The 286679-nt window shown below is 45.8% G+C and overlaps 4 protein-coding genes, 1 non-coding gene and 1 pseudogene across 17 annotated transcripts; 3 read left to right on the forward strand and 3 right to left on the reverse strand.

Annotated features, from left to right (window-relative positions):
* Nucleotides 1-16575: 16575 nt before the first annotated feature.
* LOC119627763 (small nucleolar RNA SNORA70) lies at nucleotides 16576-16665 on the reverse strand (annotated as a pseudogene).
* Nucleotides 16666-17797: 1132 nt separating this feature from the next.
* Nucleotides 17798-100552, forward strand: TENT4B (terminal nucleotidyltransferase 4B). Of its 5 annotated transcripts, none has more exons than XM_073015358.1 (13): nucleotides 17798-17918; nucleotides 18625-19146; nucleotides 78445-78568; nucleotides 81300-81346; nucleotides 83503-83623; nucleotides 85602-85709; nucleotides 90429-90557; nucleotides 91297-91510; nucleotides 92785-92911; nucleotides 93019-93122; nucleotides 93226-93413; nucleotides 96540-96704; nucleotides 97845-100552. In XM_073015358.1, the coding sequence occupies exons 1-13, from the start codon at nucleotides 17839-17841 to the stop codon at nucleotides 98019-98021; spliced, it is 2106 nt and encodes a 701-aa protein (XP_072871459.1). In that variant the 5' UTR covers nucleotides 17798-17838; the 3' UTR covers nucleotides 98022-100552. The 5 variants fall into 5 exon arrangements, with proteins under 5 accessions (XP_072871459.1, XP_072871460.1, XP_072871461.1 ...); XM_073015359.1 differs by having other exon boundaries at nucleotides 93367-93413; XM_073015360.1 differs by lacking the exon at nucleotides 18625-19146 and having other exon boundaries at nucleotides 17822-17918.
* A 14672-nt stretch (nucleotides 100553-115224) lies between these two features.
* On the forward strand, nucleotides 115225-190548 carry ADCY7 (adenylate cyclase 7). Of its 8 annotated transcripts, XM_073015361.1 has the most exons (28): nucleotides 115225-115615; nucleotides 125303-125424; nucleotides 157739-158158; nucleotides 160287-160490; nucleotides 161569-161730; nucleotides 162506-162655; nucleotides 163161-163309; nucleotides 164443-164554; nucleotides 168645-168772; nucleotides 170482-170640; nucleotides 170851-170983; nucleotides 174393-174584; nucleotides 174958-174992; nucleotides 175533-175616; nucleotides 175807-175879; nucleotides 177197-177294; nucleotides 178481-178565; nucleotides 178820-178945; nucleotides 179707-179805; nucleotides 180842-181035; nucleotides 181896-181989; nucleotides 182229-182384; nucleotides 183082-183228; nucleotides 184140-184244; nucleotides 184479-184593; nucleotides 185187-185311; nucleotides 185540-185621; nucleotides 186731-190548. In XM_073015361.1, exons 3-28 carry the CDS (start codon nucleotides 157943-157945, stop codon nucleotides 186850-186852), a joined length of 3345 nt encoding a protein of 1114 aa, XP_072871462.1. In that variant the 5' UTR covers nucleotides 115225-115615; nucleotides 125303-125424; nucleotides 157739-157942; the 3' UTR covers nucleotides 186853-190548. The 8 variants fall into 8 exon arrangements, with proteins under 8 accessions (XP_072871462.1, XP_007991041.1, XP_037864432.1 ...); XM_007992850.3 differs by lacking the exon at nucleotides 125303-125424; XM_038008504.2 differs by lacking the exon at nucleotides 125303-125424 and having other exon boundaries at nucleotides 115225-115544.
* On the reverse strand, nucleotides 184776-240086 carry BRD7 (bromodomain containing 7). Of its 2 annotated transcripts, XM_007992833.3 has the most exons (18): nucleotides 239834-240086; nucleotides 239207-239415; nucleotides 225673-225802; nucleotides 225296-225353; nucleotides 220886-221030; nucleotides 210395-210505; nucleotides 204854-205038; nucleotides 203709-203832; nucleotides 198813-198888; nucleotides 196432-196539; nucleotides 195893-196028; nucleotides 193742-193853; nucleotides 192144-192200; nucleotides 190838-190952; nucleotides 190405-190548; nucleotides 190025-190168; nucleotides 189348-189412; nucleotides 184776-186661 (listed from the first exon to the last, which is right to left on the reverse strand). In XM_007992833.3, the coding sequence occupies exons 1-17, from the start codon at nucleotides 239880-239882 to the stop codon at nucleotides 189357-189359; spliced, it is 1959 nt and encodes a 652-aa protein (XP_007991024.1). In that variant the 5' UTR covers nucleotides 239883-240086; the 3' UTR covers nucleotides 184776-186661; nucleotides 189348-189356. The 2 variants fall into 2 exon arrangements, with proteins under 2 accessions (XP_007991024.1, XP_007991028.1); XM_007992837.3 differs by lacking the exon at nucleotides 184776-186661 and having other exon boundaries at nucleotides 189236-189412; nucleotides 190838-190949; nucleotides 239834-240085.
* LOC119627701 (small ribosomal subunit protein eS27-like) lies at nucleotides 215238-216942 on the forward strand. Its single transcript, XM_073015364.1, has one exon. The coding sequence runs from the start codon at nucleotides 216610-216612 to the stop codon at nucleotides 216859-216861; it is 252 nt and encodes an 83-aa protein (XP_072871465.1). The 5' UTR covers nucleotides 215238-216609; the 3' UTR covers nucleotides 216862-216942.
* LOC119627778 (small nucleolar RNA U13) lies at nucleotides 223054-223157 on the reverse strand. Its single transcript, XR_005244010.1, has one exon. It is a non-coding gene; the product is annotated as a small nucleolar RNA U13 (small nucleolar RNA).
* Nucleotides 240087-286679: the final 46593 nt, after the last annotated feature.

A 286679-nucleotide genomic window follows, 5' to 3' on the forward strand; every position in this document is an offset into this window, starting at 1 on the left:
TGATTCGCCCACCTCAGCCCCCCAAAGTGCTGAGATTACGGGCGTGAGCCACCGTGTCCCGCCAAGCATTCAGGCTTTACCAAGGCTCAGTAGCAGGCCAAGAGCTGTCTCAAAAGGAAAGTAAGCTGAAGGATGGCAGGGCTCTGCTGCAAAATTCTAAGGATCTGTGCTGTAATTCACTTACAGGAACCTGCTAAAGACTCCAAACAGCACCCCTGTCTGCCACTGACCTTTCAAGCACCATTGGCTCTACTGGATCATGTGGCCCAAGGGGCGGAGCAGCTTGCGCAGCAGCCTGGACCCATTGCAGAGCCTTGTCCGGTTCTGAGTCCCACTCAACACTTTGGCAGCTTTTTGGGTCACCCAGTAAGTAGATTCGAATATTACACCTAAATGAAGAATATGTTGCCTCCAAAATCCAAAGACACCCACTGGGCATTGTGCCTGTATTCTGCCTGTAAGAGGGGGCAGAGGTGACAACTTCTCCCTCACCTGAGAAGGGATATCTCAACATGCCCCACACCACTGGATCTCTAGAAGTTTCACTGAGGTAGAAGGCCCTTGAATTTTTGTTGGATTTATTTTTCACCCTCTGACATGCAAGCGTCTTACCATGTCAGTAAGTGTAGAGTAGTTGATACTCCTTGCTTCGTGGGTCCAATCAGCATGGTGGCTTCAATGTAATGGACCAGTGTGATGTCTTGTGGAAGGGAAAGGCAATTCCTTGGAAATTTAATTTTTATTTTTAATAATTTTTGTTGTACATAGTAGGCATATATATTTATGGGGTACATGAAATGTTTTGATACAGGCATGTAATGCATAATGATTATATGGAGAATGGGGTTCCATCCCCTTGAACATTTATCCTTTGTGTAACAAACAATCCAATTATACTTTCAGTTATTTTAAAATGTACAATTATTATTTACTATAGTTACCCTGTTGTGCTATCAAATAGCGGGTCTTATTAATTCTTTCTAACTACTGTTTTCGTACCCATTAACCATCCCTACTTCCCCCCTCCCCAGCTACCCTTTCAAGCTTCTGATGATCACCCTTCTACTCTCTATGTCCATGAGGTCAGTTGTTTGATTTTTAGATCCCACAAATGAGTGAGAAAGTGCAATGTTTGTCTTTCTGTGTAAATTTTGACATAGGGCTAGAGAGTTGACATATACTCCCCAGGTAGGACCTGAAGCTGTATTGCTGGCCCTGCCTGCTGAAAGCAAACTGTTTCTGTGGGCCTCATGGACAGGAATTCAAGGGAAAGGCCTTTGCCAGTTTAACAGCTGCAAACCAGGAACCAGGGGATGTGTTAATTTGCTTAAGCAATGAAACCACATGTGATACATCAGCTGCAATTGGAGTCACCACCTGGTTAAGCTTGTGATAATCCACCATCATTCTCCAAGATCCATCTGTCTTCTGCACAGGCCAAATGGGCAAATTGAATGGGAATGTGGTGGGAATCATCACCCCTGCATCCTTCATGTCCTTGATGGTGGCACTAATCTCTGCAATCCCTCTGGGAAGGTGTTATGTTTTTGGTTTACTATTTTCCTAGTTCAAGGCAGCTCTAGTGGCTTCCACTTGGCCTTTCCTCCCATAATAGGCCTCACTCCACAGGTCAGGGAAACAATATCGGGATTCTGCCAGCTTCTTGGTATGCCTATTTCAATCACACGTTCCGGAACTGGAGAAATAACTGCAGAACGGGTTGGTACCCACTGGGCCCACTGTGAGGCAGACTTGAGCCAAAACTCCATTAATCACCTGACCTCCATAAGCCCCTACTCCCACTGGTAGGCCACAGTGGCATTTTCGGTACCCCAGAATTGGTATCAGCTCAGAGCTGGTGTCCAGTAAACCCAAAGGTTCTGATTATTTCCTCCTTCCCAATGCACAACTACTGTGGTTACAGGTCCCTGGCTATAAGTCCCTTTCAGGAAGACTGGGAAAAAGATTAATAGCATACATTTTTATTAGCCAGGCACAGGGGTTCATGCCTGTAGTCCCAGCTAGTAGGCAGGCGAAGGCAGGAGAATTATTTGAGCCCAGGAGTTTGAGACTGCAGCGAGCCATGTAACCTCAGCAGTTTGGGAGGCCAAGGTGGGCAGATCATGAGATCAAGAGTTCGAGACCAGTTTGGCCAACATGGTGAAACCCCGTCTCTACCAAGAATACAAAAATTAGCCGGTGTGGTGGCGGGCGCCTGTAATCCCAGCTACTGTGCTCCAACCTGGGCAACAGAGTGAGACTGTGTCTCAAAAAACAAAAACAAGGCCGGGTGCGGTGGCTCAAGCCTGTAATCCCAGCACTTTGGGAGGCCGAGATGGGTGGATCACGAGGTCAGGAGATCGAGACCATCCAGGCTAACACGGTGAAACCCCGTCTCTACTAAAAAATGCAAAAAACTAGCCGGGCGAGGTGGCGGGTGCCTGTAGTCCCAGCAACTCGGGAGGCTGAGGCAGGAGAATGGCGTGAACCCGGGAGGCGGAGCTTGCAGTGAGCCGAGATGGCGCCACTGCACTCCAGCCTGGGTGACAGAGTGAGACTCTGTCTCAAAAAAAAACAAAAAAAACAAAAAAACAAACAAACAAAAAAAACAAAACAAAACACACGCACACACATACACAAAGATACATTTTTAGGAGTATTTGGGTTCTTCTTCAACAGGACCAGGTCTCCCCTTCATTCAAGTGGTCCTGGATCAGTAAAGTGGCTGATGTCCAGCAATTCACTGAGGGGCTGTGACTCGATCTTTATGATTCATGTTAAACTTTTGTTCATCTGACCTAGAAATGTTCTGCATATACAGATCAAGTAAGAAAATATTTCACTTCTAGGAACACCCTGATAAACTTGCCAATGCCAAAGGTCTTCATGAGTCAGACCATTTTGATTGCTGCCTTGATTCTGCTGTTCATCATGGCAAGCACACCCCCCTTTCCTTTGTTGGTTGAGTGCCAAAACTTGGCCCCTGCCACTCTGGGCAGGGGTGGGATCCAATGACTCCCCTTGCATTTAGGCTTCCTGATTCTGTGAGCTCAGTTTCCACTGAAAGGCCAGGCCGGCTGGGCGCAGTGGCTCCCGCCTGTAATCCCAGCACTTTAGGAGGCCGAGGCAGGCAGATCACGAGGTCAAGGAGATAGAGACCATCCTGGCTAACACGATGAAACCCCATCTCTACTAAAAAATACAAAAAATTAGCCGGGCGTGGTGACGGGCACCTGTGGCTGAGGCAGGAGAATGGCATGAACCCGGGAGGCAGAGCTTGCCGTGAGCGGAGATCACGCCACTGCCCTCCAGCCTGGGCAACAGAGCGAGACTCCATCACAACAGAGCTCTCCAAGGATGTGCTCCCCTCACGATGTTATGTTTCACTGTATTGGTGAAAGGTGTGTCTTTTGAACCTTCCCAGTGTGGCTGAATAGGCCTTAAATGACAAATTCACTCTAGCATGCCAATCTCCCTAAGCTTCTGAATTCCTTTCCCTACATTAAACCAAGGCAGGTACGGCATTTCCAATTTGCTCACCATGGGCCAGGTTTCGGTCCATGTTTTCCGTGTTTGAGCCAACCAACTAAAATGTTAGAGCCTTTTCTTTTCTTTCCTTTTTTTTTAATACCCCCGAGACAGAGTCTTGCTCTGTCACCCAGGCTGGAGTGCAGTGGCTTGATCTTGGCTGACTGCAACCTCCACCTCCCGAGTTCAAGCAGTTCTCCTTCCTCAGCCTCCCGAGTAGCTGGGATTACAGGTGCCTGCCACCACATCTGGCTAATTTTTGTATTCTTGGTAAAGACAGGGTTTCACCATGTTGGCCAGGCTGGTCTCGAACTTGACCTCATGATCTGCCCTCCTTGGCCTCCCAAACTGCTGGGATTACAGGCGTGAGCCACTGCACTCAGCCGTGGTATTTTTTTTTTTTTTTTTTTTCCAGGCAGGGTCTCACTCTGTCAGCCAAGCCAGAGTACAGCTCACTGCAGCCTCAACCTCCCAGGCTCAAATGGTCCTCCTACTTCAGCCTCCTGAGTAGCTTGGACTACAGGAACACACCATCATGCCTGGCTGTTTTTGTTGTTGTTGTTGTTGTTGTTTTGTTTTTTGAGATGGAGTCTCACTCTGTCACCCAGGCTGGCATACAATGGTGCGATCTCGGCTCACTGCAACCTCCACCTCCAGGGTTCAAGCGATTCTCCCACTTCAGTCTCCTGAGTAGCTGGGACTACAGGTGCACATCACCATGCCCAGCTAATTTTTGTATTTTTAGTACAGATGGGGTTTTACCACACTGGCCAGACTGGTCTCGAACTTGTGACCTCAAGTGATCTGCCCACCTCAGCCTCCCAAAGTGCTGGGGTTACAGGCATGAGCAACTGTGCCCAGTGTGTAATTTATAAATTATACTTTACCATAGGTATGTGTATATAGGAAAAAGCATAGTATATGTAGGGTTCGGTACTATCCACAGTTTCAGTCTTCCACTGGGGTTCTTGAAACATATTTCCTTAGGCTAAGAGGGGACTACTCTACTTGAGTTTTCTAATTTATATGGACAGAAATGGGAAAGCATGTGTGAGAATGGATACAAAGGGTATGGGATGATGGTGGAAAGAACATAAGACTGGGTCAGGCTAAATTAATTGATTTGGGCCCACTAAGCAGAGATTGTGCCTTTAATTCTTCAGTTTAGGGAGTTAGGCTCTAGGTCAGGTGTGGTGGCTCATGCCCGTAATCCCAGCACGCTGGGAGGCTGAGAAGAGAAGATCCCTTGAGCTCAGGACTTTGAGAGCAGCCTGGGCAACACAGCAAGACTTTGACTCTACTAAAAAAAAAAAAAAAAAAAAAAAAATTAGGCTGGGCATGGTGGCTTGAGCCTGTAATCCCAGCACTTTGAGAGGCCAAGGCAGGCAGATCACCTGAGGTCAGGAGTTTGAGACCAGCCTGTGCAACATGGCAAAACCCTGTCTCTACTGAAAAAAAAAGAAAAGAAAAGAAAAAAAAATTAGCCGGGTGTGGTGGTGTGCATCTGTAGTCCCAGCTACTCAGGAGACTGAGGCAGGAGAATCACCTGAACCCAGGAGGTGGAGGTTGCAGTGAGCGAGATTGTGCCACTGCACTCCAGCCCAGGTGACAGAGTGACACTCTGTCTCAAAAACAAACAAACAAACAAACAAAAAATAGTCACCGGAAGAGATTAACAATAACTAATAATAAATAGAACAATTATAACAAACATGCTGTAATGAAAGTTGTTACTCGCTGTAGTCTAACTTGCAATTTGAGGTGTGACAGCAAAACTAGCATGAATTTCATTTCTTTTTCCTTCTTCACAGTTTCACAGATAAAAGATTTGTTCTTACTATAGATCTTAGCAACCTCAACATATGAGTTTTTTTCTTTCCTTATTAAGTTGTGCACTTGCACCTCTTCACTTAGAAGAAGTACTTGACAGCTTCTCTTTGGCATATCTGAATAGCCAGCACCATTACTCTTACACTTTGGGGCTACTATTGAGTGAAATAAAAGCCACTTGCACACAAGCACTGTGATACCATGACAGTCAATCTGATAACTGAGACAGCTACTAAGTGAAAATGAGTGAATAGCATACACAGTGCAGGTTTGCTGGACAGAGGGTTGATTCACATCCTGGGTGGGATGGTGTAAAATTTTGTTTTTTTTTTTAAATGTATTGTATTATTTTATTTCTATTCTTTATTTCTTTTAAACAACCCTAAGACCATTTAGCAATGACATAAGATTTTATCACACTACTCAGAACAAGACACAATTGAAGTTATGAGTTGGTTGGGCATAGTAACTCATGCCTATAATTCCAGGGCTTTGGAAGGCCAAGGTGGGAGGCTCCATTGAGGCTAGGAGTTCAAGACCAGCATGGACAACATAGTGAGACTCCCATCTCTACAAAAACAAAACGAAACAAAAAAATTGGCCAGGTTTGGTGGTGCACACCTATCGTCCTAGCTAACTTGGGAGGCCGGGATGGGAAGATGGATTGAGCCCAGGAGTTCGGGGCGGCAGTGAGCTATGATCACACCACTGTATTCAAGCCTGAGTGGAGAGCAAGACCATATCTGTCTCAATAACAAAACAAAACAAAACACAACAAAAACAGAAAAAAAAGTGTGAGTTGCTTACTTCTGGAATTTTTCATTTAATACTTTTAAATCATGGTTGACTGTGGGTAACTGAAACTGTGGAAAGCAAAGCCATGGATTGGGAGGACTGCTGTAGTTCTTTTGGAGCATCGCATTCCTCCTCTTGGATCACACTTTGTACTTGACCTTAGGGGCCTACTGGTACTTGGGTCTAGTTACAGGTCTAGAACCAAAGGGGGATGTTGGAGTGGTCCTGTAACAGAATCACCATAGTCTTGCCTGTCAACTGCCTCAGTGGAGGCCTTTACAGTTTCCTCAGGCAATGCAGAGTTAATTCCCTGAGATGGGGGTTGGAGAGTGATGGGGAGACCCATACCACTGGGATGGGGAGGCCTCTTCCACTGGCAAGGGAGACACATCAGACTTTAGGGGCTCAATGTATCTTATCAGGGTCTTTCCACACATCCCTATTTAAATTTCCAAGATCCTGTCGTTTCTCAATCAATATGCTCACTTTAACAGTAGATGCCCTGTGATGCTAGATATAATTCAGTCAGTCACAGAATGAGGTTCTGCATTTGAATTTCAGCAGTCTCAGCTCTGTGGCTATAGGAAATAGAAGTCTTCTTCAGGCTTGCATACAAGCTCCAAAGCAATCTGCTTTACTAACGCTGTCACAGATACACCCAGAAATAATGTTTAATCTGGGCATGCTGTGTCCCAATAAAGTTGACACATAAAATTAACTATCACACACATATATACACACCAAAGACCCCAAAGTGGCTTGTAAACTGAGCAGTTTTGTTTCTAGAACAGTAGAAATAAAAGACATTTTGGCTGGGCAAGGTGGCTTATGCCTCTAATCCCAGAGCTTTGGGAGACTGGGGCAGGAGGATCGCTTGAGTCCAGGAATTCAAGACTAGCCCATGGCGAAACTCTGTCTCAAAAAAAAAAAAAAAAAAAAAAAAATTAGCTGGGTATGGTGGTGCATGCCTTTGCTACTTGGGAGGCTGAGGTGGGAGGATCATCTGAGCCCAGGAAGTTGGTGGAGGCTGCAGTGAGCCATGATTGGGCCACTGCACTCCAGCCTGGGTGACAGAGTAAGACCCTGTCTCAAAAATAAATAAATAATTAATTAAAGAAATTTGGATTATCCTGAACAGCATACAAGCTTCAACATTGCTAATTATTTTTAAGTCTCACTGGAAAATATTTCCCTACTTGGAATCCTCCTGGTATTTATAAAGGAGGAAAATAACATGAAACTATAATGTATATTTTGTGCAAAAAGGGGAAGGTTTGCAAATGGGGCCTAAGATTATTAATAACTGAAGCAAATGCTTCACAATGTAAATGATGAAGATACTAATATTAATAAGCTATTATTTATGGTTTTTACTAACTCCAGAATAAAATACATTAATCACATACTGTCTAAAATTTAGTTGTAATGACAGTTTGTTTTTTTGAGACAGGGTCTTGTTCTGTCGCCCAGGCTGGAGTGCAGTGGCAGGATTATAGCTCAACCCAGGAATAACCTTGAACTCCTGGGTTGAAGGAATCCTCCTGCCTCAGCCTCCAAAGTAGCTGAGACTACTGGTGCACAACCCACCACACCCAGCTAATTTTGTCTTATGGTTTCTCCTCCTTCCTCCTTCCTCCTTCCTCCTTCCTCCTCCTCCTCCTTCTTCTTCTTCTTCTTTCTTCTTCTTCTTCTTCTTCTTCTTCTTATTTTGAGAGGGAGTTTCCCCTTGTTGCCCAGGCTGGAGTGCAATGGCGCGATCTCCACTCACTGCAACCTCTGCCTCTCAGGTTCAAGCGATTCTCCTGCTTCAGCCTCCTAAGTAGCTGGGATTACAGGCATGCACCACCATGCTTAGCTAATTCTATATTTTTAGTAGAGACAGAGTTTCACCATGTTGGTCAGGCTGGTCTCGAGCTGCTGACCTCTGGTCATCCACCCACCTCGGCCTCCCTAAGTGCTGGGATTATAGGCGTGAGCCACCACGCCCAGCCTATTTTATTTTTTGTAGAGATGGGGAGTCTCATCATGTTGCCCAGGCTGGTCTTGAACTCCTGGCTGAAGCAATGCTATCCTCCTCAGCCTCCCAAAGTGTTGGGATTACAGGCATAAGCCACCACATCCTGCCTTAATGACAGTTACTAATAATATCAGGTAGTCGTTGTAGAATTTCCCTTCTGTTGTGTTCAAGTTAATAAATCAAGGCAGGGCATAGTGGCTCACACCTGTAATCCCCGCACTTTGGGAGGTGAAGATGGGAGGATCATTTGAGGTCAGCAGTTCAAGACCAGCCTGGGAAATCCTGCAGATTTACCAGGGAAGTGGGAGGCTGGACTAGAATAGTAATGCCAGCCCAGGTAGGAGGATCGCTTGAGGCCAGAAGTTCGAGACCAGCCTGGGCAACATAGGAAGACCCCCCCAATTTCTAAAAAAAAATGAAAAAATTAGCCCGGCATGGTGGCACATGCCTATAGTCCCAGCTACTTGGGAGGCTGAAGCAGGAGGATCACTTGAGCCCAGGAGTTCCAGGATGTAGTGGGCTAAGGTCGCACTACTGCACGCCAGCCTGTGACAAAGTGACACTTCAGTTCTAAAAATAATAAATAACTAAATGAAAACACATTTAAATTTGCATGATTCTTGGGTAGTTTTCTTTCTTCTTATTTCTCTACTAAATTTTTACTCTGTAGAACTTTGGTGTTTCAGTAAATCTTGCAAGTTAAGACCATCAATTCAACATATTTCTTGTCTAGGAAGAAAAATATTGGGAATGAATAGGATGCTAAATTACAGAGGAACATGTCTGGGGTTGTAATAGCTGTGTTTTTTGACTTATCAACTTAGATGATTTTCAAGACTCCAATAAATGTCTGTTCTTTTGTTCTAAATAGCAAAATGAAAAGGTTGAGTAAAATTGATTATTGAAATTGGTGTAGTATATTTTTTAAAATGCAGCAGTAGATTATTTGGGATAAAACATTGCAGATTTGTTGGGGAAAGGGAATACAGTTGTTCCTTGAACTGTGTGAGTTCACTTATATGTGGATATTTTCAATAAATATATGGGAAAATTTTTTGGAGACTTGGGACAATTTGAAAAAACTTGCAGAATAGCCTAGAAATGGCAAAAAAAAAATTTTTTTTAAAGTTGGCCAGGTGCAGTGGCTCATGCCCGTAATCCCAGCACTTTGGGAGGCCAAGGCGGGTGGATCGCCTGAGGTCAGGGGTTTGAGACCAGCCTGGCCAACATGGTGAAACCCCATCTCTACTAAAAATACAAAAATTAGCCAGGTGTGGCGGCACACCCCTGTAATCCCAGCTATTTGGGAGGCTGAGGCATGAGAATCACTTGAACCCAGGAGGCAGAGGCTGCAGTGAGCTGAGGTCATGCCACTGCACTCCAGCCTGGGGGACAGAGTGAGACTGTCTCAAAAAAAAAAAAAAAAAAAAATTAAGAAAAGTTAGGTATGAATGCACAAGATATATGTAGACACTAGTGTATTTTATCATTTACTACCATAAAGTGTGCACAAACTTGTTATAAAAAGTTAAAATTTTGCCAGCGCAGTGGCTCACTCCTGTAATCCCAGCACTTTGGGAGGCTGAGGCTGGTGGATCACGAGGTCAGGAGCTCGAGACCAGCCTGGCCAACATGGTGAAACCCCATTTCTACTAAATATACAAAAATTAGCCGGGTGTGGTGGCAAGCACCTGTAACCCCAGCTACTCAGGAGGCTGAGGCAGGAGAATTGCTTGAACCCAGGAGGCAGGGATTGCAGTGAGCCGAGATCGCACAACTGCACTCTAGCCTGGGCGACAAGGTGAGACTCTGTCTCAAAAAAAAACAAAAGTTAAAATTTTCCCAAACTGACGCACAAACATACTTACAGATCATACATGGCATCATTCACAGTTGCAAAAAATGTAAACAAACATAAAGATGCGGTGGTAAATCATAACTGAAAAAAATTACCTGTAGTACACAGTGCAGTACTATAATAATTTTGTGGTTACTTCTAGTTGTTATTGAGAATATCTGCTTAAAACAGCAGGTAACACTAATCAATCATCTGTGTGAGCAATTGTCTCTTTGGCAAACTGTCTATAGCAGTAAAAACTGATCTCTTTCAGTTCTCCAGTAGAAACTTTGTTTCACATATGGGACCCATTCTAGTGATGCTGGAAGTGCCTCTTTTAGAAGAAAAAGTTGAATTGCTTGCTATGTACCCCACCCAGATTGAGGTCTGCAGCTGTGGGTGCCTGCCATTTCAGACAGATGATTCACCCTGTAAACAGATGACATGAAGTTAAGGTATCAGTAAACACAGTACAGTACTCTAAATGCATTTTATCTTCCTCATAATTTATTTTGAGACAGGGTCTTGCTCTGTTGCCCAGGCTGGAGTACGGTGGCACGATCTCAACTCACTGCAACCTCTGCCTCCTGGGCTCAAGAAATCCTCCCGCCTCAGCCTCCTGAGTAGTTGGGACTACAGGCATGTGCCACCACAGCCAGCTAATTAAAAAAAATTTTTTGTACAGATGAAATTTCACTATATTACTCAGGCTGGTCTCTAATTCCTGGGCTCAAGTGATCCTCCCACCTCAGCCTCCCAAAGTGCCGAGATTACAGGCATGAATCACTGGGCCTGGCCTCTTATAATTTACTTAGTAACATTTTATTTTCTTTAGCTTACTTTATTATAAGAATACAGCATTGTCTGGGTGTGGTGGCTCATGCCTGTAATCTCAGCGTTTGGGGAGGCCGAGATGGGGGAATCACCTGAGGTTAGGAGTTTGAGACCAGCCTGACCAACATGAAGAAATCCTGTCTCTAATAGAAATACAAAAATTAGCCGAGTGTGATGGCACATGGCTATAATCCCAGCAACTCTGGAGGCTGAGGCAGGAGAATCGCTTGAACCTGGAAGGCAGAGGTTGTGGTGAGCTGAGATCACGCCACTGCACTCCAGCCTGGGCAACAAGAGCGAAACTCTATCTCAAAAAAAATAAAATAAAATAAAATAAATCAAAATATGTGTTAATTAAATATTTATGTTATCCATATGGCTTCTGGTTAGCAGTAGAGTATTAGTAGTTAGGGTTTTTGCTTTTCTTTTTTTTATTAGAGACGGAGTCTAATTATGTTGCCCAGGCTAGTCTCAAACTCCTCAGCAATCCTCCCACCTCAGCCTCCAAACTGTTGGGATTACAGGTGTGAGCCACTGTGCACAGCCTCTGTTTTTTGTTTTGTTTTTGTTTTTAGAGACAGTATCTCTCTCTGTTGCCCAGGCCGAAATGCAGAGGTGTGATCATAGCTCACTGAAGCCTTGAACTCCTGGCCTCAAGCAATCCACTGGCCTTGGCCTCCCACAGTGCTGGGATTACAGGCATGAACCACCACACTTGTCTAGTAGTTAACATTTCGAGGAATCAAAAGTTATATGCTGGCCAGGTGTGGTGGCTCACATCTGTGATCCCAACATTTTGGGAGGCCAAAGTGGGGCCTAGGCAACCTAGGCAATACAGTGAGACCCCATCTCTACAAAAAAGAGAAAAAGTTAGGCGAGCTTGATAGCACGTGTCTGTAGTCCCAGCTACTCAGTAGGCAGGGGCAGGAAGATTACTTGAGCTCGGGAGGTTGAGACAGCAGTGAGCCAAGATCATGCCACTGCATTCCAGCATGGGCAAGAGAGTGAGACTGTGCCTCAAAAAAAAAAAGGTACACGCCAATTTTCAACAGTGCTGCTGGGGTCATTACCCCAACCCTGAGTTGTTCAAGGGTCAACTGTACATTTTAGTGTATGTGAAATACCCAACTGTTTTACTTTGGGCTGCATGCTTTTTTTCTTTAAAAAATTTTTTTTCTTAAAATTGATGGGGTGCCCAGGCTGGTCTCGAACTCCTAGGCTCAAGGGATCCTCCCACCTTTGCCTCCCCTGTAGCTGAGATGATAGGTTTGTGCCACCATGTCCAGGGAGCTGATTGATTGATTTTAAGACGAGGGTCTCACTCTGTCACCCAGGTTGGAGTACAGTGTCGTGATCTCGGCTCACTGCAACCTCCGTCTCCCGTGCTCAAGTGATCCTCCCACCTCAGCCTCCCAAGTAGCTGGAACTGCAGGCACAGGCCATCATGCCTGGCTAATTTTTTGTATTTTTAGGAGAAACAACATGTTGCCAGGAAGGTTTCAAACTCCTGGGCTCAAGCAATCTGCCCATCTTGGCCTCCCAAAGTGCTGGGATTACAGGAGAGAGCCACCGCGCTCGGCCCCAGCTGAATGATTTTTAAGGTACCTTGCAGAAGACATGCTTTTTAATTCTATACCATGGCACACATCTGACACTCAATCAGTGCCTCATCTTGTTGCGCCCACAGCAGGTTCCTGACCCAGGACCTTGGTTTTTGTCGTCCCCTCTGTCTAATGGACCACTCCTTAGATGGTCACAGCCCACTCCTTCGCTTACCGCTCGGCTCAAATATCGCTTCCTCAGAGCAGCCTTCCCTGATTAGCCCATCTAAAAATAGCATACTGTCACTGTCCCTTAGCCTGCCTTCTTTTTCTTCATTGCATTTACCACTGTCTGACTTTATAGGCTTCCCTTGCTCACTGGCAAACTAGGTCCACCAGGGCAGGGACCTCATTAGAATTGTTCGTTGCTGTATCCCCAGAATCTGGCATCTAATAGTTGCTCAAGACCATATTTATTGAATTCATTGAATGAATTGCAGTTTGAGTTTAAATATTTACTTCTTTTTGCCTCCTCAACCAGACAGGAAATTCATGGAAGGCAGCCACAGGCCCTGGTTGCTTATTTATCACCTCTAAAACAATTAGCTCAATTCTGCATGGATGATAGACATGCAACCAAGATTTGCTGAAGACCTTGAAACAAGGATAAGTTACACGGTTACCAACATGCATTCTTTCCAGGTGAAAGAGCACAGTGATGCCTTGTCTTTCGGCCTACACATCACAGTCTACAAAGTTTTTTTTTTTGTTTTTTTTTTTTTTTTTTTGGTTTTTTTTTGAGACAGAGTCTCCTTCTATTGCCCAGGTTGGAGTAGAGTGGCATGAGCTCAGCTCACTACAACTTCCCCCTCCTGGGTTCAGGTGATTCTCCTGCCTCAGTCTCCCGAATAGCTGGGATTATAGACACACGCCACCACGCCTGGAGAGTTTTTTGTACTTTTTTTTTTTTTTTTTTGAGACGGAGTCTTTGCTCTGTTGCCCAGGCTGGAGTGCAGTGGCACGAACTCGGCTCACTGCAAGCTCTGCCTCCCGGGTTTACACCATTCTCCTGCCTCAGCCTCCTGAGTAGCTGGGACTACAGGCGCCCGCCACCTCGCCCGGCTAGTTTTTTGTATTTTTTAGTAGAGACGGGGTTTCACCGGGTTAACCAGGATGGTCTCGATCTCCTGACCTCGTGATCCGCCCGTCTCGGCCTCCCAAAGTGCTGGGATTACAGGCTTGAGCCACCGCGCCCGGCCAGTTTTTTGTACTTTTGGTAGAGATGGGGTTTCACCATGTTCGCCAGGCTGGTCTTGAAGTCCTGACCTCAAGTGATCTGCTCACCTCGGCCTCCTAAAGTGCTGGGATTACAGGCATGAACCACCACGCCTGGTCATACAGGTTTTTTGTTTGTTTGTTTCCAGACAGAGTTTCGCTCTTGTTGTCCAGGCTGGAGTACAATGGCACGATCTTGGCTCACTGCAACCTCCGCCTCCCAAGTTCAAGTAATTCTCCTGCCTCAGCCCCCTGAGTAGCTGGGATTACAGGCATGCGCCACCACACCAAGCTAATTTTGTATTTTTAGTAGAGACAGGGTTTCTCCATGTTGGTCAGGCTGGTCTCGAACTCTCAACCTCAGGTGATCTCAGCATCCCAAAATGTTGGGATTACAGGCGTGAGCCACTATGCCTGGCCAATAATGTTTAGTTTTTTGGGCTTTCCATTTTTCTTGTTTGATTTAAAAAGAAAAATGTTTCCCTGATCTTATGTCTTGCGATTGAATTAAAAAAATTTTTGTAGTTACTTTTTTTTTTTTTTTTTTTAACAGGCAGAGTCTTGCTATATTGCCCAGACTGGTCTCAAACTCCAAGCCTCAAGCCACCCTGGAGGCCTAAACCTCCCAACGTGCTGGGATTATAGGTGTAATCCACTATGCCTCTCCCGAATTTTTTTTTCAAGCAGAGTTTAAGAAAATATATTTAAATTTTTAACTTTTATTTCCTTTTCTTCTCTATTGAGACAAAATCTGGCTGTGTTGCCCAGGCTGGTCTTGAACTTCTGGGCTCAAGTGATCTTCCTGTCTCAGCCTCCCAAAGTACTGGGATTACAGGTATGAGTACTGGGATTACAGGTATGAGCCACTGTGCCTGGTCATTTTTATTTTTGAGACAGGATCTCACTCAGGCTGGAGTGCAGTGTCACAAACATGGCTCACGGTAGCCTCGACCTCCTGTGCTCAAGTCATACTCCCACCTCAGCCTCCCTAGTAGTTGGGACCACAGGCACTCGCCACTAAGCACAGCTTATTTATTTATTTATTTATTTATTTATTTATTTATTGAGATGGAGTCTAGCTCTGTCACCCAGGCTGGAGTGCAGTGGCATGATCTCGGCTCACTGTAACCTCTGCCTCCCAGGTTCAAGCGATTGTCCCACCTCAGCCTCCTGAATAACTGGGTTTACAGATATGGGCCACCATGCCTGGCTAATGTCTTTTTAAAGTAGAGACCGGGTTTCATCATGTTGGCCAGGCTGATCTCAAACTCCTAACCTCAAATGATCTGCCTGACTCAGCCTCCCGAATTGCTGGGATTACAGCTGAAGAAAGCCTTTTACTTAACACACTTAGGGTATTACTATGGTGTAACTGATGAATTAGCATCTGATAATAGTTTGGATATCTGTCTCCTCCAAATTTCATGATGAATATTTTTTTTCTTTTTCATTACCTTGATCCTACATTACAGGAAAAGGCCCAGCTCATTTTTAAATGTTTTGTAGAGACAGAGGTCTCACCATGTTGCCTAGGCTGTTATCAAACTCCTGGCCTCAAGTATCCTTTCACTCAGTCTTCTGAAGTGATGGGATTACAGGCATGAGTCACTGCACCCTGCTCATATATATATATATATATATATATTTTTTTTTTTTTTTTTTTTTTGAGATGGAATCTCACTGTGCCACCCAGGCTGGAGTGCAATGGCGCGATCTTGGCTCACCAAAAGCTCTGCCTCCCAGGTTCAAGCGATTCTCCTGCCTCAGTCTCCCAAGTAGCTGAGATTACAGTCATGTGCCACCAAGCCCGGCTAATTTTTTGTATTTTTAGTAGAGATGGGGTTTCACCACATTGGCCAGGCTGGTCTCGGGAACTCCTGACCTTGTGATCTGCCTGCCTCGGCCTCCCAAAATGTTGGGATTACAGGCGTGAGCCACCGCGCCCGGCCGGAGATTGAATTTTTAAAACAAGTATGAGGTCATCAAACAAAATCTATTTCTACACAATGTTTTGTTTTTGTCAGTGTGAGTAACATAAAAAATACCGCTAGTTATTTTCCTGGCTATGTAATAATTAGTATATAGCAAATTTCATTCAGGGAAAACTTTTTTTTTTTTTGTGAGACAGAGTCTTGCTCTGTCACCCAGGCTGGAGTGCAATGGCGAGATCTCGGCTCACCACAACCTCCACCTCCCGGGTTAAAGTGATTCCTTGCCTCAGCCTCCTGAGTAGCTGGGATTACAGGCATGCACTACCACACCTGGCTAATTTTGTATTTTTAGTAGAGATGGGGTTTCTCGATGTTGGTCAGGCTGGCCTCGAACTCCCGACCTTGGGTGATCTGCCCACCTTGGCTTCCCAAAACGCTGGGATTACAGGCTTCAGCAACCGCCCCCAGACAGAGAAAACTTTTATTACTGATTTCTAGTAATGTAACAGCAACAATCAAATAGAATGAACCAAAATTCCGAAGGGTTTTTGTTTGTTTGTTTTTGCTGGACAGGAAGTAGGATTTATTGGTAAGTATTAAGAGGGGGCAGCACAGTGGAAGCCCTCACGCGGGCAGGGCACGCCATTTGTCCAGAGGGCCATGATGGGGATGTACTTGACCTCACAGTCATCTGCGCTGAGCCGCTTCTCAGCCACCATGTCTTCAAATTCATCCGCATTGAACTTGGTGAAGCCCCATTTCTTTGAGATGTGGATCTTCTGGCAGCCAGGGAACTTGAACTTGGCCCTGCGCAGGGCCTCAATCACATGCTCCTTGTTCTACAGCTTGTTGCAGATGGACATGATAACTTGGCCAATGTGAATCCTGGCCACAGTGCTCTGGAGCTTTCCAAAGGCACCTCGAATGCCTGAGTAGAGCCTACACTGGCGTAGTGCAAGATCAGAGACATGAACATACATCTGAAAGGCCTGTCTCCACGGACCCTTAGAGCAACCCATACAAGAAACAGGCTGTATACACTACCAAGGAAGCTGTTGTTTGCAGCTGAAGGGTCTTTGTGTGTTTTCCGTATTTATGGTCATACTATTTATTCTCTTATCAAAAAAAAAAAATAAATAAAAAAGGTAAGGTCAGGCATGGTGGCTTTTAACCCCTTGTAATCCTAGCAGCTTTGGAGTCCGAGGTGGGAGGATCGCTTAAGTCCAGGAGTTCCAGACCAGTCTGGGCAACGCAGAGACTTCGTCTCTACGCCTTGTTGACGCGTGCCTGTAGTCTTAGCTACTCCGAGGCTGAGGCAAGAGGATCGCTTGAACCCAAGAGGCCGAGCCTGCAGTGAGCTGGGAAAAAGTCACTGAACTCCAGATGACAGAGCAAGAGTTAGTCTCCAAAGAAAGAAAAAGGTAGAGCAATACTTAGTTCTTTCATAGTTTTCCATTATTTGTCATTAAAAAAATAGAAGGCCATTATCAGCCATCAGGGACTTGTTCTGGACTTTAGATCAACCTTACCGGGCCCACATAGAAGCTGTTCATTTACTTTTTGTCTCTTGATTTAAAATACTTAACATTCCCCTTTCCTTGTCTTTTTAACCACAGAGATTTGAAAGACATGCAAATAACGACCCAGTGGACAATCTTTGCTGATGCTAAATCTTCATTTTAGCCTTAAAAGGTTGTGGGTTTTCTTAAAATTTAATGCTGAACTCAGAAGAGCTTTCTAAGGCTGTTGGTACACCTTACGGCAGGAGAGCGTCTTTGCTACGCCGCGCAGGAGTGTGTCTGCTTCTCTGTGCATCTACACGTGTTTGCGTGTCCGTGTAAAGTGGATTGAGTGTGTGGCTGTGGCTTTCAGCCCTTGGCTCACACTCTCAGTCTTAGTGGCCTCCCCCAGGGCTATGCATGGGGTGCAGGTTTCTGTGGCCTCGGGCCGGGATGAGGGGGTCCCCTACCCCGGCCAGGGCGCAGCAGGGCGGGGCGCAAGTATCTGTGTAGGGTCTCGCGCAGCCCGCCCCGGGGCACGCGCTCGGGCGGGGGGCGTGTCCACACCCCACCAGAAAGTGTTATAGGCTGTTTTTTTTTTAAAAAGAAAGTGTTTTAGAAAACAGGCAGAAGCCGAGACGTCAGGGGGAGTTGGGAGGGCCCGGGGTCCGGCGGCCACAGGGATGGGAGGAGCGAGGGGCGGGGCGGCGCCTCCCACAACGCGCTCCCTGCGGGGCGGGCGGCGACCTCCATGCGGTCTCGTCCAGTCTCAGCGCCGGTGAAGACCAGGCAGAGGAGCCGCGCGCGCGTCAGAGGCCCCCAGACGCCCAGGTGCGTGGACCCCTCCGCGGATGGCGCAGGGACGGTTGAGCCGGGCGGTTGCAGCCCCGTAGCGCCGCGGCCTCTGTGACGCACGGCGCGCCCTCCGGGGCTGCTGTGCGGTGCGGCGGGGGCGGGGCGAGCGCGGGGGGGCGGGCCGGGCCGGGGCGGGGCTGTGGGGGGGGCGGAGCGAGCGGGGCGGAGCCGGCAGAGGCCCCGCCCCGGCCCGGAGGAGCGAGGACGCTACGGAGCAGGCGCGTCTCGCCGCCGCCGCTGCCGCCGCCGCCGCTCGCCCTTCTGTAGAGCCGCCGCCGCCGCCGCCGCCATTTGCACGGGGACCCCAGTGACAGGGGCTCGGCGGAGGGGCGGAGGGAGGGGGGGAGGGCCCGCGGAGCCCCCGAGGGCGGGAGCTACGCCGCCGGCGCCGGCCCGGCTCCCTGCGCGACCGCGCCGCCCGTGGCGGGCCCCGAGCAGCAGCAGCAGCAGCAGCGGCGGCAGCAGCAGCAGCCGAGGCCGGGCGTGCGCCTGAGGCGGCGGCGGCGGCGGCCCTGCAGGCGGCCGGGAGGGGCGGGGGCAGCGGCCGCCGCCGTTTGATGGATCCGAGGATCGCCTGGTTCCAGCCAGAGCAGCTCGGACCGTCCAACAGTCTGTGGATGCAGATCTGGGAGACGACCCAGGGGCTGAGGAACCTCTACTTCAACCACCACTGTCACAGCAGCGGCGGCGCGAGCGGCGGCGGCGGCGGCGGCGGCAGCAGCAGCAGCACGGCCACCGGCGGGAGCGGCAGCAGCACCGGCAGCCCCGGCGGCGCGGCCTCGGCCCCGGCCCCGGCCCCGGCCCCGGCCGGCATGTACCGCTCCGGGGAGCGCCTGCTGGGCAGCCACGCGCTGCCCGCGGAGCAGCGGGACTTCCTGCCCCTAGAGACGACCAACAACAACAACAACCACCACCAGCCCGGGGCCTGGGCCCGCCGGGCGGGCTCCTCGGCGTCCTCATCCCCCTCGGCGTCCTCGTCCCCGCACCCTTCGGCCGCCGTCCCCGCCGCCGATCCCGCCGACTCGGCCTCAGGCAGCAGCAACAAGAGGAAGCGCGACAACAAGGCCAGCACGTATGGACTCAACTACAGCCTGCTGCAGCCCAGCGGAGGGCGGGCCGCGGGGGGCGGCCGAGCAGACGGCGGCGGGGTCGTGTACAGCGGTACCCCGTGGAAACGGAGGAACTACAACCAGGGAGTCGTGGGGTGAGTGCTGGCCCTGCGGCCCGGTGGCCTGGCCGGTGCGAAAGCGCAGCCGAGCACACGCCCACAGTGGGGGGTTGTGAGGGTCTGGGAGCGGCCACCCCCACGGCCTGCCTTTGCTTCTGGTGCACGGGGGTGCTGCTGGCCATCCCCACCCCCCTAGTCGTCCACACCTTTCCCCAGCCTCCTTAACCGTCCCCACCCTCCGCTCTCCTGTCCTCCCTTAGTCGTCCACACCTTCCTCCCCTCCCTCTTAACCGTCCACACCTTCCCCAGGTCCCCCCTTTATCCATTCACTCTCCTCCCATCCCCCTTAGTCAAACACATCTACCCCTGACCACCACCCCGCCTCCAGCCCTCCACACCTTTTTCCCCGTCATCACAACTCTAGATGAGACCGCTTAGCACGGGCATATCATTCATTCCCTGAGAACATTGGTGTGTGAGTGTTTTTTGATGGTGCAGGACCCGGAGGTGCTTTCCTTGCCAAGAATAGAAACATCCAGAATGCTCCTCCCCCTCCCCCAGTCCCAGACAGCAATCATGTCAGCCCTGTAAGGCATTGCCTGCTCTTGACCCTTTGGCCAGTCTTTTTATTTTTTAAAAATTCGCATATCACAGATGCCCTGTCTGTGGAGAAGGTGGCGTGGGATGGGTGACCGCTAAGTTTAGGCTGGCGAAGGTGGTGAGCTCTTCTGAGGCCCTGATAGAACTTTCCAGGAGTTCATGGTCCGCGGCTCCAGCTTCTCACTGTAAAGTTGTCATCCTGGCAGAGGCAGCCAATGCTTTTCATTCTAGGGGGTAGAGATTTATGCTAATGAGTGAATATTGCACCACTAGTGACTTTCTGTTTAAAGTTCAGCTGTTAGAAAATGGAATCTTACCTGACCCCTAGTGAATTATGTACATAAGCAGGGAATGTTTCCAGCTAGATCACCCTTCAGAAGAGTCCCTGTGTTGGAATAGGTTACTGAGTCTTATTTGTTTTGCAAAACAAAGCTTTTGGGTCTCTGTGTGTGTGTGTGTGTGTGTGTGTGTGTGTGTGTGTGTGTGTGTAGCTTGAGTTTGGAGAACGGGCTTTCAAATTGCTTTTCATTTTTCAGGTTCTGTTTTACATTGAGGACTTTGGCATGCAAATGAAATTACCAATTAGTAATCTCATGTGAACCTTTTCCTGGATTTATTCATTCAGATCTGTCCTGCTTTGGCTGAGAGAGAGAGTTCTGTGTACCTTTTTGAAGGTCTGGATAAAATGAGTTGGTGGGTTCCATCTGCTTCCAGTGGGCTGGTGTCTGCTCTATGCTACTATTACAACTCCCACCTTTTGTGGAAAATGCAGTCAAGCGTTTTAGGACTGGTGCTGTGGTACATGTCAAACCTGCCTTCACATTCCAGAAAGGGAACCCTTTTAGGGTTGAGTCCTCTGTTGCTAAGCTTCAAGGGCGCTCTCCATGGTCATCACGTTTTATTAAAGGCTTGTGGTTCCATCCTGTTAGCATTTCCAAGTCTAAGCGTAAACCTGTGGTTTAGTGACAAGCAAATTGATGTTGAGGGTTTCTGGTAGTTTCATTTCACAGGAGTAAGCTCCAGTTAAGTAATCACTGTCAACGAAAACCTTGAAGTTCCTTAATTGCATTTTACTGAAGCCTCCTTGCATGTGTCTAGCAAAAGATATAAGTCCAAGATGCTTATTTTTTTTTGATAAATTAGAAATTGTCCTTTCCTCTGCTTGCTATTTAATGCAGAAGATACTCTAAAAGGTTCGTATTTGTACCTAGTAGAAGCAAGATGTTCTTGTTCCTGATTCAAATATATTGCCCTCAAAGGGATTAGGAGAGGAATTTTCATTTCCCAGAGGGATTACTGTTTTAAAACTGATTGTAAACCTCTTTAAAAACTGCTTATCACTTCACCAGATTTTCCATTCTTTTGCCTCCTCCCTTAGAGGATGTCAGCAGTTAAATTTTAAAAAAAAATTGAAAGAAGAATTTCAATTCTGAGACCTCCTAGTTTCAAAAAATACGTTAAACAATTCCCAGGAGTGTTAAGAGTGTCTGGGTGCTTAGAAATTCTTGCTTTGATTCATGTATCCTGATTTCTTTTTCTTTTTTTTTTTTTTTTTTTTGAGATGAAGTTTCACTCTTGTTGCCCAGGGTGGAGTGCAGTGGCACAATCTCAGCTCACCGCAACCTCTGCCTCCCAGGTTCAAGCGATTATGCTACCTCAGCCTCCTGAGTAACTGGGATTACAGGTGCTTGCCACCATGCCTGGCTACTTTTTTATTTGTAGTAGAGACGGGGTTTCTCCATGTTGGTCAGGCTGGTCTCGAACTCCCGATCTCAGGTGATCTGCCCGCCCTGGCCTCCCAGAGTACTGGGATTACAGGCATGAGCCACCGTGCCCGGCCTCATTATCCTGATTTCTTTTTTTTTCTTTCTTTTTTTTTTTTTTTTTGAGACTGGGTCTCACTCTGCTGCCTAGGCTGGAGTGGAGTGATGTGATCATAGCTCATGGTATCCTCTAACTCTTGGGCTCAAGTGATCCTCGTGCCTCAGCTTCCTGGAGTACCTGGGACTACAGGCACATGTCACCACACCTGCCTAATTTTTTTATTTTTACTTTTTGTAGAGATGGGGCCTTCATTTGTTGCCCAGGCTGGTCTTCAACTGGCCTCAAGCACTCCTCCTGCCTTGGCCTCACAGAGTACTGGGATTATAGGCATGAGCCACCATTCTTGCCAGTATCCTTATTTCTTAACTTAAGGAAGTTTTTCTGTTTTTCATACAGGTATTTCAAAATATCTGAATTCAGAGTGCACCTCAATATTTTGCTGTTCTGAGATTAAATATACTAAAACTATTACCATTGTTGTCTGAATTCTTAAGATGTGACTGATAGTTAGCTAATAGGTTAACACGTTGTGTTGGTTCTTGGCCTCTGAACTGGTAGTCCAGATAGGGAGAGGACACCAGAAAGCATGTGAAAAATGGACTAGAACTATGGGACAGCTGTATAGTCTCTCGCAGCTGTCTTTTGTGTTCTCTGCTTCAACCAAACTGGTTGACTTATTTAGAATTCTGACCTCTTGCATTGCCTAAGTCCTTGATGTTTTTGGTTTCTTCTCTGAACTCTCAAAGGTACTCACTTCATGCTCTTGGTATAGCCCACTTATGTTTAACTTTCCTTTTATTATGTCTTCCCTCTTACACATGACATGGACATTTCTTTTAATATGTAGAGTAAGATATTGGATTTCATCTAAAGTCTTCAAAATAAAACTCTTGGGCTCACCATCTCAGACTTCTTCATGTATCTACAGACCAGGGATTTTGTCTACTCTTTAAAAAAATTTTATATTTTTTATTATTTTTAAATTTTAATTTAATTTTATGGAGACAGGGTCTCGCTCTCTTGCCCAGGCTGGAGTGCAGTGGTGTGATCTTGACTCACTGCAGCCTTTGCCTGGGCTCAACCCATCCACATGCCTTGGCCTCCCAGAGTGCTGGGATTACAGGTGTGAGCCACTGTGCCTGGCCTAAATTTATTTTTTTCATTTTTTTTGAGACAGGGTCTTGCTCTGTCACTCAGGCTGGAGTGTAGTGGCATGATCATGGGTCTCAGCAGCCTTGGCCTCCCAAGCTGAAGTGATCTTCCCACCTCAGCCTCCTGAGTAGTTGGGATTACAGGTGAGTACCACCACGCCTGGCTCATTTTGGTATTTTTTGTAAAGATGGGGTCTTGCCATGTTGCCCATGCAGGTCTCCAACTCCTGGCCCAAATGATCCTCCCACCTCACCCTCGCAAAATGTTGGGATTACAGGTGTGAGCCATTGTGCCTGGCCTTATTTATTTATTTATTTAATTATGAATGAATGAATGAGAGGGAGTCTTGCTCTCTCACCCAGGCTGGAGTGCTGTGGCACAATCTTGGCTCACTGCAACCTCTGCCTCCCAGGTTCAAGCAGTTCTCCTGCCTCAGCCTCCCGAGTAACTGGGATTATAGGCGCCTGCCACCATGCCCAGCTAATTTTTGTATTTTTAGTGGAGATGGGGTCTCACTATGTTGGCCAGACTGGTTTTGAACTTCTGACCTGCCCACCTTGGCTTCTTAAAGTGTCAGGATTACAGGCATGAGCCACCGCGCCTGGCCTGGCCTTTTATGTTTTTAGTTGCTTCCACTGATTCTCTTTCTTGGGCTTTGCTGCCCTCCAGAACTGGCTATGGTGTAGGATGCTGTCCACCTGCTGCTGCTTGTCCATGAAAACGAGCCATAAACCCTTTTATTTGGAAAGACTTAGTTGTTGATCGCTATAGAGAAACAGGGGATGGCAAGAAGTAGCAAATACAGAGAATTTGCAGAACTTGGTCCTGAGCCCTGGGTCCAGAAACTTCTTGTGGAAGGTGCTTGGTGTTTGTCCAAGCTCATGAGGATAGGTTTCTGTTGGCTGTACTGCCAGATCTGTAGATGCTTTTTTAAGGCTTGGATGACTTGTTCAAAACAACGTTTTGGAGTACAAATTTGGCTAGGGGACATCAAGACCTTGTTGGGAAACTTGGGTTTAAGTTATAATTTCTTAAACTAGGATGGTGGGAATGGGGATGTGAAGGGAGAATGAATGTGAGAGGCATTACAGGGTAAGGATGGAGAGGATCCAGATGCCTTAAGTGGATTTAATAATCACACTGTAGCTTTGAACTTGAGTGACTGGGGAAATGTTTGTGGTGTTTTTGGAAATAAGGGCCAGAAGGACTATTGGTTTGGGGAAGAAGATAGTAGGGGGATGTATAGGTAGACCGGCAAGTGGGGAGCTGAGATTTGGAGGGCGGAGATGTAGTGCTCTTCACTGTTGTAGGGCAGTATTGTCCTGTATGAGCTATCCTCTAGTGCCCATTTTTCACCATATTGTTGTAAGCCCGAGATGTTCATTCCTTTCTTCAGCACTGCATTAAGGCTTATCTCTGCTTGCTTCTTTCTTTCTGTTTTTTTTTTTTTTTTTTTTTAAGATGGAGTTTTGCTTTTGGTGCCCAGGTTGGAGTGCAATGGCGCAATCTTGGCTCACCGCAACCTCTGCCTCCCGGTTTCAAGCGATTCCCCTGCCTCAGCCTCCCACGTAGCTGGGATTATGGGCATGCGCCACCATGCCCGACTAATTTTGTATCTTTGGTAGAGATGGGGTTTCTCCTTGTTGGTCAGGCTGGTCTCAAACTCCTGACGTCAGGTGATCTACCCGCCTCGGCCGCCCAAAGTGCTGGGATTACAGGCATGAGCCACTGCGCCCGGCCTATCTCTGCTTATTTCTGCACAGTATTATCAGTGAGATTGGTGTTACTGCTGGGCTCCAAAGCAATCAGACATAGTAAAGTAGATTGAATATGAAATAATTTAGAGGCCTTGTTCCAAGTGATTTGTGCTTTGTTTAATTTCTGCGCATTTGCAAATATAGCCCACAGTAATTCTTAGTGAACTGGAACCTTGAGGTTATTGCATTTTACTGATTTGGGTACTGAAATGTGCTTTTAAGAAGACATTAGGTTTTCTATAGTGTAGATTGTACACTAACTATAATTCATATTTAAGAATATCTCAAAATTTAGTATGCTGTGTTCAACTAACTTAACTTTATTTGTTTTTTTGTTTTGTTTTGTTTTTTCCTTTGAGACGGAGTCTTGCTGTGCCACCCAGGCTGAAGTGCAGTGGCATGATCTTGGCTCACTGCAACTTCAACACTCCTGGGTCCAAGTGATTCTCCTGCCTCAACCTCCTGAGTAGCTGGGATTACAGGCACCCGCCACCACACCAGCTAATTTTTGTATTTTTAGTAGAGATGGAGTTTTGCCACGTTGGCCAGGCTAGTCTCGGACTCCTGAGTCAAATGATCTGCCCGCCTTGGCCTCCCACAGGGCTGGGATTACAGACATGAGCCACTGCGCCCGGCCACTAACTTAACTTTCATTCCACAACTTCCATCTTTTATCCAAAATCTGTGATCAGTGAACACTGTCACCATTAACCATTGACATTTCAGTGTTTGGACTTTTTTTTTTCTTTTCCCCCTTCGTCTTTGTGGACTCTTTTTTAACACTCATGAAGTTTTAACTATTGAAAAGCAAAAAGAAACAGTGAGTGACTTTTTGGAATTTGTCTACCCAGTGTTCACACAAAAGGCTTACTACATTACAGGAAAGATAGGATGAGAAAGGGGTACTAGAAAATTCTAAGTCAGGGACGGGGGTGTGTATTAGAAAAATTCTGATCCTGGCATGCCAGATGGCCTTACATCTCAACTTCTTCTGTGAAATTCCTGCCAACAAATCATAGTGTTGGAAGTACAGAAGGGTCCATGGGAACAGAATTTAAGGGCTCCCTTGGTGATACTGAACTGATCAGATGGTTCTCACTTGTTCTCAGATAACCTGCATACTGAATATCACAGGAAGGGTATAGACATCATGGCTATGGTTAGATATTCTTGCACCTGCTGAAGCTGAGAAAATTAAAGTCATTTTTTTTTTCTGTGGAAAGTAGAAAATCAAGCTTTTGTATGATTTCACACAGCTTTCTATTCTCTCTTCTGTTGACTCTGTTAAGAGTAACATTTAGTGGTGGAAACTATTTCAGGATCACACCCACAACACTAGAGACTGTATTAATCACTCACACACACATAGGTATAGAGTAATCTTGAAGGGGCTGTAGGCCAGAGATAATGCTTTTTTGAAGAATTAGAGACTAGTTACCAGCACCTGGTATTTGCTGTTTCCTACAGACCTGACTGGACAGCTTAGAGTCTGCTGAGGAATTCAGAGGATGGCCAGTAGAATGTTCTTTCTACCCCAGAATATTTGGTAGGGACTCAGCTGCTATGGAATGCCAAAAAGGCTTTAAGTTTCTTTCACTATTCTTAAGATTACATGTAATTGTTTTTTTGTAAGAGATTATATATATTCAAATTGAGGATGGCTTTGAGCTAGACTTTTCCTTAATTTGGAACTACACAGCAGATGATACATTTATTTCCATCTGATAAGTTACTTGATGATGTAAAAGACATTTGAGTTAAAGATTTTTGGGAAAAAAGCTGAATGTTGAGCCATTTATGTTGTGTACTGGTTGCCTATTCACTTAGACAATTTTAAGTCTGAAAACAGTCTTATCATATGCACAAGAGATTTCATGTAGTATTTGGTAATTAAATTGAGGAATTCTAGCTCAAGTCGTGCTTTTTGCTGAAATAGGTGTATATATTTAGTGCAGAAAACTGTGTTTTCAAAAAAAAATTAATGTAATAAAAGTTTCAACAAAATGGAAGCCTTTATAACCATGTTTCAAATGCTATACTAAACCTTTTTCATTTGTTATTATATTAACCTCCTCATACATAGCCCTACTATTTTTTTTTTTTTAACTTTCTATTTTGAAATAATTGTAGATTTATGGGAAGTTGTGAAAAATAGTACAGAGTCCATGTTCCCTTCACCAAGTTTCACCTAGTGGTAATAGCTCACATAACTATAGTTTAATGTCAAGAACCAGGAAATTGTCATTGTTACAATCCATAAGGCTTTTTTAGATTTCACCAGTTTCACATGTAGTTGTGTGTGTGTGTATGTGTGTATAATAGTATGCAATTTTATTATGTGCAGATCTGGATAGCCACTGTAACAGTCTATAGTTCTATATACAGAACTACTCCATCACCTCAGGGCTCCCCATGCTACCGCTTTGTAGCCGCATGCACCCTTCCAGCAACCACTAATCTATTCTGCATCTCTGTAATTTTGCCATTTTGAGAATGTTATATAAATGGAATCATACAGAATGTAACTTTGGCTTTTTTCTTTTACCATAATTCCTTTGAGAGCCATCCAAATTGCTGCATGCATCAGTAGTTCATTTCTTTTTACTATTGAGTAGTAGTCCATAGTATGGCTGAACCACACAATTTGTTTAACCATTTACTTGTTGAAGGACATACCAGAAGGGTGGTTTCCAGTTTTTTGACTATTACAGATAAAGCTGCTATAAACATTCATGTATATAAATATTTTTATATGAATTAAAGTTTTCATTTTGGGTGAATAAATGCCCAAATGTTTGGATCATATGGTAAGTGCATGTTTGGTTTTTAGAGAAACTGCTGAACTATTTATTTTCTAGAATGACTATATCCTCTTATATTCCTATCAACAACGTATGAGATATCCAGTTTCTCTGCATCGTTGCTAGCATTTAGTGTTACCATTTTTTTATTTGAGCGGTTCTAATATGTGTAGTGATAGCCTGTTTTGCGTTATATTAATCAATAAAAATAGCCTCATCTAATTTTAACTTTTTAATTTTAAAACATCTTGGCGGTATTGAACTTTCTCAGTGAGAAATATCTAAAATTGTGACTTGAAAGGCTTTAATTTTCAAGTTTTTCTTTGGTTTTACTCTTAGTAGTAACATTTTAATTTTTTTTGTCTTTGAAGTAATTTTCAGTGTTTCCTTTACATGTTGCTTTTTCTTAGAAACTAGTTATTAGCATGAAGTAGATCTTTAGTCTCGTTTTCTAAAAACATAAAAAAGTAAAACTGCGGGATTTATTTCAAAATTGAGAGTCCTATCTTTTCATATGAGGATATTTTATAGTCTGTTGGCTTGGCTATATTTTAGGGAGTAAACCTGTGGCTAGTGGTTTGTTGGTGATGGTGGTGGTAAAGTTTTCTCACAGAATTTTTATACCTGAATAATACCTTTAGACTCTATAGAATAGATACTTGATCTTCAAATCTATGCTAGAATAAATTGTTTCATCTAAACAGCTTTGTGACCTGAGAATTGGGACTTAGTGCCTTAGTTTTCCCTTACTGGCCCTTTGTAGTCACTGTTTTGATTTAGTCAAAGTAACCTAACTCTTAGCACTGTCAGGTATTGTACATTCCTGCCAAAGCAAGAATAATAATACATAGGATTGTGTTTTAATTCTATAATTAGGTGACTTAGCTGATTTCCAGGAACTTGGACTTAATACAGTACTAGTGATAAGGCTTGAAATTTTAGTGTCTTTGTTCTTTGAAGTTATTCACCCTTTAGTTTCGTGTTTGTTTGGGGTGTTTATACCACTGTCCCTAAATATAGCTGAAATAATGGAGGAAAACCCCTGTAATGTCACTAGCAGGATATAATTTCTGTTAATAGTTTGATGTAAATATTTTTTGACTTTTTAATTTTTTTATATATATATATTTTTTTTTTCATCAATATGGACTCTTACTGTGAGCATAATTTTAATGTCTTTAAAGAGTTGGGTTTTGTTTATTTGTTTATTTTATTTTATAGAAATGGGGTCTCGCTGGGTGCAGTGGCTCACGCCTGTAATCCCAGTACTTTGGGAGGCCAAGGCAGGTGCATCACCTGAGGTCAGTGAGGTTGGTCACCAGCCTGACCAACATGGAGAAACCCCGTCTCTACCAAAAATACAAAATTAGCTGGACGTGGTGACATGCGCCTGTAATTTCAGCTACTTGGGAGCCTGAGGCAGGAGAATCACTTGAACCCAGGAGGTGGAGGTTGCGGTGAGCCAAGATTGCACCATTGCACTCCAGCCTGGGCAACAAGAGTGAAACTTTGTCTCAAAAAAAAAAAAAAAAAAAGAAAGAAAGAAAGAAAGAAATGTGGTCTCACCATTTTGACGGGTTTTGAACTTGTGGTCTCAAGCAATCTTCCCACTTCAGCATCCCAAAGTATTGGGATTACAGGTGTGAGCCCATCCTGGTTTTTTGTTGTTGTCGTTGTTGTTGTTTGCTTGTTTTTTGTTTGCCACCATACCCGGCTAATTTTTGTATTTTTAGTAGAGACAGGGTTTCACCATATTGGCCAGGCTGGTCTTGAGCTCCTCACCTCGTGATCTTCCCACCTCGGCCTCCCAAAGTGCTGGGATTACAGGCATGAGCCACTGTGCCCAGCCTATTGTTGTTTAAATAAAAGAATGTTGTTTAAATAAAATAAATTTATTCTCTTATAGTCTGGAGGCCAGAACTTAGAACTGGTTTTCAGTCTAATTTTTTTTTCTTCTTTGGGAGAAGGGCATCAGAATATTGTGAATATACTTTTTTGACTAAAAAAAGTTTTCTCTGGGCATGGTGGCTCACCTGGAATTGCCTGTAATCCTGGCACTTTGGAGGAGGCTGAGGCAGGTGGATCGCTTGAGTCCAGGAGTTGGAGAGCAGCTTGGGTGACATAGTGAAACCCAGTCTCTACCAAAAAAAAAAAAAAAAATTAGCCAGGCATGATGGTGGTGTGCCCTTGTAGTCCCAGCTCCTTGGGAGCTTGGGCTTAGCTGGGAGGATCACTTGAGACCAAGAGGCAGAGGTTGCAGTGAGCTAAATTCATGCCACTGCACTCCAGCCTGGATGACAGAGTGAGACCTCGTCTGAAATTTTTTTTTTTTTTTTACTAGCGTGACAAACATCTTTTCATTCCAAATATATTTCTTTTTTTTTTTTTTTTTTTTTTTTGAGACGGAGTCTCGCTCTGTCGCCCAGGCTGGAGTGCAGTGGCTGGATCTTGGCTCACTAGTTTTTTGTATTTTTTAGTAGAGATGGGGTTTCACCGTGTTAGCCAGGATGGTCTCGATCTCCTGACCTCGTGATCCGCCCATCTCGGCCTCCCAAAGTGCTGGGATTACAGGCTTGAGCCACCGCGTCCGGCCTCATTTCAAATGTATTTCTATACCATTTTTAATATCTCATTGCCTTTAGAATGACCTTGTATTCATAGTACATATGTATGTGATATTCCATTTATTTATTTATTTATTTTTCTTTTGTCTTATTTTTGGTTATATTCCATTGATTTAATGTACCATAATTTATCTTACCAATTTCTTGTTGATCATTTTGTTTCCAGTCTTTTGTTTTTTATCAGACATGGATTAAGCTGAGCCTTTGTCCCAGACAACATTATTTCTTTTTTATCAGCAAAATATGCATGTAATGAAATTAAAATTAAAAGGCAAAAAAGGTTATCCTTTATTTTCTTCTTTTGTTGAGATAATAATTCACATACCATAAATTTAACCCTTTTAAAGTGTACAATTCAGTGGTTTTGTATATTAGAAGGTTGTACCATCACAACTAATTCCAGAACAGTTTCAAGAAACTCTGAACCCATTATCACTCCCCACTCCCTCACACACCCTAATCCTGGCAGCCACATAGAGACTCTCTGTCTCTGTGGATTTGTCTATTCTGGACGTTTCATATAAGTGGAATCATAACAATTTGTGGCCTTTTGTGCTTGGCTTCTCAAACTTAGCGCAATGTTTCCAAAGGTTATCTGTGTCGTAGCATGTGTCAGTACTTCATTCCTTTTTGTGACTGAATATTTTATTGCATATATATGTCACATTTTGTTTATCCATTCACCTGTAGAAAGATTTTTAGGTTGTTTCCATTTTTTAGCTGTTATGAATATTACTGCTGTAGACGTTCATGTACAAGTTTTTATGTGAATGTGTTTTCATTTTTCTTGGGTATATACTTAGGTAAGAAATTCTGGGTCTTATGTTAACTCTCTAACATTTTGAGGAACTGCCAACTTATTTTTTAAAGTGGCTGTGACATTTTATATTCTACCAGCAATGAATTAAATTTCCAATTTCTCCACATACTTGACAGCATTTTTGTTTTTGTTTTTTGTTTTTTTTTTGAGACAAAGTCTCGCTTTATCGCCCAGGCTGGAGTGCAGTCGCACGATCTTGGCTCACTGCAACCTCTGCCTCCTGGGTTCAAGTGATTCTTGTGCCTCTCAGCCTCCCAAGTAGCTGAGATTACAGGCACGTGTCACCACACCTGGCTAATTTTTGTATTTTTTGTATTTTTTGTATTTTTTTTTTTTTTTGAGACGGAGTCTCACTCCGTCGCCCAGGCTAGAGTGCAGTGGCATGATCTCAGCTCACCGCAAGCTCCGCCTCCCGGGATCACGCCATTCTCCTGCCTCAGCCTCCCGAGTAGCTGGGACTACAGGCGCCCGCCACCACGCCGGGTTAATTTTGTTTTTATATTTTTAGTAGAGACGGGATTTCACCGTGTTAGCCAGGATGGTCTCGATCTCCTGACCTCGTGATCTGCCCGCCTTGGCCTCCCAAAGTGCTGGGATTACAGGCGTGAGCCACCATACCCGGCCTAATTTTTGTATTTTTTTTTAGAGACAGAATTTTGCCATGTTGGTCAGGCTGGTCTTGAACTACTGACTTCAAGTGATCCACCTGCCTTAGCCTCCCAAAGTGCTGGGATTATAGGCGTGAGCCACTGTGCCCGGCCTGCACTTTTTAAATTATCTGTCTTCTTTATTATTGCCAACCTAGTGGGTATGAAGTGTCTCATTTGTGATTTTGATTGTTAGTGGTGACTAACAATATTGAATATCTTTACATGAGCTTGTTGGTCATGTACACATCTTTGGAGAAATATCTATTCAAATCTTTTGACCATTTTAAAATTGGGTTATTTATCTTTTTATTGTTGAGCTATAGGAGTTCTATATTTTATTTTATTTTATTTTATTTTATTTTATTTTACTGAGACAGGGTATTGCTTTGTCACCCAGGCTGGAGTGTAGTGATGCCATCTTGACTCACTGCAGCCTCTGCCCCCACCCCCGGCTCAAGCGATCCTCCCACCTCAGCATCCCACAGCTGGGACCACAGGTGCATGCCGCTGTGCCTGGCTAATTTTTTTTTTTTTGTATTTCAGTATAGACGGAGTCTCACCATATTGCCCAGGCTGGTCTCAAACTACTAAGCTGAAGCAGTCTGCCCATCTCAGCTTCCCAAAGTGCTGGAATTAGAGGCATGAGCCACTGTGCCTGGTCTATTTTATTTTTAATATGAGACTTGACTTTGTCACCCAGGTCGGAGTGCAGTAGCATGATCATAGTTCACTGCCATTTTGCCCTCCTGGGCTCAAATGATCCTCCTGACTTATCTTACTGAGTAGGTAGGACTGCAGGCATGTCGCTACCACACCCAGCTAAAAGAGTTCTTTATATTCTAGATTGGGGTATCCAATCTTTTGACTTCCACGGGCCACATTGGAAGAAAAATTGTCTTGGGCCACACATAAAATACACTAACAGTAATGACAGCTGATGAGCTAAAAAAGAATTACCAAAAAATCTCATAATGTTTTAAGAAAGTTTACAAGTTTGTGTTGGGCCACATTCAAAGCCATCGTGGGCCTCATGGCCGTGGGTTGGATGAGCTTGTTCTAAATGCTACACCCTTATCAGATGGATGGTTTGTATCTATTTATCTCATGCTGTGGATTTTTTTTTACTTTCTTTTTTTTTTCTTTTAGGTTTTTTTTTTCTTAAATAATTCAACTGATTATAAGCTTTAATCGTTTTGTTTTCTTGATAGTGTCTTTTAAAGCACAAAGTTTTATTTCGATGGTGTCTAATTTGTCTGCTTTTTCTTTGGTTGCTTGTCATATGTAAGAAACTGTTGGCCGGGCGCGGTGGCTCAAGCCTGTAATCCCTGCACTTTGGGAGGCCGAGACGGGCGGATCACGAGGTCAGGACATCGAGACCATCCTGGCTAACATGGTGAAACCCCGTCTCTACTAAAAAATACAAAAAATAGCCGGGCGAAGTGGCGGGCGCCTGTAGTCCCTGCGACTCGGGAGGCTGAGGCAGGAGAATGACGTAAACCCGGGAGGCGGAGCTTGCAGTGAGCTGAGATCCGGCCACTGTACTCCAGCCTGGGCGACAGCGCAAGACTCTGTCTCAAAAAAAAAAAAAAAAAAAAGAAACTGTTGCTAAATCCAGAATGCTGAAGATTTACTTGTGAACTTTGTTTCCTTCCATGTGTTTTATAGTTTTAGCTCTTATATTTAGGTCTTTGATCATTTTGAGGTTTTTTTTTTTTTTTTTTTTTGACAGAGTCCTGTTCTATAGCCCAGGCTGGAGTGCAGTGGTGTGATCTTGGCTCACTGCGCCCTCTGCCTCCTCGGTTCAAGCAATTCTCATGCTTCAGCACCCGAGTAGCTGGGATTATAGGCATGTACCACCAAGCCTGGCTAAGTTTTGTAATTTTAGTAAAGAGAGAGTTTCACCATGTTTGTCAGGCTGGTCTCGAACTCCTGGGCTCAAGCAGTCCTCTAACCTTGACCTCTGCAAGTGCTAGGATTACAGGTGTGAGCCACCGTGCCCAGTCCATTTGGAGTTCATTTTTAAAATACGGTGTGAGGTAGAGGTCCCATTTCATTCCTTTGCCCGTGGGTATCCAGTTGTCCCAGAACCATTTGTTGAAAAGACTGTTGTTTCTCTATTGAGCAATGTTGTGAGACCCTATCTCCATAAAAAAAAAAAAAAAAATGCAGAAGGAAGCAGTTTTTGCCAATTTTGTAGTATTTACTGACAATTTGCATATATCTGTACATTCTTTAGCTGTTTATTTTTCTTTTGAGTTATTGCCTTTGTTCATTTTTCTTTTGGAGGTATTTGTCTTTTTCTTATTAATTTGTAAGAGATTTTGCAAATGTATACAATTTCTTTTCTTTTTTGTTTTGAGATAAAGTTTTGCTCTTGTTGCCTAGGCTGGAGTGCAGTGGCATGACCTTGGCTCACTGCAGCCTCTGCCTCCTGGTTTCAAGAGATTCTCCTGCCTTGACCTTCCGAGTAGCTGGGATTACAGGTGCCCAGCACCACACCCAGCTAATTTTTTTTTTTTTTTTGTATTTTTAGTAGAGATTCGTTTTATCATATTGGCCAGGCTGGTCTCAAACTCCTCACCTCAGGCGATCCACCCACTTTGGCCTCCCAAAGTGCTGGAATTACAGGTGTGAGCCACCGTGCCTGGACCTCCCACCTTATTTTGAAACAAATTTCTTTCTTTTTTTTTCTTCTTTTTTTGTTTTGAGACCAAGTCTCACTCTGTCACCCAGGCTGGAGTGCAGTGGCATGATCTGTGCTTGCTGTACCTTCTGCCTCCCAGGTTCAAGTGATTCTCCTGCCTCAGTCTTCTGAGTAGCTGGGATTGCAGGCATGTACCACCACACCTGGCTAATTTTTATATTTTTAGTAGAGACGGGGTTTCAACATGTTGGCCAGGCTGGTCTTGAACTCCTGGCCACAGGTGATCCACCCGCTTTGGCCTCCCAAAGTGCTGGGATTACAGATTTGAGCCATTGCGCCTGGCCAGTATCACATAATTTCATATAAATATTTCTTTGTGTATCTTTAGATAAGGACTTAAAAGAAGGCATAATCGTAACACCATTATTAATACCTAAAAGAAATGAACAATAAATAATTCATTGTATCAAATATCCAATGTTCATATTTCCTCAATTGTCCCATAATAATTTTTAAAAGTTTGCTCAAATCAAAATCCAAACAAGATTCTTTCATTGCTATTGTTTGAGATACATTTGAAATCTTAATTTATAGATTTCTCTGCCATTTCTTTTCCCCCATATTTATTTGTTGAAGAAATCAAGTGTTGTTTCCTGTGGACTTTCTTACTATCTGGATTTTGCTGGTTATATTCTTCTGGCGTCAGTTTACTATGATCCCTTTTCCCCTGTATTTTCTATAAATTTGTAATTAGGTCTAGAGATTTGTTAAGATTTTGTGTTTTTTTTTTTTCCCCAAAAATGCATCATAAATGGTGGTGTGTAGATATCGCAGAAGACACATATCTTAATGTCTTTTTGTGGTATTAGTAGTTATTAATGATTACTACCTATATTTATTAATTCATTATTTGGACTATAAGTTTATGATATTCTCATTCTCTTGATCCTTTTTCTGTTGTTAGCTGTAATGCTTCTAAACGGAGAAACCTTTCCTCTTCAAGCTACTTGGTTGTCTTAAGGGTTCACTTCTAATAGGGAAAACGGGCTAAGGGTGAAAAAGGAAATAGTTTTTAACTGAATCTGTTAATGAGCTGTCACCCCAGGCAAAGAGAAGCAAGGCAGGCCCTAGGAAACTGAAGTGTTTTTGGGATGATTGGTGCCCCATGCGTGCATGCATGAAGGGAAGTTAATCCTCCCTGTAGTGAACTCTACTTGGCTTTTTGTCAGTGGCCAGGACTGTCAAGGAAGACCTTTGTCCAAAGTCATACCTGGCCTTTGCTTTTAGCTCTTGGTAGCTGAAGGAAACCAAAACAGACCTATGACCTGCAAACTTCTGCTTAGTAGACAAAGTTCTCACAGCCTCAATTCAGTAAGCAGGAGTAAGATGCTTACTTTCCCTTGAAGTGAAATGTGAATTACATGTTTCTTCAACTTGTGCTAATATTCTCTTTTTAAAAATTTATTTATTTATTTATTTATTTTTTGAGATGGAGTCTCACACTGTCGCCCAGGCTAGAGTGCAGTGGTGCAATCTCCGCTCACTGCAACCTCAGTCTCCCGAGTAGCTGGGATTACAGGCGCCTGCCATCATGCCTGGCTAATTTTTTGTATTTTTAGTAGAGATGGGGTTTCACTATGTTGGCCAGGCTGCAATTGAACTCCTGACTTCGTGATCTGCCTGCCTCAGTCTCCCAAAGTGCTGGGATTACAGGCGTGAGCCACCACACCCGGGCAACTTGTGCTAATATTCTTAACAGGGTGTGAATCATTCCTGTCCTCAGGCTAACATAACCCATACAGCCTTCCTTATAGGAAGATTTCCTACTGGGAGTGAATTTGTCCAGTGATTCCCCCAAAATGTCCCCCAATCAAAAATATTTTAAAACTCAGCATTTACATGTAAAAACTAACAAGCATGGTAGCAGCAGTGTAAAGAAACAGCGGTATGGCCCTTGTAAGGGAAGGCTCCAGAAGATGAGCTGCACTCAGCCTCTAGGTCACAGCTACCTTAGGAGTTTGCAGTAGTTCCTGGGGAAGTCAGTAGACAAGGCCATCTCTCAGGCCTGGGCAAGATAGGGACTTTTTTTTTTTTTCTTTTGAGATAGAGTCTCACCCTGTCGTCCAGGCTGAAGTGCAGTGGCATGATCTCGGTTCACCACAACCTCCACCTCCTGGATTCAAGTGATTCTCCTGCCTCAGCCTCCTGAGTAGCTGGGACTACAGGCGCGGACAACCATGCCTGGCCCATTTTTGTAGAGATGGGGTTTCATCATCTTGGCCAAGCTGGTCTCAAACTCCTGACCTCAGGTGATCCACCTCCCTCCCAAAGTGCTGGGATTACAGGCATGAGCCACTGTGCCCAGCGTTGTTTTTTTTTTTTTGTTTTTTGAATTGTAGTGATAGGATCTCACTTTGTTTGACAGGCTATTCCCAAACTCCAGGCCTCAAGCCGTCCTCCCGCCTTGGCCTTCCAGAATACTGGGGTTACAGGTTTGATCCACTGTGCCTGGTCCCAGAATTCATGTTTTTAAAAGTCACTCTGTGCCAGGCTCATGCCTGTAATCCTAATACTTTGGGAGGCTGAAGCAGGAGGATTGCTTGAGTCCGGGAGTTTGAGACCAGCCTGGACAACATAGCAAAACCCTAACTCTAAAAAAATACAAAAACTAGCCAGGTGTGGTGGCATGCGCCTATAGTCCCGGATGCTTTGGAGGCTGAAGTGGAAAGATTGCTTGAGTCTAGGAAGTTGAGGCTGCAGTGAGCTGTGATTGTGCCTGGGCAACAGAGTGAGAAAAGTCACAACAGCCTGGGCAACAGAGTGAGAAAAGTCACTCTGATTGTGGCGGGGAAAGTGGATTAATGGAGAATGGAAGCTGGGAAACGTGGTGGTTCTTGCTAAGTCAGTATCAAGGGTTCACAGATGAGGGGGCTGTTTCTTCCTAGTAAGGGCCTTGGCCAAATAGTCATGGATTTTTCTATTTGGAAGAAGCTCCTCAGTTTTTCTTTCCCAAGGCATGTATGGTTGATGCTTGAACAACACAGGCTGGGTCTGTATGGGTTCACTTATATGTGGATTTTTTTTCAACCAAACTTGGATTAAAAATATAGTTGTAGGCCAGGGTCAGTGACTCATGCCTGTAAGCCTAGCACTTTGGGAGCCCAAGGCAGGTGGATCACCTGAGGTCGGGAGTTTGAGACCAGCCTGGCCAACATAGTGAAACCATGTGCCTACTAAAAATACAAAAAATAGCTGGGCGTGGTGGTGTGCACGTGTAATCCCAGCTACTCAGGAGGCTGAAGCTGGAGAATTGCTTGAACCTGGGAGGTGGTGGTTGTAGTGAGCCAACGGGGTGGAGGTTGCAGTGAGCTGAGATTGCACCACCACACTCTAGCTTGTGTGACAGAGCAAGACTCTGTCTCAAAAATAAATAAATAAAAATACAGTGTAGGCCAGGTACAGTGGCTCATGCCTATAATCCCAGAACTTTGAGAGGCCAAGGCAGGCAGATCAGTTGAAGCCAGGAGTTTAAGACCAATCTGGCTAACATGGTAGAACCCCACCTCTACTAAACAGAAGTACAGAAATTAACCAGGCATGGTGGGGCACACCTGTAATCCCAGCTACTTGCTAAACTGAGGCAGGATAATTGTAATCCCAGCTGCTTGGGAAGCTTGAGGCAGGGGAATTGGGAGGCGGAGGTTGCAGTGAGCTGTGATGGTGCCACTGGACTCCAGACTGGGTGACAGAGCGAGACTCTCTCTCCAAGAGAAAAAAAAAAATTGTATTTACAGGACATGAAACCTGCCTGTATGATGTACTGACTGGGAGACTAGAGTATGCACAGATTTTGGTAAACAAGGGGATTCCTGAAACCAATCCCCTGAGTATATGGAGGATTGACTATATATTTTAATAGAATTTATTAATTATTATTTTTAGCAGTTTTAGGTTTGTGGAAAAATTGAGCAGGAGTACATAGTTTCTCTCTCTCCCTCACATTTCCCTGTTACTAACGTCTTGAAATAGTGTGGTACATTTGTTAAAACTGAAGAGCCAAGTGTTGATACATCACTGCTAACTAAGGTCCATAGTTTAGAGTTCACTCTTGGTGTTGCCGTTTCTATGAGTGTTGGCAAAGATATAATGACATGTATCTACCATTATAGTATCATATTGAGTAGTTTCACTGCCCTAAAAATCCCCCTCGTTCTACCTTTTCATCCCTCCCTCTATCTGCCTGAACCCTGGCATCCATTGATCCTTTTACTGTCTCCATAGTTTTACCTTTTACAGAATGTCAAATAGTTGGAATCATATAGATTGGCTTCTTTCCATGTTCCTTCTGGCTTGATAGCTCTTTTCTTTTCTTTTTTTTTGAGACAGAGTCTCGCTCTCGCCCAGGCTGGAGTGCAGTGGCGCAATCTCAGCTCACTGCAAACTCTCTGCCTCCTGGGTTCAAGCAATTCTCCTGTCTCAGCCTCCCAAGTAGCTTGGACTACAGGTGCCTACCTCCCTGCCTGGCTAATGTTTGTATTTTTGGTAGAGATGGGGTTTTACCATATTGATCAGGCTGGTCTCAAACTCCTGTCTTCAGGTGATCCACCCACCTCAGCCTCCCAAAGTGCTGCGATTACAGGTGTGAGCCACCCTGCCCTGCCAGCTCTTTTCTTTGTACTGCTGAATAATACTCTATTGTATAGGTGTATGAGTTTATTCACCTTCTGAAGGACATTTTGGTTGCTCCTAAGTTTTGGCAATTGTGCATGAAGTTACTATAAACATCTGTGTGTAGGTTTTTGTGTGGTGATGTTTTTAGCTCATTTGGATAAATACCAAGGAGCACGATTGCTGGATTGTATGATAAGAGTATGTTTAGTTCTGTAAGAAACTGCCAAACTGTCTTTCAGGGTGACTGTACCATTTTACATTCCCACCAGCAACGAATGAAGTTCCTGTCGCTCCATATCCTCGTTAGCATTTGGTGTTGTCAGTGTTTTGGCTTTTCACCATTCTAATAGATGTGTAGTGATATCTTGTTTTAGTTTGCAATTCTCTAGTGATGTATGATGTTGAGCATCTTTTCATCTGCTTATTTGTTGTTGTTATTGTTGTTGTTTTTTATTGAGATGGAGTCTTGCTCTATTGCCCAGGCTGGAGTACAGTGGTACAATCTTGGCTCACTGCAACCTCTGCCTCCCGGGTTCAAGTGATTCTCCTGCCTCAGCTCTCCAAGGAGCTGGGTTTACAGGCGCCCGCCGCCATGCCCAGCTAATTTTTGTATTTTTAGTAGAGATGGGGTTTCACCATGTTGGCCAGGCTGGTCTTGAACTTCTGACCTCGTGATCTGCCTGAGCTCAAGCAATCCGCCTGCCTCGGCCTCACAAAGTGCTGGGATTACAGGCGTGAGCCACCGCGCCCTGTCTTCATCTGCTTATTTGATATGTGTATATGTTATTTGGTGGAGTGTCTGTTCTGATCTTTTGCCCATTTTAAAATCAGATTGTTTTATTGTTTCTGCGGTTCTTTTAGTTTGTTTTTTTGAGACAAAGTCTTGCTCTGTCACCCAGTCTGGAGTGCAGTGGCGTGATCTCAGCTCATTGCGACCTCTGCTTCCTGGGTTCAAGCGATTCTCGTGCCTTAGCCTCCCAAATAGCTGGGATTACAAGCATGTGCCACTGCACCTGGCTAATTTTTGTATTTATAGTAGGGACAGGGTTTTGCCATGTTGGCCAGGCTGGTCTTGGACTCCTGGCCTTCAGTGATCCACCCACCTTTGCCTCCCAAAGTAATGAGATTACAGGTGTGAGCCACCATGCCTGGCTTATTGTTAAGTTTTAAGAGTTCTTTGTATGTGTGTATTTTTTGTGATTCTTTTAAAGTTAATGCTTAATAAAATAATTGTACATATTTATGGGATGCATGTGATATTTTGATACATGCATACAATGTGGATCAAATCAAGGTAATTAGAGTATCACCTCAAACATTTTTCATTTCTTTATGTTGGAAACATTTCAAATCTTCTAGCTATTTTGAAATATATAGTAAATTATTAACTATAAGTCACCTCATTGTGCTATCAAACATTAGAACTTATTCTTTCTACCTGACTTTATTTTTTTTTACCCATTAACCAACCATTCTTCATCAGCTCCCCATCTCCCCTACTCTTTTTTTTTTTTGAGATGGAGTCGCTCTGTCACCCAGGCTGGAGTGCAGTGATGCGATCTGGGCTCACTGCAACTTCCGCCTCCCGGGTTTAAGTTCTCTGCCTCAGCCTCCTGAGTAGCTAGGATTACAGGCGAATGCCACTATACCTGGCTAATTTTTGTATTTTTAGTAGAGATGGGTTTCACCATCTTGTCCAGGCTGGTCTTGAACTCCTGACCTCCTGATCACCTGCTTCGGCCTCCCGAAGTGCTGGGATTACAGGGGTGAGCCACCATGCCCGGCCCCTCTTATTCTTTGCTTACCCTCCGGTATCTATCATTCTATTCTCTACTTCTATGAGATCAACTTTTTTTTAGCTCCCACATATGAGTAAGACATGTAATATTCCTCTTTCTGTGTCTGATTTCTTTGTATATTTTGGATAATAGTCTTTTATTAGATATGTGTTTTGCAAATATTTTTTCCCAGTCCGTGACTTATCTTTTCATTCTCTTAAATAGTGTCTTTTGCAGAGCACACATTTTACATTTTAGCACAGTCCAGTTTACCAATTCCTTCTTTCATGGATTTTGCTTTTGGTGTTGTGTCTAAAAAGTCTTTGCCAAACCACAGTCAGCTAGAGTTCCCCTTACCTTACAGGATTTTTATAGTTTTTGTTTTACATTTAGGTCTGTGATTCATTTTAAGTTAATTTTTATGTGAAAGATGTAAGATCTATGTCTGGAATTTCTCTTTTTTTTGAGATGCAGTCTCGCTCTGTCGCCAGGCTAGAGTGCAGTGGCGTGTGATCTCGGCTCACTGCAACCTCTGACTCCCTGGTTCAAATGATTCTCTTGCCTCAGCCTCCTGAGTAGCACATGCCACCATGCCCAGCTAAGTTTTGTTTTTTAGTAGAGACGGGGTTTCACCATGTTGGCCTGGATGGTCTTGATCTCCTGACCTCGTGATCCGCCCGCCTCAGCCTCCCAAAGTGCTGGGATTACAGGCATGAGCCACCACGCCCTGCCAGTTTTTTGTTTTATTTATTTATTTGAAACAGGGTCTTGTTCTGTTGCCCAGGCTGTGGTACAGTGACACCATCAAGGCTCCATTGCAGCCTTGACCTCCTGGGGTCAAGCGATCTTCTTGCTTCAGCCCTCCTAAGTAGCTGGGACTACAGGTGAGCACCACTCTGCCCAGCTAATTTTTAAATTCATTTTAGAGACACGATTTTACCCTGTTGCCCAGGCTGGTCTTGAACTCCTGGGCTCAAATGCCCCCCCAACCTTGGCCTCCCAAAGTGTTGGGATTGCAGACATGAGCCACCCAGCCCAGCCAATATAATTCTTGGTTTTTTTTTTGAGACAGAGCCTTACTCTGTTGCTCAGACTGGAGTGCAGTAGCATGATCACAGCTCACTGCAACTTCTGCCTCCCGGACTCCAGCTATCCTCCCACCTCAGCCTCCCAAGTAGCTGGGATTATGGGTGCCCATGACCACACCCAACTAAGTTTTTAAATTTTTTTAGAGATTGAATCTTTCTTTTTCTCAGTCTGGTCTCAAACTCCTGAGCTTAAATGATCTGCCGCCTCAACCTCCCAAAGTGCTGCAATTACAGGCATGAGCCACTATGCCCAGCCTACAACTGTATTTGTAATCCAAGTTTCATTGAAAAAAAATCCACATATAAGTGGACATATACACATCCAACCTGTGTTGTTCCAGCGTCAACCATATATGCCAATAATTATTTTTTGTTGTTGTTGTTTGAGATGGAGTCTTGCTCTGTCACCCAGGCTGGAGTGCAGTGGTGCAATCTCATCTCACTGCAACCTCCGCTTCCTGGGTTCAAGCGATTCTTCTGCCTCAGCCTCCTGAGCAGCTGGAACTACAGGCACGTGCCACCACGCTCAGCTAATTTTTGTATTTTTTGTAGAGATGGAGTTTCACCATATTGGCCAGGCTGGTCTCGAACTCCTGACCTCAAGTGATCCACCGACCTTGGCCTCCCAAAGTGTTGGGATTACATCCATGAGCCGCTGTGCCCGGCCTATAATTCTTTATGTACATTGAGTTTGCTAGTATTTTATTTAGCATTTGTCTGTGTTCATGAGAGGTATTGTTCTGTAGTTTTCTTTGATTTCTTTTCTGTCTGGTTTAGGGTAATGCTGGCCTCATAGAATAGGTAAGGAAGAACTTCCTCTGCTTCTGTTTCTGGAAGAGAATTGAGATAATATCTACTTTTTTTTTTTTTTTGAGATGGAATCTTGCTCTGTCGTCTAGGCTGGAGTATAGTGGTGCCATCTTGGCTCACTGCAACCTCTGCCTCCCAGGTTCAAGTGCTTCTCTTGCCTCAGTCTCCTGAGTAGGTGGAATTACAGGCATGCACCACCATGCCTGGCTAATTTTTGTATTTTTAGTAGAGATGGGGTTTCACTGTGTGGGCCAGGCTGGCCTTGAACTTCTGATCTCAGGTGATCTGCCTGCCTTGTCCTCCCAATGTGCTAGGATTACAGGCATGAGTCACTGTGCCTGGCTTGAGATAATATCTAAAACAGTTTGGTAGAATTCACCAATGAACCCATCTGGGCCTGGTGCCTTTTGCTTTAGAAGATTATTGATTATTGATTCAATTTCCTTAATAGATAAAGGTACATTGAGATTGTCTTTTCTTCTTGGGTAAGTTTTAATACATTGTGTCTTTCAAGAAATTGTTCCATTTCATCTAGGTTATCAAATTTGTGGATTAGAGTCCTTCATAATATTTCTTTGTTTTGCTTTTGATGTCCACAGGTTCAGAAGTGGTGGCCCTTTTTCATTTTTTCTATTAGTAATTTGTGTCTTTGCCTTTTTCTTTTCTTTCTTAATCTGGCTAGAAGCTTATCAATTTTGTTGATCTTTTCAAAGAACCAGTTTTTGGTTTCACTGATTTTTCTCTGTTAATTTTGTTTTCAGTTTAATTGATTTCTGCTCTAATTGGTTTTCTTCTGCTCACTTTGGATTTTTTTTTAGTTTTCCTAGAAAACTAAGTTTTTAAGTGAAAACTGAGATTATTGATTTTTAGATCTTTTTTGTAATGTTTATAGTTAATGCTATACAATTTCCTGTAAGCACTGCTTTCTCTGTATCTTACAAATTTTGATAAGTCATATTTTCATTTTCATTTAGTTAGAAATATCTCTTGAGACTTCTTTGATCCATCTGTTATTTAGAAGTGTGGTGTTTAATCTCCAAGTATGTATTTTGGGATTTTCTGGCTATCTTTCTGCTATTGATTTCTAGTTTAATTACATATGGTCTTAGAGCATACTTTGTTTGCTTTCTATTCTTCTCAATTTGTTAAGGTATTCTTTGTGGCTCAGAAGTTGGTCTACTTTTTTTTTTTTTTTTTTTTTTTTTTTTTTTAAAGAAAAACTGGCTAGATGCAGTGGCTTATGCCTGTACTCCCAGCACTTTGGGAGGCCTAAATGGGAGGATCACTTGAGGTCAGGAGTTTGAGACCAGCCTGGGCAAAATTTTTAAAAGATTAGTTGGGTATGGTGGCATATACCTGTGTATGGCTGAAGTGGGAGGATTGCTTGAGCCCTGGAGGTTGAGGCTACATTGAAGTATGATCGCATCACTGTACTCCAGCCTGGGCAACAGAGTGAAACTTTGTTCTCTCTTGAAAAGAAAAAAATAGTTGATGACATAAAGTTCATTCATCTTTTTTGTATGTGACTTCAAAATAACTACTGATGGTTAAAAAAAAAAATCAGAATGATGCAGCCCAAGTGTCCATCAATGGGTGAATAGATAAACAATCTGTGGTGTGTGAATACAATGGACTACTATTATTCAGCCTTAAAAAATAAGAAAATTCTGACACTGCTGTAACATGGATGAACCTTCAGCTCATTATGCTAAATGAAAAAAACCAGATGCAAAAGGACAAATATTGCAGGATTGCACTTATATGAGGTGTCTGGAGTATAAAAGTCATAGAAACAGTAATTCAATAATTAGAATAATGATTGCCAGGGGCTCTGGGGAGGAGGGAATGAGGAATTCATGTTTAATGCATACAGAGTTTCATTTGGAAAAGATTAAAAAGTTACGGAGGTGGATGGTGGTAAGGGTTGCACAACAGTGTGAATGTACTTAATACCACTGAATTGTACACTTAAAAATGATTAAAATGGTACATTTTATGTTACATATATTTTACAACAGTTTTTTACAGATGGAAAAAATTTATTAAAAAACATCAGGATGGTGTTGACAGTGAAAAGATTAAAGAGTTACTTTAAAAATTTACTTTATTCCGGCCAGGTGCTGTGACTCACACCTGTAATCCCAGCATTTTGGGAGGCCGAGGTGGACAGATCACCTGAGGTCGGGAGTTCGAGACCAGCCTGACCAACATGGAGAAACCCCATCTCTACTAAAAATACAAAATTAGCCGGGCGTGGTGGTGCATGCCTGCAGTCCCAGCTACTCAGGAGGCTGAGGCAGGAGAATTGCTTGAACTCGGGTGGCGGAGGTTGCAGTGAGCCAAGATCTCGCCATCACACTCCAGCCTGGGCAACAAGAGCACAACTCCATCTCAAAAAAAAAAAAAATTTTTTTTAAAATTTTATTCCAAATGTTTATATTTACTTTGGGGCTTATGTGACCAGATTAATTTTCATTTGTAATTGACTTGATAGAATACACTATGTTCAGTTAAGATTTCTTATGGTGTGATGAGGAATAGGAATTTTATGTAAGTAAGCCCAAAATTGTATCAGATTAATCTGATATTTGCAGAAGATATTCATGCATTAATGTAAGGACCACTCTGCTTATTCATTTGACTGATTTGTAGCAACATGGTTAGAAATCATCAAGGTGTTTGAGATCGAAGGATCATTAGAGGTCATTTACTCTAATCCTTTCTTTGAAAAATTAATAACTTGAGCCTCAGAGAAGTTAAATGACATTACCAAGTTCTGCTGTTAGTATAGTGACTTTATCTTTACCTGAAGCCAGGGCTTCTTAGCCCTAGTCTGTAATGTGTCCTAGTATGCCTGTAGAATCTGGTCCTATCAGCCCAAGTCTGTTAAATCAAATAAAACTAGGGCTTGGTGCTTCACCTTGTCTTCTACCATACCACTGGGTTTCCTGTGGACCATGCAGATAACGATGATGGGCTCAGTTGACTTGATAGTAATAACTCCTAAAGCAGCTGCTTCTAAGTGTGGTTCTCAATCTGAGGAAGTTAAAAAAAATTTTAGTGACTAGAACCCACTTCTCAGCTACTCTTACTAAATAAATCTGTAGGGGAGTGATAGTTTTCAATTTTTTTTTTTTTTTTGAGATGGAGTCTCGCTCTGTTGCCCAGGCTGGAGTGCAATGGTGCGATCTCAGTTCACTGCAACCTCTGCCTCCCAGCCTCAAGCGATTCTTCTGCCTCAACCTCCTGAGTAGCTGGGATTACAGGTGCGTGCCACCATGCCTGGCTAATTTTTGTATTTTTAGTAGGGACGGGGTTTCACCGTGTTGGTCAGGCTGGTCTCGAACGCCTAACCTTGTGATCCGCCTGCCTCAGCCTCCCAAAGTGCTGGGATTACAGGCATGAGCCACTGCGCCTGGCCTTCACATATTTTTTGAAATAATAGGCCAGTTGCGGTGGTTCGTGCCTGTAATCTCAGCACTTTGGGGGGCCGAGGTGGGTGGATCACTTGAGGCCAAGAGTTCAAGGCCACTCTGGCCAACATGGTGAAACCCTGTTTCTACTGAAAATACAAAAAATTAGCCAGGTATGATGGCATGTGCTTGTGGTCCCAGCTACTCTGGAAGCTGAAGCATGAGAATCGCTTTAACTTAGGAGGCAGAGGTTGCAGTGAGGTGAGATCGCGCCCCTGCGCTCCAGCCTGGGTGACAGAGCAAGACTCCATCTCGTAAAAAAAAAAAAATCATAGGCAGTAAAGGTTGAGAACTGCTGCCCAAAGGATCTATTAAACTATAGGTTCCCAAACCTGGCCAATTATCAAAATCCCTCAAGAAGGGGCAATGGGGTCTAAGGGACTCCACTGGAAGAGATTAGTGGTCCAAGAGTGAGATGAACTGTTGGAAGTCCTCAGACTTCCAAACTATTAGAATAGTTTTGCTTCCTCAAAATAGAGTGGTTTTGCTTCCTCACTAATTTTTCTGTATTGATTAGAACCGTAACAAGTGAATTAAACAACTACAAAATAGTTATGTGGGCAACAGACATTATTGTAATGAAGTGAAGTTTGGCTCAGGCCTTGGAACACAATTGCGTTTTGGATTAAAAGTAAAAATATTTATTAAATCATGTGAGATTATGTGTAAGTTTCAAAAAATTGGTCTTATACAAAAGTGTTGGGTTTTTTTTTTTGTTTTTGGCTGAATTTGTTTTTAAGCAAGACAGAATATTTATATTGTTGGAGAGTCACAGAGGAGGTGTGTTTGTGGATTTAAATGTAGAGTGTGCCTTGAATGCCCTTTATCAGTCTGATTCGAGCCACCGATAATCATGGATTTGAACTACCCCCCCCCCCCACCCCCTGTGCCTAGATAGGGTCTCCCTCTGTTGCCTAGGCTGCAGTGCAGTGGTGGGATCTCGGCTCACTGCAACCTCTGGCTTAGCCTCTTGGAGTAGCTGGGACTACAGGCACACAACACCATACCCAGCTATTTTTTTTTTTTTTTTTTTTTTTAAATAGAGACAGGGTTTCACCATGTTGCTCAGGCTGGTCTTGAACTCCTGAGCTCAAGCAACCCACTTGCCTCAGCCTTCCAGAGTGCTGGGATTACAAGGCCTGAGCCACCATGCCCAGCTTTCACTTCATTTAAAAATCATAGTTTTTAAAATCTACAGTCCTCCTGATGAACACAGAGGTTGTTTCCAGTGTTTTCATTTGCAGTGCTGCAGTGATTGTTTTTGCACATGCCTCCTTATACACATGTGCTGTGGCTTCTGGGACAGAGAATGGACATTTAAGTGTTTTATTGATCCTGCTAAATTGTCCTTCAGCCAAACTGCTGCAGAGGTGATAGAGATGAGGTGGGTACTCAGGAAAATTATGCCCAGTGCTTGTGTGCTAGTTGCTGACCTGGAAACATTTTATTAAAAATGCTCGATCAGGTTAGTGATGTAAAAATGATTACCAGGTGATAGTAACCAGAATAATTGTGTCAAAACATCAAGAATCATCAAGAGATGCCAGGCATGGTGGCTCACAGCTGTAATCGCAGCACTTTAGGAGGCCGAGGTGGGCAGATTGCTTGAGCTCAGGAGTTCAAGACCAGCCTAGGCAACATGGTGAAACCCTGTCTCTACCAAAAATACAAAAATTTGCTGGATGCAGTGGTATGTGCATGTGGTCTCAGCTATTCAGTAGGCTGAGACGGGATGATCACTTGAGCCCGTAAGGCAGAGGTTGCAGTGAGCCGAGACAATACTGCAGCCCGGGCAACAGAGTGAAACCCTGCCTTAAAAAAAAAAGAGAGAAAGAATCATCAAGAGAAAACTTAATTTGATGTGTTCTGCGTTTTCTTTGGTGCTTCCTGTCAGTGTTAGAAACTGTAGGTTATATATTTAATAATTTTTCTCCTGTATTTGTTCAACTTGACTATAAAATATTAACTCCAAATGCCTAGAATTTCAAAACACCTCTTCATTATAAAGTATCAGCTATTTCTGAGTCCCCTTAAGCTCATAGTATTGTGTCATTGTAAAAGATCTGTTGTGAAAAATAATTTTTGTCAACATGAAAGGTCTTAATGTGTCTCCTAGTTTACATTTTACATGGTCTTTTTCATGTATTTATATAGTTGACATATATAGCTTTTTTGGTAAATATACTTTCCTATATGAACATGCCAAGGTTTACTTAAGCATTCTCTTATTCTTGGACATCTAAATTGCTTCTTATTTTCTATTGTAAATAAAGTGCTAGAAGCTTCCTTCCTGAAAAGTTATTTACTGTTCAGCTAGTATTTCCATCTGTGTTCCTCAAAATAAGATTACTGAGATTCATGTATGTTGCCAGAAAGATTGTGAGGTTTAACAGTGAATGAGGAAAACTTTTAACACTTAAGGTCTCCCAAGTACAGCAAGTTTTATCATTTTACTGTTTTTTTTTTTTTGAGATAGGGTCTTGCTAAGTTGCCTAGGCCAGTCTCAAACTGCTGGGCTCAAGCAATCCTTCTGCTTCAGACTCTGGAGTAGCTGGGATTATAGGTGTGCAGCACCACACCTGGCTTTCTTGTATTATTATTATTATTTATTTATTTTTGAGGTGGAGTTTCACTCTTGTCACCCAGGCTGGAGTGCAATGGCCCAATGTCAGCTCACTGCAGCCTCCATCTCCCAGGTTCAAATGATTCTCCTGCCTCAGCCTCCCAAGTAGCTGGAATTACAGGCATGCGCCACCACACCCAGCTAATTTTTCTATTTTTAGTAGAGACAGGGTTCCTTCATGTTGGTCAGGCTGGTCTCGAACTCCCGACCTCAAGTGATCCACCTGCCTGAGCCTCCCAAAGTGCTGGGATTACAGGTGTGAGCCACCACGCCTGTCCGCTTTCTTGTATTATTTTTATCTTGCTGTAGTGGTTGTAGGATTTTTGCCTGGTGTGTTCATTGGAGTGTGTGTGTGTGTGTGTGTGTGTGTGTATGTGTGTTTTGAGATGTATGACTGTGTTGGTTGTGTTGTCATGCTTTGAAGGTTCATTCATGTGCTCATCTATTTTTCTCGTTATACTTAGTCACTTAAAAACCTCTTTTATTTGGATTTCTAATTTTTACAGTTCCTGTTTTATTAATCACCTTCTTATCTGAAAGTGAAGTAATAGTGTATCTGGCACCATTGAATTAGAAAATTGTGTGTCCCTGATCAGAAGATCACATACACAGGAACAAGATAAGTTGAGGGATTTAGCAGTTTCAGAAATGGGCATTTGTGTCTTCCAGTGGAGAAGCATCTGCAAAAGAATTGTGCAGATTTGGCTGGGCACGGTAGCTCATGCCTGTAATCCCAGCACTTTGGGAGGCCGAGGCGGGCAGATCACCTGACGTCAGGAGTTTGAGACCAGCCTGGCCAACATGGTGAAACCCCGTCTCTACTAAAAATACAAAATTAGCCAGGCGTGGTGGTGGCCGCCTGTAATCCCAGCTGCTTGGGAGGATGAGGCAGGAAAATCACTTGAACCCGTGATGCGGTGGTTGCAGTGAGGCAAGTTCGCACCATTGCACACCATTGCACTCCAGCCTGGACAACAGAGTGAGACTCCATCTCAAAAGAAAAAAAAAAAAAAAAAAGAATCATGCAGATCTATTTAACTTTCCATAAAGTGAGACAGAACTCCGTAAGTTAGGGTAAATTTAAGGACAGGTAATGTGCTCATTATGTTGTTAGGAAATTAATGGTGAAAAGGGTATTTTGGCCGCGTGTGGCTTCTTGAAGATGACCTGTGAAAACAGCAAGGCCTGGAAGGGAACTGAATTGGGCAGATGCAGATTTGTGGACTCTAGTGAACTGTGGAGAAACAATTGGGACTCCAGGATGAGATCTTCTTAGGTTGGTGCAGAAGTAATTATGGTTTTGGACTGTGAATTTTAAATCATTATAACTAGGCTTAAACACATCTTTATTAATCAAAATAGGAACCATTACAGTCAACACATTTTCACCAACAAGAAATAAGTTTGTTTCTTCCTGCAGCGCAAAACTCCGTGCTTCAGGATTCGACAAACCGTTGGAAAGCATTTTCTGCATCCTGCTGGTTGCGGAAATGTTTTCCCTGCAAAAAGTTGTTGAGATGCTTCAAGAAGTGGTAGTCGGTTGGCAAGAGGTCAGATGAATATGGTGGATGAAGCAAAATTTTGTAGCCCAATTCATTCAACTTTTGAAACGTTGTGTGACGTGAGGCCGAACGTTGTCATGGAGAAGAATTGGGCCCTTTCTGTTGACCAATGCCGGCTGCAGGTGTAGCAGTTTCCAGAGCATCTCATTGATTTGCTAAGCATACTTCTCAGATGTGATGGTTTTGCCAGGATTCAGAAAGCCGTACTGGACCAGACCAGCAGCAGACCACCAAACAGTGACCATGACCTTTTTTTTTTTTTGGTGCAAATTTGGCTTTGGGAAGTGTTTTAGAGCTGCTTCTTGGTCCAGCCACTGAACTGGTCATCGCCAGTTGTTATATAAAATCTACTTTTTGTCGCACATCACAATCCAATTGAGAAATGGTTCGTTGTTGTGTAGAATAAGAGAAGACAACACTTCAAAGTGATGATTTTTTTTTTTTAATTTTTGCTCAGCTCCTGAGGCACCTACTTTTCGAGCTTTTTCACCTTTCCAATTTGCTTCAAATGCCAAACAAGCGTAGAATTGTCAATGTTGAGTTCTTCGGCAGCTTCTTCTGTAGTTATAATCAATGATTGCTCTCAATTGGTCGTTGTCTGCTTCCAGTGACCAGCCTCTATGCCCCTCATATTCAAGGCTCTTGTCTCCTTTGCAAAACTTCTTGAACCACCACTGCACTGTATGTTTATGAGCAGTTCCTGGGTCACGTGGGTTGTTGATGTTGTGAGTTGTCTCTACTGCTTTACGACCCATTTTGAACTCGCATGAGAAAATTGCTTGAATTTGCTCTTCCTCCAACATCATTTCCGTAGTCTAAAACAAACAGCAAGTAATAAGTCATTAGCAAAAAAACGTAAAGCAAGAAATGCCCATTAAAACGATGTATAACATAACCACATTTAGGAAAGTATTCCAGTATCAAACAGCAAATTCCAACAATGCAAAACTGCATTTCCTTTTGTACCAACCTAATACGTTAAAAACTCTTAATGCTTTAAATAAGTAGTGACCCCGGGATTCCTAGATCCCTTGTGGGTCCTGATGTAATGTGGTCTGCAGATGTTTTCAGTATTCATAAAGGTGAACAATTTGCCTGTTAACTAAAATATGAAGTTGTGTTTTGGGTTTGTGTGGGTCATCCATTCTCATAACGTCTGAGTCTTCTTTTTATTGACTTAGAGTCTTCCAGTCCTCTTATTTTGCTTGGTGATAGCATGTACAAGATAGAAGTTTAGGCACAATAATCTATTCAGTGGCTGTAATAGCAGCTTGTCCTGCCTGTTTTTTTTTTTTGTAACAGCATTGAGGAGATATAATTCACCCATTTAAAGCGGGTGAATTATATCTTTTATGTTTTAATGTATTCCTAGAGTTGTGCAACCATCACCAGAGTAAGTTATAGAACATTTTCATCAACCCAAAAAGAAACTTTGTTTTCATTAATCGTTCCTCCTCATTTCTCCCCTAAACTCCCAGCACTAGGCAACCATCAGAATACTTTTTGTCTCCACAGATTTGACTGTTTTGGACATTTCATATTAATGGAATGTACGATACAATAGTATAATACATTAATTTTGGAAGGCCAAAGTTAATGGCCTTCAATGTCTCCCTTTTTTCACTTAGAGTAATGTCTTCCAGGTCCATCTGTGTTGTAGCCTGTCTCATTACTTTATCCTTTATGTGGCTGAGTAATATTCCATTGTATGGTTGTACCATGTTTTGTTTATCTATTCATCAGCTGATGGACATTTAGGTTGTTTTCTATTGACTATTAAGAATAATGCTGCCATCATGCTTGAGTTTTTTTTTTTTTTTTTAGGGGTGGGTGGTGGGCAGAGGGCACAGTCTCGCTGTGTTACGCAGGCTGGCATGCAGTGGTGCGATCTCGGCTCACTGCAGCCTCCTCCGCCCCCTGGGTTCTAGTGATTCTTGTGCCTCAGGCTCCTGAGTATTATGCTGCAGTTTTTATGCGAGCATACGTTTTCAGTTCTTTTGGGTCAATATCTAGGAGTATCCCCACTTTTGGTTCTGAGTGTTAATTGAGCCTGTTGTGTTCTCACATTCCCTGTACTTACATGGAAATAGTGCTTTGCCTAAAAAGAAAAACAGAAGACCTAATTGCGCAGGCGAGTAAGAGAGAGAGAGAGAGAGAGAGAGAGAGAGAGAGAGAGAGAGAGAGAGAGACACGCTAGGGTTATTTCCACCCTGATACTCTTTGTGTAGTCTTGGTATGACTAGCAAAGAAGCAAGCTCCAAGTTATAATTTGCTTCCAAGTTTCTGGCTTCTGTGGGAATTTCTGCATCTTAGTAATGACAATTTTCAGTTACTTGCAGTAAGTAAATTATCAGCCAGTCTTACTCTGTATTACTAGTCTAGGAGGAATTTACTTGTATATTGAGAGAAATGCTGCAGCTTTTACCTTACTTCTGATGGGGATTAATGCTTACTTAACTTACAGTTTCGGAGGCAAATAAAAAGTGTAGGACCCATTATGGTCTTGAAGTGAGAGAGAAGTCTGGCTAGTGAATGGTGATTGGCAACTCCAGTTGACTGTTCGTGGCATCTTAGATCTGTGAGGAGAGAGGAGGGAAGGAAAGTTCAAGCTGGTCTTTATGGTAAGTTCTGGAACATTTCCCTGTGTCAGTGGGTCATCTCTTCATTCACTGTGTAAAATGGCTGAGGAAAGTTTTCATTTTCATACTTCTTCATTGTGTAAACCTTTGATTTTTAGTGATTTCAGAGTCTGTTTTTATAATTATTTAAACGTGAAGAGGATACAGAGTAACATATCGAACCTCTGGTTATCTTCCACTGGGATTTGACACATTTGAGTTCCTTTTCTTCCTCCTTCCTTCCCTCCCTCCCTCTCTCTTTTCTTAAGGAATGCAACTACTCAGATTCACCTGCACACCGTTGGCATACCTCTCACTTCCTCAGAGGTGATCAGTCCTCAGAGCAAATGTGTCCCCTTTCCATCCGCACTTTTATGCTCTCATCTATGTTTACATCTATTAGTACACTATTATCTATATTTTTAAACATTACATAAATGGTGTAATTTTTACTTTTAATTCTGTAGTGGTATTTCTCAAATTAAGTTCTACATAAAACATTTTTATAGATATCCAGTGTTAGCTTAACGTTTTTCTTATTGTGGTAAAATATACGTAAGATAAAATTTACCATTTTTGCCATTTTTAAATATACAAGTCAGCAGCATTAAGTACATTCACAGTGTAGTATAACCATCACCATTGTCCATTGCCGGAACTTTTCCTCATCCTAAACAGAAACTCTATACTCATTAAACAATAGTTTATCACTCCTTCCCTGCAACTAGATGCTGGCAGTCACCATTCTACTTTCTGTCTCTATCAATTTGCCTGTTCCATCTAAGTGGAATCCTACATATTTGTCGCTTTGTTTCTGGCTTTTTTTTTCTTCTTGCGATGCTTTGTTTTAATTATGTTTCTGGCTTTCTTCATCTAGCAGGCCGATTCCAAGGTTCGTCCATGTGGTAGCTTGTATCACTTTAATTCTTTTAGAGGTAATTAATATTATGTTGTTTGTATATGCCACATTTTGTTTTTTCATTCAACTTTGATGGACATTTGGATTGTTTCCCCCCTTTAACTATTGTGAATAATGCTGCTATAAACACTGATGGCCAAATATTTGTTTGAATCTCTGATTTCAGTTCTTTTGGTTCTATACCTAGGAGTGGAATTGCTGGATCATATGATAATTCTATGTTTAACTCTTTGAGGGATGGCCAGACTTTTCCACCATAGCTAAATCATTTTACCTTCCCACAAGCAAAGTTCAAGGGCTCTAGTCTCTCCCCATCATGTCCTTTGCACTTTTTTTTTTTTTTTTTTTTTTTTTTTTTTTGAGGCAGAGTCTCACTCTGTTGCCCAGGCTGGAGAGTAGTGGCACGATCATTCTTGACCTCAAGTGGCCCCTGCTTTGGCCTCCCAAAGTGCTAGGATTATAGGTGTGGGCCACTGCACTCTGCCAATTTTTTTTTTTTTTTGAGACGGAGTCTTGCTCTGTCGCCCAGGCTGGAGTACAGTGGCCGGATCTCAGCTCACTGCAAGCTCCGCCTCCTGGGTCTACGCCATTCTCCTGCCTCAGCCTCCCGAGTAGCTGAGACTACAGGCGCCCGCCACCTCGCCCGGCTAGTTTTTTGTATTTTTTTGGTAGAGACGGGGTTTCACCATGTTAGCCAGGCTGGTCTCGATCTCCTGACCTGGTGATCCGCCCGTCTCGGCCTCCCAAAGTGCTGGGATTACAGGCTTGAGCCACCGCGCCCGGCCCACTCTGCCAATTTTTAAATTTTAATTTTCATTTATTTTTCGTTTTCTCATTTTTATTTTTTTTATTTTTTGAAGGGATAAGGCCTCATTTTGTTGCCCAGGCTGGTCTTGAACTCCTGACTTCAAGCAATCCTCTTACTTCGGCCTCTCAGCGTGCTGAGATTGTAGGTGTAAGCCCCTGCACCTGGCCTTTACTCTCTTGATAGTGTCCTTTGATGCACAAAAGCTTTCAATTTTGATGAAGTCTATTTTTTCTCTTGTTACCTGTACATTTGGTGTCATATATCTAAGAGACCATTGCCAAATGCAATGTTGTGAAGCTTTCCCTCAGTGTTTTCTTTCCATAGTTTTATGATTTTAGCTCCTAAGTTTAGGTCTTTGATCCATTTTGAGTTAATTTTTGTATACAGTTTAAGAGTCAGACTTGAGACTCTGGGCGCAGTGGCTCACTCCTGTAATCCCAGTACTTTGGGAGGCCGAGGTGGGTGGATCACCTGAGGTCAGGAGTTTGAGACCAGCCTGGCCAACATGCCAAAACCCCGTCTCTAGTAAAAATACAATAATTAGCCAGGCATGGTGATGCCTACCTGTGGTCCCAGCTACTCGGGAGGCTGGGCAGGAGAATCGCTTGAACCTGGGAGGTGGTGGTTGCAGTGAGCTGAGATTGTGCCACTGCACTCTAGCCTGGGCGACATCTGGGGAAAAAACAACAAAAAAGTCAAACTTGAGTCTTTTGCCTATGGATATCCAGTTTTCCCATCACTATTTGTTGAAAAGACTATCCTTTCTCAACTGTGAATGGTCTTGGTATCCTAGCTGAAGTTATTTTTATTACTATGTTACTTAGGAATGCACATAAGGCCAGGCACAGTGGCTCATGCTCGTAATTGCAGCACTTTAGGAGGTCAAGGTGGGAGGATTCCTTGAGCCGAGGAGTTTGAGACCAGCCTGGGCAATATAGCAGCAAGACCCCATCTCTATATTTTAAAAAAAGAAGAAGAAAAAAAAACCCACTCTGACACATAATTATTTAAACTTGTATGAATTCTTTTCTTTCTTTATTTTTTAAAAATTGAGATAGCAGCTTACTCTGTTGCCCAGTCTGGTCTCGAACTCCTGGACTCAAGCAGTTCCTCTTACCTTGGCCTGAAGTGCTGAGATGAGAGGTGTGAGCCACTACATCTGGCCTGCTTACAGATTATAAAAAGAAAATAAGTTTATAAATTAAAGACAGATAAAATGACAGAATCAGTAAAATTAAAATTTCTTTTATGGAGCTGATGATGTTTATCCCACTTGGTCCTCTCATTGTGAATATGGTATTGTTGCTGTGGCAGATTTGGAGGCTTTGGCAATGGCTTCTATTACTTGCCATGAGGTAACTCAGTTCCCTCATTACTTTTCTCTGAGAACTGTAAAACCTTGGAGGGGTGCCCTCTGCCCTTCGCTTGGCATGTGTATTAAGCGGGGATCAGGTCTTACTCTGTTCTTGATTGTTAGTACAAACGAGTTAAAATCCTGTTGTTTGGCCTTAGGCTGATGGTAAACACAACAGCACACATGGGCTGTGAAATCCCTGGGCAGCTCTGTGTTTCTAGGGAAGCATCTCGATGATCCAGAACAGGCTTATACTGATGTTTTAGTGTAATTTTGAAATGAAAACACTGCATTTAAAAAATTCTCATAGAGAATGTATAGACCTGGAGAAGTGTTAGCAGACCCAGTTTAAGACATGTCTCAATATTACGGAACATTGCTTTATTCCCTGTCCTGCTTGTACATTTAATTTTTTCACCCACTTTTAAACAACTTGGGTACTGTGGCCTGTGCCTGTATTCCCAGCTACTAGGGAGGCTGAGGCAGGAAGATTGCTTGAGCGCAGGACTTCGAGGGCTATAGTGAGCTGTGTTTGTGCCTGTGAATAGCCATTGTGCTCCAGCCTGGGCAACATAGCAAGACCCTGATACCCTGGGTTTTTAAAAAACAAAACAAGATACATGCTGACATTTCTAGTTTGGCAGGCAGAGCTTGTTCTGCTCCTCACCCTCCCTTTTCCTATAGTAACCATTTATAGGACATCTCACTGTTGTCTACTCTGTGTTGCCTCTGCTTCCCTACGTGGTAGATCTAGGAATCTTAGGATTTCTTAGTTTTAGCTGGTGATCCATATATTTTTCTTAATTCCATTGTAACTTCAGCTTTTCTTATTGCTTGTAAGAAGTCTGTTTCCATTGAATACAAACAAAATAAAAGCTTTTATTTGTAATCTTAGAGATAGGATGTTTGTATTTAAAAATAATTGTGCTGTCAAAATTCTGTCAAGTTGGCTTCTACCATATTAGTTTTTTTTTTTTTTTTAATGTGATTTATATGACCCTGGAGTACCTTATCTTCTCACTGTTAAATTCTCAACTGAGTTGTCCCTATTTAAAGTGTGAGACTGTGCCAGTTTGATTTTAAAATATTGCAAGTGCGTTATGGCAAGATAAAGCTGCAAAGAAAGAACCTTCATGTTCCTTTGATTATAAATGCTTTTGGCACTTGTTTCTACTGGAAGATGACTTTTTCCTGATGTGTTTTTGAGGAAAGAACCTCCAATGCTCTAGACAGGTCTGGGGGCAAATGACTAAAACATGAACTGAGGCCCTGGGCTCTCTCCATGAGGATATCCCCTCTATTGTCTCTGAAATGTCCCAGCATGTGGTGCATTTCTTGTTAGTGTGGACTCCTCTGTATATAACACCCATTATTTATGCTCTGTGCATAACATGAAATAGTGCCCTAATGCAATTCCAGGATGTAATTCAACATTTCTATAAAAATACAATGTTTTTGTACATTTGCATCAAACAATAACCAGATAATTATATTTATTAAGAAAATAGTATTTTTGGCTGGGTTTGATAGCTCACGTAATCCCAGCACTTTGGGAGGCTGAGGCGGGTGTATCACTTGAGGTCAGGAGTTCGAGACCAGCCTGGCCAACATGGTGAAACCCTATCTCTACTAAAAATGCAAAATTAGCCAGGCATAGTGGTGCATGCCTGTAATCCTGGCTGCTCAGGAGACTGAGGCAGGAGAATTGCTTGAACTCAGGAAGGGGAGATTGCAGTGAGCTGAGATTGTGCCACTGCTCTCTAGCCTAGGCAACAGAGTGAGACTCTGTTTCAAAAAAAAGAAAAAAGAAAGAAAGAAAGAAAATAGTATTTTTGGTATTTGTTTTCACAAACTAGAGCATTTATGTGAAATAACATTATACCATAGTATAATACTTAGTTCTTCAAATGATGTATCTCTGCTGATCAGCTACATGATATCTACGTGAGTTGTTGCGTGTTTTTTCTCTTTTTTTAAAGAGCAGTGCATTTTTGAATGCTTTTGAAAAATTGCGGTAAAATACATAAACATAACATTTACCTTGTAATCATTTTAATTGGTACAATTCAGTGACATTAAGTACAGTCCCAGTGTTGTGCAACCACTGTTACTGTCTCGTTTCAGAACGTTTTAGCCCCAAATGGGTACCCTGTACCTGTTGAACATTCAGTCCTAGTGGCCCAATAATCTTCTTTATGTCTGTATAGATTTGCCTGTTCTGCATGTTTTATATAAATGGAATCATGTCTTTTTTGTCTGGCTTCTTTTACTTAGCATAGTATTTTCGAGGTTCATCCACGTTGCAGCATGTTTCAATACTTCGTTCCTTTTTATGTCCATTATGGATATACCACATTTCGTTAATGACAATTCTTTGGGGTAGCTACATTTTAAAACATTATAGTAAAATACACATGGCATACGATTTACTATCTTAACCACGTAAGCCTGCAGTTCAGTGGCATTAAATACATTCACATTATTGTACAATTATCACCACCATCTGTTTCCAGAAATTTTTCATCTCCTCCAATTGAAACTCTGTATACATTAAACATGAACTCTCCATTCTCCCCTTCCTCCAGCCCTTAGCAGCCACCATTCTACATTTCTATCTTTCTGACAGATTTTACTACTCTAGGTACCTGACATAAGTGAAATCAACCAGTATTTATCCTTTTGTGACCAGCTTATTTCATTAGCTTAATGTCCTTAAGGTTCATCCATGTTGTAGCATATATCAGAATTACTTTCCTTTTTAAGGCTGAATAATATTCCATTGTATGTATATGTCACAATTCGTTTCTCCATTTATCCATCACTGGACATTTGGGTTGCTTCCACGTATCGCCTATCTTGAGTCATGTTGCTATAGCTGTACGAGTATCTATTTGAGTCCCCGCTATCAGTTCTTTGAGTATATGCCCGGAAGTGGAATTGCTGGATCATATGGTAATTCCGTGTCTGATGTTTTTGAGGAACTGCCATGCTGTTTTCCACACAGCTGTATCATTGTACATTCCCTCCGGCAATGTACGAGAGCTCTAAGTTCTTCACATCTTTGCTAACACTTAGTATTTTTTTTTTTTTTATGGAATAGCCATCCTAATGGCTACTTTAAAAATATATTTAACTTTATTTATTTATTTTTAAATTTTTTTATAGAGATGCCATCTTACTATGTTGCCCAGGCTGGTCATGAACTCCTGGGCTCAAGCAATCCTCCTGCCTCAGCCTCCCAACGTGTTCAGAGTACAGGAATGAGCCACCATGCCCAGCCCAAATTTAAATATGTAACTAAACACATAGCAGCTAACACCAAGCCTTTAAAAATATCATTAATAGGCTGGGTGCAGTGGCTCATTCCTGTAATCCCAGCACTTTGGGAGGCCGAGGTGGGCAGATCACCTGAGGTCGGGAGTTCAAGACCAGCCTGACCAACATGGAGAAACCCTGTCTCTACTAAAAATACAAAATTAGCTGGGCATGGTGGCACATGCCTGTAATCCCAGCTACTAGGGAGGCTGAGGCAGGAGAATCGCTTGAACCTGGGAGGCAGAGGTTGTGGTGAGCCGAGATTGTGCCGTTGCACTCTAGCCTGGGCAACAAGAGCAAAACTCCATCTTGAAAAATAAATATCTGTATCTATATCTATATATCGAACTTCTGATCCCAGTGATCCACCCACCGCGGCCTCCCAAAGCACTGGAATTACAGGCATGAGCCACCACACCCGGCCTATTAATTATATATACACCTGTAATCCCAACTACTCGGGAAGCTGAGGCTGGAGAGTGGCTTGAACCTGGGAGGTGGAGGCTACAGTGAGCTGAGCTCACACTCCAGCCTGGGTGACAGAGCAAGACTCTGTCTCAGAAAAAAAGTCATTAATAAATGTGATCTTTTTTTTTCCTGTACAAGTTGTCAAGCAAGTATGACCTTCTTAATTGACCCTTTGACATGAACTGGGATGAGATCGTGGAGGATGTTGAGGAGACAGTTGTTACCATAGTGCGCTTCTAAAAACTAATTCTATAGATTTCTTTACAAAAATTTGTTTAAATTATTATGAGTACACAATAGGTGCATCTATAGATTTCATTACCCTCAAATAAATGTACAAGGCAATGCAGAGAAATACATAGTGTAACTTGGTAGACTTGACCTATCAAGTTACTCTTGAATATGTTATGAAGCCTGTGTATTACTGGGGGCAGCAAACTTCTCCTGTTATGATAGTTGTTTTCAGCTTTGTTGAATCTGTGGTCTCTGTCTTAACTACAACTGAGAAAGCAGCCATCAACAATATGTAGATGAATGTACATGACTCTATTGTAATAAAACTGTGTACACTGTAATTTGAATTGCACATAATTTTCATGTGTCCCCTGTATAATTCTTCTTTTGACTTCTTTTCAGCCATTAAAAAATGTAAAAACTGGCATGGTGCCTCATGCTTGTAATCCCAGCACTTTGGGAGGCTGGGTGGATTGCTTGAGCCCAGGAGCTTGAGATCAGCCTGAGCAATGTGATGAAACCCTGTATCTACAAAAAAATTAGCTGGGCATGGTGGCATGTGCCTGTGGTCGCATCTACTCGGGAGGCTGAGGTGGGAGGATTGCCTGAGCCCGAGAAAGTCAAGGCTACAGTGATTTGTGCCACTGCACTCTAGCCTAGGTGACAGAGTGAGACCCTGTCTCAGTGAAAGAATGAATACATTATTAGCTTGTGGACTATACAAAAATTAGAGGCTGGAGGTGAGCTGGGTATGGCCATTGGTCATGGTTTACTGACCTCTGGTAGAGAGGAATTAGTATATGTTAAAGGTGGTGGAACTGTCTGATACTTGCGTTCTTTTAGAAATACTTTGGAGTTAGCTTTTTGGTTCAGGCAAAGGACCAAAGAGTTAGGAGAGTCAGGCTGGTAAAGAGGAGTGGTGGGCCCATAGCAACAGGTCCTGGAGTCTTTAAGAGGAGGTGTGTCTCATGTGACATTGGTTGGTTGGACAAAAGCCTGGCATGTTGTCACCTTCCATAATAAGTGTTTGTGGGAATGTAGGTAATGAGAAGGAGGAATAAAGGGTTCCTGAAGGATGAGGAGGAGGGCTGGTGGCTGCCATAGAAAGTGATCACCATTTTGGCGGACCTGTCTTAGAGTAATGACCATCATACTCTCTCACTCCTTGTGAACTCATGAAGTGTCCCATGGCTGCTAAAGCTAAAGGTCAAGTGGGGACTTCTCTGGGCACTGGGCTTGGCACCCCACAGAGCTGTGGAGTGGGCATTAATGTCCCTGTTATATAGATGCAGAGAATGAGAATGAGGACTGTTGGTAACTTTTGAGAGGGCACTCAGATAGAAAAGTCTGAGCCAGGATTTCAAGTCCCATGGCTTTACCTCTGTGGTCCTAATGGTTGGTGTGTTCAAGTAAGATCGGTTTTTTTCATATTTGGTTTTGATTATTGATTTTCATGCATTTTTTTTCTTTTTTGAGTTAGTATATTCACTCTCTTTTCTTTTTTTCTTTTCTGTTCTTTCTTTCTTTCTTTTTTTTTTTTGTGAGACAGAATCTCGCTCTGTCGCCCAGACTGGAGCGTGCAGTGGTACAATCTCAGTTCACTGCAACCTCCACCTCTGGTTCAAGCGATTTCTCCCATCTCAGCTTCCCAAGTTGCTGAGATTACAGGCACCTGCCATCATGCCTGGCTAGTTTTTATATTTTTGTAGAGACAGGGTTTCACCGTGTTGGCCAGGCTGGTCTTGAACTCCTGACCTCAGGTGATCCACCTGCCTCTGCCTCCCAAAGTGCTGTGATTATAGGCATGAGCAACTGTGCCTGGCCAGTATTTTTTTCTTTCTTTCTTTTTCTTTTTTTCAGGTTCATTGAATTTGCTTTGAGACAGGATCTTGCTCTGTTGCGCAGGCTGAAGCACAGTGGTGCAATCATGGCTCACTGGAGCCTCAATTTCCTGGGCTCAAGCAATCCTTGCACCTCAGCACCCCTCCACCCCCACCTACTCCTTTCTCCCACCAGTAGCTGGAACTACAGGCGCCAGCTACCGTGCTTGGCTAATTTTTTAAATGTTTTTGTAGACTGGGTTTCCCTATGCTGCCCAGGCTTATTAATTGATTTTCTGTGTGATCTTAGGGAAATCGGTTATTTCCCATAAACATTTTTTAAATTAGAAGTTAAATTCTGCCTAGTTTGCCTCACATGATTATTGTGGATGACTGAATCAGAGAAGAGGTAAGAACTCTTTGAAAAATATGAAGTACCATACAGAAGTTAGATGCTTTGTCCTGGTGAGACTCCTCCAAAGCACAGCTAAGGAAATGTGGAAGGCACTCTTATCACATCATATAGCTTTGAAAGCCTAGCATTGAAAGTATGAACTTGATTCTTTTGGAGAAATCCTTTGGCTCTCAGTGAGTTTACTTTCTATTAATGACTATATTAAGCGGAATGGAAACTGAAAGAGGAAAGAGGAGGAAGTCAGAATTAAATAGGAAGAGTAAGCCCACAGCAGAATCCAGATTTAGACCCCAAGCTACTTGGAATGATACTGGACAATTATGGGTGTGTTTAATGATTGCCCTGAGTCATGAAAACAAAAGGAGGCTTTAAATTATGTCTGGCTTAGTAATATAGCATATTTTTATCATTATTCAAGTTTTAGCATGTAAAGAGGAAAAGTGTGCAGTACTTACACATACCATTTTCTATTAGTGAAACTAAATGAGGCCGCTTTAAAATTATCAGTGTTCACAGTATCTTCCAAAAGACATGTAAATGTATAAATGTATAAAAAATATACATATAAATTTTACAATTTGGTGAGCTATATAGTAGATCTCTTATTTTGTCCATAGGTCGTAAAGATCTTATACTGTATTTAGGAACAAATATAACTTTAGTGGGAGTCCTTTACAGGGCTAATAAGTAAGCATTATTTTGATAAAGTGCTGTGTTGTCTACACTAGGTATAGTAGAAATACTCTTGGAATAGTAATCATCCCAGGCCCTACTTTGGAGTGGAAGAAATAGTTAATGTAGAACTTTATAGTACATTGTACGTAGATGTGCCTGCTAATAACTTCTGTAGACAGCAAAGTTTAAGAGAAATTAGGTGGTAAATACAATATATGTATCTAAATAAATTTGATCTGAGAGATTTGATAAGATGAAACAGTACATAGTCCAGAAAATTTTTATACTCAAAGAATTGTAGAAAATATCTTAAATGTTTTCAGTTTTGTGTATATCCAGAGAATATCATCCTGTAATCTGCTGGTTGGCAACCCAATGGCAGTATTAGATGTATGTTTTTATTTTGTTTCGTTTGCTATTTATTTGGTTAAGAGAGTTACCTAATTAGGAGTGTGAAAAAAAAAAGATTTATTATAGTAGTGGGCTTTTGTTTGACTTCAGACATTTTTGTTGTTACAACATTAGTGCCTTGGTTGTGAAATTTGTTTACCGGGAAGCCAAATACTTAGAATAACTTTTAGTTTATCGTTATCATCATCATCATCATCATCATCTCCATCATGAAAGGAAGAAGCTACCAATGTTGCTTTATTCTGCAAACAATATAATAGTTGCTTGTTGAAAGTATGAAGTGAAATTTTAAATATATCTGTTAAAAAGAGTACAACTGGCCAGGTGTGGTGCCTCATGCCTGTAATCCAAGCACTTTGGGAGGCCAAGGCGGGCAAATTGCTTGAGCCAGGAGTTTGAGACCAGCCTGGGCAACATAGTGAAACCCTGTCTCTACAAAAAAAATAGACAAAAATTAGCTGGGTGTGATGGCATGCACCTGTAGTCCCAGCTACAGTGGGGCTGAGGCAGGGGGAATTGCTTGAGCCCAGGAAGTAAAGGCTGCAGTGAGCTATGGTCGTGCCACTGCACTCCAGTGTGGGTAACAGAATGAGACCCTGTCTCAAAAAAAAAAAAAAAATAGTACAACTTTAAGCAGGATGTGGGTACATGACTGTAGTCTCAGCTACTTGGGAGGCTAAGGCAGGAGGGTTACTTGAGCCCAGAAGCTTGATGCTGCAGTGAGATGTGATTGTGCCACTGCCCTCCAGCCTGGGGACCATAGAAAGATCCCATCTCTTAAAAAAAAGAAAAAAAAGAAAAAAAAACAGTACAACAACTTTGGTAAACTTGGAATATAAAGATATTTCCTTAACCTGTTAAAGAGCTGATAAAGAGTGGTACTTTCAAACCAGTACACATTATGTGAAACACTAGAGACACTTCCCATTTGTTAAAAGAAAAACCTTAGCCAAATTAAATTTTTTTTTTTTTTTTTTTTTTGAGACGGAATCTGACTCTGTCGTCCAGGCTGGAGTGCAGTGGCCGGATCTCAGCTCACTGCAAGCTCCGCCTCCCGGGTTCATGCCATTCTCCTGCCTCAGCCTCCCGAGTAGCTGGGACTACAGGCGCCCGCCACCTCGCCCGGCTAGTTTTTTTGTAGTTTTAGTAGAGACGGGGTTTCACCATGTTAGCCAGGATGGTCTCGATCTTCTGACCTCGTGATCCGCCCGTCTCGGCCTCCCAAAGTGCTGGGATTACAGGCTTGAGCCACCGCGCCCGGCCAGCCAAATTAAATTTAAGTTGTTTTTTTTTTTTTTTTTCCTTGAGACAGAGTCTTGCTTTGTCACCCAGGCTGGAATGCAGTGGTGCAAGCACAGCTCACTGCAACCTCCGCCTTCTGGGTTCAAGTGATTTTCCTGCCTCAGCCTCCTGAGTAGTTGGGACTACAGGTGTGCACCACCACGCCTGGCTAATTTTTGTATTTTTTGTAGGTTTTGTATTTTGAGGTTTTGCCATGTTGCCCAGGCTGGTCATGAACTCCTGGGCTCAAGGAATCTGCCTGCCTGGGCCTCTGAAAGTGCTGGGATTACAGATGTGAGCCACTATGCCATTTAACGGTTTAATTGAGCAAAGAATGATTTGCAAATTGGGCAGCCTCCCGAGCCAGAGTAGGTTCAGAGAGACTCCAGCACAGCCATGTGGTGGAAGAAGATTTATGGATGGAAAAAGGAAAGTGATGTACAGAAAAGAGAAGTGAGGTACAGAAACAGCCGGATTGGTTACAGCTCAGAATTTGCCTTATTTGAACACAAGTAGAGGTTTGAACAGTTGGCCACCTTTGATTGGCCAAAACTCAGTGATTGGCACAAGAGCAGGTTCAAGTCTCTTTACATCTCCATTTAGGTTATAGTTCACTATGGATGGAAAAACCTGTAGATCAAACTTAAAATATGTAAGGAGACAGTTTTAGGCTAAACTTGATTTAACACATTAAATCCATAACAAGACAGGATGCCTGCCCTCACCATGTTATTTGATCTTATTTTAGTAATTCTAGCCAATGTAGTAGGGCAAGAAAACTGCCTGCTTGGTTACAAAATAAACATGCAAAAGTCAGTATTTGTAATATGTGACAGAAAATATAATTTAAAAAAGAAGAAGCCGGGCACAGTGGCCCGTGGCTGTAATCCTAGCACTTTGGGAAGCCAACACAGGTGGATCTCTTGAACTCAGGAGTTCAAGACCATCCTAGGCAACATGGCAAAACCCCGTCTCTACAAAAAAATTAGCCAGGTGCGGTGGTGCGCGCCTGTAGTTCCAGCTGCTTTGGAGGCTGAGGTTGGAGGATTGTTTGAGCCTAGGAAGCACAGGTTGTAGTGAGCTGAGATCATGTCACTGCACTCCAGCCTGGGTGACAAAGTAAGACTCTATCTAAAAAAAAAAAAGAAGAAGAAAGAAAGAAAAGGAAAGAAAAAGAAAAAAGAATTTCACTTGGACTAGAGCATCAAATCCCTAAGATAATCTAGAACAAAGCCAGAAAAGTGAAGAAAATACAAAAATCTTTACAGTGAATTGCATTAAAAAAAAAAAACTTGAAGATGTCAGATCAACTCATTAATGTGTTGATTAATGTAATTAAAATCCCACTGATTTTTTTTGTGGGGAGGGTGGGAGAGTCACTTGTTAAAATGATTCTAAAGAGCATCTGGAAGAATAAACAGGCAAGAATAGCCAAGAACATTTTGAAAACTAAAGATGAGTTTGGAAGACGATTGGTTTTGTACTATCAACTACTTATAGATTTTACATGAATTTTAAAGGGTAATCTGAGTCCTCGAATAGACAGAAATAGCCATAGATCTGAAAGAACACTTAAGACCTGATCTAGCTATCCATGAGAGTATGTATAATCAAAGTCCTTGTGTGTGAATCAGGAGTCTTTCAGGTGCAAGGTAAATAAGCTCATAATTGCTTAAGCAAAGGTGGTATTTGCTTTAGTGACTCCGGAGAAAGCTCAAGTGCCTGTCTCTCCCTGACTTTGATTCTTTTTGGGGTTGGCTCCATTCTCTCCTGTTGCTAATGGCTTCCTTTGTGCAGCCAGAGGAAAGGAGGTGTGGTTTTTTGATACTTCCAGGCTTCTATTTTTATAGCTTGAGATCAAAGAGGGAAGTGACCTTCCTTAGAGTCAGTGTGTAAAGTCCTAAGGAAGATACCACGTGGGGTGCTGGGGCCATGTGCCCATCCCTGGCCCATGACGATGGGGATGCTATACTAACTGGGGGCCACCCATGGCTGTTCCTGCCTTGAACTGCCAACTGGCTTTGCAGTGCAGCTTCACCAGAATCACATGGAATAGTAGGGATAGGAATTGTTTCCCAAAGAGAGTGTGTGGGGTGGTAAAATTACTAGTAGGAGAGTAAGGGGACAGGCCATTGGGCAGACTGGAGCAGCATTTACTTACTCAGTCATTGAGAAAAGGATGGAACATTCAATAAAGGGTGCTGGACACAGTTTGTGCTCTAAAAATTTTGTGTTTCACCTATTAATTTATCCCTCCCCTTAGCCCCTGGCAAACACTGATCTGTTTACTGTCTCCATAGTTTTGCCTTTCCCAGAACGTCATGCCCTTGGAATCATACAGCAGGTAACCTTTTCCAGTTGGCTTCTTTTATCTAGTAATGTGCATTTAAGATTCCTTCATGTCTTTTCCTGGATTGATAACCCATTTCTTTTTAGTCCTGAATAATATTCCATTGTATGGTCGTACCACAGTTGATCCATTCACCTACTGAAGGTCATTTTGGCTGCTTCCAAGTTTTGATAATTTGAAAAAAAAATTTTGAGACAGGGTGTGATTGTGTTTAAGATACTGGTCTCCTGAACAACTGAGCTCATGTGAACCCCTCTCCTCAGCCTCCTGGGTAACTGGGATTACAGCTATACACCACCGTGCCCAGTGTGACAATTATGAATAAAGCTGCTATAAACTTCTATGTAGGTTTTTTTGTGTTTGGACATTGGTTTTCAGTTCATTATGGTGAATACCAAGGAGTGCAATTGCTGGATTATATGGTAAAAGTATGTTTAGTTTGCTAAGAAACTGCCAGCTGGGTGTGGTGGCTCACGCCTATAATCCTAGCATAATGGGAGGCTGAGACAAGAGGATCCCTTGAAGCCAGGAGTTTGAGACTAGCCTGGGCAACATAGTGAGACCTCATCTCTACAGAAAATTTAAAAATTAGCTGGTCGTGGTCTTATGTGCCTATAGTCCTAACTGCTTGGGAAACTGAGGTGGGAGGATCACTTGAGCCCAGGAGCTGGAGGTGGCAGTAAATTGTGATCATACCACTGCACTGCAGCCTGGGTGACAAAGCAAGACCCTGACTTAAAAAAAAAAAAAAATGAGTCAGAGGGTAAGGAAGCAAAAATAAGTAAATAAATAAATAGAAGATAAAAGAAAAATCTATCTTTCAAAGTGGCCGTGCCATTTTGCATTCCTACCAGCAATGAATGAGAGTCTCTGTTGTTGCACATCCTCACCAGCATTTGGTGGTGTCAGTGTTCTGGATTTTGAATATTCTATTAAGTATATAATGCTGTCTCACTTGTTTTAATTTCCAATTCTTTAGTGATGTATGACATAAGCGTCTTTTTAATATGTTTACTTCTCATATATGTATCTTCTTTAGTGAGGCCTTTGTTTAGGTCTTCTGCCCATTTTTAAAAATGGGTTTATTTTCTTATTGTTGAATATTATGAGTTCTTTGTCTATTTTGAATACTTGTCTTTTGCTTTATTTTTGTGTTTTTTTATTTTTATCTTTTTGAGACAAGTTCTCATTCTGTTGCCCAGGCTGGAGTGCAGTGGCATGAACATGGCTCACTGCAGCCTCAACTTCTTCCAGGCTCAAGCAATCCTCTTGCCTCAGCCTTCCGAGTAGCTGGGACTATAGGCGCACACCACCACACTCTGCTAATTTGAAAAAATTTTTTGCAGAGGTGGGGTCTCACCATGTTACCCAGGCTGGTCTTGAACTCCTGGCCTCAGTCAATCTTCCAGCCCTCAGCCTTCCAAAGTGCTGATTATAGGCCTGAGCCACTTAGCCTAGCCCAGAATTTATTTTTTTATTTCTTAGTTTTGAAAAAATATAGGACCTCATAAAAGTCAGTCTAGATTTGTACACATTATGTTTTTGGTGTATATGTAAATGGATTCTTTGTGAATCAATTTGGTTTTGTTTTTTTGCTTTTAAAAATACCAGCACTGGGCTGGGTGCTGTTGCTCATACTTGTAATTCCAGCACTTTGGGAGGCTGAGGCAGGTGGATCACCTGAGGTCAGGAGTTTGAGATCAGCCTGGCCGACATGGTGAAACGCTGTCTCTACTAAAAATACAAAAATTAGCTGGGCATGGTGGCACATGTCAGTAATCCCAGCTACTCAGGAGGCTGAGGCAGGAGAATTGATTGAACTTGGGAGGCAGAGGTTGCAGTGCTCCAAGATCGCGCCACTGCACTCCAGCCTTGGCGATAGAGCAAGACTTTGTCCCAAAAAAAAAAAGAAAAAAGAAAAAAACCGCAGCAGTGGCTGGCCAAGGTGGCTCACACCTGTAATCCCAGCACTTTGGGAGGCCAAGGCAGGTAGATCTCTTGCGGTCAGGAATTCAAGACCAGCCTAGCGAACATGGTGAAACCCCATCTCTACCAAAAATACTAAAATTAGCCAGATGTGGTAGTGCACACCTGTAATTCCAGCTGCCTGGGAGACTGAGGCATGAGAATCACTTGAACCCTGGAGGCAGAGGTTGGAGTGAGCCACTGTATTCCAGCCTGGGTGACAGAGGGAGACTCTATTTTTAAAAAAAAAGAAAAAAAAGGCTGGATACAGTGGTGCACGCCTGTAACCCCAGCACTTTGGGAGGCTGAGGTGCTCAGATTGCTTGAGCTCAGGAGTTTGAGACCAGCCTGGACAACATAGTGAGACATCATCTCTAAAAAAAAAAAAAATACCAGCACTTGGTCAAAAGATTTCAACAGTGCAGAAAAAGAAAGTTGCTATATCTTTTCTCCAAATTAGTCTTGTTTCTAGTTTCATTATCCAAATAATCACTACTAATAGTTAAAACATTTTAAATACGCATTGGAAGTTTGTCCTATTTAATATAAATTATTTATTGAGCAAATAATCACTGCTAGTATATTTTGGATACTGGAATTTTCATATGTAGGGGTCCTTGAATGTAAGGTGCCCCTTTGGTAGTTCTGTGCTTCTTTTACCTGTACTGTAACATAGGGAAAGATGTTACAAATGGTTACTATCTATTCTTAAACACCAGCCCTTCCACTAAAGGTAAATAACAAGTAAATATATAAATGAAGTTTTGGTATTGGGATTACACAGGTTAAACACATCCATATTTCATTATTAATATTTAAGAATATAACAAACTTCTTATTGGCATTTGGACCTTGTAGCTAGGGAAAGATTAAGCTTTGTTTATTTGTGCTTTGTTTTTTTTCTTCACTCAGATGTTTGAGGGTTTCCCATTTGAGGAATACATTTATTAATCAAGCTTTAGTTGCAAGGTATTTGATCTTAGAGAATACCATCAGCCATTCTTCTTTAAGCTTCCTAACTTTACCCAAATTTGGTTGGATCTACTCAAGAGTAGTTTGGGTAGTTCAGAAATTTTATTGGAAGGGGAAATAATTTTTGACCCAAATTAGATAAAGCAACTCTTGGGTAATGATTTCTTTTCTTGTTCTCTCTTTATAATCAATTGAAAGTAGTAGTAAGGCTGGGTGGCAAAAGAAAGAGGCCTGGGGAGAATCGGGTGGTTTTCATTATCTCTTTTCATAGCAGCTAAGTGGGAAGGGACCAAGAGGAAATCAACTGAAAAACCATCCTTCTGAAACATTGGCCTAAAAAACTGTAGTCCAGAAATTGAGTGCAACTGGCAGTGGCATTTAAAAGGAATGCTCTAATTTCTAGGAAAGCAGGCACGAGTACCTCTTAAAAGAAGAAAAAAATGAAAACTGTAATTTAGGACACACAGACGAGTATCCATTCCCTGTACTTTTACTCTCGTGTCCTAACCAAGGAAGGGTTACCATAGCAAATATGGCATTCCTTAGCCATGATTCACTGTTGTAAATGCCTGCAGCATTCATAAAAGTAAGATATATGGGCTCTTTCTTTTTCCTTTTGAATCTGTATTTCTGTATTTAAATCTGTATGTCATCATCTGTATTTTCTGTCTCTCTTGTTTTTTTAAATCTTGGGAGATGGTACAAATTATTTAGGGGAGTGAATAAGTTTCTTGTCTACAAATAGAGGAGAGAGAAGGCTTTTTGTCTTTCTGCTTTGGAACTGGAGAGCTTCCTATTTAGGCATGGCCTTTTTCAAGTGACCTTGTATTGTTATCAGTACTGTAGAAGGTAGGCACATTGTGCAGACTTAAAATGTAAAGCTTTTAGGCATTCCACTTGTAAACCTTGGCTTTTTAAAGAAAATTACATGTTCATTGTGAATATTTTCTTATTGCCCTATCTCTGTGCACGTGCAGACTTCCTTTGGCTACATTCTGAAAGGTGTAATTGTCTTCTTTAAGGACAGTGGACATCTATAGTTCTTAGGTCAAATTGTCCTCCTTCTGGTTTTGTCAGTTCTCAGCCACATTGTGTGAGCATCCATTTTCTTGGATCCTGGTTTGGAGCTCATTTTAAGGAACATCACGTCCCTTTTGAGACTATGTGGACATCGGAGTGGGTAGATGTTCCCCTGTGAACAGAAGGTCCCTCCCTAAGGAGGTGCTTCTCTGTGTTGAGTCTTGCATCTGGGCACACAGAACCCAAAGCAGGAAGAGTTGAGTCTGAATAGGGAGGCCTGTAAGCCTCACTGCTCTGCCACAGCTAGGCCTGGTTAGCCATGCTCCAGGAGCCCTCAGGAGGCTCTGAAGTGATTCTGCCTCTGGGAATTTTACAGAGGAGCTAATATTTGAGATCTCCAAAGCTGAATGAGAGGGTGATTCTCGAAAAGGCAAGGCATGCCTCGGTCCAGTTCTGTGAGGCTGTCATAAAAGAGGGCTCGGAAGCTCTTGTAAGTGAGGCTGGAAAGGTGGGCAGTGTTACCATAAGGAGGATGGAAATGACACAGATAGGCTAAGGAAGGGGACCTCGGTAATCATGCAGCGATGGCCTAGAAAAGGGAGAGGCTCATGGCAGGGAGACCAGTTTGGAGGCTGCCACAGTGTTCTACTGAGAGAGAAAAAGAATTAAACTAAAGCACGGTCAGGGAAGGTGGAGGGGCAGGATCTGATTTGGAAGTGTTTTGATTTTTGGTTTTGGGTACAAGGATTTGGAAACCTCTTGACTCCGTAGATGAAGAAAAATGAACCAAGGAAGACTGAAGTTTCCACTCAGGAAAGAAAACACAGGAGTAGGAATCGATTTAAGAGAATGGCAAGCAGTTGTGTTTTGTACTTGTTTAGTGTGAGGTGACATCTTTGTAGGGATGTCTAGCTGGTAGCTGCAAGTACAGGAGGCTAGATGTGTGCATGAGTTTCTTGATAAAGATCCGTCTGCAGTCTCCTGAAGATGTCACTCAGATTGCACTGCCATCACCCCAGGGCCCAACAGAAGACACTCGCTTCTCTTGGTGTCTAGGCGGGTTTGGAAAAAATCAAACAGTACAAAATCATGCAAATTCAGACCTCTACTCCACCCCAGAGGAAAGTCCTGCTAGCAGTTTTTGTGTATTCTTCCAGAAATTTGCCTTGCAACATGTTTGAGTATATAAATAATCCCAGAAAGGATGGGCCAGACCCTAGCAGAAACTCACCACACACACTGCGCTGGGCATGCAGAAACTTCGCGAAATATACTGGTGTGTGCTGTCACTGCATTCCTGGATTTGGGGGTCTTCTGTGTCCCCAGGTATCAGTATTGCCCACAGGCTGACCACTGAGCTCCTTCCACAGCCGACCCACGTCACCCTCTTTCGAAGTGTGTCTGCAAAGCTAGATTATTAGATTGTTTCTGCTTTGTGTTTTCTTTAATGAATTTTTTTATGATGAAGTTCTTGTTTTAAAAATATACAGTGGTAATTAACATGTATGCATTTTTCTTAAAATGACCCCCCCAGTCCCTCTTCAGATGTAATCACTGTTAACAGTATCGTATATAGACCCTGTTCTGTGTGGGGTGGGCAGAGGGCCGGTTAGCGGGTGGAACATGCATACTCACAACCATATTTTTCACATGGGAAAATATAAAGGTGACAACAAATCTCCTGGTCTGTAATCTCATCAAGCAGACAATAATCACTGTTTGAAAAGCGGACAAATACATGCTGATTTTTTTAAAAAAATTATAGTAGTACAGCAAGATTAAAAAAAAAAAAAGTTAAAGTCTTCCTAACTCTCCTGCCTGTACCCTCCACTGGGCAAAAATCCCTGTCCCTAAGGTAATATCTGTTGACAGTTCTCCTTCCAGAAAACTTGCAGTGCAAATAGGAGCATGTTGTGTATCTGCCTCTGTGTGTATGTGTTTACATGTCTTTTTTTTTTTTTTTTTTGAGACGGAGTCTTGCTCTGTCATCCAGGCTGGAGTGCAGTGGCGTGATTTCAGCATGCTGTGACCTCCGCCTCCCGGGTTCAAGTGATTCTCATGCCTCAGCCTCCTAAGTAGCTGGGATTACAGGCAACCACCACCACACCCAGCTAATTTTTGTATTTTTTGTAGAGGTGGGGTTTCACCATGCTGGCCAGGCTGGTCTGAAGCTCCTGACGTCAAGTGATCCACCCGCCTCAGCCTCCCAAAGTGCTGGGATTACAGGCATGAGCCACAACTCCTGCCCCTGCACATGTCTAACGCACACAAAAGGGATTCTGCTGAACACATTTTTTTGTGCTTTTTCTTTCCAACTTAACATATTTGACATCTTTATCAGCTTATATAGCTTTACTTCATTCTTTTAAAGAGGTTATTGGCTATAAAGAGAAAGTCAAAGAGAAAGTCAGTCAATGGGTGCTTCTATGATTATTTAATTAGATCCTGTTGATGGACATTGATACCATTTCTAAATTTTTTAGTATCCTAAATAATCCTGTGGCAAACATCCTTATACAGATGTCCTTGTTCGCTCATGAAAATATTTCTAGAGGATGGTAAGAAGGGAAATTTTAAAAATTATTTATATAAACATTATCATTTGTTAGTAGAATGACCTCGGGAGAGGTTGTAGTAATTTATGCTTCCCCACATGCATATGAATGCCTTTTCAATATATTGTTTCAAAATTGGATATCATGAACCTTAAGAGATATATATGTATGTTTTTTTTTTTTTTTTTGGTGGGGGGATGTCCTGTTATTGACAGTTATCGAATAGAACTTTGTTAGTTCCTTCATGTAAGGATGAAGTTGGTATTTTGTGTGTGTGTGTGTGTGTGTGTGTGTGTGTGTGTGTGTGTGTGTTACTTTCTTTTTTTTTTTTTTTTTTGAAGTTGGTAATTAAAGGGATCTGACTTCAGTTATGGAACTGGGAAAACAGGACCTTAATGTGGAGGTGGGCTTAGACATGCTATGTCTGGGCAGGTCTCTCTTGGGAAGCAGTGTCACCCCTGAACAGAAGCATGGATGAGCCGCAGGGGACAGTGCTGAGCAGAGGGGCTGGCCGTGGGTCATCTGTGGCCATTGACCTGGAAGGCACAAGGGAGCTTTCCACCTTTCCTTTGGTTTTGAGAGTGCAGAAGCTACTAAGCAACTCACAATGTGCCCAGGGTGGTGGTCCAACTGAAGGATGCGAAACGGTTCTTCCTTTCCCAGCCAAAGAACTTGAACCTCCCACCCTGTGACAAGCATTATAAAATTCACATAATTTTGATAGGCTGGATTCTCTTTCTGTAGCAGATCTTTCCTCAGAACAGAAGTGGTTTTTTTTTTTTAACCTAAATTACCTGTGAGTTTTATTTGTTAAATATGGAATATGTTTTTTGGACACCTCCTTGTCATATTAAATGTTGTTATTAAATTTGAGATTTTAATGTAAATTTTACCCCAGCAAATTAATTTTGTTTCTCTTACTCTCTTGTTTTTGGCATCTTTTCCCGTTATATAGTGGTGCTCATGTCATCATATTGCTCTTATGTGACTTTTCCTTTGTGAACAGGGATCTTGTTCACTTTTCCTTTTTTAACTTTTTTTTTGTTTTTTCGAGACAGAGTCTTGCTCAGTTGCCCAGGCTGGAGAACAGAGGCACAGTCTCAACCCACTGCAACCTTTGTCTCCCGGGCTCAAGCGATTCTCCCACCTTAGCCTCTTGAGTAGCTGGGATTACAGGCATGCACCATCACGCCTGGCTAATTTTTTGTATTTTTGTAGAGATGGGGTTTCACCATGTCATCGAGGCTGGTCTCGAACTCCTGGACTCAAGCGATCCACCTGCCTCAGCCTCCCAAAATGCTAGGCTTACAGGCATGAGCCTCTATGCCTGAGTCACTTTTCCTTTTAACATAAAAACACTGATATCCTAGAGAGGGCACTATATTTTGGGTACATATGAGTTCAGATCACAGAATAATTGTATTCTATACTTTTTTTTTCGTCATTCTTCAGTATGATGTATTTTATAATTTTATATGAGAAACTGTAACACTGGGCATGTGTCATCAAGCAATACCTACTCATAAATCATATTAAATTTTGATCCAAACATGGGACAAACTGAAGTTTTCTCTGTGTACTTGAATGCTTTCAGAGGCATAAAATTATATTACCATGTGAAAGCAAGCCTACAAAATTCCTCAGGCGTCCACTCTGCCACTCAAATGAGAGCCAGGCTTACAATGCACACTCTACAAACAAACTTGCAGCCCGTCAGGGTATTTTAAGTGCCTGAATATGCAAGGCACTGTGCCAGTAAAATTACTCAGTCCCGAGGATAGAGCCTGTTAGAATTATTTTAAAATCTGTACTTGAAGTTTATTTCCTCAGTGTTCCAAGATATTTTGTCTGGTTGTTCTCTGAGTATTTCACATGTAGCTAGTTACATATAGGTGAGATAGTGATGCTTGTGCCTGGTGTGGATGAGAAACTGAGCCTGGCAGACCTGAGATTGGATTTCCTCTTCTGACTTTGCAAGTGTGGCTTTGCTTTAATAGCCCTCCTCTTTTTCCGTATTCCTCTTTCCCCCTTCCATTTTGCAAATATGCATCAATCAAAATACAAATTGATTGCAAATATGCGTCAATCAAATTGTATTGTATTTTGATTGATGCACATATGCATTGATAGTTACACATATGCATCAATCAAAATACAATAACCTGTGGAACCATTTTTTTCTGAAATAGGAAGGTGGTGCCATGGGCTATTGATTGTTGAGGGTAGTCTTCAGAGCTTGTCTTACAAATCTGTAATAATTTTCCCCCAAGTTAATGTGCTAGTTAGAACACTAGATTGCAGCACTGAAAGCGAATTTTAGAATCTTTTCCAACTTTTTACCAAGTTCAGAAAACCGTTTTATTGGACCTTTGTTTGCCTCATGGTCATCTGGTTTCTTTATGCTGATAATGACAGGGACCTTACTAACCTACTAAGGCAACCCAGTCCATCCTGGGCAGCTATGATCATTGGAAAGCTCTGAATCATTCATCTGGAAGCTGCCTATGGCAGAATAGTACAGAACATATGCATTGCACTATGTTCTACAAAACTACATTAAATAAGTGTTCCTTTTCATTGTTAGATGGAAGTGACCCAGGGCAAGGATCATGTTTGATGAGCCAGTTTTTTCCTAGTGCCTTGAACATAGGCACTTGGTAATGTTTAGAGAATGAATTCCTTTTTTTTTTTTTTTTTTTTTTGGAGACAAAATCTCACTCCACCACCCAGGCTGCAGTGCAGTGGCACGGTGTCAGCGCACTGCAACCTCTACCTCCCAAGTTCAAGTGATTTTTGTGCCTCAGCCTCCCAAGGAACTGAAATTACAGGCATACGCCACCACACCCAGCTAATTTTTATATTTTTAGTAGAGAAGGGGTTTCACCATGTTGGCCAGATGGTCTCCAACTCCTGGCCTCAGGCAGTCTGCCTGCCTCCGCCTCCCAAACTGCTGGGATTACAGGCATGAGCCATTGCGCCTGGCCAGAGAATGAATTCTTAATCAGTTTCTTATGACTTCATATTGACTGACAGTTGTGCTAAATACTTTTTGCCTTTATTTGAATTAGAAAATTTATAAGGGGGCCTTCAGAATAGATGCAGTCACATTTAGGAGTTTTTTTTCCCCCCATTAGTTAAAATGCAGTTTTTCTATGGATCTGTTTTAGAACTACGAATAAACTCTGATCAGCCACTGCAGACTACGCAGTAAGATAAGAAGCAGTCCATTTGTTCTGTCGTTTATTCATGGCCCTCATCTTTGCCAGCTGACTTGTGCAGAAGAGCACAGCAAACTGTAAGCTTCCTATCTTCAAGAAGCAGAAGGGGATAGATAACCTTAGAGAACATAATCAAACCTGGGAAACTCAAATCAAAACAAAACAAAACTTCAAAACAGAAGTTGAAGGTCCCGAAGGTACCCAGAGGCATAGCAAGGAAAACGGCCCCACTGGGATATCTTTTGGATTCACCTACAGACCTCTCTGGAGTTTTAAGATCCACTTTTTGTGACATATTGCATAGCAAACAGGCCGAACGCTGTTGTAAATCATCCTCTGCGAAAGGCCCAGGTTTTGAAACTGAAGGCCTGAAAAGGCTCCTGCTTACCGGCTGTGTGCTGTACCTGACGCACTGAAGCCTGAGAGTGCCAGTCACCTGTCAAAGGGAACACAGCTGCCCTCAGGCAGAACCTGAGTCTAGAACTCAAGATTTTTGACTCTTAGGCTAAAAATAAAAAATCAGAAGGAGGAACTATGGATTGTTTAATCAGTCACATTTTCACTTTCCAGAGTTTCTTGTAGCGCAAGTTATAGCCTTTGGGGATTAGGATGTAAACACTTTTTTTTCCTTCCCTAAAGCGATTTTTGGTCTGTCAGTTTTTCCAGCTTCCTGCTCTGGGCCCTGAAGGTGCCACACAGTTGCAGGCATGCTCCTCCTTCAAGGCTCTGTTAAGCTGTGGCTGCCCTTCCTTCCCACTGCTGTGCCCCAGGCCAACCCCTCTGCCCCTTCCTTCCCCTGAGGCGCTTTGCACCTGTTTCTCTGAGCCTCCTGGTCTATCCCAGTTAGTAGAGTCCCTGTGCTTACCTCCGTGGCTCAGTCCTCATGGGTGGTCAGTGCTCTAGGGAAGGTGAGCTGACCTCTTCACTTTCCCTTCCCAGCCATTTATAGCTCTTCACAGCCTCACCAACTTAGAAAGGAATGCTGCTTTTCTCTCTGTCCCCCATCCTGACTATATTCAAGTCATTGCTCAGCCCAGTGAGTTTGTCCTTTCTTCCAGACCAGTAGTTTTCCCCCAGGCCCTCAGGCTTCAGCCCTTGAAGGCATCCTTAGCCCCCCACCACTATGATAGGCAGGCGCTGCGCCTGGCCACAGGGTGTGGGTATGTGTGTGTGTTTTGTTTCTGGAGCCCATTCCTTTCCTTCCACCATCTTCTAGGCCTTCATCCAATCCTCCTGCAACTCATTGATTCATGACTTTTCCCTGCATCTAGTCTAGTCTCTTTGCTGGTCTGTTGTTTGCATAGTTGCCAGTTTAATCTTCTTAAAATGCTGCATTTTTGAAGTCAGTCTCTCTCTAGTCCCTGTCAGAAACATTTAAATAGCTCTGTTGCCACAGGGGGAAAGCTTGAACCTCTTAGCCAGTCAGTCATTCAGAGCCTGCCCTCTACTGGGGCCTGCTTTCCTCTCCAGATGCTTCTCCCACTCTGTCTGCCACAGCCCTTGTAGCTGGCTGATTGCCCTGTACCTCGCAGACTCTGGAAGTCTTCAGCTCCTTCATGGAGCCTTTGTCTACCAGCCGTTCTTTTCAAGACTTTGCTGTTGTTCACTGCCTGATTTGCTCATTTGACACTTAATTCACTGAACAAACATTATGAAAGATGTACTGTTTGCTACTGTGAGGAATGGATCCCCAAGAGGTAAGAGGGTCAGTCCCTACTGCCAGGAAATTTGCCTGGATTCAGTATCTTCTTGTGTCTATTAGATCAGAAGTGGAAAGGCAGAGGCCAGGCTGTATGCTTTTTAAATTTTATTTTATTTTATTTAAATCACCAGCACCTCAGCAAGTGTTTTGCACAGGAAATTTCTTATGTTATTTAATTATTTTGGTTTTTTTGATTAAATTCTGTACATTCCCATTTTAGCTTATCTTGAGTTATAACATTAAAATTAAGGTAGTCATCAACTGAATTATAAGACCTAATTAAATAAGATTATTTAAGATAGTGATTTCTCATTAGATTGGCCCTATTCATATTAACTTTTCTGCTTTTTTCTTCAGTCTGCATGAAGAAATCAGTGATTTTTATGAATACATGTCTCCAAGACCTGAGGAAGAGAAGATGCGGATGGAGGTGGTGAACAGGATCGAGAGTGTAATTAAGGAGCTCTGGCCCAGCGCTGACGTGAGTCCCTTCCTGGGTAGCCTATGCTTGGGACAGTCCTTGTCCACGTGCCAGAGGCCTATCTGCTAGTATCTCATGCTAGTCCTCACATGCAAGTAGAAGTGCACTGTAGAGTTGTGGTCTAATTAAATTTTAAAGGCGAAGAATTTTCTGCAGTCTTTAGAATTTGAGGCTTCCTAATTATTTTCATTGGCTTGGATGACTAACAACTTTTTTTTTTTTTTGTAGTGCTAATAGCAACTACTAAAGGCAAACTATCGTTAGAAATTATTAGTGTAAAGAGAAGAAAGACAAATCAAACCTCATTGTTGTAGTGGTCTGTTATTGGATATGATATATCAAAACCTCATTACTACTTAGTTCTAGCCTGCCAGAATAAACATTATATAATTGTTTACAGCTGAATGAAAATGTCAAGTACGAACTTTTGTCACTTGTGGCTAATGCAGGCATAAGTCTTTTCTTATTTCTTTCCTGAAATTGCCATTTTTCATCTCTCTCAGACCAGCTAATTGCCTTTTAGCTCCCAGTCAGTGAACAAAATGATTGCTCGGGATTTCTTCTTGGCTTATTTGTTGTTTTTGTTACTGGTACCAAGTCTTTTGTTTTTTGTTTTTGAGATAGGGGTCTCTGTTGCTGAGGCTGGAGTGCAGTAGTGCGATCACGACTCATTGCAGCCTTGATTTCCTGGGCTCAAGTGATCCACCTCAGCATCCCGAGTAGCTGGGACCACAGGTGCACGTCACCACACCTAGCTAATTTTCGTATTTTTTTGTAGACACTGAGTCTCACTGTGTTGCCCAGGCTGGTCTTGAACTCGTGGGCTCAAGCAGTCTGCCCGCCTTGGCCTCCCAAAGTGCTCGGATTATAGGCGTGAGCCACCACACTTGGCCTGTTACTGGTACTAAGTTAATACTTCACTTTTTAGGGCACTTTGAGGGCCTGTTTTATGATTTTGTGTATGCAAAGAAGTAAGAAAATAATATTAATAGAATCCATTACTTTGTGTTCTGTAACTTTTCTTTAGGCACTGTCCTGGGTGGTGTTTTTGTCCAATTGGCAAAACCAGGAAGTTTCACTGTATGTAAAACTTGCATGTATATGACAGTATATATGACACTGTAGGTAAAGGGAAAAGGCGAGAATACTAATATTTTATGAACAGTGACCATATGTCACATTCTTTCTCCTATGTGATCCAAATCAGTGGTTCTTAGCTGGTGGTTATTTTGCTCTCCAGGGGGGGCGTTTGGCAATGTCCAAGACATTTTTGATTGTCCTGACTGGGTATGCACTGCTAGTACCTAGTGGGTAGAGCCATGGATGCCACCAGCCATTCTGTGATGAACAGTATAGGCCCTGACAACAAAGAATTATCCACTCCCAAATGCCAATATTGAGAAGCCCTGGTCTAACTTAACCCTTATCTTTCTTAGGTGGAGGTTGACTCTCTCTCTCTCTCTCTCTTCAGCCAGCCAGCCAGCCATCATCTGTCTACCTACAGATGAGGAACATGAGCTTGTGGTTAGGTTCCCAGGTCCATCTCGCCTCAGAGGTTGAACTCGTTTCACTGTTTATCCTTTTCCCCCGCCCTGAGATGGAGTCTTGCTCTGTCGCCCAGGCTGGAGTGCAGTGACACAGTGACACGATCTTAGCTCACTGCAGCCTCTGCCTCCCAGGTTCAAGCAATTCTCCTGTCTCAGCCTCCTGAGTAGCTGGGATTACAGGCACCCGTCACCACACCTGGCTGATTTTTGTATTTTTAGTAGAGATGGGGTTTCATCATGTTGGCCAGGCTGGTCGTGAACTCCTGACCTCAGGTGATCCACCTGCCTCGGCCTCCCAAAGTGCTGGGATTAAAGGCATGAGCCACTGTGCCCGGCCTATCCTTTTTTATTACAATTACCTTCATATGTATTTCTGCCTGAGTTCCCCTGTTCTCCATGGGTTGAGGTGGAATGCATCCCAGTTTTATGCCACAGCACGATGTTATAAAATGATGGTGCCTGGTGTTCTCTGTGGAATTGACCTAAAGGCCCACACTTGCCCTACAGTTAGTCTGATCCCAATTTAGTAATCTATTCGAAGACTCCTGCTCAGAGAACAAAAATTAAGGATTTGTGATTGTGTCTCTGGATAATGAGGGAACATTATTGATCTGAACTACTTCTGGAAGTTTCCTGTGGTTGGCTTTCTGTATCCTTAAGTACCACACCTCCATATTAAACCAACAGTGGATTGAAAATATTCAGAAAAAAACTATAAAAATAACAATGCACCAATAAAAACAATACAAATTATTTTTAAAATACAGTATAACGACTATTTAGATAGCATTTACATTGTACTAGGTATTATAAATAATCTAAAGATGATGTAAAGTATATGGGAGGACTCGCATAGTTATAAGCAAATACTCCACCATTTTATAGCAGTGACTCGAGCATCTTCAGATTTTGGCATAGTGGGACTGGAACCAGTCTCCTGCCGATACCAAGGGACAACTGTATTTTGGTCTCTGTGTTTCATATTTGTACCAGGTAAGTTTAAATTATATTCAGAATGTCTGCTTGTGAAACAGAATGCCCACTTCATGAAGAATGGGGTTAGAAAAAAAAATGCTCTTGTCATACCGAAAAGTACCAGTAGAGGGTAGCAAAAACTGACATTTCTCCATATCTTGGTGACTTTATCTGATACCTCAATATAATAACTTCTTTTTCTGTTTCAGGTCCAGATATTTGGAAGTTTTAAAACTGGACTATATTTACCTACTAGGTTAGTACACTCATGAATCTTTTAAAGGACTGTACCTTTTCCTAGAGTGTATTCGTTTTGGCTGTCAAATTTGTAAGGAGTAGAAACAAAACAAATTTATAAAACAAAAATGGGACTAGGCATGATGGCTCACGCCTGTAATCCTAGCAATTCAGGAGGCCGAGGAGGGTGGATCACTTGAGGTCAGGAGTTCAAGACCAGCCTGGCCAACATGGTGAAACTCCATCTCTACTAAAAATACAAGAATTAGCTGGGTGTAGCGGCACGCGCCTGTAATCCCAGCTACTCCGGAGGTTGAGGCAGGAGAATTGCTTAAACTCGGGAGGTGGAGGTTGCAGTGAGCTGAGATTGTACTCCAGGCTGGGCAACAGAGCGAGACTCTGTCTCAAAAAAATAAATAAATAAAATAAAATAAAAAATAAAAAGGTAAAGGATTTACCAGCATTTAATTTGATTTACCTTGAAGTAGAATATCACTTCACATCTCCAAGACATAGATGGTACAGAGAGATGGAAAAGGGATCATGTTGCAGTGGAATCAGTTAGTTACTAATTTTAGAAATTGACTACCTGGCAGAGTATTGCTCAGTCCCATAACTTAACCCACTGACACAGATGTTAATGTAGTCTCATGATAAAATGTCTGATTGCATATCCTCTAGAATGTGAGTTCCCACTGTCTCACTCACTCACTCACCCTCTCACTCTCGCTTTCAAATTAAGAACTCATTCTACTAGTTACGGCTCCAGCATCCTGATCCAGAAATCCAGGTACAGATCTCTTCTCTGAGAAAGATCTTGGCCTTTCAGGACTCTTGTTCAGTTTCAGTCTTCTCAAATGAGACCTCTCTTGATGCACAGCCTTGGAGGCTTTCTTTTGGAAATGATGTTTTTCTGAAGGGTGAATACTTGCTCTCTAAGAATTGAAATTGTTTGAACATTCCGTCATGGTTATTACTATTATTACTTAATCTCTCCAGAATAAGGTCAGCATCATGTTTTTCCATTTGAGCTTGATTTGGTACACTTGAGCCCAACTTAAAGTGTGCTGAAGTGGGTGGACCCTGGCAATTTCCATTCTTCCCATAGATGTCCTTGGCCTGCAAAAGTCATAAAATACTCAACTTCGAGTTCATATTTCTTACTTAGGTTCTCAGCCTCAGTAAAACATGAAAAATCACTCTTTCTTAAAAAATTTAATTAAATTTTATGAATAGGTAGTACATTCACATAGTTCACATTTGGAAAAGGCACAAAAATCAATACAGGGAAAAGTCTCAGTCCCACCTCTGCCCCCTGGTTCTCCGTGGAACAGCCACTTGTTTTTTTGTTTTGTTTTGTTTTGTTTTTGAGACGGAGTCTGGCTCTGTCGCCCAGGCTGGAGTGCAGTGGCGCGATCTCGGCTCACTGCAAGCTCCGCCTCCTGGGTTCACGGCATTCTCCTGCCTCAGCCTCCCGAGTAGCTGGGACTACAGGCGCCTGCCATCATGCCCGGCTAATTTTTTTGTATTTTTTAGTAGAGATAGGGTTTCACCATGTTAGCCAGGATGGTCTCAATTTCCTGACCTCGTGATCTGCCCACCTCGGCCTCCCAAAGCGCTGGGATTACAGGTGTGAGCCACCACGCCCAGCCAGAACAGCCACTTTTACCAATTTCTCACATATCCTTTCAGAGATACCTGTGCATATAAAAGGACATGTGTGTGTATTAACACAAATGGTAGCATGCTGGATACTTGTTCTGCATCCAGTTTAAAGCACTTCATAATATTTCTGAGTTGCAATTAATCTCATCCAGATAGGAAAATCATTATGTCTAGTACCGGAAGCCTTTATTAAGGAAAGGACGTTAAGTGCTTTTTTTTTTTTTTCTTTTTTCTTTCTTTTTTTTTTTTTTTTTGAGATTTTACTTCTTTCAAAATTACCCTATTTCCTGAGACCTGAATTCTGTGAAATGACTGGGAGGAGGAGTTTGTTAAAATCAACAACTACTATTTCCCCTCTCCACAAAACCATTATCACTAACACATTTAGTCTTTGTTGGCCAGGGTGGGAAATAGGTTTTAATTGTACTAATGAAGTCTGTAAGCATGAGTGTCAGTTAAAACAAGTTTCCAGCTTCTTCAGACCCTCTTGTATATGTATTCTGTGTACAGTGACATCGACCTAGTGGTGTTTGGGAAGTGGGAGAACCTACCCCTCTGGACTCTGGAAGAAGCTCTTCGGAAACACAAAGTCGCAGATGAGGATTCGGTGAAAGTTTTAGACAAAGCAACTGTAAGTTCTGCAGCATTTCGTATTAAACCTTGGTTATTTACCTATGAAACTTGAATTAAAATTAAAGTTTGGTGAGCACAGTTACATTGCAAGTGAGTGATTCTTTCATTTTGTTAGTGTCACCGTGCTTGCACATAAAAAGTTTTCTGGTTGTCCACGCTGGATTGTGACCACACAATCTTGGGTCACTGCAACCTGTACCTCCTCGGCTCAAGTGATCCTTCTACTTCAGCATCTCGAGGAGCTGGACTACAGACACAACCTGCCATGCCTGGCTAATTTTTTTGTATATTTTGTAGAGACGGGGTTTCACCGTGTTGCCCAGACTGATCTCCAACTCCTGGGCTCAAGTGATCCACCCACCTCTGCCTCCCAAAGTGCTGGGATTGCAGGTGTGAGCCTCTGCACCTGGCCTGCATTTCTTTTTTTTTTTTTTTTTTGAGACGGAGTCTCGCTCTGTCGCCCAGGCTGGAGTGCAGTGGCCGGATCTCAGCTCACTGCAAGCTCCGCCTCCCGGGTTCATGCCATTCTCCTGCCTCAGCCTCCTGAGTAGCTGGGACTACAGGCGCCCGCCACCTCGCCCGGCTAGTTTTTTTGTAGTTTTAGTAGAGACGGGGTTTCACCGTGTTAGCCAGGATGGTCTCGATCTTCTGACCTCGTGATCCGCCCGTCTCCGCCTCCCAAAGTGCTGGGATTACAGGCTTGAGCCACCGCGCCCGGCCCATTTCTTTTAACAACAGCAAAATACCCAATTTTATCATACACAGTACTCACTGTAGAGATGTTTGTTTTATTCATTTGCATTATTATTATTTTTTTAAGACAGAGTCTTGCTCTGTCACCCAGGCTGGAGTGCAGTGGCGCGATCTCAGCTCACTGCAAGCTCCGCCTCCCGGGTTCACACCATTCTCCTGCCTCAGCCTCCTGAGTAGCTGGGTCTACAGGCACCTGCCACCACTCCTGGCTCATGTTTTGTATTTTTAATAGAGACGGGGTTTCACTGTGTTAGGCAGGATGGTCTCAATCTCCTGACCTCGTAAGCCGCCCGCCTCAGCCTCCCAAAGTGCTGGAATTACAGGCGTGAGCCACTGCGCCCAGCAATATTTTATTCATTTTTTTAGAGAGAGATACAGTCTCACTATGTTGCCCAGGCTGTTCTCTAACTCCTGGACTCAAGTGATCCTCCCACCTCAGCCTTATGTGTAGCTGGGACTACAGGCGCACCCTACCACGCCTTGCTTATTTAAAAAAAAATTTTTTTTTGTAGAGATAGGGTCTCCCTGTGTTGCCCAAGTTGGAGCATTTTTTGAAAAGAACTCCTGATAGCTCACATAAATAATCATGTCAGTTTTTGAGAATAATTTTTATATCTTATCTTGTCAGGTTGCTTTTTGAGCTATTTGCAAAACTGACCAGTAATGCAAGGGAGTTGTAGTGTATACCTTAAGAATCCAGCAATTTTCTTATTAGAAACAGTTTGATGATACAAAACATTTAATACCTAGTATTCATCGTTCTTCATCTTATACTCAGAAAGTGTTCTCCAAAGTATTGAGGAAGGTTTTTGTTAGATAATTTTAAAATTATTATAACTATATGTCAACTAATAAACGAGATGATGGGCATATTAATTTACTTAACTGTGGTAATCACTTCAGTATGTATATCAAGATAAGTATATCAAAACATGTATGCCTTAAATATAAACAATAAAAATAAATAATCAAAAATTGGACACCAAACAAAATTCTTAATTTATAGAAATTACAAAATATATTGTATGGGGCCCAATGCTAAATATGCAACATATGGTATTTGTAGCAGTCCATGGTTACTGGGGTGTGCCATATTTAGAATACTCAGTGTTCTTATGCTCTCATGAGATGATGGAGACCTCATGTCTAGTAACCCTCCATCCCCTGATTTTGTCATTTAATCTGGTTAAAGCATTTACATTTTACCTTTCTTCTCTTTATAGGTACCTATTATTAAACTAACAGATTCTTTTACTGAAGTGAAAGTTGATATCAGCTTTAATGTACAGAATGGCGTGAGAGCAGCTGACCTTATCAAAGATTTTACCAAGGTCAGAGAATTTAGTGTTTATACAATAAAGCTATTAGAAACGTAATTTTAAGATTCTGTTGTGGTGGTGGTCTAATATTTTTATATGCATGTTGCTGACAAACACCTCTCTCTCTCTCTCTCTCTCTCTCTCTCTCTCTCTCTCTCTCTCTCTCTCTTTTTAAAATAGAGCTAGGGTCTCACTCTGTCACCTAAGCTGGAGTTCAGTGGCTGGATCATGACCCACTACAGCCTCAAACTCCTGGTTTCAAGTGATCATCTCACCTCAGCCTCCCAAGTAGCTGGGACTACAGGCGTGAGCCACTACACCTGGACTTTTTTTTTTTTTTTTTTTTTTTTTTTTTAAGTGTTGGGGATCTCGCTGTGTTGGCCAGGCGGGTCTCTAACTCCTAGCCTCAAGCAATCCTTCTGCCTCAGCCTCCCAAAGCACTGGGATTACAGGCATGAGCCACCATGCTCAGCCTGCACCTTACTTTTGTATGCAATGGTTTTGCTTTCTTTGAATCTGCTTGTAATGATCAGTGATTAACTTTTAATGTGACCTCAAGTAAGAATTAAAAGTTGAGAAAGCTTCTGAAGAAATTGTCTGCTCTAGATCCTTCCTTGTAGAAACAGAAGAGATGGAATTCTGCTACACAGTTGATTCCATCTGTTTTTAACCTTCAGGAGTTCAGATTAAGAACCCTTCTTTTAACCCATTTCCTGTTTGCCCCAAGAATACTGTGCGGGCAGTGAGCTGCACTTTTTTTTTTTTCTTTTTTTGAGGCAGAGTCTCGCTCTGTCACCCAGGCTGGAGTGCAGTGGTGCGATCTTGGTTCACTGCCACCTCCGCCTCCCAGGTTCAAGCAATTCTTCTGCCTCGATCTCACAAGTACCTGGGACTACAGGCACCCGCCGCCATGCCTGGCTAATTTTTGTATTTTTAGTAGAGATGGGGTTTCACCGTATTGGCCAGGCTGGTCCTGAACTCCTGACCTTGCGATCTGCTCACCTCAGCCTCCCAAAGTGTTGGGATTACAGACGTGAGCCACCGTGCCCGGCTGTACTTTTTTTTTTTCTAAACAGGAAATAGGTTAAGAGTTTTAAGAGCGTTTTCTAGATTTCAATCCCTAAATTACCTTTAAGGTGTTTCCTACAGGCTTTTTTACTTCTATTTTGAAATGATTTAAGTTTATTTCTATTCTATTTTCTTCCAAGATAGAGAAGAATTTGTCACCATTATCTGTGGAACATTTTACATACTTAGATAGTTGTCGGCTTTCTCCCCTCTAACCTAAACTATTAACTCCTTTGGCTTCTGTTAGAATATTCACAATTTTTTTTTTTCTCAAGCAGCTCTAAAGTTTCTATTTCTTCTTTGTTTTTTAAGAAAAAATGTTAACTACTTGATATTGCAAGCATTATCATCTTGCATAAATGTATGGAAGACAGAAAAGCAGAAAAATAAAAGAAATATTATCCATAATCTCACTATATTGGGTGTGTGTATGTGTGTGTGCATGCGCGCCTGTCTAATATTTTTCTGGAAAAAAGCTTTTAAAAATTGAAATTCGTATGCATGATAACATTCATCAGTATGAAGAGATGGTGTAAAGTGAGTCACCCTTACACCATAGATACTTAGATCATTTTTATAGAATTTCTCATTGCCAGTTATTATTTTTTGTGTTGCTTTTTTATGTTCTTTAAAATTATAAGCAAAAGGAGTAGCACATTATACACACATAGTCTCATACCTTTGTAAAAACTTAATGTTTTGGAGGTTTCTTCCATATTGACACATAGAGGCTTGCTTTATTCTTTTTGTTGGTTACACAGGCAGTAGTCTTTTGTAAGACTGTGGCTGCTTGATTTAGCAGTTCTTCAGTGTTGTTCCAGTTTTTCTTTTGCTATTAGAAAAAGGGATTGACGAATATACTTCCATGCATGCATCTTGCTTTACACGTGCAAAATGTTTGTAGGAAGAGTCCCAGAAGCAAAATTTTGAGGTCGAAGGGTATATCCAGGTAAAACTGCGTTAGATATTTCCCTAATTATTTATTCTTTCATATTCTCGTTTTCTCTCTCTCCCTCCCCCTTTTCTTCTCCCTCTCCCTATCCCTCTCTCTCTTCCTCTGTCCCTTCCTTTCTCTTTTCTCTCTTTTTCTTTCCCTTCCTCTTCTTTTCTTTTCTCCTTTTCTTCCTTCCCCTTTCCCTTTTCCTTCCTTCTTCCTTTTCTTCCTTTCTTTAATTTTTTGACACCAGGTCTAACTCTGGTACCCAGGCTAGAGTGCAGTGATCATGGCTCACTGCAGCCTCAGCCTCTTGGGCTCAAGTGATCCTCCCACCTTAGCATGAGTGTCTGGGATCACAGGCGGGCCTACCACACCTGGCTAACTCTTTTTTTTTTTTTTTTTTTTTTTTTTAATGGAGTCTCACTCTGTTGCCCAGGCTAGAGTGCAGGGGCGTGATCTCGACTCACTGCAACCTCCGCCTCCTGGGTTCAAGCGATTTTCCTGCCTCACCCTCCTGAGTAGTTGGGATTACAGGTGCGCACCACCACGCTCAGCTAATTTTTGTATTTTTAGTAGAGATGTAGTTTCATCATGTTGGCCAGGGTGGTCTCAAACCCCGACCTCAGGTGATCCGCCCTCCTCAGCCTCTGGAAGTGCTGGGATTATAGGCGTGAGCCACCAAGCCCGGCCACTTTTTTTTTTTTTTTTTTCAAAGTAGAGATGAGGTCTTGCTATGTGGCCCCCCCCTTTTTTTTTTCTTTTTTTTTAAATAGAGATAAGGTCTTGCTATGTTGCCCAGGCTGTTCTTAAACTCCTTGCTTGACCTCCCAAAATGTTGGGATTATAGGCATGAGCCACCAAACCTGACCCCTTATTGTTCTTTGAAAGGGAACTGTATCTAGACTAACCTAACTACAATTTTTTTTTTTTTTTTTTTTTTTTTTTTTTTGGAGACAGAGTCTTGCTCTGTCACTCAGGCTGGAGTGCAGTGGTGCGATCTTGGCTCATTGTACCCTCCACCACCCGAGTTCAAATGATTCTTGTGCCTCAGCCTCTACAATAGCTGGATCTACATACGTGTGCCACCACGCCCGGCTAATTTTTGTATTTTTAGTAGAGATGGGGTTTTTCCATGTTGGCCAGGCTGGTCTCGAACTCCCTACCTCAAGTGATCTGCCCACCTCGGCCTCCCAAAGTGCTGAGATTACAGGCGTGAGCCACCGTGCCCAGCCCACAATGTTTAAAAATACTTACTTCTCCATATTTTTGTTCTTTCCTATGCTTGCTTAGTTTGATACAATTTGCAAAAGTATAAGCTTTTTTTTTTTTTCTTTTTTATAGAAGCCATGCGTGTTCACTGTAGGACATCTAGAAAACAGAGATAAGAGTAAAGAAAAAAATAGAAATCACTGGCCAGGTGCTATGGTTCACACCTGTAATCCCAACACTTTGGGAGGCCCAGGCAGGCAGATCACTTGAGCTCAGGAGTTCAAGACCAGCTCAGGAGTTCAAGACCAGTGGTGAAACCCTGTCTCTACAAAAATACAAAAATTAGCTGGGTGTCGTGGGCTGAGGTGGGAGGATCACTTGAGCCCAGGAGCTGGAGATTGCAATGTGCCAAGATTGTGCTACTGTACTCCAGCCTGGGTGACAGAGTGAGGGGGAAAAAAATGGAAATAACTAGTAATTTTACCACCCTAAGTAATAATAGCTGTTAAGACTTCTTTGAAGATGTTGTGCCTGCTTTGTTTTCCTCAGTGGCCTCAGCCTATGGCATGGCTTACAGAGAGGAGTGAATGCATATGTGCACAGCAAAAGGTGGACTCATTCTGTACATACTTGTCCGTTCAGGTGTTCTCTCGGATAGCCCTGCCTCATTCCCTATAAAGCGTGGAAGGGAGGGGTGGTCTGTTTGTAGTCATCAGCCCATGTGTAAGTCAGCAGGCCGGATTCTTGTTTGCCCCAGGACTGTGGCAGAATAATCTAAAGGTCCCTAGTCTACAGTGGCGCGCCACCAAGAAAAGTGATTCTTAAAAATCTCACTGATTTAGTGCTTTAAGATGTTGGTGACTTTGTCCTTGTACTCTTTCTATTATCTGTTTACAAATGAATGTTAGAGGGTCATGGTCACAAATGAGCATCATCAGTTACATGCTGTTTGTGTTTCTATCCTATAGCAAGTACTTTTTTTTTTTTTTTTTTGAGACGGATTCTTGCTCTGTCGCCCAGGCTGGAGTGCAATGGCACGATCTCACCTCACTACATCCTCTGCCTCCCGGGTTCAAGTGATTCTCCTGCCTCAGCCTCCCAAGTAGCTGGGATTACAGGCTCCCGCCACCACTCCTGGCTGTTTTTTATATTTTTAGTAGAGACAGGGTTTCATCATGTTGGCCAGGCTGGTCTCTTAACTCCTGACCTCAGGTAATCTGCCTGCCTTGGTCTCCCAAAGTGCTGGGATTACAGGCATGAGCCACCATGCCCAGCCCTGTAGCAAGTACTTAGATGCTATTATTCCTGTGTACATGTCTTACATTTTAGATATAAGGGGAGAACCATTCATTACCTATAGTTTACTTTTTTTTAATAGCTTACTCTTAGAATGGAAAATTAAGTATGTTGTATATCGCTACCAAATTTTATAATGTAAGGACCAATTTATGCCCCTCTTAATGCTTAGATCTGTTGCTGATACAGGAATTCATTGAAAATACAATTTTCTTTTTCAGAAATATCCTGTATTGCCATACTTGGTTTTAGTATTGAAACAATTCCTATTGCAGAGGGACCTTAATGAAGTATTTACAGGTGGAATTGGTTCTTATAGTCTCTTTTTAATGGCAGTCAGTTTCCTTCAGGTAAGTCATATGGGTATACCATGCTAGTGCACACTAAAAGCAAAAGTGATCAATCAGCTGGGAAACATTTTGGAAAAAATCAAAATCAACCTGTAATTGCATTGCTTTCCTTGATTACTTACGGTTTTTCCCTTTAAACTGGGTACATTTTTATCATTTAGCAAATGCATATTTTTAAATTCCTGTGAAAGAATATTTTTGGTTTTAAATCCCATATATTCCAGTATTTTTGAGACTTTTCACTGCAAATTTTAACATGCAGAATGTATGGCCTGGTTTCCATAAGCGTAAATAGTATAAGTGCCAGCAATAAGAATGTCTTCTAAGCAGCTAAATCTTGTAAGTTTAGTTTTAATTGAGACCTGCTATTTGGATAAGCAGATTCGAGTCTTAGTATTATAAATGGGTGTGTTTATGTGGCGCAGGGTTGCCAACTGCCTGAGTCTATTCGTGAGTCAGAACGACTTTGCTGATGTCTTGGGCCAAGCCAGCCCTGGTCGGCAGCCTGGTGCAGCTGTAAAATTCAGCCTTACAAACAGTCTCCCACCATTCCCGCACCATGGAACTTTAGTGTTGTGTGTAACAGCAGTATAGGCTGCTGTTATCCCATTATCAATTGACTGCTATGCTAAACCAAAATTATAATAATATTGCTTGTAGAAGTTAGAATATAATTTATTCCCCCTCTCCTTGATAATTTAGCAAAAATCCAATATAATTTCTTCTTTTCTGCTTTTAGTTACATCCCAGGGAAGATGCTTGCATCCCCAATACAAACTATGGTGTTCTCTTAATAGAATTTTTTGAATTATATGGACGACACTTCAATTATTTAAAGACTGGCATCCGGATAAAGGATGGTGGTTCATATGTGGCCAAAGATGAAGTACAGAAAAATATGCTAGATGGCTACAGGCCATCAATGCTTTATATCGAAGATCCTTTACAACCAGGTATTGAAATTAGGTAAATTTTTGGGCATTCAAAGAGAGGGCACTGTCAGTCACCTTATTATACTTTAAATTCTCTTTAGATGAAAAATGAAGGAACAACTTCTAATTGTTATTCTTTTTTCATCAAAATATTTCATGAGCAAACATACTAAAATAAACAGACACAGACAATCGAAAAACACCTTGGAGACTTCCAGATAAGTAGGGAGTAGAATCTGTTTAACCCTAAAAGCATAGTAGAAAAGGCATTACTTATTTGGATGGATTCATGTTTGGTGGCTGCTTCTCCTTTTTCTTGGGTCCTTATTGCCTTGATTATAACCAGTTGTCAGCAATTAATGAGGCTTTAATGAGATGATTCTGAAGTCCTTAGAGGCAGCAAGCACAGTAATGTATCTTTGAATTCATGAGCAGAAGGATGCAAGGAGACAATGTATTTTCTTTTTGAATTTCTCCTTTCCTCTTTGATTTTGCATGTCTCTTTGTGCTTTTTCCAGCTTCGTGTGGGCTTGAAAGTAAGCAGAAAGTAAATTCCTTCCATGCTTTTCTGAAGTTCTGTTTGCTTGCTTGTGTCCTGATTTTTCTGAGCAATATTTTTTCTTGATATAATTGTAAAATATTTAGATTCTGCATTGTTGGACTTCAGTGGAAGTGCTTTTAGTCATTTGCTTTAATGTGTAAACTTTGAAAATGAGTAAGGAAAGGGAGTGAAAAGATACAGTAGTTGCCTAGGAACCATTTCTGGCTTATTGAGCTGCCTTATAAACATTAATAGTTCTATGTGTTTATTCACTGAGAAAACATTACATTGATTGGGAGCCTGCTGTGTTCAAAAGCATTGGGCCAAAGGACACGAAGACTTTTCAGCAAGATGATCCTTGCTTTTTAGGGGCTCATAATTTAGAGTGATAAATAAATATATAGCTAATATAAACCCAAAAAATATAGAATTATTTCTAATGTAACTTGGGGTTTCACTCTTAGGAGTGAACAGGGCGCTATTTCTTTTGTTTGCATAACTGTTTATGTATGGAATGGGATAGTTCTTGATGGGCCAGAATACATTTCGACAACTGATACACCATAATGAAGTACCAACTGCATGATGCACATATTCAGAGACTGGGGAGCTTTGGGAACAGCTCACAGCTCAGCTTCCAGGCACAACTCTGGTGGGATAGCTATGGCCCTTGCTCTCCTGGAAGAGGGTCGTCAACATTTAGTGCACATTAAGCACAGTCAAGCTTACTATGTTACCTATATTTCTTTTAAAGGTAATGATGTTGGAAGGAGTTCATATGGGGCCATGCAAGTGAAGCAGGCCTTTGATTATGCCTACGTTGTTTTGAGTCATGCTGTATCACCAATAGCAAAGTACTATCCCAACAATGAAACAGAAAGGTAAAAGTTCATCTGTAACCAGCCCATTGCGTCAAAATTGGTTGTGGCTTCTTATCTTCAAATTAATGTTATTCCCTCCCTCTCCCTTTCTTTTTAAACACGTGCAGCATACTAGGTAGAATAATTAGAGTAACAGATGAAGTCGCCACATACAGAGATTGGATATCAAAGCAGTGGGGCTTGAAGAATAGACCTGAGCCTTCATGCAATGGTAAGATATTTTCCTTGGTCGATTGACTGAGTATTAGAGGCTTTTCTGTGTTGTGTGCGTTTAATGGGAAGAAACGTTTTCCAATCTTTTGCCACTCTTTCAGGAAATGGTGTTACCTTGATAGTAGATACTCAGCAGTTAGATAAATGTAATAATAATCTATCTGAAGAAAATGAAGCCCTTGGAAAATGTAGAAGTAAAACCTCGGAATCTCTTAGTAAACACTCTTCAAACTCTTCATCAGGTCCAGTGTCGTCCTCTTCTGCCACACAGTCCAGCTCTAGCGATGTAGTAAGTATGAAAGCCTCAGCTCTTCTGAACTCAGACGCATGCACGTTCTCTTGCTGGGATTAATGCTGTCTTGAAGGCTAAGGCTACTTCCTTTGCTTACATTTTACTGGGATATTTTAATAACTTCCATGCTTGTACTTTTTCTCAATATTTTGTTATGAAAAATTTCAAACATACAGCAAAAGTGAACAAATTTTAGTGAGCATTCATGTACTCACCAATAGATTCTGCCATTAACCTTTTACTTGCTTATCTCATACCTGTCTATCCATCACTCTATCCATTAATTCATCTTATTCTTTGATCTATTTCAAAGTAGATTACAGACATCAGTTCCCCTAGAGTACTGTAGCTTGTGCATCCTTGTAGCCAGACTCCAATATTTGTTTATTGTTTTTTCCTTTTTTTTTCTTTTGAGACGAGGTCTCCCTCTGTCGCCCAGGCTGGAGTGCAGTGGTATGATCTCAGCTCACTGCAACCTCCACCTCCCATGTTCAAACAATTCTGTCTCAGCCTCCTGGGTAGCTGGATTACAGGCGCCTGCTACCACACAGGACTAATTTTTTTGTATTTTTAGTAGAGACGGGGTTTAACCTTGTTGGCCAGGTTGGTCTCAAACTCCTGAACTCAAGTGATCCGCCTGCCTCACCCTCCCAAAGTGCTGGGATTACAGGCGTGAGCCACCATGCCCAGCCTATTTTTTCCTTTTGATATGAAATTGACATATAAGGAAATCTTAATTGTACATTTACTAAATTTTTTTTTTAATTTCCCTAATTTTTTTACTTTCATGGTCTAGGTTACTTGCTCATATGTTCACTAAATTTTATCAAATACATACATACACATGTATAGCCCAAAATCCTAATAAGGTACAAATATTACCGTCAACCTAAAGAGCAAGCTCATGATTCTTTCATCAGTCCCTAACCCCACCCTCAGAGGGAACCACTGTTACGATTTTTTTTTTTTTTTTTTTTTTGAGATAGAGTCTCGCTCTGTCGCCGAGGCTGGAGTGCAGTGGCGTGATCTTGGCTCACTGCAGCCTCTGCCTCCCGGGTTCAAGCGATTCTCCTGCCTCAGCCTTCTGAGTAGCTGGGATTATAGGTGCACACCACCGTGCCTGGCTAATTTTTTTTATTTTTAGTAGAGACGGGGTTTCACCATGTTGGTCAGGCTGGTCTTGAACTCCTGATCTCGTGATCCACCTGCCTCAACCTCCTAAGTTGCTGGGATTACAAGCATGAGCCACCCCACCTGGCCTTTAACATTTTTCTTTCTTTTTTTTCTTTTTTCTTTTCTTTTTTTTTTTTGAGACAGAGTCTTGCTGTGTTACCCAGGCTGGAATGTAATGGCATGATCTTCGCTCACCACAAGCTCCACCTCCTGGGTTCAAGCGATTCTCCTGCCTCAGCCTCCTTGAGTATCTGGGATTACAGGCACGTGCCACCACACCGAGCTAATTTTTTCTATTTTTAGTAGAGATGGGGTTTCACCATGTTGGCCAGGCTGGTCGCAAGCTCCTGACCTTGTGATCTGCCCACCTTGGCCTCCCAAAGTGCTGAGATTACAGGTGTGAGCCCAGCTGTTACGACTTTTTAACACCATAGTTAGTTTTGCCTGTTTCAGAATTTCATATATATGGAACCACATAGAATATACTTTTGTGTAAGGCTTCTTTCACTCAATTTTTTTCAGCTTCCTGGTTGAATTTTGTTTGTTTTTTTTGGTTTTTTTTGTTTTTTGAGACGGAGTCTCGCTGTGTTGCCCAGGCTGGAGTGCAGTGGCGTGATCTTGGCCCACTGCAAGCTCCACCACCCGGGTTCCCGCCATTCTCCTGTCTCAGCCTCCCAAGTAGCTGGGACTACAGGTGCCCACCACCGCACCTGGCTAATTTTTTGCATTTTTAGTAGAGACGGGGTTTCACCATGATCTCGATCTCCTGACCTCGTGATCCACCCACCTAGGCCTCCCAAAGTGCTGGGATTAGAGGCGTGAGCCACTGTGCCCAGCCAAATTTTTTTTAATTGAGGTATAATTAACATAAAATTCAGCATTAAAAATGTACAATTCAGTAGTTTTTGGAACATATTCACAATGTTGTGCAGCCGTCTCCAGTAATTCTAGAACATTTCCATACCCCAAGAAGAAACCCTGCATTTAGTAGTAGTTTCTCCTAATTCTTCCTTCCCTCCCTTATCCTCTGGTAATTTCTAATCTACTTTCTCTTTCTACCCTGATAGAATTTTTTTTCTTCCCCCATCCTGATAGAATTTATGTGTCAATTATAATGTAAGTTACCTTTTAAAATCAAGGTTAATTTGTAGTTTACTGATTTGATATCTAAAGCAGGCTTACCTGTTTGATTTTAACTTTATTAAGTGTAGGACATGAAAAGTAATCTAAATATTGTATGTTGTTGATGACCTTGTGTCAATATGGAATCATAAATCCTCCTGTGCAAAATCTCCCCATGTGCCTTTTTGGTTCCTAGAGCAGTATGCTCTGGAGGACAGAATGCCAAGCTAGATGTCACAGACATAGGGAGATGGAGTCTTGGGAAGTGAGAGAATGCGACTCTGAGATACTGGGTAAAGTGCCAGGGCCAGGGTGGAGACCTGCAGAGAGACGTAGCATTGTCATGGCCCAAGCAGCCCAGAAACAAGTGGGGCTCAGCCCACTGTCGCTGGGAAGTCTGCACCCACCCACACTAGTATGTTTGGTTGGAATGATCACTGATTTGTCATTACAGACAAATGACATCTTGTGTCTGGCTGAAGCCAGGGACTAGGACCTAGGTTCCTCACTCCTTACCGTACATACTCTTTCATTTTCTATAAATAAAAAAACAAATAAACTCAGACCTCTGTGAGCTCTTTCAAGGTAAGATGTGGGCAGTGGATTTAACAGTGAACAGAAGCTCTCTGATAAAATCAGTCACTTTAAATGTTTAGAGGAAAATTTAAACAAACAATTAATTTTGTAAATTCCTCAGTGTGCTTCTTTTAACTCCCAAATGTTTAAATTTAGTCTAGAGAGTACTTTAACCAAAATTGTTTTTCTTTCTGAATATTGAGTATCTAAATTACTAATATGTCACATTATAACTCATGTGACTTGTGTTAGGATTCCGATGCAACACCATGCAAAACCCCGAAACAGCTGCTTTGCCGTCCGTCCACTGGGAACCGAGTAGGGTCGCAAGATGTATCCCTGGAGTCCTCTCAGGCAGTTGGCAAAATGCAAAGCACCCAAACCACTAACACATCCAACAGCACCAACAAATCTCAGGTATGTGGAACGTGGGTTTTTAATTGTTAGTATTTGATACAAAATATTTAGAGTTTCCTACATGTGAATAATATGCAGCATGGGTTTGAAGAAAACGCTAGATTGAAGAACAAACTTACTTTATTCTAAGAGATTCCAACACATGACAGTGCTTCTAGGAACAGGATGTCCTAAGGATCTTTGTGAGACACCATTGTAACATAAACCTCTTCAGAAATCTATTGACTGGTCCTTATAAGATGTTCCAGCCAAACTACCATATAAAAAATGTTTCAATTGTACATGAAATAAGTTGGCGTGAAGGTTTTGTAAGGCCTCATGGCAGTGTGCATGTCTGGGAATAATGTATCCTTTTCTAATATTTTAATGTTCAATACCTTGTTGCCCGTGTTGAAAGGATCAGCTGGCTGTCAGGCATGGTCAGTTGATTAACATTAGCCTGGACTTAAAAGGCCACAGAGATACTCTAGTTTAAGTTTTTTTGTTGCCTAGAATTGTCATTAACTGAGTAATGACTCAGAGTGAGGGGAGGAAGCCATTGACATCGGGCTCTGGCCTGAGGCTGGGTCACTCCTAACTATAACTAGGAACCTCGGAAGAGGCCTCTTGGCTGTTACCTTGTGTCTGATTTGACTCACTGAGTTCACTTTACCTCCGCGGCTTTTAGCCATGTATGCCAGACATAGACTCATTGCAAAATACCAGTTCAAGTGACAGGGTTGACAGAAGGGACTGGGGTCATGAGAAAGCCACAGGCCGTGAATAGCAGGAAGGGAGTGGCCACCTGTGCTGACCCCAACCTACCCGTGTGCCTGTCATGTCCAAGAGCCTCTTCCCGCTATGTCACTTATGATGTGGTATTTGGGTTGGTAGGTTTCTTAAGAAAACCTATACATCCCACACACACTGTTAAGAAGGTAAGCGAGTGGTCTATGCTTTTCAATATTTCCATTAAAATAAAGTAAGGGTTTCAGAGCTAAAAAGAGTTAACCCCTGTAACAGCTTTTTCTGCCCACTAGATAAGTCAGTGATCAGTAAGGTAACTCTCTAGCCAACATATTCCTAGTTTTGAAAGCTGCCCCGAATCCAGATGCTTTTCTGCAATACTGATGTCTTTGTGGTCGTTTTCTGTTTCTGCAGCATGGATCAGCAAGGCTCTTTCGTTCTTCCAGCAAAGGCTTCCAAGGTACAACTCAAACAAGCCATGGTTCCTTGATGACAAACAAACAACATCAAGGCAAATCCAATAATCAGTATTACCATGGCAAAAAGAGGAAACACAAGAGGGACGCGCCCCTCTCAGACCTCTGTAGATAGTCGGCGCTGCGCGGTGGACTGTCTTCTCTGTGCAATGATCTCATGCTCAGGACAGTTGCGCAGGGACTCCTGGGAGACATTCAGGAGCCTCACACTGTTCAGACGTTGATTTAGCAACTGCGTTTTTTCCCAGCTCGCCACAGAATGGATCATGAAGACTGACAACTGCAAAAAAAAAAAAAAAAAAAAAAAAAAAAAAAAAAAAAAAAGCATAAAAGGGGGAAAAAAAGGCTGCTTATTTGATAAGTCATATGCTACAACAGGGTCATTTTAAGATTTAAAGCTTGAATGTAAAATAAATATATTTCTCATTGGCTTTATGCAGAGTTATAGGGAATAGTATTCAGTGTTGGTAGGGTGATAGAAACAATATCAGAAGATGGGGTGGGGAAGGAAAACAAAGGTATCTGATAGGAAGTCCAGATTCCAAAGGGGAAAGTGATCTGTGCATGTTTTTGTTTTTTTTTTTTAATATTTTTGCATATATTTACCATTTTATTGTGTGTATGTATAGAAGACCATATAGGAAATTGATATTTGTAATAGTGGATTTGTTAATAATACTTTTTACATAACATTACTGTTTAAATTGTAAACAGATTTTTTCTCAGGATTAGTTTGAAAAATAATCTAAATTGTCATCTTAACATCCATATATAGGGAAGTGATTAGTTCTATTACTCAATTTGTTTTTCTCAGCATTGAAATGACTTAATAGAACCCTTGTGTCCTGCTGCAAAAATTTCTCCTCTCTAAAGAGAAGGTTTATGGTGGCAAATGATGTTTATTTTATTTTGTAAAAAAAAAAAAAAAATGTACTATGTACTTTTGTGTAAACACTGAAAAATCTCTGGTCATCTCTGAGAATTAACTTGCAACTGTTTTCTATAGTGCTGTCGTCTTGGGCAATGGGCAATTACATGACTTTGTGTTTGCTGCCTTTGCAGTCTTTTTTTTTCCCCCCCATTTCTTCCTAATAGGAAAAAAAAACCCAGAAAAACAAAACAAAACAAAAAACGGCCACCCATGTCTGGTCTCATTCCTGTTGCAGTGAAACTTCGAGTTCCACAGACTTTGCATGCTGGCTTCTCTAACCCTGTGTGCTGCGTGTGCCTGTTTCTCATCTCTTATTCTTTTTAAAATTCATGCTTAACTACTGTGGGAGAATAACTGTAAACAGCTTTAATTAAATCATACTTATAAAAAACTATTTTCTTATATTCCACTTTATGCTTTTGGTATTGTTGATCTTTCCAAATTAAATGGTCTTTGATAATGGATCTATTTTGTATTGCCTTATTAAGACCAAATACTTCTTGTCATCCCATTCTTTATCCTCTTCTTTCATGGAATTGTTATCGTTAATTAAAACTTTTTTAAGCATTGGCTTGTTTCAATCATACTGTAAATTTTGGTTGTAGTCAGCTTTGAGTGCAATGAGATGTATAATTCTGTTATCATTACCTGTTGAGTTTGAAACTCAGTTGGGAATATTTAATATAATAGAATGTAAGTGACATTTCTGAAAATGCTTTCTTTCAGGGTGAAAGCTCTTATGTTTAGCATCAGTGTGTATGGCTCTGTTAAATACAGCCATTTCTGAGACAAGATTCTTTTATATATATATACATATAAAGTACTATTGGCTTTTAGGAGTTTCTTTTATATACATTTATGAAATACTGAAGACCAATCAGACCATTAATGGACACTTAGTGTAACTTTTTATAAAGAAAATAATGCTAAAGTAAGACCAAAACTGATGTCATCACTGAAATTAACAATTTTCAATATGTTCATATTTTAATTCACAATGGAAAAATGTGTTCCAAAACTGGAAACTCATAGTACTTGTGTAAACTGTGGAAGATTTTAAATGTGATGTTATTTTGACAATGTTTTAAATTTTTGAGTCACATTCTGATCAGAATTTTTATCGAGATGTTGAGCTTTTGTTTTTGAAACTAGTTTGTCATAACATTGTGCATAATCACAGTATTTATTTTCTAGGACAATTGTGAATGTGTAGACTTATGTTTACTGCTAAGGGAACAATTATTTATAAAATAATATTAAATCCAGTATTAGCTGCCTATTTCAGACACTTAATACTTGCAGAGATCTATGTTACATTTACCACACTGAAGTTTTTTTTGTTGTTTTTTGTTTGTTTGTTTTTAAAGAATCACCCTCATTGTTGAAAGTAAATGTACTCTTAGGGTGCGAATATTAGTGTTCCAATAAGCATGTGATTATATTAAGGTGGTGGTAGCGGGAAGATAATCTTGATTCCATTGGGAATCTTAGGTTTTCGTAAATTTATTGGGAAAATAGTTTTTCCTGTACTGCTGAAGTTTCTTTTTGGTAAACAGTATCTTTCTAAAAGAAAAAAGCATGAAGGAGAAATTGAGGTGTGTATACATTTCCTCAAATGACCAGCATTGTATTCGTGAATACTGTGTATCTTGCAGTGAACAGTGTGGAAGCTGTTCATTTTTCAATCTGAAGTAAAATACTTTCAATAACTTTTAGTTTGCCTGCTCATTTGTTTTATACATTTCATCTCTCTATTTGACTCCTATCTTACTTCTTTTTTGAGTTTTAATACTTTCTATAAAGATTTTGTGAATATATCAGAAATGTGTCATTTATATATTATAGTCCATTCATATCCATGAATCATAACCTTCCTTTGCTAATACTTGTAGAATGGGATTTTACAAATTCTGCCTCACTCTGATGACATTTCTCTGGCAGTCATGTATGTGTACCTGGCCATTAGAAATATTATTATTTAAATACTGTTTTTTAGAGGTGCTGATGGGTTTGGCGAGGTGTCAGCACAAAATCTTATGGGTTATGTTTTGATGATAAAAGTATATCCATTTTTTCCCTCCAGCTTTAAGGTGACTGTGAAGGTGCCTGGTTTTGAACGTCTTTGTTTGGTTTGGAGATGTTGCACTCAGTTTTCAAATCTAGCTTGGATCTGTAGGACCTATGTATTTTATAAGTAATTGCCCTCCAGTCTTCAGCAGTTGATTCTGTTATAGTTTTGGCCTGTTTTGAGTGTACTTTACCTTTACTTGCATTTTGAGCCTTATTAATATTTAGCTTATTTGATTTGGCTCCAGTATTCCTAGATGAAATCTGCACAGGGCAAAACATGGGCAATAGGGTGAGCATTTTTAATTGTCTTTTTCCACTGGAAACTTATATATCTCCATGTGTTTTCTGCTCATTCCCTCCCCCATGAAATGGTAAGTGTACTTGTGTTTGCCTGAACCTATGGACTAGTGTTTGGGGTTTCTGGAAACACTAGAGGATCAGAAAAGAGTAATAACCACGTGAAGTGCAGGATTCTCTTGCTGTGACATGTTCGTTGCAAAGCCTTCTCCAGCGACTGGGAGGTGTAGTTGTTAAGGTTGATCTGTTAGAAATCACCATTATGAGGTATTAGTGGTAAATGTTGGTGATATTTTTATTGGTCATGACTACATCTCAGTTTTACTTTAATATTGATCTATAGTTTGATCAGTTCCTTGAATTCTAACATGTTGATTTCTCAATGTTTCTGTCACTAACCAAGAATGTTTCTAGACAGTTGGTTGCTTCACAGTCAAAATTAAATGGTAAACTATCAAAAAGACATTCCCAATTTTGCTGTGATAAATATTGAAACATTAAAATTAATGAACAGAAGAATTTATTCTTACCCATCTATTCTTGTTCTCCTAGTTCATTACACTTTTTCAGTTACTGGAAAGGCACATTCTCTAAGTATTTGGTGAGCAAAATATTCTATAAATGCCTCTAACAAACCTAATTGAATATAAAAGTTACATTTAGTAGTTACTGTTGATAGTAATTTTCATCAGGGTCATAGTTCATCTAGTAAAATATTTAGAGAATGACGTTAACATTCCAGCATTAAAGTAGGAACAAAGATTTGTATGTGAAATTCCTTGAAAGAGTTCATCTTGCCTTGGTTTCTGACCCTCAAGACTAGCTACCTGCCATCTTGTCAGAACATTTGTGGGTAGAATAAGTGTTAAAGATCAAATTTTAATGTGCTCCTTGATATTTAACATAGCTAAGAAACAAGCCAGATTTTACTGCAGAAGTTATTTACATGATTTGAAAACTCGACCTAACTGGAAGCCTTTTTCTCAGTTACCTTGTTCTGAGCCGTCTTGACTTCACACCATTAGCAACTTTTCTTTTTTTTGGGTCAAAGATAATGAGCTAAATATATGTAGACATTGAATGTTGACAAAATTATTAACCAGAAAAATTGCTTATAAAGTCTGCTGATCTATTTGATATCTAGAATTAAATATTTGAGGACAGTTTTTAGTTAGTAAACTGCTAATGTTTATTTTACTGTCTCTCAGGTTTTTGGTTTTTTTAAAAAAATATGTTTGGCCTTTACATTTTCTATTTAAGTGTGTACTTTATTGAGTTTAACCTTGTCTGTAGCCTAGTAGCCTAAAAGAAAAGGAGGCGGAACCAGAGAGATGGATGTAGTGCATTCCCTTTGGTTATTATTAATTTGTGGTAGCTCCTGGATTTACTGAGAGAGATTTTAGCTATGTCAATAAGAACAGCTAATGATGTGGAAATCAGGTATTCTCTTGTGTATTTCAGTGAACGTTTTTATTAGTATTTGCATATCATCTCTAGTTCTACGTTTTAACTTAACGTCCTTGTGGCTTCACCACTGAGGTACCTTTCACTACACCAGCTACTGTGTGGCCTGGTAACATGGAAGGTCTCTCCTAAGGACAGTCTGGACATATTTTGGGGGAACGTTATTTATCTTAAAGATGCCTAGAAACAACGCATATAGTACCAGTGACAAAGTATGAAGTAAACAAGTTGCTCAGGCTGGGCATGGTGGCTCACGCCTGTAATCCCAGCACTTTGGGAGGCTGCAGTGGGAGGATTGCTTGAGGCCAGGAGTTCAAGACCTTTGTCTATTAAAAAAAACAAAAACAAAAACCTGAATGGTGAGGTGGGGTAGAATTGGGTAGGGGAGGGAAAGGAGGACTTGGAAAAGCATTCCCCAAAGCCAGTGACTTGGTGAAGTTCAGTACTTGCCTCTTAGAAGTTAGCCCATGCCTTTCAAAGAGAGTGAAATGATGGGTTATCAGCCACATTCTTGGAGTTAATATGTTTCTTCATCTTTCAATTTGGGTTCTGTGCTATTCATAGCAATTCCCTAAGACCATTTCATTATTACCTCTTATATTTAGTTGCAGTTTATCATAATATGTTGTTTTGTCCCTAAACTTAATCTCCTAATTTTAAGATCCTCTCTGATTTTTGCATATTGAAACTTGCAGAAGTCACTTTAAAAAAGTCTTTTGAAAGTCTTGCAATCCTAAAAGAAATCAAGCTTGTTTGTTAGAAGTGTCATGAGTCTCCAGTCTTTACTACCAAAAAGCAGCCCTGCCTTAACGCACATTGTTATGGGTGAAAAGTGACGGACAACAAGTGTAGTTTCTGGATATAAAGAGTGAAGGACTATTGGGTTAAACATTTTTAGTGGAATATACATAGATATGTATATTTAGAAACTTTGGTGAAGCCAGTATTTGTTTTTAATAACCTTTTCATTTATTTCCTTCTTTGATTAGCATTGTCTTCTGTGTTAAGAAATGTGGACTCCTGTGAGGTGCTGGAGGTTTGAATCATCTTGAAAACTTTCCAGTCTTGTCTAGTTACCACTGCAGAGACACTAAGGAATTTACCAGAAAAAGATATTTGATACAAATGATTTAAGAAATCTCAACATTTCCTGAGGCCATATCACTGGGCAACCAGTGATGAAAACTATGAATGAATTGCACACCTGGAAGATTTTTTAAGCTAACGACAGTTTCTTCAAAGATGTCAATTATTTGCCTTGGAAATTTTATAAATTGCATTTCTATGCACATCTGCCCCTAGTGCTTACCACTTGGTTTATTATTCATAATCTGCAATTCAATAAAGGCTTTGTGCTTTCATTTATCTTCAAAACCTCTGGTATGAGCCCTTATGTAAAACCTGAATGACTACTTTTTCTAAAATTTAAAGACAGCTCTGTTTAGGCAGGTTTTCTTGTGCACATAGGACGTTTCTGTGGCTAGTTCTGTAAGCTGGTTCTCATCCTTTTTAATACTAGTACTGGGAGATGCTTGAGGATGTTGTTTTCATCCTACTCTGTCCGAGACAATGATAACTGTTTGACTCCCCCCCGCCCCAACAGCCACGGAAGATTATGGAAACTGATCTCATAGAATTTGGTTATTCACAAATGCCAGCCCAGTTTCACCCTCTACTTTAATGCAGGGGGTTATGCTTGCTATACTAAGCAAATGAAATGCATTACCATAGGTTGGGCAGAGTAACAAGTAACAGATAATTACAACAGAATAATGAAAACGGTTCTCCAGAGAAGTGAGAGAGGCAGGGTTAGTAACCAAAGTGCCGCCTAAGGCATGTCTCAGAATTTTCCCTCAGCAGAGTAGGATTTGGTTTGGACTGGTCTGTCTGCCTGGGAGCTAGCCAAGCGGTGACCAAAAAAAAATCTCGGATAGTTTCCCGTAAGATAATCCCAAACTGGCTTAGAGGGAAGGTGCTCAGCAGCATGTAGACAACTGGCGGGTGAAACCAGACTGCCCACTCCAGGGCAATGTCTTTTTTCCCCCCCCACCTTTTTTTTTCTTCAGACAGGGTCTCACTCTGTCACCTAGGCTGGAGTGCAGTGGTGCCATTCCAGCTTACCGTAGCCTCGACCTCCTGGGCTCAAATGATCTGCCCACCTTGGCCTCCCAAAGTGCTGGGACTACAGGTGTGAGCCACCACACCTGGCCGATTTCTGCTGCTTAAACCTCTGCTGGAAGTGCTCTCTTTAAAAAGGCAAAAAAAGCAAAATCCTCCTAAATATTATCCCAAAAGTTTCTCAAATATAATAGTAGAGAATGAATATCCATGACAATTTTGTCCATCTACCTAGACACAGTGAATTATTTCACAAGTAACATATGAATGTATTTTCTATTGTGAAGAAATGTAAACATTTAAGTAAAAGGATCTAGCTGCACTTCAGTCCCTAATCCCACTCATCTCCCCTAACCCATCCGTCTTAATATTATGGGACATAGCCTAGATTTTTTTTTCTGTGCATTTATACACATGAACAAGTATAATTTCAGGGGGTCTTTTATCCTTTAACACAAATGGGATCGTATTGTAGTTTTCTGCAATTCCCCTACCATATAAAGATGTTTTTCCAGGTCAGTACACATAGAGATATATTTCATTCCTTTTTATTATGCTGACTTTTGCTTGCAAGTTGCTTTGGCAAATTAATGTGTCAGACACATCAAGGCTAACAAATTAATGGAAATATCCAGTATTTTTCAGCTTCCCTTTTGTTTTTAGAGAGAGGGTCTTGCTCTGTTGCCCAGGCTTACTGCATCAGCTTACCTTAAATAGGAATTTTCTAAAGTACTGCTATTTGATGACAATTTTCTTCTGAACCCATTTTACTAAGGAAAAAATCTTTCCCACAGTTTTACATTTAAATTTTTTTTTTTTTTTTTTTTTTTTTTTTTTTTTTTTTTTTTTGGCCAGGCACGGTGGCTTATGCCTGTAATCCCACACTTCGGGAGGCCAAGGTGGGAGGATCACTTGAGGCCAGGAGTTCAAGACCAGCCTAGGCAACATGGTGAAAACCCATCTCTACTAAAAAATACAAAAATTAGCTGGACGTGGTGGCATGCACCCATAGTCCCAGCTACTCTGGAGGCTGAGGCAGGACATTCGCTTGAACCTGGGAGTCAGAGGTTGCACTGAGCTGAGATTACACCACTGCACTCCAGCCTGGGCAACAGAGACTCTTTGAGACAGAGATTCTGTCCCCCGCCCCCCAGAAAAAAGAAAAGAAAAAATTGAAGAGATGGGGTGGGGGTGAGGTCTCACCATGTTGCCCAGGAACTCCTGGCCTCAAGTGATCTACTCATCTTGGCCTCCCAAATTGCTGGGATTACAGGCATGAGTCACCACACCTGGCCGGTTTGACATTCTTTTAAGTTGAATTTTCATGACTTGCTTTGAAAACTGTTTCATTTGATATTTTTGCTGGGTTTAAATGTTATAACATGGTCATCTGAAACAGTGCTTTGCTATTTTTTCTATACTTTATTTCCACTTTTCAGAATATGTCACCCTTGGCAAAACTGATGAAACAGTTACACTGGAAATTCTCCACCACCGACCCCTTAAAAATCTTTTAATTTCAAGGTCCTCCAATAACTGCAGCAGCAACAATTAAAACTCCCACTGAAAATAAGTGATCTGTCTTAGCCAGGCGCGGTGGCGTACGCATGTAGTCCCAGCTACTCAGAAGACAGGCTGGAGGACCGCTTAAGCCCGGAAGTTTGAGGCTGCAGTGAGCTACATTGGTGCCACTGCACTGCAGCCTGGCTGACAGAGTGAAACCCTGTCTCTAAAAGAAAAAAAAAAAAAAAGTTATCAAAAAAAAGTAGAGTGGAATTAATTTTATGATGAGTAGAGGGAGGGAACTCAGGTGAGAAAAAGAATCCAGTTTTGGGGGACAGAAAAGGAAGAGTACTGCCTCAGATTTTGTTGGGAAAATCTGCAGGAAAATACGTTGGAAAAGAGAGGAGGATAAAATGTAGCTGTGAAACTGATCTCCCTAAGCCAGAGCAGTGCAATGATAGGTTTTTAAGGAGATATTTTCCTTGAAATCACTTTCTTAGGCTCTCATTATGTGACTGTAGAATTTCTGCTGTAATTGGCTGGGTGTGGTGGCTCACGCCTGTAATCCCAGCACTTTGAGAGACTGAGGTGGGTGGATCACTTGAGATCAAGAGTTCAAGACCAGCCTGGCCAACATGGTGAAACCATGTCTCTACTAAAAATGCAAAAATTAGCTGGATGTGGTGGCACAGGCCTGTAATCCCAGCTATTCGAGAGACTGAGGCAGGAGAATCGCTTGAACCCGGGAGGCTGAGGTGGCAGTGAGCCGAGTTTGCACCACTGCACTCCAGCCTGAGCGACAAAGACTCTCTCAAAAAAATAAAAAAAAATAAAATAAAAAAGCTGCTGTAATTTCTAATCTTTGGAAAAGTATTTTTTCGGGGGTGGGGGACTCCCTATGTTGCCCAGGCTGGCCTCGAACTGCTGGGCTTAAGTGTTCCTTCTGCCTCGGCCTCCTAAAGTATCTGGGACGACAGGCATGTGCTACTACACTCAGCTCAGTAAGTGCATTATGAGATGTTCTATGTTTACCAGTTTAGCTTAGGAATGCAATCTTTAACTTTGAAGTTGGAAGAATTTCACCTTTCAACCTTTCAAGTAAAATGCTTTATATTTCTTGCTTGTCTAAAGAAACCACGTTAAACCCAAACTAAAAATCTAATAATTAATTTGAGAAGTAGTATAAATCTGTGTGTGTGTGTTGCAGAGGACCTTTTTCCTTGTATTGTAAATTGACAATATATAATTATGTATGTGTGTGCAAGTGCATGTGTGTGTTAAAGCAAGTAACTACTATTTGAAAACATGAGAGTAAAATTTTGTTGAAGAGGAGCCATCCAATGCACAGCTGAGACTAGAGGTAGAAATGCCTTAATGTTTAATGTTAACATTAAAAGGAAAGGAAAGGAGAGAGTTATTAAAAGTATCAAGTGGCCTATTGGTGTATCGATTTTCAAAAGAGTTATTGCTCAATTTAGATTGTAAACCACTTTGGTACTTAAATCAGTCAGGTGGCTTCGGGAATGTGGCTTTACACAGCACCCCTCAAAATAGTCACAAGGTGGGTTACGCCACACATCTTCGTTTTTAAGAATCCAATGTTTTTTTAAAAAATTGTGCTTTCATGTGTCAGGCATCAGTGCCTCAGATGTCTCTGTGGGGAGATGTGAGGTTAGCAGGCGGCACAGGGAAGCCTGTTGAGACAGGTGCTTAAGCAACATGGCAGGGCACACGGAGGGCTGCAGAAGCGCTGGGGAGGTGGGCTGGGCCCTGCCAAGACAGGTGAAAGCAGGTGGATAGGACTAGGGCACCAGTTTCATCATAGTTTAAAGACAAATAGTGCTTTATTTTATTTTAATTTTTAAATAATTGAGTCTGGCAGTGTTGCCCAGGCTGCAGTTCAGTGACTATTCACAGGGGCTATCATAGCCCACTACAGTCTGGAGATCCTGGGCTCAAGCCATCCTCCCGCCTCAGTCTCCCAAGCAGCTGGGACTATGAGCACTTTGTCCTCTATCCCTCCCTCTACTTTCCCCATCTTCTAAGGCAGCTATTTCCAACTTTTGGTGGTTTTCTGAGGTGTTGTGTTTACCTCCATGTCTCTAAACAATAGACCTCTATTGCCACTTCTTGATTCTTGATTCTTAGTTCTTGAAATTGTGTTGACTTCCTAGCACCCCTGAACTACTTCTGTGCCCTAGCCTCCCAATAGAGTTAAATTGAATTTTGTTTAGCCCAATATTCAGTGTTCACATTATAGTGACTATGTAAGGGCTGTTCTTATCAACTGAGCTGTATAATATTTCTTTATTTTTATTTATCTTTTTAAATTATTTTTTTTTGAGGCAGGGTCTTGCTCTGTTGCCCAGGCTAGAATACAGTGGCACAATCAGGGCTCACTGCAACCTTGACCTCCTGGGCCCAAGTGATCCTCCTTGCCTCATTGTCTGATTTTTTTTTTTTTTTTTTTTTTTTTTTTTTTTTGGTGGGGGACAGAATCTTGCTCTGTCACCCAGGCTGGTGTGCAGCAGCATGACCTCAGCTCACTGCAACCTCCGCCTCCTGGGTTTAAGCAATTCTCCTGCCTAAGCCTCCTGAGTAGCTGGGATTACAGGCATGTACCACCACGCCCAGCTAATTTTTATATTTTTAGTAGAGATGGAGTTTCACTATATTGGCCAGGTTGGCCTCAAACTCCTGGCCTCAAGTGATCCAACCGCCTTGGCCTCCCAAAGTGCTGGGATTACAGGTGTGAGCCACTGTGCCCGGCCCGAGCTGTGTAATATTTCTTTTTCCACACAAGTTCTTTTTGTGTTTCCCAGAGTTTTTGTTTTCCATGTTGTTTACTAATTCACCCTAAACTATGCCAATGTTCTAAGCCCCTCCAAATGCTTAGTATGTAAGGTATTTTATCACTGTCATCTTCTCAGAGGCATTTGTCCTGGAGTTTCTGGCCAGCTGTGCCCAGCACACAAACTTCATCCTGAATGACACTTTCCTCCATGCACCCCATGGGGCAATTCCTCTCCTATGTGTCTTGTGTTTCCCTCTTTCTTGATAAACTGTCTCCTTTCATTGGTGCTTTCTGGAAGTGTGCACAGGCAGTAGACATCCGAAAATGCTTTTGTTCTTCATTTACCCTCAATTGATAGTTTGGCTGGATATAGAATCGTGGGTTGAAAACATTTTTCCTCTGGAATTTGAAAACATTGCTTCATCACTCCCAGTGTTGTTGTGAGAAGTCTAAAGCTTGTTGTAACCTTTCTTTCTTTGTGATCTCCTCTTTGTGTTCTAAAATGTCACCATTATGAAAGTTAGGCGAGTCTGTTTTCATCTACTGCACTGGGAACTTGATGTGATTGGGCATCTGGGCATCTGATGTGGTACTGCATGTCCTGCAGTCCTGGGAAAGCTTCTGGAATTATTTTTTTTCCTCTCCTTTCTGTTTTCTCAGGAACTCCATAATTATTCAGGTGTTGCATCTCCTGGACTGATCCTCTCATTTTATCTTTTCTTCTCTATTTTCCATCTTTCACTTTTTGTTCCACTTCCAAATTTTCTGTTGTTTTAAAATTTCTGTTATCATGTTTTTACTTTCCAAGTCCTTTTCTTGGCCCCAGATATTCCTTGTTAAAAAAAGAAAAAATAGTATCCGATTTTGTTTCCTAGTTACAATATATGTTTGGAATCTCTGAGGATATGAATGGTATCATTTTGTTAGGTTGTTGTCTGCCTGCATAGTCTCTGTTAGCTTTTTTCTCATTTGTTGTTTTGGACTCTCTGTGGGGTTGAGGCTGTCCATGGATTTCTGGTGATTCTTGGTTACCTGCACATATTTAAGAGCTGGGAGGAAGCTCTGTCAATCAATGTGGCTAAGTCAGCGGTGTGCTTCTGTAAGAATTAGCAGGCTGTGGGGTTCCCCAAAGAATTCCTCCAGCCTGGGGGTAAGGCTGTGGGCCACTGACATCCTGGGAGCTGAGTGGGAAAGAGGGCTAGTGTGAGGTGGGGGGAGGTGGGTGTCCCAGCCTTCCATGTGAATTTGCCTTTAAAGTTTTCCAGTTTTCAGTTGGGTAGCCCTGCCCACGGCTGGGCTTGGCGTTCCCCAATTCAGAGACTGTCTATTTTACCTTCTTCTGGAGAAAAGGCTTACAGGTTCCTGCTGGGGTAGGGGAAGGACCGGCACTCTTAGCTGCTTCTTAAATTTTCTTTCTTTCTTTCATTTTTTCCTTTGAGATGGAGTTTGACTCTATCGCCCAGGCTGGAGTGCAGTGGCATGATTTTGGCTCACTCTAACCTCCACCTCCCAGGTTGAAGCGATTCTCCTGCCTCAGTCTCCTGAGTAGCTGGGATTACAGGCATGTGCCACCACACCCAGCTAATTTTTGTATATATATATATTTTTTTAGCAGAGATGGGGTTTCACCACGTTTGCCAGGCTGGTCTTATACTCCTGACTCAAGTGATCTGCCCACCTCAGTCTCCCAAAGTATTGGGATTACGGGCATGAGCCACCATGCCTGGCCGCCTTCCCCTTTTTAATTAAGACATGGCTGAGGCCGGGCGCGGTGGCTCAAGCCTGTAATCCCAGCACTTTGGGAGGCCGAGACGGGTGGATTATGAGGTCAGGAGACCGAGACCATCCTGGCTAACACGGTGAAACCCCGTCTCTACTAAAAAATACAAAAAAAAAAAAAAAAAAAGCCGGGCAAGGTGGCGGGCGCCTGTAGTCCCAGCTACTCAGGAGGCTGAGGCAGGAGAATGACGTAAATCCGGGAGGCGAGCTTGCAGGGAGCTGAGATCCAGCCACTGCACTCCAGCCTGGGTGACAGAGCGAGACTCTGTCTCTTAAAAAAAAAAAAAAAAAAAAAAAAGGATTATGGCTGAGCGTGGGGACTCACACCTCACAACTGTAATCCCAGTACTTTGGGAGGCCAAGGTGGGTGGATCACCTGAGGTCAGGAGTTGGAGCCCAGCCTGGCCAACATGGTGAAAACCCATTTCTACTAAAACTACAAAAATCAGCCAGGGGTGGTGGCGGGCACCTGTAATCCCAGTTACTCTGGAGGCTGAGGCAGGAGAATCCCTTGAACCCGGGGGTACGGAGGTTGCAGTGAGCCAAGATCGCACCACTGCATTCCAGCCTGGGCGACAGAGAGACTCTGTCTCAAAAAATACACACACACACACACACACACACACACATATATCTCGTGAGCAGTATTGCCTGTGCATAGGCATTCACTAAGCTTCTGTCCTGTGGTGAGCACCGCTGGAGGAAGTGTGGGAAAGGAGGGAGCTCCTCCTTCCTCTGGGATATGCAGCAAGGACCATCTGTCTGAGGAGGCTAAGGCCATGCTCTGCGTAGTGATGCATCAAGAGGCTGTAAAAGGACTGAAAGGACAGGCATCACTCGGGAAACTTTTATATTCTCCTACTTGGATGTCGTTCTCATTACCTGGTGAAGGGCAGGATCGGGGTGGCCGAAATACGTGATTCTTAGCTTCTGTTGTGGTTGATTTTAAATGTTTAAGTCTTCTCGCTGCACAAGTGAAATAAAGCCCCAAACTGTTGCCCACCACAGAAACTGACTCAGGCAACACATGCAGTTCCCTGGACCAGTGGGCACTGGGTACTTACAAGTTAGGAGGGACCCCAGGGCACTGCATTCTGGAGCTTATCAACACAGTGGCTAATTAAAATCACAAACATGGCCGGGTGTGGTGGCTCATGCCTGTAATCCCAGCACTTTGGGAGGCCGAGGGGGATGGATCATTTGAGGTCAGGAGTTCGAGACTGGCATGGCCAACATGTTGAAATCCCGTCTCTACTAAAAATAACAAAAATTAGCTGGGTGCCTGTAGTCCCAGCTACTTGGGAGGCTGAGGCATGAAAATAGCTTGAACTCAGAAGGTGGAGTTTGCAGTGAGCTGAGAGTGCGCCACTGCACTCCAGCCTGGGAGACAGAGCAGGACTCTGTCTCAATAAATAAATAAATAAATAAAATCACAAACACATTAGATGTGGACATCTGGAGACTTCCTCATCTGGACAGAGACATGCAACTTTCAATAGCAGCTCTACCGTGTGCATTCAATTTCCCATGCATGCTTCTCCACTCCAAAATTACTAACATATTTTCTCTTATAGGTTTCATTTTCAAGCACAAAGATCTCTATTAGTTTTTGTTTGTTTGTTTCTTTTTAGTTTGTTTTTTTGAGACGGAGTCTCGCTCTGTCACCCAGGCTGGAGTGCAGTGGCCGGATCTCAGCTCACTGCAAGCTCCGCCTCCCAGGTTTACACCATTCTCCTGCCTCAGCCTCCTGAGTAGCTGGGACTACAGGCGCCTGCCACCTCGCCCAGCTAGTTTTTTGTATTTTTAGTAGAGATGGGGTTTCACCGTGTTAGCCAGGACGGTCTTGATCTCCTGACCTCGTGATCTGCCTGTCTCGGCCTCCCATAGTGCTGGGATTACAGGCTTGAGCCACCGCACCCGGCCTGTTTGTTTGTTTTTTAAAAAGACAGGGGTCTTGTTATGTTGCCCAGGCTGGTCTCAAACTCCTGGGCTCAAGGGATCATCCTGCCTTGGCCTCCCGATAGGTAGGACTACAAGCTCATGCCACTTCTGGTGTAAAATTTTTTTTTATTTAAAAAAAATATTTTTAGGCCAGGTGCGAGTGGCTCATGCCTCTAATCCCAGCACTTTGGAGGCTGAGGCAAGAGGGTCACTTGTGCCCAGGAGTTCAAGATCAGCCTGGATAACATAGTGAGATTCTGTCTCTACAAATGAACAAAATAACCAGATGTGGTTGTGTATGCCCATATCTCACTATGTTGCCCAGGCTAGAGTGCAGTGGTGCAATCACCACTCACTGCAGCCTCCACCTCCTGGGCTCAAGTGATCCTCCTGCCTCAGCCTCCTGAGTAACTGGGACCACAGCCATGTGCCACCAGTTTATCCAGCTGTGGTTCTTAAAAAAAAAAAAAAAAAAAAAGCCATTCTTTTCCTTTCTGATTTGAAATAACATCCTTGTCACAAATTAAACTCACCTGGGTTTAAAAAATACTGCATATTCCCAGACCCCACCCAAGGACCAGAATCTCTGGGAAGGGGACTCCAACCTTATTTGGAATCCAGTGCCTTAGAGACTCGCTACCCAGTCTGCCAAGGACCAGAAGCATCAGCATAACCTGGGAGTGAGACAGAAGTTAAAAGTTTCAGTACCCACCCAGGTCTGCTGAATTCGAAACTGAGTGGAACCCAGCCACGTGTGCCTTCACGAGACCTTTGGGTGACTCCGTTGCTGGCTACCAGTTGAGAATCCCCTATAGAGGCCTGAGTATACAATGGGGTGATTCTGCTGACAGGTCCACAGTGGCTATGGGGACCATGGGGATGATGGATATGTCCTGACAGTCCTGACCGGAGCAGTGATGCAGGCATGGTGTGTAACTCACTTTCTCCAGCTCTGTTTTCCTGTCTGCTGTCAGGAGACTTGCTCATAGATTTGCGTGAATATGACACAAAGATGACGGGCTGGGAAGTGATAGCACTCTTCCACACACCAGAAAGGGCTGAGGGCTCCTCGCTTGGAGAGCACTGAAGGTGGGTCCCAGCAGGAGCTTCTCCCATAGCTGCTCCGCTCCCCTCTCTCTTTCTAGGGCTGACCTTGGCAGAGGTCACCCTGTCCCAGGACTGAGGCACTGGCTGTTCTGGAGGCCTTAGGGAAACAGGTGGGTTTCTTTGTTTTCAAGGTTCTGCTGAAGGGGTGGGGCTGCCGGGGGTGGGCAGTGTGTTCGGAAGCTGGCTCTGCTGATGATCCTATTCCCATTCTTCATTGCTGCCGGGATTCCCATTACCGGAGCACGGAGGCCCCAGCTGCTCAGATCTTCCCGGGTGAGCCCTCAGGATGCTGCAGTGACCCTGCCAGGGCCCTCCGCGGGGAGGCCGATGAATAGTGGAGTCACACCAGTCCAGAGAGCCAAATGCCACCATGCTTGATGGCCGGGGGCTGCACGAGCCCAGAGGAGCGGCCTGATCAGCGCGGGAAGCCGAGTGGGCTTGCTGCTGCTGGGATGTAAGTCTCAGGTGGGACCTCCTTGTCGCCATCTGGAGTGGAAATCAGAGGCTCCACCTTCCAGCCTCGGCCATCTGATTTCTCAGCATGGTTTCAACGTGGGTGGCCTCGGGCTGGGTTCCAGGCCCACCGCGGGGGGCAACGCCCTCCCACACCAGAATCTCTCCCCTCTAGGGTGAGCTGGGGTACCAGGCTCCAGGATCCCACCATAGGTTCCCACTACATCAACGTTTCTCCTACCTGTTTGTCATAGATCCCCTGAGTGCTTGTTAAACTACAGACTCTCTGACCCTTTCTATGAAGACCTGCTGGGGCCTTGGGGGTCGGACCTGAGAAACGGGCATAACAGGTGCTTCTGTAACTCCTCTCAGTGAAGTGGGAACCCCTAGTTCCTGGGTGCCAGGGAGCTTTAGACCAGTGGGAAAGGGCGGGACTCATGGAGGTCTGCGAGTGAGAAATGCCCTCGTGGACTTGATTACTCCCGCCGACGGTCTCCTCTGCCCCTCCCAGGGTGACTCACAGGAGGCTTTCTTGCTCACCCTGTCTGAGTTTCTTGGAAACAGGGCAGATTTTTTTTTTTTTTTTTTTTTTTCTGCCAACACTGGGGCCCCACCCTGAGCTGCAGGGATCACAACGAGATTACAACACCTACTTTCTGATGACACCTACAGGGGTGGTTGCGGTCATCTCCCGCCTCTGAGCCCTGCCATAGGAGGTTAAGGCTTGAGTGAGACGCAAGGCGGGACCAAAGCTCCCCCGGCTTGGGAGGAGGGCACTGGCCCGCCGTCTGTGGATCCTTCCAGAAACACTGGCTCTCCTGGAGGGGAGGGGAGGCCTGGGGCAGAAACACTGAAAGAGTTTGTTAGAAAGTGTTTCCCTCTGGGGGTAGGGCGGGCCTGGCGCTCCCCAGCACGTGCGCGCGGTACCTGGAGAAGGTCCTGCTGGGACGCCTTTCCTTCCTGCCGCGCCCCGAGGTTGCCCGGCCGCTCCCTCCCGCGTCAGCGCATTTCCCACGGTTCTGGGGGAGCTGGGGCGGGGCGGGGGCAGCTGCGCCTGCAGGGTGGACGCGGCCTATGGGGCGCCCCCCGGTCCCCCGCCCTGGCTCCCGCCCCCCCGCCCCGGGCCTGGGACACGCGGCCAGCGGGGGGCGCCTGCGGCCGCTCCTCCTTCCCCGCCCGCGGTGAGTGCCGGGCCAGCCCGCGGCCACTGGGGCGGTCACTCGGGCGGCGGTGGAGCGGGAGCGCGCGGCAGGTGAGCGCGGGGCGCGGAGGAGCGCGGCGGGCGGGCCGGGGATGCGCCCGGGGTCGGGGGATGCCCGTGGCCGGTGCCCCGCGCCGCGCGGTCCCCACACAGACGGGCGGGTGGCCCCTCTCCCGGCCCGCCCTTCCCCGGCCTCGCGGGCGCCCGGCGGTGGCGGCTCCTGCCCGGGTGGGTCGGGAATGCTCCGAGACCCTCCCTCGGGCCACGACCTCCTCTCTTAGGCACGGCCGGCAGGGACACTTCCCAGACGCTGCCCCTGCCGGAGCCCGCTTTCCGATGACAAGACTGAGACCCGAGGGAGGCCGCCCGGCCCCAGACCCCTGCGGTGGAGCCCGGCTGGCTTAGGGCGCAGAGCAGGGATGGCTCCGGGCGGCGGGGCCTGTTGGAAGCAAACACTGCACAGGGTAGCAGCCTCTGTGGGCGCAGGACCGGGCTGTGGGTCTGCAGCGCTCCCGCCAGAGCCAGTAGAGAGCAGGACCCCTCCGTGGCCAAAGAGGACCAGGGTCCATGGGAGAGTGAGCCAGGCCCGGCCCTCGCCTCGGATCCCAACCTGGGAACCCAACGCCTTGCACATGAGGAAGTGACAATGGGAGCCGACCCCTGTTGGGAGAGAGAGGCTGGAGCCTCTTCATGGATTGGAGTGGTTCCCTCTCCAATGTCTCAGGTCCCCTCCTCAAAGGCCAGGAACTCCTTTCTGAGTCCCAGCGCTGAAGCTGGAAATGATCGCGTGGGCGCCGTGAACAGAAGTAGAGCCCTTAAAATGAGGAACAGGATACCCTGTGTGGTCGGCTGAAGCCCCCTCGGGCCGGTCCAGAGTGATGCTCCAGAGATTGATTGATTGAATGAATGAATGAGTGAATGACCAACAGGACTGTAGTGGACTCTGGGTGAGGCCACAGCTGTGGGGACTCAGGCAGAGGCTTTGGGCCCTGAGAGGAGGGGGTTCTGGGGTTCAGTGAATGCCTTCAAACATGGGCAGGTGCCCTTGTAGAAGGGAGTTTGTGGGCTGTGGAGCTGGGGGCAGGCTGTGGGGAGGGGTCAGACTCCAGGTTTATGCGGGGACCCCACGGAAGTGGCTGACTGGGCCTGGGTAGAGGGGTGAGAACCCTCTTCCCACTATCTGGTGAGTTGAGTCCATATGCGGAGGCAGGATTTTTTTTTCTTGAAACCGGGCCTTGTTCTGTCCTCCAGGCTGAAGTGCAATGGCACAATCATGGCTCAGTGCAGCCTCCACCTCCCAGGCTCAGGTGATTCTCCCACCTCAGCCTCCCTAGTAGCAGCTGGGATTACAGGTGTGCGCCACCATGCCCGGCTAATTTATTGATTTTTTTTTTTTTTTTTGGTAGACACATGGTCTCACTATGTTGTCCAGGCTAGTCTTGAACTCCTGAGCTCAAGTGATCCTCCTGCCTCAGTCTCCCAAAGTGCTGAGATTACAGGTGTGAACCACCATACCCATCCTTCCTTTCTTTCTTTTCTTTTCTTTTCTTTGACTCCTGATTTTATGATTGAGTTTCTTCTCCATCTGAAGCTGTCTTCCGTGGCTGGGAGCCTGGCCTCACAGGACCAGGTCTTCTAAAGCTGCCTCCCTGCTGCTCGGTATTTGGGATCACCAGGTGCTGGGTCCTCTTCCTTCAGCGGCCACACAGGTCCTGAGTGCCCCTGGGCTTAAAAGAATGGGTACTTTTGGGCTTTTTACAGAGGGGAGCAGGGAGAGGTGAGGCCTGCTGGGCCCTCCCAGGGAGCCTTCCAATTTCCAAGGCCCTTGCAAAGCCCCTGCGTGTCCCTTGTGTCTTTAATCATAAGTCAGCCAGGACCCAAACGACCAGCCCATTCGCAGGTGAGAGAGCTGAGGTCCTCACAGGTCTGGTAGCGAGGAGCTGGGCTGTTCTGATGTGGTCTTGGTGGAGCCTGTTTGCATCCACATCAGTGAGCCTGAGCCCCACCCCCAATGCAGAGTCAAGTGGGCCTGGTGAGTGCCCCACCGCGGGCAGCACACATTCCCTGCCCTTGCCCCGCCCACCTCTTCCTCTTCCCATTCCTACCCTGTACCTAGAGTTACCCTGGGGCTTTGCTCCTAACCCCTACCTCTTGGAGCCCCCTTCTTGATGGGCACAAAGGAATGTTGCTGATGGAGAGGGGCTTATGTCTCCTCCTTCCCATCCCTGGCTGAATCCAGTAAGGGGTGGCCTGTGTCTGGGCAGGAGGCAGAGAGGTGAGTTAGGTGTGGGCCCTGCCGTGGCCAGTAGGGGAGACGGAGTGGATGCACTTTGACCCCAAACACTCACACTGCAGGCAGGCCAGGCTGTGCTTTTGTGCATTGAAGGGTAAGGAGGGACCGTTACTTTTTACAGATACCCTGTACAAAAATTGAGGGTATCTTTGGGGGAGTTTGTGGACAGATCATTTTCTTATTTAGTCATGCTTTCTGTGTTTTCAAAATTGCCAGCAATAAGGAAGAAAAGCAAAACTTTATTCCCTTTGTGTTTGCTCTGGTAAATTTTCAAGAGCAGTTCTGCTGCTTCTGAATCTTAGAATTGGGTTTGCAGATGAGGTCTGGAGGCTGATGCCAATTTCTGAATTTGACAGGACAACACATGGTGAGGTTCCAGGATGTTGAGGTATTTCAGTACACATTAGCCTCATAGCCTAACAGAATGGCCTGGGACTCAGGTGGATGATGCCCTGTTGGTCGGTGGCAGAGCTTCTTGCTGGCATGTCACCTCTTCCGCTGTGTGTCTGCTGGGATCTGTGGCTCATGGTGGTTGGGAAGCTACCTGGGTCCTGCCTCCTCTTCCCAGATGTGCAGACTGTGTGTGGCCCCCTTGAGTGCTTTCTGCTCTCTGCATAAGAACCTGCACCATTCCCACCTCCCAGGCCTTGCCCTTTGCTGCGCCTTCTTCCTGTAACCCTTCCAGTATGGTCCTATTGTGTGTCTTAGCAAGTACTCAGGCTCTGGCCTGGCGCAGTGGCTCACGCCTGTAATCCTAGGTCTTTAGGAGGCTGAGGCAGGCAGATCGCTTGAAGTCAGGAATTTGAGACCAGCCTGATGGTTGGAATTTGAGGCCAACATGATGAAACCCTGTCTCTACTAAAAATACAAAAATTAGCTGGGCATGGTGGTGGGTGCCTGTAATCCCAGCTACTCGGGAGGCTGAGGCAGGAGAATCTCTTGAGCCTGGAAGGCGGAGGTTGCAGTGAACCACAATTGCGCTACTGTACTCCAGCTTGCTCTGGGTGACAGAGCAAGACTCTGTCTCAAACAACAACAACAACAACAACAACAACAAAACCGAAGTACTCAGGCCCTTCTTAGACAGTTGACCTCATGGGTTCCCCCTGAGCCCTGGTCTGTGGGTTAGGGATGTGGCCTGCGGGCAATTATGACTTCAGGCTCTGCCTTTTGGACCTGGACATTTGGGCCTGGACTATACTGTAAGGGGAAAACATGGCAGGCACTGCTGGCCCCAGCCCTCTGAGGCCCTCATTATCACCCAGTTTGCCAGGAGGTGAGGGGGCTCCTTTGCAGGTGAGCACATTCTTTCTCTGCAAATAGCTGCGTGGGGCCCTGCTGGGTGGGGGTGGTGGGCATCTGGCCAGGGCCATTGCCAGGCGTGGGGAGCAGGCAGCCTGAGGCCCAGCCCATGTGTGCACAGGAGAGTGCTCCTTCAGTTAATGACCACCTGCTGAGTGAGGCACCTTGAGCAGCCGTTTGCAGAGGGAGCCCCTGTTCAGTTAACAACAAAGGTCTTTCTTTGGAAACTCTTGGGCCTGGGAGACAAGAGCAGCACAAGCTCTAAAGAGAGTCCCCCCAGCTTGAGTCCCACCTCAATGTTTGGTAGCTGTGTGATTTTGGGCAAGTGCTTCAACCCCTCTGAGCCTTCAGTTTCTCACTTATAAAATGTGGACAGTAAGAGTACTTATCTCAAGGCCGGGCATGGTGGCTCAAGCCTGTAATCCCAGCACTTTGGGAGGCCAAGACGGGCGGATCACGAGGTCAGTAGATTGAGACCATCCTGGCTAACACCGTGAAACCCCGTCTCTACTAAAAAATACAAAAAAAAAACAAACTAGCAGGGCAAGGTGGCAGGTGCCTGTAGTCCCAGCTACTCCGGAGGCTGAGTCAGGAGAATGGCGTAAACCCAGGAGGCGGAGCTTCCAGTGAGCTGAGATCCGGCCACTGCACCCCAGCCTGGGCGACAGAGTGAGACTGCGTCTCAAAAAAAAAAAAAAAAAAAAAAAAAAAGAGTGCTTATCTCAAAGGCCAGGGATTTAACCTCCAGGTTAAAGGACACTGAAGAGAGGTGACAACAAAATGAATTGGCCGGGCGAGGTGGCTCACGCCTGTAATTCCAGCACATTGGGAGGCCGAGGCGGTGGATCACTTGAGCTCAGGAGTTCGTGACCAGCCCGGCCAACATGGTGAAACCCCATCTCTGCTAAAGATACAAAAAATTAGCCGGGCATGGTAGCTCGTACCTGTAGTCCCAGCTACTTGGGAGGCTGAGGCAGGAGAATCGCTTGAACCTGGGAGGCAGAGGTTGCAGTGAGCCAAGATCACTATACTGCACTCTAGTCTGGGGGGCAAAGCAAGACTCCATCTCAAAAAAAAAAAAACAAAAAACCATAAAACCTAAAATGTAGTATGTGGTCAGGTGCAGTGGCTCACACCTTTAATCCTAGCACTTTGGGAGGTTGAGGTAGGTGGATCACTTGAGGTCAGGAGTTTGAGACCAGCCTGGACAATGTGGTGAAACTCTGTCTCTATTTTTAAAAATAAACAATTTTAAAACAAGTAAAATTAAATTTTAAAAATGCACTATGTGAGCATACGGTGGGAAAAAAGGTATAAAGCGCATTATTGAGACGGTTGATAAAATTGGGTATGGGCTGTAAAGTATTATACCAACATTAAATGATCAGACAACTGTTTATCTGAGCCCTTGTTCTTAGGAAATTTGCAAGGCTAAAGGGGCACAGTGTAGGTAACCCACTCTCAAATATTAAAGAGAAACAAATGTATAGATATCTAATAGGAGGCGGCAAAACAGTTCAAATAGGCAAATCTGGATTAAAAAGTATAGAATTCTTTGTACTTATCACTTTTCTGAAAGTTTTTTGAAAGTATTTAAAGTACAGCTTTAAGAAATGCCTGTCTTGCTGGTGAGGTGGCTTACACCTGTAATCCCAGCACTTTGGGAGGCCAAGGTGGGAGGAACGCTTTAGGCCAGGAGTCTGAGACTAGCTTGAGCCATATAGCAAGATTCTGTTTCTTCTCAAAAAAAGAAACAAAAAATTACCAGGCCTGGTGGCACACGCCTGTGGTCCCAGGTACTCCAGAGGTTGAGGCAGGAGGATCACTTGAGCCCAGGAATTCGAGGCTGCAATGAGCTGTGATAACTCTACTGCACTCTAGTTTGGGTGATAGAGCGAGACCCTGATTTAAAAAAAGAAAAAGAAAAAGAAAAAAATGCCTGTCTTATGAGATTGTGGTATGATGAAATGACATTACTTCACGGTACTTAGAACAGCCTCTGGCACTCAGTGAGCATTAGCTGTTATTGTTGCTGTCGCTTTTTGTTATCTTTAGTATGGGGAACGTATGTACCATCTCCTGTTGCCATGATCCTGGGGGTCAGGCCTTGTTTCTCCACTTTACAGATAACACAGTTGAAGCCCAGAGAGGTGAAGTGGCTTGCTCAGGACCACACTGCAGAGTCCAGCGCCGTGAGAGGAGGACTGCAGAAGTGCTTAAAGTTTATTTTGAATTAATCATCAACATTTGAAAACCACAAGATTTTTACATAAAGCCCAGATTTCTAGTTTCTTTTGCCAACTTAGGCCTGTACCCCTGGCCATGTTGCTGCGTGGCAGCTACTGGTGGAAGCTCAGCAGGGTGGCGCCTCACCCAGGGCTCGGGCCTCCAGTGTGCCCCAGTCCCCACCTAGCTGGCCAGCCTTGCCTGTCATTGCCCCCACCTGGCCTCCGGGGGCTCTGAGTTCACTGTCCTGGGAAGTGATTGCAGGGTGCTGGGCCACAAAGCTTAGGTTCTCCCCTTCCCCGACCTGCTCCCCCACGCAGAGGGTATAGCATTGCACTGCCTTGACTCAGCCAGTATTTGAGCACCTGGTGTTTGTGGGCAATGGCCGGGGGCTTCAGGCGAGGAGGAAGAGGAGCTGAAGCTTTGGGGCTCCAGCCTGCTCTCCTGTCACAGTCCCAGGCCTCTGTCCATCCCTCCTGCAGCCTCAACCGTGTGCCTGGCCCTGAAGAAGGGGTGCAGGGTGGCTCGCTGACCACGCCTTGAGGAGGGTGCAGGAGGAGCCCCTGAGCTGCTGTTTTTGTCCTCGTTGGGTGTATGTAGGCAGGCAGTCCTTTCCCTGCGCCGAGCCTTGGTTCTTCCTCTGTGAGATGCGGCTAGACCACCTTCCTGGAGGGTGGGTGGAAGCGGGAGGAACAGGACATGTCAGTGTTGAGCAGGGCTGAGCTCTGCACACATGGCTGACAGGATGGTTTCATTCCACTGTGTGACTTCTAATGCCACTGGTCCCCCGCCAGCCTGGCTTCGGGGCTAGCAGGAATGGGTTGAATAAAGGCTGGCAATAGGCATGCCCCAGGGTGTGGGGTGGAGGCAGCCACTGGGCAGGCATTGTTTATGTGCCTGGGCAGGCATTGTTTATGTGCCTTCATAGCTGTGCCTTAAGGTCCTCATCTCACAGTGGAGGGGACAGGCTCAGTGAAGATGGCAGGAGCTCACCTTGGTGAGTTTGGTGTTCAACAGATGGGGAAACTGAGGCTCAGGGAGGTGATGTGACCCTCAGAGGTCCCCTGATCAAGCAATAGCAATGCTAGGACTAGAAGCCAGAGTTTCTGCAGCCTGGGCTCTGGGCTGCATTCCCAGGAGGAAGAAAAAGCTCATTTCTTATTTTTAAATAGTTTTCATTTTTTAAAGTACAGAAACAATTCACATTTAGGTAATGAAAAATCAGAAAATATAAGTCATAAGGTGGGGAAAAAACGTATTAATAGAATCTGAACTCGAAGTAACTCGTTAGCATATTGGTGTATATTCTTCCAGACTTTTTTTTCCCAACATATTACAAGAAAAAACGTTGAGCATTACAACTTCCCCTATTGTCCTCTAAGGGGAGTTCTGTCTGCCCCAGGCTTTGGGTGTGGAGTTGGGGGTCAGGGAGGTTGAAATGTTACAGACATCAGCAGCCCAGCCTTTGACACGGGAGGTGCCCTGGGTGATTTTCTGTCCCCGTTGCAGATATTTCGGTTGTTTCCAGCATTTTTGCAGTTAGAGAGCTGCACTAAACAGCCTGTAGCTAAGTCCTTGCATGTAGTGGGACTGTTTCTTTAGGGTAAATTAAAACGAGTCCATATCTTTTTCTTTCCTTTTCTTTTTTCCTTCCCAAGATGGAGTCTTGCTCTGTCGTCCAGGCTGGAGTACTGTGGCACAATCTCGGCTCACTGCAGCCTCCGCTTCCTGGGTTCAAGTGATTCTCCTGTCTCAGCCTTCTGAGTAGCTGGGAATTACAGATGTGTGCCACCGTGCCAGACTAATTTTTGTGTTTTTAGTAGAGACATAGTTTCACCATGTTGCCCAGGCTGGTCTCAAACTCCTGGCCTCAAGTGATCCACCCCTGCCTTGGCCTCCCAAAATGCTAGAATTATAGGTGTGAGCCACTGCGCCCAGCCAAAAATGGGTCCATTTCTTACCTTTGTGGTGCCCTCAGGCTGGACCCAGGTTTGTGGTGGGACCGCACCTGGGAGTGTGGAGGTCTCGGGCACTGAGCGCTTTCCACTGCCCACTCTTTTGTGGTCAGAGGATGAGACAGGGAGGGGCTCCTGGGGGAGGGCTTTGCCGGGAGTGTATTCTGACGCCACCGCCCAGGCTGGCACTGGAAGCCTTTAAGCTCCTGTGGTGAGGTGGGTTGAGGTGGGGGTGGAGGCGGTGGCGTCTGCTGCTACATGCTGGTGGGGCCTAGGGGGCCAGAGCCTGGAGCCTCCTTTGCTTCCAGCAGGAGGGGACCTCAGGAAGAGCTTGCATGTGTCTCTGTCTTTGTCCTTGTCTGTCTCTGCCTTTCTCTGTGTGTCTGTCTGTCTGTCTGTCTCTCTCTCTCTCTCTCTCTGTCTCTGTCTGTCTCTCTCCAGACAGGAGCAGGGTTGAGGCTGGGTCTGTGTTTCTGACCCTGAGACCTCAGGAGAGTTACCTTCCCTCTCAAGACCACACGATCCTCATCTGTAGGAAGGGGCTAAAAATGACCCCTTCACCGTGTGAGACACGGAGGAGATGGCAGATCCCACGGTGCTTTCAGTGACAAGGTTTTGACATTTCATTATGAACAAGCCAACAGACACAGCAGCAGACAGGGCAGCGCACCAGCACACCACCCCACGCACCCCTGCCTCTGCTTCCGCAGGCTTCAGCCCGTGGCCTCTGGGAGCTGCCTCTCCTCCCACACACAGCCCCCTCCAGCCACCCTGTCACTTCATCTGTGAGAATGGTAGTCTATGTCACTAAAAGATAAGATGCTTAAAAAACACACAATGACTAAAGAACTGTTAAAACCAATAAACTAACACAGTGAAGTTGTAAAGTCAACACACAAAAATCAGTCATGTTTCTGTATGTTAGCTAACTATCTGAAAAAGAAATCAAGAAGATAATCCCATTCACAATAGCCACACGAAAAAATACTCGGGAATAAATTCAACCAAGAAGGTGAAAGAGCTGTACGCTGAAGTCTACAAAACAATGAACCAAGAAATGGAACAAGATACAAATAGATGGGATGTTATCCATGTTCATGGATTGGAAAAATTAATATCGTGCAAATGTCCATACTACCTGAAGCTGTTGAATGCAGCCTCTGTCAACATTCCAGTGACTTCTCACAGAAAAAGAAAAAACAGGGAACACACCTTTAGTTTACACCAAAAGCTATGTCTCCCTGTCCCCCGCCCCCACCCCCTGCCAAAACAAAAGAAAAAACAATTCTAAAATTCAGGTGAAACCACAAAAGACCCCAAATAGCTAAAGTGATCTTGAGCAAGAAAATCAAAGCTGAAGGCATCACACTACCTAATTTCAAAATATATTACAGAGCTACAGTAATTAAAACAGCATTGTGCTGGCATAAAAATAGACATATTGGGCTAGGCATGGTGGCTTATGCCTGTAATCCTAGCATTTTGGGAGGCTGAGGTGGGAGGATTGCTTGAGGCCAGACGTTTGCAGCTAGCCTGGGCAACATAGCAAGACCTTGTCTCTACCAAAAAAAAAAAATTAAAAATTTGCCAAGTGTGGTGGCAGGAGCCTGTAGTCCCAGCTACTTGGGAGGCTAAGGTGGGAGGTTTCTGTGAGCCTGGGAGCTTGAGGCTGCAGTGAGCTATGATTGTGCCAGTGTATACCAGCCTAGGTGACAGAGTGAGCCAATTAAAATATATATATGTATATATAATTATTTTTTATACAGATAAGGCCATCCAAAGTGCTGGGATTACAGGCATGAGCTACCATGCCTGGCCCGTAAGATCTTGTTTCTGGGGGAAAAAAAAAAAAAAAAAAAAGAGAGACATATCAACTAATGGAACAGGGTAGAGAGCTCAGAAATGAACCCATGAATACATTTACAGCCCAATAATTTGTTTGTTTGTTTGTTTTTTGTTCAGATAGTGTCTCACTCTGAAACCCAGCCTGGAGTACAGTGGTGCGATCTTGGCTCGCTGCAAACTCTGCTTCCCATGCTCAAGCCACGCCCCTACTTCAGCCTCCTGAGTCACTGGGACCACAGGTACGTGCCACCTTTGGCTAATTTTTGTATTTTTTGTAGAGATGGGATTTCAACATGCTGCTCAGGCTGGTCTTGAAATGCTGAACTCAAGGGCTCTGCCTACCTTGGCCTCCCAAAGTGCTGGGATTACAGGCATGAGCCACCATGCCTGTCCACTCCACTGATTTTTTTGACAAACGTGCCAAGGACACACCATGGGAAAAGGATAGCCTCTTCAATAAACGGTGTTAGGAGGACTGGGTATTCACATGCAGGAGGATGAAATTAGATCCTTACATGCAAAAACCAACTCAGAATGGACTGAAGACTTAAACATAAGACCTGAAACTATAGAACTACTAGAAGAAAATATCGTGAAAAAGCTATGTGATACTGCTCTGGGAAATTATTATTATTGACCCCCAAATCTCATGCAACAAAAGCAACAATAGACAAATAGGATGATGTCAAACTTAAAAGCTTCTGCACGGCAAAGAAAACAGTTAACAGAAGAGACAACCTGTAGACTGGGAGAAAATATTTGCAAGCCAAACATCTGATGAGAAGTTAATATCCAAAATAGATAAGGAACTCAATAACAGCAACAACAACAACAAACCCAATTAAAAAATGGGCAAAGGATGTGAATAGACATTTTTCAAAAGAACCCATACAAATTACCAACAAGTATACGAAAAAATGTTCAACATTACTAATCATTAGGGAAATGCATATTAAAACCACGGTGAGGTATCACCTCACACCTGTTAGAATGGCTATTATTGAAAAGATACGAGAAGCCAGGTGTGGTGGCTCACGCCTGTAATTCCAGCACTTTGGGAGGCTAAGGCAGGAGGATTGCTTGAGCCTGGGAGTTTGAGACCAGCCTGGGCAACACAGGGAGAACCCATCTGTACAAAAAATAAAAACAAGCCAGGTGTGGCAGTGTGCACCTGTTAGTTCCAGCTAGTCAGGAGGCTGAGGTGGGAGGATCACTTGAGCCCAGAATTCAGAGACTTCAGTGAGCTATGATCACACCACTGCACTCCAGCTGGGCAAGACCCTCTCTCAAAAAAAAAAAAAAAAAAAAAAGAGAGAGAGAGACAGGTGTTGGAGAAAATGTGGAGAAAAGGAAACCCTTGAGCACTGTTGGTGGGAATACAAATTAGCACAGCCATTATGGAAAATAGTAGGGCCCTCCCTTCCTTCCACTCGTGGGTACATATCCAAAGAATTTCAAAGTAGCATGTCAAAGAGATATCTGCACTCCCATAATTATTGCAGCATTATTCATAATAGCCAAGATCTAGAAACAAGTGTCCCTTAATGGACACTTTTAGCCTTAAAAAAGAAGGAACAACATGGGTGAACCTAATGGACATTGCGCTAAGTAAATAAGCCAGGCACAGAAGGACAAATACTGCACGATCTCACTTATGCGTGGAATCTAGGAAATCTAGGCTGTGTGCGGTGGCTCACGCTTGTCATCTCAGTGCTTTGGGAGGCTGAGGTGAGAAAACTGCTTGAGGCCAGTTGTTCAAAACAAGCATGGGCAACATAGCACCCCACCTCTACAAAACAAACCAAATCCAAAAGACCACCACCAACAAAAAAATCCAATTGAACTCAGAAGCAGCAAGTGGAAGGGTGGTTACCAGAGGCTGTGTGTAGGCAGCGGGGGCAGGGATGGGGTGGGGAGAGGGATGTAGATAGGGAGAGGCAGTCAAAGGATACAAAGTTTCAGTTAGGAGGGATAAGTTTCTTGAGACCTATTGCACAGCATGGTGACTACAGTTAATGTATATTTCAAAATTACTAAGAGGGTCATTTCAAATGTCCTCACCACAAACAGTGCTAAATACTTGAGGTGATATGTTAATTAACTTCATTTCATCATTCTACATTGTATATATGTAATGTCACTTTGTATCCCATAAATATATACAATTATAACTGATCAATTGACAATAAAATTTAAAAAAAATCATATTTTACCACATATATTGCTAAGCATTAGCAAACACATATTGCTAAACATTAGCAATAATTCTTTAAGATCATAATTACCAATTCGGTGTTCAAACTTCCAATTGTTTTGTAAATGTCCAATATATGTATGTATTTATATTTTATATATTAGATTTATCTTTTTTTTTTTTTTTTTGAGACAGGGTGTCTGTTGCCCAGGTTAGAGTGCAGTGATGAGTCTCGGTCCACTGCAACCTCCGCCTCCTAGGCTCAGGTGATCCTCCCACCTCAGCCTCCCGAATAGCTGGGACCACAGGCATGAACCACCATACCAGGCTAATTTTTTTGTATTTTTTGTAGAGACAGGATTTCACCACATTGCCCAGACTGGTCTCGAACTTCTGGACTCAAGTGATATGCTTGCCTCGGCCTCCCAATGTGCTGGGATTACGGGCGTGAGCCACCGTGCCAGGCCTATGTATTAATATTAGCTTTTTAAAATCAGGGTCCAGAGCCAGGCATGGTGGCAGGCACCTTGTAATGTAACCTCCAAGCTACTTGAGAGGCTGAGGTGGGAGGATTACTTGAGGTCAGGAGTTGGAGGCTGCAGTGAGCTATGACTGAGCCACTGCACTTCAGCCTGGGTGACAGAAAGAGATCCTGTCTCTTTAAAAAATAATAATAATCAGGATCCAAATGAGGTCCGCATGACGAAACTGTGATACGTTTCTTCAGTCTTTCATCTGTAGAACTGGTACTCATTCATTCTCTCTGTCTTCCATGCAGTGTTTTTGTTGAAGCTGGGTCCCTTTACCTGTAGGAGAGCTTCTTATAATGTGTAGCATGCTCCTTGTCCCCTGAATCCCGTAAACTCATAGTTGTATCCAGAGGCTTGATCTAATTCAGTTTTGATTTTTTTCACACAACAGCACATTGGAGATGCTATTGGAAATTTCTGGGAAGCACATGTGGTCTGGTGAATTTCCTTTTGTAATACTGGCAGTCATTGATATTCAATGACTTTAAGGTAGTGTTTTGTTGTTGTTGTTGTTGTTGTTGTTTTGAGACATGGTCCCTCTCTGTCGCCCAGGCTAGAGTGCAGTGGCTCAATCATAGCTCACTGCAGCCTTGACTTCCAGGCTCAAGCAATCCTCCCACCTCAGCTTCCCAAGTAGCTGGGACCACAGGCGCCCACTACCCGCTCAGGCAGATTTTTTTTGTAGAGATGAGGTTTCACTCTGTTGGATTGGCTGGTCTTGAACTGCTGGGCTCAAGCGATCCTCCTGATCTTCCTGTCTTGGTCTCCCAAAGTGCTGGAATTAGAAGCATGAGCCACCACGCCCAGCCCTTAAGGTAGTATTTTTAATTATGGTAAAAACCTTGCATTTTCACCCTGTTACAAGTGGTGCCTAGTTTGGTGTTGGGTGGAAAACTACCCATCTCAGGGCATTGCTTTTCCTTATTCTTGCTTTTTCTTGATCGTAGCTGGTTTTCCTCCTCTGTTAATTATGTGGGTAGTGTATTTTCATTAGAGACAAACTGAAAAGCAGATCTGAACAAAAAGATAAATATTAAAGTAAAACTGTGCCAGATTCTATCACCTAGTGATAACTCCTAAGATTTGGGACATTTTCTTCCTGATTTTCTTGTATGCAAAAAAAATACAGGCATCCCAGTGAAATCGTTAAAAAAGAAAGGGGTCACACTTCACATGCGGTTCTGGGAGCTGCTATTTTCAATTTGTGGTTTGTCTGAAGCCCCCTTTGAGGATCTGGTGGGAGGGACGTGGCCTTCCTCCCTGCCTGTCCGTGGGTCACACTGGGCCGGGTGCAGGGAAGGACAGGCGGCCTCTGGCGCGGCTCAGCTGCCAAGTTTTTCAAAGGAAATAAGGGCTTTTGGTTGGCAGGGCAGTTGCTTTCACATCTGTTCTTTTAGGATTCTCTGCTGTTACTCAACACACCATGACCCCAACTGCCCCTTTCCTTCTCCAAAGCCCCGTCTCCCAGACCTGGCAGAGATCGGGGCTCTGGGGGTCATGGGAGCCAGCTCCCTGGCCTTGAATGGGCTGTGTTGCTTACATGAGGTCGGGCTGTTCATCTCTCCTTGTTCTGGCATTGGAACTGGGCCAAGCAGCAGCGATTTAGGAGGGGCAGTAGCTGCGGGGTGCTGGGTTTAATGGGAAAGATGCTGTTTACTTAGAATTGTGTTCATTTGGAGTGGCTTTGGGGCTTACCTCAGGCCACCCCTTAGGACCACCACTGATTAGGGCTCAGAAGGCCCTAATGGACCTGGGCATTTTCTTGTGTTCCTAGCATGAGAAAGGAACAGATCCCTGCACATCCCTGAGCCCACAGCTGGGAAGAGATGTGGGCAGAGGCCTGGAGGAGGTGGGTGGATGCACTGGAATGTTCCCCTCCTCCCAGCGTGAAAGATGCGTCTGGGAGGAAGGGGAGTGGCTCTATCAAGCTGTGCTGCCTCTGAGTCCCTCTCCCTGGGGAGTTCACCTCAGTCCCAAGTGTGGAAGAGCTTGGGGGCATGAAACCGCATGGAGTCAGCCCTGCTCTGTCCTCCCACGTGGGGTGAGGGGGCGCTCACACTGCTGGCTGCACCGAGTGGGTGCCATGTTTCTGCACTGTGTTCTTGTTGGGAGTATCTGGTACAGGTCCATCTGGCAGAAATGTCGTGAAGGCCTGTGGTGCTGGGGAGAGGTGGTCCTTGCCCTCAGCCAGATGGGTCTGGTGGAGGAGAAGACAGGGCCCTCAGTCACACCGGAGCAGGGAGGGTGCTGCATGAATAAGTTCAGGTTCTTTGAGCTGCAAGTGCCAGAAACCCACTCTGACCAAAGGGAAAGGGAGAAAGAGAGGACTTGAGACTTTGTGGGGATTCAGACATGGCTGGATCCAGGGACTCAAGTGGTATCATGAAGACTCTGCTTCTCTCTCCATTTCTCTGTCTTGGCTTACTTTTCAGGCCAGTTCTCCCACAGAGAGGTTGTATTTGTAATCTATTGCTGTGTAACGAATTACTCCAATTACCTCACAATTTCTGTAGGTCAGGAGTTCAGGCTGAGCTGGGTGCTTCTGGCTGGGGTTCTCTGATGAGGTTGCAATCAAGCTGCCTGTCAAGCTGCAGTCATCTGAATGCTTGACTGGGGCTGGAGGGTCTGTCTTTGAGGCGGCTTCGTCACCTGAAGGGTGGGTTGGTGCTAGCTGCTGGCAGGAGGCCTCAGTTCCTCGCACACAGATCCCTCCTCGGTGCTGCTTGAGTGTCCTCACACCATGGTGTCTGGCTTCCCCTAGAGGGAGTGATCCAAAGGAAAGCTGAGTGGAAGCTGTGATATCTTTCACAATCTCAGAAGCCGCACATTGTGGTTTCCACAATATTTTATTGGTCACGCAGGTGGTGTGGGAGGGGACCATTCACGGACATGAGTTCCAGGGGACAAGCATCACTGGAGGCTGACGCCACTGTAGCAAAGATGGCCCCAGTGGCTCGCAGCCCACACCTACTGCCAACTGAATGAGAACACTTTCCCACAGTCCTAACAAAAGTCCCGAAAGTGAATTTCACAGGACTACCTGAGTCTCACACCCATTCCTCAATATACACGGGTCGTGAATCCACCCCTGCAGGGCTGGTTCCCCTTAGGAACAGGGAGCTGTTACCAAAAGTAGACCTGACATCCTCTCTGGAGAGGCTTGAGGGAAGGTCTGTGGTATCGTGGCCTAGAGGAGGTGATGGTGGGGCACCGGGGAAGGCTTCCTGGTAGAGGTGGCACCTGTACCTGGCAGGATGGGTAGCATTTTGAGCATTCCAGGGGCACTAAGGCCTGAGCAAATGCACGGAAGAGTCAGGCAGCTGGGTAGCAAGTGGAGGGAGATAAGGATGGAAAAGTGAGTTGGGCCAGATGGGGGTCCCCGAGAGGCAGGAGGAGGAGGAGGACTTGCTTCTGGAGGCACAGGCAAGCCATGGAAGGTGTTTGAAGGCAGGCACGTCGCAGAGCCTAGGGATCTAGGGTTTAGAACGGGGAGAATGCCTGGCTGTCCGCCTCCCTGCCAGCTTGCACCAATCACCCACCATGTGCCTTGTTGGCATTTCTCACAGCCCCTCACGGGCTCCCAGCAGAGTGGGCCACATCTCCTGACTTTACAGGGGGGCTCCCTGAGCCACCAGGGTCCCCTAGTTCCGCCAGAGTCTCTCCTTGGAGCCCCTGACTCCAGAGCTCTCAGAGAGGAATAGTAACAGAACCTTCCTGAAGGCTCCTCTGGCCAGCCCAATTGCTCAGACCCTCCCAGGGCTCCTCTGGGTGCCGTGAACCCCTGACCTTAGGGGAAGGAAGAGGTGACTGTGGCATCGATGGTGGTTTTTCTTCTCATACCCCCTGGCCCCTACAGAGATGTGCCCAGAGTTCCAAGCCCACTGGGTGCTGAGGGTTTCCTCCCCCCGGTAAGGGCCCAACATCTGGGTTTGTGCAGCAGGGCCAAGCTGTTTGCTCAGCACTCAGCATTATTTGTCCCTTGGCTGACTGACAGGTTGACTGTCTGCCTCATTTTGGCTGCAGTTTGAGTCCTTCCTACTGACTGTTTCATGGCCTCATCTTGGGCTCCCATCGTTCCCCAGGGTAGGAGGTCCTTCTCCCCTAAACTCTGGGCCACATATGCCTGTACCCTGCTGGGTACTTCTCCTCAGATCTATTTTTTTTTTTTTGAGACAGGGTCTCACTTTGCCACCCAGGCTGGAGTGCAGTGGTGTGATCTCAGCTTACTGCAAACTTTCCTTCCTAGGCTCAAGTGATCCTCCTACCTCAGCCTCACGAGTAGCTGGGATTCAGGCACCCGCCACCAAACCTGGCTAATTTTTGTATTTTTTTTTTTTTTTTTTGAGAGGGAGTCTCGCTCTGTCCCCCAGGCTGGAGTGCAGTGGCGTCATCTTGGCTCACTGCAAGCTCCACCTCCCGGGTTCACGCCATTCTCCTGCCTCAGCCTCCTGAGTAGCTGGGACTACAGGCGCCTGCCACTGTGCCCGGCTAATTTTTTGTATTTTTAGTAGAGACGGGGTTTCACGGTGGTCTCGATCTCCTGACCTCGTGATCCGCCTGCCTCGGCCTCCCAAAGTGCTGGGATTACAGGCGTGAGCCACCGCGACTGGCCTAATTTTTGTATTTTTAGTAGAGATGGGGTTTCACCATGTTGGCCAGGCTGGTCTCGAACTCCTGGCCTCAAGTGATCCCCTGTCCTTAGCCTCCCAAAGAACTGAGATTACAGGCGTGAGCCACCATGCCCTGCCGGTTTCTCCCCAGAGCTTTATGCCATGCCTTTGGTGGGCACCTCTTACCTCCTCCCAGCCTAGGAACTTGCATGAAAGGAAACTATGTCCAAGTCAGTTTTGTGTCCCCAGGACCAGGGAAGAGATGGGGGTTGCTGAGTGGGACAGGAAAGATTGGGGCCGTGCTGTGTGCCCTGGCACCTCTGCTGAGCAGAAACCAGCCTTCCCTGTCTCATGCTTTGAAAGCCCAAGGTTGCCCTTCTTTGGGGGAGTTTTAGGAAAGAGGGAGTTTGTTCAGCAGACTTGGGAGCACTGTGTGCCAGGGCTGGGACATCTTGAGTGAGGGCATCCACCATGCTCATTACCTTGTAATGGGGTTAGCCTATCCCCAGTGGAAGCTTGTCCTTGTTCCCAGGGAGGGTCGGGAGCATGGGTTGTGAAGTCAGGTAGACCTGAGCTTGAATCTTGGCTCTGCCTTTTCATAGCTGTGTGTGCTTGGGCCAGCAATGTGGTGTCTCTGAGCCTTGGTGCCTTCTACAGAGCGATGATAGCAGAGCCTTCCTCAGCACTGCCAGCGAGTGCCATGAGGCTGTGTGTGTCAAGTCCTGGGTGATGCCTGTGCGGATCCCAGGGAGCACTGACCTGTGTGTGCTCAGATCCTGCCTGCTGGGACCTCCTAGACCGCATGAGGGGTGGGGTGTCCAATGGTGGCTGGCAGCTGGGGCTGCAGGGAGCAGCTGGTGTGAGGCAGTTCTCAGGCTCCAGCAGGGAAGAGACTCACCGCCACATCTTCCAAGGAGAGAGCTGGGAGGGCGGCCTGGGAGAGCAGGAGGTGTTGCTCAGTGGGACAGGAATCTTGGTTATCAAATGGCAGGGTTTACTGTGCCCCTTTCATTATCAAACTGCAGGGTTCGTTATCACACAGCCCCTGCTGTATGGCCAGTTTATCTTCACACACTCCCTGCTCTGTGGCTGATGCTAGAAAGCCCAGGGCCCCATCAGCTCCCAGCAGGCAGTGGGGAACCCCCCTCCTGTGTCCAGGCACCCGCATGTGCCCTCTCCAAGCCACCCCTTTTCTCAAGCCAAGATCATCTTGCAGAAATGTTGGTCAGGGTGGGTCACTCCCCGCCTGCCATTCCCCTGGACTTGCCCTGCCTCCTATGCCCTTTCCCCTTGGTCCCCTCATATCTCCCCCAGCGGCTCCATCTCCACACCGCGCTTTCCTCAGGGTTTGATCATGTGTCTCATCAGCCTCTCGCCCACGGGCCAGGTCAGATCTGTTCTGTTTCCTGAATCTACTGAGCATCCAGCACCATGCCCTCCCGCATACACAAACGGGTATCACTCAATACCCGTTTAAAAATGGACGGGTAATTTACATACAGGCAAGTGCACAAACCTTCAACGTACAGGGTAATGGGTGTACTTAGGCACTTGCTTATGTAACCAGCACCCAGAGGGAGATTTATAACTCCTCAGCCCCCAGAAGGTCCCTGTGTGCCCCTTTCCAATCAGCGGCCTCCCTACAGGCAACCGCTGTCTTGCTGTCTGCTGCCGCTGTAGACTAGCTTCATCATTTCTGAAGTTTCATGTAAATGGAAACGTGCTGAATGTGTCTTTTGTGGGCGGGTTTTTCAGTCTCCTTGCTGTCTCAGATATTCATTCATGTTGTGTGTTAGCAGTGATCCATTCCTTTTCACGGCTGAGTAATTTTCTGTTGTGTGAATATATGAAAATTTGTTTATCCATTTACTCATTGCAGGATGTTTGGGTTTGCAGTTTGACTGTTAGGATGAAAGCTTCTCTGAACACTTGGATAGAAGTCATTTGTGGACATGTGTACTCATTTCTTTTGGGTAAATACCTGAGATTGAGTTGCTGAGTCATTGGGGAAGCATATGGTTTGCTTTTGTCCACACTGCCAGGCAGTTTTCATCATCGTGGCTCCATTTTACATTCCCACCAGCAGTACATGAGAGTGAAGAGCTGCTCCTCCTCCTTGTCAACACTTGGTATTTTCATTTTAATTTTAGCCATTCTAGTGATACGGTGGAATCTCTATATGGTTTTAATTTGCTGGTCACTAATGGTGTTGAGTGCCTTTTTCATGTGTTTATTGGTCATTTTGGCATCCTCTTTGTCAAAGTACCTGTGTAAATCTCCTGTTCATCTTTTAATCGGGCCATTTGTCTTTTTCATATTGGTTTGTGGGAGGTTTTTTTTTTTTTTTTTTCTGAGACAGAGTCTCACTCTCTTGCCCAGGCTGGAGTGCAGTGGCGTGATCTCGGCTCACTGCAACCTCCGCCTCCCAGGTTCAAGCAATTCTCCTGCCTTAACCTCCCAAGTAGCTGAGATTATTACAGGCATATGCCACCACGCCTGGCTAATTTTTGTGCTTTTATTAGAAACGGGATTTTGCCATGTTGGCCAGGCTGGTTTTGCATCAGGTGATCCACCCACCTCAACCTCCCAAAGTGCTGGGATTACAGGTGTGAGCCACCGCGCCCGGCCTGGGAGATCTTTATATACGCTAGGGAGGAGTCTTTTGTCAGTTATATAGGATGTGATTTTCCTAGTCAGCAGCTTGTCTTTCCCCTCTCTTGATGATGATGATGTCTATTCCTTCTCTGCTCTGGTTCACCCAAGCTGGGGAGACATTTGCTGATAGGAGGGCAACACTGATGGGGAGGCTCCCCTGAGGTCTCCCACTCCCTCCTATGGCCTCTGGAGCAGCCTGGAGCCCTGTGTGAGTCCTATGCCTGTCTCCACCAGATGGCAGACCTTAGGTCACCTGCTAGTCCCCTGCAGGGGCCTGGCACCGAGACAGCACTTAACATGTTCAGTTCCACCTGATCGGTATGCGTGGGATGTCTACTCTGTGACCAGCTGGGGCTGGATGCTGGGGACACAGCTGTTGACATTACAGCTGTCCTCCCATCTCTGCCCTCCCCAAGGACGTAACCTAGGAAAGACAGACCAGCAACCAATGGTCACAGCACAGAGGTGCTGTGATGGAGGAAGACACAGGGGCTGGAAGGAGGTGTGTCTGACCCTGGATGTAGGAGGTGGAGGAGGTACACCCTTGCTTTGAAGAGCTCGTAATCCCAGGATGCCAATCACATGCTCAGAAGGGCTCCCTGAGGACCAGGTGCTGCTGTGGCCAGCGGGCTGGACGCCTCCCCCTCTGATTTGGGAGTCTCCACTCCCTCCTCCCAGCCTCTCCTGATTTGCTCCCTCACCACTGAGCGCCCCATGATCCCAGTGGGGAAACTGAGGCCTGGCACAGCAGAAGGGGTGCTGGGGTTTGGTTCCTGGCCTCATGGTGCCAAGGGATGCTGGGGTTCTCCAGGGACTCTGATTTTGGAATAGGAGCCCCAAGGATGGGCCCACCCCTGCCCTGCTCTTAGCGTGGGAGCGCAGGTGAGATGGAGAGGCAGTGGGCTGGACTGGAAGATCTTTGACCTCTCAGGCCATCTCCTGGGCTCCTCTCAGAGGTGGACGGGGCCACTTTACTACATAGACAGGGCAATTGAGTCCCGGGAAGGCGCGGGGGCCTGTCTGTGAGCGTCAGAGCCCGCAGGAGGCTCAGGTCAACCGGCTAATTGCTAATTGTTCATTAAGGATGCATTTGCTCCCCACTTCGAACCGTTGTCTTGGGGCTTCTAATGGAGGTTTTTGGTGCTTGTTTTATTATTATATTTTTTTTTTTCAAAATTGTTCCAGCTTCAAGCTTCAAATTTCCATGAAGTCATTGGAGCCCGACAGCTCCCAGTCCTGGCAGCTCCCAGGCTGCCGAGAGCAACACTGTGGCTGGGGGAGGGGGCCCTGCATACCCTGAGAAGCTGGGCTGCGGGCTGTGCCTTAGCCTTGCTGCCGCCACCGCCAGAGCAGGAAGTGGTGGGTCCCAGATGTGACTCACTCTCATTAGGTAGCGTGGAAGGAGCCTTCGGATGGGTGAGCCTGCACGCGTCTGAGGAAGGGCAGGCGAGGGCCGGGCCACCTCCCTGCAGACCCTGGCCGGCTGCTGGGGCCCAGGAGGAGAGCCAGGTAAAAGCGGGGTGTGGGGATGGAGTGTCACCAGTCCTAGTGGCTTGAGCCCCCGGAGACGGGGCTGGATGGTGGGTGGGAAGCAGCTCACCCAGCAGCCTGGCCTGGGAGTGCACTGGGCAGGGTCTGGGCTGGAGAAGGAGGCGGCTCCGGGAGCCTACTGGGCAGACGGCTGGGAGAGGCGACCCCTCAACAGGGGACCAGAGGCGACTTGTCACTGGCTTTTCCCAGCCTGACAAGAAAGTGCGGTTGTGACCTCGATGTTGTGCATCTGGCCCGTTCCATCTGAAATTCTAGGAACCACAGACTCTCAAATGTCCACACTCCTTCTCGAGGGTGTAATTTTACATTTACAAGCACACATGACTTTTCTCAATGAAAGGAAACATTGGCAAGGGAAGGGCAATTCAACTAATTTTATGAAATTATAAAACAACGAACAAACAAAACCTCTGAAAGGGGTGCATGCCTGAGGGTCGGCGAACCAAGATGCCTCCGAGAAGCAGACTGCTTTCCCTTTCCCTGCAGCGCCTCTCCTCCATCCCCCAGGGACCTCATGGGCCATCTGGAGTGGGTCTTTCTGGAGCTTTCTATGCATTCATCTAAACATGTGTGCACAGAGGGTGAGGCAGTTGCCTCTTCTTTGTGTCATCACAGCAGGATCAAGGGCAGGGACGTCTGGGGCTGGGGGCTTCCTTCCTGGCCAGCCATTGCTTGAAGGGGAGAAGGGAGGGCCAGGAGGGGGAAGCCGAGGGCCTGGAGGTGGGGGCCAGGCTGGGCCGCCTGCGACAGGGGCCCTGGCTCCAAGGCCTGGACAGGCAGCCAGTGTGGGCTGGATGTGTCTGGAAGAGCTGTGTGACCGTGGGCCTTCACTAGCGTCACCCACGTGCAGGTGGAGGCTGTGAGGGGTGGACTCAACATCCGTGTTTCTTGGAGTGAGGACTGGGCTGCCCAGGGAATCGCAGGGGGTTCTAGCCTGTAGATGGAAGGACACATTTAAAATCTAAGTATTTGTCTTAGGGAAAAAAAATCTGTAACTAGGACATTGACATTGTGACGTCTTGACTGTATTATTGTCTTGGACGAGGCCAAAGAAGACACAAAAGTGACAAGCCAGCCAATTTTAGAGGAAGTGCCAAGTGCCGGCTCTGCAGGAAGTGCAGGAGGCTGAGGGAGGCTGCAGCTCAGGAAGGCGTTTGTGCACAGCCTTCACTTCCCACCCAGCTGTCTGTCTTCCCACCTCCAGAGGCCCTGGGTTCCCGAGGTTTACCTGCAGCTCCTGGTGCAGGGTATGGGGGAGGGGAGGCTCTCAGATTGTTCCAGATTCTGTGGCCTTCAGAAGGGAAGGTGTGAACTTTGTGGAGGTAGCTCTCCAGTGGTATTTTCTTTCTTTCTTATTTTTATTTTATTTTATTTTATTTTTTTGAGATGGAGTCTCTGTCTATTGCCCAGGCTGGAGTGCAGTGGTGCCCTCTTGGGTCACTGTCACCTTTGCCTCCTGGGCTTAAGCCATCCTCCTGCCTCAGCCTCCTGAGTAGCTGGGACTACAGGTACCGCGCCACCACACCTGGCTAATTTTTGTATTTTTAGTAAAGACGGGGTTTCACCATGTTGGCCAGGCTGGTCTCGAACTCCTGACTTCAAATGATCCACCCACCTCGACCTCCCAAAGTGCTGGGATTATAGGTGTGAGCCACTCCCCCCAGTCCACCACCCCCAGTCTCTTTTTTTTCTTTCTTTCTTTTTTTTTTTTAAAGGACAGGGTCTCACTCTGTCACCCAGGCTGGAGTGCAGTGGAATGGTCATACTCACTGAAACCTTGAATTCATGAGCTCAGGCAATCTTACCGCCTCAGCCTTCCAAAGTGCTGGGATTACAAGCATGAGCCCCACGCCCAGCCTTCTAGTGCTGTTTTCATGAAAGAAGCAGCTGTTTACTAGCAGCTGTTTTCCTAGCAATGAGGGTGAAGCTGGTATTGCAGCATCTCTTTGCCAGGACTAGGTCTGCTTGAGGGAAGTTTGCTTGAGGCCATGGAGGTTGGTGCAGGGAGAGCTCAGGTCTGGAGTGCGGCCTCGGGACAGGCCACAGGAGAGTCTCAAAAAGAGAAGACATCCCAGCACTTTGGGAGGCCAACGTGGGCAGATCACTTGAGCCCAGGGGTTCGAGACCAGCCTGGGCAACATGGCGAAACCCCGTCTCTACAAAAAATACAAAAATTAACCAGGTGTAGTGGCATGTGCCTATAGTCCCAGCTACTTGGGAGGCTAAGGCAGGAGGATCCTTTGAGCCCAGACGTTGGAGGCTGTAGTCAGCCATGACTGTGCCACTGCCTGGATGACAGAATGAGACCCTGTCTCAAAATAAATAAATAAATTTTTAAAAAGAGACAAAAGTCTGACTCGGTGGTTGCACTGGGGACATGCACCCCACTCTACAGTTTATAGCTACTGATTTGACCCATTCCCTACCTCCTCCACCGCTCCATGTGGTAGGTGACAATCACCTCCAGTTTACAGAGGATAGACAACCCAGAGGGGCTGTCTGTCCTGAATCACCCAGCAGATCAGTCCCCAGGCATCCAGTTGTGCCCACCACAGTGTGGTCTGCTGCCACATTTGAGCCCGGAGTCAGGGCCAGGACACTGTGTTTTTAGCGAGATCAGATGGGGCAAAGCTGAGAACAGGGGCTCTGGTTGGTGCTGAGGGATTCATGGGGGTAGTCCTTACTGGGAAGATGAGGAATTGGGCTCCTGTGAGGGCCTCCCCTACCCCGCCCTGTGCCTGGCCTTCGCTGGGCCCACTGCAGGAGGGAAGCGGTAGGAAGAGGCCTTCTCCGTGGCTGGGCCAGGGTGGGCTGTCTCACGTGCTTTCCTGGACATGTGGTTGGGTCGTGCCTTAGCTGGGAGGTAGGCGGTTTGTCCACTCCCTCTCATTGCAAGGGTCACAGAGATGGCCGGGTGGCCTGTCCCTCAGCACCGCTCCTTGCCTCCTTCCTGCTGTCCTGGAGGAAGAGGATGTGGACTTGTTCATACTGAGGTGACGCAGCATCCCCTCTCCCACCTCTCCCACTGCCCAGGGAGAGGGCAGTGCTTAACCCCGCTGGAGAGAGTTCCCGGTCTTTGAGGGAGCATGCAGAGTGGGTCACAGTGGATGCCTGTATCAAAGCAGCCCATTCTAGCCTTTCATGGAGTGTGGGGGCATTTACTACTTTTTAAAAGACACATGTGGCCAGGCACCGTGTTTCACACCTGCAGTCCCAGCACTTTAGAAGGCTGAAGTGGGCAGATCGCTTGAGCTCAAGAGTTTGAGACCAACCTAGGCTACATGGCACAACCCCAACTCTACAAAAAAATACAAATATTATCTAGCATGGTGGTGCATGCCTGTAGTCCCAGCTGCTCAGGAGGCTGAGGCAGGAGGATTGCTTGAGCCCAGGAGGTGGAGGCTGCAGTGAGCTGAGATTGTGCCACTGTACTCCACTCTGGGTGACAGAGCAAGACCCTGTCTCAGATAGAATAGATAGATAGATAGATAGATAGATAGATAGACAGACAGACAGACAGACACATGTAGCCAAGAGCTGGAAGTTAGTTGGAACTAGAGAATGAGACCACATCCGAACACCAGCCAGAGAAGCAGGGGTCTTCCAGAAGTTATCCGGTCCAGTCCCCTGCCTGCAGGCAGAACTGGACTGTGCTCTGGTCCGGTGGCCCAAGTTCCAGCTCTGCTCTGCCTCCTCCCAACAGCGTGTGAGATGAACAAGGGGCGGAGCCTGTTTCTTGCATCTGTGAAATGGGTTGGTAAAGGTACCCCCTGCATCAGGTGGTTGTAAAGATTAAACGAGCTGATGCACACTCTGCGCCTGGCACAGCGGAGGCACTACCTAAGTGGAAGTGCTCGTCACTGTCGGTGTCACGAGGCTCTCCTCTGCCTTGTCCTGCCTTGGGTGGGAGACTGGACCTCCTGGGGGAGCCGGGGAGGTGCAGGCGGGCAGGGCTGAGCTGAACAGCCTCCCTGTCACCTGCATCCCTTGGACTAATCATTTTCTCTGTTCCTCGGTTTCCTTATCTGTAAAATGGGGCTGACGGCAGGGCTCAGGTAGGTTAATGGGAGGGCTAGCTGGGTGAAAACCCTTCCCAGGCACCGGAGACTAGTGTGCCCAGGCTGAGAGGTTGCCACGCAGTGGCTGGAGTCCCTCCAGCTGTGTGTGCTGGGGATCCCGCCAGCCCCCTCATCTGTCCAGTGGCCCCCTCCCCACCAAGGACAGTGGCACAGTGTTGCCCGGCTTGCCATAGGCATCTAGCTTGACCTGCTGCTGCCCATGGATTTCTCAACTGGCCACATCATGGCTAGGGCATTGCCCAACCCTGAGTGCAGACCTGCTTGGCCGAAGCATCCTCCATTCCCCGCTCTCCCCTGGAAGCCTGGAAGCCTATCTAGAAGGGACCAATATTGGGGTAGAGAAGGGTTAGGCGGTTAGTCTGGGACTAGAGCTCCATTCCTCTTCGGTGGCCTTTTCCTTGGAACATCTAGGACTGTGCTTTCCTGCTGCCACCTGCTGTCTCATTTTTTATTTTGACAGGATCTGGCTCTGTTGCCCAGACTGGGGTGCAGTGGCCTGATGGTAGCTCACAGCAGCCTCGACCTCCAGGGCTCAAGATATCCTCCCACCTTGACCTCCCAAAGTGCTGGGGTTACAGGCATGAGCCACCACACCCGGCCTGTCCTCTTCGATGGGCCAATTTCACAGGCATTTTCTGAGCACAGCACAGACCAGTGCTGCCGAGATGAACCTGAGCAGACTCTGCATTAGGATGGGGTGGGGACGGCTGACCTTGAGCCTGGGAGAAGGTCCTCCCTGTTCTGGAGCACAGCCATCTGGTCAGTTTCTCCTGGCTTGTGAGGCCCTCCCAGACCGGGCCTGACTTCCCTTCCAACTCCCGCCGCTTGTCCCCATCATCCGCTCTGGGCCAGCCCCCCTGACATTTTCACCCCCAGCTTGGCTCTCTCCTGCCCCTTTCCCGCCCTTGGCCCCCACAGTTCCTGCTGCCTGGGGCTTTCCTCCCAACCGCTGCTTGGCTGTGACCCCAGGTGAGGGCCTTCTTCAGGGGTCCTCCAGCATGGGGAGACGAGGGGACCCAGCTGGCTCTGCTCCTAAGCCATTCACTCAGCCACCTCCCCCACCCCCTTGGCCTCGCTTTGAGCCCCTCCCTTGCTGTGGCTAGAGCCCGAGGGATGCCGGGATACCCTCTTCCTGCCATTCCTCTGTTTATGTCCCTGTCTCCTCCACCACCGCTGACCACTGGAAGGATGACCCCACGACTGGGCCTGAAGGAAAGGGAAGCCAAAGGAGGTCTTTGGTGCAGGCACCGCAGTTTCCAGTTGTGTTTCCTGGACCCAGGCTCTGCCCATTCTTGCCTCCTCCCTGGGCATTGGGACCTACTGGAGGTGACGGGGCAGAAGGAGCGGCCATGACCCTCAGACACAGGCCTGTCCCCTGGGGAGGAGCTCGTGTTCCCGGGAGGCAGAAGGTACCTGCAGTGGGTGGTGCCACCACCTGCCTTCTAGGGCCCGGATCCCTGGAGGCCACTGGACCCAGGGCACCCTGATCAAGGTGCTTTGTCTTCCACGCCCCAGGCCCTTCCTGCCCCTGTAACTGGTCAGCTTTCCTCATGCTGGCCTCTGAAACAACTCAGTCACGCTGCCTTGGGCACAGCTCACTGAGGTCATTGCTTCCTGGAGTCACCGACTGGCTGGGCAGGGAGAAGCCTAGGACGCTGGGGTGCAGCTGCTCTGCACAGATGGAGAAACTGAGGCCCAGGGAGCTCTGCAGCCTCAGGGCTGGTGTGTCTTCCTGGTGGGAGTTACGTTGGAGGGGCAGGCCCTGCCCACTCACAAGCACGCCCCTTCGCCTCACTCATGGGAGGGTGTGGACTGGGGGCCAGTCTCGTGGGCTTGTCATGGTCCTGCTGCTGTTCTTCAGGGTCTGGGTCTCCCTCCTCCTGTGCATCTCCTCGCTGGAGCAGGGGTCCAGGGTGCTGGTATAGCCTGGGATGAGACCTCCTTCTGTGTGTGTGCATCTGGCTCCTGGGCCCCCCAAGCCTGTCTCCGGTAGGTACCCCATCTGGCTGGGAGGAGGAACCCTTTTAAGTTGTGTGAAGGAGCTATTTTAAGGGGGCCCGGGCTAATGGGAAGTGGCCTCTTTTGATATACCAAGACTCCCTGGAGACACTGCTCCGTCCCCTGGGGGCAGGGACCTGCACTTCTGTATCCCTTTGTCAGGCTCAGCTCTCCTGAGCACGGGTACAAGAGCAGAGCTGCCCTTTGGGGGCGGGCAGGAAGTGAGGCTGAGACCCTGGTACTGAAGTGTGTCCCCAGTGCCTGTTTATGTCACGATTTCTCAGCCTGCTCACCCTGGTGTCTGGAGCCGACTGGGTTGGCCCTGGGTGATGGCACTTGCTGTGTGCCCATGTCTACGTTAAGCCCCTGAGAACTGGGTATTGTTACCAGTCCATTCTGTGGGTTAGGAAACTGAGGCCCAGAGAGGTTCAGGAACATGCCCAAGGTCACACAGCTCCTCCAAGGTGGAGCTGAGATTCACAGCCTGCTGTTGGATCTCAGAGCTTGTGCTCCCAACCACCATGCTTTCCTTCCTTCCCTACTGCCCTGCCCTGGCATTTCTTTTCCTCACTTGGCTCGTTTATGACACTCTGCCCTCCTCCTGGCGTGGGCTCCTCAGGGCACTCGTGCCTGTCTTGTTTGTTGTAGCAGCAGCAGCGCCTCACCCTGCACCTGCTGCAGGCGGGAGCTCAGTGGCACTTGGCAGATGGAGGTCTGGTGGCGCCAACAAGTGGCCTCTTTCCTGGTGGCAGGATGGGCCCCCTTCCATGCGCAGTGGTTCTGGGTTTATGAGATTTTATAGCTATGAGGTCATTTCACTGCTAGAATAGGCCATGGAGCAGAGAGAAGGGTTTCATCCCCATTGCTCAGGTGAGAAACTGAGTCCTGAGAGGCAGGTCACCTGCCGGAGCTCATGCAGATGGGACTGGGGACTCCAGGGTTGGGACCCAGTCCTTAGCTGCCAGTTCAGTGCTGGCTATACCCCACCGTCTGTGGAGCATGGGGTTTGACGTCCCTGCATACCAGGCAGGATTAGATCCTGGGAGCTAGGTAGTACATGGCTGGACGTGCAGCCAGGTAGTAACAGGTCAGGGTGGCCTGTGCTTCTGTGGGAGGTGCAGGCCCTGGGAAAGCTAAGGAACAAGGCCAGACTGGGAGGGGACCAGGCAGCCTTCCTGGAAGAGGTGGCAGCTCAGGTTGGCCCTGAAGGGCGGGCAGGAGTTCACCAGGCAGAAGGCGTTTGGAGGTGAGGAGGTGGGCGTGTTTTTAGACTGCCAGAGCTGGAGATGAAAGGGTGGGGCTTGTTTGGGGAACCGAAATCAGCCAAATCACACAGCCACAGAGGAGGCCCGGGAAGTTCTGGAGGCGTTTTTTGGCTAAGGGGTGAGCAGAGATCGGGCTTGGTGTTCTGGGGGGTCCTGGGTAGGTGTGGGAGGCCTGGTTTCCGGGGCCATGGGGCTCTTGTGGCCTGAGACTCCATCACAGTGACCTCCTGTGCCCAATAGCTCCGTAAGGGCCGGATTTGTGGAAGGAAGGAGTGAGTGACCAGGAATGGGGCCTTGGGCTCCAGGGACAGCCATGGCGAGGGCTCTGGAGCCCCTGTGTGGGTGCAGGGCCGGAAGCTGGGGCTGTGGTTGGTTGGGGAGGCCGGGTGGGGCTGCTTCCCCTGCAGCAGGGCTCTTCCGGACTCCTGGTGCGGCTTCACGAGGCAGTCCCCGCTGCGTCTCTCGCGCCCCGTAGGCCTGGGTCAGGCTCTCAGGAAGCCTCGGGAAAGTGAGGGTCTTAGCGTCTTGGTTTGGGGTTAGGTGCTTTTCGAGCTGGTGTCGTGGAGGCCAAACTGGGGGCCTCTGGGCCAGGTGGTGGCTTTAGGCTTGCTGTTGGGACAAGAGGCCAGGCTAGGCAGTGACGCCTCACTGGGCTCTATCGGTGGCCCACTGAGCTCCAGGTGGGAGAGGCCTCTCCCACTGACCTCTCTGTGACTGGCTTCTCTGCTGGTCTGAGTGGGAAGGGACCTCAGAGACCCTGGAGGCCTTTCCTGCCCTGGGGGAGTCAGGCCCAGAGAGGGTGAAGAATTGCCTGAGTCACACAGTTGGTGATAGGGAGAGCTGGGACTGTACCTTACATCACCTGACATTCAGCCCAGGGCTCTATTCCCTGCACTGCCTTACCTGTGGCAGATGGGGAAACTGAGGCAGGTGGGCCACTCCTCTGCATTGCACGGGAGAGGCAGGAAATTTGACAGGAGCCCTTTGCCGTGTTGGCACTTGGAGCTCTTTTCCTGCTTGCTTTTCCCCAGGGCAAGGTGCTTCCCAGCTGAAAACTGCTTAGGGAGGTCGCTGTTGAGACCATGAGCACCACAGAGCCCCGGTCTTTCACTCAGGTGTCTCCTCTCACCACCTGGAAGGCTAAGCTCAGGGTGGGTATCCTGGCCCACAGGCCGGTGCATGGGCTGGTCCCTTCGGCACCTGCAATCTTCTTGTGCACAGCTAGCCCAACCTGGGGTCAGGTGGAGGTGGGTACGTGGGGCCCCCAGCCTTAAGGAGCTTTAGAGGCTGTCAATTAAGGGGAGGCTAATGGGCTCTACAGGCCACAGCTGCCCAGGGAGGCCTCTTTGGGGAGGAGTTACTAGATGGGTCTCGGAGACTCCAAAGTCAGCATTTCCCAAAGGAGGTTCATTAAGGATTCAATGCAAAAAGAGTCTCATTAACAAAAGGATGGGGAAATGTTCAGCTGTGCTTAATTCAGCAGGCTCCTTTCCTATAGGACTTGTCAGAGCCTTTAATTTGCTCATGTGTATGGGGGAATCTTTAAATGAGGAAGAGGAGAATGTTGAGCTCAGCACCACCTGTGACCAGAAACGGCTGTGGATATGTGTGGCTGCACATATGTAGCTTTTCATGGCCCTGCTTTTGGGCAGAATGCACCTCAGGAAATGCAGATAGAGAGTTAATCTGCACTGGGCCTTGGAGGAGGGGCAGGCCTGGGTTCGAATCCTAGCTCCACTGTTTCCCAGCAGGTGGGCTTTGGGCTTGGAGGTTAAGGTCCCAGAGTCAGTTGCCCTGGCTAGAAATGGAGCGAGTGCACCCCCACCCACCACCCTTGGCTAGTCAGGGGGACGGGCCTCACCCCATGGTTCTCTGCAGGTTCTCAGAGGAGATGACCAGCCAGGTGGTTTTTGGCCCAGTTTGTCTCCCAGCTGGGCTCCGAGGTCACAGAGCTTGTTTTGAGGCCTGGGTAGTGCACTCTCTCCTGCCGGCAAGCCTGGAAGGTTTGGGCCGAGGACCTGACTCTGCCTGGGAGGTCACCTGTGAGCTCCCTCCAGCTCAGACCAACATCACCACCTCCCTCTGACCTGGGCTGGGTGGGATGGTCACTCCCTTGAGGCCCAGATAGGCCCTACATGGAGGGGTCAGCCCACACTGCTGCTTATGGCCCTGGAAAGCCGGCCTGAGTTGCTGACCAGTGTTCTCTCCACCTCTCAGAGGCTGGGCACTCACAGGCCAGAGTAGGGGCCGGGCCTCCTCACCCCCAGTGCTGCTGGCTCATGGCAGGGTTGAGGGGAGGGGACAGGTGCCGGGCCCTCTCACTTCCACACCCCATGGGCCTTTCTGACAACTTGGTGATGCATGCTGTCTAGACTGGGGTGTTCTGTGCCAGGAGTGGCTCAGCACACTGCTTGCATCATCCCCAGCTGAATCCTTTCAAAACCCTGTGGGGTAGGACTGTTATTCTCCTTTTGTTAAAATGAGGAAACTGAGGCACAGAGAATCTGTCAGGTCATGTAATGTGTTATTTCTTTTAATATTTAATTTGTTTATGAATAGTGAGATGGAGCCTTGCTCTGTTTCTCAGGCTGGAGTGCGGTGGCACAATCATTGCTTACTTCAGCCTTAACCTGAACTCAGGAGGTCTTCCTGCCTCAGCCTCCCAGATTGCTGGCTCTACAGGCACATACCACTGTGCCTAGCTCAGTTTTAAAATTTTTTTAGAGATAGCATCTTACTATGTTGCCTAGGCTGATCTTGAACTCTTGGACTTAAGCAATTCTCCCACCTTGGCATCCTGAATAGCTGACATCACAGGCATGAGCCACTGTACTTGGCTAAGTCACACAATTTAGGTGTGATGAATCTGGGATTCATTTTTCTTATTAGGTATTTTTTTTAAGTCACATAAGCAATACACTGACAATAGAAATAGAAACTGAAAATGAGAAGTGAGATTTATCCACTCTGTGAAATCAACAGTTTTGGTTTTTCTGTGTCCTTGTTCCATCTTTATTTGTGTGGATTTTTCACAGGATACCCTGTGACATTAGTTTCAAGTGGCCTCAGGCTTTTTGACAGCTGCATAGTATTCCATTGTAAGGTTGTATCATAATTTATTTCACCAGTTCCTGACTGATAGGTATATTATTTTCAATCTTTTGTTATTACAAATAATGCTTCAATGACTAATTTTGTGCTTATGTCATTTCACACTCGTGACAGTGTTTGTACAATACATTACTCAAAGTGGATTTGGTAGGTCAAAAAGCAAATATGTCCTTTAGTGACTTGGTTAGATATTATTAAACTGCCTTCACTGGGGATTCTACTGACTCACATTCCTGCCCAGGAGGGAATGTGAGTGACTGTTTCCAACACAGACTTATGAGACTTATGAAATGCTTTGATCTTTGCCCATCAGTTAGGTAAAAATGGTTTTCCATGGTGGTTTTGTTTTTGTTTTAAAGATGGGGATTTTGCTTTGTTACCCAGGTTGGACTCAAACTTCTGGGCTCAAGTGATCTGCCTGCCTCAGCCTCCCAAGTAGCTGGGACTATAGGTGCATCCCATTGTGCCTGGCTACTATGGTAGTTTTTTTTTTTTTTTTTTGAGACGGAGTCTTGCTCTGTCGCCTAGGCTGGAGTGCAGTGGCACGGTCTCGGCTCACTGCAAGCTCCGCCTCCCGGGTTCATGCCATTCTCCTGCCTCAGCCTCCTGAGTAGCTGGGACTACAGGCGCCCGCCACCACACCCAGCTAATTTTTAGTATTTTTTAGCAGAGATGAGGTTTCACCATGTTAGCCAGGATGGTCTCGATCTCCTGACCTCGTGATCCGCCCCCCTCAGCCTCCCAGAGGAGTATGGTCAGCTTCCTTCCAAATGCTGTGGGTTGTTTGTTTGTTTTTTTTTTAATTTTTATTTATTTATTTATTTATTTATTTGAGACAGAGCTTCACTCTATCATCCAGGTTGGTGTACAGGCATGATCTCGGTTCACTGCAACCTCTGCCTCCTGAGTTCAAGTGATTCTCGTGCCCCAGCCTCCCAAGTAGCTGGGATTGTAAGCATGCACCTCCACACCTGGCTAGTTTTCATATTTTTTAGTAGAAATGGAGTTTCACCATGTTGCTCAGGCTGGTCTTGAACTCCTGGCCTCATGTGATCCGCCTGACTCAGCCTACCTAAGTGCTGAGATTACAGGCGTGAGCCACCATGCCTGGACCTTCCAAATGTTTAAGAGTCATTTAGATTGTCTTTTCTATGAACTTTCTCTTCCTAGTCTTCTCCAATTTTTCTATTGGGTTATTGGTCTTCTTTTTGATTTGTGGGAGCTTTTTACATATGAAGGAGATTAGCTCCTTGTGATGTGAATCATGAATGTTCCCCTAATCTGTCATGTGTCTTTTGATTGTGCTTTTGGTAGTTTTTACCATGTATATTTTGTTTTTTCATGTAACTGAATTTATCAGTCTTTTCTTTATGGCTTTTGGGTTTTGTGTCAGGATAAAAAGGCCATATTCACTATAGCATTATATGATAATTCTTCCATAGTTTCTTGCTGTCTTTGGAAATAATCCTGGTATAAGTTGTGAATCCAGTTTGCTTTCTGTCTTGTGGATGCTGCCTTTCTAAACAGAATACTAGCAGCCTAAGAGTTAAGACTCAAATGCACATCCTTCCTGTCCCCTCCAGGACAGTGGTTACTCTGGGTTGCATCTGTCCATGGGCCTGTGAAATGGATCTCTTTTTTTGTTGTTGTTGCCGAGCCTCACTCTGTTGCCCAGGCTGGAGTGCAGTGGCGCAATCCCATCTCACTGCAACCTCCACCTCCCGAGTTCAAGTGATTCTCATGCCTCAGCCTCCTGAGTAGCTGGGACTACTATAGGCACACGCCACCACCTTGGGCTAATTTTTCTATTTTTAGAAGAGACGGGGTTTCACCATGTTAGCCAGGTTGGTCTCAAACTCCTGGCCTCAAGTGATCTACCTGCCTTGGCCTCCCAAAGTGCTGGGATTACAGATGTGAGCCACCGTGCCAGGTCTGTGGAGCTCTTCTTGTACCTCCTAGCCCCATTCATGTCTTGCTGTCACTGCTGGACCCACTGTCAGGGTGGGGCCCTAGGCAATGTGCGAAGTCAGCCAGCACCCTCTTGTCCTGGGCAGGATGAGCACCACTTGAGGTCCCCCATGGTCAGCTGGACTTCCCCTTTCTGTTCTTCCTTATCAAGGGAAAAGGGATCAGAAATCTGTTAAATGTGGACGTGAAAGTGTTTGCCTTCTGAAGGGGGAGGCTAGTGAGGGCAATGCTTAAAGAAATGAATCACTATGGAATTTCAAGCAAGAGTGAGGAAAATGTAGGGCTATTCCTCCAACAGGGGATCCTGGTTGATTGGTTAGTCAGTTGATAAACACTGTTGCCTGAACACCCACTGTGTTCAGAGCCCTAGCAGATACCCTGGTTGGGGCAGTGCTAAGGATTCTGCCTCCTGGGAGCTCATTTCCTGAGCAGAATTTCCTCTTGGTACCTGGCCTGGCGCCTGGTGCACAGATGGCATTAGTGCACAGCTGCTGAAGGAATGCATGATCGAACTCCCCCTGGGCAGTCGCTAACTAGCATTAGAATGGGCATGAGACATAGTAGACCTGGATTCATACCCCTGGCCGCTGGAGCCTTGGGGGTGCATTTTAAAGGAGAGATTGATCAGGGTAACGTTTAACCAAATAAATGAAGTGGAGGGGAGGATTTCAGGAACAAAGAACACTTTTTTTTCTTCTTTTATTGTTGTGTCTCTGGCAGTTTCTGGTATCAAGATGATGCTGACCTCATAGAATGAGTTAGGGAGGAGTACCTCCTCCTCAATTTTTCTGAATAGTTCCTGTGGGAGTGGTATCAGTTCTTCTTCGTACATCTGGTAGAATTTGGCTGTGAATCCATCAGGTCCTGGCCTTTTATTGGTAGGCTATTTATTACTAATTCAGTTTAGGAGCTCATTATTGGTCTCTTCCTGGCTCAGTCATGGGAGGATTGTGTGTCCAGGAATTTATCCGTCTCTTAGATTTTGTAGTTTTTGTGTGTAGAAGTGTTTGTAGTAGTTTCTGATGGTTGTTTTTTACTTCTGTGCGGTCATTAGTAACATTCCTTCAGTCATTTCTAATTGTGTTTATTTCGATCTTCTCTCTTTATTAGTTTAGTGGCCTATTTTATTAATTTTTCCAAAAAACCAACTCCTGGATTCATTGATTTTTTGAATGGTTTTTTGTCTTGTTTTTCTTCAGTTCAGCTCTGATTTTTGTCGTTTCTTGTCTCCTGCTAGGCTTGGGGTTGATTTGTTTTTGCTTCTCTATTTCTTTCAATTGTGAAGTTAGGTTGTTAATTTGAGATCTTTCTAACTTTTTGATGTGGGCATTTAATGCTATGAATCTCCCTCTTAACACTACCTTAGCTGTGTCCCAAAGAATCAAAGAACAACTTTCTACCCATCCCTAGCAGTGGCTCTCTGGGGCCAGGTGAGAACCTCAGCCTTTTCCCTCAGTTTTTCTCTAGTCCCTTATCCTTTTCATTTACTGATTCAGCCTCCACCCCCAGCCCAGCCCCAACTAGGCCAGAGCTGGTCTCAGAGGTCTGACACAGCCCCTTCTTTGCAAGAGGGAAAACTAAGGCACAGGTCAGGCAAGAGACTTGTTCAGGGTCACAGAGCATGTTGGTGGCTAAGCTGGGACTGGAATGCAAGTTTTTGGTCCCCAAGACTGATCAGCAGCCTGTGCCCTGGGAGTGGGAACAGAGTCAGCCTGGGGGTGCTTGGGGGCTGTGGAGGGGGAGCAGGGTTGGCTGGCAGTCATGCCATTGGGGAACTTCTGCCTTTGCCCCTGCTGGGCAACTTTGCAGGCTATCATCAGGAGATGCGGGGGTGGGGGTGGCCTGGGTGGGGGCCTGCCCACTGTGCATCTGCCTCTCCCTGGACCCCATGGTTGAACTCTGACCCTGCAGGGCTTCCTCTGACACTAAACCTGACTTCTTGGCCATTTGCCAACTTGTCCTGCAAGCTTGGCCTCTTGGACATCATGACCTGTGCAGACGACCTGGCTATCAGCACCCCCAGTTTACTGATAAGGAAACTGAGACCAGAGTGTGCAGGCAACTGCCACTCACAGGCCATTGGCAGCAGAGCTGGGATTGGGTGCAGGCATCCTCCCAGAGGCCGAGGGTAGTTGGGAGGGGTGTGCTGTGGCGGGTAAGGCAGGTGTGGCAGGTGCAGCAGGTGCTTCCTGATCTTGAGGGAGGCCCTTTCTTCATCTGCCCTCATCCTTCAGCCGTGGCGCCCTCCTCCCTCACCCATGCCACTCTGCGTGCTTCCCTACCCTGGGCCTGACGCAGGATTCTGGCTGGCTAACCTTCTTGGCCATTCATGTCACAGGCATTTGCCAGGATCAGCTGCGGGACAGACACACAGATCCCACCACGACAGTGTGGTGAGGCAGGGGGCTGGGATGTTGGACCCACAATGGGAAGGCCTCTGGGTAGGGGAGATGCCTGGGAGAGCAGGGCATGGGGGCCGCAGAGCTCTGGGGACAGGGAGGGTCTGGGGAGGGCTGGGCTTGGGGTGTGGGGCCTTGAATACCAGCAGAATTGAATCCCTGGGTTCCACGAGGTTTCCTGGGGGCCTCTTTGGGTCAGGCCTGCACTAGGCAGAGCAGCTGCTGGCTTCATGGAGCTCAGGGTCCCTTGAGAGAGATCACATTAACATGAGACTCCCTTGGCAAATGAAAAATCTGCCTGAGACTCAGCCTACCAGGGGAGCTGAGAGCCGGCAGGCCCGGCGGGGGGCAAGATGGAGCATGCAGGTTTTTTTGTCTACAGCTGCGTGGCATCCCAGGCAGGGTGTGGGCCCAGGGACCGGAGTGGGGCCTCTTCCCTGGAGGCTTCCATGCCCCCCCCACTCCAAGGTCCCCACTTCCCCTTTTTGAGGCCACCAGGGCCCCACGGCAGCCCGGAGCCTGCTGAGGCTTGGCCGGAGGAAGCCAGGCTGTGGTTTCTGCCAACAGTGGCTGGGTGAGGAAGTGGCTGTCCTGTCTGCATCTGTGAAAGCTGGGGGTTTCTAGAACATACTCTGCACAAGGGCTGTGGTTGTTCTGGGGACACGGCCAGATCAGCTGGACTGGGGAAGGATTCCCCGGGCACCCGGGGACCTGGCCCTGCAGTTGCAGTATGGAATCCCAGTCTTCTGCTTCCAGCAGTTCTTCTGGCTGGAGAACCTGGACCCAGCCAGCCAGTATTTGGTGAGGAGACCACAGTCCTGCCTTAGTTGCAGGATAAGAGGGTATGTGGGGGGTTGCTCAGAGGGCTTCCTGGAGGAGGAGGCCCTCCTGGAGTTCACTGACCTGAATTTGCCCCTGCAAGGCAGAGGGAAGTAATTCGACAGGGTCCCCTGAGCTCCCCACCTCTTGGTCATAGCTCTGCCCTGGGCCTTGTTTGTGGGGAAAAGGTTGGTGTTTTGGGATATCATGGGATTTCTGGATGCCAGCACCATGAGGGTGATAGGGACCCCAGATATCCTATGTTTAAATTCCAGCTTTTTTTTTTTTTTTTTTTTTTTTCCAGACAGGGTTCTGCTCTGTCACCCAGGCAGGAGAGCAGTGGCATGATCATAGTTCAGTGAATTCAGCCTTGACCTCCTGTGATGGAGGGATGAGCGGGGCTGTCCCCTCCAAGCCCCAGCTCCCTTCTGGAGGACTGCCTGTGTCTGCAGCGTCACACTGTCATCTCTGTGCTGACTGGGGACCCTTCAGTTGACTCTGAACCCATTGAGGGGCCATGGGTGCTTTTTAGATGCAACAAACTGGGTCCAGAAGCCCGATGTGGACTTTGAGACTCGGTTGCGAGTGACAGAAGCTCAAACTAGCTGAAGCTGAAAGAGGCATTGCTTGTCCCATGTGGTTAAATATCTAGAGGTTGCATAAGCTTCAGGCACAGCTGGCTCCTGTGGCCCCAGGAGGTGTTGCCACACCCCTGTCTTGTGCCAGTTCTCCATGTTGGTGTCATTTTCAGGCGGGCTCTCTCCTTGTAGTGGCTCAGGTGTCTGCTGACAGTGCCAGGTCACCAACAAAAGAGAACGCCTCTTTCCCTGGGTCAGCAGAAGTCCAAAGACAGCCCTCACGGCCCAGGCCTGTGGCATTGAGGCTTGAGAGGGACTTTGCTGATTGGCTATACCAGGGTCATGTGGCCCCTGAACCAGGGTACTGAGGGTCGGGAGAGGGGACATTGCACAGCAGAAGCATGAAATACCCTCCTCCCATCTGGACACCTTCCCCGCAGGGGAGTCCCCTCCTCTTTAAAATGGGACTGCTTACCCTGCTGTACCAGCGGGCTGGTCGTGAGGTGAGAATAAGTAAGGGCCTCTGGGACTGCAGTCTCCTCAGGAAGAGCGGACTTGATACCTCTGCTCTAGGTGACTTTGGAAGTCAGACAGGACCCATGCAGTGTGGGTGAGGGAGTGACGGGGAGGCAGGGCTTGGCTTGAGCTAAGGGAGGCCTCAGGGCCAGAGAAGTGCCCAGTGATGGAGGAGACTGCCCTGAGAGGTGGTGAGCCCCCATCATGGAGGTGTGCACGCTAACAGCAGGGTCATTTGTTAGCAAGAAGGTGTGCACTAACAGCAGGGTCATTCAATCCAGGGGGCCCTGCATTGGATGTGTCTGAGACATGGCAGAAGAGTTCCTTTATCCAGGGCCTTATGGGGAGGCCCTCCCTGTTGCCAACTGAGTTGAGGACTGGTGGAAGAACTGGTGATTGGACAGGAGGCCTTGAAAACTTCCCGGGCAGGGGGTGCCTCTGGGTCTGACTTTGGCAGGGTGGCTCCTAGGGAGGAGCTGGCCTGGGGACATGCCACTGGTGGTGGGTTCCTGGACCCCTCTGGAGATGTGATCAGTGAGTTCATTCCCCCCAGGCCTCACAGTGCCCGGCTTGTTCCAGGAGCTGGCCAAGGTCCCTGGATGGGCCGAAGTCCTTGTGCCCGTGCTCTCCACTGTTCACCTGCCCCTGCCTGCCGTTGCCCGGAAAGTGGCCTGATGAGTTCCTTGAGAGGCGTGTTTACCAGGCTTTGGTTCCCACGGGCCCTTGGGACCCTCTCAGCTGGTTCCTCCCTCTCCTCGTGGTGGCCCAGCCTGGCTTTGTGTGCCTGGAGTGGGTGTGTCCACACACAGCCACACTTGCACTTTCACGCACGTGTCTGGCCGCCTCAGCTCTGGTCTGGGGGCTTTGCCTGGGAGATGCAGCAGCTGTGGGGAGTGGCCTCAGCCCTCTGGTGTTTGGAGCTTCTCAGTCTGGCCGTCCTGGTGTACTGGTGTTTGGCAGCAGGCCAGGGGGCAGGCAGGGTTGCTGTTTGTGTGCGGTGGTATCTGGCTCGGTCCCCCCAGGATGTCAGTGGGGAAGCCTGGGCTGAGGAGCCCTGGTTTGGGAGCTGGCAGACCCGGGTTTGCATCCCAGCCCCTCTGTCTACCAGCTCCAGCAGTGTGATCTTAGGCAACCACTCTGCCTGTCTGGACTCAGGTCTGCATGTGTGAAGCGGTGGTGCCACCTTGGCCTTTGCCGGTTGTGAAGACGAGAGTGAATGTGTGTGCAGGTGCCGGGGGTGGCAGGAACTGCTGCTCTTATTACTGCAAAGGGCTATTTTGGGGTGGGAGGGGGCTGGATTGAATGTGTCTCAGGCAGGAACCGTATCTCGTTTGGCACACCCTGTAGCACAGGGCTGGATGTACATGGTTAGCACACAGTAAATGCCTCTTGTGGAATAGACTGGTTAGTTTAGATTTCGAGGTTGTACACTAGTGGGCTGCAATCACTGCAAAATTTGAAATCAGCTGCCAGCATTTAAAACTCATTTTACATAGAAATCAGATTTGTAGCCTATCTGAGCACTTTGGGCACTTTGACAGCTCTGGGCCACACCCCAGAAGGGTTGCCCCTCGTTGAACAGGTGCTAAGGCCTGAAGACACCTGCCCAGGGACTGAAGGAGACAGGGCTCCTCAGCAAATGACCCCTTCCTCCTCCCCCAAATATGTGGTTTTTCCATTTTGTTCCTGGTGTGTGGTGATGGAATAGGAACTTCCAGAGGAAATAGAGCCCGAGGTGGCTCCTGGAATCAAGGTGGCCCCTGGGATCTCATAGTAGCAGGTGTTGAGGTTGGGGGGCTTCCCTTAGACTTGGGGACCCTGGATATTCTGCTTTTTACCTTTAGGGGCTGGGGGCTCGTCTGGCCACCTTCCCTCCGCTGGACCAGCTGTCCTTTGAAGCTTCCGCTGGTGGCTGGCCATTTGTGCCCCATGACTACCCTGAGCCGTCCCATGTCTCACAGCCTCCCTGCTGTGAGACAGCCTCTGCCTCTGGCCCTGTTCTGGTTCCAATCCAAGGCAGGCCTGGAGGACACTGGGGGGCTGGATTCTTGGTCCAGGGTTGCCCGCTTCATGCAAGGTTCCTGTTGGGAATATGGCAGCTGTCCCCAAGTCCCCATTGCTGTGTGAGGGATTGCGCATTTTTGGTAATATTCCTTCCTTTGGAGACTGATGGGGATCACTGGGGAGAGAGAGTCCAGCCTAGCATACAGGAGGTGTAAGGACTGGCAGGCGTAGGTGTGATTCACAGGCCTTTTTGGAATCAATGAATATGCTAAGGAATGAATGGTGCTAGGGAAAGAAGGAGCCCGTATGGGCTGAGCGTGGCAAGCCTGGGGGTCAGCTCACAGTGTGTCACAAAGGGGCCACTGTGTCCCTCTCTGAGACTCAGCTTCCTTTTCTGTGAAGCAAGGCTTGCAGACATCTGAAATTTATGTCAGTGGGCTATTTAAAAAAATAAACAAGATTTTTGCGGGGTACAGTGGCTCATGCCTGAAATCTTGACACTTCGGAGGCTGAGGAGGGTAGATTGCTTGAGCCTAGGAGTTCAAGACTAGCTTGGGCAACATGGCAAAACCCCATCTCTACGAAAAATACATGGCCCACTGCAGCCTAAGCCTCCCCAGGCTCAGGTCCCAGCTACACAGGAGGCTGAGGTGGGAGGATTGCCTGAGTCCGGGGAGGTTGAGTCTGCAGCAGGCTATGATCACACCACTTCACTCCAGCCTGGGTGACAGAGTGAGACCCCATCTAAAAACAAACAAACAAACAAACAAACAAAAAACAGAAAGAAAGAAAATGCAAAATGCAGTTTTATGTGAAACTTACTGTAACACAGATGCAGGGGGCTACTCTGGCTGAAGCAGGCATGGGTTGCCTGAATCTATGCCCTCCGACCTTCCCTTCCCATCAGGGGCCTGATGCATGTCCCCAAATCTCAGGGCTCCCAGGATCACAGCTTGGAACGCTCTGTGCCCGGAGACATGAGACTCACTGGAAAATGAATGAATGTGGTGTTTGCACCAGGACGATGGGGACAGAGCAGAGCCTGGAAACAGACCGCATCTGTGTGATCACCTGACTTATGAGAGAGGTGGCTTCACTGAAATTCAGTGAGAGGATTGCTGGTTCACTGAACACTACTGGGATAATTCAATATCCATGTGGAAAAAAGAAATGAACCTTGATCCCTACCTCACACGATACCCAGAGTGAATCAAGATGAATCAGAGACCTTAGTGTGAAAGCAAAAGAGAAACGTGCAGAGCAGAGCTGGCCTGTAGAAGTTTCTGTGATGATAGACATGCTCTATTTATCTGTGCTGTCTAGTACAGCAGCCGCCAGTCGCATGTGGCCATTGAGTATTTGACTTTTTTTGTTTTTGTTTTTGTTTTTGAGATAGAGTCTCACTCCATTGCCCAGGCTGGATGCAATGGCACGATCTCAGCTCATTGCAACCTCTGCCTCCCAGGTTCAAGCCATTCTCCTGCCTCAGCTTCCCAAATAGCTGGGGTTACAGGCACACACCACCACGTCTGGCTAATTTTTGTATTTTTAGTGGAGATGGGGTTTTACCCTGTGGGCCAGGCTGGTCTCGAACTGCTGACCTCAGGTGATCCACCTCCCTCAGTCTCTCAAAGTGCTGGGATTACAGGCATGAGCCACCATGCCTGGCTGGCTATTGAGTATTTGAAATGTGGCTAGTGTGACTGAGGGTCTGAATTTCTAATTTGATTTTAAATTAATTTAAATTTAATTTAAAATAGTGGCTGGGCATGGTGGTTCATGCCTGTAATCCCAGCACTTTGGGAGGTTGAGGCAGGAGGATAGCTTGAGCCCATGAGTTCAAAACCACCCTGGGCAGCAGGGGGAGACCCCATCTCTACAAAAGAAAATTTAAAAATTAGCTGGAGATGTGGTGGTGCACACCTGTAGTCCCAGCTACTTAGGAGGCTGAGGTGGGAGAATCACTTGAGCCCAGGAGTTTGAGGCTGCAGTGAGCTATGATCATGCCACTGCACTCCAGCCTGGGCAACAGAGTGAGACCCTGTCTTGAAAAAAAAAAAAACAGCCTCATGTGGCTAGTGGCTACTATCTTGGACAGTGCAGTTCTAGAAGACACAGGGGACTAGCTTTACAACAACAGGACATAAAAGTTAGGTTAGGGTTAAGATGGATAAATCAAACTTGGTGCTGTGAGGCCTGGGCCCCGCTCTCCCCAATGCTAGCCCTCCCCTGACTTGGCCCATTAGGTCAAGCTCCTGTCTGCTTCATCTCCGCAGAGCTGAGGAACTGCGTGTGGAGTCAGCCCAGTCTGGATGCACAGGAGGATGCCGGCGGCACAGTGAGTGAGGCGTGGTGCCAGAGCTGTGTGGACCCCTCATTGGCCATGGAGCAGCAGGCTCAGAGGCCCTCTCCCCAGCCCTGCTTGCCTGCCTTGGAGAGGACAGAGGCCTAGGCCCACGGGGGAGGGTGTTGGCAGACAGATGCCCTCCAGGCCCTGGGGCCTCCTTAACGGCCGAGGGTGGAAGATGCCGGCCAAGGGGCGCTACTTCCTCAACGAGGGCGAGGAGGGTCCTGACCAAGATGCGCTCTACGAGAAGTACCGGCTCACCAGCCAGCACGGGCCGCTGCTGCTCACGCTCCTGCTGGTGGCCGCCACTGCCTGCGTGGCCCTCATCATCATCGCCTTCAGCCAGGGGGTGAGTGAGGGCAGCCCCTGGGCTTCACATCTCAGCCCCAACCTGGGCTTCACATCTCAGCCCCAACCTTGGCCAAGCTGCCATCTTCTCTTAGCCTCAGTTTCCTCTTCTGTAAAATGCTATTTTTTTTTTTTTTTTGAGAGTCTCACTCTGTCACCCAGGCTGGAGTGCAGAGGCATGATCTCGGCTCACTGCAACCTCCGTCTCCTGAGCTCAAGCAATTCTCCTGCCTCAGCCTTCTGAGTAGCTAGGATGACAGGTGCGTGCCACCATGCCTAGCTAATTTTTGTATTTTTAGTAGAGATGGGGTTTCACCATGTTGGCTAGGCTGGTCTTGAACTCTTGACCTCAGGTGATCCACCTGCCTCGGCCCCCACAAAGTGCTGGGATTATAGACGTGAGCCACCATGCCCAGCCAATGCTATGTCTTTTACAACACGTTTAGACTGGTAGAAGACAAGTTTCTAATTAAAAAAAAATGTTTTTGAGACTGGGCCTTGCTGTGTTGCCCAGGTTGGCCTTGAACTCCTGGGTTCAAGTAATCCTCCTGGCTCATCCTCCTGAGTAGCTGGGATTACAAGCATGCATGACCATGCCCAGTCTCTCTAACTTTAATTCAATTTTGAAGTCTGGAGTGGTTTTAGATATTACATTAACTTGTCTGAATAAACTATTCTCATTTTTCTCCATGATGAAATTTGATTCTACTGAAGACCTGGGTCAGGGATGGCCTGCGTATCACTGCCCTCACTTCCTGTACCCATGCAGACATCATTAATCAATCCCTACACTCCACACTGAGCCTGTCTACGTTCTCAGAATCCTCCTTCTATTTTTTATTTTTATTTTTATTTTTTCATAGAGACATGGCCTCGCTATGTTGCCCAGGCTGGTCTTGAACTCCTGGCCTCAAGCGATCCTCGGCCTCCCAAAGTGTTGGGATTACAAGCGTGAGCCACTGTGCCTGACCTCGGAATCCTTTTTAACAGCCCTCCAGGCTGGCACCACTCATGTCATTTCTGGCCTAGGCACTTGCCTTGGTACAGCCACTAGCTGTGTTCAGTTATTGAGCATTTAAAAAGTGGGTAATGTGACTGAGGAACTGCATTTTTCATCTCCCCTCCCCTCCCATCTCCTTTCCTTTCTTTTGAGACAGAGTTTCGCTCTTGTTGTCCAGGCTGGAGTGCAATGGCACCATCTTGAACTCGCTGCAGCCTCCACCTCCTGGGTTCAAGTGATTCTCCTGCCTCAGCTTCCTGAGTAGCTGGGATTACAGGCGCACGCCACCACACCTGGCTAATTGTTGTATTTTTAGTAAAAACGGGGCTTTGCCATGTTGACCAGGCTGGTCTCGAATTCCTGACCTCAGCTGATCCACCTGCCTTGGCCTCCCAAAGTGCCGGGATTATAGGTGTGAGCCACTATGCCCTGTCCATTTTCTTTTTAGTGAATGTAAATTTGATTAGCAGAGTTCTGGAATAACACTCGGAAACTCCAGGGTGTTTATATGAGTCAAGTGGCCAGGACCCAGCAGCTGCCAGTGCAGCCTGGATCCATGTGGCTATTAACCACAGGACGCTTGCTACTGTGTGCCAGCCCCCAGATCAGGCCTCTGCCCCCACGGACCTCCTGGATGCTGTGCCCATCCCATCCTACCTCTGTGCCGTTGCCCCAGCTCCTCCCCTATGGGATGACTTTTCCTGGTATCCCTCACCAGCCTCTGCTCACTCACTGAGGGCCAGGTGCAGTGTCCTCTTTGGGCAGCTTTCCAGGGCTCTGCCTGTGAACGAGTCCTGCCCTGTGCTTGTGGTATCACTTGTGGCTGTGCACAGAGCACCGTGGGAATCCAGAGAGGAGGCAGAGGTGGATGGAGAGTGATGGCATCATGGGCGGGACTGTGGGTGATGCTCTGGTTCCCGAGGTGATGGGAAGGGGGTGGTTGAGGCAGCCTTGGCAGAGGTGACAAAGAAAGGCCAGAAGGTGAGCGGGAACCAGGCTTGGGAGGGCTCATCCACACCCTTCACGTAGAGGAAGCTGTAAGTGAGGCAGCCGGCCCAGCAGGCTTTCTGGAGGAGGTGGCTCTGTACTGGGAAAAGCTGAGGCATTTCTGTCTGTTTGCTCTACCCAGGACCCCTCCAGACACCAGGCCATTCTGGGCATGGCGTTCCTGGCGCTGGCGGTGTTTGCAGCCCTCACTGTGCTGATGTATGTCGAGTGTCTCCTGCGGCGCTGGCTCAGGGCCTTGGCGCTGCTCACCTGGGCCTGCCTGGTAGCCCTGGGCTACGTGCTGGTGTTCAACGCGTGGACGAAGGCGGCCTGTGCGTGGGAGCAGGTAACGGGGCTCTGGACTCCCTGCCGGCTGCACCCTCAGGAGCTCCCATCCCCGTGGTTGGTGGGCATGCCACAGGCCCTTCCTGCCCCACGCTTGGCTGTGTGTCTAGGATGGCCCCAGGCTGGTTTTGTCCCTGTGAGTTCTCTGCATTGACAGGGCTGAGGTGGGGAGAGTGTCCACTTTGGATGTTGGGCTGCAGCACTTTCGGGTGGCTCCAGTTTGGTTGGAGATGACAGAACTTCAGCTCAAAGAGGCAAAAAGGCATAAACTGGTTCCTGTGTCAGGAAAGGCCGAGGGGTCAGTGCTGGGCTCCAGCGGGATAACTGGACCTGGGGCCTCTGGACAGCTTCAGCCCCAGGCACGCTGTCCCCAGGTGGGGGCAGAGAAGGCCACAGGGGCTCCAGGCTGCCCACCTCAGCTGAGACAGAGACCCCTTTCTCAACCAGCTCGACCTGCAGGCTTGAGCCACACTGACCTGACTGTGGTCACGGGCCCAGTCCTGGATGGTCACTGTCACCAAGCAGTGGCATACTCTGACCAGTGGGCCTGGGTCCTATGACAGCTCCTGTGGCTGGGGCGGGGTGGGGTGAGGCCCAGGGGAACCATGTGGACTGAAGGGGAGGGAGAGGGCAGCAATCCCAGAGGGGTGGACGCAGGACCGGCTGGTGGGGTTAGTGGGGCAGTTCTGGGAGTGGAGGGAGGGCGAGTGGGGCCGCATTGCTGGAGGCGGCTGGTGAGAGGGTGCCTCAGCCTCCCGGTAATCATTCCTGCCGAGCAAGAGCCACGTGGCAGGGGCACCAGGTGGGGGCTCCCTGGATCACGCGGGGCGTGGAGCCTCCCACCTGGGGTGGCCACAGGCAGTGGATCAGCACAGGAAACCATGGACCACGTGGCCAGGCCCACCCCAGAAACACATTCTGGCTTTTCTTATTCCCTCGTATGCCTGCCCACGCGGTGGGTGGCGAGGGAGCCGACCTAAGGACACCGACTGGGTGGGCTGGTGTGGTGCAGGTTTCTGGGGGTCGTAGGGCCTGGGGCAGCATCTCGGGGCACTGGGCTCACCAGGCTGCATCCACAGGTGCCCTTCTTCCTGTTCATCGTCTTTGTGGTATACACGCTGCTGCCCTTCAGCATGCGGGGCGCTGTCGCTGTGGGGGCCGTCTCCACCGCCTCCCACCTCCTGGTGCTCGGCGCTTTGATGGGAGGCTTCACGACACCCAGTGTACGGGTGGGGCTGCAGGTGAGGAACGGGCTAAGGCCTCTGGGGAGGTTTTGTGGTCTGGGTCTAAGGGCAGATGGGGGCCCCCTCTGGGTGAGTCAGACCCAAAGGCCCCGGAGCCGTGTTTGTAGACAGCCGGCTCCAAGGCCAGGACCTCTCCGAGTCTGCTCCGAAGCTGGGCCTCAGGCGTGGCCCTGCCCTCTGGCCTTTGCTTTGCTGGCCTAGGGCTCCCCTGTGGCTCAGCCCTCAGGGTCATGACCTCAGGCCCTGCCTCCTGGTTCAGGGATACTGTCATGGGGTGAGTCCCGTTCCCAAAAGTTTTCCCTCACAGGCCCTCTCCTGATGGGGCTTGGGGGAGTATCCCAGGACACTGCCTTGTGTCTTTGTGTTGAATGACTGAACCATCTGTTCATAATTATTGGGGGTTTAGAGATGTGTTTTCCTCCTGACCAGGCCTGGCATCCTCTCCGGGCAGAGGCTGGCCCTCTGCACAGCCAGATGGGCGCTATGCCCTCTGGGACTGCCCTTAGCACTCAAGCCCCTCAGGCCCTGGGATCTGTGAGGTGGTCTCTTCTGCCTTCCTGGGTGTCCTGGTCTTGCAGTCCTAGTGACTCACTAGGAGACTAGTGCCTGTCTGGGCCTCAGTTTCCCTGTCTGCCCCAGGAAGAGTGCCATTCTCAGTGGGTTGGGGGTCAGGGAATGGGAAGAGGTGCCATCACTAGTCTGCCTAGGAGTCTGGTGCCTGGGAGGGCAGGGGCCAGGCCACATACTGAGCCCCACCCTGGTCCACCCGCAGCTGCTGGCCAACACAGTCATCTTCCTGTGCGGGAACCTGACAGGCGCCTTCCACAAGCACCAAATGCAGGATGCGTCCCGGGACCTCTTCACCTACACTGTGAAGTGCATCCAGATCCGCCGGAAGCTGCGCATCGAGAAGCGCCAGCAGGTGGGACCTGGCCCCCACTCCTCACCCTGCACACCCCTGTCCTCTTCCTCTTTCTGTTGGACGTGAGACACTCATGCCACCATGTGCATGAGGTGCATGGACAGACACCTGTGCAGGTCTCACCTTGGTAAGTCCTGGGCTCCAGCAGGGTAACCGTAGCCTGCTGACCCTTGACTCTGCCTTCCTCTGTGTGGTTTCAGTCCTGGGCACGCCGTCCCCAGGTGGCAGCAGAGAATGCCGTAGTGGCTCCAGGCTGCTCACGCATCAGCTTAGCCTCCCCAGCTGAAAGAGCCCTTTTCTCAGTCAGCCTGAGTCCCGGGGGCTGCTGGGTACATGGGAGGTAGATGCCCAGTTGGGTTGGTGGAGGACAGGAGCAGAGATGGAGACATTGTGGGCAGGGCAGGCAGGCAGGGAGGACAGAGGCCAGGGAGGCCAGGTCTGGGCCCTGATGCTACCTTGCCTGTCCTCCGCCGGTCCCTCTGCTGGTCTGCCTGCCGGCACCCAGGAGAACCTGCTGCTATCGGTGCTTCCAGCCCACATCTCCATGGGCATGAAGCTGGCCATCATCGAACGGCTCAAGGAGCATGGCGACCGCCGCTGCATGCCCGACAACAACTTCCACAGCCTCTACGTCAAGAGGCACCAGAATGTCAGGTGGGCGGTGAGATGTGTGGACAGCGTATCCCGGGGGCTGGGTCCACCGTTCCCCCGGCCCCCAGGTGGCCTCCCTGCCCTATCTGGAGGCTCAGACTCCTGCCCATATAGGGATTGGGAGAGGGCCCCATGGTTCCAGATTAATCCAGGGCCCTCCCTGGGCCTCAGAATCCCCACTTGTTTCCCCAGGGGCAGGATCAGATCAGGGCTCTTAAATTAGAGAATTCAGATTGGTATTGGAAGATCTAGCACCCCCAAAAACTGTAAAACTGTGTGAACAAACATAGCTTTTGTGAAGGAAGGGGTCCTTTCCGATGATTCTCAAGGGAGCACAGGACCTCCAGAAGGAGGTAAAGCCCCCCCACCTTGGTGCCCAAGAGTGCCCCAGTTCTGACACACCTGATTTGCAGGGAACCACGAAGTTTTACTTGAATGCACTGACCTGAGTTTGTCAAGTGTAGATGTGGGTGCTGGGTGCTGTTGAGTGTAGAGGTGGGTCCCGAGAGACCCCTGGGGTCCTCTGCCTGCAGCACCAGCATTACATCCAAGGCTGGCCCGCTGCCTTTTCTCTGGTCTGTGGATGGTCCATGAGCTTATGGACTTTGGAGCAGGGAAGCCTGGTGCAGATGCCAGCTCTTGGCTTCCCAGCAAGTCTCAATGTCCTGGAGCCTGTTTGTACGTCTGTAGAACGGGAGTTCTGCAAGGCTTGTGTGAAGACTCAATGCCTGTAAAGCACTGGGTGTGGAGGTTGGCTTGAGGGAGCACGGAGCTGCCTCTCACCAGGGAGTTCTAAGGTCTGTGCTGTGGCGAACATTGGATGGGAAAGGGGAAGGCTCCAGGCTGCCTGCAGGAGTGCCCTTCAGCTGTCTGCAGTGATGGGGCCCAGGGGGGGCCTGAGGGCCCCTGCAGGTTCTGGACTTTGCTCCCTTCTGCTTTAATGTGAAGTCCCTGGAACTTTAATCTGTCTTTATGGCTGGGCGCGACTCTCCCATTCCTATGGAGGCTGAGGAAGGGCAGGGGTGAATGGGCTCAGGCCTGGCAGGCTCCTGGGGCTCCAGACAGTCCTCCATGCTCCTGCTGCTGCTGTCAGGAGCCAGGCTCTGACACTCCCTCCCATCCCGCCCCACCCCCAGCATCCTCTATGCGGACATCGTGGGCTTCACGCGGCTGGCCAGCGACTGCTCCCCCAAGGAGTTGGTGGTGGTGCTGAACGAGCTCTTTGGCAAGTTCGACCAGATCGCCAAGGTGAGCCTGCCGGCCTGCACTGGGCAAAGCCAGGCCCCTCCCCTGCCCATTGCATCTCCAGGGGTGTCCTGTGTCCAGCGCCCTGCTGGGATTGGGATGGGGAGGCGTGGCTGAATTTTAGCATCCAGTCAGCAAACACAAGCACCCCATGGTAAAGGTGGGGGTGAGTGGTGGCCACGGCAGCCAGGATCCTGTGCTCCGAGTGTGAGGCCAGTGGGGAGATGGACAGTGCACACTGGGCGATCTACTGGGGCTCCGGAGCTCAGATGGGGGCTCAGGAGGAGGAGATGGCCCCATCCTCACTGGCAAGGCCAGCAGCTCAGGAGGACTGTGGAATGCCCAGCCTCACCCAGAACTGCTTTTCACAAGATCTGCGGTGAATCATGGGCACATTAAACTTTTATGTTTTATTGTTTGTTTTTGTGAGATGGAGTCTCACTCTGCCATCAAGGCTGGAGTGCAGTGGTGCCATCACTGCTCACTGCAGCCTCTACCACCCAGGCTGTGATTCTCGTGCCTCAGCCTCCTGAGTAGCTGGGACTACAGTGTGGCACCCGCCACCACGCCTAGCTAATTTTTTGTATTTTGTATTTTTATTTTTTGTAGCAATGGGGTTTCGCCATGTTGGCCAGGCTGGTCTCGAACTCCTGACCTCAAGTGATCCTCCCCTCTTGGCATCCCAAGTGCTGGGATTACAGGCGTGAGCTCCTGGCCCACCTTAAAGTTTGAGATACTTGAAAAAACATCTGAGGAGGAAAGGGAACAGTGTTCTTAGCAGGGGGAACAGCATAGACAAAGCCTGGGGTAGAAAGAAAGCCCTGTGTGTCCATGGGGTGAATATGCTCAGTGGGCGTGGAACAGGGTGTGAAGCGGACAAGGGCACAAGGTCAGACGTGCAAGGACATGAGGGCCAAGGCGAGGACCAGGATGCTGAGGAGCTCGACAGGTGCCAGGCAGGGAGGGAGGTCAGGCAAGGAATATTTCCATTAATGGACCAAATGGTCCTGAGAGTGGGTGAGTGCCAGGCCCTGAACCTGGGTGGGGCCTTGGGCCTCCATGGTATGTGTTTGAAGAGAAGTGTGGGGTCCAGGAAGCCTGGGGAGTACCCAGCCCAGCTTCAGGTGATCAGGGCAGGTTTCCTGGAAGTGGTGGCCATTAAATAGAGGCTGAAGTGTAATTTAAGGTGGTGGCTCCCTATCCTGGCTGTACTTGGGAATCACATGGAAAGCTTAAAACACCAATGCCCGTGTCCATACCCATCAGAGTTTTGTTTTGTTTTGTTTTTGAGACAGTCTTGCTCTGTCACCTAGGGTGAAGTGCAATGGCATAATCATGGCTAACTGCAGCCTCAACCTCCCTGGGCTCAGTGAACTCCCACTTCAGCCTCCCGAGTAGCTGAGACTACAGGTGTGCACCACAACCCCAGGCTAATTTTTTTTTGTATTTTGTTGAGATGGGGTTTTGCTATGTTGTCCAGGCTGGTCTTGAATTCCTACACTCAAGTGATCCACTCACCTCAGCCTCCCAAAGTGCTAGGATTACAGGCATGCATCATCATGCCGTGCCACATCAGAATTTTTTTTTTTTTTTTTGGAGACGGAGTCTCAATCTGTCGCCCAGGCTGGAGTACAGTGGCGTGATCTCGGCTCACTGCAAGCTCCACCTCCCGGGTTCACGCCATTCTCCTGCCTCACCCTCCTGAGTAGCTGGGACTACAGGCGCCCACCACCTCGCCCGGCTAATTTTTTGTGTTTTCAGTAGAGACAGGGCTTCACCATGTTAGCCAGGATGGTCTCGATCTCCTGACCTTGTGATCCGCCTGCCTCGACCTCTCAAAGTGCTGGGATTACAGGCGTGAGCCACTGTGCCTGGCCAGAATTTTTAAGAGCCTTCCAGGTGTCTCTGTGGGCAGAGAATCAATGGTCTAGAACTTGATGGGAGGCAAGTTATGACTTCACACCGGGAAAAAGTTTTCACGATCAGAGCAGCTCAATCCTAGGAGGACTGGGAGTGGGCTCCCTGTTGCAGGGGGTAACCAAGCTTCTATAGGATTGCACTGGTCAGGGATGCTCTGGAAAACTGTCCCATCCTGGGGATTGTGGACTGAGTGACTCAGAGGGCCTGTCTAGCCTGGAACCTTCCTTCAGGATCTGCATGGCTTCTGAGCCAGCAGCTGGGAGCCCCAGAGGTTGAGGCTCATGTGAGGCAGGGGCCCTGGGCTCGGGCCACAGCTGGCCCTTTCCTTACCATAAAGCCCATGCAGAGGGTCCCTTGCCTCTTGCACACAGTCTTCCCTCTCCAGCAGGCCCAGGAGGCATGGCCCTATTGCACAGATGGGGAAAGGGAGGCCATGGCAGGTGCCAGCTTCCCAGAGCATCTAATCTCTGGGCAGAGTTGGGCAGGGCTGGTCCCAGCCTTTTCTCCTATCAACAATAAGATTCCAGAAGTGTAAGCTCTTTCCAAGAGCCAGGGCCTCCTCTCTCAGAGGCATACAAGTCACACCTTGGCGCAAGACCCAGCTCCCCAACTCCAAGTGTCAGAGACGCAGGGGACTGTCAGCCGGTGGAGCAGCCTGGGGAATGTGGCCTCCCCTACATCCCTGAGAGCCAGGCTGGGTCCACGGGCAGTCCCGTGCCTGGTCCGAGAGGAGATCAGGGTAGCCGGACCCTAGTATCCAGGTCTGCCAAGGTTGCCTGCTTTCTAGGAAAGTCACTGTCCTCATGTCCCTTCAGTCACTCAGAACTCACTCAGCATGTGCCAGATGGGGCCCAGCAGGAAACATCTGGCAGACGCTCAAACTGAGTAATTGGAGGAGGGCGCAGGCCAGGGACAGTTCCCAGGATGGGCAGGTGCAGGGGACCTGGAGGCAGGGCTGGTGCTGTGTCTGGGGCCTGGGTCTGTGATGACTGATAGGCACAGAGTGGGGACGAGGACAGGATAGGCTCTAGACCTGGAGACAGATGGTGTTCCAGGAGCAGGGCTAGCCCTTGTGAGCCTGCAGGACAGAGCCCTCTTAGCTCCCTCCCCGCCAGAAGCCAGAGCACAGGGCCACCTGCCGGAGTGTCCAGTCCAAGGGTCAGCCGAGTGGGTAGAGGGTGGGGAGGGGAGAGCAGAGGCAGGTGGTGCTCCTTCTTCAGCTCCCCTAAAGCCCCACCCACGAGGCCTCGGTGCACGTGGCCACGCTTGCTGAAGGCTTAGGGAGGGCCTGGTGATGCAGCAGTGCCTCAGATGAACCTCAGAGGGCTCTTGGGGTCCCCTTCCCTCCCTGGGAAGTCCCCGGCCTCGCCCCTCTCTGTCTCCGCCCTCCCCATCCCTCTTTCCTCTTTGCATTGGTATCTTTCCTCCCCACCCCTAAGCCGTGTCAGCACAGCCACTGCTTGGGTGACCTTGAAACCTGCTGACTCCTTGGTGTGTGCACCTGTGACCTCTGTCCTCACTCCCCACTCCTGCAGCCTCCTGGCTGCCTCGCTGTCTCTTCCCCAGCTCCTATGAGTCCCTGAGCACTCTCCCTGCAGAGACTGGCATGGCCGGCTCTCTCGGTTCCTCAGGGTCTTAGCTCAAATGATTCTGATTCCTTCTCTGAGAGGTCTTCGCTGGCTTCCTGGGAACATCACCTCCCTCCTGTGCCTTGGTTTTCTCCTTAGTCCCCATCACTAAGAGGGGCACACTGCTTTCTTTTTGTCTTTTTAGTTTAGTGACCACCCCTCCTGCCTGCGTGCAAGCTCTGTGGCTGCAGAGATTTTCGTCTGTTTTGTTCATTGCTGTGTCCCCTTGTCTGGCCTGGGGCCGGGTACTCAGTAGGCATTCAAACATTACCTGGGCAAATGAAACCAAGGCAGACACCTGCCCGAGGCCCTTAGGAACACTTGTGTTCACCTCTGGTGCTTGCCTGGGGGTTCCTCCTGGGGAGGCTCCCATGTTGCTAAGCCTTTTGCCAGGCCCAGAAGTGGCTCCTGGTGGCTGGACCCCAGGAGGCAAGCCCCCAACCAGGAGAGAGCCGGGCGCACCCTGGAGGGTCAGGGGAGGTGGCTGTCGCGAGAGGTCCCCGCCCCAGACCTTCCAGTGACCAGACCCCTCCCTCACCCTGCAGGCCAACGAGTGCATGCGGATCAAGATCCTTGGTGACTGCTACTACTGTGTATCGGGCCTGCCCGTGTCGCTGCCCACCCACGCCCGGAACTGTGTGAAGATGGGGCTGGACATGTGCCAGGCCATCAAGTAGGTCCTGGGCAGGCCCAGGCACTGGGTCCTGCCCCATGGCAGACCCTCCTGGGCATGGTAGGGAATTTGTCATTCCCATGTCACCAATGGGGAAACTGAGGCTCGAGGGATGGGGGGGTGAAATCAGCTTGCCTGGACCACCCAACCTGCTGGAGGATTCAGACCTCATCTGTTTGTGTCCCTCCCCGTGGTGCTGCCTGTGACTCTGAGTCCCAGAAAGCATCTCCGGAGCTCAGAGCTGGGTAATGTGAGGTCAGGGCAGTGAGATCCGCTTCCCTCAAGGCTGGGGTCTTAGCAACAGCAAGAGGCTTCAGGGCAGGCAGCCGGGGGACCTTTCAGACCCAGGGATCGACTCCAAGGCTCCATCTGCTTGCTGCTCCCCAGTGAAGATCCTGGAGTCAGGCTTGGTCCTGAGGCTGCGGGGAGACCCCCAGCTCTCCTCCAGGTCCGCTGCGGCTCTGAGCAGCCGGGGTCTGTGGCAGGAACTTGCTGAGAGGGCCGTATGGGGAGAGGGCCAGGCAGGCCCAGCCAGGCTGACCAGTGTGGGGCAGAGCAGGGCCTGGTGGGGCTGCCGGTCCCAGGCATCAGTCCCTGTTCCAGACTGTCCTCCTGAAGTCCAGCCACAGGTGGCTGGTGTTGCCAGAAAGAAGCCTGGGCAGAGCTGGAGGGGCCTGGCCCTGCACCACTGCCTGCGTGACCTCAGGCCGGCCCCTGTCCTGTAACAGGTGGAGGTTGTACAGGCTCTCATGTGCCTCTGGCTCTGACCCTGGAAGGCTTGGTCAGTGCCCAGCCTTGTTGGTGGACACATGGTGCCGCTTGTTATGGGGACTCAGGCTCTGTTCCTGTCTTGGGGTCCCCTGTGCCCCAGGGAAGCTCTCCTGTGGGGCTCCGCTCCTGTTCTCAGTGGTGCCAACAGCTCCTAGGGCCCCTGCTTCCCAGGGACTGGTGGGGGGTGCATAGAAGGTGCCCATGGTCTGGGCCCTGTGTTCCTTGTCTATGCTAGGTTTTGGGTGGTTCCTGGACCCCCTCTGTAGACCCCAGCAAACTTAAACTTATTTATTTATTTATTTATTTATTTATTTATTTATTTATTTATTTGAGACAGAGTCTCGCTCTGTTGCCCAGAGTGCATCTTGGTTCACCACAACCTCTGCCTCCTGGGTTCAAGCGATTCTCCTGTCTCAGCTTCCCAAGTAGCTAGGACTACAGGCGCTTGCCACCACACCCAGCTAATTTGTATATTTTTAGTAGAGTCAGGGTTTCACCATATTGGCCAGACTGGTCTCAAACTCCTGACCTCAGGTGATCTGCCTGCCTCAGCCTCCCACAGTGCTGGGATTACAGGCGTGAGCTACCACGCCCGGCCCCCAGTAAACTTTTAAAACCCAGCCAGTGCTGCTGGGCAGGGAAAACACCCAGTGATGGTATTTTGGGTCCATCAACATGGGCTGTAGTGACTAGTTGAAATTCCTCCTCCTTCTTACCTAACCCCTGAGGTCAGGTGTGGCCACACCTACTTGTGTGCTCCCGGGCACGGGCACTCAGCTCCTCCTAAAGAGGAAGCCGCATCAGGCTGAGAACATTCTCTCCCGTGGGCTGAGCCTGCCCTGTCCCCACACCCTGTCCGGTACCCACCCCACACCTGGGAGCTTCAGCCTGTCCCAGGGCTTAGGCAGGGCTGGGGTGACTGTGCCACTCTGCCCCAGGCAGGTGCGGGAGGCCACGGGCGTGGACATCAACATGCGTGTGGGCATACACTCGGGGAACGTGCTGTGCGGGGTCATCGGGCTGCGCAAGTGGCAGTATGACGTGTGGTCCCACGACGTGTCCCTGGCCAACCGGATGGAGGCAGCCGGAGTCCCCGGGTAAGGCTGGGCTGGGCAACGGCAGGGCCAGAGGCCTGGGGCTGGCTGTGGATGGAGGGTTCTGCGGTAGGTTGGGGGGTGGTCAGGTGTGGAGGGAGGGATGAATGCAGAAAAGCTGGCCTGGGGCCCGGGCCTGCCTGCTGTACTTCCCTGGGTGGATGCCAGCCCTCTCTGGGTTCCGAGGCTCTGCCTGACTTGGGTCTCCCGCAGCCGGGTGCACATCACGGAAGCGACACTGAAGCACCTGGACAAGGCGTACGAGGTGGAGGATGGGCACGGGCAGCAGCGGGACCCCTACCTCAAGGAGATGAACATCCGCACCTACCTGGTCATCGACCCCAGGGTACGAGGGCTCGGAGGCCGCAGCTGGGGGGGGACCCGGAGGGGCTGGAGGGGCCCTGGGAAGCCTGGCCTGCACCTCGGGGGAGACCCGCATGGAGGGAGAGGTGGGGAAGGGTCCTGCCTGGGCAGGAGTGAGCTCCCTGTTCCCAGGCATGTTCTAGGCACTGAGTAGTCACTCCCTGGGCCTCCATTCTTTTCTGTGTGATGGGAAAACAGCACCTGCCTCACCAGAAGGAGCTAATCTGAGCGAGGCCCTTGCGGCACGCCTGGCACGTCACAGCATTCTATGAATTATCGTCGCTCTTGGTTTATTTTCCATGAGGTGGTTACTAATCTCGCAGATTTCTGAGAGACACACTTTCGAAACAAGCTTTGGATGAGACTCAGGAAAGCAGGGAGTGGCCTGGGAGCCACTGGGCAGGAGCCTCTGAGTGTCCTGGGTGCTGACCGCAGGTCCCCTGGTGGCTCCAGGACCCCATGGTGGGGGAGGCAGTTCCACTGCCCTGGCCAGGTGGGGCCCACCTTGGCCTGTCTGCTGCCCACCCCTGGTCTGCTCGAGGGAGTCTGGCATGTCTGGCCACTACTCTGTGAATCATCCTTGAGGCTTGCTCAAGAATGTCGGCCCAGCCAGCGAGTGGCTCCTTTCACTCTGGTCCTGAATGTGCCTTGGGGCTGGCCCGACTGCCAGACCCTGGGGGCCCAAGGGCTGGCCTGTGAGCCTCTCTACACATCTGCTGGCCTCACTCTGCCCCCAGCACCCCCAGTGCTGCGCCATCCATACTGAGCCAGCATCTGGGAAAACCCCTCCCAGTACCTGTGTCCTGCGCCACCACCCTCCTAGAATAGGGCAGCGATCCTCGCCCTGTATCCTGGCCCTGGCCCCGCCCCTCCAAGCCCCTCCCCTGCTCTCCTGTTCCCCTCACCCCACCTGGTCTCCTCCTGCCCTTCCACTACCAGGCTGGTGGCACCCGCAGGTCCCTGCACCCAAAGCACTCCTCCCTCCGTCCCTAATGCCCTTGCTTGTTTATCCATTTTCCTTGTCTGTTGTCAGCATGAGTGCCATGCCGGGGGGCTCCTCCTCTCCAGGCTGCAGCCCCCTACCCCGTGCTGAGATGGGTGCCCAGCTCGAAGCTGGTGCTCAGATAGCCCTTGAATGAATGAAGCAGTGCGCCTCACCTAGGAGACTCCAAAATCTACCCCCGCAGGCTGCCAGGTGGAGCGGAGAAAACTGCAGGCTGCCTGGGCAGACTTGAATTTCAGAAAACCGTGAATCATGTTCGCATAAGTGTTGCACGCAGTACTCAACTGGGCAGCTGTATTTATCTGGCAGCTTGTATCTGTATTTATCTGTATTAATCTGGCAGAAGTTTTTGTTTAACTTTATTCATCCACGCAGTTGAAGTTCAAAAGGTGTGAAGGGCATGTTGTAGAAAGAGTCCTTGTCCCCAGCCGCCACATCTCCTCAGAGGGGACCTGTGCAGTGAGTTTCTTGTATTCCCTCCACAGGGATTTTCATGGACACAGAGTGAACTGCGAGTCCCCCGACCCTTCATGCTAAGGTGGCAGTGGCGGGCCCCATGGTCGTGCACCCTGCATTTTTCCTACCTTTGGGACATCCCTCCTGTGTGCAGGGAACTTGTCTGTAGCTCCTGTTTTTGACACGGAGGTAGATTTTCTGCACTGGCTTCTATGGGCTTTGCCTCACCACTGCTGTATGGCCTGACTGGGGCAAGGTGGGCTCCTGTGGACTGGATGTGGCTGCAGGTGCCCCCATGGGGCTCATACCAATGCCACACCCATTCTGAGTAGGATGTGTTTGCTCAGAACTGAGGAATCTGATTTTTATTTATTTCTGCTTTTTGTTTGTTTCTCAGGGGGCTGGGGTGTCTGGATTCTCTGCTAAGTGCCAGTGACCTTGAACTTGAACGACTGGGCACTGTGTAGGCAGAGTTGCCACAATGGACGAGGGGACAGAGAAACGCACCCACCCCCACCAGGTTGCTCATCACAGGGCCAGCGAGCTCTTCCTGCTCCGGGACACTCACCAAGGCCAAATTCCACATGGCTTCCATGGCTAGGCAGATAGACGCGGCTAAGGACTTAAAAATGTTTCTATCCCAAAAGGAGGCAAGAGGTTTCCAGGAAAGTTGAGCTGTGGCTTAGTGAGTGTTTGTAGTTGTGGAGGCTTGTCCACCGGGCGTTTGCGGGGCCCTAGGAGACAGGACTTCTGGAGGCAGGGGAATGTTTCAGGGGCTAAGGACTCAGCAGACCTGGAGCCGGCTTAAGCTCATCTCTGGTGGCCTTTGGGTCTTTCTCTTCCCTGCCCCTTTTCCAGTCCTGTCTGGCCGCCCCAACTGAGGAAGGCCTCAGGCATGTGTTCTTGGCTCAGGGGGGTCTCAGGTCTGTGGCATGAGGGGGTTGGCGGGTAGGGCTGGCCATGCATTCAGGGCCTGCTGAGCTACTGGGTGTCCAGCATAAGGCTGGGTCTCACAGGCACGTGGCAGGTCATGGCCCTGTGCCATCTGCGGTTGGGGGCCACACAAGTGGAACTCTCTGGATCGCTGCCTTGGGGGTTGGCTGGCCTCTGGCTTGGCCATTTCTTGGGGTGGCCAGTGCCCCTCTTCCTCCTGGCTGCTTCCCACAGGCAGGAGCGAACGCGCGCCGGCCACACGTGGGAGGGCGGGCTAGGATGGAGCGAACGCGAGCCGGCCACACGTGGGAGGGCGGGCTAGGATGGAGCGAACGCGCGCCGGCCACACGTGGGAGGGCGGGCTAGGATGGAGCGAACGCGCGCCGGCCACACGTGGGAGGGCGGGCTAGGATGGAGCGAACGCGCGCCGGCCACACGTGGGAGGGTGGGCTAGGAAGGAGCGAACCAACAGGTGCCGGCCACACGTGGGAGGGCGGGCTAGGAAGGAGCGAACCAACAGGTGCGGGCCACACGTGGGAGGGCGGGCTAGGATGCCTGTGGCTTCCCCAGGTGCCTCCTGGGGAGGGGCTGCTGGGTGCTCAGACCCCAGGGACTCTCTGGTTCCAAGGAGCCTCAAGGGCAGTGGGGCTTCGGGCTTGGGACCCGAACCCTGCCTCTCTCCTTGGGGAGGCAGAGCAGGGAGTGGGGTTGGGTACCGTGGTGGGTACGCGCTAGCCTCTTCTCCGCCTGGAGCAGGGCCAGGGCGCCGAGCTGTGACCCCATATGGCCTGGCCTCAGTGTGCACCAGGCTTTGGCTGGCCAGTCCCCAAGGGCAGCCACTCTCCAAGGGGACTGCGGGTTGAGCAACTTCTTTGCTGTTTATTTTTTCATGGACTCAGGGTGGTGTCACACTTCAGGAAGAGCCGGATGGGGGTGGCAGCCCCTTCCTGGGCCGAGAGGGGAGGAGGTGGCACAGGCCTGTGTCCATGTCTGCCCCCAGAGCCAGCAGCCACCCCCGCCCAGCCAACACCTCCCCAGACCCAAGGGGGATGCGGCCCTGAAGATGCGGGCGTCAGTGCGCATGACCCGGTACCTCGAGTCCTGGGGGGCAGCGCGGCCCTTTGCGCATCTCAACCACCGAGAGAGCGTGAGCAGCGGCGAGACCCCCGTCCCCAATGGGCGGAGGCCTAAGGTAGGTCCCCCTCCCACCCAGAGAGCCAGGGATTGAGGCCCCAAGCCAGGGGCGGGAGAGTGAGTGCTGAAGATCTCCTACCCTCTCAGCCTCACTGTCCCCATCTGTAAAATGGCCACAGCCTCTGCCCTACCTCCTGGGGCTGGAGAGGAAGCAAAGGCATTTGGAGAATACGCCAGGATGGCCAGGAACATCCCTGTCCTCCTTGGTGCCTGGACCATGCTCAGTTGTAGTCAGGATGTCTGTGGCTTGGATGACCCCGACACCTTGTCCTGTGTATCAAGTGCTGGAGGGGCTGCACCTGGCCCAGCAGTGGCCTTCAGGGCCCAGTGTTCTGGGGAATGACTGTATCCTTTCCTCCCTTCCCTTTCAGAGCGTTCCCCAGCGCCACCGCCGGACCCCAGACAGGTGCGTGCCCTGCCATCCTGGCAAGTCCTGCTGTAGCCACCTCCTCCAAGCAGGCTGCCCTGACCAGCCTCTGTCCAGTGGGCAGCTCTGCAAGGCCCAGCCCAGGACCTCTGTGAAGTTGGCCAGGGCTTGGGTCAAAGCATTTCCAGGAACCAGAGTTTCCTGGCTCCTGGCCCTTCTACATGGCCTTGATGGAACATCTGTTGTGTGGTGCCCTGGCGGGGTCAGTGGAGTCGGTGGAAGGGAAGGAGATGCCTATGGGTGTTCTGGTCTCCATGCCAACCCTGGGGGTGTAGATGAAGACGCCTTGGACTGGGGCTCGGGTCTGCCCTCTGCGTCTGGCTGGGCTGCTGGCCAGTTGGGCCATGCTGTACGATGCTGGGTCCTCACTTGCCCTCTCTGGGCCTCAGTGGGACCCACCCATTCCTTCACCATCCCACACAAGGTTCTGGGACCGCACTGGTGGCCACGCCCATGCCCTCCTCTGGGAGAGTTGGAGGTGGTCCCTGTGCCCATGCTGTTGTTGGTATCTGATTTCAGGAGCATGTCCCCCAAGGGGCGGTCGGAGGACGATTCGTACGATGACGAGATGCTGTCAGCCATTGAGGGGCTCAGCTCCACGAGGTGAGGCCTGAGACCTCTGTCCACCCCCATCTCCTCTCCCCCTTGGATAGGGGTCCCCCATGTGGGCAGGCCCACCTCATGCCCCATGCCTGGTGGCCCAGTCTTGTTCCTTCCCCCTGCCTGCTGCCACCTCCCGAGGGAATGGACCCCTTCCCAGCTCCCATCTCACCACAGCTGCCCCCGCCCACAGGCCCTGCTGCTCCAAGTCTGACGACTTCTACACCTTCGGGTCCATCTTCCTGGAGAAGGGCTTTGAGCGCGAGGTGAGGACCCCAGCAGCCCCCCCCCCACAGAGGGACAGGGTCTCCAGGCTTGGGGTGGGGTGGGAGGCACAGGTCATGGGGCAGCCTGCATTCCCAAGACCGGCTAGGGGAGGGGCACTGAGAATCCACAGCTGCTCCCGGGTGGGGGTGGGGGCGGGGCCAGTGCGGCACCAGCCTGGCGCTCTCTCCTGTCAGCCTCATTCCATGACCCAAATGCGCCATCAGAGATTTGCCTCCATGGTTCTTCAAGGTTTTTGCTCCGTCCAGTGCAAAGCCTTAGCAGATCCTGGCATGGATGCCTCAGGCTGACGGCACTGGCCTTGCAGTGAGATGAGAACCCAAAACTCAGTTATCACTGTCCTGTCTTGCTGCTACGAGCTTTTTGTACTGATAACGACCATTTCTTTCCTGAGTGCCTTCTGAGTTCCGGCAGCATCCTCGGCACCCACATTATACAATTTAACCGTCACACGGCCAGCCCAGGGGTGCTGCGGTACCACTTCACAGACAGGAAACTGGCTCTCAGAGGCTTCAGAGCCTGTCCCCAGCTTCAGGTGTGGCCTGTCAGAGAGGACAGTCCCGGCCCTTGGTGCTCCAGGGGTACCCCTCTCCCTCCTCAGCCTGAGGAAGTGGCACCCAGAGTCCAAATTTGGGAGTACTTCCTCTTGTGGGGCTCCCTGAGTTGGGGGCTTCCTAGGTGAGGTCACGAGGAAACCTGCCTGGCAGGTCTTGCTGGCCAAGTGACCTGCAGGGTGTGGCTGGTGTGGCCGGGCCGCCAAGCCTGCTTTCCTTCCCTGCAGCAGGAACCCTTCTGGGGCTGTGATCCCACAGTGGCACCTGGGTGGGGGGCGGGATGGTCTCCCTACCTGCCAACTTCTTGGCTTGAGGCAAGGACAGCCCCGGAAGCTCAGACTTGGCTCCTATCCATGTACTTGGGGCCATGAGCTCTGCAGGGACCTTGCAAAGAGAGAGACGGGTGGTGTAGGGGAGGGGAAGGCATTGTCTTCAAATAGGAAAAAGCGGAGAATGGGAACAAAAGAAACTTACCAAGTGTCACATCACCTGGAACTCCAGGAGGGTGGGAGGGTTTTAATTTATTTATTTTAGAAATAGAGATAGGGTCTCACTATGTTGACCAGGCTGGTCTCAAACTTCTGGGCTCAAGTGATCCTTCTTCCTTGGCTCCCAAAGTGCTGGGATTACAAGCGTGAGCCACTGTCCCAGCAAGGAGGTGTTTTTTTAAGGCTGATTCACTGGAGGCGGGGTGGGCAAGTGGCACTGCAGGTGGCCACCCCTCACAGTCCCTGTTGCCCCCAGTACCGCCTGGCACCCATCCCCCGGGCCCGCCACGACTTTGCCTGCGCTGGCCTGATTTTTGTCTGCATCCTGCTCGTCCACATCCTGCTCATGCCCAGGTCAGTTGTGGGGAGGGGTGTGGGGGTCCAGCCTGCTGGGATCCAGGCTGGAAGGTGACCGACCATGGCAGGACCCACCAGAGAACCTGCAAGGAGCTGCATGATTTGGGCTGGAAGGGGTCGGCTGCTGGGGTCCCAGCAACTGGACCAGAGGTTGTGGCTGCACACCTTGAGTTACCAATACTTCTTTTTAATAGAATGTGTGTTTTCTGCCATAGGCCTCCCTACTCCCTAACGTCTCTCTCCTCAGTCACCTGTCATATATGTGGCCTGCAGGCATTTTGGTTGGCAGCCCTTGCCTTAGGTGTTTGGAGTGCTAGGAGGACAGACTCTGAAAACTGTAGGCACCATCCTTTCTCTCTTATATACAGGGAAATTGAGGCACAGAGAGTTAATGATTTATCCAAAAGTCACTGAGATTCATGCTTCTGGCTCTAGGGCCCTGCTGGTGGGGTATACGGATGGAGGTGAAATCAGAGGGAAGGAGTATCTATGGTCAGCTACTTGGTGCTTTCTAGAAGAACAGTTAGGCCGAAGCATGGATCAGGATTGTGGTTTTGGCTATGCTTAATAAAGACATAATAGGGAGGCTGGACGCGGTGACTCACACCTGTAATCCCAGCACTTTGGGAGGCCGAGGGGCAAATCACTCGAGGTCAGGGGTTTGAGAGTAGCCTGGCCAACGTGGTGAAACCCCATCTCTGCCAAAAATACAAAAATTAGCCGGGCGTGGTGGCAGGCGCCTGTAATCCCAGCTACTTGAGAGGCTGAGGCAGGAGAATGGAATGAACCTGGGAGGCGGAGCTTGCAGTGAGCCGAGATCACGCCACCGCACTCCAGCCTGGGTGACAGATTGAGACTCCATCTCAAAAAAAAAAAAAAAGACATAATAGGGAACACGTTTTGACTGTTTTTTTTTCTGAGTCTAAAGGCAGCAGACATTGCTCATTTCTTACACACTTGGACCAAAAAGAGTGCCATGGTCTTGACCTCAATCTTCATGGTCTAGCCGGGCCCTGTGTGTTGCCCATGGGGCAGCTGGGCCACAGTTTTCACAGGTCCCCTTTGCTGTGGGCAGAATACCAGGTGGGGTGGGGACAGGTGGCTGTGCTCCAGAGGATTGGTGGGGGTAGTGGTCCTGGGCAGAAGGCCCGAGGCAAAACTGAAGTTCTTCCCTCCTCTCCAGGACGGTGGCACTGGGTGTGTCCTTTGGGCTGGTGGCCTGTGTACTGGGGCTGGTACTGGGCCTGTGCTTTGCCACCAAGTTCTCGGTAAGTGGGGAGCTCTGGCCCCCTGGACCCTCTCTCCCTGCCTTGGGACGCCTGCCCAGGAGTCCTCCCTGGTGAGCTTGGCCGGGCTGAGCCCCTGCTCTGGTCAAGGTTGGGTGCCCATCTCTCCTGCCTCAGGGACAATTTCCTGAGTGCCCTGGAGGCTTCTTCTGAGGGACCCCTCCCCAGGCTGCCTGCAACCAGCCCTCCTTGCCCAGGCTGTTGACTTTGGGTGACTTGACCCTGTTACCCCACAGAGGTGGTGCCCAGCCCGGGGGACACTCTGCACTATCTCCGAGAGGGTGGAGACGCAGCCCCTGCTGAGGCTGACCCTGGCCATCCTGACCATCGGCAGCCTGCTCACTGTGGCTATCGTCAACCTGGTGGGTCCTGGGGTGGGGAGGCAGGCCTCCTGGGTAGAGGGAGACCTCCAGATTTGGGATGCCTACAGTGTGGCCTTAAAAGCTGCCTCTGGTTGACCTCTCCTCCAAGCTCAGCAGGTGGCCGTTGGGGGTTCCTCTTTGCAGACTCAGGGCTCCTCACCTTTGGGCTTTCAAATGAGGACTTTGGGGGCCCAGAGAGCTTGTGTGGCCAGCCCCAGGAGGATGGGATGCTTTGAGCCACCACATCCTGACACCTCATTCATTCTTCACGGTCCTTCTGAGACTCAGTTTCTCCTCTCGGGGATGAACCCTTGCTCCTCTGCTGGTGCTCAGAGGCTCAGTGCTGCAGAAAGCAGCCTGTGGGACACTTGTCTACCCGCCTCTTGGACCCCGCGTCCCAGGTTAGGGCCTCTCTCACCTCTCTGCCCTGGACCCTGGGTTTTTGGAATGTGTTACTGTGACCACCTCCCTCAGGGTCACTGGGGAGAAGGTTGAAAATGTTGGTCCTGGCCCCACCCCCTGGCCGCTGCTCTTCTGGGGGTGACTGTGCCCTCATCTCCTAGCCCCTCTGCCCTGTGAACCCGATGGCTGCTGTGGGGTGTCGGCACGGTGGCTTGAGCCATGCTCAGAGCTGAGCCCAACGTGAAACCTCAGGCTGCTGTGACACTCGTGATTGCCTGGGGCCCACCTTGCATGGCCTGGGCAGGTTCCAGTGTTCCTGTCCCTGGACTAACTCTGATGGGGACCCATCTCCTCTGCAGCCCCTGATGCCTTTCCCAGTCCCAGAGCTGCCTGTTGGCAACGAGACAGGCCTACCAGCCGAGAGCAGCAAGACCAGAGCCCTGTGCGAGCCCCTCCCGGTGAGTGCATTGGGCCCAGCTCCGTGGCCTCACTCAGAGTGGGGCTGCTGCCGCCAGGGGTGCAGTTCGGACCCTCAAAGCATGGGTGCTGACCCCTGAGAGCACAGCACGTGGAGGCTGAGACCAGTCTCTCCTGCAGAGGTGGGAAAGCAGGGCCCCATGGGCCCAGCTGGACTCTGGCCCAAGGGAGTGAGGAGTCCTGGCCTTGGCAGGCTTGGTCTAGGCTGTGTGGGCGGGCAGGGAGTGAGGAGAGCATCTGGCCTTGTGGGGATCTCCGGGTCAGGGTACTTCCTCTCTGACAGGCCTGCCGCTGTTTTATACACAAGTATTCGCAGCTCAGGGAGGGGTTTCATTAGGTGGTGGTGCCAGGGCAGGCTCAGGCAGGCTGATGGCAGAGGTCAGGGTGTCTGCCTGGAGGCCCTTGCAGACAGCAGACTCTGCAGCTTCAGAGGGTGGCAGTGCTCTAAAGAGCAGAAAGGTTCTGGGACAAGGGATGGTGTGGGGAAAAAGCTGAGGCGTGTGTTGGGAGCAGTGGGGTTTTGGGTGGGTTGTCTCCTGGGGAGGGAGTGGGAAGAACCGGGATACTGAGCCAGGGGCAGGCTTGATCCAGATTGGGAGGTGCAAGAATGCCGGGGTGAAGAGCGTGGTCTTTATTCTGGGGGCTGGGGAGCCATAGCACAATCTTGAGCAGGGCAGAGGTCCTTTGGAAGGGTAAGCTCACAAAAACTCAGGGAGGCAACTTGGATGCATGCATGCTCCGGCCTTGACCTTGACTGTGGTCTGTCATATCCCAGAACATCTGCATACTATGTTTTCTCCCCTTTAAATGAGCGCACTTCATAAGAAATAAAACTACAGTAAAAACAACAAAACAATGGACACTCTTAGGTCTCATTGTTTTTTGTTGAGAAGGGAGGTGGTAAGGCAAGAGGGTGATGCTGAGGTGCTGGGGAGTGGAGCTCTGGGGTATGTGCTGGGCCTGAGGCGAGAGTAGGTGGTGGGGTGGCTCTGTCCTGAGTGACACCCCACCCCTCAGTACTATACCTGCAGCTGTGTCCTGGGCTTCATCGCCTGCTCCGTCTTCCTGAGGATGAGCCTGGAACCAAAGGTTGTGCTGCTGACAGTGGCCCTGGTGGCCTACCTGGTGCTCTTCAACCTCTCCCCATGCTGGCAGTGGGACTGCTGTGGCCAAGGCCTGGGCAACCTCACCGAGCCCAATGGTACCACCAGGTGGGGCCCCACCCATCCCTGTCCCCACGGTGGCCTGTTCACCTGGTGCCTGCTCACACCAAGGGGCTTCTGTGTTCATAGGGAGTGGGCACCTTGCAGGGTGGGGCTGGCAGATGGCCTGGCTTTCATCTCACAGTTGGGACGGACGCTTGCCCAGGTCCCAGGTCTCCAGCGCTCAGAGCCGAGGAATTCGATTCACCGGCAGGTTCTTTAGGAGTCTCTGGTCTGACAGAGGCCACCGGGTCACCCTGTTTCCAAGCCAGTCTAGTGGTGGGGAGGGAAGGTGGCTGCAGCTCTAGCTCTGCGCCTCTCAGGGCCATGTCCTGGGTCTTGAGTTCTGGAAGGAGCAGTTGCTTCTGTCTCTTCCTAGACAGGTGGTGATACCTGAGGCGCTGGCAGGGCTGGGGTATGTGGTTCTAGGGGTTCTGGGTCCCAAGTGGATTAAGGAGTGGACCTGGTCCCCCTAAACAAAAAAGCTGGAAGCCTGGGACCCAGAACAGAATCTGTTCCTGTGGGTCTGCCCCACACCTGCAAAATCCTTACGCCACCTATCCACCCCACCCTGCCTGCCACTGACCCTGGCTCACCAGGAGCTCTGGGCTCCCTTCAGGCCCTCATCACGGCTGATTCTGGTCATTCAGGGGTGAGATCAGAGGTCTTTCCCATGAGGGGTCCCCCACCTCCCTGCCCACCTCGCCCCTCCTCCCTTTATAAATACCTCAGAGTTGTCTAGTTTTCCACCCACCCCATTAGAATCCATTTCACCCTTTCCCCTGGGTGTGCGTGGCACCTGGAGAGCATGACTCGATGGGTTGGGGTGGTGAGTGCTGGGAGTGACTTGGGCCTCCCTTCATATCCAGCGGCACCCCTAGCTGTTCCTGGAGGGACCTGAAGACCATGACCAATTTCTACCTGGTCCTGTTCTACATCACCCTGCTCGCGCTCTCCAGACAGGTATGGAGGCTGGCCCCCCCACCCAAGCTCTGCCTGCTTTTCCTCACCTCCATCTGGAGATGGGGTGGGGTGGGCTCGTGTGGAGCAGCAGCAAAGACCAGAGTCCTGCCAGGAAAGCACTGGTCCCCTGGCCAGAGGCTCCAAGGACACCAGGGACAGACAGACCCGGCTAGGAGATGCACAGCAGCATGGCCCCTGCTCGCCTGCGGACGGGGCACTTATGTTCGTGCCGTTTGCAGATTGACTATTACTGCCGCCTGGACTGTCTATGGAAGAAGAAGTTCAAGAAGGAGCACGAGGAGTTTGAGACCATGGAGAACGTGAACCGCCTTCTTCTGGAGAACGTCCTGCCAGCCCACGTGGCCGCCCACTTTATCGGTGACAAGTTAAACGAGGTGTGCTGAGAAGGGGCTGGGGCGGAGGCAGGGAGGCGGAGGGTCCAGGCGCAGTCCATAGGGTGAAGGTGTGGAGTTGGAGTGCACACCGAGCTTGGCTTCCTCAGGTCTTGGCCTCACCGGGATGCCCAGGCAACAATGTATGGGATCAGCTGTGAGAGAACAGGTCTGGGGTCAAGGACCTGGGCTCAAGTGTGGTTGTGGACAAGGCACCTTGCTTTCCTGGGCCTTGGTTTTCACCTCTGTAAAATGGGCTGACAGCACTTCCCCACAGGCTTGTGGCAAGGATGAAATGTGTTCAGCGATTTGTGATGTAGACATTCTGTGTTGATGAAAATGTCTGTACTTCTACCAGTTCTGTGTAGCAAGTTTTCTAGATAGGAAACGGAAGCCCAGTGAGAACGAAGACCTCCAACTGTTACCCTCCACTACTGCAGAGGTTCTTACCTCATGTGTACATGGAAACACCCATGGTGCTTCTGTGAGCAAAAAACCAACCTGAGCCTGACCCTCCCTGGCCACCCGATTCTTAATCACCTGGTAACAGCTGCCAGATGAACCTCATGCAGCCCACCTTCCTCCCAACCCCCCGAAAGCTGGGCTGGGCAGTTCAGTGCCATCTGCTCCTGAGGCCTTGCCACTCTTCCCATCCCCTCAAGAGGTGAAGTGGCGTAAGGTCCGGTTTCTTCCCATCCAGGACTGGTACCATCAGTCCTATGACTGCGTCTGTGTCATGTTTGCCTCCGTGCCGGACTTCAAAGTGTTCTACACAGAGTGCGATGTCAACAAAGAAGGGCTGGAGTGCCTGCGCCTGCTCAATGAGATCATTGCTGACTTCGACGAGGTACAGCCTCTAGCCCAGCCCTGTGCAGCAGTCCCAACCCATGCTGGGGAGGGAAGGGTGGCGGCACCTGCCATTCTAAAACCCAATTAAAAAATGTGACACAGGGCTGGGCAAGGTGGTCTATAATCCCAGCACTTTGGGAGGCTGAGGTGGGTGGAACACTTGAGGCCAGGACTTCGAGACCAGCCTGGCCAACATGGTGAAACGCTATCTCTACTGAAAATACAAAAAATTAGCTGGGCTTGATAGTGCACGTGCCTATAATCCCAGCTACTTGGGAGGCTGAGGCAGGAAAATCGCTTGAACCCGGGAGGCAGAGGTTGCAGTGAGCTGGGATCACGCCACTCCACTCCAGCCTGGGCAACAGTTCACAACTCTGTCTCAAAAAAAAAAAGCACCATGGCCCCCTGGGGGGAATATACATTACACAGAATAGGAAGGTACACATTTCTTTTTCATTCTGTTTTATGCAGCAAATATTTCGTTGGCATCTTCTCTGTGACAGGCAGCTTGCTAAGATTAGACTCAGGCCCTTTAGAATAGCTTCATTTCCAACTAAGCCCACGCTACCAACCAAGCCAATTCAGAGGAAATCAGTTTGGGTTGAATTATTTGCTGGAGACAAAGAATCTACATTCCTGTGCAGATAATGCCGTGTTTGCTCTGTGCAGACACAGATGGAAGGGAAGAGGGAGACAGTGTGGGGACGGAGACGACAGGAAGAGCAGGAGCCGCCAAGGGCCATGTCCTCACCATGCTTAGTCATGCGCTCAGCTGGCAAGGCAGCGTGAGACGTGTGTACGAGAGGCGGCAATGGGTGGAGGGAACCCCACACCCTTCCTGAGGAGCGGGGGCAGCCTGGCTGTGGCTGTGGAGTGGCGGCTGCTTCACCGCTTCCTTCTCACCTGCAGCTCCTGCTGAAGCCCAAGTTCAGCGGCGTGGAGAAGATCAAGACCATCGGCAGCACATACATGGCGGCTGCAGGGCTCAGTGTCGCCTCAGGGCACGAGAACCAGGTACTCAAGCCCAAGAGGGGAAATTCAGCGGACTGCCCTCACTTAAAGGTGACCTGTCACCTTACCTAAAGGGTGTGTCCATATCCTGTCCTGGGGGAGGAGGAGGGGCCCAGGTGCTTGTAGGGTTCTGCCAGGATTTTAGTGGTGGGGATCCTCAACAAGAGTGGCGCGCCAGGCCCACTATGTCTGGGGGCTCTGGAGATGCAAGGCTCTGACCCACAGCCTGTCCCACAGGAGCTGGAGCGGCAGCACGCCCACATTGGCGTCATGGTGGAGTTCAGCATCGCCCTGATGAGCAAGCTGGATGGCATCAACAGGCACTCCTTCAACTCCTTCCGCCTCCGCGTCGGTGAGCCCGGGCGGTAGGGGCGTGGGGAGCCCCTGCCTCTAGGCCAGCCCACCCAGTCTGTGCAGCACAGCTGCACCTCGCCATCTATTATGAAAGGTTTGAGAATCCCTCTGATCTGACAAGCTCAGCAGTTGGACAACAATTATTCTGACGTTTTGCATAAGCATATAGTTAGCATATAGTTACCATTGAGAGTTTTAATAATGTGTAACTACAGAAAACGGAGAACCAAAATTATTGACTGTAAACAGGTAACCTTAAAATACAGAGAAGGAAGCAAAGTTACTAAACCTAAATAGTTGCGGGCCTGCACTCAAAGCCAGGCCTTTGTTAAAACGGAGAGTAGCAGATACAAGTGTTAACATCAAATCCAGACTTCTGGCTTCTGAATCTGAAAAAGAGCTGGCTGGGGAATGCCCTCCTCACACCCCAAGCCCGACTGCGTCATGGTGACTCTGAGAAACAAGCCAGCCTTCACTCTAGTTGTTTTGTCCCCGCATCCTGTACTAGGGTAGGGATTCTCTGGCCTCCCCTAAGGACAGAAGCCTGAGGCTTTGCCTGCATGCTTGGCTAACTGTAAACATCATCTTTAGGCATAAACCATGGGCCTGTGATTGCTGGAGTGATTGGGGCCCGAAAACCTCAGTATGACATCTGGGGAAACACAGTCAACGTGGCCAGCCGAATGGAGAGCACCGGAGAACTTGGGAAAATCCAGGTAAAGACCCATCGGGGAAGCAGGTAACTGAGGGGAAAGGATCTTCCCCAGAAGTGAGAGGACTTGGGCTTAAGAGCTGCTGTCTCAACCAGCAGCCATGGTTCTAGGGTTCTAGCTATCACGCTCTCCAGGGAAGGCAGACTGCGTGCCTGGGCAGTCTCTCTATCTGTCCCTACCATGACAGGTGTTCCTCCCGCCTCTGAAGACACAGGTCTTCTTCCTTTTCAGGTTACCGAGGAGACCTGCACCATCCTCCAGAGCCTCGGGTACTCTTGCGAATGCCGTGGCCTGATCAATGTCAAAGGCAAAGGCGAGTTGAGAACTTACTTTGTCTGTACGGACACTGCCAAGTTTCAGGGGCTGGGGCTGAACTGAGGGCTCCTGCTGGGTTCTGAAAAGGCTGGGAAGCCAATCTCCTTCCCTGAAGCAAGCCCAGGAGAAGACTCCACCCCACGCCAATCCCAGAGGCATGCAGAGGGTGTGGCCACCTCCTGGCAGATGGCTGTGCATGTTGGCTTCTTTGGACCCGCACTGAAGGATTTCTCAGACACATGCAGCACCAGATTCTGGCTCGAAGCAGCCACTGAGCCATTGTGCGCAGGGGAGGCCAGAACCTCTGTGCCCGGTCTGTAACAGTTTCCAGGCAAGCTGGAGAATGTTCACTGGTTCAGGGCTGACTTTGAGATCTTTGTTCCCTGAGGTGCTATGGAGGCGACTTTAGCACATGATGAAAACAGACGCCCATCTCAGTGGCCTGTGGGCATGCAAAAGTGAGGTCTGTTTTTCTAGACACCAAGGGGGAGTAAGCTGAGCTGTCTGGCACGGATTGGAGACTCCCTCTCCCTGGTGGGCCCAGCAATGAGAGTGTTTCTCACAGCCGCATTCTGGTAAATGAAGCTGAAAGGGGTGTTTTACATCTGTAAACGGTTTCAAACAGTAGAGAAAAACACCATAATTAGCACTGTTACTTTTTGCCTTGTCTGGTATGTTTGTTTTAAATGAATACATTAATGGGGGTTTTAGCCTTTTGAATGACTTCTTAGCTAGTAGACAAAAATCTCTTCCTCCCAGTGTATGCTCTGCCTTTTTAACCACTGACACGTAGGGAGGACTACTGTCCAGTGTCAGCTTACGGGGTCAGCTGGCTGTGGGGGTAGAGTCCTGAGGAATGTGGTCACAGCAAGAAGGCAGGGAGCAGCGGAGCCTTGCCTTTGAAAAACGAGGCAGCTCGTGAGGCAAGCATTCTGGAGAGAGGTGCCTAGAAAGGTGCGGCCTTTCAGCTCTTCCTTGATCACTCACGCATCTTTGCGTTCTCCCCTGCCGTCCTTCAACTGTATCTTACTTTTCTTACTGGAAAGGAATGGAGTCTGTTTAGAGATAAGTTGGACAACCTGTGAGTGCGTCTCTCCTTTCCTTTAGTCTTCACAGCTAACTTTGGAGAGCTTCAAAACTACAAGGATGTACTCGGCATGGGTGCATGCACAGGCTCCTGGATCTGGGAAGCCCGCCCCCTCACAAATGCTGAGCCGTTCTTGCTCTGAAACTGCACGAGTCAAGGCAAATGCAAAAAGCCAGGTTTCGGGGATGTGTCTTACCTGTGCTTCAACTTTCCAAGGAACTGAGTCAACCTAACTGTAACAGGGTGAGAAATAACAAAACTGCCCGTGCCTTTTTCTGAAGGGACTTCATAACCAAAAGATGTAACCAGTGGCCTTATCACTAGAGCATCGCCAGGATTTCTAAAGTACTCAGTTTCCCTATATAGCAGGGATTCTTAGCTAGATGTCACCATGAACCCCGTGAAGTTCTACAGAAAGTCTTGCATACAGGAGCCTTTACAAGATTATACAGGGTTGCAGACTGGGTGACTGACTGGACTTGTTGGGGTCCTGGGATGAGTTGCCCCCTGGCTGCAAATTAGAGTACAACTAAGTGTGGGGGTGGCAGTGGAGGGGACGAAAATTGAGCCTGCCTGCCTGTGCTGTGTCATGTGTGGCTTTATCAGCCCGAGGAAGGGCAGGCGTATTCTAATTTGCACAAAGGTGCTGGGTGGACTAGTGACAACTCTGATGTGCTGCACATAACTGGAATCAGTGTGAATAGAAGAACTTGCTGTATAAAGGAATTTCATGGCAACAATGCTGGTAAGGGCAATTAGCCTCGCTTAAGTTGCCTTTTTTACACACCAACTTTTTACATGAAGGGTTGGTTTCACATGAATACTATACTGAAATCTGTGCTCGCAAGATCTAGCAGTGACCAGGGCTGCCTAGCGGGGGCTCTCCTGGGAAGTCAGGAAGGTTTCTGTTGCTAATATAACATGGAAACACATCAGTGCTCTGGGCCTCTCTGAGGTCAGCTTATTTGTACTCTTGCAATATTTAAGTTTTTTCTTCAGTAACAGAAACCCCAGTTGGGAGTTTAACAAATAACTGATTACCATTCATACATTTTTATTTCCTATTAAAGCACTGTGCTGTGCTCAGATAATAATAGTTTGTCAGTTTTTAGTTTTCAGTGTTCAGGTTACAGAATATAACTGACCATAAAAATTACCTGCAGGTATTTTCTTTTTATGAACCTGTTTTTAAATTACCAAATTATTTCTTTACTGGTTTCTGTTTTATGATAGAAATAAGTATCTAACAGTGACCACCTCTATGGGTCAAGGACTTCCTTACAATTTCTCCTAACTGGTGAAAATAATACCTGAAGTTTTCTGCCTTATTGAGGAAATTTCCGAACAGAAGAGAAGATCATTAACCACTGTATACTCTGTGTATATAATAGGTCAATGTAAAGAAACATGATTTGAGGTGGTGCATGCAAATAACTAGGGTTTATTCTATATAATGAGTATTTATAGATCTGTAACATTTGTTTCAAAATGCTGTTTCATTTTTATAAAGTACCAGTGTTTAGCTGCTTTTTATACATTAAATTAGCAATTTAAAAAACTCAAATATCTGAAGGTATTTTAAATTTAAGTATTTTCTTGGTCCTCAGGAACTCACTAGAGATTAAAAGTAGTCTCTAAAACAACTTGAAAATTTGACTCTTTTAGCATAAGATTTTGAGTCTTTTGGGGGAATTAATTTTCCTTTACCCTACTTGTTCTTCCTAAATACTAATTTTCAAAGTCAGGAAAATGGAAATCAAATGGCTTCCTGCCTGGGTGATTTATAGAAGGATTGTATAAGGGCCTTCAAACTTAATTTGTTCACTGAACAAGGCTATCTCCATCCTTTTTCCCTTATGTATAACAGGTTCTAGACAGATTCAGAAAAATCACCATTTATCTCAGCTTGCTGATAAAAGGGGGCCATGCATTTTGTGGTCTCCTACTTAAGAGTTCAACTGCTTGGGTACTTGACCTTTGTATTTCAGATAAACAGTAAACAGAAATGTCACCTTTTGGTAATCTGGTAACTACCTGATGTATTCAAGGATGACTTAGTTTATCTTATTTGGCTTATTACTTTGCTATAGTACTAGTAACACACTTTAAAAAATGGAAAAAAACAAACACTAGCCATGTGACCCTGCTATAAAACTCCCAGTGTGCTTTTGTCAGGGGTGGGTGGGAGATGCCTAATTACCTATACAAGGGCATCATTCCCATTGGGTATGCAGGGGCAGAACCACACTAGTAAATTGTAAAATTATTTCAAGTATGTTCGTATAATGGAAAATCTCACTGGATGGGGCCATTTTAAGAATATTTCTTAGTGATGGTCCTGTCTGTGGGACATAAGGAAGAAGCACGGGCAGGCACTATTTATTTTGAAAGAATGCTGTGCAGGTATGGCAACAGCCCGAAGCACGTTCCTTCCTCACAAGGGCTCCTTTCTGTATACATCACCAAGATGAGTCCCAGGTCCAGCTTTATTACCTAATACAAGTCCAACCTCTGGAACATTCAAATTCACTGTTCCAAAGTTTAATTAAAAACACAATTTACAAATATTTAATATCTTCTGAAAAGCATTTCTAAGTTAAGAATGAAAAAGTATGTACATAATATATAATCAAATACCAGGCAGCCTCAACTTCCACCAGGTCCACACTCAGCAACATCCGTCTTTTTAGGTTCTTCAATATCTGAAAGAAAAAGACATCACTTAATTCAACATTGTTTTTACCTTTTAATTAAAAAGGGGACATGAAGGTCAAGCTGCCATCCAGAACTGTAACTGCTGAGAGCCATTCTTTACCACATCCAAGGTTGAACACTAGGTGCATTATCAGGCTATTATTGTGGCTCTTCTGCACACAGGAAATCGTTATTAATTCTTTAGACAAGATAAAAGGAAAACTAAGAATAGTTTTATACATTAAAAACAGACAAAACCTTTCAAGTGTTATTTGCAGGGAGAAGACTAATGTTCCTTTTATAGTTGGCCCTTCTTAGCCACGGGTTCCACGTCTGCAGATTCAACCAACTGCCAATCAAAAATACTTGGGGAAAAAATCCAATGAAAAAAATACAGTATATTAACTACATTCTATGAAGTATATTTAAAGTATACTGGAGGTTGTGCGTAGGGTATATGCAAATACATTTTATGTTAGGGACTTGAGCATCTACAGATTTTGGTATCCTTGTGGGGTAGATACCAAATCCGGGGTCCTGGAACCAATCTCGGGCAGACACTGAGGGATGACTGTAGTCACTACAGCTTTCCAATTTCCCAGAGAAAATAGAGCACGTACCTTCTGTCAAATCCACAAAGTTGTTTTCCATGACGGGGGAAGGAATGGAAATCCCCATTGCTTTTCGAACTCCATACGTGCTTACAATATCACCTGGAGTTACTTGCTGTGCAAGTTCTTTAAGATTATTGGTCACTTGTTCAGCTAACAAGAAAAACAAAGATAGTTCCAGATACTGAAACATGGTTCCTTTAGACAGAGGCATCCCAAAGAACAGTAAATGTACAAATGCAAAAAACAAAACAAAACAAAACAAAAACAAAACACAACTGTCCCTGGGATTCACATCAGCATTACTCTATAGTGCCATTACCACTGTACTCAGAAGTTTTTTCTTTGAAGCATCCCGTGACTCTCCTCTTATGGGAGGCAAAACATACCAAGATGCATTTCTCTGTATGAGGGACCCAAGAGACAGATCATGTTGGGAGGGGGTCTGGTGCTCAAACGTTCATTCTGGGCTTCCTGGAGTTCCCTGAGCAATCTGGTGGTCTCATCAAGTTTCTTCTGGAATATTTCAGCTTCTGTGTGGTAAGAAAAAGAACACACGGAAGAAAACAGACACACTTGTGTTTGATCTTGTGTAATAAACTGACTCCTAGGCTCTAGGGCTTTGCTAATTATTGGTTAGCCTTCTCCCTTCAAAAGAGTAATCCCCTTGAAATGAGATCAACACACTATACCCATTCATTTAACTTGGTAAGCCAAGATCTTCCTGTGGTGAATGGCTATATTAATCTGTACTTATGAGACATGAAATCTTGACTGCCTACATCATGCAGTTTTTCAATCAAACCCTCTGGAGACACTCACCTTCAGAGTCAAAAACTTCAACTGGAACGCCAAAATTTGTTACAGCTTTCAGCGCTATGAGCCTGTCTTGAGTACTGGAGTCCAAACGCCCTGGTGGCTCTACTTCTGTAATCTGCTTCAAAAGGAAAAACAGGCAATTACTGGAGTTTGCTAAGCCACAGCAGTGCTAACTAGAAATTACTAAGATGGTGTGTATTTACAGGCAAAGTTACTCTACCTATTTACTATGGAGTCCTAATTTTGATGCTTACAGAAAATGAATTTCCAGAACACCCTTTTAAAATGCTATTCCCAAATCTTGGCAAAAACAGGTATTCAATAAATCCACACTTCTGTGAAATGTAATGGTGTATCTCATACAATTTATATCATTTGTTTAGTATGGCAACTATTCTAAAGATGAAGTAATGAGAGCCTTATTGTTGCTTAAACTGTGAAGAGCTTTTGGTGATGACAATGCCTTGTGTTTTCGAGATTCAAAGACTATTTCAGTCCGTCTAGTCCATATACTTGAATTCCTATTGACACACTTCCTGGGTCTTCTCCAGGCCCCCATACTAGGCTGTCAGTATTGCATGAGAGAAACAAAATCTTAAAAAGGATAGAGTCAGCCCAGTGCAGTGGCTCACACCTGTAATCCTAGCACTTTGGGAGGCCGAGGTGGGAGGATCACCTGAGGTTAGGAGTTCGAAACCAGCCTGGCCAACATAGTGAAACCCTGTCTCCACTAAAAATAAAAAAATAAAAAAAAATTTAGCTGGGCATGGTGGCAAGCACCTGTAATCACAGCTACTCAGGAGGCTGAAGCAAGAGAACTGCTTAAACCCAGGAGGCAGAGGTTGCAGTGAGCCAAGATCGCGCCACTACACTCCAGCCTGGGCGACAGAGCGGGACTCCATCTCAAAGAAAAAAAAAAAAAAGGTGGAGTTTTTATTTTCAGAATCGTTAAGACTCAAGAGTTTCCATAACCTCAACATTGCTTTTTAGGAATAGATCAACCCAGATATTAAGCAATCAAAAGCGAATGGTTCCATTTATACTATGGTGTGGCTCTCCAACTCCAACTCCGTTGATCCACCTGATTTCTCTGCCTACATATGGGCTAAAAACTTGTGGTGGAGAAACTGTATAATAGTGCAACTTGGCACTGATATGCATTTATGATTTGCCATTTCAGCTAGGCCCTCACAACTCTACTCACTAACCCTTTTACTTCTTACCCAATAGGCCTTCCCATTCTCAAGACTTCTCTTACTCCCCTTATTTTCCATTTAAATATTTCTCGTAAAGTGTAAAATAAAATCACCTCTATTTCTTTTGCTGTGTCAAGTGTCCTAGTATGGCCTTCATCTTCAGGCAATGACTGTAAGGATAAAGAAAAACAGCTTTTTAGGAAAACACATGAAGGCAAATATCAAGGAAAAGAGAAAACTGTCAGAAGTTTCTTGGCAAGAGAAAATGAATACAAATATGGACTACTACAATATAATTTTTCAGACCAAAATGACTAAATACAATTAATAGCATTTTGAGAGGATTCCGTGAGCTGGGGTACTTATTACTGGTGATGTTATTTCCATGCCTGATCAAAAGCTACATACATATTTAAGAAGGTATTTGGTAAATAACTTATAAATACGTAAATAAACGGTATGTTTTTATTAGAAAAATCCCTGACAAGAGGACAGGAAGGAGTTCTAGGGATTACTGTTCATGAACAGAGCAATATTCTCAGATAGCAGAGGATTACTGAAAAATAATCAAATGCTACAGAGAATGTGAAAGCTTCTCAATCTTGTTCTGCACAGATAATGCACCCAGGAACAAGAGACAGATGTATCATGGACATCAATCAATGATGTCATCTTTCTTTGAAAGGTTCTGTTGTCAGTTATTTAACCAATTCCCAATTTCTAAAAATTATGAACAATGTATCCTTATATGTAACTTTTGTATTTTTTCTAGAATAAATTCTGAGAAGAACTGCTATATTGAAGGACAGAGACACTTGACATTTTGAAACACATTGCCATATTCACCAAATGAAAAATATTCAATTTTTGTTAGATTATTAATTCATTCAGATTAATTGATGAGAAGGATATGGTAAAAAAAATGTGTATTTTTAATTGATGTAAAGTTTCATTTTTTAGGTTGTGTGATGAAAGCGGTCTGAGTGCGGATATTTTACAGCAGTCATCGTCGAGCCTGACTGAGGCACTGAGCTCAGCTCTGCTGACAGGTCACCCAGCAACCATATGTGCGGTTGTGAGCAGGGTACCAGGCACTACAGTCGCAGTCACCATTAAGAGTTAGATCTCCAAGAGACACAGGGTTTCTGTAACTATTGTGACAGGAACATGGTGGAGATAACTCTCTTCTATATCAGCAGGCACATTTTCTGGTTCTAATCCTTGAGCCACAACTCTGAATGATTCCAGATTACGAACTATCTGCAACTGCACTGGAGATAGCTTACAAGTGTTAATAAAATAGCAATGAGGAAGCTTTTTACTTTTTAACTTGAGGTTCCTCCCGATGTGCTATTACTGCATAAGGAAAAGCCATTCCCTATCATTTTAGCCAACTTAGTTTCAGGCCAGTGAGCAAAACTTTGCTTTTTTGTTAGAGGACACAACACCGACTTCTGAGTTGTAAACCCCATTTCTGAGTCCTACATTCCCAAGATGAGATAAGGATAATGCTCGGGCCCTCACAGATCCTGGTAGCTAAGCTACTCCTTTCCGTTCATTGTCCACCCGTGGCCTCCACCCGGGCTGGGCTGTCTTTCAGGGCCACGGAGTTCAGCTGTCATACTGGTTAATCCCATGGTTTCATTATGCTGAATGACTAATGCTTGAGAGTCGATAATAAATTACCCTGTTCCGTTAGCAGTGTTCTTACCATCTCCATCTCTTGAAGGGTCCTGGAATGACCTCCTTTTGTTAAAACATCCAGTAGACTGTCTGCCATGACATACGGATAATCTTGGCATGTGGCCAAAAACTCATGGATGCTGCGAGAGAGAGGAAAGTCTCACATAAATCACCTCCACTGGCTTTATCCTCCTATCAGAACCAACTGTTCCCATTAGATGCCCTCGGTTATACATCAAGACATCAAATTTCTGCCTAGACACAACATGGTATCTACAAATTAGCAATAACATTATCATGAGAGAATTAATATGAAGAACACAGTAAAAATAAAACGTTCCAAAGAAAAATGAGACCTCAGTGACAGGGGTGCAGGCTCAGTCCCTGAATCTTCTGCTCCCCGCCCTTTCACTTCCTGTCTACAGTGATCACCTTCACCTCAGGACTTTCATCTGGGATCAAAAAACTCTCAAAAGTCACATGTCCAGTTTGGACCACACCCTTTGGTGCTCCACATGGAAGTCTAACAGACATCTCAAGCTTAAAACATCCAAAACTGAAATGCTAGATCTTCCCCACTAAGTAATGTTCCAAAGTCTCCCCTTTCTCAGTAAATAGCAACTGCAGCCTTCCAAGCTCAGTGTGCAAACCCTGGAGTCAGCCTCGAGATCTCTCCCACATCCCACTTCAATCAGTAAAGAAATCCTACTGGCTGATGACTGAGCTCTTCTCAGAACCTCACCTGCCACTCCCCTGGTCCATTTCTCATCTCCCTACTTCTGTCCTTGCCTCTCTACAGTCTCTTCTCCAAGAGTAGCCACGGTGATCCTTTAAACATCATAAGCTGGACTGGGTCACTCTTCTGCTCGCAATCCACCAGTAGTTTCCATCTCACTGAGAATAAAATTCAAAGTGCTTCTGAGGACCTACTCTCACCAACGCCCTCCCTGGCCATGTGCCTGCACACTTCTGCTTCTTCCTGCTGTTCCTCAAGTGTGTTGGGAAGGCTCTCACTCAGGCCCTCTGCATAGCTCCTGCGCTGCCTGGAATGCTCTCTCAGGTGGCAGCCTTGCTTGCTTCCTCACCTCCTTCAGTTTTTGCTCAACTTTCCCTTTTGTGCAGACTCTCCTGACTGATTTAAAAGTGCACCCCTCTCACAGCCCCAGCACTACTCTCTCCTTCTCTGCTGCTTTACTTTTCTCCAAAGCACTGTCATCATTTGACAAGAGGGCATGGGCCTTTGCCAGTATTGTTTCCCTGTGCAATCCCTATTTGTGGTATGCATAGATACATAATCCAGAAAGAATTCATTCAGGCTGGTGAGGTCTAAAAGATTAAATGGCTTGATCTGAAACCACAGTCAACTTCAGACTTATGGACTCCTACCCTGTAAAAACAACCACCACCAAACCACGATTACTAATGTGAAAGTGAACAGATTCTCCCTTTATCAGAGAAACAGGGGACTGGTGAATCTACAGGGTTAATTTCTTACACATAATGAAAATTAACAAGGTACTACTGCTAAGAAGGAATAATATCCAGTAAACTACTGCCATAACCCAAGCTCAGCATCCCGTCCTGAGCCAGAATCCTGCTAAGTCAGGACGGATCTCATTGTGTTGATGGGATCCAAACTGCTCAGCATCCTAAACAGGAACACAGAGATGATCTTCCCACAGAAACATGCAATAAAGAATGGCTGAGTTTAACTGCAATGGTCTACCTGGCATGTGATTGGTCAAAAAGGCTTTTATGTGGGTTGCCTATGGAATAGAGCCATCCTATCCTGCCTCCTTTCTCGGGGAAAATGCACTGTGGGTTCCCAAACTGATCAAGTTTGGACCATAACTCACTGACACACAACATGTTATAAGAGAACAGATGGCATGTTAACATTTTGAAGTAACAAGTTCCTAAACTTTAGTACTGGCTGAGGTAGTCTCTTTAAAAATATATTTTTGTTTAAGAATTAAAATACTGCAGATGCCACCATCAGGGAGACATGCTCTCTCTCCACTAAAGGATAACAGTAACTATGAATCCATTATTGTCAGCTAAAAAAAATTACTGAGCACATTTTTTACTACTCGGCCAGTTTTGTCAGTCTACCCACAAATCACGTATGTACATTAATGTTTTTAAACAAATGTAATCAGAATATTAACTGGAGACTCACCTGAAATCGCTTGGAAGATCAGAGTCTTCCCCATAGGTTGAATAGATTAAATCAGAATCATCCTTGCTGATATTCGCAAATGTGGAGTCATAATGCGGTGCATAAGAACTGTAGGGCCCATAATTCAAATACAACACTGTTGAAAAAATCAAATACTGTAACACTATTCTTTAACTTGTATGTCAATCTATTTTCTTGTTTTACCAAAAGATTATTTATTCTCTCCTAACTTTACTACTTCATTGACTGGTTCGCAAATCTAAGATATTTTCTCCCAAACAGGTACTTGTAAAGTTACAACTCAAGTGAATTCTTCCCTACAAGGGAGAGGAGAGGAACAAGAAAGAACAAAACTCATTTTGAATATGAATACCCAATTTTCCAGTCTCTTCTGAAGTTAATAAAATAGCTAATTAATGTTGCAAAAATACCACCAAGATACTGGTACCCATCTAGTGAATAAAGCGTAATTGTGCTTCCTTTCCCTAATACCCTAAAACAGAGAAGAGAAAAAAATGACTTCTATGCAGGAGCCTCACCTGGAGTGACTTTGTTCCTTTTATCCTCTTTGAACCCCTGCAAAGTATTCACTCCAGACTGAAGTCTTCCAGTTGTCATTCCCAGTCTCACAGGGCAGTAGCCTGGCTCTACAACATAAAACCGAGCACAGTGAAGGAGGCCTACATGGCCATGACCCACGGGGCCCTCTGCCGAGTGACTCCGCATACACCACTGCATGGCATCTGCATGACCGTGAAGGAGGCTGGGAAGCCCTTACTACACCCACTTTTATAAGAAAATCAAAGCTCAGAAAGGCAGAGCTATAGCCAGGACCAAAACTTAGACCTGTTCATTACACTCTCCTGCTTCCTGGAATTCTTTATAACCACATACACTTGACTTAAAAAATTAGACTTTTATTAAAAACAAAAGCCATGAAAACTTTTAAAAGCTGGGATTTCTAATGTTAAGATGAAAGTTAACCAGTACAAAGGTTAGTAGAAGACTGAGGGAAAACACCTGCATTAAAGACAAAAGGGCTACTAACACATGAAGGATAAATGAGTGTCTATGAAAGGCATACTTTTAGTGCAACGAGAACAGGCATTAGCCAGGAATGAATCCCTGTGATGAAGCTGGGAATACGTGACATAGAGAAATCATGGGTGGGCACCTGAGGGGACTGCAAAAGATGCTGGCAGGAGAAGATGTGGTCTCCCACAGTATCTAACAGAGGGGCATCTGCTCTCCTGAAGAAGAGTCTGAGTTTGTGTCACATGATCAGCCTGCAACGGAGGCTACTGCCACCAGTGACCGGTGTGGTGAAGGCACTGTTAACCAACTGAACATCTAAATCAGATCTCCTCTCCTTCTCAGTGAATAGTCTGGAATTTGGTTTCCTAATGGGTACGGATACCAGATGATGAAGCTGAGAAGATGAACAGGGGTGTCTTCTACCTTAAACCACGAAAAGTGGCCTACAGAGGGAGCTGTGCACACGGGGAGCCAAATCAGCTTTGGCCACATTTGATTATGTCTCAGAAACTGGAAACCCAGGAAACCAGACCAAAGGCAGAGACCACACTCCAGCAGATCTTAAGGTGTCACCTCCATCAGTTAGCTGCATCTCCTAACACCAAATGTTTACCACAGCTATACTAGAAAGAGCAATGTTCTCAATCCTGTGGCATTCTTTGACCTATGGTCATATAAAATTCTACTTGTTTGCATCAAAGTAAAAACTGAGTTTTGTTTTGAAAACAGCACTAGCTCCTTTTCTTCTATTACTGTTCTCCTCCTTTAGAGAACATTCATAGTCCCCTTCTTTCCATCTTCAAATGCTATTCACTGCTTCAAGGTTTTCACACCTGCTGTTCTCTCATCCCTTATTCAACCTAAACATCATCTCCTTAAGGACGCCTTCCCTGACCCCCAAACACTAGGTCGGTATCTTCTATTATGATCACAGCTGTTCTTTTCCTTTGTAGTATTTATTCATTATAGACACATACCTGCATAGTACTGATCAAGGACAGACTTCTTTTTACATGAGCCCTCCTCCCCGGACTCCATAGAACCTAAGGAAAAGAGACTCCTCTCTCTCTGTTTTGTTCTTTACTATACAGCTAGCTCCTAAGACAGCACCCTGCTCATAGCAAACAATAAACATCAGAGACTGTTTCCTTAAGGGTAAAAATTCTGTCATTATTCATTTTCGTATTTCCAATTACTTCTCTCATTATGACAGTATGAAAATAAATATTTGTTGACTAAATTAACACTGTCACATTTGCATATCTCAATACATGATTCTCCCCTCAGACCAGTGACAAAAAGTTCTAATTCTGACATCGAATTTCAAAATATAACCTATATTATTTCCATTAAAACATCATTTGAGAAAACAAAAATATGACTGAGGCTCTAAAGATTCCCAATCTTTACAAACTTTCTACTGACTTCAGTGAAAGATATGATGTCACTAAGCATACACTCTCCATTATTATTAAGGCAGTATGTGGCATATACATTCATTTATTCACTGAAATAAAGAGATCAGTTAAATTTATAATATCATAATCTGTGGGTATGAGATACCTCTAAACTGAGTGTCTATACTAAAGTCTCTTAAAATCAGGGCTAGGAATTACTATCTAAATTATGGCTTTGTTAATGGTGGGTTTAAAATATTTCAAAACTTTGAATTTTAAGGAAAACTTGATATACCGTACCTATTCTAAGATGAAGTGAAAGTTAGGCTAGCTATTACCATGAAATACATGACGTCTAGCTAGATCCTCTGCATAATGACACAGTTAGACTGATCAATATTCAAGCTTGTTGCTTTAAAATGTTAACCCAGGTTACTGTTCTCTGCCAAACAGCATCAAGTTCACGCACAGTTTTACTCTGATCCTACCTCCTACAATGGGATCCACAGGATGGAGAAGTCCCAATGTTGTTGTTCCATCTGGTTTTCTTCTTTCGAATTCGCACTGCAATGACCCAAAGTATTCAGATGGAATGAAGTGTTTTATACAAACACGCTGAGTATCCTTTATCCGAAAGGCTTGATACTAGGGTGTTGTGGATTGCAGATTTTCCCAGATTTTGGAATATTTACATATACATAATGAGATATCTTAGGGATGGAACATAAAATTCATTTACGTTTCATACATACTTTACAGACACAGCCGGAAAGTAATTTTACATAATAGTTTAAATAATTTTGTGCACCCGTCACATGAGGTCATGTGTGGAAGTTTCCACTTATGTCATCGTGTTGGAGCTCAAAAATTTTCAGATTTTGGACCAAATTTCAGATTTCGAATTTTTGGATTAGGGATGCTCAGTCTGTACCATATTCATATATGCAGCAAACCACAAAGCCTTATTTTAACCTAACTAATATTAGAGGTGGCTAATCATTAAACTCAAGATACTGACTTTCACACCTGTCTCCAGGTATACAGGGGATGATGGGCTAGAGAAATGGAGGTGAGGAAAATCTCAGAATTCTAAGAGCTCTGTGGGTCCTTAGGGCTACCTAGTTCTCCCCAGTCTATCAAAAAAGGCTACTACGGACCAGGAAAGGGCAGTGGCTTGCTTAAAGGCATATACACACCTACTTGGCTTTAAAACCAATGTGGGCAGGGACCCACCATCTCACTGCCACCCAAGACACAGACATGGCTTCTGTTCCTAAGTCCCCATTAAATGTTTCTTTCTGGAAACATTTAAGCTGGAACATGTGGTGAGCTAGCCAGGAGTTGAGGGATCAAGAAATGGGCAAAGGGAAGGAAGCATCCGTGGGGGAAATCCCAGGTGGCAGCCACTTCCACGTGGAGTGGTGTGGCTCACGTTTTAGACACCTGTGTGTGAGTACAAGGATGCCCTGAAAACACCAGTGTATTTGGAGTGATTGTTGGCTGAGAGCCATCCATCGCACTGTGGTCATGAAGGGCAGCTGGCAGCCACTGCAGCAAGACGGCCACTTTTGTGGGCTGCTTGTTTGTCAACAGGAGCCCAGCTAGCAGCAGAAGCAAAAGTAAAACAGCTTGAGTAGGAATTACAATTAGGAAAAATATTTTTTTGAAAAAGAGCTCTATATTCAAATGTCGGCTCAGTTAAAACTGCTATTTGGGCTATACATATACAAACATATGTCTATTGTTTTAATGCCACTGTAATGGCCCTGTAAAATGTCTCAGTCAACAGAGTTCTGTTTGGCTAGTCCTCCTTCCTCTTGCCACCCTTCATACCATATTAGGGACCTGATGGAATTTCTGGCAGCTTGTGATCCCTTGAGGTAAACAATAAAGGCATCAAATACTCCTCTTTTTGGGAAGAATCTCTGTTTTTCCTCACAGAATACCAAGAGTTGTAAGCAGACAGATTCCCCTCAGATCTAAAACTCTGCTCTTTTCTGTACTGTATTACCTGATCTCTAAGGCTTTCTGGGGACCCAGGATTCAGTGATTTGGGGTGATCTAAAATCTGCCTTCCAGTAAGTATTAGGCTCTAAAAGCTGCATGCTTTCTTGGCCCTGTTCCTTAAAGGGCTCCCCTCCTTGAAACCAGTAATCTAATAAGGAAACAAGTTGAAAAGACGACATCTTTTTTTTTTTTTTTTTTTTGAGACAAAGTCTCACTCTTGCCCAGGCTAGAGTGCAGTGGCAAGATCTTGGCTCACTGCAACCTCCTTCTGGCAATCTTGTTTTCAGGTAATGGTGTTTAGGTTTAGGTTTTGTGCCTTTGAGATGTAAATTTTCTACCTTGTTTCATCTACTTTGTTATGACTTTGGAAATGATAGTCTAAGAGGGGGAGAGAGTGAAAACTGGCAAATGAAGAATCTTATAAATCTAGAAGATCTGTTTCTGTGTGTTTGTATGTCTATATATGTGTCATGTGTATGTGATATATCACTATCAAAATATATGAAAGTGCTCTAATCAACTGACCAAAGAAAAGTGCTTAAATCAATTATTTTATTAAAAAAAATAGAACTTGGCTCAAATGCCTTCTAGTTCACACAACTTCAGTAATCCTTGTTAAATAAAACTAGTTTCAAAACTCTCTTCTGTAATTTTAAATCTTAAAGTCATGTTATATTAAGTAATCTTAGGGTTTTCACTTGAAATTAGGGTTACTAAGAGTTAAAATAGTTATTATATGTTATTAAAATTACTAGATATAAGAGAAACAATTCTATATACATAGTATATAAAGAAAAATGTGTTTTTGGTAAAGACACAACATCAATTTACAAAAATCAGTAGCATTTCTATATGCCAATAATGTTCAAGCTGAGCGCCAACTCAAGAATGCAATCCTATTCACAACAGCCACACAAAAAATAAAATACCTAGAAATATATGTAAGGAGGTGAAAGATCTCTACAAGAAGAACTAAAAAACACTGCTGAAAGAAATCATAGATGACACAAATGGAAAAACATCCCAATGCTCATGGAAGAATCAATATTGTTAAAACGTCCATACCGTCTAAAGCAATCTACAGATTCAATGCTATTCCTGTAAAATTCCCAACATCATTCTTCACAGATTCAGAAAAAAACTATTCCAAAATTCACATGGAACCAAAAAGGAGCCTGAAGCGTCAAAGCAATTCTAAGCAAAAAGAACAAAGTCAGAGGCATCACATTACCCAATTTCAAACTATACTACAGGTTGGGCATGGTGGCTCATGTCTGTAATCCTAGCACTTTGGGAAGCTGAGCTGGGTGGATTGCTTGAGTTCAGGTGTTAGAGACCAGCCTGCGCAATACAGTGAGACCTCATTTCTACAAAAAATACAAAAATTAGCCAGACATGGTGTCATGCACCTGTAGTTTCAGCCACTTGGGAAGCTGAGGCAGGAGAATTGCTTGAGCTCCTGAGGCGTAGGCTGTAGTGAGCCAAGATCGTACCACTGCACACTCCAGCCTGGGCGACAGTGTGAAAACCTGTCTCAAAATTAAACCAAACCAAACAAAAGCTCCCATAAAACTACAAGGCTACAATAACCAAAACAGCACGATACAGGTAAAAATAAACAAAATAACCCACAGACCAATGGAACAGAACAGAGAACCCAGAAATAAAGTCACATACATACAACCAACTGATCTTTGACAAAGTTGACAAAAATAAACAATGTATAAAGACCATTCAATAAACGGTGCTAAGAAAACTGGCTAACCATGTGCAGAAAAATGAAACTGAACTCCTATCTCTCACAATATACAAACATTAACTCCAAATGGATTAAACACTTAAAAGTACGACCTCAAATTATAAAAATCCTAGAAGAAAACCTTGGAAATACTCTTCTGGACATGGGCCTTGGCAAAGAATTTTCTATGTTCTCAAAAGCGAAAGTGACAAAAACAAAAATTCACAAGTGGGACTTAATTAAACTACAGAGCTTCTGAAGAGCCAAAGAAACTATCAACAAAGTAAAGATACATCCTACAGAACAGGAGAATATATGTGTGAACTACGCATCCAATAAAGGACTAATACCCAGTATCTAAAAGGAACTTAAATCAACAAGAAACAAACAAATAGCCCCATTAAAAACTGGGCAAACGACATAAACAGACACTACTCAAAAGAAGACATACAAGCAGCCTACAAACGTCTGAGAAAATGCTCAACATAACTGATCACTGGAGAAATGCAAATCAAAACCACAATAAGATACCATATTATATCATTACTGAAAACTCAAAAAAAAAAAAGAGATGCTGGCAAGGTTGTGGAGAAATGGGAATGCTCACTGTTGGTGAGAATGTAAATTAGTTCAGCTCCTGTGGAAAGCTGTTTGGAGATTTCCCAAAGAACTAAAAATAGAATTACAATTTGACCCAGCAATCCTAGGTATGTACCCAGAGGAAAAAAAATCATTTTACTCAAAAGATACACGCATTTGTATGTGTACTGCAGCACTGTGCACAACAAAGACACAGAATCAACCTAGGTGCCCACCAACAAAAGACTAGGTAAAGAAAATGCAGTACACACACACACCATGGAATACTACACAACCATAAAAATGAATCAAATCATGTCCCTTGCAACAACACAGATGAAGACGGAGGCCACTATCCTAAACAAATTAATGCAGAAACAGAAAAACAAATATTGCATGTTCTCACTTAAAAGTAGGAGCTAAACACTGGTGCACATGGACACAAAAATGGGAAGAACAGACACTGGAAATGCTAAAAGGGGGCAGGGAGGGAAGGGGGCAAGGGTTCAAAAACTTCCTACTGGGTACTATGTTCACTATTTGGGTGATGGGTTCAAGATAAGCTCAAATCTCAACATCATGCAATATACCCACGTAACAAAATTGTGTATGTACCCCTTGAATCTAAAATTAAATAAAACCAATGTGCTAAACAATATGATTTCAAAAGACCAGAATACAAATGTTTTCTTGTAAACTTAAATTATGTAGTTCATTTTCCCATTTTAGAACGTAACTTCCTTTTTAAAAAATCCAGTAAAAGTGGGTAAGATTAATCATGTACTTTATAAATGAACATAGATGGTCCTCAACTTACAATGGAGTTACATCCAATAAACCCATTGTAAGTTGAAAATATCATGAGTTGAAAACGCATTTAACATCCTGATAAACTCATTGTAGGGAATCGTCTGTTATTAATTTTTTTCCTGCTAAGTATTATACTGATGAAGAGCTCTATGGCAGACATGGATTAAAAAATATGCAAGCAACTTAAAAACTAAAAGTTTCAGATGTCCCAAATCAGTAGGTAGAGAAAAGAAAGGCAAAGCTCAATCACCTGACTGTTCACAAGCCGCCTGGTCAGCTTTCCTCCAGATTCCTTCACGATGCGGTCAAGCTGCTCCTGCTCTCTCTCTAAATTATTGCTTTTAAACTTATCTTCAAGCATATCTTTGTCTTTCCTGAAAACACACATTAATACTAAGTAAAAAAAAAACAAAGATAAGATGAAAACATTCAAATGAATTCTAAATATGAATACAACTAAAGTGGAGACATTTGGACTACAGTCACTCATTGAAACTTACTTCCTTGATGACCTGGTTAAGGGTCTCTAATTAAAGAACAGAAACAGTAAGGCACACCTAACATGCTATTTCCCTACCTTTTTCTGTTCAGTGTTACTTGTGTTAAACGTTTTTCTGGGAACTTACAAAAAAATTAGTTCTACCTCAAACAGTACTTTGTAAGGGAGAAGAATATACCATTGTTCTTTTAAAGTTTGATTTTTAAAATTTAAATTTAAAACAAGCACTGAAGTGTGTAAACCTTAGAACAAAGAAAAACTTGTCACTAGTTTACTACTGTCTTTGCATTATGACAGCAAAAATCCCAAACTGCTAACTACTACCCTCCTCAAAGTTGGCAGTGAGGTGTTGAGCAGTCAGGGCTGGCTCCCAGTGGTGTGAGTGAGCAGACGCGGCTGCTGCCAGCTTCACAGGTGGCTGCCTGGGTGGAACAGTGGTTCAGCGTTGCTCCCACCAGCTGATGTTGGGTGGAAAACATGGGCACGCTGCAGTGACAGCTCATCTGCTTAAGACACAGCAGTGACTGTGCTCCCACTGAGCTCCTTGCAGCTTTATGGAAGGAGGTAATGACTCTGCATTTTTTTTTTTTAAACAAACAGTTCTATTTAAATAAACTCACTGACCATATGAGTCCCAAAAGATACTTTATAGGTTTTAAAACTACTTCAGTAAGAATATATATTAGAACTGCTTTCTGAACTGTTTGGACAATCCCATATAGTGCTTCATATGAGAAGAGGGGTATTACACCATCAAAATGGACTTTCATGCCCAAACACCACCACTACGGACACACTAGCACTTGGTCTTCCCAAGTCAGGCCCTGAATCAGTATTTCTCCCCCTTACTAGCTTGAAGAAGACAGTTTGACCTTAACATCCCAAAGATCTTTTACTTTTTATTTTCTTTGCTGGGACTCTTGAAGGCGTGTGCTTCGGCATCTCCAGAGTCCTCTCTCTCTCTTGGCCAGCAGCCTCCGTCCTCCCCACTCTGTGAGGTGTCTGTTCTATCTTTCTGCTTTCGAGTTTTCTGCAAGTCAGCCATGAAGTCTATGCTCTGCTTCAGGCTCTGAATTCTTTCCTAAACATATTCAAAAATATTCTTATTATATGTTTGTCATTAACTTTTAAAGTAAAGCATTTTTTCCCACAGGAGTTTGTACTTATCCTGTCATTAACCAGGGAAGAAAAACAATGAAATGTAATCATATACCAAGAGAGTATTGTGTTTGGAAACCATGATAATGCCTATACCTTCAATTCTTAAAATTTAATTTCCAACTTCATAGAAAGCTTTACAACTTTATTGCCCTATCAGAAAGTTAACAGAGGAGAAAGTATGAATTAAGGCGAAGTATTCTTTGAAGTACTGAATTGGAAGAGTAAAATTTAGTTTAATGGTCTGTTAACATTTTGTGTTTAACAGACTGGCTTATCTTTTGACAGGTAAGAACTGTTAGGTGTATCAAAGCCTAGGGCATGTGAGCGTGGGAAGTTCCTCTCCATTCTGGTAGCCCGGGGTGCTCACTGATGACGCTGGCATTTCACTCTGTGGGAAAACAACAAGCTTTGAGGAGAAGACAGGCTGGTGGCATAGTTCCTTCCTCAGAGTGCAAAATGGTTTCACTAACGAAAGAAGTCTTGTTTCTATTCTGTGAAACATGTGCTTAATTTTCCGCTGCAATGATGCGCTGTGAAATTTTCACTGTAGTTAAGGGCTCGAGGTTTCTGCGTAAATTTTAAGAAGGCATATTTGTTTCTAATGACTACCTTGCCTGTTACTCTGAGAGTTATCATTGGGTAAAATACAGAGTGCAACCTCCTTAGGGTTGCACAGCAACAGCAGGGAAGACTTCTGTGGAGTAACAGAAACTAAGAACTAGAAAGAACCAGAGGCCATTCAAACAAGCATAACGTGGCCCAGAAACAACAAATGACTCACCTAAGGTCACTAAACCAGCAACTAAGACTAGGCTTGCTGTCACTCGTGTTGGGCCTTTCCTCATCACACCACGCTCTATTAGTAGTGCAGATGGTGAGATCCTCACGAACACAGTTCTTGCTGTTTTTTACTGGACTTTTAAATTAATCTTAAAACCATTAAAGCGATATATTTTATTGTGGACAAATAAAAATACGGGTAGAGGAGAAAATAAAAATCTTCTTAATGTATCATCCAGAGAAGAACAGTGTTAACAAGTTTATCATTCCAGTACTTTTCCAACCATTACATATCTTAGCAAATTGGAATTATACTGAATATTTAGTAAAAAGCATTTTTTTGGTTAATAAATTATAAGCATTTCCTCTCCATATCAATAGATATTTAAAATATTTTAATAACTATTTAATCCCACATCTACATCATGATTTAATTAATGGCCTATGATTGAACATGTAGATTTCCATGTTTCCACTATTATAAATAAAAGTACCATAAACATCATTATAAATAAATCTCTCTAGGAACCACTATCTCTTTAGGACAAACTCTTAGAAAGGAAACAAAGTCAAAGGGAATGAGTATTTTTGAGGCTTTTGATAATTACTGCCTTCCAGAAAAGGTATACTAATTTACATACTAATTTACATTAGTGTTTGATAGTTTCTCTGAATCCTTGACAAAATCAATTGTATCGTTTAAAAAGCAAATCCATTAGAATCGCTTGAACCCGGGAGGCAGAGGTTGCAGTGAGCCGAGATTGCGCCACTGCACTCCAGCCTGGGTGACAGAGTGAGACTGTCTCAAAAAAAACAAAAAACACAAAAAACAACAACAAAAAGCAATCTTATTTGATTTTTAAAAACACGTTTTATTTTGCTACATTAAAAATATTAGTTTAATTATTTCTGTTAAGTTCTTGGTAATAATTTTATTTCCACTCTAGAATTTTATAAAGCAGAACTTACATTAAGAACACTTTGGGATTTTAAAAAACATGACACGCACAAAATAAATTCAATTAGAGGAAGTTTCTAAACCTTGAAACAAGTCCCAGGAAAGAGTGAAGTTTAATTTTCCTTTGAAAGCAATGTCTTTTTCTTTTTTTGGTAATTAAAATGCCTCCAAGTCAGCATATTACTGATCTTCAATTTTACAATATTAAATGGCTAACAGGGCTGGTTCTTTGCTAATAATATAGCTAACATTTACTTAGTGCTTACCCATGTACCAGACACAATTCCATGAGGTAAGTACTATTATTATCCCCACTTCACAGGACAGGAAAAAGGCTGAGAAAGGTTACCTGGGCTAAGGTCACACAGCTTCCAAAGGGTAGAGCTAGGACTTGAACCTTGATTGGTCTGATTTCAAAACCACCATGCTACAAATAGTACTGTTTGTACTACTTTGCTTGTACTACAATGTAGCATTTTACTCAAGTATTTATTTAGGAGATAAAAAGTTACTCTTCATCTGTTCATTCTTTCTTTTTTTTTGAGACCGAGTTTCGCTCTTGTTGCCCAGGCTGGAAATGGCATGATCTTGGCTCACCACAACCTCCGCCTTCCGGGTTCAACCTTCCTGCCTCAGCCACCTGAGCAGCTGGGATTACAGGCATGCATCACCACGTCCAGCAAATTTTGTATTTTTAGTAGAGACGGGATTTCTCCATGTTGGTCAGGCTGGTCTCAAACTCCTGACCTCAGGTGATCCGCCCGCCTTGGCCTCCCAGTGTTGGGATTACAGGCGTGAGCTACTGCGCCTGTCCTCATCTGTTCATTCTTTATAAAAATAACACGTCTACGAATAGTTGCTATTTGAGTATAACTGAAAAAATGAGTGACTACTCTACAATCTTTTTAACGAACATTCAAAAACAGTTATCTTTGAAAAGACACCATTCATGGAAGGGTGTGCTGGGCTCTCTTGGAGCACAAACTATTTGAAGAGTTAACTCGAAACGTCTAAATTTAAACGTTTAAAAAAAAATCACTGTTGTGACGACCCCTCCCATGTAGGGTGGAGAGAACAGTCAACAGGAAGCTAATAACACAGGATGGGTGGGGCTCCTCAACAGCAAAAGCTCTGAAAAAAAAGGAAGACAACAGAGAGAGAAAGAAAGAGGGAGAGAGGGAAGGGAAAGCGGAGAAGAAAGTTTTATTTTCTGTGCTTTCAACCATTCCACACGCCAGTAAAATACAAGAGATAATGGCATCTTTTGCTTGTTGTATTAACTACATTACTTAAGGAAGCGGTAAATCAAAGGTCATTAAAAATTAGGCTCCAACCACCCAATTCAATGTACATATTTTGGAATGACTAAAGGCAGGCTGCATCTGTTAAATGCATTTTTACTTCAAATGCAGTAACAAGAAGCATTTCCAGGTCTTTAAACCTGGAACACGGCGTGGTTCTAGATTCTGAGTCTTCCTGCAAAGAATGGGTAAACATTTCATATTGCTCTTTCCTCTGCAAATGTTGTCAAAGATGGGTAACTGGTTTCCATTAGTTTCCCAAGTCTTTAGGAAAGGGTGGGAACTGATGTTGTCTAAATATTAGGAGCGCAAGAATAATCAACAATCCAAACATGTTTTTCTTTCTCTAGTTAAGCAAATCCAAGAATCTCTCAGCCAAGCACACAGACACTCAGACATCTGCACACCAAGGCATTTCTTTAAATGTAAAACTATAATACAGAAAAATGAATCACCATAAAAATCGGAAAACCATGTGCAGATGCACGACTTATTTTTATCATCCTTTAACTCCCCTGAATGTGAGGTCAAGCTCTCGACTCTGATTCCTTTCTCCTTCTACCAGTGTCTCATACCCACTCATTTCTTCTTTGCAAAATCCCTGTCCTACCTTGTGGTTCTTTTTCATAGTATCCTCTCTACTCTACCTCTTATCTAGAATCAGAACAGTAATGCTAGAAATCATCTTGGAGATCACAGACTAAACCCTTCTTCAGGGATGAGAACACTGAGTCCCAGGGTAGTTAATGTCTTGCCCAAGGTCCACAAGTTAGTGGAAGAGAGCTAAAATTAACTCTCTTCTGCCTGCCTGCCTGCCACGGTATGGTGCCAGGATCACCCTTGATTCGTCCCCTAAAGAGGTCTCTTACTAATAGGTTTCTCCCACTCAGAGTGGTGAGAAAAACCTCAAAAGATATGGCTTATCTTGTGAGTTATTTTTTCTAGCGGATGCACAGTGATCATCTCAGTTTACCCTTCAAAGCCTTTTATCAACTGTCTTCCTGGTGATACTCGTAATTTTTGCCACTGTGTACAGTATCTCATGTTTAAGCTCTTTCCTACAGTTTGATGATGATGTGTCTGTGCCTACACACACATTTCTCTGACCTCAAATGTCTTACTATGCATTAATTCTTATCCTTTAAGGAAGAGTCTGCTCTTGTGGAGAGGTGGTTTTGAGACAGTTTCGAATTTTTTTTCATTTGTATATAGTCACATGTAGCTTAATGAAGGGATACATTCTGAGAAATGGACTGTTAGGCAATTTTGTTGTGTGACCATCAATGAGTACACTTACACAAACCTAGATGGTACAGCCTACCAGACAACTGGCTAAATGATATAGCCTATTGCTCGTAGGCTAGGAACCTGTACAGCATGCTACCATACTGAATACTGTAGACAGCTGTAACACAATGTGAAGTATTTGTGTATTTAAATATAGCAAAAGTACAGTAAAAATACAGCATTACAATCTTATGGAACCACCATTGTATATGCAGTCTGTATACACAGTATTATGCAGTGCATGACTGTATTTTCTTACTAGAAATTCTGTGCTTCTGACAGGACTGACCAACATTAGATTCCACCCCTACAAATGCAAACAGAGAGCTTTCCTCTTCAGAGTTCTCACAATTCAGCCAGTCTTATCCTGGAATTCAGGTTGATGTTTCAAGCTGATGTTTTATCTCTAAAGAGATAATTACAAGTGAATGCCAATATTTATTTGTACTGATTCCAAGTAAGAATTTTCCTGTCTTTTCTTCTCTTTATTAAAATTTTTTTCATTTAGTATTTTCTACTTTAATATAATCTGCTAATAAAATAAATACTGTATTGTACCTGTATTACTATGGCCAACAAACAGGGACACAGATTTTTTTTTTTTTTTTTTTTTGAGACTTTGAGACGGAGTCTCGCTTTGTCACCCAGGCTGGAGTGCAGTGGCACGATCTCGGCTCACTGCAAGCTCTGCCTCCCGGGTTCACGCCATTCTCCTGCCTCAGCCTCCAAGTAGCTGGGACTACAGGCGCGCACCACTACGCCCGGCTAATTTTTTGTATTTTTAGTAGAGATGGGGTTTCACCGTGTTAGCCAGGATGGTCTCGATCTCCTGACCTCGTGATCCGCCCGCCTCGGCCTCCCAAAGTGCTGGGATTACAGGCGTGAGCCACCGCGCCCGGCAGGGACACAGATTTTAATAACTATTATTTATGACAAAGAGTTTCCCTTACCTGGCTAAGAATTTTCATCCCTGAGTGCAACAGCTTCTTTGCAGCTTTATAATAAATGGTCTCTGGTTTATTGTAAATCATGGCATTAGTACACATTAGTTTGAAGTTATCCTGCAGAAAGAATATTAAGGGAGAAAATGAATTAATGCAAAACAAACTACCCCACACCCCCAGGTTAAAACCATACAGGTCCTCTAAAAATTTAAAAAGCAACAACATCCCTTTCTTTCACTATTTACTAAACAATACTAACAGCAATTTATTAAGTTTTAAGACTCACCAACAAAACAAATACTGCTAAATGTATTTAAATACGTTATATTATTTCCCAAATTCTTAAATATTTTATAGTACCTGCATATAAACTGAGATCCCAGAATGAAACTTTTAAATGGGTTTCTTCAGTATAATCTTACTGCACATAAAAAAAAATGTGAAGAAAATACTTCTATTTCATATGTAATGATCTTAGCTGAGTAGTTCATGTAATTAAAAAAAATATTACTCCTAGCTTTAAAGCAAACATCTTAAATTTCCATTTAGGAATTGAACATTTTATTTCAGATCTTGACTGAAAACGGAGCAGTCCTAAATTATCGCAGTATTTCCTGCCAAATTCACATTAACTGAGCAAAAAATGTTAAAACATTTACACTATTTTTATGTGTTTGGATACTATCATAAACTAAACATAATTTGCAGAATGTTGCAAAACCACGCCAATGTGAAATAAACCATACAACCTCAAGGAGTTAAAACATGTAACTGGAGTAGCCAAATTACCAAAACTGTCTTTTTGGCTTAAATTTCAAAGTCTGCGTATGTGCTGGAGAACTTGACCCCACTGCATGCTTTCATGGTTAAGTAATTGTTACATCTATTGCGATTCATTATGCCAAGGCCTTACTAAGTTAAAAGAAAAACCGAAGAAAACAGAATCTGCCCCCTACAAATTTCTCTAAAAAACAAAAACATTCAAATTCCACTATTTAATAGCAATGACAGGTTAGAACACTTAAATAGCACAAAAATAAGTAGACTGAGTTCTATGTAAAAGTATGTAAGACTGATTGAAGGGTCGCAATAAATTTGGTATTAAAGTGGATGAAGTATATGTGGATCTTCAGTTTGGGCCATGACTCTATCAACAGTTAGGACTCTGCCAGATCTTGGATCTCTAAGCATCTGAGGAAAGCTATGGGACCATCCTTAAGCGCACACACACACACAGTTGAACACAAAAGTCTTCATGTAATTTTACTAGGTTCTTGGTCCCTCTAAAGGCTCATCATGGTACCCAAAGGACCCTAGATTAAAGACATTTGTTACAGATATTTGGAAAAGCTTCCATTCTGTTAAGAATTACTAGGCCGGGCATAGTGGCTCACCCTTATAATTCTAGCACTTCGGGAGGCTGAGGCAGGTGGACTGCTTGAGTCCAGGAGTTTGAGACCGGTCAGGGCAACACCATGAAACCCTGTCTCTACTAAAAATACAAAAAAATTAGCTGAGTGTGGTGGCACACGCCTGTAGTCCCAACTACTCGGGAGGCTGAGGCACAAGAATTGCTTTAACCCTGAAGGTGGAGGTTGCAGTGAGCCAAGATCATGCCACTGCACTCCAGCCTGAGCAAGAGTGAGACTCGGTCTCAAAAACAAAACAAAACAAAACAAAACTACATACGTATTTGGGGGCATGGGACGCAAGTGAAGTGAGACACTAGACTACTACATATACTCAAACTAAGTGACCATTTGGCCTATAATTGGCCAGATAATGGGCCTATGAACTGGCAAGAGTACTGAACTGTTCTAATGAGCACAGGACTGATCTATCAAGGCAATTTGTAGATTCCTTAAATCTTAACACAATGTGCTGGTCTTTACTGAACTGTGTGTGACGGCACTGGTCATTCAAAAAGCTATGTCTTCCTGCACACTTTTCATACACACACACACACACACACACACATTTTATTTCAACCACCAAACGAACTGAATAAATATTACTTTAGGCTGTTGAGCTTTCCCTAGAAAAAAGTGGCAATGTAGAAATTCTAAAGAGCTAAGATACCAATTCCTTTCAATTATGATAAACCCTAACCTGCTTAAAAACACTCTGGGGATACACTTCTACTCTTCTTACTATAAGAGAAAGATCAGAGAAAATCATTCACAAAAAGAAAAAAACCAAAAAGCTGTGAAATTCTTTTCCATCAAGCAATGGTAAGGTCAGAAATAAGCGGAAATAAACAGTTTTAGCCTAATTTTCACCAGATAAAAAGTTGGGAAAAGTTTCCATTTCTCTAAATAAGAGAGAATGTAATTCAGGTTCTTTGGAGAAAATGGAACATTACCTATAAACTCAATAGTAAAGGGCACTAAACACTGGTATTCTTCATAAATCTCTGCTTATCAATATGTGGAGGAAAAAACGGACTAGGTAAAGAAATTATCTTTTTTTTTTTTTAAATAGATGGAGTCTCGCTCTGTCGCAAGCTCTGCCTCCTGGGTTCACACCATTCTCCTGCCTCAGCCTCCCAAGTAGCTGGGACGACAGGTGCCCCCCACCACCATCAGCCAATTTTTTTGTACTTTCAGTAGAGACAGGGTTTCCACTGTGTTAGCCAGGATGGTCTTGATCTCTTGATCTCCTGACCTCGTGATTCACCCGCCTCAGCCTCCCAAAAGTGCTGGGATTACAGTCGTGAGCCACTGTGCCCAGCTGTAAAGACACTATCTTATTTTATTTTTAGGATAATAACTAATTAGGGTAACCAATTAGCATCTAACCCCTAGGTCAGGTGAGCACTACCATGGTTATGCAAAAAAAGTAGAGATAAAACAGATATTATCTAAACCAATTAAGTTTGTGGCTGTTGAATACATAGTAAATTTTAATATACATGGTTCCTTTCCCTGAAATCAACACACACCAGGACACTCCCCCAAATGGGAAAAACCTCATCTATAACAGATATATATATATTATCTTAGAAGCTTTCAGGTCCTTGTAAATTTTCTATTCTCTTCTTAAAGCTGAAGAAAATATGCTCAACAAATATAGCCAAAATGAACTCAAGAAAGCAATTAACTTTCATCAAATTAGAAAATGTAATTAAACTTCTCTTTAGTATTTCTGGACAAGCCAATTTATCCTTTACTTTAGAGTATATGTGATATGGTTTGGCTCTGTGTCCTCACCCCAATCTCATGTTGAATTGTAATCCCCAATGTTGGGGGAGGGACCTGGTGGGAGGTGATTTGATCATGGAGACAGATTTTCCCATTGCTGTTCTCATGATAGTGAGTTCTCACAAGATCTGGTTGTTTGAAAGTGTGTAGCGACAGGTTCCAAGATGGCCAAACAGGAACAGCTCCAGTCTACAGCTCCTAGTGTGAGCGATGCAGAAGACGGGTGATTTCTGCATTTCCAACTGAGGTACTGGGTTCATCTCACTGGGGCTTGTTGGACAGTGGGTGCAGCCACGGAGAGTGAGCTGAAGCAGGGCAGGGCATCGCTTTACTCCGGAAGCATAAGGGGTCGGGGGATTCCCTTTCCTAGCCAAGGGAAGCCATGACAGACAGTACCTGGAATATCAGGACACTCCCACCCTAATACTGTGCTTTTCCAATGGTCTTAGCAAACAGCACACCAGGAGATTATATCTCGCGCCTGGCTCGGAGGGTCCCATGCCCATGAAGCCTCATTCACTGCCAGCACAGCAGTCTGAGATCGAACTGCAAGGCGGCAGCGAGGCTGGGGGAGGGGCACCCACCATTGCTGAGGCTTGAGTAGGTAAACAAAGCAGCCAGGAACCTCGAACTGGGTGGGTCCCACCGCAGCTCAAGGAGGCCTGACTGCTTCTGTAGACTCCACCTCTGGGGGCAGGGCACAGCTGAACAAAAGGCAGCAGAAACTTCCGCAGACTTAAACGTCCCTGTCTGACAGCTTTGAAGAGAGTAGTGGTTCTCCCAGCACGGAGTTTGAGATCTGAGAATGGACAGACTGCCTCAAGTGGGTCCCTGACCGCCGAGTAGCCTAACTGGCAGGCACCTCCCAGTAGGGGCCGACTGACACCTCATACAGCCGGGTGCCCCTTTGAGACGAAGTTTCAGAGGAAGGATCAGGCAGCCACATTTGCCGTTCTGCAATATTTGCTGTTCTGCAGCCTCCGCTGGTGATACCTAGACAAACAGGGTCTGGAGTGGACCTCCAGCAAACTCCAACACACCTGCAGCTGAGGGTCCTGACTGTTAGAAGGGAAACTAACAAACAGAAAGGACATCCACACAAAACCCCTTCTGTACGTCACCATCATCAAAGACCAAAGGTAGATAAAACCACAAAGATGGGAAAAAAACAGAGCAGAAAAGCTGAAAATTCTAAAAATCAGAGCGCCTCTCCCCCTCCAAAGGAACGCAGCTCCTCACTAGCAACAGAACAAAGCTGGTAGGAGAATGACTTTGACGAGCTGAGAGAAGAAAGCTTCAGACAATCAGTAATAACAAACTTCTCTGAGCTAAAGAAGGATGTTCAAATCCATCACAAAGAAGCTAAAAACCTTGAAAAAAGATTAGACAAATGGCTAACTAGAATAAACAGAGCAGAGAAGACCTTAACTGACCTGATGGAGCTGAAAACCATGGCACCAGAATTACGTGACGCATGCACAAGCGTCATTTGAATTTGGCTCAGTAGCCAAATTCAATCAAGTGGAAGAAAGGGTATCAGTGACTAAAGATTGAATGAATGAAATGAAGCAAGAAGAGAAGCTTAAGAGTAAAAAGAGCGAAAAGAAATGAACAAAACCTCCAAGAAATATGGGACTATGTGAAAATATCAAATCTATGTCTGACTGGTATACCTGAAAGTGATGGGGGAGAATGGAACCAAGCTGGAAAACACTCTTCAGGATATTATCCAGGAGAACTTCCCCAACCTAGCAAGGCAGACCAATATTCAAATTCAGGAAATACAGAGAAACACCACAAAGATACTCCTTGAGAAGAGCAACTCCAAGACAAATAATTGTCAGATTCACCAAAGTTGAAATGAAGGAAAAAATGTTAAGGGCAGACAGAGAGAAAGGTCGGGTTACCCACAAAGGGAAGCCCATCAGACTAACAGCAGATCTCCTGGCAGAAACTCTACAAGCCAGAGAGAATGGGGGCCAATATTTCTTAAAGAAAACAATTTTCAACCCAGAAATTCATATTCAGCCAAACTAAGCTTCATAAGTGAAGGAGAAATAAAATCTTTTACAGACAAACAAATGCTGAGAGATTCTGTCACCACCAGGCCTGCCGTACAAGAGCTCCTGAAGGAAGCATTAAACACAGAAAGGAATAACCAGTACCAGCCACTGCAAAAACACACCAAATTGTAAAGACCATCAATGCTAAGAAGAAACTGCAACAACTACTGAGCAAAATAACCAGCTAACATCATAATGACAGGATCAAATTCACACATAACAATATTAACCTTAAATGTAAACGGGCTAAACGCTCCAATTAAAAGACACAGACTGGCAAATTGGATACAGAGTCAAGACCCATCAGTTTGCTGTATTCAGGAGACCCATCTCACGTGCAGAGACACACATACGCTCAAAATAAAGGCATGGAGATGTACCAAGCAAATGGAAAACAAAAAAAAGCAGGGGATGCAATTCTCATCTCTGATAAAACAGACTTTAAACCAACAAAAATGAAAACAAATGAAGAAGGCCACTACATAATGGTAAAGGGATCAATTCAACAAGAAGAGTTAACTATACTAAATATATATGCAACCAATACAGGAGCACCCAGATTCATAAAGAAAGTCCTTAAGAGACCTACAAAGAGACTTAGACTCCCACACAATAATAATGGGAGACTTTAACACCCTAATGTCAACATCAGATGGATAAACAAGACAGAAAGTTAAAAAGGATGTCCAGGAATTAAAATCAGCTCTGCACCAAGCGGACCTAATAGACATCTACAGAACTTGCCACCCTAAATCAACAGAATACACATTCTTCTCAGCACCACATTGCACTTATTCCAAAATTGACCACATAGTTGGAAGTAAAGCACTCCTCAGCAAACGTAAAATAACAGAAATTATAACAAACTGTCTCTCAGACCACAGTGCAATCAAACTGGAACTCAGGATTAAGAAACTCACTTGCCTTTCTGGCAGTGACGACCTACCCACACGAGAACATGCCTCTCGCAAAGGATCTCCTTCATCCCTCCCCAAAAGAGAAGAGGAAACACAAGAAGAAACGCCTGGTGCAGAGCCCCAATTCCTACTTCATGGATGTGAAATGCCCAGGATGCTATAAAATCACCATGGTCTTCAGCCATGCACAAACGGTAGTTTTGTGTGTTGGCTGCTCCACTGTCCTTTGCCAGCCTACAGGAGGAAAAGCAAGGCTTACAGAAGGATGTTCCTTTAGGAAGAAGCAGCACTAAAAGCACTCTGAATCAAGATGAGTGGGAAACCATCTCAATAAACACATTTTGGATTAAAAAAAAAAAAAAAAAGAAAAGAAACTCACTAAAAACCGCTCAACTACATGGAAACTGAACAACCTGCTCCTGAATGACTACTGAGTACATAACGAAATGAAGGCAGAAATAAAGATGTTCTTTGAAACCAATGAGAACAAAGACACAACATACCAGAATCTCTGGGACACATTTAAAGCAGTGTGTAGAGGGAAATTTACAGCACTAAATGCCCACAAGAGAAAGCAGGAAAGATCTAAAATTGACACCCTAACATCACAATAAAAAAAACTAGAGAAGCAAGAGCAAACACATTCCAAAGCTAGCAGAAGGCAAGAAATAACTAAGATCAGAGCAGAACTGAAAGAGATAGAGATACAAAAACCCTTCAAAAAAATCAACGAATCCAGAGCTGATTTTTTGAAATGATCAACAAAATTGATAGACCGTTAGCAAGACTAAGAAAGAAGAAAAGAGAGAAGAATCAAATAGACGCAGTAAAAAATGATAAAGGGGATATCACCACCAATCCCACAGAAATACAAACTACCATCAGAGAATACTAAAACACCTCTATGCAAATAAACTAGAAAATCTAGAAGAAATGGATAAATTCCTGGACACACACACACCCTCCCAAGACTAAACCAGGAAGAAGCTGAATCCCTGAATAGACTAATAACAGGCTCTGAAATTGAGGCAATAATAGCCTACCAACCAAAAAAAGTCCAGGACCAGACGGATTCACAGCCAAATTCTACCAGAGGTACCAAAAGAAATGGTACCAGTCCTTCTGAAACTATTGCAATCAATAGAAAAAGAGGGAATCCTCCCTAACTCATTTTATGAGGCCAGCATCACCCTGATACCAAAGCCTGGTAGAGACATAACAAAAAAAGAGAATTTTAGACCAATATCCCTGATGAACACTGATGCAAAAATCCTCAAGAAAATACTGGCAAACCAAATCTAGCAGCACATCAAAAAGCTTATCCATCACGATCAAGTTGGCTTCATCCCTGGGATGCAAGGCTGGTTCAACATATGCAAATCAATAAACGTAATCCATCATATAAACAGAACCAAAGACAAAAACCACATGATTATCTCAAAAGATGCAGAAAAGGCCTTTGACAAGATTCAACAGCCTTCATGCTAAAAACTCTCAATAAACTAGGTATTGATGGGACGTATCTCAAAATAATAAAAGCTATTTATGACAAACCCACAGCCAATATCACACTGAATAAGCAAAAACTGGAAGCATTCCCTTTGAAAACTGGCACAAGACAAGGAGACCCTCTCTCACCACTCCTATTCAACATAGTGTTGGAAGTTGTGGCCAGGGCAATCAGGCAGGAGAAAGAAACAAAGGGTATTCAATTAGGAAAAGGGGAAGTCAAATTGTCCCTGTTTGCAGATGACATGATTGTATATTTAGAAAACCCCATTGTCTCAACCCAAAATCTCCTTAGGCTGATAAGCAACTTCAGCAAAGTCTCAGGATACAAAATCAATGTGCAAAAATCACAAGAATTCCTATACACCAATAAGAGACAAACAGAGAGCCAAATCATGAGTGAACTCCCATTCACAACTGCTTCAAAGAGAATAAAATACCAAGAAATCCAACTTACAAGGGATGTGAAGGACCTCTTCAAGGAGAACTACAAACCACTGCTCAACGAAATAAAAGAGGACACAAACAAATGGAAGAACATTCCATGCTCACGGATAGGAATAATCAGTATCGTGAAAACGGCCATACTGCCCAAGGTAATTTACGGATTCAACGCCATCCCCATCAAGCTACCAATGACTTTCTTCACAGAATTGGAAAAAACTACTTTAAAGTTCATATGGAACTAAAAAAGAGCCCATATTGCCAAGACAATCCTAAGCCAAAAGAACAAAGCTGAAGGCATCATGCTACCTGACTTCAAACTACACTACAAGGCTACAGTAACCAAAACAGCACGGTACTGGTACCAAAACATGAGATACAGACCAATGGAACAGAAGAGAGCCCTCAGAAATAATACCACACATCTACAACCATTTGATCTTTGACAAACCTGACAAAAACAAGAAATGGGGAAAGGATTCCCTATTTAATAAATGGTGCTGGGAAAATTGGCTAGCCATATGTAGAAAGCTGAAACTGGATTCCTTCCTTACACCTTATACAAAAATTAATTCAAGATGGATTAAAGACTTAAATGTGAGACCTAAAACCATAAAAACCCTAGAAGAAAACCTAGGCAATACCATTCAGGACACAGGCATGGGCAAGGACTTCATGACTAAAACAACAGAAGCAATGGTAACAAAAGCCAAAATTGACAAACGGGATCTAATGAAACTAAAAAGTTTCTGCACAGCAAAAGAAATTACCATCATAGTCAACAGGCAACCTACAGAATGGGGGAAAATCTACTCATCTGACAAAGGGCTAATATCCAGAATCTACAAAGAACTCAAACAAACTTACAAGAAAAAGTCAAACAACCCCATTAAAAAATGTGTGAAGGATATGAACAGACACTTCTCAAAAGAAGACATTTATGCAGCCAACAGACACATGAAAAAATGCTCATTATCACTGGCCATCAGAGAAATGCAAATCAAAACCACAATGAGATACCATCTCACACCAGTTAGAATGGCGATCATTAAAAAGTCAGGAAACAACAGGTGCTGGAGAGGATGTGGAGAAATACGAACACTTTTACACTGTTAGTGGGACTGTAAACTAGTTCAACCATTGTGGAAGACAGTGTGGTGATTCCTTAAGGATCTAGAACTAGAAATACTATTTGATACAGTCATCCCATTACTGGGTATATACCCCCAGGATTATAAATCATTCTGCTATAAAGACACGTGCACATGTATGTTTACTGCGGCACTATTCACAATAGCAAAGACTTGGAACCAACCCAAATGTCCATCAATGACAGACTGGATTAAGAAAATGTGGCACACACATACCATGGAATACTATGCAGTCATAAAAAACGATGAGTTCACGTCCTTTGTAGGGACATGGATGAAGCTGGAAACCATCATTCTTAGTAAACTAACACAGGAACAGAAAACCAGACACCGCATGTTCTCCCTCAGAGGTGGGAAGTGAACAATGAAAACACCTGGACACAGGGTGGGGAACATCACACACTGGGGCTTGTTGTGGGGTCAGGGGAGGGGGGAGGGATGGCATTAGGAGATATACCTAATGTAAATGACGAGTTAATGGGTGCAGCACATCAACATGGCACACGTATATATATGTAACAAACCTGCATGTTGTGCACATATACCCTAGAACTTAAATTAAAACAAACAAAAAAAAACAACTTAATTAAAAAAATGTAAACCATCTTAAAAAAAAAAAAAAAGTAAGTTTGTAGCACTTCTCCCTTCACTCTCTCCTGCTGCCATGTGAAGATGTGCTTGCTTCCCCTTCATGTTCCACTACAACTGTAAGTTTCCATGGGCCTCTCCAGCCACGTCTCCTGTACAGCCTGTGGAACTGTGAGTCAATTAAAGCTCTTTTCTTCATAAATTACCCACTCTCAGGCAGTTCTTTATAGCAGTGAAAGAATGGATTAATATAATATGCATACCTTATATGTCTAGAAATAGAAAAAACCCTCAACTTTCATTAAAATATTAATTTTACTTGTATTGATCTAAAGCTAAAAATTTCACTCTAAGGTTGGAAAAAATATACTGTGGAACACATATCAAACTCAAAATTTCACTAAAGACAAAAATAATTATGAATGAAAGGTATCAGATGACCTATTTCATCTGGTTTTCCATCACCAAGCTCATAAAAAGTTTTCTGAAGCAAAAAAAACACAGAGATATTGGATCTTAAAATAAACTTAATTCTTTGCAAAATAAAAGGTCAATGAGAAAGATTCTGAATATCAGATATGCAGATTTCTACCAAGATTTTGTGTATATAGGACTGAAGAATTACCTTTAGTTCTTCTATGGACTGATAGTCATTGTTCTTGATCTTTTCTTTCATGGTACTAAAATCCATTGGGTGTTTAATAATCATGGAGTAGCCAGGAGCAATAAAATCAGTCACGGGAAATGAAAAGAAAGCACTTGGATCTTTTCTGTGAAGATATGCAAAAGACAATGTTATATTTTATTCTATTACAAACAAATCTAACGGTTTAGGAGCATAAGTCAGAGGAAACCCTTCAGATGCAGAAAGAATTTGTAATATGTTAACATATTTTTAACTGAAAACTGAAGAAATGATTTTAAAGTCTATTAACTATTTAATAACAAGTAAGTTTTACATACTAGCTGTACCCTCAGGATGGAGATTTCTTTCTTATAAAATACAAAGCCTCATTAATTAACAGCTCCACCTATATAGGAAAAAATGAAGCAAAATAAACCTCAACTAACTGACCAATGTTTTAACCTTTGGGAGATCAGCACTGCATATTTTTAATTAACCAAAGGGGAAAAGGCTGAAATAGTAACTATTAACATACATCTACAATCCTCCATATTAACTTCTAATAGGCTTGCATTTCTGGTCCATGTATGTCTACTTTCTCCATCAATGGATATAACTTCTATCATGCATATGTGGGGTATGCTAAAAAAAACCGACATTAAAAAGCTCCTCTTTATATCTCCATATGTGTGCCAAAACAAGACTAGACCAAAAAAACCCCAAAATCAGAAACCCAAATTTGAAAACTGGTGCTCTTCATCACAGATTCTCAACACTGGCTGTACATTAGAATCACACAGGAGCTTTAAAAAAATTCCAATGCAGGGAAGAAGCGGGAGGAAGACTCAGCTTAGACCCACTGTATCAGAAGCTCTTGGGGAAAAAGAGTAGGGTCCAGGCAGTGATATTTCCACGGGTGAGTATTGGCATTGGGATTTGAGTATTTGGCATTTGTATTTCCAGTAATGTCAGGTTGAGAATGAGTGCTTTATATGATTAAATCATTATGCTGATTTTTTTTTTTCCTTCTGGAAATCTGGCATACCAAGAGTTTTCTTACTCCACAGAGTAACAGTAAAAATATGGTTTAAAAAATAACAACAACTTTAAAAACATATTTACCATGTTGCTAGTCCAAGTGGCAGGCACTTGACATATTTTATATCTAATCCTCACAAAAGCCATCAAAGTGGTGGTATCCTCCACCACTGGAGGATACTGAGGTTCAGTGAGGTTGAAATTATTTATCCTAAGCCATGCATTAAATAAAAGAGTTGAAATCTGATTCAGGTCTATGTGAATCTGCCTTTGTTTTTCAGAGTAGGGTGCCTAAGCAATGAGACTGAAAAATGACAACAAGCAAAAATACCCAGTCAGGACCTATACATCAAAATGTGCACCGTCCACAGGAGTTACCGTAACGGCAGCATTCATCTCTGGGTGGACTCCTGAAGCTACCCTTTGGAGGAAATTATCTAACTCCTAGGTCAATCATTTTAATACAGAGCCCCATCTAGTTTTGACCAAAAATGCTATTATCAAACTTGATGAACTAGTTTTTTTTTTTTTTTTTTAACCAGGCTTAGCTCCTGGTAAGGATAAGGAATCATCCAATCACTAAAACTAATCAAAAACAGTGTGGCTCTGGGTTCTAATTCCCAAAATGTTTTTAACAATGCTAACGACTTTAGACTAAGAAATACTTTCTGAAGTGTTTTCTTTTCATTAAGATTTTGTTTCTAATTGACATATAATAATTGCACATATTTAGAGGGTACAGTATGACGTTTCGACACATATATACTGACATACATATATACAAGGATACTTCAGTATCACTGTGTAATGATCAAATCAGGGTAATTAGCATATTTATCACCCTAAACACTTGTTATTTCTTTGGGATAAGAACATTCAAAATCCTTTCTTTTAGCTATTCTGATGTATATAATAAATGGTTGTGGACTGCTGTCACCTTACTGTGCAACAGAACACCAGAGCTTATTCCTCCTATCTAACTGTAATTCTGTACCTGCTGACCACCTCTACCTTTCCCTCGCCTCTGGTAAACACTGTTCTACTCTCTACTTGTATGAAATCAACTTTTTAAGATCCCACATGAATGAGATGATGTCATATTTGTGCCCTCACCATATTTTCTGTCTTCACATCAGATTGGTAATGTGCTGACGTTGTAACAAAGTTTGAGGGTGGTATATCTCACGAAGGAACATGAAAACCCAATCATTTCACTTATGAACTACAAAAGGATGCACAGTATTTGTTCTTCTGTGTTTGGCTTATTTCATTTAACATGATGTCCTCTAGGTTCATTCATGTTGTTACAAATGATAGTATTTCATTCTTTTTAATGGTGGAATTAATATTCCATTGTGTATACATACCACATTTTAAAAAATGCATTCATCCATTGATGGGCACTTAAACTGATTCCATCTTGGCTACGATGAATAGCACTGCAATTAACATGAGAGTACGGGTATTTCCTGGACATATTGATTTCATTTCCTTTGGATATATACCTAGTAGATGAACTGCTGGATCATATGGCAGTTCTATTTTTAATTTTTTGAGGAACCTCCATACTGTTGTCCATAATAGCGATACTAATTTACATTCCCACCACCAATATATACAATTTCCCTTTCTCTACCACATTCTTGCCAGCTTTTCTTTTTTTGTCTTTTGATAACAGGCATTCTAATTGGGGTGAGGTGGTATCTCACGGTGATTTTGACTTGCATTTCTCTGATTATTAGTGATGGTGAGCATTTTTTCATATACCTATTGGCCATTTGAATGTCTTCTTTTAATTAAGTCATTTCTTTTAAGGTGACATCATTAACTTACATTCTGGTCTTATGTTGCAAGAAAAACTGTAAGGCAGTCATGACATTTACAGTCACACCTTGTAAACTGCAATGGAATACCCAATACCTACTCACTCCCTTTGGACAAGTAGTGAAGTAATGAATGAGTTATTTAAATATAAAGACTACAGATGTAATTTTTCTCAAACACCAAAAAAGAAGAGAAACCAGTAAGTTCTTTTTTTTTTTTTTTTTTAAGAAAAGGTCTCATTCTGCTGCCCAGGCTGGAGTGCAATGGTGCTATCACAGCTCACTGCAGCCTCAACCTCTTGGGCTCAAGTGATCCTTCCACCTCAGTCTCTGGAGCAGCTGGGACTACAGGTGTGTGCAACCACACTAGGATTTTAATTTTTTTGTAGAGATGGGGTCTCACTATGTTGTCCAGGCTGGTCTTAAACTCTTGGCCTCAAGTGATCCTCCCACTTCAGCCTCCCAAAAAGTGTTGGGATTACAGGTGTGAGCTACTATACTCGGCTAACTTCTGATCTTAACTGCAAACCTAAACAGGCATTGAATACAGATTACATTAGAGAAAAATTATTTACAATGTGTTCTGGGTTGACTTAAGTTCAATACAATGAAAGAAAGTCCACTGTAAAAATGTATGCTCTACAACCATAAACCCTTTGCAAATAATGTAAATATCTTTGAGTAAAGAGAGGTATCAAAATAAATATTTATTTTTATTTATTTATTTATTTTATTATTTTACTTTTTTGAGGTGGAGTCTTGCTCTGTCACTCAGGCTGAAGTGCAGTGGCACAATCTCAGCTCACTGCAAGCTCCACCTCCCAGGTTCACACCATTCTCCTGCCTCAGTCTCCCAAATAGCTGGGACTATAGGCGCCCGCCACCATGCTCGGCAAATCTTTTTGTATTTTTGAGTAGAAATGGGGTTTCACCGTATTAGCCAGGATGGTCTCCATCTCCTGACCTCGTGATCCGCCCACCTTGGCCTCCCAAAGTGCTGGGATTACAGGCGTGAGCCACAGCACCCGTCCCAAAATAAATGTTTTATAAAGACTGAGTTATTCTTTTCCCTTTTAAGAACTCAACATTGGCTTAATCTAGGCACTGAAATTTTAAAAACAAATTTCTGCTTTTAAAAGAAGGCCATAATTCCTATTCATGGTGTTTTATTTTTTGTCCCATACTTAATAACTGTTAAACATTCATGGCATGATAAGCATTGTACAAATACACAGAAGGTATTTCTATCTATTAGCAAAGTGGAAATAGCTGTATTGTTTATTCCTGGCTTAAAGTTTTAACATCAGAAATTACTTTAGAGACAGAAATTTGTCATTAAAAGTATTATGTAACACTCTTCAAGTTGCCAGGGAAACAAACCAAATAAAGAATATCTAAAAGTTAGCCTCTTGGAGTACTTCTGCTGCCAGGCAAAATATTTATCATTCACTAAAATCAAGTACGTTTGGAGTTAGGCACAATGTGGTTTGGATGCGACACATTTACCATTTTAATTTCTATGTTATAAAAATATTGGAAAAACACTTACCTCTGCAATTGTCTCATCAGTTGATTCAAAGCTTCTTGAAGGGGCGTCTGTTCTACTTCTAGAGCAAAGAAGAAGGGAAAAGGGTGTTTTAAAAAGGAGCATTCTAGAGAGTATTATTTACTAGATCATTTTCTATTTAATAATAGCCATTATTAAATACCTCATACAGAAATTCCATTTATCTTAAAAATATATTGAAGTTTTGAGAGTATCAATCCAAAATTGAAGCTAATTTAAAGCTCTTATGCAGTTTGAGAGAAAAAACTTAAAAATTCAATTACAAAGCTCCAACTTAGGAGCTAAAACCCCACTATTTTCCTGAGCTATAATAATTGCAGCATCCTCATTCAGGATAGTTAATTCAGAGTTATTCCAACCTTCTTGTTTGGCTAAAGAGCTTGTGAGAGGCTTCTCAGGGGGCAAGTCTAATCTCACAGGGGCGTGACACTGGAGGTCTTTTTCTGCCTCATTCTCCACCCGGTCTCGATCTCGCTTCTTTTTATCCTCCTAAATGGAACAAAGGGAGATAATTTAGAAATATTTCAGAACCAGTATCTTTAAATACACAAATCATTTTAAGGGGTAAAAAGACATCATTGCAAAGAAAATATTCTTAATAATGAGCTCAATGTATTTTACAGCCATCTACTGGAAAAGGAGAGAATAATATGTTCACAAAGGAAAAAAAAAGGGCGTCTCTATGCCAGAAATAACCAGTTAGAAAAACAATACTATCCAAAAAAGCAACATAGTGTGTATAGAAATAAATCTAATAAAAGATACCCAAAACCTTTTGGGAAAAACTGAAACATTATTGAACGTATTGAAGGTCACAGCAGAAGGCCTGAATAAAGGAGATATACTATGTTCATGAATTGAAAGAGTCAGTCCTCTCTCAAGTTATCAATACATTCGATGTAATGCCAATTGAAATTTAAAAACAAAAATTTTCATGGAATTCGACATGCCAATTACATTAATTTACCTTGAAGAGTGAACGATTAAGAACACAATAGTTTTGAAACAGGTCAGAGTAAGATGATATGTCTTACCAGATATTATTTGTGTAATGTGATAATAAGACAATGTGGGTCTGACAGACAAATAAACCAACAGAAGAGATCAGAGTACAGAAACAGACCCATGTACATAGAATAATCTTAGTATATCACAGAGGTGACATTATAAGTCAATGACAAAAGGGTGGTACTGAGACAACTGGTTACCTGAAAAGAGAAAATAGAATTTGAGTTCTACTTCATGCCATACACAAAAGTGAATTCCAGATAAAGACTTAAATGTACAAAGCAAAGCTTCAGAACTTCAGATGAAAGTAAAGCATCTTTAAGACCCAAGAATAGAAAAAGACTTTCTTAAATAAGATATAAAAAGAATAAATTTTTGGCCAGGCACAGTGGCTCAAGCCTGTAATCCCAGCACTTTGGGAGGCCATGGCGGGCGGATCATGAGGTCAGGAGAGCGAGACCATCCTAGCTAACATGGTGAAATTCCGTCTCTACTAAAAATACAAAAAAAAATTAGCCGGTGTGGTGGCAGGCGCCTGTAGTCCCAGCTACTCGGGAGGCTGAGGCAGGAGAATGGCGTGAACCCAGGGGGCGGAGCTTGCAGTGAGCTGAGATCGCACCACTGCACTCCAGCCTGGGCGAGAGTGCAAGACTCCATCTCAAAAAAAAAAAAAAAAAAAAAAGAATACAGTTTTAAGGAAAAACTTGATACATCTGATATTAAGTTGATAAATTTCGGTATCTCAACAAAATCCATGAACCAAGTTAAAAATCTAACGATAGACTGAAATAAAGTACTTGAAACACAACTTATAAAACATTAAGAAAGATTCTGTAAAGAGTATCTATAAATCTATGCAAAAAGGCAAAAAATCCAAAAAGGAAACAGATAAGCGATGTTACAGGTAACTCACAGAATAAGAAACGTGAAATGTTGAGAACATGAGAACTAGCTCAAGCTCCCTGGAACTTGGGTAATTATAGACTTAAAAACTAGAGTTATTTCACCTCTCTTTGGCAACATTTAAAATGTCTGAAATGTCAAGTTTTGATAAAAATGTAGAGAAATGGGATTTTCATACCTTGCAATTGGGTGAATAGGAACAATCCTTAGCAGAGCAATTAGCAATATCTATCAAAGCTAGCAAAGCCTTTATCCTACTTCTCAACTGCTACTGTCTGTGCATATACCAGAGAAATTTCCTGTCGTATGGTCTACATGGAGACTTGGTACAAGATTACTGTAGCATTGTTTAAAATAGTAAAAAAATAGGAATAATCCAATGCCTATTAAAAGGAAAATGGATTAATAAATTGTGTCGTATTTACATAACAGGTAAAATAAATGAGCTAAAATGATATTGTATCAACATGGATAACGTTCAGAAATAATGTCTGGAGAAAAAGTTGCAGAACAATTATCTGTTACGAGGTAAGTATAAAAATGTGTAAGCATACACTGTTTACAGATTTATACAGAACTTGTAATTATAAAAACATGCATGTGATATACACCAAATTCAGTAGAGTGGTTCTCTCTATTAGAAGGAAAGAGAGAAATGGGACTCTGAAAGGGTATAAGGGACGCTTCATCTCTGTCTGCCCTCTTCTTTCCTTAGAGGAAAAAAATACATATATATACATACATGTATGCATTTTTAAAATTTAAATTTTGAAGTAAAATTGTCCAACAATGCCCATTTTATGCTCATCAAAATCAAGATTCTCAACAGGATCTTATGGACTCAAAAAGCTATTTTCTTGGCCTATACCCTATTTTTTATTTCTAGTATCCAGAGCAGCGGTTCTCAAGGCATGGTCCCCAGACTGTCAGCATCAGGATGATTTAAGATTTGGCAAGAAACAAAAATTCTGAGGTCCCCTTGTGGTTTACAAGCTTTAGTGTGCATTAGAATCACCTGAAGGTCTCATTAAAAACACAGATGGCTGGGTCTTGTCCCTAGAATTACTGATCTGCAGGTATGGGGTAGAGACTGAGAATTTGTACTTTCTAACAAGTTTCCAGGCCATGTGGGTGTTGCTGGTATCGGGACCACACTTTGAGAATCAATGATCTAGATCTTTGCACTCTATTTTCAGAATCCAAAGCACCTAATACAGAATATATGGTTGTTTTAAAAGCTCCAGAGAGCAGTGTTATAAAATGAACTCATGCTTGATCCTAGTCACCACTGTTAGTTGCTTAATGTATTTTCACCACCTCACAACATATTCTGTTGCAGTAATTCTTAACTTTGAAAATTTTAAATCCTTCGTCCAGAGACACTGGTATGGATCTTTGGTAGACTGGCAAGTTTAGAATACCCGTTCTACAGAATAACAGCCACAGAGACACAGATTCCTTCCTATTAAATATGACCCATGAAGAAAGGACAGCTTGAGAGGCAGTATGCACTCTCCCAGGTAGAAAAAACTCGTACAGTGTCACTGCCAAGAGTCTAGAACTGGGGCCAGCAAACTTCTTGGTAAACGACCAAACTGGGCCAAGTGCAGTGGCTCATGCCTGTAACCCCAGCGCTTTGGGAGGCTGAGGCAGGTGTACCACTTGAGGCCAGGAGTTTGAGACCAGACTGGCCAACATGGAGAAATTCCATCTCTACTAAAAATACAAAAATCAGCTGTGGGTCGTGGTGCATGCCTGTAATCCCAGCTACTTGGGAGGCTGAGGCAGGAGAATTGCTTGAACCCACGAGGCAGAGGTTGCAGTGAGCTGAGAACGCACCACTGCACTCCAGCCTGGGCGACAGAACAAGACTCTGTCTCAAAAACAAAACAAAAACCAAAAATAGCCAAACTGTAAATATTTAGGCTTTGTGGCCCATAAGGTCTGTCACAACTACTAAACTCTGCTTTATAGTATGTTGTAGCATGAAAACCACCACAGATAATATGTAAATGAATTAATTTGGTTGTGTTTCAATAAAAATTTATTTACTAAAACTGTTGGCCAGCTTGCTAACCTATGCTCTAGGAGTCCAGCTTCATCCTTAAAACACTCTGTTGGCTGGATGTGGTGGCTCACCCATCATCCTAGAACTTTGGGAGGCCAAGGCGGGTGGATCACTTGAGCTCAGGATTTGAGGCCAGCCTAGGCAACAAAGCAAAATCCCATCTCTACAAAAGATACAAAACTGTGCACCTGTAGTCCCAGCTACTTTGGGAGGTTGAGATGGGAGGATGGCTTGAGCCCCAGGAGGTGGAGGTTGCAGTAAGCCAAGATTGCACCACTGCACCCTAGCCTGGACAACAGAGCCAGATCTTGTCTCAAAAAAAAGAACTAAAAGAATAAAGTAAAAAACCACTGTGACCTTAGGCAATTCATTTACTCTCATCAGACCTCTTTATCACACGCAAGATGGAGATTTAACTGTTATTATTTATCTTACAGAGTTAAAGAGATGGTCAATTACGAACTAGCCAAGTGGAAAAAGTACCAACGGAGGGTATAATGTTTCTGAACTACCCCAACTAGTATCTTTACCTAGTTATCCTTTATATAAAGTAACTACTTTATTATTCAGTAAAGTAAGAAGTCTTCGGGGCTAGGGAGTCCAAAAGAAAAAAGAATATAAAAACATACGCTTGGAAACTACCCTAAACTGAATAGAGATATTGTAGCATGCTATTTCCAGACTGAGAATCTGGAGATCTAGTTTCTAGTTCACCAGCATATGACTTTTAACAAGGTACCCCACTGTTTTAGACTCAGTTTCCCATCTGTACAACACAAGGCTTTGATCTCTACAGGTCTCTCTCCACCTAAAATTCTGATTCCAACCTTCGCATTTTCTTCTTCATAATTCAGAGTACGCTGTAGAATCCTGTTGTCAATGTCACTTATTAAAGGAATACAGTTATGTAAAACCATAAGTTAACATAGTTCTGGTTAATAGTAAATTCTGTTAATTACACAGAGAAAACTAAGCAAAAATATTAGTGCCATGTAACTTCAGGTAGTTAAGGAAGAAGAGTTTACAGTTAGTTTATAAAGTGGGTTTAAATTCTGGCCTCATCACTAGTAGGTGGCAAAGCTATGATATCATGGATAAACTATGCAATTAGCTATGGCATCATGGATAAACTATGTAATTTTTTGGAGTCTAATTTTCTAATCTTTAAAATAGACAAAACAATACATACCTCACAGGGCTATTTTAAGGATTAAAGTTTGTGAAGTTTTAGCACATTACTTAGCACATGATGGACATTCATTCAATAAATGAGGCTTTACTGCGTGGCTATATAGTGAAAGAGAAAATACATACAACCCTACTCTTACAGAGCTCAGAATGGAACAGCAGAGATGTTCATTAAATAACTCATTTAAAAAAATAAACATGTTTATAACAGCAGAGATGCACATTAAACAACTCATTAAAAAAAAAAAAATGTTTACAACTAATTGATCACAACCAGCTATAGATTTCTTTGTTCCTTCCCCATTCCCACTGCTTCACTTGACTAGTCTTAAAAACAACAACAAAACAGATTTCAAGGACAGAATAACTTTTGGGTGAAAATAATTTAGACTGGAAAAGTGTGGGAAGGTTTCCATGAGGAAGTAACATCTGAGCTGAGATCTGAAGGAGAAAGAATCTAGCCAGGTTGGGGGTGGAGGTGGGTGTGTGGGAACAGCATTCCAGGCAGAGGAAATATCTTGTGTGCATGAAGATTTGGGGCAGGAGAAAGGAAGAGGGGCTATTTCCATAACTACAAACACATTTACTCACTTCTGACTAGATTCTAATTTGCCCACAACTTGATGGTAAGTTATTAATCTATGAGTAATGCTTTTAAAACAAATCTTTGCTCAGATTATTAGGATTTAACACTCACCAAACCACATTATTCACTCAACAAATGACATCTGCCTGTTCTACTGGAGCTTCCTCTGGACATAGGGCCTTGTCTTATTCAGCTCCATACCTGCAAGCTCAGCAATGCCTAACACATAATACTTGCTAAGTATTTGCAGAAGTAATCAATCATAGGAGACAGCATGAAATAGGAACACAAAAACATGCAAATTAACAGCTGAAGTCCTTAGTAATAAGTACTCTCCTTCAGGTTGGTTACTTTTGGAGGATATATACACATACATATATTCAAATGATGTTCCAATATGCAAAACAATGTACAGGACCCTTTTAACAGCTGATTTTGGAATCCAGTGAAAAATGTTTCATTACCTTGCAGCTGCACATCACTTTTGGCCCTAGGCTAAAAACAGCATTTGCTACACAGGTTAGCCATTACCTCTATGATGCTTTCCCCTAGCTGCCCACGGCAGAATGAGGCATACCTTTCCCTGGACTCCTGAAACACGTTAGTCAAACCTCCCTTAGGATTTACCAGGCCGTGAGGTTTATTTATACTTTCATGTCTGATTTCTGAGTCCAACTTTGAGCTCCTATAGGATATTATTTATTTATCTATCTTAATCACTGCAGCCTAGTACAATCTGGCCAGATAATAGGTGTTAGGTAAATATTTGTTGAATAAAGAAACAGATAAACAGCCTTCTATCAGAGGAGCAATGCTACTCAAAGGCCCCTTTTCTGAGTTCTTCCTTCCTTGGAGAGGTCTTTTGGGGTTGAGATAACTACCTCAGGAGGGAGACACACAGACCAATGCTGAGAAAGGGGAAGGGTTTTCTGCCAAGCCAGATAAGCTACAGCAGCCCAGAGATCCCAGGTGTGACAGATGGCACAAGTCAATGAACTGTGTTTTGCCAGAATTCTCATTTTGCTTAATATGATTAGTCACTGCTCCTCTCTAGTTAAAAGCTACCTCATACTCTGTGACTCAGTTAAATCAGCAATACGAGATACTAACAGCACCTACCTCACAGAATTATTTCTAAGGATCAAAATAGTAAATATACACAAAGAATTTAGAATAGTGTCTGGCAGACAGTAAACACTCGAACGTTAGTTATGAGTCTGTCTCCACTGTTGGACTTAGTATAGTGCTTTAATAAAATAGGTATTTACTGGAATTTACTGTAATTTTCATTAAAGTTTTACTTAATTTTAGCTTTATAACATCCTATATGTGTTAATGCATCCTATATGTGTTAATGCTTTTGAGTAAAAAAATTTCCTTAATGACTACTATCTTTCTCATTTTATTCTGGTAACATCCCTAAGCAATGTGACTGGTCTAACCTCTTTCAGCAACTAAACCTGAAGTTGACCTACAAAGCTGTTAAGACATCATTCGGGTTAGGATTATGTTCTTCAGAACAGCAAGAGAGTTTCAATAAAGGAATTGAGACCACTCGTCTGAGCTATTTCAATAAAAAGCTTTCTATGCAAGTCTCTTTACAGTTTCTAATCTCTCCATTCAATATTTGTTAGATACTGTTACCAGATTTATGTTACTAAGGCTCAGCTTTTATCATTCTTCCACTCAAATTTTTTGACTAACTACATACTGAAACTCAAACTCCTTACTCGGCCATCTCAGCTGCCTTTCAGATCTTACCCTACCCCCCTCCCCCACGCATTCTGTGTTTAAAAAGAGATCTACTTTATGTCCCCTATACACATCTCCTTCTTGCCCATTTTCGAGCTAATCCTCTAACAACAGTTCCATAATCCTGTTTGGTGTGTGGTTTTCCTGACCTCCATGTCTCTACCCAGTGGCCTATCATTCTATTCAGGGATCATCTAAAGTCAGCATACAAATAAAAACTGAGTTGTCAGATCACCTTGGAAAATACCTGAAGTAGTCCATAAAGTACAATACTCATGACTTACAATCTTAGAATACTTCTACTGAACTACCATAAAAAGAGCCATTTCTCTCAGGGCATATAGCTGACCCCACATTAACTGAACATATAGTGTTACATCACTGTATTTTGATTTCTAAAGCCCAACTCAAATGCTGCTTCCTGAGCAAAGTTTCTGTGATTTCCCCCAGATCCATGTACTCTCAGGAGCCGCAGAACTAGAACCCTGCCTCTGTTAGGGCACTGACTTTATTTCCCCATGTGCTGTGGGCAGAGGTTGGTGCCCACTTTAACAACTCTTTTAGATTAAAGACTTCTTAAGGGCAGAATTTGAGTTACTGTTCTGGCACTACCTGTGTGACCTTGGTAAAGTTACTTAATCTCCCTGAGCCTCAATTTTCTCATTTATAAAAGAGAAGATAATATGATCGAGTAATTCTATTTGTGGGTGTGTATCCAAAAGAATTGAAAGTAGGGGTCTTAAAGAGAACTTTGTACAATTCATGTTCCTAGCAGCATTATTCATAACAGCCAAAAGGTGGAAGCAAACCATATGTTCACTGACTGATGAATAAATAAAATGTGGTATATCCATACAATGGAGTAGCATTTAGTCTTAGAAGGGAAGGACATTCCAACACTTGCTACAACAGATAAACAGAAGGGAAGGACATTCCAACACTTGCTACAACAGATAAACCTTGAGGACATTGTGCTAAATGATACAGGCCAGCTACAAAAAGACAAATACTGTATCATTCCACTTATATGAGCAGTCAAACTCGACAGAAGGTGGAATGGTGGTCGCCAAAGTCTGAGGAGAGGGAGAAAGGAAAATGGGGAGTTGTTAATGGGTATGAAAAAGTTCTGGAAAACAGTTGCACAAAAATGTAAATACACTTAACACTACTGAACTGCACACTTAAAAATAATTAAAATAGTAATTTTTATGCTATGTATATTGTACCACAATACGACAAAACAGAGCGATAACACCAGTTTCACAGGATTACAGGAGGGAGTATAGTAGGATGATGTACATAAAGCGCTCAGCACAGAACCTAGCATGTACTACATGCCTGATAAGTAGCAGTTGTTATCTGTAAAATGTATGTGTAATTTTTTTGTGTTACAATCATAATGGGTGTGTATATGGTTACTTCCTCTAATGTAATTTTAGAAATACATCTGTAATTTTTATAAATCATTTTATCAAGTTAACGGCCACACAGAATTTTACCTATTGCATCTTAGTTTTACTTAACTATCGTCTTGAGTATGTATGACTAGATTAGACGGCATGAGCATTTTTTATGAGCCGTTATTTTTTACATAACATGGGAAAATATAAGACTGAACATTTAGGAAAGGAAAATTAATGTTTTAAGAGTCATGCCAGCAGGCAAATTCTTTGCCAACTGCTCAGCATCAGAACATTTAAGGAATAAGAAAATTCATCACTTTCATAGGTGTGGTGTCTGGTGGAAATCAAAGCACGCTGTACCCCTAATGCTTTGGTTGGCATTAAATACCACTGCTGTACAGGGAGAAATACTGCTGATCCTACCTGTTGGGGCATTTTAAAGTAATATAGTTAGGGCCTTCCTATTCAAAACAAGAAATTCAGTTAACTAAGGCACCTTTGAAAAATTATAAGGCTTTGTGTTGTGTGTGTGTGTGTGTGTGTGTGCGCGCGCACACACACTTCCCCCTTTATCTTATTTTCCTAAGTAACTGATTCCTAATTTTTAGCAAGGTACAATACCCCCCCCCCATTCACTCCCCACAACTAAAATGCCAAACATGGTAGCTCACACTTGTAATCTTAGCACTTTAGGGAGGTTGAGGTGAAAGGATCACCTGACCCCAGGAGTTTGGGACCAGCCTGGACAATATAGCAAGACCCCATCTTTAAAAAAAAAAAAAATGTTTTTGAAAAAATTAGCTGGGTGTGGTGATAGACGCCTGTAGTCCCAGCTACTCAGGAGGCTGAGGTGAGAGGATCACTTAAGTCCAGCAGTTTGAAGCTGCAGTGAGCCATGACTCCACCACTGCATTCTGCCCTGGGCGACAGCGCAGGTTCCTACCTCAAAAAAGAAAAAAGACAACATCTTCCAGTCTCCCTAGCAGCTAAGGTGACTATGTGATTAGGTTCTGGTTAGTAAAACATAGGCAGAAGTTATGTATGCCTTTTAGAAAAATGTTTTGAAAGGAAGAGGACATCCTTTGTCCTCCATCCAGCTGCATGGAACTGAGAGAAGAGTCGCCAGTCCCTCACAATCATACTCTAGCTCTTCTTTCTCCCAAGAAGAGATCACAGCAACTACTGTCCCTACAACTTCCTGGACATTTAGAACAGAGCTCACAGAGGCATCTCTAGGGTCTCCCTCCCTACATAACACTAGCAAAAAGAATCTCTCCCTGCTTCCCTGGTCTAGTCTGGAAAAAAAAAATGACCCAAACAGTCCCTACAGAACCAGTGACACCCCAGATGATCTGAAGTCTCTACCCCTGAATGTGAAATAGAAACCATCTCCCTACCTGTCCTACTCTGAGAGGTGTTGCGTTCAGAAGAGACTGTGGATATGAACCCATTTGAGGTTGCAATGACATCAAAATACAATGCGACTGATGATCATTAGAGCCACAGTCAAGAAAGGATAGAGCAGCTGGAACATGGGGCGGCGGGGGGGTACTTCTAAGAACCTATCCGGAAGATATGCTTACACGAGTGTACAAAGGTGTGTGTACAATGAGGCTCACTGCAGCATTACGTGTAAGATTTAAAAGTAATAGTCATAAGTATGGTATATCCATGTAACTAAATACTATGTAGTCAATATAAAGAATAAGATAATGAATAAAACAAGAAATGAAGAATATTAATGTATTCATGGGATTATGGTGGTAGCTGCCAGAACAAAAACCAGACTGGTTCAAAGTGGTTACCTCAACTTTTGTTAAACAAGACGATGGCCGGAACAAAGGGCACATAAGAGACAAAGGTGGATAAGCCACGTCAACACACTTGGGAGACGGAAGGCAAATGGGGTGATTTGCAGAACAGAGAAAACAAGATATTCCCGTACGCGAGAGGTGGATACCTTTGAAAAAAGCCCAAATCCCAGAACCCTGGAAAAGCTCAGAACTGGGAGACACCAGGAACCTGAGAGTCTCCAAATCTCCAGATGAGCCAAAAGTGAGGAGAAATGCCAGACTCAGAAAACTGGGTGGTAAGACCTTCAGCCCCTGCCCCATAGTTGGCTCCAGAAATACGGATAAAACTGGCAAAATCCATCTCCTAGGAGAGGACTTTTCTCTGGAGAAACTAAAATCCCAAAGAAAACATCTGTAAGGTACAGACATTGGGGCATTCTTCACCAAAATGACCGAGTCCCTGTTAGTCACTCTACAATAAAGTCCATTAACTGACAACCTCTGTCTAGGTACAAAGCATTTAATCAGCTTTGTACAGACTGCAAAAGCTCAACAGACAACTAAAGGATGCTTTCAACAGAAAACAGAGACAGACGAATAAATGGAAGAATTTGGGGGAGAGAGAGACAGGGCAGGGAGCAAAAGAAAACTTAGGAGGAAAAAACAGGAAAAAACTTCAATTAATATCCTCAGAGAAAGAAAAGAATATACTGCATCTAAAATCAAGAACAGGGTGCTAATTCAAAAAGGACAATTAGAGAACAAGAAAAAGTTCTTGGAAATTCAAGGTATAAGATCTGAAATAAATCCAGAAAAGTCAGATATTTTAGGGATGTTCCTTGAAGGAAGAAACCTCCCCCGCCCCACACACACCCAGAAAAAATATGAGAAAAACATAAGAAAATTAGAGGATCAGTTCAGGAGTCTAATATCTAAAGGGCAGGAGTTCCAGAAACTAAGAAAAGAAAAAATGGAGGGAAAGAAATGAACACAGGAACACTTCAAGCAAACAGCTCTGAACTGAAGGCACAAGTATTAAATGCGAAATGTCAGAACACTGAAGATAAGGGGGAAGATCCTAAAAATTTCAAGTTAGCAAATACTGGTCATATGCAAAGGACTAAGAATCAGAATGGCAACAGACTTCCCAACACCAATTTTGGGAGCCAGAAAACAACAAAGTAATGAATGCCTTCAAAAGTCTGAAAGAAAATAATTTTCAATCTAAACAAGTCAAACCATCAACCTGTATGAGGGTAGAATACAGATTTTCAAACATCTTAGAACTTATAAAATCTACCCCCTGTGTATGCTTTCTTAGGAAGTTCCTAGAGTTAAGAGTCCACCAGAACAAGAGAATGAATCAAGAAGAGGAAGGCATGAGATCCAGGAAGCAGGTGAAGGAGAGTCCCAGGAGGCCTTGACAGTAACTAATCCAGCCTCCAGGAGACACAGAGCTGTAAGATAAATGTCTCCAGAGAAAAGAACTCAAATGAGTTTCACAAATCTTAAGAGTTTAGGAAGAATTATTAAGCAATAATAACAAATGAAACAATGAAATGAAAGCAATGATCTAACTAGTTAAGTTCAGATTTGTATTTGCATACTGTACTTGTTCACAATCGGTTTAATATTAAACCAATAATTGTGATGTACCTATATCTTGAGCAAGGGAAATTGAATTCTTACCTTCCATAACATGATGTCAGTAGAAGATATAAACTGCTAAATCAGCAAATAGCAATATAAACCTGTATTTCGAAATGGAGATAAGTACGCAAGGAAAAATACTAAAAAGTGTAGGAAGTACAACTCCAGAGTGGAGCAGCAGCCTGCTTTGTGTCAAAAAGCTGTGTAGTACTTTTGACTTTTAAAAACCATCTTCACGTATTACTTTACTACTATTAATCAAAAAAAAAAAAAAACAAAAACAACTGGTTACCTCTGAAGAGGGAGTCTATGTGAAGGATTGCGGTGAGGAAAACTTTTTTCATTTTGTGTACTTTGTACCACATGAACTACTTTTAAAAAATCAAATGCATATATGGGTTTTATAATTTAAGGAAGAAAACAAAACATTACTCCTACCTAGCCAAAGCTAATAAAAACTGGGACAAAAGGGAAGGAATAGACTTAAGAAATCCCCAAAATAAGATCTCTAAGACTTGGTGACTTAGCAATGTGTTCAATCACATGGAAGAGAAAGCTCCTGTTGTATTTACAAACATAAGAAAAGTCATATAACTAACCTGTGAAAATTTATCTTCGCAATAATTGATTTACTAAGTCATTCAGTGGCAGGTTAAATTTGGAAAGTTAATAACAGTAATAACAATGTTATTATTATTACAGACAGAGTCTCCTATTATTGCCCAGGCTAGAGTGCAGTGGTGTGATCACACCTCACTGTGACCTTAAACTCCTGGGCTCAAGCGATCTTCCCACCTCAGCCTCCTGAATAGCTGGGACACAGGTGCACACCACCAGGCTCTAGAAATTTTTGTAGTTTATTTCGTAGAGACAGGGCCTTGCTATGCTGCCCAGGCTGGTCTCGAACTTTCAGCCTCAAGCAATCCTCCCACCTCTGCATTCCAAAGTGTTGGGATTACAAGCGTGGGCTTCTGCGCCCAGCCATTAATTATTCTGCCCAGCTTTCAAACCAAGATGGTAGCTACTCATTCTTTTCTGTTAAATGCAAATGGTTAAGAATATCAATCTCCATTACAGATCTCTGACCAAATTTTCTCAATAGACTACAACATTGTTTCAAAAGATTTAAAGTTGCTCATTACAGATTTGGCATTATAATATTTATTTCAGAACAAAATGTAAATCCCAGTAGATCCCATTCACTTCTGAAATAACTATGTTTGACAAACCTCGAACACTGAGACTTTCTTGAGCATGACTTTTTACCCTGTCTAGACGGAAAAAGCATTCTTTGAAGCAGCTCCTGAAAATTTGGGCTTAGCTGCTTCCTCACCTGATGTGCGAGTACAATTGCCTAAGAGTATAATTCAAAAACGATTTGCTGAAACTCATAGATGATTCATGTCTCTATTCTGTCCTGCTCCTCTTCAAATGAGCCAGATCTTAGAGGCGTTTCAGTTTCCCCAGATACAAAGAAAATAAAGTGAGGTTGGCAGCTGGAGGAAGCGGTGCCGTCTGCAAAGCCAAAGCAACCACTTGTACCTTAACTCTTCTCCGTTTTCTCCCCTTTTCTTCCCCTGGAACCTGCTTCTCTCCTTTCTTTCTCTTTTTCCGCTTTCTGTCCTTGTGTTTGTCATGATCGTTTTTGTCTTCGAAGAGGCTGGAGTCGTGCCCCGAACTGCCCGTGGAGAGTTCGGTGACTTCGTTCCCTCCTACTTTGAGAACCAGCTTCAAGGGCTTCTCCACATACTCTTAAAAAACGAAAAGAAACGAAAGCGCGTCGATTAAAGTCGGGGCTCTCCAGGGAGTGCTAAGGATGCAGAGCGCGAAGGCGCAGCAACGCCGAAGTGGCTTTGGGTGCCCCGCGAAGCACCTGTTGAATGACAGAGCCCGGCCCAGGGGTGCGGCGCCGCCCGCCCCGAACGCTCCCACGCCTCTCGGGCCGCCTCACGTCTCCCCACCAGAGACCCACCAGACCAGGGGGACCCGGGTTCGAATGCCGCCGCCGCACGGGGGGCAGCGCGGCCTCAGGCAGGACGCGCCCCCTTCGCGGGCCTGGGCCTGCCGTGGGAGGGAAGGGCCCCGGGCCGCCCATAAGCCACTGGGAAAGAGCGGAAGCCCCGCAAAGGGGCCGAGAGCCCACCGCCCGCACCCCGGCCCACTCCTCACCCTCGTAGAGGTGTTTCTCCGACTTGTGCTTCTTGTGCTTCTTGCCCATGTCCGACCGGGCCCCGGTGCCCGCCCCCCGCGCCAGACCCAGGCCGTGCGGCGCCGCTTCCGGTCCGGGCCAGGCGAGCGGAGGGCGGGAGCGGGGCCCGCGAGACCCCGCGCCGCGAGGCAGGGGGGCGGCGCGCGCCAGGCGGCGCGAGGCCCCTCTCGAGAAGACGGCGCGCGAGACCGGTCGGAGCCCGAGAGCGGTGGCGGGGGGGGCGAGCGGCCGGAGCAGAGGCGGGAAAGAGGGCCAGCCGCGCGTGCAGGGTGCCGGCGGCTGCGGGTGGCGGCCCCTGGCGACCGGAGGTGGCGCTGCAGCTCGCGGGCCGGGGGCGGAGTCGGGGCCGGGGGCGGAGCCGGGGCGGGGCCGGGGCGGGATCTACCGCTCAGAATCTTGTTTGTCTTCCTTCCTCCTTCTGCCCTCAATCTGTCTGTCTTGTTTCTGTCTCTGTGTGTCTCTCCCTCCCTCTCCCCTTCCCTCCCTTCTTTCTCCTCCCTGTCTCTCTTTCTCTTTCCCTTCTTCCCTTCCTCCTTCCTTCCTTTCTTCCTTCCCTCCTTACTGCCTCCCTTCAAGCCTTCCCTCTCTCTGTTCTCCCTCCCGCGTCTCCCTTCCTTCTCCTCTCCCTGTCTCCTTCCCTATTTTTTCCCTTTTCTTTTTTTACCCTTCCTCCTTCCCCCACTTTTCCTTTCTTTCCACTTTCCCTTGCTTGTTTCTTCCCTTTTACAATATTGACTGAACCAGCAAACTCAGCACATTGGTGACTGAAGATTCTAATCTTAAAAAAAAATCTTATGTGCTGATAGGTGAAGATTTCCAGATGTCTCGACTGTCTTTACTTCTAGCTGTATGGTGCTTTGTCTGTTTTCAGATAAGCTCATAATTATAGTCTCCTCTTAAGAAAGGATCTGTTATCAGTCATTTATACTTCAGGAAGAATTTGGACCCATGAATCACCTCTCCCAGGAAGATTTGCAGCTTTACCTTGAACTTCAGGGGTGAAATTATAGGCTTATATTTTAGGACCCTATTGTTGGCAAGTGATAGAAACCAATTTGAATTATTTCAAGTAAATGAAAAGGGATTTATTGGTTTACATGTCTAGGAAGGGCAAGAATAAAGCTTGCCAGAGGGAAGACTGGAACCAAGGATGTAATGCCATTGACTGGCATGCCAGCTCTTTCTCTCTCTTGTCTCTCTGTATACAATCGGTCTCCGTCTTCCCCCTTCTTTCCTATGTGGCTGGAAACATGGCCCCCATCTGCTTCCGAGGCCTCTTCTTTATAGTGTCCTGACCAACTGGGAAAAAGATCTCTTCTTGTCAGCTTCACCCGGAAAACAGTCCCAGGGAAGGACTCTGATTGGCTTGGCTTGTGTCACATGTTTTATGGGACAGGAGATGGGAGATTGATTTAGCCTAGATGCCAAATCTACCCCCCAACCCCCTTGGCCAAGAGAAGTGGAGTCTGTGATTGGCAGTCCCTGCCAGACTTCTATGGTTAGCCAGGGAAGATGAGATTCTTCTAATGAAGAGAGTTGCTTTTTCATGAAAGCCAAAAGTGTATGTCTATTGTTTCCCTGTAACAAGCCTCTCTGGTGTCCGTGAGGTAGAGATCAGGCTGTGGAAAGAGGGGTTGTGTTGGGGAAGAGAACTTCTGCTGCTCTGAAATCAAGCCAGCAAGGCCCCCTAAGCATAGGGCAAAGCTTGGTTTCAGCTTTTCAGCCATTGTCTATAACTTATTTTGCTTTAAGAAGAACCACTATGCCAACTCCCACTGTGGCTTCTATTGTGGCATTGCCTTGCTCCAGCCTCAACCTGTGGGTTTACCTGTCTGCTCCTCATCACCCTGGATACCTCATTGGTACTTACAGCATCTGGCACAGTGACTACTACTGTCCAAATGCCCCTCAGAGGAAAAAGGTCTGGTGAACTCATCCATCCTATCGAGTTAGTAATTTCCCTTCCCTCTCAAGAGTGATTGTACACAGGTCACAAAGTGGTCACAGCAATGGAAAGTGAATAAGAGCGTGAAGTAGAAAACACTTTCTTTTTTTTTTTTTTTTTTTGAGACGGAGTCTTGCTTTGTCGCCCAGGCTGGAGTGCAGTGGCCGGATCTCAGCTCACTGCAAGCTCCGCCTCCCAGGTTTACGCCATTCTCCTGCCTCAGCCTCCCGAGTAGCTGGGACTACAGGCGCCCGCCACCTCGCCCGGCTAGTTTTTTGTATTTTTTGGTAGAGACGGGGTTTCACCGAGTTAGCTAGGATGGTCTCGATCTCCTGACCTCGTGATCCGCCCGTCTCGGCCTCCCAAAGTGCTGGGATTACAGGCTTGAGCCACCGCACCCGGCTGAAAACACTTTCAAGAAAAAAGTTCCTGGACATGGAAGCCCAAACTCACCTAGGTTTTTTTTTTTTTTTTTTTTTTTTTTTTGAGACAACTCACCTAGTTTTAAATTCCCAGTACTAATACCATGAAGGCACATAGAAGGCACCAGAAAATGCTAGTTGAGCTGTACGGTCCTGGTTCGGGCAGACTCCCCCAGAGATTTCTGCCTGCTGCCATTCATGTCCTCCTAGTGAATGTGGAATGGCCTAGAGACTGGCTTCAGAGCAATAGAACATGGCAAAGATGATGGACGTCACTCTTGTGATGAGGATACGTAAGACTTCAGTCTTGCTTGCTGACTGTCTCTCTTGCCTTCTTGGCTTGCATGTTTTGATGAAGCAAGCTGCCATGCTGGAGAAGCCCATGTGACAAAGAGCTGAGGCCAGCCCCCATTTGACATCTGGCTACAACTGAGGCTCTCAGTCCAACAGCCTTGAAGGATTGAATCCTTCCAGCAACCGTGTGAGCTTCAAAGTGGATCCTTCCTCAGTGGAGCGTTCAGATGAGACCTCAGCCCTGGCTGACATCCTGATCACAGCCCTGTGAGAGACCCAGAAGCAGAGGACCCAGTTAAGCTGTGCCCAGACTTCTCCCCACACAGAAAATGGGAGCTAATACATGTATGTTACTTAAGTGTTGGGGTAATTTGTTACATAGGAATACATGGCTTATACGGATATCATTGCAAGCAGGGAAACTTTCTAAGCATGCCACATATCTCAATAAGAAGGACTAAAGTGACAGTAACAACAGCTACTGTTAATTGAGCAGTTGCCTGTGCAGGGCATTTGGTTAAGGCGATGAACACATCACCCCTTTGTATCCGTATTCTGGTCTGTGGGAGGAGTGCTGTTTTCCTTATTCCACAGGTGAGGAAACTGAGGCCTGGAGAAGTCAGGTGGCTTCTGCAAAGTCACACACCTTGCCTACCTGGAGTTTCAATCCATGTCTGCCTACCTCCAAACCCTACCTTCTAACCACTATGCCACATTGCTCTTGGAAAAGAGGGCTAGGCCATCTCCAACGACCCTTCCTGCATGTTTGGAATCATGTTAAATTAAAACAAATTCCAGAGAAGATGCATGTGCTCCTATATGCAGGTTTGTGCATTGAAAAAGATCAGAAGATAATTTAAAGAATGGAAATAGGCTAAGCACACTGGCTGACACCTGTAATCCCAGCACTTTGGGAGGCCAAGGCGGGAGGATCGCTTGAGTGCAGGAGTTTGAGACCATCCTGGCCTGGGCAACATGGAGAAACCCCATCTCTATTCAATTTAAAAAAATGTAAAAAAGAAAAAAAGTAAAGAATGGAAATAGTTGTTATTTGCTGTTTATGGATTTTTGTGGGTCTAGAGGAACTAAATATACAAGGAGAAATTGACAAATAAAACACGACTGCTTAACTCGTTGGAATAGCTCTCTAATGGTGAAACTTCAGATTTTGGAATACCTGGGTAGGGGGAGGATCCTGAACTGGGCTGTGAAGGGGAGGTTTCTTGGCAGCAACAAGCTGCACTGCAGGAGGAGATGGAGCTGCTCTGCTCGTGTGTATTTGCTGGCAGAGGAGGAAGAGGATGATCTTGGGGAGAGGACCAAGCAGGCTCTGCACTTTGGTTAGTCCTACCTGGAGTCCTACATCTACTCTGCTGGCCTCTGTCGGTGCCCTTGCAGCCCGATTTCCCTCATCGAGGAGAGAGAATGGTTGCCTTCTTCTCCAAGGGTGGCCCAAGCCTCACATATATATCCCTAAATCCCCAGAAGGCAGCCCCCAAAACTCTAGGGCTGAATAACTTAGAGAACCCTGTTGGCACCTGTTCCACATCTGTCACCTACCTGGATCCTGAGTTCAGTGTCCTTCCTGCCACTCTGGAAGGAGGATATATTTGCCCATCTTAAAGAGGATGGATCTGAGGTTCCATAAGGGCGGGGACTGCCCAAAGCCACACAGCTGGGATTGACCGCAGGTCTTCATGTTCCAGGGCCTTCCTGGGGCCTCCACTGCCAGGGTGGAGAAGCCACTGTTGGGGTGGTGTCAAGATCAGAGAGCAATTGCCTGCTACATGGCTAGTCCGTGGGAGTCAGAATTGGGATCCAGGCCAGGGAAGCCCAACAGCTCTGGAGTGAGTGAGACAGAGCTGACTTGAGTCCTGGGGTCACGCTTACTGGGTCTGTGACCTTGGCATGTCCTGAGAGGGCTGCCTATCTCTGAACTTTGGAACTAGGATGAGGTCATCAGGTGTGCTGCTGCAACAGGGTGGTTGTAAGGATGAAAGAAGGTAACGCGGTCAGAGCGCCGAGAGTAATGCCTGATATGGTAGATAGTAAATGGTCAATAAATATCAGCTGCTAATACTAACTTTTAAGTATTTGTGAATGTCACTTTCCTGCTCAAAACCATCTCGTGGCTCCCTGTCTCACTCAGAGTCAAAGCCAAATCTTCACCTTGGCTTTCAGGGCCAGATCTGGCCCTCATTCTCTTTCCAGCCCCATCCCCCTGCCCCCTCCTCCCTCCTGTCCCCAGTCCCTGCTTCTCTTCCCTGTGTCCAGAACACTGTCCCCTGAGCTCCTGGAGTGGCTCCTGCCCTTATATCACCTTGGTCTCCTCTGTGACCACCTCAGAGAAGCTTCTGGACCAGCAACCCACACACCCTTTCCCCTCTTCCCTCAGCCTGTGCAATGCCTGATTTCTCTCCATTGCATCTACAGCCTCCAAAATAATGTTGAATATCTCTTCCCTATCTGTGTGCATGTCCACCATCTATCCACTGGCCTCTCAGGTCCCCGAGGTTAGGGACTAGGTCTGTCTTCCTCATGACTGTGTCCCCACACTTAGCACAGAGCTGGGCTCAGCACAGGCCCTGGATAAATATTGGTTGGACAGATGAGTGCATCATAATTACTGTGTTGTGATAATAATTCTCTTCCTCCTTCTTCCCCTTTCTGGTGGAGGCACGAGGTGACTGGAGGCCTCCGGGAGAGTCTGTGGAGGAGAAGACACCGAGAAAGGCTGGCCACTGGGGGGTGTGACGTGCCCAGGAAATCTCTGCCCAGCTCAGCTTGGAGGTGGCCCCTTTCCTGCCCGGCCTCTCTGCTGAGGAGTTGCTGCCCAGGGTGACTTCAGGCCTTGGTGCTCAGACAGAGAGGGCACTCTGGCACCCAACTGATGTCCTGACCATCTGACCCTGAGGTAGAGTCTGGCCTTCATTGGTTGGGTGGGATGAGGGCTGGGTGAAACTCAGTGGCCTTGGTTCTGGGACAGCCACTGGGCACCCTTTATAGCTATTCCCCTATAGCCAACAAATGAAAGAGGGCTGCTGGGTGCTGACCTACGATGTGGACAGACTAAAAGCCTTGAATGTCAGGGGCTTCTGAGCCCCTCACCTCTGCTTGGCCATACTTCTCAAAGCCCCCTTATGCAGCACTGAGGCAGGATGGGGAACTCCCGAGACAGAGAGAGTCCTTGGGCTACGAACTTCTCCTGCTTTCGTTTGTCTGAATCTCAGTTTTCTCCTCTGAGGGATGGTCAGAGCCAGCCCCGTGCAGCCTGTGTGGCTGGCATGAGGGTTAGCAAAAGCAAGGAGTGAGAAATGTTGTGGCACAGCGCAGGCCTTACCAAGTGTAAAGGGGCAGATGGCGGGTGGGAAAGGGCCGGTTCTCCTGGACACTCCATGGGGATTTCTGCCCTCTGTCCTGGAGTGAAAGGTGGCATTCCCTGAGCCCAGGCCCCCAGCAACTCCAGCAGGTGCCCCCATTTGGCAGCAGGAGTAGGTCTGGGCCTTCCTGGTGCCAGCCTGGTGCCAGCCTGTGAGTGCTGCTGGGAGAGGCCTTGAGAGGCTGAGGCTGGTTCAGCAGGCAGCTCTGTGGGGAATCAGTGGCCTGGGGTGATTCGCTGTGACAGGTTGTTGACAGTGCAGCTTCCAGGGTTGCTCACGGTCACTGGCAGAGCAGCTCCAGCTGCTGCCTCTGAGTGAGGAAAAGAGAGAGGCGGTGGATGGCCGCCATCCATGCAGGCATGCCACATGGCCTCTGCCCACACGGTCTCAGAGCTGCTTGCTGGAGGCCGGCGAGCCCAAGCCATGACACTCATGGCTGCCAACCCCAAAAGTCATTTAGCCTCAGAGCCCTCGATCAAATAAGAAAGAGGCAATAGCAGGACCGACCTTCCTTCTTTCAGTTCATATTTTATGTGTGCCTACTACGTGCTGGCGGATGCTAGGAACATGGTGGGAGTAAAATAGACGCGGCCCTGCCCTTATGGAGAGCACAGTGAGATGCACGTTAAACAGAGAACACAGACAAGTATTTAATCATGACCATGCTAACGGTTAGAAAGGAAAGCAGCAGGCTGCTGTCCAGATAGCGCTCTGACCCAGGCTGGGGACTCACCCAGGCCTGACCTGGAGGATAGGTCTTGGTTAGGTACCCTACAAGTGGAACCTGAGGTGGGGATCTGTTGGGGTGGCAATCGAGAAGAACCTGCAAGGCAGGGAGAGAAGCAGGATGGGGTGGGGAGAAGCAGAGAAGAGGTGGTCTAGGCCTCAGCCCCGTGCCACAGTGGTGGCAGGGCGAGGGGGGATGGGGAACATCAACTGTCCAGGGAACGGTCCCACCTTGTGGGAGGTGGCTGGCCTTTTGTAGCCCATGTTGGGAAGTGAGGTCTGCCTGATTGTCGCCTGTTGCACAGGTGACTCTTGTTTGTCCCAAGGAATTCTCCGAGGGAGGTGTGCAGCTGCCTTCCATGAGTGGCCAACACTCCCAGCTGCTGGTGATAGCCCTCCAGCAGGATGTCCCTTCGGAAGAAGTGAGACAAGAGGGCATCAGCTGCATCCACTAAACAGGCAGAGAGATCAGCATGCGCAAACATGAGGAAAAGTTGGGTGCAGTCAGGGAGGACAGGAGACCAGAGGAGAGATGATGGGGACCGTGTCTGGAAGAAAGGCTGGGCTGGGCAGAGCCTTTCAAGGCATGGCAGAGATGCTTGATTTTTTTCAGTATGACCATGAAGGCAGTGGACGTGGGCACATGACCAGATTGGCAATTTCAGAAGAGTGTTTTGGCTTCTGAATGGAGGAAGAATTGGAGTGGGTTTAGGAGACCGGGCAGAGAGACCAGCTTAGAAGCGATGTGGTCTTCAAAGGGGAGATGGAGGTGCCTTGGCCTAGCATGGATGATGTGGGGATGGTGCAATGAGTTAATTCAAGAGTTATTAAGGAGGAAGAACTTAGGAGGAGTTAGGGATGCCTGTGCATAACCCAAGAGGAGAAGACAAGTAGGAAGGTGAACGCATGTGTCTGGGGCTTGGAAGGGAGGTGAGACCTGAAAATAGATTTTTGGAATAGAGATGTCTTTGGAACCTCAGGAGTGAATGAGACCACCCAGGAAAGTAGAGTGATCAGAGAAGATGGAGCCTTGAAGACCTTCAATAAATAACAGTTGAAAAAAGGATGAGGAAGCAGCAGAGCAGACTGAGGAGGGGCAGGGAGGCAGGAGGAGAAACGGGAGAGCGGGACACCCAGCAGGGGAGGACAGAGCACTGGAGCCAGGTGAGGGCGGTGGTGGGCTGAGGGTGTGCAGAGGAAGGAAAACTTGGGCAGGCTGCAGGGAGCCTCTAAGCACTGGAAGGGCTGGGGGAGGGTGGATCAGACAAGTAGACTTGTGCATGCAAGGCCACCAAGGTGATGCTGGAGAGTGGGAGGTGTGATGAGACAGAGATGCAGAAGGGAACACTGAGGCCTTGAATGACAGGCTGTGGGGCGTGGGCTTCCCCCTGTAAATTGGGATAAACCAGATGAAATGGTCTCGTTGGAGAAAACTGGGCATTTTCCAGGAACCCCAGGCTGGGGACAGACCATCAGCAACTCAGAAATGATCCTGCAGGCCCAGGCTCCCAGTCCATCTTGATTCGTTGGAGCACTGCCTTGCGGACGGGGCCCAGGATTAAATTCCCTTCACAGAAAGTTGTTGTGTGTTTGATAAACTCTTATCAGACTGCGGCTGTGGGCTTGTGCCATGTCACCCAGATCTCTAACTTCATAGTTCTGGCTCTGCCAAAAACTGGCTGTGAAACCTGGACATGTTTCTTCCTTATCTCCATCTAAACAGAACCGCAGAAAGAGGAGGAGTAAGTCAGACACGCTGACTCACGCCCGTAATCCCAGAACTTTTGGAGGCTGAGGTGGGAGGATTGCTCAAGACTGGCTTGGGCAATGTAGCAAGACCCCATTTCTACAAAAAATTAAAAATTAGCCAGGTGTGGTGGTGCATGCCTGTGGTCCCAGCTACTCAGGAAGCTGAGGCAGGAGGATCACTTGAGCCCAAGAGGTCAAGGCTGCAGTGAACTATGATTGTGCCACTGCATTCCAGCCTGGGCAACACGGTGAGACCCTGTCTCAAAAACAAAAAAAAAAGGTAAAAAGATAAAAAGAAAGAGGACTCAACTGGCTGCTTTCAAGCTGTTGCTTCTAGGGAAGTACTTCTGATGCTCTGTCAGTGTCTGATAAAGGCTTTGTTTTTAAAAATATGTGTATATTTTAGGTTTTTCTTGATTCAGTTATTCAGTTTTAAACCTATTTATTGCCTAAATAATTAATGTTCATTAAAGACAAATTGAAAATACAAATAGGTGTAAGGAAGATATTTCAGATTGCTCATAATCTCACCACTTTCTATAATAATTTGGTATATGTCATTCCAGATATCTTCCAGTTTTTTTTTTTTTTTTTTTTTTTCAGAATTTGGTGGTGATTCTCTTCTCCCTGCCTCAGGGGATATGTTCATGATACCCTTTCATTGAGCCTGGCTACTCAAAGAGTGGTCTAGGGACAGCTGCACTGGCAGGACCTGGGAGCTTGGTAGAGATGCAGAGTCTCAGGTCCCACCTCACGATTGTAGAATCAGAATTCACATTTTAAACAATATTCCTGGTTGATTCATATATGTGTATTAAAGTTTGAGAAGCACTATTCTGGAACATTAGCTTATACTCAGACTTAATTTTCTTGGACAAGAAAAAGGGAACATTTCTGAAGTTGGAACAACTAGACATCAAAAGAAGACCTTTGACAAAACCAGATAAACTAAAAGGTTCCTTTTTTCTTTTTTCTTTTTCTTTTTCTTTTTTTTTAACTCGCAAGCCCACAGAAAGATGGAAAAGATCTGAGGGACTTTTTCGTTTACTTTATTCATTCATTTATTTTAGAGATAGAGTCTTGCTATGTTGCCCAGGCTGGAATGCAGTGGCTATTCTCAGGGACAATCATAGCACAGGACAGCCTTGAACTCCTGGGCACAGTCCATCCTCCTGCCTCAACCTTTCAAGTAGCTGGGACTACAGGCATGTGCCACTGCACCTGACATTTACCCCAATTATTTGAAAAGTTTCTTTCTTTCTTTCTTTCTTTTTGATACGGAGTTTCACTCCGTCACCCAGGCTGGAGTGCAGTGGCACGACCTTGGCTCACTGCAAGCTCCCCCTCCTGGGTTCACGCCATTATCCTGCCTCGGCCTCTGGAGTAGCTGGAACTACAGGCATCCGCCACCACGCCCAGCTAAGTTTTTGTATCTTTAGTAGAGACGGGGTTTCAACATGTTAGCCAGAATGGTCTCGATCTCCTGACCTCGTGATCTGCCCACCTTGGCCCCCCCAAAAAGTATTTTTAACTATTAAAAAAGAACAGTGATAGAATGCTAGAACTGATTCCTTCTATCTAGTAATTTCGTATTCATTAATCAACTGTGTTTTTTTTGTTGTTGTTTGCTTTTTTCTTGTTTTTGTTTTTCCTGTGAAGCTTTTATTTTGGGCAGAGGGCGGGGAGCTCAGTCCTTCCTGGCAGCCGCTTTCTTCATGGCGGCCAGGACATTGCTCAGCTCCTCTGTCTTCTTCTTGGCATAGATATGTGTTAAGCACTTTTGGAGGCTGAGGTGGGAGGATTGCTCAAGACTGGCTTGGGCAACATAGCAATCTGCCCTCCCTATTCTTTCTATCTGCCCTCCCTGTTCTTCCCAGCTTCCAGTTACTACTCTACTTCCTGCTCTAGCCTACCCTCTACTTTCATGAGATCAACTCCTTTAGCTTCCACATATGAATGGGGGTAAAGGATTTAGCCTTTAGTCCTGCAGTATTTCTCTTTCTGTGCCTGGCTTATTTCACTTAACATAGTGTCCTCCAGGTCACCCATGTCGTTTCAAACAACAGGATTTCCTTCAATTTTAAGGCTGAGTAGTCTTCCATTGTGTATTTGCTTTATCCATTCGTCTGCTGATGGATATTTAGCTAGATAGGAGGAATACATTTTAGTGTTCTTTAGCACTGTAGGGTGACTATAGTTAGTAATAATTTATTGTATATTTCAAATAGCTATAAAAGAGGATTTTAAATGTTTCCAACACAAAGAAATAATAAATAATAAATGGATGTGCTAATTACTCTAATTTGATCATTACACATTATATATATGTATCAAAATATCACTCTATACCCCATAAATATGTATAATTATTATGTATCAATTATAAATTTTTTTAAAAAGCGATTAAAAACCTTCCATACATGGAAATATATAATAAAATTTTATACATTGGAAATGAATAACACATTGAAATTTGGGTCTTCATTTATTGTAAAAAGTAAATGTTAAGAACTTTTTTTAAAAGATGGATTCTCACTCTGTCTCCCAGGCTGGAGTGCAGTGGCATGGTCACGGCTCACTGCAACCTCCACCTCCCAGATTCAAGCAATTCTCCTGCCTCAGCCTCCCGAGTAGCTGGGGTTACAGGCAAGTGCCACCACACCCAGCTAATTTTTGTATTTTTAGCAGCAACAGGGTTTTGCCATGTTGGCCAGGCTGGTCTTGAATTCCTGACCTCAGGTGATCTGCCTGCCTTGGCCTCCCAAAGTGCCGGGATTACAGGCGTGAGCCACCATGCCCAGGCAAATGTTAAGAGCTTTTTTTTTTTTTTTTTTTTTGAGACAGAGTCTCGCTCTGTCGCCCAGGCTGGAGTGCAGGGGCCAGATCTCAGCTCACTACAAGCTCCGCCTCCCGGGTTTTTGCCATTCTCCTGCCTCAGCCTCCTGTGTAGCTGGGACTACAGGCGCCCGCCACCTCGTCCGGCTAGTTTTTTGTATTTTTTAGTAGAGACGGGGTTTCACCGTGTTAGCCAGGATGGTCTCGATCTCCTGACCTCGTGATCCGCCCGCCTCAGCCTCCCAAAGTGCTGGGATTACAGGCTTGAGCCACCGCGTCCAGCCAATGTTAAGAACTTTTAACATAAAAGATAAAATACATTTGCACTAACAAGCTACTGCTTTTATTTCTCACACATAGGCGTTCTGCTTAAAACGTCATTTGAAGCAAGAAGTTGCTGAAAATCTTTGAAAACCACTCAGTGATAGGACCTCCAGGGTAATTACAGGCTCTGTAATTCGATTAGATAAAACATTGGAATGATCAGATGTTTTTATTTTTAAAATACCCATCTTTTAGCAGACCATAAAGCCACACATAGATTAGTTGAGCTTGTTGTATGGCTGGATAAAGTCATCTGGACAGATTAGTTGAGCTTGTTGTGTGACTGGATAAAGTCAGCTGGAACTTAGTGCAGGGGAAGAGCACTGAACTGGAGATCACAAGGCCTGGTTCTCATTCTTGCATTGCTTGGCCTCCATGTGACAGTCAGAAATCCATCCCTAATGAGGTTGAGCTTCAGGTGTGGCTATATCCAGGTGCTCAAACGATGTCCCCAAGATTCAGGCTTTCTCTCTCTCTGTTCTACTTCCTTCTGCACTGGTCCCATCCTCAGACAGGTTCCACTGGCCTCTAGAAGCTCCCAGATGGCATCCTCATAGATCCCAGTCCAGAAAAAAGGAGAATGTGCCTTTCCCCAGTGGCCCAGCAAAAGTCACAGGGTTATGTGATCGGACTGGTTTATATTATGTACCCACCTAGAGCCTATGACCATGAAGGGGTGGGATGTGGGTGGAGGGTGGTCATGGTGGTGGCAGAATTCAGGGACAAGTGAAACCTAGACCATGGGTCTGCTAACCCAGGAGCTTGGGTGGGAGACAAGTGTCACCTAAACCACATGGCGTTAGTTGGGATCCCTAAGAAAAATTAGGGTACTGTGACCAGAGGATTGGAGAATGGATGCTGTACCAAAAATAACCAAGCATTAAAAAAAAAAACAAAACCAAAACAAACAGAAAGAACATCTGTTTCTAAACTCAGTTTCTCTACCTGCCTTGAGAATAAGCAGGTTGTGAGGACCCAATGAGAGGAGGAAGTAAATGATGAGCACTGTTACCTGTTATTTGGAGCCCTATTATTCAGAGCCCTGTTACTCGGAGCTGACGGGAGCCCAGAGGCGCCTTGCTGCTAACAAACACAACACGCTTCACAAAATGTTCACGCTGTCCCCCATGAGACTGGTCACTGATAAAGAACTGGCAGAAAGGTTCTTTCCTACAAATTCAATTCCGGTAGGCTTGGCTGACGCTTGGGCTGCTCCTCCGAGAAGCAAACGTGCCCATTTGCTAAGGGAATGCAACCCGGGGGCGTTTTCTCCTCCTCTCTCTACTGTGATCTTGCCTTTCAGAGCCAGTAGGGGATCAGACTTGGAGTTGCTGACATTGTCAGCCCCGGGAGAAAAGTTGTGAAGCTCAGCCAGATCTATTTATGCCAGATTTTACAACATCATTGAATTATTTGCACTCGGAACTGCTGATGGTCTGTTGTTATTGTTGTTTAAGTCTACACACAGGCGTTTTGGAAGGCACGGGCATCTCTTTATAGTTTCTGAGGCAGAAAAAGGAAAAACTTTTTTCTCCCCTTTATTTAGGAGAAAAATGCGTGGAGTGGGGAATACAGCCTTCTCCTTTCTGCCTGCCTGTTCCTCTTTCACCTGGGGTAAAATCTGCTTCTGAAAGCCTCCCCAGAGCCTGCTATGAGGAAGGAATAGCCCCTCATCTGTGCACCCCGGCTGTTGATCAGCAAGAGCCGCCACATTTCCCAGTTTCCACTCTGCTCTGCCATAAATCCACTTTCCCCACCACAGCCAGAGTGACTTTGAAATACATGGATTTCCGGGCCAGGGGCAGTGGCTCATGCCTGTAATCCCAGCACTTTGGGAGGCCGAGGTAGGAGGACCAGGAGTTTGAGACCAGCCTGGGCAACATAGTGAGACCCCATCTCTGTTAAAAACAAAACACATGGATTTTTCTGTGGGTGGTGGTACATGTTACAAAAATAAAAACAAAAACATAGATTATAGATTGGATTAGGCCACATCATCATCTTGTTCATAACCCTTTGGGGGGTCTCTCATCTCAGTTAGATCATGCCCAAGCTTTTTTCCTCAGCCTACAAGGCTCAGTGTAACCTGACCTCATACTCTTCTCTCTGACCCCGATTTCTGCCACTGCGTACTTCTACTCGCTAATCTCCAGACATAATTTAGTTCCTTGAACGTGCCACACTCTCCCTCCATGCAGGGTTTTCACACATGCTATTCCCTTATTCTGGAATGCTGTTCCCACACTCTTCATATGGCTGGCCTCTTCTCATCTCTCACCGCCTCGGAAAGGCAACCCTAACCTGCTCCAACAAGTCCCCTTTTAGTTTCTCTCCTTATTTATATATATTTTTTGAGATGGAGTTTTGCTCTTGTAGCCCAAGCTGGAGTGCAGTTGTGAGATCTCAGATCACTGCAACCTCTACTTCCTGGTTTCAAGGGATTCTCCTTCCCCAGCCTCCCGAGTAGCTGCGTTTACAGGCACCCACCACCACGCCCAGCTAATTTTTTGTGTTTTTGGTAGAGATGGGGTTTCGCCATGTTGGCCAAGCTGGTCTTGAACTCCTGACATCAGGTTATCCACCTGCCTCAGCCTCCCAGAGTGCTGGGATTACAGGCGTGAACCACTGCACCTGGCCCTCTTTTAGTTTCTCTCATAGCACCCTGTGCTTTTTCTATTTCTAGTAAAACACATCACATTTGCAATTCCATATTTATTTGTCTATTGTCTGCCTTCCCACTAGACTGATAACTTTCTGAGGGCAAGAGCTGAGTCTATTCTGTTTTGTTCACTGGCACTTGGCATGTACCTAACACATTTTTATTGCCGAAATGATTAGGGTTGAAGTCCTCTCTTGTGGAGGGCAGGACTTCCTTCTGTGTTCTTCCTTCTGGCAGTGACTTATTTCTCCTCCCAGGAGGGGTTTGGAGAGAGGAGGTTTTGTCATGCTTCCCTCTGTCCCTCTCAAAGCACTCAGCATGCTATTTGGCCCACCATGGGAGCCCAGTGGAGGCTGATGAATGAATTCACATTAAATGTGTTCTTCCTCTTCCCCCCAACTACACAGCCAGCTACTCCTGGGAGAGGCATAAATAGTGACCTACAGGCTGGGCACGGTGGCTCGCACCTGTAATCCCAGCATTTTGGGAGGCCTAGGTTGGTGGATTACTGGAGGCCGGGAGTTGGAGACCAGTCTGGCCAACACAGGGAAACCCTGTCTCTACTAAAAATACAAAAATTAGCCAGGCATGGTGGCACATGCCTGTAATCCCAGCTTCTTGGGAGACTAAGGCACAAGAATTGCTTGAATCCTGGAGGCGGAGGTTGCAGTGAGCCAAGATCGTGCCACTGTGCTCTAGCCTGGGCAACAGAGCAAGACTATGCCTCAAACAAAAATAAGTGACCTACACCATGAGACTTTGGAGTTGTCAAGCCTTTGCAAAATCTCAAACTCTCTCTTCTACTGATGTGTGTACTGTAGTGCCTGAGAGTCCATTACAACAGAGCAAGGGCAAGGTCTAAGAATCATCTTCCAAGGTCAGCACACCTGGAAGAGGTATGGCCTGAACTGAGCCTGGTAATTTCCTCCTGGAATGGGGAGGGTAGGGAAGGTGGAGAACACAGAGACAGCGCCCCCACCCACCCACTGCCCCAGGCTTTCAGTTCACCAGATATCCATTAAGCACATAGTGATCGTTAGGGTCCATGGGGACTTCAGAAAAGAACAAGACACAGCCCCTAACCTCAGGAGGCTCAGGGTTTGGTGGAATAGATATGTGACTTGCCCCCTTTCTGCCATATGACACCTTGGGCTCGTTACTTAAAAGCCTTGGTTTCCTCATTTGTAAAATGGGGGTTATAAAGGTACCAATCTCATTGGTGATAATTCATTGAGTTGATGCATAAAAATGCTTAGGACAGGGCCAGGCTCAATAAGGGTGAGCAGTCAGTGTTATTATCTGCCATGCCTCAGGCAAGGTACAGAGGTTCCCCAAGGCTACTTGACCTCCTCCTGTTTACCCTGCCTCTGGGCCAGCTGCCCTCTGGTGGTAACTATGCAGAGTGGCCGCCTGCCTCTGGCACCTGTCTGATCTGCCCTGGTCCTGCTGACCCGTCCAGTGTGGGCCTTTTGGTATTTCGCAGGCCTTCCCTTTTTGCTAGGTTTCCAAGGCTGCTCTTCTGGGTCAGCAAGTTTCTCAGGCTTCTCAGACCCAGCTGACCAACTTGGGAGATAGGCAGTGAGAAGCCTTGATGTTACTGGTTATTTCTGCCCATTGGGCACCAAATAAACACTTCCTCTAACAACAGCCTCTTGACTTCCATTTAGAGAGCCTCCTCTCCCCACATGACCCAAGCCTGCCAATGAGTGTGTCACAGCTGCCAGGGCCAGTGAGGATTGGTTCAGGGGTGAGCATGTGACCCAGGCCTGCCAGTGAGAGTATCACAGCTGCCAGAGCCAGTGAGGATTGGTTCAGGGGTGAGCATGTGACCCAGGACTGCCAGTGAGAGTATCACAGCTGCCAGGGCCAATGATTGGTTCAGAGGTGGGCCTGTGTTTGGAATCTGGCTCATGAGAATATCATAGCCGCTGGCTTGGTAATTGGTACAGAGGTGGGCTTGGGACTGAGGCTTGGCTTTGGTGGGACCTTTCCATGAAAAGCTTGCTGAGCTAGTGGTATGTGAGTCTGGTGCTTTTGGGGCTTCAGAGGAGGCACTGCCTGAGAATAAAGCTAATGGTGGAGAAAGCAGAGCCAAGAGCTGGTGGCCTGGTGACAGTGCTTGAGTCTCTGGATCCAGCTGAGCTTGAAGTTCATCAACCTCTTACACTTTTCAATCCAGGGGTTGAGTAAATTCCCCCTTTGAGTTTTGTGTACTTTGTACTGGATTTCTGGCTCTTGCAACTGAAAGAACATAGGCTGACTTGTGTGTTCATGGACACACACACACACTTCATTCAGTGCCTACTGAGGAGTCCCTCTGCTTAGGGGACATACAGAGGTACATACAGAGGTGACGAGGACACTTCCTGACCTCAGGAGTCCCAGAAATGGGGCAACAAGTCCGACTTCTTTCTCAGATACTTTTAAGTGTGGTGGGCCCATTCTCACCAGGGTCAGCTATGTAATTTGTAGGGCTGGGTGCCAATGAAAACGTGGGGTCCCTTGTTCAAAATTATTAAGAGTTTCAGGCCAGGTGCGGTGGCTTATGCCTATAATCCCATCACTTTGGGAGGCCGAGGAGGGTGGATCACAAAGTCAGGAGATCGAGACCATCCTGGTTAACATGGTGAAACCTCCTCTCTATTAAAAATACAAAAATTAGCCAGGCATGGTGGCAGGTGCCTGTAGTCCCAGCTACTTGGGAGGCTGAGGCAGGAGAATGGCATGAACCCGGGAGGCGGAGCTTGCAGTGAGCCGAGATCATGCCACTGCACTCAGCCTGGGTGACAGAGTGAAGACTCCGTCTAAAAAAAAAAAAAAAGAATTTCAAGGTAGCAACTCAGAGCATTTATCCAAGTGTGAACCCCTGTGTTCATGAGGGAACATATACATGAGGAAACTATCATACAAACCATTATCAAACAGGTCTAATTTAAGGTATTCTGAGGGACAAGGGCTTGGTTCCTTCAAAACAGGATCCTTGGTAGGGACCCAGGTTTGAGTAGTGCTCACCATGGCAGTAGCTTGAGGGGAGCTGGGAATGAGTGGGTGACCATACTATCTGCCTGTGGTCACCAAGGAAGGCTGTTTTGCCTGGAAGGGAAGAAATCTCCTGGGAACAGAAATCTCAAGCCCAGGCATATAGGTGGGTGGGAGCAGAGGGAAGTGGAGCTGGTTGGGCTCCTTGTTTTGAACTGGGAGGCAAACAAAGATGGGCGAGGCCCATGTTTGGTAAAAAGATGGACCAGGAGTCACAAAAGTGTCAGGAAGACCTGGTGGTTTCCTGGTTCTGCAACCAGGCAGACCTGGGGTTGAGTCCCACTTTGGTGGTTTAGTAGCTTAGTGACCTTGGGAAAGTCACTTGACCTCTGTGAGTGCAGTTTCATGGAATGGAAAATAGCAGTGATATTACCCCCAGCAGATTTGTAGTGAGTACCTAATGGGATAGTGTCTATAAAAAAATCCTTTATAGGCTGGGCAGGAGATCAAGACCATCCTGGCTAACACGGTGAAACCCTGTCTCTACTAAAAATACAAAAAATTAGCTGGGCATGTTGGCATGCGCCTGTAGTCCCAGCTACTTAGGAGGCTGAGGCAGAAATTGCTTGAACCTGGGAGGCAGAGGTTACAGTGAGCCGAGATTGCGCCACTGCACTCCAGCCTGGGCGACAGAGTGAGACTCCATCTCAAAAAAGAAAAAAAAAAAATCCTTTATAAGCTGTAAAATATGACCATAATCCATCAGTTCTAAAACTCATCTTTTTTACATTTCATATCTCTAAAATTGGGATAGATCTTGTTATCCAAGGTGTGACATATTTAATTGGCAACTTTTCTTTTTCCTTGGTGGCTCATGAAATAATGTGTATGTGTCGCCATCAGTGGCATCTCATTAACAGATCTGCTGAAATGATCGTTGAAACAGCCGTCGTCGTCTTTTCCATCTTCACTGCCACCCTTGCCTGTGTTTCCAGAGAACAGAAATGAGACCTTTTCATCTGTGTCCTCTCAGAGCCTGACATAATGTCTGGCACAGGTCAGTGCTCAATTAATGCTTTAAACCAAAGCTTAAAGTGACTAGTTAAAGGGTTTTGCTGGAAGGGCTTTTGACAAGCTAAACCTAACACTTTCACCTTTGAGTAATTGCAACTTGGGGCTGAGGCGTGGTCATTTGTGTGTCTTGTTTTCCTGGCCACCCAATTGATGCCTCTTTGTCTTATTTCTGAGAGTTGCTGTGGTTCACACTCGTTAGTTTCTATGAGGTACACAGGGAACACACCCACCCTCTCATTCTTCCTGCCCCCTCCACCACTCTAAGACTGACTCAATTAGCATGTCACATCCCTCTGGCCTCAGTGATTGGTCCAGGGATGAACATATGACCCAATCAGAACCTTTGAGATACTATGAGATTTTTGCAGGGTATAGCAGTCCCTGACTGGGGCCCATGCATAGCCTCTTGGCATTTGCTGTTTCCACGCACACAGGCTGAACTACCAATTGCCCGTGTGCATGGAAACGGCATGCTTTGGGTCTATGCTTGAGTACTCTCTCAGGCTGCTACAGCCCACTCTCTCCATGTGTGCCACAGGGGCTATAAGTCAGGGGGCTAATGGAGCCAAGGAGTTGCCAAGGTAGCTAGGGGAGGCAAGTGAGGTGCGTAGGGTGCAAAATTTGAGGAGTCCTAGCTCCAGCTTTGTGGCAGCCCTCAACCAATGGCTGATGGGAGCTGGTGGATAAATACCCCATTTCTCTGCAAGGTGCATGCTCTACCCTGGGCCTCACTGTTCCCCAGTGGGATTAGGCTCCGGATGCCCACAAAGATAACTGCATGATATCATACCTTGTATTGGCTTCCTTCCCTGTGCTGGCTCTCTTCCCCATTTCCTTACCAGTACTTCCTATGATCACTTCCCAAGGAAACCATTTGTCCTAAAATCCTTGACTAAGGGTCTCCTTCTGAGGGAGCTCAAACCAAGACACTGGAGCCCCTGCTGTTGTCTGTGGTTGAGGGCTGACACCGCTGTAGAGGCCAGCAGCTGTCTTGCCAGCTGGAGGGGCAAAGGATGGAGCCATCATGGGGGAGAGCAGAACCAGGAGACGGCAGGTGACGTGATTTGACGATGCTGTGCTGCAAGGATCATGCACCACAGTTCGGACACCTTCTAGACTTCCCCATGAGCACTCTCTGTGCACCTATGTTTTTTCTCCTACAGCCAGCCATCTCTTCTCTTCTCTCCACTTTCTCCAAAAATGCTATTTTCTGAAACTATTCAGTGCTTTCTTTCTCTCAGCTTCTGAGCCCCACTCAACAAAATTGGTCTCCTGGGATTTACCATTCAGGAAGTTGTTTGCATGTGGGTAGGGACTTGTAAACAAAAAAGTAAAAAGGGGTGTGAGTATGTTGGTATGATGGGATGTGGTGTGGGGAGTGTGGTATGTGCATATTTGTGTTTGTACTTCTTGGCAGAAGTCATAGTTTGTGCCATTGTGATCATTGTACATTCTTGTCTACTGGGAACTCACATGGGAACCTGAAAGGAAGGACCGGAGGCCTTCTTCCTTCTGTCATCTCTCTCCACCTCTCAGGAACCTCGTATCTCTCTCATCTCTGCTGTTCTTACGTCTCTATTCTTTCTCTTCCTCTCTGCCTCCTTCCTCTGCTTCAACATGGCCCAAGGTGATCACCAGTAGTAGGCACAACCCAACTCCAGCTCAAGTTCTCCGCAGAGAATCTGATAGGCTCTGCTCAACTGCCAATAGATGAGCTTTCTTGGGCCAGGCCCTATCCTTTGTCCAATCAGCTTTGGACTTGGTGTTGAGGGTGGGGCCCTGGGCAGGACGGCCAGTGAAATATGCTGGACGGCTCCTCCCATCACAGGTGCCTGCTCCCAGAGCTGCAGGACAGTGTCTGGGAGGCAGGACGATGACAACGGTGACTGAACACTTACTTTAAACCAGGTGTGGGACACACATTGCTGATGTTATGTGTTTAGTTCAACACTTGTATTACTTTTAATTCCCATAGCAAATCCACCATATGGATGAGATTCTTATTACCTCCAATGTACAGGCATGGAAACTGAGGCATGGCCACTGAGGGCATAACTAGCACTGTATTCTACCCCTGTCACCCAAGTCACCTCCAGGGATAGGCAAAACCCACTGTGTTCCCGGGCAGCGACAGGGAGACAAACCAGGTGACGTTAACTTCCCCAGTGTGTAGGTGCCAGGTGGAAGCCTGCCAGCCTGGCTCTCCCCTTTTGGCCATCCTTATTCTCCCCCTGCCCTCCCCCTCCTGGCCGCTTGGTACCTTCCTCTCTTTTCCCGGGCAACCCAGCTGCAGCTGGAGGCAGCCCCTGGGAGCCACCAAGCGGCTTTATGATGTGCAGATGGTGTTTGCAGAGCCCCTCGCTTTTCATGTCGGTGGCTTCTGGGAGCTGGGCCAGCCCAGATGTCCCTGATCGTGAGAAAGCCTCCCCTGGCAAGGCTGGTGCAGGATGCCAGTGACGGGGCCTCTGGCCAGTTCTGGTGTGGGTTGTCTGGTGAGGAGCTTGGCTGGATGCTCATGAGGCGGATGCCTCTGTCATTTGTGTCCAGCCCTGCGGGTTCAAACGGTGCATCTGCAGAGCCAGGAATATCCCTTCTGAGTCCACAAACAAATGGACAGAGACTGTGCACAGCCAGCTTTTCAAAAGGACCCTAGATTGATCTCTTTTTTCCCCATACATGTTGTTTTATCTGACGTTCAAGCTATCTATGTGCGCAGACTGCCTCTCCCATCAGAGGAGGTCCCCTCCTGTGATGGGAACAATCTGACCCCCATCAGTGATAAACTGGGCCAGGATCAGGAGGCATGCGTCTCCTCCATCAGACTGAGAGTTTGCAGTATTGGGGAAAATGGAACTCTGCTCTTTGCCCTCCGAATGAGACTTCCCCAAATCAGGAAAATGTGCCCCTGGCATCAGATTGGGAGTTTTCAAGGTTGGGATCGATGAGTCTGTCTCTTTCATCAGGCTGAAAACTCTCTGGGGATGAGGTGGGGGTCTCCTCCATCTGATCAGGAGCTCCCTGAGAGTGGGGATGATGGCTCCTCTTCATCTGTCTCCTTCCAGAGTGCTCGGACAAGGCTCAGAGTCTGTCAAGAGCGGAAGACTCCTGCTGACCATCCTAGGGGCAGACAACTTTCAGCCTGGACTTGGAAGACCTGCCCTTGCCCAAACCACCTGGGGAGAATGGGACCAGTGTCAGCCACAGCAGGTGCCAGAGATACACAGGTGAGGAAGACTAGTTGTGAGATGTATGGACCCCGGACAGAGTTTGTTTTGTGACCTGCTGCATAACCCAACTTCTGGCTCAGGGCTTGGTTCCCAACAAGAGTTCAGTGATGACAAGTGAATAAATGAATGAATGAAGACCTGGTTCCTGTCCTTGAGAAGCTCAACTCTTCTAAGGAAGAAATGACGCCCACTTCTCTTGGGTGCCTCTATGTGTTGGACATAATTCTAGACTCTTTCACGTACATCACAGAATCTTCAAAACCAGCCTAGAGGAGATTGCAGTGAGCTGAAATTGTGCCATTGCACTCAGCCTGGGTGACAAGAGCAAGACTCTGTTAAAAACAAACAAAAACCAGCCTAGAGAATAAATTTTATTTTTTCACCTTTACAGATAAAGAAACTGAGGCTTAGAGAGGCAAAGTGACCTGTCCAAAGTCTCATAGCTATTGAATAAGGGAACTGACATTTGAATGGAGGTCCTTTGACTCCCCGTGTGCGCTCTTCCTGGAAGCGTTATTATCATCTGCTTTCAGAGCTACACAAGACAGATATGGATGAAGTGACACATGAGCTGGGAGTGGTATGTGAGAAGGAAGCTCAGAAAGGCTTCACAGAAGGAGTAACATTGGAGATGTGTTTTGAAGGATGAGTAGGAGTTCATCAGACTGAGAAGATGTGGAGGCATGGTTAGAAAAGGAGGGGCAAATTATCTACCTGGAAGGTTCCCTGTAGGGGTTGGTGGGCAGGCTGCCCCCTCCCACATGTGCTCTGTGGCACTGCCTCTCTGTGGAGCTGGACTTCCTCTCCCTTTTTGGGAGGACAACAGATGGAAGCCTCATCTCAGGCTGGCACAGCCTCATCTCATACTGGCACATCACTAACAAGAGGCCAGGAAATCTCTGTTGTGGGCCTCCCACCCTGGTGGCAGAGCCAACTGTGCTTCTGGAAGGAAAGAAAGGTGGGTAGGGATCAGCTGTGATGAGAAGTTTCCCCTTTGAGTCCACTGAAGAAGATGGAGTGGAGGAGGAGCTGGGACCCTGGTCTTGGATCTGGCCAGAGAAAGATGGGGTTGGGCAAGTTGGCTCCTCCAAGGACTGTGACCAGAGGCCCTCTCTCTCTCTGGCTTAGAAAGCAGCTGGAGACTTATTATATCCCCTGGGGGTGTGAACGTCCTTTAGAAATCTTTTCTGGGCCTGGTGTTTGAGGACAGGCAGGCATTATGTTTTTCGGGGGTGGGAGGGCAAAACAGGTTTTCCATAGATTCTTGGTTTTTGATCGATGGTTAGACTTTGTGAATTCATTATTTTGCTGAAACTGAGTAGAATGAAGTCCACCTCTTATTGAGCTCATCAGGGTCTGATTAGAATCACAAGTTCAAGGAGGTCAGAAGGCATGAGCAGAGGCCCTCAAGACCCGTGGCTTTTAAATTGTATGTGTGTTTTAATCAGCAGATACTTTAAAAAAACCTGGCGATCTTATTCTGAAGCTCAGTGTGTGTAACAGATAAAAGCAGAGCAGCTGTTTGTAGTGAAGTGGGGAACTTAAAGACCACCTGTTCAGGCCAGGGGCGGGGCTCACGCCTGTAATCCCAACAATCTGGAATGCCAAGGTGGGCCCAGGAGTTCAAGACCAGCCTGGGCAACATAGTGAGACTTCATCTTTACAAAACATTAAAATTCGTCTGGGTATGGTAGCATGCACCTGTAGGCCCAGCTACTTGGGAGGCTGAGATGGGAGGATTGCTTGAGCCTGGGAAGTCGACACTGCAGTAAGTTATGATTGCACCACTGCACTTTAGTCTGGCTGACAGAGCAAGACCCTGTCTCAAAAAAACAAAACAAAAAAACAAAACAAAAAAAGAAAAGAAAAAGGAAAAAAAGACTACTTGCTCAGCTTCTTCTACCAAAAAAATTTTTTTATTAAAAAAAAATAGAGATGGGGTCTTGCTATGTTGCCCAGGCTGTGTTACCCAGGCTGGTCTCAAACTCCTGGGCTCAAGTGATCCTCCTGCTTTGGCCTCCCAGAGTGCTGGGATTACAGGTGTGAACCACTGTGCCCGGCCACTCAGCTTCTTCTGACCCCACCTCTGTCCCTTTGGGGGTGTTCATGGAGCCCCAGTTCTCCCTAGCATGTCAGTATCTCTGGCCACCTCCTACCCTTGAATTCTACTGGGACTGAGTCCCTGAGAGGGGAATGATTTGCTTGCGGTTGCATCAGCGGTGGTTATGTGGGATGGTATGCCCCAAATCTCTGCACTGAACTCAGTGTGGGAGGGTCTGTCCAGCTGTAGCACTGGCTCTGACACCACCTCCTCCAGGCTTCCCACCCAGGCCTAGGGTGCACTCAGGATCCAAGGCTTTGGGCTCCAGGCTCTGCCAACCAACAGGATAAGAGAAACTCCACCCATAGGTTAAGTCCTATCCCTTTTGCAGGAAGGCAAGCTGAGGCCCAGAGAGGGCCAGGTTCCAGGTTATGTTAACTCTGATCCGTTAATGCAGAACTGGGCCAGAACTGCCCAGGGGTCTGTGGCTCTGGGATCTTTGCTGGTCCAAGACTCAGTTGTATGAGGGATACCCTCTCCTGGGACCTGGCAAACAGCCATCTGCCCAGGCCTTGCCCAGCTGGGGGCTGTGAGAAGCAGGTTCTGATACTGAAGCTGCCAGGGCGTTACTAACGGGCTGTCGGTTGCAATCAGGGCAGCAGCCTTTCATCTCCTGCCATCCCCTCCTGTTCAGGGCAGCCTCGCACCAGCTTCCTCTCCTGGCTCTGTCTGTCTGGCTGAGTCTGGGGCCCCTCTGGAGCTGGGACCCAGGCAGGGACTGGAGGGAGGACGCCTCGCTGGAAACCGCTCCTGAGGCCTGGGCTCTGTGTCCAATTGTGGAGTTTCCTGGGGCCCGCAGTCCATCCCTGGGCCCCGCAGTCCATCCCTGGGCCCCCGCCAGGCGAGGCAGGGCCCCTCTCTGAGCCTCGGCCTGGAAAGCTCCATCCACTCCAGTCAGGCCCGCCTGAGATTACCTAGGTGTTCTGGTGACTTCTGAGGGCCTCGCATGAAAGATAACGCCCAAATCAACAAATCTACCATTGTGGCTTTGAAGAGACTGTTTCAATCACTTTATTTTGTCTTTATGTCAGGTTTGCCAGATGGCTTGGGTCTTTCTGAGGTCCTGTACCGAGGGGGCGCAGAGAGAACTGGTGCAGCTTCAAAGCTCCTTTTTAATCTTTAGCAACATCACAGCGGCTGGGAAACTGCCTCGGCTCCCTCAAGTCTCTCCCACAAAAGAGGCGCGGCCGAGGCTCTAATGAAAGCCAGATAAAGGGATGGCTGGAATCAGAAACAGAGGGAAAAGAGCAGTCGTTAGTCTTTCTTGTAGCTGTTTCAAAAGAAATTCTAAGACAAATTATGGCTTTGGGTGTTTTTCTAAAAGGACTGCAGCAGGGAGAGGAGGTGGGGGAGGTGCTTTGACCCCTCAGCACCCTTCCCCTTGCATGAAAGGCAGAGGAGACTGAAAAAAGGCCGAAATACAACAATAAACTTTCTGCGTGTGCGCGTGGGGATGAAAGGCGCGCTGGCATAATTATGGGCGAGGGTGCGCGGGGGCGGGCGGGCGGCTTTACCTTGCCGCCAGCGCTATTAATGATGAGGCTCCCTCTTTTTCTTCTCTGGAAGGGGTGCCTTTGGTTTTCAGGAATGGGGTGGGGCACCGCGTGCCGAGGCTGACATTTGGTGCAGGCGGTGGGGACGAGATGCAATGCTCAGTGCATAGGTGCTTGGGGGCCACGGCGCTCTCATGGCTGCCAAGGCCCTGTCATCCTGAGAAGGAGGCAGATGTACCCGTGGGTCATCCTGCCTCCCTCTCGCCCTCCTTTAAGGTCTCAAGGTCTGTCTCTTGGGCTCTGGGGAAGGTGGGGACATTCTGACCCCTAATTCTAGCCCCACATGCTCTGTCTTTTAGGGGTCAGTCCTATTCTAGGGGGAGTTAGAAGGGGTCCCACCTGTCCTCTTCCATGGCACACACTGTCTTAAATCCACACTGTCAGCCCAAATGTCAGGCCCTATCAGTGCTGCTGAGATCTCATGGTGTTCCAGGCTATCCTTACCTCCTATCTCACCTTGGGCCATCTTAGTTTCCATGGATGGTTGGTCAACTACTTGGCAAGACCTCGTGGGCATGGGACAGCTAAGGTTTGATAGGCAGGCAGGCAGGCAGGAGGCGGGGAAGCTGGACAGCATTCAGGGGCTTCCACAGGAGGGGCAGGGTGGATAGCATGGGAGTCCCTGAGTAGCACCCCTGGGAAGGCACCTCTGATTCTGAAGGTGAGGGTCCACAGAGTCACAAGGCCACTGTATTAGTCCGTTGTCATGCTGCTGATAAAGACATACCTGAGGCTGGGTAATTTTTAAAGAAAAAGAGGCTTCATGGACTCACAGTTCCACGTGGCTGGAGAGGCCTCGCAATCATGGTGGAAGGTGAAAGGCATGTCTTACATGGCAGCAGACAAGAGAGAGAATGAAAGCCAAGGGAAAGGGGAAACCCCTCATAAAACCATCAGATCTTGTGAGACTTATTCACCACCATGAGAACAGTGTGGGGGAACCGCCCCCACGATTCAATTATCTCCCGTGGGTCCCTTCCACAACATGTGTGAATTACGGGAGTTACAATTCAACGTAAGATTTGGGTGGGGACACAGCAAAACCCTATCAGCCACAGAATGCCAGCCCTGGAAGGGCCCCTTGCTGTATAGATGGCAGATGAGGTCTTAGGAGGGAAGGACTTAACCAAGGTCACAGGGCTGGTCCCTTGTGATGTGGGTCAGAAGAGCATTGAGCTCCTGCAGGGAGGGATGGACAGGGTCAGGTGTGCTCCCCCATGTTCTTGGGGACCTCTTACTGTCCCCCAGACATCTCACTTTTACTTTGCAGGACTCAGTGGCCGCAGGCTTTGGCTTTTGGAGCTTTGGCCAAGATATCGGGGGATTCTGGGCTTTCTGAGCATCAGGACCATCGTGTGGGGTAAAGTCAAGTGGAAGGCATTATGGATCCCTTCCTTCCTTCCTTCCTTCCTTCCTTCCTTCCTTCCTTCCTTCCTTCCTTCCTTCTTTCCTTCCTTCCTTCCTTCTTTCCTTCCTTCCTTCCTTCTTTCCTTCCTTCCTTCTTTCCTTCCTTCCTTCCTTCTTTCCTTCCTTCCTTCCTTCTTTCCTTCCTTCCTTCCTTCCTTCCTTCCTTCCTTCCTTCCTTCCTTCCTTCTTTCCTTCCTTCCTTCCTTCCTTCTTTCCTTCCTTCCTTCCTTCCTTCCTTCTTTCTTTCCTTCCTTCCTTCCTTCTTTCCTTCCTTCCTTCCCTTTCCTTCTCTCTTTCTCTTTCTTTCTCTCTCTTTTTCTCTTTTCCTTTTCTTTCCCTGTTTCCTTCCTTCCTTCCATCCTTCCTTCCTTCTCTTTCTTTTCTTTCTTTTTTCCTTCCTTCCTTCCCTTTTTTCTTTCTCCTTCCTTCCTTCCCTTTTTCTTTCTCCTTCCTTCCTTCCTTCCTTCCTTCCTTCCTTCCTTCCTTCCTTCCTTCCTTCCTTCCTTCCCATATTAATAATAATGATAGTAATAATATGGGCCTAACCCTGACCCCCACACCCTGCCCCTTGGGCATCTGTTCTCCCTCACTTTGCCCCTGGAGCCTCTTGCCCTGCTTAGGACACTTGAGGAGAATTGAAACTAAAGAAATGTATGCCCAAGTTGCTGCCCAACTTTTACTTGCCGGTTCTAAAAGGGTCCCCCTTGTCCCTCTCTTGCCCTCAGCCCCAGAGAGGAGGGAGTTACATATGCTGACGGCGAGTGCTGCAGGAGGGCACATGAGGAGCGGGCCCTGTATGTGTGTCTTCACCCTTTTTGCCTTTGCTCTGTCCCTGTGTGTCTCTCACATTCTCTGTCTGTCTGTCTGTCCCCTCCTGCCCCTCCCCAGTGGTGTGCTGGCCTGGGGCTCTGGTTTCTATTCCTGGCACTGGGGGTTCTGTGGCCCCCATGCTCTGATGCCCCATCCCACAGCTGCACCTGTGACTGAAATAGGAACTTTGGGGGAGGGTTGCCAGGTGAAGACCCCTAGGGTGGCTCACTGGGGAGGGGGTGGTGAGGTAGCGAGAGCTGGGCTGTCATATTGCTCCTCCTTCCTTGGGGCAAAGGGCAGAGCCTGGCAGAAGCTGCTTGCTAGGCCTCTGGGCTGCTTTTATGAAGGAGAATTTGGGAAGACGAGAGGCTGTAACCAAGTGGGGAACAGGCTTCTCTCACTCCTCTGCATATCCAGTTTATACCAGACACCACCAAGTAGACAGTATTGGGCAATGGGGAGGGCACAGGCTGTGGGACTGGACACCTAGGGTCTGAATCCCAGCTCCTCAACTTTGTAGCCAGGAGACTCTAGGCAAGTGTCTTACCCTGTTTGCACCTCACTTTTCTCATCTGTAAAAGGGGACTAATAATTGTATTTACCTCGGGGGTTTGTCATGAGGAATAAATGGGTTAATACATGTAAAGTACTTAGAATCGTGCCTGGCACACTGTCTCTCAACAGATGTGAGTAATAATAATAAGATGAATAACGGCTGTTATTTCAATATATAGCTTTTCGGCCATCATTGTCAGCAACAGCTAAGTTGATAATCCACTGTATGGATCAGAGCTCATGCTTGGATGTTGGGAGGGTACTGGGGTAAATCAATCTTTCTTTCTTTCTTTCTTTCTTTCCTTCCTTCTTTTTTTTTTTTTTTTTGAGGCGGAGTTTCGCTCTGTGCCCAGGCTGGAGTGCAGTGGCCGGATCTCAGCTCACTGCAAGCTCCGCCTCCCGGGTTCATGCCATTCTCCTGCCTCGAGACTCCCGAGTAGCTGGGACTACAGGCGCCCGCCACCTCGCCCGGCTAGATTTTTGTATTTTTTAGTAGAGACGGGGTTTCACCGGGTTAGCCAGGATGGTCTTGATCTCCTGACCTCGTGATCCGCCCGTCTCGGCCTCCCAAAGTGCTGGGATTACAGGCTTGAGCCACCGCGCCCGGCCCTTTCCTTCCTTCCTTCCTTCTTTTCTTTCTCTCTTTCTTTCTTTCTCTCTTTCTTTCTTTCTTTCTTTCTTTCTTTCTTTCTTTCTTTCTTTCTTTCTTTCTTTCTTTCTTTCTTTCTCTCTCTCTCTCTCTCTCTCTCTTTCTTTCTTTCTTTCTTTCTTTCTTTCTCTTTCTTTCTTTTCTTTCTTTCACCTTCTTTTCTTTCTCTCTTTTGTTCTCTTTCCCTCTTTCTCGCCTTCCTTTCCCTTCCTTTCCTTTCCCTCCTTTCCTCTCCCCTCCCCTCCCCTCCCCTCTCCTCCCCTCCCCGCCCCTCTCCTCCCCTCCCCTTCCCTTCCTTCTTCTTTCTTTCTTGTCTTCTGGCAACAGACCCCTCTTTCTTGGGGGTGCCCAATCTGTGTAGTTCTGAGGGTGGGACTGAGCCTGCCATGCATGTGCGCCACAGACCTGACCAGTCAGAGAGCTGTATTCCTTGGGCCACAGTGATTGGCTCAGGGACAGTCATATGACACACGGCAGCCGGAGTTCTCCCCAGCATTTTGCTGCCCCAGTGTTAGGGAAGACACCTTTCCATCCTCTGAGATCCCAAGGTCTAAGGGTGTTGTAAGCCAGAGTCACTAGAAGCCAACTTCTCCAGCTACATGAAGGAAGCTATCCACAGTAGAAGGAAATGAGGCCATCATGTCAAAAAAGGCAGAAATAAGACATGGAGCGAGAGAGAGAGAGAGAGAGAGAGAGAGAGAAATGTGATACCCTAAGTCCAGCCATGCCTACAACTCTTGTGCTGTATGTGCTTCTGACTGAGTCAATTACCTTTGCATTTATAGAGATCCGAGTTTGGTTTCTTGCAATCAGAAGAGTCCTGATCAATATGGAAGCTGACTTGGTTACCAAGGGTGCCTGCTGTTGTATTCACATCGCCCTCACTCAAAGGGGCTGTCTCTTTCATAGATGAACTGCACCATGAGAAGAGGGCTGAGGACCAGGTGGCGAAGGGGCAGGAGTATTTGCCTTGGAAGATTGGAGTTGATGTGGATTCAGCAGAAATGAGCCTTCCCTGGGGTGGTACCCATCCAGCTGGGCTTGATTTCAGGGACTTGGAGAAGTGGAGGCGGGAGCTGGTGAGCATTCCAGGCGAAGGGCACAGCATGAAGGAAAGGCTTTAGAGGAGAGGAAATGTAAGGTGTGTTCAAAGAACAGCAGCTAGTCTTGGTTGGCTGACTTGTCAGGCAAATGGGTGATGGAAAGCTGAAGGTGATGAGGCTGGAGAATTATGCTGGAGTCAGAGCATGGAGGTTTTGAGTTTCAGGTCTAGGATCTTGGATTTTGTGGGCTAGACAATAAGGAAAGTTGAAAGATTCAGAGCTGTGTAGTGGACTGTTAAAATGGGGAGGTAAGGCTGGGCACGGCGGCTCACGCCTGTAGTCCTGACACTTTTGAAGGCTGAGGCAGGAGGATTGCTTGAGGCCAGGAGTTTGAAACCAGCCTGAGTAACGTAGCCAGACCCTGTCTCTACAAAAGAAAAATAAAAAAATTAGTTGGGCATGGTGGCACATGCCTGTAGTCCCAGATACTCAGGAGGCTGAGGTGGGAGGATTGCTTGAGCCCAGGACTCCAACACTACAGTGAGCTGTGATTGTGCCACTGCACTCCAGCCTGGGCTACAGGGTAAGATCTGGTCTCTAAAGAAAAAAAAAAAAATAGATGAGGAGGTGCAAATCAGGGAGTTGGTGGGTTACAGGACCAAGGTGAGAAATAATGACAGTCTAGACTTGGGACTTGGATCGTGGCCTAGGATGGAGATGGGTATCATGGAAATTGGTTGTTTTATGTTCAGAATCCACTCTCTTCTTCTGGTAAGAACCTCCCTATTTCCCTTGGGGAAACCACTCCTCTCCGCAGCTAAATCAGTGTGGTCTGAGTGGAACTGATTCCACATCCAGACTTAGGGTATGGCATGTGACCCTGGCTTAAGCTCAGCTGAGCATCCATCCCTTGACCACAGTGGCTGGTTTAAGGGTGGCCATGTGTTTCAATTTGGGCCAATGAGAGTCAGGCCTAGTATTTTTGTCAGATGAGTTAGGAAAGGGAAATTCTATTTTCCAGAGGACTTGTGGCTGGCAGGAAGTGAATCTGGACCTTCCAGGGCCCCAACGTGACAGAATGAAGTCACACAGTTAAAAACAGAGTCAGAGATAGAGAAGTGAGACCAAGTCCTGAGGCCATGATTGGAGCCCCTGAATCAGACACACCCTGGCCATTTCAGGGACCTGGGACTATGAAATTGAATTGAGTTTTCTCTAACCTGCACACAGGAGTCCTGAGAGTATGCAGCTGCAGCAACAAGTAAGCAACTGACTAGCTCTGTGTGTGCCTGCATGCTCTCAGAAGAAAGGGAGGAGCAAAAAAGGAAGCTGCAGTGGGCAGGTCCTGAGTACCTGAGAGGTTGGTGGTAGAACTAGCAGGGACTGGGCTTATGGGAGAAGAAGCCATTTTTGTGGGGAAGTGCAGAATCTGAATTATCGGCATGAACCAAAGGTGGCTGGCCATTTCTCCACTGTCAGGAGAAAGAAGTGCATTCCATGACATTCTGTTGAGGACTTGGCCAATTAGCAGAACCCATCCTGGGCCAGAGTTGTCTTTACTCAGTGGAGCCTAGGCATAGAGCAGGACCAGACACCAGCTCCGAGGCCCATGGTTTACCGACTGTGTTAGTCAGGGTTCCCTAGAGGGACAGAACTAATAGGATAGATGTATATATGAAAGGGAGTTTATTAAGGAGTATTCACTCACGATCACAAGGTGAAGTCCCACAGTAGGCCATTTGCAAGCTGAGGACCTAGGAAGCCAGTCTGCATCCCAAAATCTCAAAAATAGGGAAGCCGACAAGGCAGCCTTCAGTCTGTGGTCGAAGGCCCTAGAGCCCCTGGTGAACCATTGGTGTAAATCCGAGAGTCCAAAAGCTGAAGAACTTGGAGTCCAATGTTTGAGGGCAGGAAGCATCCAGCACGGGAGAAAGATGAAGGTCGGAAGACTCAGCCAGTCTAGCCTTTCCACATTCTTCTGCTTGATTTTATTCTAGCCACACTGGCAGCTGATTAGACCCACCCAGATTGAGGGTGGGTCTGCCTCTCCCAATCTACTGTCTCAAATGTTAATCTCCTTTGGCAACACCCTCACAGACACACCCAGGAACAAAACTTTTCATCCTTCAATCCGATCAAGTTGACACTCAGTATTAACCATCAGGCCGACTATTCTTCAACCAGCATTATAGCAATGTTCAGCAATGCTTTTCTTTCTGCTTTACGCAGAGTTCTCTGGGAAGTTATAGGAACTAGAAACTTTCTTCCTCACAGCTGACTGGTAAAGTGAGTTGAGGATTGAGCAGGCTGAGGAGCAGAGTTTACACCCTGGCTCTGCTATACTCTGTCTTGGTGCTCTTGGGCAAATTACTTAGTTGCTTGAAAGATGAATCAGAGATTTACCAGGTAGAGATGATTCAGGGAGCATTCAGGCAGGAGGACTGGCTAGTGGCTAAGGGAAGAGAAGCCCCAGGGGGTGGTGGGTGAATCATGCATGGGCTCTGATGTCAGTTGTATCTGGGTTCTCATACTGGTTCAAGTGCATGCCCTTAAAACAAGTCCTTCAGCCTCTCTGTCTCAATGTGGTCACCTAAAAAGTGGACCCAATGATCTCTATCTTGTAAGGTTGATATGAAGATTGCTGGAGTAACTTTCCTATAAAGTGCCTGGCACATAATTGATGTTGCATAAATGATTGATTTGGGCCAGGCATGGTGGCTCATGCCTGTGATCCCAGCACTTTGGGATATCGCTTAAGGCCAGAAGTTCGAGACCAGACCTGGCAACTTAGTGAGACCCCCGTCTCATTTAAAAACATTTTTTAAAAAAGATTGTTTTGACACTATAGGCCATCTGCAAGCTGAGGAGCAAGGAAGCCAGTCCAAGTCCCAAAACCTCAAAAGAAGGGAAGCCAACAGTGCAGCCTTCAGTCTGTGGCCGAAGGCCTGAGAACCCTTGGCAAACCGCTGGTATACATTCAAGAGTCCAAAAGCTGAAGAACTTGGAGTCCAATGTTTGAGGACAGGAAGCATTATTTTTTAGTGATTTATTCTGGTTCCTCAAGGCACAGAGGCAATGGAGAAAATGGAGGTGGATGTATTCATCTGTCTTTTTTCAGTTGCACATAAAGGAAACCCAAATCAAACTGGCTTTAGAAGAAACAAAAGAAGTTGTTGACTTACATAAGAGTCAAGTACAGAAGTATTAATGGATTTCGGGCATGGCTCGATCTAGGGGCTCAAAGAATATCACCAGGATACTGCCTATCTCGCCATCATTTGGCTCTGTTTTCTGTGGCATAGGCTCCTCTCAAGGGTGTGCTGGAGCCAGTTGTAAAACATTCAGGAATTGTGGGCACCAGTTGTTCATCATTGGTAGCATAAAACTGGCCATGGTATCATGGAAATTGGCAAATGCTATAAATCAGGGTTTTTTTTTTTTTTTTTTTTTTTTTTTTTTTTTTTGTGGGAGGAGAGCTTGTATACCAACACATGACTGCTCCATTCTCCAAAAGTCTCTTCCCATGCCGTGGGAAGAAGGCAGCCCGCAGCCACTGGCTGACGTCCCACCACCTAGGCTACCACAGTGGAAAGTGAGTATCTCTTTCCCAGAAGTTCCAGGAAATGTCCCAGAGTTGAGTCTCATTGGCCTGGCTTGGATCTCATACCCATTTGTGACATAGCAACTGAGGCCAGGGTGCGGAGTGTACTGACTGGCTTGTGTCCCCTCTGGAGCTGTGAGATGGGGTCAGCTCCACCTGAGCCACATGGAGTAAGAGTGGGTACAGATGGTTCCCTTTACTTTAACGAACAACCACAGACCCTGATGGCACACAAAACAGGAAGTGTTTATTGTTCACACATCTGCCGGTTGGCTGGAGGCTCTGCTCCAGGCTGGGCTTGTCTGGGGTAGTTAGTGGGGACAGCTCTGCTTTTCTCTCTCCTTCTCCTTCTGGGACCAGCTGACCAACCCAGATTGTTCACCTTCTGGTAACAGCAGAGTCACAAGACAGCAAGAAGGATTAGTGATGTCCTCATAAGGCCTAGGGATAGACTAGGCACACCATTACTTCCACCTCATTCCATTGACCAAAGCAAGTTACAGGACTGAGCCTTGGATATAAATTTTGCTGCTTCTTCTCCTTTTTTTTTTTTTTTGAGGTGGAGTCTCGCTGTGTCACCCAGGCTGTAGTGCAGTGGCGCGATCTTGGCTCACTGCAACCTCTGTCTCCCAGGTTCAAGTGATTCTCCTGTCTCAGCCTCCCCAGTAACTGGGATTATGGGATTACAGGGCCCTGCCACCACACCTGGCTAATTTATTTTTTCTTTTTAGTAGAAACAGGGTTTCATCATGTTGGTCAGGCTCGTCTCAAACTCCTTACCTCAAGTGATCGGCCTCCCAAAGTGCTGGGATTATAGGCATGAGCCACTGTGCCCAGCCAAATTTTGCTTCTTCAGTGAGATGAACTGTAAAGTCAGGTGGTGGAGGGAATAGATGTGGAGACGGGAGAAAAACTGGCAACATTGCAACTTACCACCTGTCCTTAAGGAAGATCAGGGCACTGCCAAAAGCAGAGAAGGCTGGAGGGTAGGGGGATGTAAGCCACAGATATCCCCTAAGGGTATTAGGAAGGGTGGGGGGACTCTGATGTGGCTGTGGCCTGGGTGTGGGAGGGATAGGGTAAGAGGGGAGGCCAAAAGGAGTGTAAGGTAAGGATGAGCCTGGGCCCTGGGCCACCACCCTCATGGGCTGGGTGACTGCACCTCATCTCCAGGCCCAGGGGAGCTGTCTTAACTTTTTCCTTTTCTTTTCTTTTCTTTCTTTCTTTTCTTTTCTCTTTCTAGTTTTGTGTACGCGTGTGTGTGTGTGTGTGTGTGTGTGTGTGTGTGAGAGACAGGGTTTCACTCTGTGTCCAGGCTGGAGTGCAGTGCAGCGGCACGATCATGGCTCACTGCAGCCTTGAACTCCTGGGCTCAAGGGGTTCTGCTGCTTCAGCCTCTCAAGTAGCTGGGACTACAGGCACATGCCATGCCACCACACCCAGCTAATTTTTTAAAACAATTTTTTTTTTTTTTTTTTTGTAGAGGTGGAGTATTGCTATATTGCCCAGGCTAGCCTGGAACTGCTGGGCTCAAGCGATCTACCCACCTCGGCCTCTCAAAGTTATTGAGCCAGAATGCCCAGCCTATCTTAACTTTTGTTTCCCAGATCTAGACCTTGAAGCAAGGATTTGTGTGTAAGTTAATTGATCTGGAAGGTGCTGCCAGGAGACCCTGATGCAGAAGTAGGAAAATAAGCAATGTTGTTCTGACAAACTTACTCTCTGAAAAAAAAAAAAAAAAAAAAAATCCATTATTTGTAGTGTGTGCCCATATTCATGGTGAGCATGTTCCCACTATGGTTGATTTCAAGTTACTAGTGTGATGTAACTGAAAGAGGCTTTGGGGAGAGATGGGTGGAATCGGCTCTCATGGGCTGGTCTGAGCCATTTTTCAGCACACCACTGCAGGTGAGCGGGGTGGCCGGGAGGGCAGCGAGTAAAAGGCATATAATCAAGCCGGCCACCCCGTGAGCAGCTGTGGAGCTTCCCACCCCTGGGGAGTGGCAGGAGGTGGTGTAGAACTTGTGCCCTGTGTTAGCCCATTTGGCGGTGAGGGGCCTTGGGAATATATGCACCGCCTCCCCATCTGTCACTGGTTGAGGCTGTTTCCCCAGGGTTGGCAATTCAATGTACTTCTGGCCAGCGTTCTGGTGGCCAGAGAAAGAGACACAGGGGCTGGAAGTTGCAAGTTGGTCCAGAATGAGTGGAAATGGTAAGGTCTGTGACAGGAGCCGTTTGAGTGTTGCCAGCAGAGTGAGGCCTTCCTGCTGAATCCCTTAGAGCTGCCTGCAACAGGCCAGCCTTCTAGTCCCCTCACCAGCTCCCAGGTGCCATTCTCCCATAGTGTACTATGTCTCCATTGAGAAAAACATTACCTGCCTCCCTCAAAGAAGAAACGAAATGAGGCAAACGTCTTTGACATATTCAGTGATATCATTTTGTTTTGTTTTACGGTTTTTTTTTTTTTTTTTTTTTTTTGAGACAAGGGTCTTGCCGTGTTGCTCAGGCTGGTCTTGAACTTCTGACCTTGAGCAATCCTCCTGCCTTGGCCTCCCAAAGCACTGGGATTGCAGGCATGAGTCACCACGGTCGGCAATGATACCATTTTGATTGATGTTTTCTGAATGTAGAGGTGTTTCTCTGGAATATTTTCAGATTTGTCAATTCCCTGCTCCTCTGTCTAGCCTTTGTAGGGTGGGAATGAGAGTCATATTATGTTTATTTTATTTCTTGCTTTTTCTCAGGCCCTCTGATGTTTTCTTCTTGGAGCTGGGCTTTACAGAAATAAATTTCTACAGAGTCTGGAGAAAATGCTCTTAAAAAAAAAAAATAGCTCAAATCTCCATTCCTCCATTGAAAACCCACTCATTTTGGTGGTGTGCTCCACAGAGCAAACTCTGGGGGCATCCTGCCCAGATGACTTTGCTACTCACAGGTCCTACCTGTGGCTTCTTACTGCAAAGAATTGAAGCTACCTGAGGTCATTCTCAAGGATCAGGAGGGTGACCAGCCCCACACAGGACAGGCCCATAGTACTGGGGAGCAGGGCACCCTTTTGGACGGCCATCAGGGGAGAGTGGGCCCATGCCTCATCTTTATCACCCCTCAGGTGGATTACCTCTCAGGGGTGGCCCAGAGACTGGTTGGGATTGAACCCATTTTGCAAACAGCAGAAACTGCCCCTTACCCCAGCCTGTGTTAGCTCCGTTCCCCTCCCATGCCCTTCCCCACTCTTCTGCTGGTACCTCCTGGGACCACTTCCCTAATCCGCTGCTTGTGCACACATCCTTGTGTGAGGGCCTGCTTCTGGGGATCCCAACCTGGGACATGGGGTGCCAGGCCTCCTTGGCTTCTGAGTGAGATTAATCTGGCCGGGTTGAAGCCACATCTGGTGGTGCTTGTTGTTTTCCCCCGGGGCTTGGCACAGCATGAGGGACTCATCAGGGTTCCAACATCTGGCTGATGAATCAAAGAATGTGAACATTTAAATATAAGGAACCAGGGCTGAAAGCTGACGGGGAGACAGGGATGGCTGGGTCTGCAGGTGCCTTGTCCTCCCAGGTATGCACATCCAGCCTCCTCTCTCCTGAGCCCCAGACCAGTGCATTCAACCAGACGTCTTCACCTGGGTCCTCAAGCTCAATGCAACTTGTCATTCCTCCCCAACCCCTCCATAGGCAACCTGCCTCCTCTCCTGCGTGGCTGGTCTCGGGCAATGAAGGTAGGCACTCCGCTCGCCCTCAGCCACGCAGTTCTTGTTTCATCACCGTGTGCATCTTTCTTGATGCTATCCACTGTGTCCAGCTCCCCTGTCACCTCTCTGGCCCCTGCCAGCCTCATCTCTCACCTCCAGTCTTGCCTCCCTGTAATCCCTCCTGCGGCCCCAAGTGAACTTTGTGAAGCGGCCTTGACCACATGGCTTGCTGCTAAAAATCCTCGACTGTGGCTCCCCACTGCTGTAAAGAGGAAATCCAAACTCCTTGTGATGGCCTAGCAAGGCCCTGCAGGAATTGCTTCCTGCCAAACCTCCAGCCCCTACGAGTTCTGTTCTCCTTAACACCCTCCCCATGCCTGCAGAGCCCAGCTGCTTTCGGTCTCTTGAACATACACTCTCTCACCTCTAGGCCTCCGTGCATGCTGTTCTCTCTGCCCCAACACTGTTCCCTCCCCTGCTTCCCGGGCCAACAATCCCATGGAGCAGATGCTTCTGAATCCCCTGTCTGGGTTACAAAAGCCTGCTTATAACCTTGTGCTTTCCCTGTGGCTACTCGGATGCCCCCGAATTACGCCTGTTATTTAAACTGATGTCTCTCCTGTGAAAAATAAACTCTCCTAGAGCAGGACTGACTTGTTCGCGGTTGTATCCCTGGCATTCAGCATCTTGCGCGTGTTGCAGTTGCAGAGTACCTGGCTGGTGGGTGAATTAGGGAGTGAAAGGAAGGCTGATCTCCAGCCCACCTGGGAGGAGTGGATCTGGAGACCTGGGCTTCTATCTAGCTCTCCCAGACGAGATGAGATGGAGCTGTGACTTGGATGCCTTTGTGGCCCCACGACATCATATTCAGGTCCTTAATGGGAAGAGAGGGGAGAGAGACATGACAGGAAGGAGGGAGGAAGGAGAAGAAAGGAAGCCCTAATCTGTGGCCCAGAAGAAATGAACATCTCCACGTTTCCCACATCTCATCTAAGTAGGTCACACGGAAGAACTCGGAGTCCCTGTCAAAGTTTCAGGCAAAAACAATAACTTGGTTTTGACCTTGCTCTCTTCAAAAAGCAAGTTGCTGCTGAGCTGCAACATCAAAAAGAATAAATAATTGTTTTTCTTTTTTGTTGTTATGATATGGATCATCTGAGCGGTTAGTGGTAAGCAAGCCACTTTGATTCCACTCTGGCTCCCCAGCGCTCCAGCCTCTCTTTATGTCAGCAGGCTCCTGTTTCCACCCCAGGATAGCAGAATCCCTTGATTAAATTCATATTTGTTTTAATCTTTCCCTGTGTCTGATCTCGAGCTCAAAGATGGTCAGGAAAAAAACCCGGCTGCCCTGCTGTGGCCACGGAGAGGGCCCGTGTCAGGCCCCACACTGATTGTTCTGTCCGGTGTGATGAGGCAGCCAGCCCGTGGTGCCCTGGCATGCCCACTGCCGTGCCAGCCGCAGTCCGCACACCACCAGCGGCTGCTGGACAGCTCACAGAGCTGCTGGGCTGCAGGAGAGCACGAGGAGGCCCAGCGAGGAGGCAGCCTCCCGTGTTGGCCTGGGAGTGCTGGAATTCTCTTTAACATTTTTAAAGTGAACAAAATTATGACTCTTAGATGGAATGAAGTTTATCACTCTGCTTAGTTCAGAGTGGGTCCCTATCATTTGCCTGTGATTTACACGCCCCCCACTCTTTCATTCTCCCAGCACAGAGGCAACTGTCCAGTGTGTTTGGTAAATGTTCTTAAATACACAATGCTGCTGTATATGTAGATGTGTGTTTCTTTTCTTCATGTGGCAAAATGCACATAACCTAAAATTTGCCTTTTTTTTTCCCCTTCGAGGCAGAGTCTCACTCTGTTGCCCAGCCTGGAGTGCAGTGATGGCTCACTGTAACCTTGAACTCCTGGGCTTAAGCAATCCTCCTACCTCAGCCTCCCAAGTAGCTGGGATTACAGGTGCATGGCACCATGGCTGACTAATAAAAAAAAATTTTTTTTTGTACAGATAGGATCTTGCTATGTTGCCCAAGTTGGTCTTGATCATCTGATCTCAAGCAATCCTCAAGGTGCTTTTTGTGTGTAGATAGTTGTAAAATTTGGGAGGCCCTGGCCTCCCAAAGTACTGGGATTATAGGTGGGAGCCACTGCACCAAACATTATCTTTTCAATGAGTGTGTTTTTACCATACAGAAAGGTATTGTGTTGTGTACACCATAGGAGTCAAGAGCACAAGTGCTAGAGTCCACTGACTCAGTTCAAAACCCAAGCTCTGCCACTTGCTGGCAGTTACTTAGCCTTGAAACCTCAGTTTCTCCAACTGTCATGTGGGATGGTAATTGTTCCCACTTCAAAGAGATGGTCAGAGGATTAAGTGAGTTAATACTTGAAAAGAACCCAGAACACTACTTCGCATAAAGTAAATGCTCAAAAAATATTAGCTCTGTTTATTATTCTGTTTCTCACTTTTTATTTTGTCTTACTCAGCTCAGTGTTTTAATTTTAATTTTTAATTTTCATTTTTTAAAAATTTTGAGATAGAGTCTTGCTCTGTTGCCCAGGCTGGAGTCCAGTGGTGCAACCACAGCTCACTGCAGCCTGGAACTCCCTGACTCAAGCAATTCTCCCCCATTAGCCTCCCAAATAACTGGGACTATAGATGCCTGCTGTTACACCCACATAATTTTTGCATTTTTTGTAGAGACACAGTTCACTGTGTTGCCCAGGCTGGTCTCAAACTCCTGGCCTCAAGCTATCCTCCCCTCTTAGCCTCCCAAAATACTGGGATCACATGCATGAGCCATACCTCCTGGCCAGCCCCGTATTTTTGAGAACCACCCACGTTGTATATACGTCTGATTCCTTACTTTTAATTGCATTCCATAGGGTGTATTGCCTACATTTTACTTATTGATTCCAAAGAGATGACACCTAATTGGCAGTGCATCAACGGGCATCCCTTGCAGACCAGTGGGAGGATTTCTGCTCCCAGGAATGGCATCACTGGCTTAGGGATTGGCAAATTTTCTGTAAGGGGTGAGATGGTAAATATTTTTGGTGTCATGGGCTGTACAGTTTCTGTTACAACTTTTCAACTCCGTTTTTATTGCCCCAAGGCAGCCATAGACCATATGTAGATGAATGTGTGTGGCTATGTTCAAGTAAAACTTTATTAATATTAATTATTATTATTATTTTTGAGACAGAGTCTCGCTCTGTTGCCCAGGCTGGAGTGCAGTGGTACAATCTCAGCTTACTGCAACCTCCACTTCCTGGGTTCAAGTGTTTCTCATGCCTCAGCCTCCCAAGTAGCTGGGACTACAGGCGCATAATTTGCCCAAGAGCACCAATAAAGAGTATGATGTGTATTTACAAAGTGAACATCTCTATGAAATCAGCACCCAGATAACAAATAGGACTTCTTTACTTCTGTATGCAAGTTCACAGAAAAAAAAATTAGAACTTCACCAGCACCCCAGAAACTTCTCTCATATTCCCTCCCAGATATCCCCACCTTCCCAAGGGCATCCACTCTCCTGGCTTCTAACAGCACAAATTAATTTTGTCTGGTTGTGAACCTGAACTTTATATAACTGGAATCATCGGCACGTACCCTTTTGTGTTGGGTTTCTTTTGCTCAACATCTTGTGAGATTCACCCATGTTGATGGTTGGGTGTAGATTTAGTTTGCCTATTCTCACTGCTGAAGAAGTATTTCATGACACACCACCATTTATCATTCTTTTTTTTTTGAGACAGAGTCTCGCTCTGTTCCCTAGGCTGGAGTGCAGTGGCGCGATCTCAGCTCACTGCAACCTCTGCCTCCTGGGTTCAAATGATTCTAGTGCCTCAGCTGCCCAAGTAGCTGGGATTACAGGCATGCACCGCCACACCTGGCAATTTTTTTTTTTTTTTTTTTTTTAAGTAGAGATGAAGTTTCACCATGTCGGGCAGGCTGGTATCGAATTCCTGACCCCAAGGGAACTGTCTGTCTCCCCTCCTGAAGTCCTGGGATTACAGGTATGAACCAGCGTGACTGGCCACCATTTACCATTCTACCCTTGCTGGGCATCTGGGTAGTTTCCAGCTTTTGGCCATCATGCATAATGTGCTATGAACACTCTTATATGTGTCTTTTGGTGACCACGTGCATGCATTTCTATTAGGTATATACCTAGGAATAGAATAGTTAGGTTCTTGAGGAACAAATGTTTAGTGCTAGTTAAATGCCACTAAGCCAGTGACATTCCCATCCCAGTGCCTGAGAGTTCCATTTGCTCTGGATCCAATATTGCATTAGGGCTTACAACCAGCCACTAGGTTTTTAGGGATTCTGAGTGTCCTTTAGCTTCACCAGCCTGTGGGCTCAAATGAGGTCACCCTGACTTGTCTGGTGGGCTCTCCCTGATTGGACAGCTCTACCCCTCCTGTTTGCCTCCATGGAGCAAAAGACACTAAAACAGTACATTAGTCAATCACTATGACAACATTTATTGAGTACTTGCTACGTGCACCGTGCAAGTTCTGTCTAAGAATTAACTGATTTAATCCTTACAACAATACTTTGCAGTTGCACAGTTCTCGTGCCATTTTACAGATGAGGAAACTGAGACACACAGGACGGAAGTAACTTGTTCAAGGGGACACAACAGTAGGTGGCCATGCCAATAGGAAACCCCAGGAAGTCTGGCTTCGGAGCCACTCCCTTTGGCTCTGATGGCACACTGCCTTGTAGTTCAGTCTTCAAATGCCACAGCCTCTGGGCCACTATTTCCTCCTCCTGGGGTTCTCCATGAAAGCCCCACTCTCGTGGTTCTGTGCAGGCAGCTGCTCTCCATGTGTCATTGCCTCCTGACTGCTGTCTGGTGCTGCTCTGGGCCACCCTCCACTGGCCTTCCTTGGGCTGCCATCCCATGAGCAGCTGCCATTGTTCCATAGGGAATGGGCCCAACTGTGTCAGAGGGATCCCACCACGGGCAGAGGGGTGGGGAGGGGTGGCTCTTGTCGCCATGGTGACTGGTGTGGGAGGGGCTTGACTAGGAGAGCCAGCAGGGCAAGAACTATCACTCCTCTCCCACCCTCAGACTCACCTGTGGGTGGCCACGTCTGGCTCACAACATCAGATGTTTCTTTCCTTTAGGAGGATTTAGATTTTAGAGGTCCTAGTTCAGTCTGGGCTCTGGTTTCATACAGTAGAATCTGGCAATAGTAAACTTAAGCATTCGGATCAGAAGAGTATGAAGTAGCCCAGCAGAAGGCTGGCATCTTCCAAAGGGGGATGGAGCCAAGACTCTTTTGAGATTTCATAAAGTATATTCCTTTAAAATAGGAAGGGCATTTGAATTCTGGAAAGAGAAGAGGGAGAAACAGAAAGATCATGCCCCTTCCCCTTAGGATTTGGTATCTGCCACAACTCCCTCAGTCTGTTAAATAGGTGGAATATGCCTGAACCCAAATTCTGGCCTTCCTCTTGGAAAAAGGCCCCTCCCTAACCTTGTATCAATTAGCTGGTACTGATAGGACTGGGAAGGTCGTTGAAGGTCTCATCTGGGCACAGCAGGGTATCCTTAGTATGTTGGAATCTTGAGTCATTTTTTTTATGGTAGTGGCTTTGCTGCCTGAAACAAAGAATAGCCAAATGAAGGGATCAGCAGTTTTCCAGCAATGATTTGTCCAAATAAAGTCATGGTACCATCCAACATTGAGAGGCATCCACAGGGTGAGAACTACAGCAACGCCTCTGACAAATGGAATGCTGAACTTGATTTATGCAACTATTTCTCACCTCTTTATTCCACATTCCAATCTTAGGATAACATTTAAAATCTTAATGTTGTTTTCAGGAATAGCCAATAAAATAAATTGGCTCTGCTTTTGTCACTGTTGGAAGTTTTGTTTTTCTTTATGAAAACTCCTTAAATACAAAGCAAATATGTAATGAAAATGTGAGAAACATAGCTAAATGTATAAAGTAAGCAGTATTGGATTTAAATGAATTTATAATTTAGAAATGCAAAAACAACTTAGATTGCAGGTAATAGACTTGGCAGATTGCAAATTTGTTTTATCCTTGCAATATGTTTCAGAAATTTAAAAAAAATATATACCATTGGGTGCAACCCAAGTTATCAATGAACATGTTCATTTTGACCATATTCACTTTGGGGCATTTCACATAGCACCAGAGACATGTGAAGCCTTTGGGGCAGCCAAGATTACCTGAAAATTATTTTGAAATTAAAAATTTTATTAACAAGTGCAATTTTTTTTTTTTTTTTGAGACAGTGTCTTCCTCTGTCACCCATGCTGTGCAATGATGTGAACATGGCTCACTGCAGCCTTGACCTCCTGGGCTCAAGTGATCCTTTTGCCTCAACTTCCTTTGTAACGCTGGGCCCACAGGCATGCATTACCATGCCTGGCTAATTAAAAATTTTTTTTTTTTGTAGAAATGGGCTCTTCCCATCTTGCCCAGATTAAATGCATTTTAAAAAAGCATGTCATATAAAAGTTGAGTTCCCAGAAACCAAAAGCACCCCCAAATCCTGAAAATTGGCTAAAATAAACTGTCACCAACTATTCAACAGTAAAAAATTGATTTATGAGATATTAAACAAAAAGGAAAGAAAAACCAGTGACTAATTATGACCTGTTTGCCACTTTGACCGTTACTCCATCTGCCAATTCACCTGAAACTGTAGATATTTATCAAACAGATGAAGAGTGCTAGCTGGTCTTGGGTGGACTCAATGCCCACACACATCTCCTGTCCCCCAGCAATGGTGGGTGAGTGCGTCTGCCCACTCAGCCACTTACCCACTGCTGGTGTTCAGCTTCCGGTTCTGGATTTTCTGTGGAGATGAATATCTTTGAACATTTATCCTGCTTTTGCTCTAGGAAGTGCATTTGAGTGTGGCCAGATATCCCCAGTTGAGGAGGGAAAGTTTGTCTTTACAGAGCAATGCCAGCTAGTAAATGAAGAAACCAGACAATCAGAAAATGACCAGTTTGCAACTATCAATGAACTAAGTGGCTGGGATCAGGATCATCAATGGATGTTGAAAGCATTAGGTGAAATTGGATAAGTAACTGGATTTTTGTACAATGTCAAGGTACCATCCCTACAGTCTACTTGCAAAAGGAAATAATGTCATTGTATATTGGCAAGATCTAATGGTTGCCACCTTACCCAGAAACCAAATCAAGTTTGGCATCAATTAAGTGGAAACTCTATTGTTTCAGGCCTCCTGATGGGATGCCGTCGTGAAGCACAGAGCCTCACCTTTGAAGTTTTCTTGCCAACGATGTTGAACGTGTTTCTCACCAACCGTTTAGTCCTAATTCTGGTTTATAAAAAGTACAGAAGACAGAGGAACAAATTAAATGATACTACAAGGAAACAATGAGACAGACAAATATAGAACGTAGAACAGTCCTTAAGATTAAAAGTCAATGTCATGGAGGAAAAAATAAGACAAGATTAAGCGGATTGTTCTAGAGTAAAGGAGATCTGGGAGACATAACTAAGTGCAAGGTGTGGTCTTTGGACCCTAGTTTAAGCAGATATCAATAAGAAACATTTTTGGAGCAAATGGGGATATGAATATGGACTTATTATTGGATGATATTTGGGAATTGTGTTGATTTTGTTACATGTGATAATGACATTGTGGAAAGTATCCTTAATTTTTGGCAATGCATGCTAAGTATTACTGTTATGTTGCCTACAATTTACTTTCAAATGGTTCTGCAAAATAATTTGAATTAAGCAAATATGTTAAATCTAAATGAAAGTTTATTCTTTTGCTATTCTATTTTTCAGTATATTTCAAGCATGTCTTCAAAACCTTAAAAATAAAAGTATTCCAGCACATACGAAAACCTTCAAATTTCTAAATAGTCTGGTCATACATAGCAAAATATAGGGCTGGTGAATGATTTGTGAAAAAAACAAGCTATGCTATAAAATGCTGAGTTTATGGCCCCCACAGCGACAGTAACCTGAGGGAGGTATGGGCGGTGGAGTCTGGGTGTGGTGGGCCACGGCCTTACCACAGCTCATGAGTCTCTCCATGCTGGTGGCCGGCGGCTCCTATGGGAGCCATTGCTGGGATTTATGGTTGGGTTTATGAAATCCATTCAACACTTTGGCACCGGCACAAAAAATACATGTGTAAAGGTGAGTATGCCCTTGGAAAATCTTTTTTTTTTTTTTTAAACAAACCAACAAACAAGGCCACCGGGCCTATAAAATCCAGGTGAAGTCTACACATCATGTCTCACCTCTCTCCTAGCCTCCTGATTTTACTGTCACTTTCACTTCCCCTGAGGTTGAGGCCAACCGTGGCTTGCCCTTAGATTCAGAAGCTGTGATTCTTGACCTTGGCTGCTAAGAAAGGCATGTGCGACCTTGAACAAATTACTTGCCTCCTGGCACATTGGATTTCTCATCAGAAAACTGAGATGACAAAATCTCTCTTCAAGGTTTTGGGTTTTAGGTGAAATTCACATAACATAAGTTAACCATTTTAAAGCAAACAATAGCATTTAAAACATTCACAATGTCGTGCAACCATCACCACCATCATCATCCATCTGTGGAACCTTTGCATCTTCCCAAATGGAAACTCTGTATCCATTAAACAATGACTCCCTATTTCCCTCTCAGTCTAGCCTCTGAAAAACCATCTTTCCACTTTGCATTTCTATGAAATTACCTATCCTGGCTATTTTTTATAAGTGGGATAATATAATATGTGATCTTTTTTTGTGTTTGGCTTCTGTCTCTTAACACAATGTTTTCAAGGTTCACCTGTGTTGTAGCATGCATGGGTTCTTAGTTCCTTTGTATGGCTGAATAACGTTACTTGTATAATACCACAATTTGCTTATCCATTTGCTTGTTAATGGACATTTGGGTTGTTTCTACCCCTTAACTATTGTGAATAGCACTGCTATGAACATGCATATATAAGTGCTTTTTTGAATCCTTGATTTCAACTTTGAGTGTGTATCTAAGAATGTAATAGCTGTCATATGGTAATTCTATTTTTAACTTTTTGAAGAGTTGCCAAACTATTTTCCACAGTAACCAAAACAGTTCACATTCCTACCAGCAAAATTTGAGGGTTTCAAATTCTCTACATCTTCACCAATACTTGTTATTTTCTAATTTTTTGGATGTAGCCATCCTAGTGGGTGTGAAGTGGTATCTCATTGTGGTTTTGACTTCCACTCCTGATGTTGAACATCCTTTCATCATGTGATTATTGGCCATTTGAATATCTTCCTTTTTTTTTTTTTTTTTTTTTTGAGACAGAGTCTCACTCTGTCATCCAGGCTGGAGTGCAGTGGCACAATCTCAGCTCACTACAACCTCTGCTTCCTGGGTTCAAGCAATTCTCCTGCTTCAACCTCCCAAGTAGCTGGAACTACAGGTGTGTGCCACCATGCCTGGATGATTTTTGTGTTTTTTAGTAGAGATGGGGTTTCACCATATGGGTCAGGCTGGTCTTGAACTCCTGACCTCATGATCCACCCACCTTAGCCTCCCAAAGTGCTGGGATCATAGGCTTGAATGGCTGCACCCGGCTTCATTTGCATATCTTCTTTGAAGAAATGTCTATTCAAGTTCTTTGTCCATTTTTGAATTAGGTTGTTTTCCTTGTGTGTTGAGTTCTAGGCATTCTTTACATATTCTAGATACTAATCCCTTTTCAGATATATGATTTGCAAGTATTTCCTTCAATTTCGTATGTTGCCTTTTCACTCTCTCACTC

Source organism: Chlorocebus sabaeus, chromosome 5, assembly GCF_047675955.1.
Source record: "Chlorocebus sabaeus isolate Y175 chromosome 5, mChlSab1.0.hap1, whole genome shotgun sequence".
In the NCBI taxonomy this organism is placed as follows: Eukaryota; Metazoa; Chordata; class Mammalia; order Primates; family Cercopithecidae; genus Chlorocebus; species Chlorocebus sabaeus.

Excerpts from the sequence above, each read along its gene's own strand:
- BRD7 (XM_007992833.3), bottom strand. The coding sequence starts at position 239,882 with ATGGGCAAGAAGCACAAGAAGCACAAGTCGGAGAAACACCTCTACGAG. Across the intron at positions 198,889-203,708 it reads GGCGGCTTGTGAACAGTCAG|TGCGAATTCGAAAGAAGAAA; the intron begins GTGATTGAGCTT and ends GGGTCATTGCAG. Across the intron at positions 190,549-190,837 it reads TGAAGTTTTTGACTCTGAAG|AAGCTGAAATATTCCAGAAG; the intron begins GTGAGTGTCTCC and ends CTTACCACACAG.
- ADCY7 (XM_073015361.1), top strand. The coding sequence starts at position 157,943 with ATGCCCTCCAGGCCCTGGGGCCTCCTTAACGGCCGAGGGTGGAAGATG. Across the intron at positions 161,731-162,505 it reads GTGTACGGGTGGGGCTGCAG|CTGCTGGCCAACACAGTCAT; the intron begins GTGAGGAACGGG and ends GTCCACCCGCAG. Across the intron at positions 175,880-177,196 it reads AGAAGGGCTTTGAGCGCGAG|TACCGCCTGGCACCCATCCC; the intron begins GTGAGGACCCCA and ends TGTTGCCCCCAG.
- LOC119627701 (XM_073015364.1), top strand. The coding sequence starts at position 216,610 with ATGCCTCTCGCAAAGGATCTCCTTCATCCCTCCCCAAAAGAGAAGAGG.
- TENT4B (XM_038008508.2), top strand. The coding sequence starts at position 18,500 with ATGGATCCGAGGATCGCCTGGTTCCAGCCAGAGCAGCTCGGACCGTCC. Across the intron at positions 83,624-85,601 it reads AAGTTTTAGACAAAGCAACT|GTACCTATTATTAAACTAAC; the intron begins GTAAGTTCTGCA and ends TTCTCTTTATAG. Across the intron at positions 93,414-96,539 it reads AGTCCAGCTCTAGCGATGTA|GATTCCGATGCAACACCATG; the intron begins GTAAGTATGAAA and ends GACTTGTGTTAG.